General features: G+C 38.3%; 5 protein-coding genes and 1 long non-coding RNA gene across 24 annotated transcripts; 1 reads left to right on the plus strand and 5 right to left on the minus strand.

Moving 5' to 3' along the window:
- Window positions 1–31,202: 31,202 nt before the first annotated feature.
- Window positions 31,203–37,829, minus strand: LOC138926900 (uncharacterized). Its single transcript, XM_070282507.1, has 10 exons — window positions 37,526–37,829; window positions 36,821–37,428; window positions 34,907–35,096; window positions 34,364–34,525; window positions 33,736–33,910; window positions 33,089–33,697; window positions 32,813–32,998; window positions 32,428–32,748; window positions 31,421–32,066; window positions 31,203–31,337 (listed from the first exon to the last, which is right to left on the minus strand). The coding sequence occupies exons 1-10, from the start codon at window positions 37,827–37,829 to the stop codon at window positions 31,203–31,205; spliced, it is 3,336 nt and encodes a 1,111-aa protein (XP_070138608.1).
- Window positions 37,830–38,585: 756 nt separating this feature from the next.
- LOC138926901 (uncharacterized) lies at window positions 38,586–58,053 on the minus strand. The gene is made up of 9 exons (XM_070282508.1): window positions 57,838–58,053; window positions 57,465–57,605; window positions 56,361–56,457; window positions 41,118–41,292; window positions 40,471–41,079; window positions 40,195–40,380; window positions 39,810–40,130; window positions 38,803–39,448; window positions 38,586–38,720 (listed from the first exon to the last, which is right to left on the minus strand). Exons 1-9 carry the CDS (start codon window positions 58,051–58,053, stop codon window positions 38,586–38,588), a joined length of 2,526 nt encoding a protein of 841 aa, XP_070138609.1.
- Window positions 58,054–115,518: 57,465 nt separating this feature from the next.
- bt (projectin protein bent) lies at window positions 115,519–217,343 on the minus strand. Of its 16 annotated transcripts, none has more exons than XM_043213349.2 (46): window positions 217,235–217,342; window positions 209,526–209,889; window positions 208,252–208,273; window positions 204,607–204,769; window positions 204,174–204,315; window positions 200,328–200,469; window positions 199,948–200,148; window positions 199,578–199,879; window positions 195,866–196,089; window positions 195,066–195,468; window positions 194,318–194,985; window positions 192,776–193,216; window positions 192,498–192,542; window positions 184,855–184,977; window positions 184,728–184,787; window positions 184,480–184,578; window positions 182,162–182,476; window positions 180,117–180,242; window positions 178,476–178,511; window positions 178,138–178,314; window positions 177,616–177,843; window positions 173,329–173,502; window positions 172,578–172,613; window positions 171,741–171,773; window positions 161,981–162,128; window positions 161,469–161,842; window positions 158,729–158,854; window positions 157,946–158,645; window positions 157,498–157,851; window positions 155,200–156,912; window positions 153,312–154,211; window positions 150,780–151,543; window positions 150,569–150,704; window positions 149,503–150,393; window positions 146,772–149,444; window positions 145,203–145,484; window positions 144,844–145,143; window positions 135,312–144,779; window positions 134,269–135,247; window positions 133,871–134,212; window positions 132,713–133,755; window positions 129,176–129,232; window positions 128,735–128,835; window positions 128,544–128,658; window positions 128,182–128,484; window positions 115,519–116,643 (listed from the first exon to the last, which is right to left on the minus strand). In XM_043213349.2, exons 2-46 carry the CDS (start codon window positions 209,836–209,838, stop codon window positions 116,009–116,011), a joined length of 26,877 nt encoding a protein of 8,958 aa, XP_043069284.1. In that variant the 5' UTR covers window positions 209,839–209,889; window positions 217,235–217,342; the 3' UTR covers window positions 115,519–116,008. The 16 variants fall into 16 exon arrangements, with proteins under 16 accessions (XP_043069284.1, XP_043069283.1, XP_043069282.1 ...); XM_043213348.2 differs by having other exon boundaries at window positions 184,480–184,575; window positions 200,328–200,487; XM_043213347.2 differs by having other exon boundaries at window positions 200,328–200,487.
- Window positions 190,541–225,835, plus strand: LOC122322063 (uncharacterized). Of its 4 annotated transcripts, none has more exons than XR_011443529.1 (6): window positions 190,541–190,690; window positions 208,347–208,410; window positions 214,965–215,457; window positions 215,967–216,309; window positions 225,401–225,589; window positions 225,650–225,832. It is a non-coding gene; the product is annotated as an uncharacterized lncRNA (long non-coding RNA). The 4 variants fall into 4 exon arrangements; XR_011443528.1 differs by having other exon boundaries at window positions 190,541–190,661; XR_006246415.2 differs by lacking the exon at window positions 214,965–215,457 and having other exon boundaries at window positions 190,541–190,661; window positions 225,650–225,828.
- A 34,355-nt stretch (window positions 225,836–260,190) lies between these two features.
- Window positions 260,191–261,454, minus strand: LOC122322072 (golgin subfamily A member 6-like protein 2). The gene is made up of 2 exons (XM_043213427.2): window positions 260,698–261,454; window positions 260,191–260,216 (listed from the first exon to the last, which is right to left on the minus strand). The coding sequence occupies exons 1-2, from the start codon at window positions 261,452–261,454 to the stop codon at window positions 260,191–260,193; spliced, it is 783 nt and encodes a 260-aa protein (XP_043069362.2).
- Window positions 261,455–264,232: 2,778 nt separating this feature from the next.
- Window positions 264,233–266,245, minus strand: LOC138926902 (uncharacterized). The gene is made up of 2 exons (XM_070282509.1): window positions 265,303–266,245; window positions 264,233–265,122 (listed from the first exon to the last, which is right to left on the minus strand). The coding sequence occupies exons 1-2, from the start codon at window positions 266,243–266,245 to the stop codon at window positions 264,233–264,235; spliced, it is 1,833 nt and encodes a 610-aa protein (XP_070138610.1).
- Between the last annotated feature and the right edge of the window lie 22,113 nt (window positions 266,246–288,358).

Raw genomic sequence — 288,358 nt, forward strand, 5'->3', positions numbered from 1 at the left:
ATCTGATGAACTCGTATAGAACCATGAATTTGTTAGACTTCGGTGAGTGCCTTTAATCGATCCTCCAATTCTTTAAGCTGCCAGAAATGGTCCATCCTTGTTTTGGAATATTTCACTCCCTTTTAGGATAATGGGTAATCGAATACTATCTGGTAGAGGTATTTGCCAGGCTGCTGCATCATTTGAATGATTGCTTTTGGATGGCACTGAGCGAGCGTGTGCGAAAAAATGTTTCGAATTCAGCGAAACTTTTTTGATTTTTTGTGTTTCATGATCGCACATGATTTTTAGCATTGCGAATGATACGTTAACAACATTTTTTTTCAATTTTTCAATTAATTGGGGGCCCCTTGCGGGGCCCCCTTGATCGCGGGGCCCGCGATTAGAATGAACTGCAGCACCATGAATATAATTTTTGTAAATAAGCATTTTATTTTTTGTTCATCAATTTTATTTATTTTTTCACGATCCTGAATCCTATTTATTTTTTCACGATCCTGAATCTTAGACAGGTATCTTAAGTGGGCAGTTGAATTTGTAGGGAATTAGGCAAACGGCGTATAAGCGGCAGAAAAATTTTAGTAGTATGTAATTAGGCACGAAGGACGAATTACTTTGGACCTATTACTTTTGGATTTATTTTTATCAAGGTTTAGTTCAAATTTATTCGAAATTAAATGAAAAACAATATTTGAAATTTAAAAGAAAGTTTTGAAGTGAATATTTTTTTGAATATTTTGTTCGTGTTAAGTTAATTATTTCCATTAATATCGTTGGATGATCCATTAAGAAATGGTTGTATAATTCACTTCGGAGCCAGTACGTTTTCACTTCAGAACAGAAGTAGCAATTATAGTATGAGGATCGTGCTTTTGTTTTGCTGAAGTTGTGGTTTTTTGGAATATGACGTTTTAATCCATACCGATATTTAAAGGAAGGACTTTCTATACAGAGTTCACAAACGAAATTTTTCGTTTCATAGAACTTCTTTTATATATTTTTAAGAGTGAATCTATGCCCCCCCCTTCCCTAATCATAAGATTCATTTAAGTCCCACGTTATGATAAACTGAAGCGTTTCCTTTGTCGTCCATGAACTGGCTGCTTCGATCGTTGTATTTGTTGCTCGAATGTGTCTCCGCAATCTTTTCACTTCTTGAGAAATTTCTTCTTCGTCGAAATCATGATACACTTGATTCAGTTCTCGTACAGCAGATGAAATATCCGTCTCCGACGCATTCATGAGAAAATTAGACTGGACGACTTGAAATGTATCGGAAATTTTCCTCATTGCGCTTGACCTCTCTTGAAGTTCCTGAATGAAACGATCCAAACACTCGTACATTGATCTTCGATTTTCCTCTGGGACAGTGACATTGGATTCTGTGTCTAGCTCACCTGGTAAAAGTTTCCTCTTTCTTCGCCTTTGTCGATTTTCAATCTCAATGTCAAGTTCTTGACTCTTTTTAGTGCCAAAGGTGATAGCTTTACTGACAATGTCACTTCTTTCTTCAACCAAAAAAAGCAGTAAAGCTTCCATTTTCTTCAGAGTCATGTCAAGTGTTATTCCTTTTTTTTGTAAATATATCTGAGCAGAATCAACTTCAGTTAGAATAATGAACCAAAATTCCAAAAAACACAAAAATGTGAAGTTGCACATTGGAGGCAGTAACGTGCCTGCAGCAGATTTACTATTCAAGTTTTCATCAGAAGAATCACGAATTGTTTCTATCGTTTCAATCAAATTGACGATGTTGTTTCTTGCTGCTTTTACGCTTTGATAATGTGCGCTCCAGCGAGTATCAGTTAATCTTTTCAAGGTCGTGTCTATGTTTTTCAGAAGAATTTCCCATCTATGAGTGGAAGCAGCGAAGAAAGCGTATATCTTCTCAAGTGTGCCGAAGAATGTCACGCTGGAGGTCACACAACCGAACCAATGAATTCCACAGAGATTTAAAGAATGATTAGAGCATGGGTTGAAGATAGCCTTGGGATTTAGATCTCGAATCCTCGTTTGCACTCCTTTATGTCGACCAGACATTGTAAAAGCGTTGTCGTAACCTTGAGATGTGCACAGTTGAATGTCCAGTTTGTCTTTCTCCAATTCATTCAGAATATCTTCAGTTATGTCAGCTGCTGTTTTTCCATTCATTTCAAAAAACCCCAAAAACGATTCTCGCACTTCAACAACTTTTTCTTCAATGTGGACGTACCTTAAAATTTTACACATTTGATCTATGTGACTGTTGTCTGGTGTGCTATCAAGTAGCAGGCCATAATACTTCGCTTTTTTGACATCTGATACGATATTTTCCAAAACGTGGTCCCCCAAAATGCAAATGAACTCATTTTGAATCCCCTTTGATAAATACGAAGGCAGCCTTTCTGATCCACCAGAACATTTTTCTAATTTTGCCCAATGTTCTCTCAAGACAGGATCATATCCAGCCATCAATTTGATCAGCTCCAAAAAGTTGCCCCGATTTTCTGATTCAAAATCTTCTCTGTGGCCGCGGAATGCAAGGTTTTGTTTGGCCAAAAAAAAGAGTCGCTTGTAATAGCCTGTGTAAAATATCTCGCCATTTCTTCGTTTCAACATTAATGGCTCTTTGGGTGACGTGGTCTATGGTGTTTTCGCTTTTGAGCCTGACTGTCAGCGTTTTCCATTTTTCAAAATTCGACAAGTGTTCATTAGATGAATTGCATGTTGTGCAATTTTAGGATTCAATTTTCACCATTGATCAAAACCGGAAACGAATGTTTTCTGAAGGTCGTTAGTGGTAGCGAAGATTCGACAGCAAAAACAGTATAACTTGTTGGTGGATGTTGAGTAAATCATCCACTTTCTCAGAACGTTGGTTCCATCTGATGAACTCGTATAGAACCATGAATTTGTTAGACTTCGGTGAGTGCCTTTAATCGATCCTCCAATTCTTTCAGCTGCCAGAAATGGTCCATCCTTGTTTTGGAATATTTCACTCCCTTTTAGGATAATGGGTAATCGAATACTATCTGGTAGAGGTATTTGCCAGGCTGCTGCATCATTTGAATGATTGCTTTTGGATGGCACTGAGCGAGCGTGTGCGAAAAAATGTTTCGAATTCAGCGAAACTTTTTTGATTTTTTATGTTTCATGATCGCACATGATTTTTAGCATTGCGAATGATACGTTAACAACATTTTTTTTCAATTTTTCAATTAATTGGGGGACCCTTGCGGGGCCCCCTTGATCGCGGGGCCCGGGGCGGACCGCCCCCCCGCGGGGCGGTCCTGTTATGATCAAAAGCCTGTTATTGGCTACACAAAGACTGAAGACTGAAGACTGAAGTATTAATTTCGAATACAAGATCATTGGTTGTAAGATAAAGAAAACCACATATGGGACGAAAATAGCCCTTTATTTGACTGACAAGGACGACAAACCACTCTGGATATTTTTACCAAAGAGTTATGTAAATAAATTTTCAACTAAAACACCATTTAAGAAATTGAAGGAAAATGGAATAACACATCTTGTATATAAAGAAAAAGAGATGACTAGTTATAGCTCAGCTTGTTTACAATTTATCTCAAAGGAATAAAAGTATAAAAGAGTTGGATCCTTAAAATGGATCATCAGTTTCACATTTTCCATTAAGTCAGATACAATTCAGCTAACCTCACAATGTACGCGCATCAAAAAAAATTATTTTTACTTCAATTTGAAGACATGATTTTCGAGGAACATTTTAAAAAACTTGAATATTTAAAAACAACGCTAGAGGATTTAGAAGAAAGGGAAATGCTGTACTCCAAATATGGATTCCACTACAAAATATGTCCTTGGAGTGATGATGAAGCAACTAAAGGACCAGACACTTGTAAGTGCAACAAACTTCCTCTATATATAAAGGAAGCTACGGATATTATGATAAGATACTATAAAATAACTAAAAGAATGTATGTATCCAAATCCATGAAAAAAAAAAGTTTTTTTTATAGATATAATAAATAATATTGTTTATTTTTCATATTGGGTTAAAAAGAAAAACTGAAACTCTTTAAAGTTTTTCGATTGCTTTTGTAAAGACCAAAAAGCAAGCAGTAATGTCCACAGGTATTTGAAAAGTATCCTTGCAATTGTTGCTTGTTATAAGTATATTTTGATGCATTTCTTTTTAAAAATGCAATACATTTTTTTTCTATTGTCCATAAGAATCGAATAATTCTGCTGACTTTTTGTTATAGAAGTAAAATGCAACCCAATGCATTCCTGGTTGGTATGAATAATCAGTGTTAGCTACAATCAATGCTGGATATTCACGAATTTCTTTTGGTAGTTTATCGGCCGAAAAAACCCCTTTAAATATTTTTTTAGTTTGAGGATCGTGGAGAGCAAGTCCATGATTTGTATTGTATTCATTTTTACAAAAGTACTCGAATATTTCGATGCTTATCAATATCAATCATAGAATCGTATTCACAATAAACAATGCAAGTAACAGCCTCAGCCAGAGGCTCAGAGAATCTTCCTTCTATTCTGATCGTTCCTTGAGAAATCAGGTTAGCGCAAACACTAGAATTGGAGTGATCAGCAGTTAAATCAAACGCTAATATAAAATTATTTTTGTCAAACATATCCTTGGAAATTTGGAGACCATGATCATAATGCTTAATTCCACAAGCTTTAAATAGTAAATTATATGCTCTTGAACTTTGGGTATTGGTAGGATTTGAGAAATCAAATTCAAGTGCCTGAGAAGGTACCTGTACTCCATTAACTAGCAGATTGAATCGTTGTATTTTAAAGTTTTCAAAATTAAAAGGATCTAATCCTCGATTTCCTGAGTATGCTCTGTTTTTTACCATACAAAAGGCCAAAAAATTTGGAATTTGACCAATAACTGCGTTATCGATGGATAATGTATTATTTCCTGGGTATATTGTGAATGATTTTACTTCAACTTTATTGTATGGGTATATTGCATTTTTTGATTGTAAAACGTGATGATGAGCTAATAAAATGCTGGGGTTGACTACTACATGATTCATGAACAGCTGGGCTTCCAAGATCTTTAGATTCGATTCAGTTTCGGTTTCCAATAAATAAAATGCTGTTTTTTCAATATTAAAAGTAATGCGCAAATCAACATTATTTACAAGCAGTTTTGGTTGGTTGAAAATATCTCCATGCACTTTTCCAAATAATTCTACTTTATTACTATTTTGAAACATGTTTTTAAGAATTTGACTGCCATCACTTTTAAATGGTGTTTGGGTACCATAATTTGGGAAATATCCTTGTGTTGCTAAATGACTTTCACTTGCATCACAACCATAGTTTAAAATTGTTTGCAAATATGATCTATAATGATAATTATTGTCGCTTTGGGAAACCAAAGTATTATTTAAATATACAGATGAGCTTCTAAATATAGAATGCAATATATTATTTGCTACACCAACAGCATTTCCTTCAATACTACTATTATCAATTTTTTTAAGTTGAACCACAAGTTTTAAGTAAACACTTGAAAGATCTCTATAGGTTTCTCCATTCCCTAAACAAACGAATTCAATTGATGAAGCACTATCCAAAGAAGCAATAGGGTTGTATGAAACTTCTTCGGTTTTCAAAACACAGCTTTGCGTTGGATGAGGCTCAAAAAGATCCAATTCGCTTTTCATGCATTCAATGTGATTACTCATTTTGATTTGGAAAATATGTCACTAATTTTAAATTTCATTCAAGATATTTTATATCCACTTGAATCAGTAATTAATATTGAAATTTCGTTTGGTGAAAAATTTTCAATAGGATAAAATTCAACATTTCTAAACTGCATAAATTTCCATTTGTAAATAAAACTCTTAAGCAACCTGGTCTTTTGCTTCCTACACAGGATTTAGGATTTTTTCGAAAAGAATTGTTTAAATATATGTCAGTTATACCGACTTCCCATTCCTCAGACATTGTGTTAAGGAAGGTTTACAATATTTGTAAAAGCGCATTTTACATTATCAGGAAACACATTTAACGAGTCATTGCTGAGCAATGTAATATAAAACTCGTTTTGAAAAAACATTTTAAGCTCTGCAGTTAAAAATATGAGATCCAATTTAATTTATTTTTACCAATTTGGATACTGTTTTCTTTGCGGTTTGCCCTTTGCAATTTTTCTAAATCACTTATATACTTAAGATTTCTAAGTGGATAGGGGGAATCTCTTTTCTTTTTAACCTTATTTCTCAGTTTCAGTTTCTTTTCAGTAGAATTTCCTTTTATAATTCTTTTTTTCTCAACTAATGATTTTTTTAAAATCTTATCATCAGTGAAAGAAGTATCTGCGAGTGATCGTTTATTATTAATTGGAATTGAAACAGATTTCTCAGATGATTGTTCTTCTTCATCGCTGGGTAAAAGGGGTAAATCCGGTAAATCCTCTCTTTTAAATGATGACTCGTTCTTGTATTCTTTAGAAGTACTGGCAATAGAATCTTTCGAATCATCTATATATGTTTGGGTTTCTACATTTTGATTTAATGAAAACGGGGATTTCGATACCGATTGATGCAAAACAGCTTTGTTTCTCTTTTTATTTTGGTATGCACATAATTCTTGTTGAATTTTAATCCATTTATCATAATCACTAATTTTTTTATTGTTTAAAATTGGTAAAAATTTTAAATTTATAAGATCATTTCCTCGATCATTTACTAAAAGTTTATGGTATGCATTTGGATGCATTAAGATTACTTTGTTTAGCTGATGCTTACTTTTAATCATGATTCAAAATTTTTCCAAAAATTCCAGAAAGCAATGAACTTATTAAAATTGGTAAAAATCCTCATTTTTGAATAAGATCTCTTCTCTTAGAATTTAAAGATTGTTTTGAGCTGGAAATATGTCGTAATACATTTTTATACTTTTTTAATTCAAGACATTTTTTGATATTTTATGGTTTCCATTTAAAGTATTTATCACTATCTCCCACAATGTTTTTACTAACTCGCTATCACTATTGCAAATAATCGCTTTTCGAAGTTTATTATTTGCTTTTTTGAGCACATACAATAAATGTTTGTTCGCTTTCAATCGCCTTATGCTCTTTTTGCAAACCATTTTCATCTGAATAGCAAATTGAATATAATGGATTAAAAATCTCTGTTCTAAATCTTAAAAGATCATTTATTCCTTGCGTAAGATCAATAAGTAAATAACCATGAGGTTCATTCGTGACTTCTTTATATATTCTAAAAAGTTCTTTGGGGTTTTCATGATATATCTGTCTAGTTAAACATTGAAATTGTAATTTATCTCTAAGATTTTTAAATGCCACAATGTATTTTGTATTTAGTGATATGTCTCGGGTGTGAGTAGATTTATGAAATATATTTTGTGTTACAACAATTACAGATAAATTTCGATGATTAGATCCTTTGGTAAAAAGTTCACATACATTTTTATTAAATGCTCCCATCATCAAATCATCTAATACCAAAAGTAAAGGTTCATTATTTTCATTTTCAATGGAGTCAGGTACCCCATGGTAATATTCAATATTGGTAAAATTTGGTTTCGCTTGCTCTTCACCGTAACACCATATTATTCTATCTATTGAAGTACTTATTAAGTCCTTCCTTCCATTTATAAAATTTTCCAAAAATGTTGTTTTACCCGTTCCTGAGGGGCCACAAATACTCATCGTAAAAGGATGAACAAATTGTGTAAACATTTTGACAAAAGTTTTTTTGTTTATTCAATGCTAATTATCAAAAATAAATTTTTCTATTGATTTTTTTCCTGGTCCCGTTTTTTAGCGCAGTCCTTTTCAAAATGAGTATCAGAACCACAATAGTTGCAGTATATAAGTTGACTGTATCCTTTTTTACGAGGATCTTTTCCAAAGATGCGATCCATTTTGCTAAAAAAAACTTCTCAATTAAAGTACTAAAATCATACTGTTTATTAAAGTAATTTATACATATGATTCTCCGTTATAGTATATATCGTAATTACAGTTTTTTAAAATTACAAAAAGCTTAAATAAATTATTTAGAGCACATCTAAGCTTAAGTTTTTTGTGAATTTTACAGTTGGTAAAAAAAATTAGGATAACATGTCAGGCTCTTTCCTACATCTATATCGAAAATATTATTCGATAGAAACTTGGATAAAAATTCCTTTTTTACTTCGCCACGTACAATTATATTGGAAAACTTGTTTAGTGGAGAAACTACATCGCTTAAGCAGTTATAGGGTATTTCTCCTTCCATCCAGTCCAATCCGTTAATGTTTTTTCGATGAATATTATGTTGTTGTAATGTATCATAATTTAACTTCTTAATGTTGTATGGAGGTTTGAAGTGAAACAAGTTTGGTGTTACAGTTCCTCCAGGCATGAAGGCCAATTCCTTAACAAAAATTTGAATGTTTATTTCCAACAACATATTGAAAATCTACTATAACGGAATTTGATCTATCAAATTTAGTCATTTTAGAATGAGTTTTAAATGTAAACTGACTTTGGTGTCTACATTTTAGGTCTTTATATACCATTCATTTTATTATATAATACATGCATTATGTAATATACAGTATTAAAGTTGCCCTCACATCTTAGGAGTTTGTATATATGGATATATATTTCATTTCATTATGTAGTACATAATGTATAATATATATATATATGTATATACGGCATACTAAGCCCTTTATAAACCACACATTTTAGTAACTAATTTCAGTTTGTTAATAACATTCAGATTCAATGGATACACTTCAAGCTAAAAGAGATAGAGCCATAAGAAAACAAGAAAGGAAAGCTAACTTCGGGCGGAAGTTTATATACCCTTGCAGTTAAAACCGGATATATATCGCAAACATCGGATATAGTTGGCCGATCCTTATGATTACATCATAATAAAACTAATTACCTAAAATAAAAAATCTAAAAAATAGTCCCAAACTTCTATCTTCAAAAATACGAAAGTTGATATTTCTACCAAATACCATTTCCGATCAACCGATCGTTATGAAATTTGGTAGATCGGATTAACTGACCAAAAATAGAATGTGTACCAAGTGCCAGCTTTCTATCATCAAAAACACGAAAGTTGGGTCATTTCCGATCGTTCAGTTATATGGCAGCTATAGGATATAGTCGGCCGATCCTTATGAAATTTGGCATGTCGTATTATTTTGCCAAAAGTAGCTTTCATGTCAAATTTGAACTCTCTAACTCTAAAAACACCAAAGTTATACCATTTCCGATCAATCAGTTATATGGCAGCTATAGGATATAGTCGGCCGATCCCGGCCGTTCCGACTTATATACTGCGTGCAAAGGAAAGAAGGGTGTGTGCAAAGTTGCAAGTCGATAGCCTTAATACTGAGAGACTAGTTTGCGTAGAAACAGACAGACGGACATGCTCATATCAACTCAGGAGGTGATCCTGATCAAGAATATATATACTTTATACTATATATAAAATACAAGAAAGGAAAGCTAACTTCGGGCGGAGCCGAAGTTTATATACCCTTGCAGTTAAAACCGGATATATGTATATCGCAAACATCGGATATAGTTGGCCGATCCTTATGAAAATATGATAATATAACCCAATTTAATATAATACAAAAACCAAACCTAAAAATATCCCAAACTTCTATCTTCAAAAACACAAAAGTTTGGTAATTTCCGATCGTTCAGTTATATGGCAGCTATAGGATATGGTGGGCCGATCCTTATGCAATTTAGTAGGTTGGATCAACTGACCAAAAATAGAATCTGTACTAAATTCCACCATTCTATCTTCAAAAACGCGAAAGTTGGGTCATTTCCGATCGTTCAGTTATATGGTAGCTATAGGATATAGTCGGCCGATCCTTATGATATTTGGCATGTTGTAATGTTTTGCCAAAAATAGCTCTCATGTGAAATTTAAACTCTCTAACACTAAAAACACCAAAGTTATACCATTTCCGATCAATCAGTTATATGGCAGCTATAGGATATAGTCGGCCGATCCGTTCCGACTTATATACTGCGTGCAAAGGAAAGAAGGGTGTGTGCAAAGTTTCAAGACGATAGCTTTAAAACTGAGAGACTAGTTCGCGTAGAAACAGACAGACAGACGGACAGACAGACGGACAGACGGACAGACGGACATGCTCATATCAACTCAGGAGGTGATCCTGATCAAGAATATATATACTTTATAGGGTCGGAGATGTCTCCTTCACTGCGTTGCAAACTTTTGACCAAAATTATAATACCCTCTGCAAGGGTATAAAAATGTGGATTTTCGACATCTAGAAAATTTACTCCAATGATTTGGATGCAGCAGCACAAAAACAATTATATTGGATTTGATAAAGAAGAATGGATGCAACTGCTTACATACAAGGAATTTATACAATTAAAGATTGATCAGTATGACTTCCTAATGTCTGATACAATTTTGGATCACCCTATTTAACAACTAATAAATGTAATTTTGGATTTAGAAAATCAGATAAACTATATGTTCTGATACTAAATCAATTCGGTAATAAAATTTAAATAGATAGTGACACTTGGAGATCATTAATTCAACTAGCTATATTTTTAACTACATTTTCATGTTGGAACACTATATTAAAACAGCAAATATCCTATCTGTACTATAATCATATCATTCCGAAGTGTCTCTCTTTACAAAAATTCGATATTCAATTATCCGATTTAGATGGTAACTATGATAATAATGTTCAAATAGATTTAACACGTTTATGTTTCGAAATATCTAAAAACAAACATGACAAAAGAAATAAAAGAAGATGTAATTCATTATAAGAAATCATTAATCTCTAAGACCTCAGACATTAACAATAAAAAATAAGTTTTTTTTTAAAATAAAAATGAGTAAGCAACAAGTTGTTGATGAAATACATAAAACTTGTAGAAAAAATTTTTACGTCGAAAGTTTGTTCAAAAAGGGTTGCATGATACTTGGCAAATTGATTTGGTTGAAATGATCCCATATTCCAATCAGAATAATGGATATAAATATTTACTAACGGTTATTGATACATTTTCAAAATATGCTTTTGCTAAGCCTGTAAAATCAAAATCGGCAATGGATGTTGCAACTGAAATGAAATCTATATTGAAAGATTCCAAATACAAGCCAAAAAATATACAATCCGGAAAAGGATCCGGAAAAAGATCAAGGAAAAGAATTTTTTAATCAACTCTTTAAAGAACTTATGAAGAAAAATAATATAAATCATTATCATACATTTACACACCTTAAGGCTTCGATTTGTGAACGATTTAACAGAACTTTAAAAAATAGGATGTGGAAAATGTTTAGTTTTAATGGAAATTATCGATGGATTACCCATTTGAATTCGCTTGTAGAAGACTACAACCATTCTTACCACAGAACTATAAAAATGAGTCCAATCGATGTTTGTAAACAGAATGAAGAGTTTATTTTGAAAACATGTTATAACATTGTTAAGGTATTTCCAAGGCATAAATATGTAGTAGGAGACCATGTTAGAATAAGCAAATACAAGGGTGTATTTGTTAAAGGATATGAACCTAACTGGACAACTGAAATATTAACAATTTCAAAAATTAAGACTACATTCCCAGTTACTTACGAGCTCATTGATTATAAGGGTGACCCTATAAAAGGTACATTTTATGAAGCTGAAATTCAAAAAGTTAAATACAAAAGTGCATTCCTAGTTGAAAAACTAATAAAAAGAAAAGAAGACCCAAGTTTTGTAAAATGGTTAGGTTTTGATGAAACACATAACTCATGGATAAATAAAACAGATTTATTAAAATAACATTTTTTTTTAGTTTTTTTTATTGTTTTTTTTTGTGTCTTATTTAATATTTTTAAAAATACGTACAAGGTTATTGACTTGTCCCAGTTGTATTTAATATTGATCTTAATAAATAATGCCTATATGCTAAAGTATTAATATTATCAACTAACACATATCTTTTATCATCTCTAGGGCTAAGACTTACTTTATTAACTACTTCAGTATATAACTGATGTCCCCTACTTCTTATACATCTTTGTTCTCCATAGTACGTTTTCTAATATCTAATACATTCACTATAATCTAAATGACACAGTTTTTTGATTACTGATTGCTTAACACCCTTAACTTTCTTTGTATCTATATATTCGTCATTGTCTTCTACCAAAAATGAATATGCTTTAGCTTTTAGACCCGCGAAAGAGGTCATAATTTTTCCAGCATTTTCATCTTTGAATAAGCCTAATTCTTTGTTGTTTGCTTGAATTATGTTGAAGCGGTTTCCTGACTCATAATTTGCTGTGTCAAAACGGCTAGAATTTTTTGTTATCATTTTGTATATATCCTCTTTACAGGAAACTATAAAAGAATCTGTATCCAAATATATTATTTTGGCTGTGGGACATTCTACTAGTAAAAAGTTATAATAGTAATCATACATTAGCCATTTTGACAAATCAAGAACTGTAAAACCAATATAAATAGGCTTATCGTACATAATTGAAGTCTTTGTAGTTTCAATTGCTACTAAATTTTCTCCAAAAATTTCTACACTATGAAAATTATTTCTTGCAACAAGTTGTCTAAACCCTGGAGAGTTTTGCGTAGATTCATACCGAGTTTCTAGCGTTATTTCTCGACGCTTTTCTACGTTTTCCTTGGTTTTTCCGTATACTGCATTGTTTATCAATTTATAAAAATTTTTTTCAAATTCATTTTTTGCTGTTTTTCTATGTTTTGTATTTAAATCTATATAAATCCATACTAACCAGTATGATTGACTAAAAGATATGATTCTGTGAATTTTATTTAATTTTAATCCATGTGTTAGACATAGTTGAAGCTGTTTTAAATGAATAATATAAAACTCCTTCGAATTTAAATCTGCAATTAATTTGGACTCTTTTCCTCCTGGTGGAACTTTATTTTCGGGACAAAATGGTAAACTATTATGTTTGTCATGAATTTCGTCAGGATATTCTAAATCTACTTCCAAAATATACCCTGTGTCTCCTGAGGAATCAGTATTTTGTACATCAAATGAATTAGATTCATTTTCGTTAAAAAATTTAAAATTTGAAATTGGGAGTTTTTGGCTCATAGCCCAACCATATAAATTTTTTGCGTGAATATACGACAAATAATTTGTTGGTTTCGTTTTATCATAATTTCTCATGTACTCATTATTTCCCTTTGAAATTCTTTGAGTACATTGAGTCAGTCCTCCACGTACACCTCCTTTTACAAAATTGTACATGTTAGGATCACTTATCAATTCTAGTTCTACTTTTGTATACTTCAGCATAGCATCCCATGAAATAGATGGGGCTGAAACATAATTAACCGGGTCTAATTTATATATTCTTGTACATATATTGCGGAAGTTTTCAAAAACATCTGATAAAATTAAAACGTCACTCTCCAAATACAGTTTCGTGTAGTCTTTTAAAGTTCTACACTGAAAAGAACTCCAAATTTCTTTAGCGAAACTGTATTCGCTAACACTACACTCTTCGTCCTTCAACGAATTATAAAAATATTCCCTAGGAGGAACTTCGGTTTCATTAAATTTTTCCAAACTATCTAAATAATCATAGGGAAATACTCCCTTTCTTCTCATTTGCCTAAACTTCTCTCCACTAAATTTTGATTTTAATATTTTAAAATCTTTATCTTCCATGTTGGAAGCTAATTTTTCTAAACTTGAATTTAAAAACCTATTGGAATCTATGTACTTTATAGTATAATTAGTCTTTCCCTTTTCAAAAATAGTTTGATTTAGTGCAATATATAACTCTTTAGTGGAGGGTATTGGTTTCAATTTACCCCCTAGGGCATTAATAAATAGGTGGATATCATATCTAGATAAATTATGAAAAACTACAGGGAAATAAGCTCTTAACTTAAAACTATCTTTACAACTTTTATGGATAGGTCCTTGGTATTTACCCGTGAACTGGTTAAAATATTGTATGCGTTCATCCGTACTCATGGCCTCTTCACACGCATAACAGTTCCCATGCTCCTGGTAGTCCTCGTCGCAGATGTCGAAGTTGTATATAGGTTTTTTTTTACCCTTCCAGTATTTATTATATAAAACCATTGTCTCCTCTACCAAAGTTTTTACAAACACCTTCATACAAACATGCCCTGTAATTTATAAAAAGGAATAAAAATAATATTATTATTTATTTTAAAACTTATAATTTTATGATTTGAATTTATTTACCTTCATAGGACCATAATTTATTTAGATGCGGATTGTATTTATGAGCCACATAAAACGAAACAGCACATGCTGTATGTTTCTGTACAGGCTTGGTGTAAGAGGCGTTTGGATTATTAGAGGCTGTGTGGTAATTTTCCAAAACAGCCTCAATATCCGCATAAATTACCACTGGTGGTGACAGTTTTTTAGAAAAATTCTCAAATTTGGTTTTTGTGTTCGGTTGGGGGTATAGTGCAGCCACTTGACCGCACTCCTTAATATTTTGGGTCTTGTTTGTGGTGCAATAAAATTGTAGGCAATTTCTACAAAAGTATCGTTCCGAATTTGAGTGATTTACTTGTGATTTACACAATGTTTTTATGCTTGTTATGTATGCATAATGCAAACAATTTTCTTTAGGATTTTCTATACCCAATATATCAATATGGTTGCCTTTAACTTTCTTAGTCCTAATTGTAGGACCTTCTATGCGACCGTTATAAATTTCATATACATTTATGCTGTAATTTGAGTTATTTTTCTCGAACAGCTTTATTCCATCCTTTGTAATGGGAAACTCTATTCCCGAAAAGTTTAATCTTTTTTGATCATATTTTATAATGGGTTGGCTAATATCCAAAATTCCATCAAATGAAGTTCTGGGCAGTTTTTCGCGAGCTGATTTTTTTGCGCTGATGTATCAAAATTGATTTGTATGGGTTTCATATATGCTATGTGAGCCAAAATGCACCACTTAAAACAATAAATGTCATTATTTTTAACATTTATGAGAGCATTTCGTTTTCTTATGCTCTTAGGTGCTTCAACATATCCTGACCCAGGAAGGTGCTCTAGCTTTAATATTTGTATTTCATAAAATGTAAAATGCTTAATAGCCCATCCAGAATCCCTCTCCTGGAATTCATCGGCTTTTGCAATTACCATTTCGTTATCGTCATTTAAAATGTATTCGATGTCGTTATATGAGCTGACGTAAATTGCTTTATAGTTTGTTGAGAAATGTTTTGTTTCTTCTTGCATCTTATCAGCTTCTTCAGTTGGTTTTACATATTTTCCATTAACTGATAGACGCACTTTTCTAGTTGAATATACTTGTTTGCAGTAGTTCCTTGGATCCTGATTCCTTGGATTTTTGGTTGTTGATTTTCATCCTGTTTTTTGGACACCGTTGTTCGCGAACGATAAAAACTTTCGCCAAACTGTTGGCCTGAGATTTCTTGTTCATCTCCGAGAAGGCATTTCGCGGTCCTTCACATCGCTCATAATGAGTTATAAACTCATTCACACTAATAACTTTAGAGCACAAGTCACATGCAACTTTCGACTCCATTTTTATGTTTTTAGGTTTTTGTTTTTTATTTTTTGTAAAAAAGAAAAAGCGTTAAAATTGCATTAACCGGCAAGGCAAGATTTATACTAAAAATTTGATTCTTAGCATAAACCTCAATACCTATTGATCCTCGAAAACGGAAAACAGGTACTTGTGTTTGAATGTATTGGTATCATCAATGCATGTACATGAGTTAACGCATGAAAACCACCTCAATTTTCCACACATTTTTCCGGTTAATGAATCGGGAAAACCCAGCAGAAGAATGGAAAGAAAAGATAACGCTTAGAGCCTAGAGCATACAGTAGGGAGTAAATAGGCAATCGGCTGATTTCTTGCGTCATATCCGTGTATGCATGTATATGTTGATGGGAACGTATGTAAATCCACAATCCAATATACACTCACATATATATATAATCCTAAATAAAAAATACATATTGACCTTTCATCCGACCCTGACATAAATATGTCTCCTGCAAGAAAGTGATAAAAAGAGATCGCAGCAGGTCAATTGGTTCATTTTTTTTCTTTTCCGTTCAGGGTGGATTTTCACAATTACATACTACTAAAATTTTTCTGCCGCTTATACGCTGTTTGCCTAATTCCCTACAAATTCAACTGCCCACTTAAGCTACCTGTCTAAGATTCAGGATCGTGAAAAAATAAATAGGATTCAGGATCGTGAAAAAATAAATAAAATTGATGAACAAAAAATAAAATGCTTATTTACAAAAATTATATTCATGGTGCTGCAGTTTATTTAAAAGTGTATTTTACTATAATTCTTTTGTAATTAATTTAAAATTAATGATGAAGAACAAATAATTATTTAAAAAAAAATATCCAAAATTTTATTATGGTGTTGCATATCATTTAGAAGGATTTTTTACTCCAATTCTTTTTTAATTAATTTTAAATTAACTCGGACTTATATAAAGAAATTTAATTTTATAATATAAAATATAATACAGAATTTTACAAGGAGTAAGTATATCACAAGAAAACCTTTTCGTAGAAAAGTGAAAATCCACCCGGAAGGGTCAAGAAAAAAAAGGAACCAATTGACCTGCTGCGATCCCTTTTTATCACTTTCTTGCAGGAGACATATTTATGTCAGGGTCGGATGAAAGGTCAATATGTATTTTTTATTTAGGATTATATATATATGTGAGTGTATATTGGATTGTGGATTTACGTTCCCACCAACATATACATGCAAATTAATATTTCGCTTAGTAATTTTAATAAAAAATTATTTTTTAACTTTTATCTTTATTTATTAAAATACTAGTTTACACTTTTTGTAACTGTGATATAACTTAACTTGCACTGCTCGCGTTCTACTTTAAAAATGACTGCACTATTTGGGATCCAAAACGGACTGCCTCACTTTTGTTCAATGATTAATAATCAAACCTCGGCTTAAGAGATTTATCTCAAAAATCTGATTAAGAGAATCATCCAAGAGAGTCCGAAAATAGGATGATGAAATTTGTCAATTGAATTTGAAATTGATATTTTGCAGAATTGAAATTCTGCCGGAAATCGATGTTTACATTAGCGGACTTGGGGCTCCCTTTTGGGGCTCTGGTGTTTACAATATCGACTTGGATGTTTATAGAATCCGTTTGAAGCGGAGAGTGTGAAACTGATCTGGGTGGGAATCGATTGGAAGCTTTGTTTACAGAAATAGCTGACCACGGGTTAATCTCGGAGTCAGTCAGAGTTAATTGGAAAAGAGCTCTTGGCTCAAAGTTGTTAATAAATTGGGCAAGGGCCCCTAAGTAATGTGTCAAATAACTCCCCCCATTCTAAATTGAATCGTCCCGATTCATTGGAACTGATGGGTATAAGGAGTGTAATTGATTAGTCAACTCGACAATGATATTTTCTTCTACGGTATTTTCATTGTCGGGGATATTCGTTTCAGGTTGTATTTCAATATTAATTTGCCGTAGTTTGAATATTAAGAATTTTCTGTATTTAATTAAAAGCATGGTAATTAAATATATAAATGCCACTATGATCAATATTAAAGTAATTGGTATTTGAGTTTGTTAAATTTGAATAAAAGGATTTAATACGTTAATATTATCGAATGAGAGTTCCGAATCATTTGATATAATATATTCGGATATTAAGAAGTCAGTATATTTTCGTGCAGTGATGTATTCCAATATCTTATTGTCTACATTAGTGAAGTATTTATTATTAATTTTAGTGGTGCCATTAAACGTTATTAAATATGACCCATCTAAATGAGTGTCATTAACTGTATTATCTCCGTTTACAAAAATGGCTCCTTCTTGGATTACATCTATATTTTTAATTTTTTCTCTTATTTTATTACATAAGGATTTTTCTCCGTTGAGTAATCTGGTAAAACATGAACCTTCTGGGTTTAATAGTTGTTCAATAGTGCAATAGTTGTTAAATATTTCCGTCTTAAAATTAGACATTACATAAAACTTATTTTTACATTTTGCGACATGATTATTTATTAACAATTTTCCATCACTGTGTGAAATGGATCTTGAGTTATAAACTTCACAACGATCGATAATTATGGGATACTTAATATATATAATAATAAGATTTTGGTGCAAAGCGATTTTAAATTCCGATATATCTAATAGATCAGTAATAATTACAGGTTTTTGCTCATGTTTATAGATTTCCTGTATGTCATCATTGTTTAAAATTTTAGTGTTAAATACATCAATTTTAGCAAGTGTAATTGTATCTATTAAGTTCATAAGATAGTAAGTAAGCAAGCGGAGGCGGTATTTTCTCAGTGAAATTTCTTGATCTTTAAAAGCGGTTTTAAAATTGTCAGATAAAGTTTTAATTTCTTTAAATATTCTAGAGTTAATAACGAATTGGTCATTATTGTTTTTTATCAAAGCATCAATTTTATTTTGAACTGTTATGAAATCATCATGATCTGGTGTTCCTGCTATCCATTTCCAAATTGTGCCTAATTCATTAATACCTCTTTTTGATCTAGTGGGTATTATTTGAGAAATAAGTATTTTAATAATTTTTAAATCGTGTGATATTTCCCAATGTAAATTCTGCTGGTTATGACTGTTTAAAAATTCAGTTTCAAGATTAATTCTATCTTTATAAAAACTTAAATTAGTTATATGAAATAAATCTGCGTATGATTCATAAATGAGGACATCTTTGGTATACTCGTAAAGAAAAAAATCATGGTTTGTGTAATCCATGATTTCGGATTTGGTTGTAGCTACCAGCAATAATAAGTACATTATTGAATTCATTAACTGGAATTTAAGATAAATCAATTTGTTTAGAATTTAATATTATCTTTATGAATCGTACGGTTTCTGTTATTAATAATAACTTTATTAGGATGATTTTCCTTAACTACCTGTTTTTTATATCTAGAGTTAAGCTTATTTCTTTCCCCGTGTTTCTTTTCGTAAATTACTTCTCCTACATGATAGTCCTTTTCTTTTCTGTCTCTGTTATGTCCCTCTAACATTTTCTGTTGTGTAGTTTTCAACAGTACTGGAATAGTATCGTGCTCGATTTTGTTATAAAGTATGTCAAAGGGTTTTTAATTGGTTGTTGAATGAATGGATTATATTCTTGCGCGGCTCGTATTACGATTTCGGTATAGTCGGTTAAATTAAATTGTTCTTTGATGCAGCGGGCTAATTCTGTTAAAGTCGAATGTGCCCTTTCAACTTGACCGTTTGAGGTACTGTGCCTCGGGTCTGCGTAATGTAAAGTAAAACCACTTCTTTGTGCAAAAGATTTAAATTGAGCAGAAGTAAAGCTCGGTTCGGTCATTATTATTTTGGCTTGAGGAAATTGTTGCAGTAGTTCCATTACTTTATTTTCAATATTTAATTTATTTTGGATTTCTTTAACTACTAGAAATTTGGAATAGGCGTCAATACAAGTTATAAAAATGAGTCCTTGCGCATAATATATATCAATATGTAAATTTTCGCCTTCTTTAGATGGAATTGGGGCTTCACCAATCGGAATTTTAATTGGGTGTCTGTTATATTTGTTTTCATTGCAAATTTTACAGTCTCTAATATATTCTTTTAATTTTAAAAATAACTTGGGCCAGTAATACAATCTACAGATTTGTTTATAGTTTTCTTCTAGTCCCCGGTGAGCTCTCTTCTTGTGTTTCTTCTATTATGATAGCTTGGTCTTCATTGTTTTCTACATCTTGAAGGAATGTCTTTGTGTAAGGAATTTATTAACGAAGTTTTCTTTTAGAGGTTTTTGAATTATATAAAAATCTTCAAGTGTACAATGAATTCCAATTGCTATACTAGGTGGAATGTATTCCCTTAAGATATTTACTAAATTTTCCGGATTATCATACTCTATTATATGTCTAGTATTTCCGAATACATTAATTGACTCATGTATTGTATACCTCCCCGTTGCTATTAGCAATTGTTGCTTAAACTGGTTTAAGGGTTTTCGGGTTTCTTGTATTACATTCTCAAAACTACTCTCTGCTGAATGCTGAGTGTTTTGATCTGAGACTTTCTGTTAAGTTATTAATTTGTATCCTAGATAATGCATCTGCAACAACATTTGTTGCTCCTGGCTTATAAATAATTTTTGGAGAATAACTCTCAATGAAAGAATACCATCTTTTCATTTCGATATTTGGATTCTTTTGAGAAATTGAAAAAGAAAGAGGTTGATGATCTGTGTAGATCTCAATGTTATTAACACCATAAAAAATAGTTTCTTAAATTTTTGAAAGCCCATACTATAGCTAAAAGTTCCTTCTTATTTGTATAATTGTTCAGTTTTTGATAGGGTTTTAGAAATAAAAGTAATAGGTTTTCCTTCCTGAGAAAGAACAGCGCCAATAGCTAAATCTGAAGCATCGGTAGTTAAAGTAAATTTTTTATTATAATCGGGTTGAACTAACTCTATTTGTGCAATTAAATTATTTTTGAGCTCGTTGAAAGCTCTTACAGCTGATTCATCCAACTGTATGAAAGTTTTACGGGATGCCTTTTTTGAGACTTTGCCATTATGGCCTTCTAAATATTTTGTTAAAGGTTTTGCAATCTTACCGTAATTTTGTACAAATTTTCTGTAATATCCTGTAAGGCCTAGGAAGCTTCTAAGCTCCCGGATATTTTTAGGGATTGGATATTTTAAAATTGTAGAAATTTTTTCGGGATCGGTTTTGATCACATTGTGAGAAACAACGTAACCGAGAAAGTTAGTTTCCAATTTGAAGAACTTGGATTTTTCAATCGAAATTTTCATGTTTGCGTTCAGCAAAATTTTAATTATAACAATTAAATCCTTGTAATGTTGTTCAATTGTTTTTGAAAAAATAATTATGTCATCCATATAGACATGACACGTTTTTCCAACTTGTTCTCTCAAAATATCATCCATCGCTCTTTGGAATATTCTAGGGGCGTTTGTTAACCCAAATGGCATTCTCAGGAATTCGTATTTTCCATTGTTTATTGAGAACGAGGTTTTTTGAATGTCTGTTTCATTCATGAGAATTTGGTGGAATCCTGATTCCAAATCAATTGTAGAAAAGTATTTAGCCTTTCCAAGGTTTGAAAAAATTACCGAAGTGTCCTGCATTGGATATCTATCTGGTATGGTGTTATCGTTAAGTTTCTTATAATCTATTACTAGTCTAAGTTTCGAAATTCCATCATCGTTGAAACCCTTTTTTGGTACAACTAAAACCGGTGAATTATAAGGACTTCTGCTTGGCCTTATAATTTCTTCTTTTAGCATTCTACTAATTTCAGAGTTTACGAAATCTGAAGCTGATAGAGCATAGGGGTATTGTTTACTATTGTTGAAAATATTTGTATATGCACCACTGTACATCTTATTCCTCTTATGTTATACACTAAAGTAACGAGTAACGAATTATCATTCTCTCTTTAAGTTCTGGTTCTGCCTGCGTGCAGCATTTTTTAGTCTCTAATAAATCGTCGAATCGAATAGGTTATGGGCCCAGGCCAGCAAGAAAACTTCTGCGTAATAGTCGAAAAGATTATAAAATAATTAGAGATTCGGTCGTGTTTAATGAACAAGATAAACAAGATGAGTGCGCAATACTCAATAGAAAAACTTGATAGTGACAATTATAGTTCGTGGGCAGTGCAAATGAAAAGTCTGCTGGTACACTCAGAACTTTGATCAATTGTGTGTGGTGGTGAAATTAAAAACGAAAGTGGAACGGTTGCAGAGCAGGCAAATTTTGATAACAAGGATGAAAAAGCCCTCGCGAGTATTTTGTTGTGTATAAAGCCGTCCCAGATTAACTATGTTAAACACTGCAAATCATCGATGGAAGCTTGGAAAAAGCTGGCTAGTGTTCACATGCCTAGTGGACCAGCGCGTAAAATACAGTTGTTTAAACAGTTGCTGTATATGAAGATGTCAGAGTCAGACAGTGTCACAGTGCATTTGAGTAATTTCAATGACGTCATCGAGAAATTACAAGAGATCGATCAACCAGTACCAGAAGAAATGCTTGTAATAATTTTTTTGTCCAGCCTATCGGATTCGAACGAAAATTTCGTTATTGCTATGGAGACGCGTGATTCTTTGCCTTCCTTAATTTCTCTAAAAATTAAGTTGCTGGAAGAGGGAGAACGACGAAAAGTGGGAGACAAAATGGACAATAAAGCGGAACAGAAAATCTACTCGTCGCGTGCCGAAAAGGAAAAGCCCAAGTATAAGAAAGACATGAAACATGTGGAATGTTGGAACTGCGGTCGTTACGGACATGTTTCGGCAAAGTGCTACTCAAAACAGAAAAACGCAAGATCAGAAAAGGATAACAATAGTGTGAGCAAACGCGAGGAGAACAAAAAGTCGTTCTCGGTTTTCGCTGCCGCAGCGAGCCAAAGTGGACTAACGAGTAATATTTGGTGCATTGACAGTGGGGCAACAGCCCATTTATGTGCAAACAAATCGTTATTTGTTTCAATTCGTGAGCATAAGGAAAAAATAATGCTGGTTGGAGAAAATTACATTGAGGCTGAAGGCATTGGAACAGTAAAACTGTTTTGGCAAGAAAACATTATTGAATTGGTTGATGTATTGTTCGTACAAAACCTTCAGTGTAATTTTATTTCGGTGTCGAGAGCAACTAATAATGGGTTCGAAATAAGTTTTTCGAAAAATAGTGCTAGTGTCAATAATAAGAACGGCGAAACGGTATTAAAAGCAAACAAACAGAATGACTTGTTTATTTTCGAAAATAAAAAAAAAAACGGCTTTTGCTGCAAAAGGAAAAACAAATCAAGTAATAACGTGGCACAATAGATTCCGACATTTAAATTTCGAAAGTTTAAAATCCATGATTCGAAAAGAACTAGTGTATGGTCTACGCGGAGTAACCGGTAGCACGAATGACTTTGTTTGCGAGACTTGTGCGAAAAGCAAGATATGCGTGAAACAATTTCCAAAAGTGGCGGAAAATCGTTCAAACAAAGTGTTGGGGCTGATCCATACGGACGTGTGCGGTCCTATGAGTACAGTTTCCAAAGGTGGAGCGCGTTATTTTGCTACATTCATAGACGACAAGACGCGTTATATATCGGTGTATATGCTTAAAACAAAAGACCAAGTGTTTGAGAAGTTCAAAGAATTTATGTTGTTGGCTGAGAAGCAAACTGGGCAGCAGATTAAAGCTATACGGAGCGATAATGGTAGAGAGTACATAAATGGAGCATTCGAAAACTTCCTGGTAAGCAATGGGATTAAGAGGCAGCTCACCGTTCCCCATACACCACAGCAAAACGGCGTGGCTGAGCGTGCCAATCGGACGCTAGTGGAAATGGCAAGGAGCATGATGGTTCACGCTAATGCGAACGAGTACCTGTGGGGGGAAGCGATAATGACTGCGATGTATTTGAGGAACCGATCAGAAACGTCTACATTGCCAGACATGACTCCATACGAAGCATGGTTTGGGAAAAAGCCCAGCGTATCCCATCTTAAGGTGTTTGGTACAAAGGCAATTGTGCTAGACAAGACAATGAAAAGAAAATTTTCTCAGAAAGGAATAGAGCATATCCTGGTTGGGTATTCAGAAACTGCCAAAGCGTATAGACTCTTCAATCCTGATACGCAAACTATCAAGGAAGCCAGGGATGTGGTGTTCCTTGAGCACGATATAACAAAAACCGAGGATATATCGACAGTAGAATTGGTAGAAAAAGGAAGCGTTTTTGGTGAGGAGATAAATGGGGGTCACGATGAAAATGACGGAGATCATGCAAGGGACGGACAGTCGGGAGCCGAAGATGGTGAAGACGAGTTGGTTGATAGCGTCGAACGAGTTCAGCGAGGCCCAGGTAGGCCTAAGATAATTCGTACTGGAAGGCCAGGACGACCACGTAAGGAGTACAATATGCTTAACGCTATTGGAGTTGCCGACGTCCAAGTACCGAGTGGAGTCAAGGAGGCTTTGAGCTCGATACAGGCTGAAGAATGGAAGGTTGCGATGCAGAAGGAGTATTCTCAACTACAGTCCACCAATACATGGAGTCTTGTAAATCTTCCTCCTGGCGAGAGAACTATGGGTGTTTGCGGTTAAAGGAGACCAGTACGGCAACGTGGAACGGTTCGAGGCTCGCTTAGTTGCAAAAGGTTGTGGACAGGAGTACGGCATAAACTACAAAGAAACATTTTCCCCAGTGGCTCGGTATTCTTCTATTCGATTGGTGATCGCACTGGCTGTCGAGAACAAAATGTTTATGCATCAAATGGACGTCTCAGCTGCGTATCTAAATAGCGACCTACAAGATGTAGTCTACATGCGGCAACCGGAAGGGTTCGTGGACACAGCGTATCCAAAAAGGGTGTTGAAGTTACACAAGTCTTTATACGGTCTGAAGCAGAGTGGGCGTGAATGGAACCAGAAATTGGACAGTACTCTTCAGCGTATTGGTTTTGTACAATGTCCCAGTGAGCCATGCATTTACACCAAGAACAGCGGCGAAAAATTTAACATAATTGTTGTATATGTCGATGATCCATTATTGCCTGTTCCATAAAAGAAGACCTTGTCGACATAAAACTTCAAATCGCACGGGAATTCGAAGTAGTAGATGGCGGAGAGCTGAAACATTTTTTAGGCATGGAGATCGAGCGGGATGGAGAGACGGGCAGAGTGGCAATTGGCCACAAGCAGTATATCGACGGGCTGTTACGAGATTATGGCATGGAAGACTGTAAGCCGAATGCAACGCCTTTGGAGGTTGGTTATCAGAACCTATGTGTTTTGGAAGACTGTCCACGAGCCAACCAGAAGCAGTATCAATCACTTATTGGATCACTGCTGTACCTAGCAATGACTACGAGGCCGGACATTGTTCATTGTGTGGCAAAGTTGGCTCAGAAGTGCAGTGACCCCCATAAGGAACATGAGGTGGCCGCTAAACGCGTCCTTCGTTACCTAAGAGGAACTTCAAGCTTGAAGCTGCACTTTGATCGAACTGGTGTGCCTGTTCACTGCTTTGTGGATGCAGACTGGGCAGGTGACTGTTCTGACCGCAAATCGTTCAGTGGTTGGGCGTTCTTTTTGGCTGGAGCAGCTTTTTCGTGGGAGTCGAAGAAGCAGAGCATCATAGCACTCAGTAGCACGGAGGCTGAGTATGTGGCGCTTTCAACAGCAGCTAAGGAGGCAGCTTACGTGCTGAAGCTGATATCTGAGATGGGTTTCGAGACGGCGCCAACATTGATGATCTACAGTGACAACCAGAGCGCCCAATGTTTAGCGAAGAATGCGAGTTTTCATGCTAGAAGTAAACATATAGATATCAAGTATCATTTCATAAGAGATTTATATAAGAAGAAAGTTATTGATATTGAATATGTTCCAACCGAAAATATGATTTCAGATGTTCTAACTAAAGCTCTATGTAAAGTTAAGCACACAAAATGTATTACTTCACTAGGGTTAAACTAAAAAAGAATCTTTTGAATTAGATATACCGCGGTGAGAAGGAGTGTTGAAAATATTTGTATATGCACCACTGTATATCTTAATCCTCTTATGTTATACACTAAAGTAACGAGTAACGAATTATCATTCTCTCTTTAAGTTCTGGTTCTGCCTGCGTGCAGCATTTTTTAGTCTCTAATAAATCGTCAAATCGAATAACTATAAATAGCCCTATCGTTTTCGGTGTTTATTTCACCGCGTATGTCAGTCCTAAACGGAATCTGCATATTTATTTTTGAGTGTTCATTTTGAATAATATTCAATATTTTGTCCTCCAAATCTTTTCTTTGATTTGAGGATGAATTTTGTATATTGTTAATTTTTTGGTTGTCGGATACTTCTACGACGGCGTGTTCAGGATTTTTATTTCCCAAACTTTTACTTTTGTCGGATATTTCGACGACGGCGTGTTCAGGATTTTTATTTCCCAAACTTTTACTTTTGTCGGATATTTCGACGACGGCGTGTTCAGGATTTTTATATCCCAAACTAAATTCACTTTGATTTCCTTCTTCAGATTCGGATCTGATTTGAGGCTTCTGATCAAAGTACTTATTTATTATGAATTTTTTTAACGGAAGAATGGTGTTTTTTTCTGTCAAAGAGAGTTGGTTTAAAATATTACAGTTATCGTAATTTAATTTTTCCTCCTTTCCATTATACTTAATTATCCCCTTTGCTGTATCAATTACAGCTCCTATTTTTTTCAATAAATTGTAGCCGACCAGTAAATCTGAGTCTAGCCCATCTATTTCATAAAAAGTATATCGCGTATCGAAGATAGTTATCATATGATAAAACTTAATTATTGAATATCCATTGACTGTGAATACTCTCTTATATATAGGTAGTTCATTTTTATTTTCATAAATTCCTGTTTTAATATAACAAGAAGTTGCCCCGGTATCAATTAATATTTTTAACTTTTTATTTATTTTGTTATCATATCTAATCAAGTAGGGTAAGCCTACTCCGGATTCTCTCCTAAAAAATGGTCCTCTTTGATATTATTTAAACGCATTGTTTTGTTAACTGGTTGGTTAACTGTCCCTGTTGATTGTCTTTTATTCTGTGGTTGGTCTTGCTGAGTTGTGTGTGCCTCAGACTTTTTATACTGATTCCATTTATTTTGGTTTTGATTATTGTTGCTATAATTTGTATAGCCCTGATTATTGTTATATATTGGCCTATTCTGAAATTGAATGGATTCGTCAACATCCATCGGTTCAGGTTTATTCTGATGAGGTTTATGGGAATTCCATTGATTTTGAATATTATATTGGGGATTATACTGTCTGCCCTGATTCCAATTTTTATTCTGATTATGATTATATTTATTCTGATTATCGGGTTGATTAAACCTTAAATTGTTTGTATTCCTATATATACTGTTATAGTTATTATAAGTATTTTGCCTGGGTTTATTATTTGAGTTCTGTTGCCCATATAAGTTTGACTCATTAGTCTTGCGTTGTGATGATATAAAATTATTCGCGAACTGGGCCCTCAAATTGTTGCTCTCAAGTTCTTGTACTATCACCATTGCATTCGGTAAATCTGGTGGATTCATTGAAAATATTACATCTGAAATATGGCCGTTGAGGCCAGTTATGAACACTCGTAGTGCTGTCTTTCTATGTTTTTCGTTAAGCTCAGATGTAATTAGCTTATTCCTCCCATGTGTCATAATGGTTTTGTTAATTAAGAGAGTTAATTTTTTATTTATCAAATTATAAAATTCCATAATTGATAATTTCCCCTGACTTATTACGCTTAAGTCCTGCTCTAAAATATGTATTGGTCGCTTATCACTAAAAACAAAATCTAGTCTTGCCATTATGGCATCAAAATTCAGTACGGTTCCATTATGAGTTAAAGCATCATTGGCAATGCCTGTAATTTTATTTCGAAGAATAGATAGGGCCGAGAAGTATTTCTCACTTCCCCTTTTGTATTGCCCCATTGCTATTTCTGCCGATTCTCTCCAACTAACATAACTATCTTCATCGCCTTTATATTCTCGGACCGACTTAATGATTTCATAAGAAGTTTCGCATCTTACGTTTGGATCAATTTTTTCCACTTTGAATTCCTCAACCTTCTTTATATTGTGATTTAATTGAGTTTTTAAACTAGAGATTTCATTCCTCAATGGATTCAATTCATTAGCAACTATTTGTGCTATTAAATCGCTTACATTAACATTATGGCTGCTAGAAGCCACTTCGGGTAAGGGTGGAGTCATGGTTAGAATTTTTTCAAAATCGTTGATTAATTCTTCCACCTTGTTTTTATTTTTATATACAATTTTTTGGAATAAATTTTCTTAAAATTCAAAACTATAATTAAGCAGCTCACTAATTTTCTCCTTAGTTTTTTGCTTGATGATCCAGTTTGGGGTCTTCGTATAGGGAGGGATGGCCCTCAGCTCTTCCTTCAATTTATTTTCTTTGTAGCGAGGGATGGCCCTCAGCTCTTCCTTCAATTTATTTTCTTTGTAGCGAGGGATGGCCCTCAACTCTTCCTTCAATTTATTTCTCGGCTTTTTGTTGAATTTGTATTTTGTTTTTTGTGTTTTTGTTATTATTCGTTGGAGATTTTTTTTAAATTGTTTTGTTGTTTTTGAGAGTAAAGTTTTATTTATTCAGTTTTTATTCATCCGTTTCGTTTTTAAAATTTTTTGTTTCACATTTGTTTATAAGAGTTATGTATTTTTTTCTTCCTTTTTTGAGCAGTGTGTTTTTGTCACAATCACTAATTAACGGTTGTTGTAAACAAAGGGGGATTATTGCATTTATTAATTTCCTCCTTTAGCTTTTTTTCACGATGCGAACACTTTTTATTATGCCATCGGTTTGGTTTTTGAGCGGCGCGAATTCCTTTTTTGTTTTGGAAAACTGTTATGTTTTAAAACTTTTTTTTTCGGGAATTTTTTAAACAGCACCGCCCCACGTTGGGCGCCAATTAATATTTCGCTTAGTAATTTTAATAAAAAATTATTTTTTAACTTTTATCTTTATTTATTAAAATACTAGTTTACACTTTTTGTAACTGTGATATAACTTAACTTGCACTGCTCGCGTTCTACTTTAAAAATGACTGCACTATTCGGGATCCAAAACGGACTGCCTCACTTTTGTTCAATGATTAATAATCAAACCTCGGCTTAAGAGATTTATCTCAAAAATCTGATTAAGAGAATCATCCAAGAGAGTCCGAAAATAGGATGATGAAATTTGTCAATTGAATTTGAAATTGATATTTTGCAGAATTGAAATTCTGCCGGAAATCGATGTTTACATTAGCGGACTTGGGGCTCCCTTTTGGGGCTCTGGTGTTTACAATATCGACTTGGATGTTTATAGAATCCGTTTGAAGCGGAGAGTGTGAAACTGATCTGGGTGGGAATCGATTTGAAGCTTTGTTTACAGAAATAGCTGACCACGGGTTAATCTCGGAGTCAGTCAGAGTTAATTGGAAAAGAGCTCTTGGCTCAAAGTTGTTTATAAATTGGGCAAGGGCCCCTAAGTAATGTGTCACATAACTTGCATACGCGGATATGACGCAAGAAATCAGACGATTGCCTATTTACTCCCTACTTATGTGCTTTTAGATTAACATATTATTTAACATAATCAATCTTATATTTTAACAGATTACACAGTGCGACAGTGATTTGGAACTTTTGAAGAGACCTAGTAGGAATTGTTCATTAGGTCGAGTATAGTATAAAACCGTGTTTGAAATTTTTCTAACACCCTCAAAATATTGATATATTTAGAAAAAACGGTTTTTCGGGACATTTTTGCTCCTAAAAATTCCTAAGCGCGAAATTTTAAACCGATTTTAAAATTTTAGACGTTTTTAATAGTTACATGTTGTAGCTTTCGAAAAAAAATTGATATGATATTTTCATAATTTCCTAATGAAATTGGTCTCGTTTTATTCAGAATTAACGAGACAATATTGATATGTGTCAAGAATGATTGTACCGAAAAACTGGCGTCAAAGTCTGAAAAACACGACAAAAATTCAAAACTATCAGTTTTTTGCGTAAAAATTGTATCCTTTTTGTTGAAATAAATTAATAAATTAAATTTTTTTTCAAAAGCTACAACATTTAACTATGAAAAAACTTCTAAAATTTTAAAATCGGTTTAAAATTACGCGCTTAGGAATAGGAATTTTGCTTAGGAGCAAAAAAGTCCCGAAAAACCGTTTATTCTAAATAAATCAAGATTTTGAGGGTGTTAGAAAATTTCAAAAAGGGTTTTATACTATACTCGACCTAAAGAACAATTCCTACTACGTCTCTTTAAAAGTTCCTTCAATTTTTCTTTTTATGTCGCACTGTGTTATTTATGTATATGTGTATTTTTGTTTTGTGTTAAGTTTATATTTCATTTCTTCAGTATTAAAACTATTATAATTATATTTGTTGTGGACTTGTAGTGGAAATATATTTGTAGTAGTATATATGAGTATTTTTGATTTGCAATTTTGCAAATATTTTAAAATTGTTTATGTTTTAATTTCATATTCAACCTAATGTTTGAACATCCTGCAAGGGGCCACAAAAGTGCTTTTGTTATATTTTAGTGTGAAATATTATTGTTTTCTTCAATTTTTTAGTGCACTGTAATTTTACATTCATTTTAATTTTTGTGATCACCTTTTAAAAAAGGCTACAGAAATTAGTTTCTTGTTTTATACAACTTTTATGTACTTGTTTCCCATTTTTTGTATAGTTTAAATAATTTTTCTTTTTATGCTTAAAGACATGTTTTTTTTTTTTAATTCGACATTGGGGATGGTAATTCTATACCAAACAATTTTCTGATTGACTTTAGTTTTCTTAAATAGGATATGTATAATCAATACAGTAATGATTATTATTATAAAAGTAAGGAGCTATGACCTGACACATGATAAAAATCTACATTTTTTAACTCAAAATTTTGTGCTTATATATCTATTGCGGGAATTCAAAGTTTTTTAGCGCCGCCCGAGTAAAGACTCCCGTGTAGATGCTGATAATTGTTTATTGTTTTCTTCATTTATAACAGGGCAGCAAGGGCTAACAGTGGTGCAGTAACCACTCTTTTACTCCAAGCAGTGATAGCAGCACTTTAAATTCCTAGTAAATTAATAGTGGTACAATTCATAATCAAATCTTAAATCTTAATATGTTCTCACTTTTCGTCCGCTTCCCTCGAGTGTCAAATGGAAAGAAAGCTTAGGCACATGGTTACCGGCTGAGTTAACAGAGATTCAACACCCGCTTAAACTATCGGTTCTGCATTTTCGGCGTTGCGGGATGCCACGGGAGCAGTTTTGCTATCTATCGTAACACTCCCCACTTGTATATTCCGCCAGGGATCTACCAAACTACTCTCGATAGATAGAACTGCCAGCTTCGTCGCGGGTCTTGTATAAACGCCAGGTGAGGACCCAACACTGCGGCGCTCCTCACTTGACCGTACGAGCTAAGGTTCACCTTCAGGATTCTTCCTTTCGGCCACTGGCTACGCGGCTATCCGGGATCGCACACATACACGATATCCCCTTCTACAAGAGGCTTAGCCTTTTCGCACCACTTGGTCCGCCTAGTGATCACTGGGAGGTATTTTTGAAGCCATCGCCTCCAGAACGAGTCCGCCAGTTGTTGTGATTCCATCCAGCTCTTCTTGAGCTGCACTCCTTCGGGTAGGGGTTCCATCGTCGGTCCTCTTCCAGTTGAGCTTCCAAGCAGGAAATAATTCGGTGCCAGTGATTCTTCGTTCTCATCTTCCAATGGGATGTATGTTAGGGGTCACGAGTTGACGATCGCCACCGCCTCCATTAGAGCGGCTCTCAGCAACTCATCCGATGGTCGTTTGTCAAGGAGGATTGATTCCAACGCCGTCTTCACGGAACGCACCAAGCGCTCCCATGCCCCACCCATATGGGGAGATGCGGGTGGAATGAAGTTCCATGTCATCTGGGGTCCAGTGAACTCGCGAGAGAGTAGTTCCTTGTCCACATCTTCGAACGCCCTACGCAACTCCGTGCAGGCTCCTTGAAAATTGGTGCTGTTGTCGCTCCAGAGTTCCACTGAGCACCCTCGTCGGGCCATAAAACTGCGCACCGCTAGAATACAAGAGTCAGTTGTTAATGAATACGCTACCTCTAGATGTATTGCCCTTGTAGAGAGGCAGGTGAAGAGCACGCCGTATCGTTTCTCTGAACTGCGTCTGACCCGCACCATCAGAGGCCCAAAGTAGTCCACACCCGTGTAGCTGAAAGCTCTATGAAAGACTGCAACTCTTGGATATGGAAGTTCCGCCATGCGCGGCGGTTTGGGGGCCGCCTGTCGGTTCTTGCATTGTTGGCAGGAACGTCGTATCCGAGCAAGGGTGGATCTCAGCTTTGGTATCCAAAATCTTTGTCGTAGTTCGTTGACCACCGTCTCGTGGTTAGCGTGCAGAAATCTTCGGTTATATTCCTTTATGATAAGCTGCGTAATGTGGCTGCCGCAGGGGAGTACGACGTGGTCGCTTTCCTTGCCTCTCTTGCCAAAGAAATCTCGGCCCGTTCAACCAACGACTTTCTCGGTTGAAATCAGGTCCTTTGTTCCACTTTGTGGCGTCGTCCGCCACGTTCCCGGAGGTAGGTACCCAGCGCCAGTCCTTGACGCTAGTACCGTCTAGAATCTAGATCACACGGAATGCTACAAATTGTTTGTACTTCCTCTGGTCCGATCGCAGCCAACTCAACACGGTCCTCGAGTCGGTCCAGAAAGTCCGTGTGCTCAGCTTCGCGCCAAGTGAAAGCTCCAGAGTTTGAGCTAACCTCGCTCCAAGCACTGCTCCCATGAGTTCAATCCTTGGTATGGATGTCGGTCTTAGAGGGGCTACCTTGGTTTTGCTGCCCAGTAGACTGCAGTGGATACCTGCCTCATTTTGAAATCGTATATAACTCACGGCGGCAAATCCATTCTCGCTTGTGTCCACGAAGGTGTGCATCTCCACTTCTGAATCCATCAGCGACTCCTTCATGTGGCATCTTGGGATGGTCATTTTCTCACCGTCCGTACCAAAGCCATCGCTTCCATTTAATCCATTCTGCCTCAGGTATGGGGTCATCCCAGGTACATCCACTTTGCCATATTTCCTGAAATATTATTTTTGCATACATCACGAAGAAGGATATGAGCCCTAAAGGATCATATATAGACATCAACACACTGAGAAACTCTCGTTTGGTGGGTCGTTGCCTTCCTTGGAGAAGTTCTCTATGGCGATATCGTGGGGATACACGGTAGCGGATGAGATCTTCTTTCGTGTCCCACCACATTCCCAGCACCTTCTCGGTCTGTCCATCCGTAGTTTCGTCTAGTCTCACTAGTGCGCTTAATACTTCTCTGGAATTCGATACCCAGTTTCGAATGAAGAATCCGCCCTGAAGATGAATGTAGTGGACCTGACGCGCGAGGCTTATAGCTTCTTCCTACGTGTCGACGTTGTCCAGCATGTCGTCTACATAGTGATTCTCCAGTATGCACTTAACAGCGCGTGGGTATTCCTTCTTGAAAGACTCTGCATTTATCTTCTTCACGTACTGCGCACAGCTGGGGGAGCAACTAGCCCCAAACGTCATTACCTGTATGGCGTAGTTCTCTCTCCGTTGTGTGGATGGGTCTATAAATACAAAGCAGTGGTATCTCTGATCTTCTGTGTTTATCCTGACCTGATTAAACATCTCGGCGATATCGCCGCCGATAGCAATTCGTTTCTCTCTAAACCTGTGAAGTATTGGTACCAACTGCGCTAGTTGGTCAGGTCCCTTCAGCAACATTGTGTTCAGCGAAATCCCTTCCGTCTTCGCAGCCGCATCCCAAACTATGCGAAGCTTTCCTGGCTTGTTCACGTTTAGCACGGGAAATATAGGTAGATACCAATATGGCTTTTCCCCAGCTTCTTCCGACGTAATGGGCCGTGCATATCCTTTCTTCACGTACTCATCTAGCTGTCGGCGAATTTCCTTCGCAAGCTTCCTTCGCAAGCTTCCTTCGCAAGCTCCGGAATCAATTTCTGGTATAGGCATCGTGCCCGCTTTAGGGCTGTCGGTAAACTATCCGGCAAATTTTCATCTTTATACCTCCAAAGCAGACCTGTTTCAAATCGGCCATTTATACGCCTCGTGTTCTTCTCCAGCTGCTGTATAGCCAACTGGTCATCATTGGATACGCTCTTGCTATTCATCTCCGGTCTAGGGCCACCGTCCGACCACATGCACTGCTCAAGCAGGCGCAAGATCTCCTTGTTCTCGTCAGCTTCACATGCACATATGTGAAACACGTGGTAGTTTGGGGTTATGTCATCACCCACACTGTTTGAGCTTCTTTCTTTAATCGTCCACCCCAGGCGGGTCTTCTCAGCGATCGGTTCTTCTGTTGTGCCTTCCTTGGTGTGAAGCACGCGCCCTAGTTTGCACTGCCACTCTATGTAAGAGGCTGCGGTTGTCCCTTTACTCCAAGGTCTTCTAGCAATGGGGCGTCGATCAAGGTTAGAGATGACCCGTCGTCGATGAAGGCATACGTGTTGACTTGCCTACCATTTCCATACAAAGTCACTGGCAATACCCTGAATAGCATTTCCACACCTTCTTGTCGGTGTGCATGGCACCTGGCTTGGACGGGAGCCGTGCTGCCGCGATGCAACAGGGGATGATGGCGTTCTAGGCATCCATCTATTCCGCAAGGATTGGGGACGCCGCATCTTTCCACCTTGTGGCTCTGGAAACATCTCCAGCACAAGCCACACCGTCGAGTAGCATCCCAGCGATGGCGTGTCGTCATTTCCAGGAATGCTGGATACTCCTGCAGGGTTCTGCAATTGCGGGTGCACATCCGACAGCTGCAAGGATCCAAGGAGCACTCTCAAGGATGCTGCCAAACGTGGGAGGCCCAATGGAAGGCAGGAGACGTCTTTTAGCCAGTGTCGTCACGTCGGTCTTGCTTTACGCAGCGCCGATATGGGCTGCGTCAGTCAGAACACAACAGGGGCTTAAGAAAAAGCTAGGGGCATCGTACCGATTAGCGGCCCTACGCGTCATATCCGGCTTTAGAACCATATCCGAGGAAGCCGCCCTCGTTCTAGCCGGAATGATCCCAATTGATATACTGGCAAATGAAGCGGAGGAAATATACGCATCCAATCGGACGCACAGGCTAATCCCAAACATCCAGGAGTGGATCGGAAGAACCAACGGTCAGGTTAGTTACCAACTTACCCAGTTTCTTACAGGTCACGGGGGGTACAGAAAATACCTCCATAGATTCGGACACGACGAAAGTCCAGTGTGCCCCAACTGCCCAGGAGCAGAAGAGGACCCAGAGCACACTTTGTACGATTGTAGGAGATATCGTGCCGTCGTCTGATCGCTACCAGACCCGGAGCAGCTAGTGGAATACATGTGTAGCTCACAGGAGCAATGGGACTGGGTAAGCCAGTTGATAGCTTTTACCAAAGATTATAAAGTACATAGATGGGACATCAGGGCCCAAAACGGTCAACTTTTTGCGTCGAGCTTGTTGGTGAGGGGGGAAACGCACATGCATACTATTCTATTTTTAGAACTCTTTACATGTATCCGTCAACAAAAATGTGAAGCTATGTGTGTATGTGTGACTGCTCGCACGACGGAGTAAAAATGTTTTGGCTTCCAAATTTCAATTTAAATTTCTCGTTTCTGTTTTCGATGCGCCGATGTGGTAGTCGGTAGAACAAATAGTATTTTAAATCGCCGCAGATTGAGACAAGATGGTAGCGTAATGCATAGAGTAGTTACTCTATGTGTAATTTTTCTGTGTTCAAATCCTCGTAAGGACTTTGAACTTTTTCGTTCTTTTATAATTATTTTTTTTTTATTTTTCCTTAATTTTAATATTTTTCTTTAATTTTACAATTGTAAAATTCAAGGGAGTCCTTCCGGTATTTTGTCATCCGACACGTCCGTCACTTATTTTTACAACAATTGTAATAAAATGCAATTAAAAAAACAATAATAAAAAAATAAAAGTAAATATAAAAAGAATCAAGAACTAAAACTTTATCAAATCGAAACAACCGCCCGCTAATGAAGTCGAACCCAGGACCCCATGAATAAGGACCACGCACTATCCATCTAGGCTACCCTCAAAGTTGACTTTATAATACTTAAAATTGGTCTTAGAGGAGGCGCTAGAATCCATACCAAAAACAGAGCTGACGAGTAAGGATAGTAAAAGATATTTCTGATCTCTTTACTCTTACATTGGTTCGGTTAAAACGTTTCAAACTTTCATCGTTCCAAAGATGTTACGATCTAAAAATAGAATTATCTCTCTACCTATCTCATCTGCCAGCCGTTTGTCGTGGAACCCGCTCTCAAATGTTTTCATTTTTTCCGTCGTGGAACCCGCTGTAATAATTTTTTCGGTCGTGGAACCCGCTGTAATAATGAAAACATTTGAGAGCGGATTCCACGACGCGGCCTGCCAAAATGCCGTAGAACCCGCACTTATAGACATTTTTACAGCGGGTTCCACTACGAACTGAGACGATGTTAAGGTGATTTTACAATTTTGTATTTTTTTTATTGGATTATAAATTTAGGAAAAAACATTAAAAGAATAAAAATATAATATAAATAGATTTAAAATTAAAAATAAATGGATGTCCCGAGCCTGGTTTGAACTCATTTCACTTTGCACACCAGCCAAGCACTCTACCACTCGGCTATTCCGCATTCGTTGTCTCGCGTAAAATTTCTCAAACTTAACTTGTCGCGCAATGGAACCCGCTCGTTCCATCGGGTTCCACTGCTGGAACCCGCCATAGAACATTTTTCTTTGTATGAGATGTCCCATCTATGTACTGTATAATCTTTGCTTATACACAGGACGACTTAAGAAGACTTGAAAATGAACGTCGCTTAAGGGAGAATGCCTAGATTATGCAACCCTTCCCCGCGAAGTAATACTTAGCAGTGGTACCGCGTGGTCTGTGGTGTGTGCGGGGGTGTCTTTAGTACGTAGGCGCCGGCTAGACATGCCGGTCTATAGCCGACAGCCTTGGCGCACAGTGTGTGTATGTACCGTACCCCTTCTCTCCGTTCTTAACGACGAGCTTGGGACTATCACATGGCTCGCTCCTTCTACCATCTGCGATTGCCACGTACTAAGCTCTGCCAACGTACACACTGTTAGAGAGGCTTTGTGCATTCCCCAAAACGTCTGCACCATCGATGGCAACTTGCTCACTAGCTCCTGCGTGAGCGCTGGGTTGTTTAAGTACTGGTCCAACTTGGAGGCTTTTATCGTAGCACAAACATTTTGCACCTCCACCGAGAAGTCAACCAGAATTTCAAGCTTATTCTCCCTCACTTGAGGAAATTGTTTAATCCTTGTCACTAACAAGTCAATGATAATTTGGGGTCGCCCAAATCGCATTCTTAGCGTGGCGATTATCTGCGAAACACAGTCCGCATGCAGCATTAGACGTTTTACTGCGTTCTTGGCTGGTCCTTCCAACGCATGCCGAAGTCGCATTAGGTTCTCGGCATCCGTGAATCCGCATAGCTCCTTCGTCTGTTCATACGTTGCGATGAATAAAGGCCAGTCCTCCGGCCTTCCGGAAAACTTCACCAAATTAGCCACGCTAGTCTTCCTCGCTGTCAATTGTTCGTAAGATGGTCTGCCCACAGGTTTAGTGACCCTAGCAGCTGAGTTGTCCTCCACACTGGTAGAAAAGAGCCATGGGGGCCCAGCGTGGGATCTCTGCGTACTGCTGTTTTCTTCCACAACGGCAACTTCACCAATCGTACCAGCATTCTGGTACCGTGTACTAGATACTCCAGGCATTTTCTGCGTGGCCAGTCTCCGATAGCCTCTCCCTTTGGAGCTTACCCATGAGCGCCTTTCGCCAGTGTAGAAGTTGTTGTCGCCACTGCAGCAACTGATCTTCTTCCTCCAACAACCTTAGCTCCGACTGCAGGTCCTGCGCTTCGTTCGAGGCCTCGTTGACGTCATTAGTTCCGATCCTCATCTGGTCGCCACCTGAGTAACTCTGGTAGTTGTCCCCAGCCGTCAGGCTGGTCAGCTTCTCCGTCCTGATCAACGTCGAGTTCTGTGCATGGACGTCTACGTCACACTCTGCACAGATCCATCCTACGCCGCCATCCTCTAGAGCAGCACACTTAGGATGGCACATGCTCACGCAGCCGGCGCCGATGCATCCAACTGTCACGTGCTCGTCCTCCACTTCACAGAGGAAGCATGTCGCTATTAATCTTGCCTCTCCACCGGAAATACACCAGAAAAGAATTTAAAGAAATGTTGTGGGAATTCGAAGTTTTTTAGCGCCGCCCGAGTAAAGACGCCCGTGTAGATGCTGATAATTGTTTATTGTTTTCTTCATTTATAACAGGGCAGCAATGGCTAACAGTGGTGCAGTAACCACTCTTTTACTCCAAGCAGTGATAGCAGCACTTTAAATTCCTAGTAAATTAATAGTGGTACAATTCATAATCAAATCTTAAATCTTAATATGTTCTCACTTTTCGTCCGCTTCCCTCGAGTGTCAAATGGAAAGAAAGCTTAGGCACATGGTTACCGGCTGAGTTAACAGAGATTCAACACCCGCTTAAACTATCGGTTCTGCAACTTCGGCGTTGCCGGATGCCACGGGAGCAGTTTTGCTATCTATCGTAACACTCCCCACTTTTATATTCCGCCAGGGATCTACCAAACTACTCTCGATAGATAGAACTGCCAGCTTCGTCGCGGGTCTTGTATAAACGCCAGGTGAGGACCCAACACTGCGGCGCTCCTCACTTGACCGTACGAGCTAAGGTTCACCTTCAGGATTCTTCCTTTCGGCCACTGGCTACGCGGCTATCCGGGATCGCACACATACACGATATCCCCTTCTACAAGAGGCTTAGCCTTTTCGGACCACTTGGTCCGCCTAGTGATCACTGGCAGGTATTTTTGAAGCCATCGCCTCCAGAACGAGTCCGCCAGTTGTTGTGATTCCATCCAGCTCTTCTTGAGCTGCACTCCTTCGGGTAGGGGTTCCATCGTCGGTCCTCTTCCAGTTGAGCTTCCAAGCAGGAAATAATTCGGTGCCAGTGATTCTTCGTTCTCATCTTCCAATGGGATGTATGTTAGGGTCACGAGTTGACGATCGCCACCGCCTCCATTAGAGCGGCTCTCAGCAACTCATCCGATGGTCGTTTGTCAAGGAGGATTGATTCCAACGCCGTCTTCACGGAACGCACCAAGCGCTCCCATGCCCCACCCATATGGGGAGATGCGGGTGGAATGAAGTTCCATGTCATCTGGGGTCCAGTGAACTCGCGAGAGAGTAGTTCCTTGTCCACATCTTCGAACGCCCTACGCAACTCCGTGCAGGCTCCTTGAAAATTGGTGCTGTTGTCGCTCCAGAGTTCCACTGAGCACCCTCGTCGGGCCATAAAACTGCGCACCGCTAGAATACAAGAGTCAGTTGTTAATGAATACGCTACCTCTAGATGTATTGCCCTTGTAGAGAGGCAGGTGAAGAGCACGCCGTATCGTTTCTCTGAACTGCGTCTGACCCGCACCATCAGAGGCCCAAAGTAGTCCACACCCGTGTAGCTGAAAGCTCTATGAAAGACTGCAACTCTTGGATATGGAAGTTCCGCCATGCGCGGCGGTTTGGGGGCCGCCTGTCGGTTCTTGCATTGTTGGCAGGAACGTCGTATCCGAGCAAGGGTGGATCTCAGCTTTGGTATCCAAAATCTTTGTCGTAGTTCGTTGACCACCGTCTCGTGGTTAGCGTGCAGAAATCTTCGGTTATATTCCTTTATGATAAGCTGCGTAATGTGGCTGCCGCAGGGGAGTACGACGTGGTCGCTTTCCTTGCCTCTCTTGCCAAAGAAATCTCGGCCCGTTCAACCAACGACTTTCTCGGTTGAAATCAGGTCCTTTGTTCCACTTTGTGGCGTCGTCCGCCACGTTCCCGGAGGTAGGTACCCAGCGCCAGTCCTTGACGCTAGTACCGTCTAGAATCTAGATCACACGGAATGCTACAAATTGTTTGTACTTCCTCTGGTCCGATCGCAGCCAACTCAACACGGTCCTCGAGTCGGTCCAGAAAGTCCGTGTGCTCAGCTTCGCGCCAAGTGAAAGCTCCAGAGTTTGAGCTAACCTCGCTCCAAGCACTGCTCCCATGAGTTCAATCCTTGGTATGGATGTCGGTCTTAGAGGGGCTACCTTGGTTTTGCTGCCCAGTAGACTGCAGTGGATACCTGCCTCATTTTGAAATCGTATATAACTCACGGCGGCAAATCCATTCTCGCATGCGTCCACGAAGGTGTGCATCTCCACTTCTGAATCCATCAGCGACTCCTTCATGTGGCATCTTGGGATGGTCATTTTCTCACCGTCCGTACCAAAGCCATCGCTTCCATTTAATCCATTCTGCCTCAGGTATGGGGTCATCCCAGGTACATCCACTTTGCCATATTTCCTGAAATATTATTTTTGCATACATCACGAAGAAGGATATGAGCCCTAAAGGATCATATATAGACATCAACACACTGAGAAACTCTCGTTTGGTGGGTCGTTGCCTTCCTTGGAGAAGTTCTCTATGGCGATATCGTGGGGATACACGGTAGCGGATGAGATCTTCTTTCGTGTCCCACCACATTCCCAGCACCTTCTCGGTCTGTCCATCCGTAGTTTCGTCTAGTCTCACTAGTGCGCTTAATACTTCTCTGGAATTCGATACCCAGTTTCGAATGAAGAATCCGCCCTGAAGATGAATGTAGTGGACCTGACGCGCGAGGCTTATAGCTTCTTCCTACGTGTCGACGTTGTCCAGCATGTCGTCTACATAGTGATTCTCCAGTATGCACTTAACAGCGCGTGGGTATTCCTTCTTGAAAGACTCTGCATTTATCTTCTTCACGTACTGCGCACAGCTGGGGGAGCAACTAGCCCCAAACGTCATTACCTGTATGGCGTAGTTCTCTCTCCGTTGTGTGGATGGGTCTATAAATACAAAGCAGTGGTATCTCTGATCTTCTGTGTTTATCCTGACCTGATTAAACATCTCGGCGATATCGCCGCCGATAGCAATTCGTTTCTCTCTAAAACTGTGAAGTATTGGTACCAACTGCGCTAGTTGGTCAGGTCCCTTCAGCAACATTGTGTTCAGCGAAATCCCTTCCGTCTTCGCAGCCGCATCCCAAACTATGCGAAGCTTTCCTGGCTTGTTCACGTTTAGCACGGGAAAGATAGGTAGATACCAATATGGCTTTCCCCCAGCTTCTTCCGACGTAATGGGCCGTGCATATCCTTTCTTCACGTACTCATCTAGCTGTCGGCGAATTTCCTTCGCAAGCTTCCTTCGCAAGCTTCCTTCGCAAGCTCCGGAATCAATTTCTGGTATAGGCATCGTGCCCGCTTTAGGGCTGTCGGTAAACTATCCGGCAGATTTTCATCTTTATACCTCCAAAGCAGACCTGTTTCAAATCGGCCATTTATACGCCTCGTGTTCTTCTCCAGCTGCTGTATAGCCAACTGGTCATCATTGGATACGCTCTTGCTATTCATCTCCGGTCTAGGGCCACCGTCCGACCACATGCACTGCTCAAGCAGGAGCAAGATCTCCTTGTTCTCGTCAGCTTCACATGCACATATGTGAAACACGTGGTAGTTTGGGGTTATGTCATCACCCACACTGTTTGAGCTTCTTTCTTTAATCGTCCACCCCAGGCGGGTCTTCTCAGCGATCGGTTCTTCTGTTGTGCCTTCCTTGGTGTGAAGCACGCGCCCTAGTTTGCACTGCCACTCTATGTAAGAGGCTGCGGTTGTCCCTTTACTCCAAGGTCTTCTAGCAATGGGGCGTCGATCAAGGTTAGAGATGACCCGTCGTCGATGAAGGCATACGTGTTGACTTGCCTACCATTTCCATACAAAGTCACTGGCAATACCCTGAATAGCATTTCCACACCTTCTTGTCGGTGTGCATGGCACCTGGCTTGGACGGGAGCCGTGCTGCCGCGATGCAACAGGGGATGATGGCGTTCTAGGCATCCATCTATTCCGCAAGGATTGGGGACGCCGCATCTTTCCACCTTGTGGCTTTGGAAACATCTCCAGCACAAGCCACACCGTCGAGTAGCATTCCAGCGATGGCGTGTCGTCATGAAATGACAGATTTTGTATTTTTGTCTTGAAAGTTCTCTTTCTCTTTCTATATTTTTCTCTTTCTTTTCTCCAATCTAGGATTGTGTTTACCAAGGCTGTAGAAATAATTGATTTTTTAATGGTATTGGATCTTGTGCGACCTGACACGATCCATCCGAAAATCGTCTTTTGTCCGAGAAGTAAACCTTTTTTTACTATCTTCGGCATAATAATTTGTGGATATAAATCTGCACCAATTATTAGATCAATTCGACCAGGTTTATCGAAATTGGGATCGGCTAAATAATAGCCTTTCCAATCAAATTTATTTACATTTAAATTGTTTGTGGGAAAAGTTTGCTTTATTGTTGGTATAATAATTGCGTTTGTGCTAAATTCTTTTGATTATTTACTGTTATTCTTGAGTGTCAATTTTAATTTGTGATTTGAAACACAGGAACCTGTTGGTTCCTGTGATACTCCACTTATTTGTGTGGGAGATTTTATTAGAGGCAATTTTAATTTTTTAACCTGCCTTTTTAGCAATTAAAGTACTTTGTGACCCATTGTCAACCAAAGCTCTGAATATTCTTAAATTCACCATCTTGACCTTTCATTTGAACATCAGCGGTGTCCAACAACACTTGTTCAGAGGTCATGCATGTAATCCAACTCATAAATTGCCTCACCAAATAGGCAATGTAAACATTATTTGCAAAACGCAGTAGCCCCTGCTGAATGAGTCATGCCATTTCTTATCTTGTCTCCTAATTTCCCCTCACTCGTTTCTGAGGATCCCCAAAAGATTATCTAGACTAAACATCAAGTTCTTTTTGTAAACATTCCCATAAATTTTCCATGGCCCAAACCAGGCATAAACATTAGAGCCGCCTCGCCGTCACCAGTCCGAATTTGATCGATCTTCCGATCTTATCACTCTTCAATGACCTTATCACCAATGACTCAACTTTTGCATCAGCAAATTTTCCCTTTCTCTCAGAACCTCTTAGGTCGATTGTTTGTTCTCTCCAAGTACCTCCTTGGGTTATTTCTCTTAAGCCGAGGTTGGTTAGTTATCTGGTAATCAAAAATTGGCAGTCTTATTCCGGGTGCAAGCCATTCACCTACAATCGTTCTAGCCGTAAGCGATTAAACGAAGTTTGTGAACCAAACAAGAAATAATAATAAAGTTTTTTTAAATAAAAATTAAAAAAAAAAAAATTTAATTTTTTAAAAAGTGAACTTCGGATTAATCTAATTGGCGCTCAACGTGGGGCCATGCAAATAAAGGTGATTCTAAAAAATTTATTAAGTTAAAACTAAAATAAAAATAAATTAATTAGAAGGAAAGAACCAGCGTGGCTCAAAAACTCATAAAAATCCTATTTAATCGCGTTGAACAGGCAAGCCGAAGACTAGTGATTGGCAAAGACTCCAATAAAAAAATAAACAAAATATATACAAATCATTAAAAAACCATTAAAATAAAAAACTCAGTGTTCAAAAAATTAAAAACCGTGTATACTGAAAAACAAAGCAAAAAATTCTATTAAATACAAAAACTGATCCAACGGAAGAAGGAAGGAAGTAACCCAACAGGATACAGATAGCAGGAAGGAAGAAACCCAACAGGATATCTAACTAAGGAAGACAGGATACAACATCACCGTGAGAAATTAAAGAAAAGCTTATCCTTAGTTACACATTAAATTTACTTTACATTTAAAAACAAAATACTAACAAAAATTTTTTTTATTAAATTAAGTCAAATCTCTTGAAAAATTAAGGAAAAAACGGTAGAAGATTATAAAATTCAGACAATTGATCCAAATATAAGTTGTGATACAACATTAGAAGTGATTAAAGCTCTGCCAAAATTTAATGGAGAGCAAACTCAGTATGTAGACTGGAGGGAGGCTGCAGAGACAGCAATGAGTTTATATAAAATAAACAGTGAGCAATATTTTATAGCGTTAACCATACTTCGTAACAAAATCATGGGAGCGGCACATGATGCCCTGACCAATCATGGAACAGTCCTTAATTTCAATGCAATTTTGTCTAGATTGGATTTTATCTATAATGATAGAAGACCAATCCACGTTCTAGAAGCTGAACTAAGTATTCTTAGACAAGGTAAATTGTCTACTACGGAGTTCTATAATGAGGTAAATAAAAAGATGACCCTACTGATCAATAAGACCATAATGACATACGGTAAAGAAAGCGAAATTACAAAAGAAACTAATAAAGTAATTAGGAACAATGCTCTAAGAATCTTTATTTCTGGTCTAAACGGATCAATATCAGAGACACTTTTCTCGCTAAATCCACGCGACCTTCCAAACGCCTTAGCAAAATTGCAAGAACTAGAATCAAATAATTTTAGAGCCCAATTCGCCAATAGATATTATGGCTTTCAAAATGAAAACCGAAGGCAAAATAATTACCTAAGGTTTAACTCGGTCCAACCAAAACAAAATTTTTAAAAACCAAAATGGGGAAACAGCCAAAACCAAAGTTGGCCCCAACAGACTTATTTCGACCAGAACAACGTTCAGGGACAACAAACCTCAGAACCAATGGAAGTCGATCCTTCCATACAGTTCGTAAGCCGACCAAAAGGGCAATCTAATAATTATCGTCAGGGATATACCCAAAATGTTGGCACAAACCAAAATCAAGATCGTCCGTATTCAGGTCGACCACACTATTATCAACATAATATAGCCGTCCTTCTATTAATAATCCACAAAACTTTGCAAATTAAGCAGCTGGCCCAAGTCATTTTCCAGTAAAGCGAAAGCTTGAGAGTACAGTAAATCAACCACAAAATAAAACCATGAAAATTAATAATATTCAGGAGGACCATTTTTTAGGGGAAGGGCAAGAGTAAGATTACCTTACTTAATACGATTTGACAGAAAAGAAAATAAAAATTTTAAAGTACTAATTGATACAGGCGCAACCGCTTGGTACATTAAATATATATATTTATACCGAATATATTTAAATAAAAATGAACTCCCTATTTATAAAAAGCTTTCAACCGTAAACGGATATTCGATAATAAAATATTATCACATGATAACAATTTTCAATATTAAACATATCTTTTATGAAATCGAAGGTTTAGAAACCGACTTGTTAGTCGGTTATAATCTACTTAAAAAAATTGGGGCTATATTCGACACAAAAAAGGGTGTTATACAATAGCATGGGAAAGAGGTAAAATTACTTTTTCACAATAAAGTGTGTAAAGAAAATCTATGCCACACCTAGGAAAAATGTAGTCACCCTCTGAACGAATTCTTAATAAACAAATATTTTAACCAGTTAAAACAAGTTAAATCGAATTTAGTCTGCGTCGAAACAAGCAACTATGACCACAGATCCGAATCAGAGCCTTCAAAGGATTTTAGTTCAATAAAATCCTTCCAATTCAAAAATGAGAGTCTAAGGTCAATAACCTCACAATCTACTTCAGGCAACAAAAAAAAATAAAAATCATTGCCTGAACAATTCAAATCAGAAAGGGATATGGAAGAATTAAGATATATAATAATAAACCATATCAAAGATGAGCACTCTAAAATAAATATGAAAATTCTTTTCCGCACTGATATTAGAGGGGAAATAAACTTAGTACATGATAAACCCATATATGGTAAACAATACCCATATGCCCAATCCGTAGCAGAATTTCTTAATAAAGAAATAAAAAGAATGTTGTCCGAAAAAATTGTACAACCTAGCAGGAGTACGTATAATTCTCCAGTTCTTGTAGTTCCGAAAAAAGCTGATGGCAGTCCGAATGATGATGGCAGTCCAAAACTAAGACTTGTCATTTTTAAAAAATTAAATAAAAACCCAATTCCCGATAGATACCCTATGCAGGATCCATCTGTTATATTAGCTAATCTGGGAAAAGCAACATTTTTTCCCACAATTAACCTGGAATTAGGTTTTCATCAAATATTAATGAGAGAATCTGACATTCAAAAAACGTCTTTTTCTATAAATAACGGGAAATACGAATTTTTAAGAAGGCCTTTGGCTTAACTAACGCTCCAAGAATCTTTCAACATGCAATGGAAGACATTTTAAAAGATCACGTTGTAAAAACTTGCCACGCCTATATGGACGATATAACAATTTTCTCAAATTCACTAGAGGAACATTTTAATGATTTAGATAGAATAATAAATATCTTTTTAGAAGCAAATATGAAAATATCTTTAGAAAAATTCAAATTGTTTCGGCAGAAACCAATTTTCTTGGGACGAAGTCTTTTATAATGCAATCAAAACAACCCCAGTTAAAATCGCAACAATACAAAATTACCCAATTCCAAAAAATATCAGAGAGCTTAGAAGCTTTCTTGGCCTAACACGTTATTATAGAAAGTTTGCCAGTAATTATGCTTACACAATAAAACCACTCACCTCATATTTAGGAGGCCATAATGGTAAAATATCTAAAAATATGCCGAAAAAAATGTCGGTACAGTTGGACGAACCAGCTGTAAAAGCATTCAATGAACTTAAGCAAAATCTTACTAATTAACTTGAATTAGTACAACCAGATTATAGTAAAAAATTAATTCTTACAACAGACGCTTCAAACAAAGCATTAAAAGCGGTTTTGTCACAAGAGGGTAAGCATATATCCTTTATATCAAAAACCCTCAATAAAACAGAACAAGCATACGCCACAAACAAAAAAGAATTATTAGCAATTATGTGGGCATTAAAAAACCTAAGAAACTACTTGTATGGCGTGGTAGAAAAGGAAATTCACACCGACCACCAGCCATTAGCGTATTCAACATCTGACAAAAACCCAAATATTGGCATGAAAAGTTGGTATTCATTCATACAAAGATTTACACCAAAACTTCAATACAAACCAGGTACAACTTATGTATAATAATATGATGATACTCCAGAGAATTTAGTAACGTTACTAAAAGAATATATTTCACTAAATATAACCACAGGCCTGCACTGTACCCTCCTGCAAGAAGTCTTACTTATTGCAAAGTCCTGCAAGAACTTTACTTATTGCAAAAACCACTAAAAGAAAATTTCGGAAACAAATTCCTATTTACAAGAATTTTTGTACAAGACGTAGAAAATGAGGAAGATAAGGCAATTATTATTGAAGAGACTCATTGTCGCGCCCATAGAGGATTAGACGAAAATTACAAACAAATATCTAGACTTTATTATTTGCCAAAATTATTTATAAAATTAAAAGAATATATAAAAAATTGCGTTATTTGTAACCTAAATAAATATTGCAGACATCCAGTAGAAATTCCGATAGGTGAAGCACCAATTCCAACTAGTTCAGGTGAAAATCTTTATATTGACATATTTTACGCCGATAAAAAAATTTTTTTTTTATGTCGCTTATTCTTAACAATTAAAGAAATAGAAAATAAGTTAAATATTGAAAAAAAAGTACTAGAAATTTTACAACATTTTCCATTAGCAAAAACAGTTATGACAGACAACGAACCAAGTTTCAGATCTGCGCATTTTCGTTCATTTATAAGTAAAAGTGGACTCACAATACACTTTGCAGATCCAAGACATAGCACTTCCAATGGTCGAATTGAAAGGGCACATTCCCTGAAATAATCATAAGAGCAGCTTAAACATATAATCAGAGCATTCACTCAGTTACCAATGAAAAGCCATTGGACATACTATACAACAAAATAAACCATAAGAAAACACCAAACATTCTCCAACAAGCTCAAACAGTTATGCTAGCAACACATAACAAAGACAAAAAACAAAAAACTATAATGTAGGAGAAGCAATTTATGAAAAAAAAAATATGGGGAAAGAAACAAATTAAAACCAAGATATAAAAAACAGGTAGTTAAGGAAAACCAGGGTAATAAAGTAATAATAAACAATAGGAATAGAATAGTTATAATAGTAATAATAGATATTATTAAGTCTTAAATTTTTTTTCTCTAACTTACAGATAACGATGCATTCCGCAATACTGCTATTTCTGATCGTAGTTATAACAACATCTGAAATAATTAATTTTTCGAATCATGATTTCCTTCTTTATAAAGACAAAAAGGACGTTCTGACCTATGACTCATATGCTGAGCTATTTCATGTTACCTACATTAGTTTCTATAAAGAAATTATGAACCCAGACCTTAACTATATAAAGAATACTAATAATGATAAATTTAACTGGGAAATATCATATAATTTAAGAACTCTAGATTTAGTTCTATCACAATTATTGCCAACAAGATCTAAGAGAGGTACTAATGAATTAGGAACGGTTTTAAAATGGTTAGAATTATTTGATAACAACAACAAGCAACAAATAAAAAATTCCAAATTGTTTGATGAAATAACAAGAAAGGAAAGCTAACTTCGGGCGGAGCCGAAGTTTATTACCCTTGCAGTTAAAACCGGATATATATCGCAAACATCGGATATAGTTGACCGATCCTTATGAATACATCATAATAAAACCAATTAACTAAAATGAAAAATCCAAAAAAGGTCCCAAACTCCTATCTTCAAAAATAAGAAAGTTGATGTTTCTACCAAGTACCATTTCCGATCGTTCAGTTATATGGCAGCTATAGGATATAATCGGCCGATCCTAATGAAATTTGGTAGGTTGGATCAACTGGCCAGAAATATAATCTGTATTAAGTTCCAGCTTTCTATCTTCAAAAACACGAAAGTTGGGTCATTTCCGATCGTTCAGTTATATGGCAGCTATAGGATATAGTCGGCCGATCCTTATTAAATTTGGCATGTCGTATTATTTTGAAAAACTCTCATGTCAATTTGAACTCTCTATCTCTAAACTCTCTCAATTTGAACTCTCTATCTCTAAAAACACCAAAGTTATACCATTTCTGATCAATCAGTTATATGGCAGCTATAGGATATAGTTGGCCGATCCCGGCCGTTCCGACTTATATACTGCGTGCAAAGGAAAGAAGGGTGTGTGCAAAGTTTCAAGACGATAGCTTTAAAACTGAGAGACTAGTTCGCGTAGAAACGGACAGACAGACAGACAGACAGACGGACAGACGGACCGACGGACCGACGGACAGACGGACATGCTCATATCAACTCAGGAGGTGATCCTAATCAAGAAAATATATACTTTATAGGGTCGGAGATGTCTCCTTCACTGCGTTGCACACTTTTGGACAAAATTATAATACCCTCTGCAAGGGTATAAAAATACTGTCCACATATTTAAAATCGGTTTTTACAAGCCAAGAGGTACCTCTAAGAAAACATCGTTTACATTTAATAACTTATGATCTACAAAATTTAATTGATAAAAAATAGATGCGATACGTATTACGCAAGAGGTATTTCTTGTAATGATGGAAAATTACTGTTAAGCAATCAGGTAGCAAAATGCGACAAGACTTATTACGAAATAAGTAATTTCAAAAAAGAACTACTTAACAATTATTGTGTTGTAAGCAAAGAAAAATCATCTTTCACTCGCTTATTGAACGGTGAAAAATCAATATGTAATAAAATAAGAGAAAAAAAACAAGAAAGGAAAGCTAACTTCGGGCGGAGCCGAAGTTTATATACCCTTGCAGTTAAAACCGGATATATATCGCAAACATCGGATATAGTTGACCGATCCTTATGAATCATAAACAAACCAATTAAACCAATGAAACATCATAATAAAACCAATTAACTAAAATGAAAAATCCAAAAAAGGTCCCAAACTTCTATCTTCAAAAATAAGAAAGTTGATGTTTCTACCAAGTACCATTTCCGATCGTTCAGTTATATGGCAGCTATAGGATATAATCGGCCGATCCTAATGAAATTTGGTAGGTTGGATCAACTGGCCAGAAATATAATCTGTATTAAGTTCCAGCTTTCTATCTTCAAAAACACGAAAGTTGGGTCATTTCCGATCGTTCAGTTATATGGCAGCTATAGGATATAGTCGGCCGATCCTTATGAAATTTGGCATGTCGTATTATTTTGAAAAACTCTCATGTCAATTTGAACTCTCTATCTCTAAACTCTCTCAATTTGAACTCTCTATCTCTAAAAACACCAAAGTTATACCATTTCCGATCAATCAGTTATATGGCAGCTATAGGATATAGTCGGCCGATCCCGGCCGTTCCGACTTATATACTGCGTGCAAAGGAAAGAAGGGTGTGTGCAAAGTTTCAAGACGATAGCTTTAAAACTGAGAGACTAGTTCGCGTAGAAACGGACAGACAGACGGACAGACAGACGGACAGACGGACCGACGGACAGACGGACATGCTCATATCAACTCAGGAGGTGATCCTAATCAAGAAAATATATACTTTATAGGGTCGGAGATGTCTCCTTCACTGCGTTGCACACTTTTGGACAAAATTATAATACCCTCTGCAAGGGTATAATAAACAAATAGATATAATTCAGGAAGGTGCTATTTTAGTAAATGGAAATAATATTGTAAATGACTCTTGCCTAATAGAGTCTTATTTAATAACATTCAATGGCACCACAATAATTAATAATATATCATATTCAAACGTAGATATTAAAATATTAAAATACATTACAGCCCACAATTATAATAATTTTGAAATATCCGAATATATAATATCCAACAATTCGGAACTATCATTTGATAACATAAATACCCTATACCCTTATATTTAAAACCAGAATACCACTAACATTAATTGTAATCACATTATATTCAACATATATAATTTGGTTATTAATTTATAAATTAAGAAAATATTGTAAAACCATTAAACCACGGCTTAGTAATATTTTAAAAACAAATAATTTGTCCGATCAAGAAACATAGCGGAATTAACTGCTCAATTAAACTCCATGACTTCACCATCATTTGAATCGGGACGCTTCAATTTAGAAGGGGGAGTGTTATCCAACTCATAATTGCCTCACCAAATAGGCAATGTTAACATTATTTGCAAAACGCAGTAGCCCCTGCTGCGTCATGCCATTTCTTATCTTGTCTCCTAATTTCCCCTCACTCGTTTCTGATGATCCCCAAAAGATTATCTAGACTAAACATCAAGCTCTACTTGTAAACATTCCCTTAAATTTTCATTGGCCCAAAACAGGCATAAACATTAGAGCCGACTCGCCGTCACCAGTCCGAATTTGATCGATCTTCCGATCTTATCACTCTTCACCAATGACTCAACTTTTGCATCAGCAAATTGTCCCTTTCTCTCAGAACCTCAGGTTGATTGTTTCTTCTCTCCAAGTACCTCCTTGGGTTATTTCTCGTAAGCCGAGGTTTGTTGAATATCTGGCAATTAAAAATTGGCAGTCTTATTCCGGGAGCAAACCTTTCACCTACAATCGTTCTAGCCTTAAACGTTTAAACAAAGTTTGTGAAACAAATAAGAAATAATAAGAAAAATTTTTAAAATAAACATTAAAAAATAAAAAATTATTTTTTTAAAAAGTGAACTTCGGGATTAATTTAATTTGCAAGTATTCACTATTGCCTTCTTTATGTGAAACATGCCATGGTGATTATTTTGAACTGTGCTTTAAACATAAGTGGCACCAGTTCCATTTTTCAACAACGTCCATTCTTTCCTGTGGACTTAATGCTTTAAATTTGTAGCAATAAACTAATTGATGCCCGGGAATTTGGCACATCGGGCATGTTTGGTCATTTGTATAATTTTTTATAATTTTCTTTGTGGGTAACTCATTTCTCACTGATGTCAACGAACTAAGCTGTTGATCTAAAAACTCTGTGACATCCTCTAAATTTTGAATCTCACTTGATTTTTTAACTTGGCCTTCATACTGTTGTAGAGCCTCAATATTTAATTTTTTTATATAATATGCAATTTAATTCTTCGGTCAGATTTGCTTTTAGGCGCATCATATAAATCGATTCATTGATTGAATCAATTGTATTTTTAAGATGCCTATATGGGTCCAAATTTATTTTTGGAAGCTCAATGAGGTGATTAAGCTGATCTGGGAATATTTTTCTATTATTCTCATATCGCTTAATGAGTAATTCTCAGGCTGCATCGTAATTATTGCCTGAGCCCAGCAATAAATGAGAAACCACATTTCGTGCTTCCCCCTTTTAGAACACTTTTAAGGTAGCTTAGTTTAAGGATGGACTTAAATCCGTTTTTGAATGAACCAGCTCCTTAAATAATTCCTAAAAATGGTCCCAATCTTTCCTCAATTTTTGGTAGGCTAGGTAGTTCGTCCATTCTAAGGCTACTACCTTCTACCTTGTCAACTGTTTTTTCTTGGATTTTATTATCTATTAGCTCGATGTGTATTTCAACATCATCTTTGAGCTCTATAATTTTGTTCATATATTTATTATTGAGCCCTTAAATATTTATTAAATCGGACACTGTTTCGATTTTACTAAGAAACATTTTTAGTTTTTTAATTCTTATAGAAAAGGTTTCATTTTCCCCTTCCTGAATCTCCCTATAAGTTTTCTAGAGGTAATTCTCGAGGTTCTTTATAGCCCCCTCAAGCCTCAAAAAAAGCTCATCCTGGCCAATATATTTTTTAATTTTGTCGTTGTTGGACATAAATTTCGATAGCATGCTTTCGAAATGATTTTTCAAGAAATAGTCATGCTCTACAGGACCGAGTTGAACCAAATAATTATGGTTCGTAAAGGCTTTTTTCACCAAATTTTTGAATGCCTCCCTATCTTCTTCTGAATATGAATTTTTTGCGAGAAGCGCATCTATTTGCCGGATGAGGCGCTCCTGGTCTTCAATAGTTGGAATTTTATCCTTAGTCGCTCTTTTTTACCCAGATCGCAGATCTTAGGTTTTAGATCATGCTGCTTGGCTCGTATTTAATGGGTCCGATCCCTTGAAACTCTATCTTTGGAATTTATATCTACAATTGTGTTCAATGCTTGAACACACATTAACATATATTACGCGCAAGGTCTTACTTTCATAACTTGTATTGGACGCTTACTCACAATTTTTAGTAGTAAAAGAAATCCAAAAAAAATTAAATATCGAAAGCAAAGTAATGGAACTTCTACAACATTTTCCATAAGCCAAAGTAATAATGACCGATAAGGAACCGAGCTTTACCTCGGCTCAATTTAAATCTTTTGCACAAAGATTTAATTTAACTTTACATTACGCAGACCCGAGGCACAGCACCTCAAACAGACAAGTTTACACAGACATTCTACATTAACAGAATTAGCTCGATGCATTAAAGAAGAATTTAATTAAACTGACTTTTCCGAAATAGTAATAAAGCCGGTCAAGAATATCATCGGAGCATTCGTTCTACAACGAACCAAAAAGCTTTTGACGTACTATACAATAAAATAGAGCACGATAACATTCCTCAAATTTAGAAATATACTCAAGAGAAAATGTTGGAAACACATAACGAAAACAGGAGAGAATATCATGTAGAACAGGTAGTCTATGAAATGAAACACGGCGAAAGAAACTTAAAACTAGATATAAAAAACAAATAGTTAAAGAAAATTTACCCAAAAAAATAGTTATCAACAATAGAAATAGAATTATTAACAAAGATAATATAAAACTGTAAATGTTTATATAATATCCTTTTTTTCTTTCCTTCTCCAGAAAATATTTTATGTGGTTCTCATATTACACCTTATTTTATTAACAAAATCAGAAATAATTGACTATACAAATATACTATACTAATATACTATAAAAACGTATTGACGTACGATTCATACGCAGAGTTTTTCCACGTAACTAACTTAAGCATTTATAAAGAAATAACAGATTTGGAATCAGATAATATTAAAAGGGATTCTAATAAAAGGTCACAATGGGAGATTAAATATGTCATAGAAGTAATAGAACTAATTTTATAACAATAAATATCAATTAGATCAAAAAGGGAGATAAATGAGTGAAATGGTTATAAATGACCTTGTGGAAATGGTTAGCTGGAACTCCGGACAATGATGATTTTATTACAGTTCTGAATAAAATTAATGAATTAATTGAAAACAATAAAAAGCAGTCTATTATCATTTTCCGATTAATCAAAGAAATAGAGTCTCTTTCCCATGATTTTAAAAATGTATTTATTGATCAAGATCTACCACTTCGAAAACATCGCTTACGATTATTAACATTTTATCTGCAATATTTAATTGACATAATCACTCTAGCAAAAATGGACGTATTTAATACCAAAACTTTAAACAATGATAACATCTTGGAAATATTAAAACAGGAACAAAAACCAGTAATTATAGCTGATTTAATTGACATCTCTGTTTTTAAAATCGCATTGCATAAAGAACTTTTAATAATTTATATAAAATACCCAATAATAAAAAACAGGTGTGAAATATATTACGCTAGAGCGATTTCCCAAATCGATGGAAAACTAGTATTAAGCAATCAAGTCGCAAAATGCGAAAATATGTTTTATGAAATGTCTAATTTTAAGAACGAACTTTTTAATATTTATTGCACTTTAAGTAACAAAAAAATTATTTTACCAAATTATTAAATGGTAAGAAATCAACTTGTAAAAAAACAAGAGAAAAAAATAAAAAAAATTGACATCATACAAGATGGTTAACAACTCCGATTTAAACGGTTCGTTTTTAATAACATTTAATGGTACAACTAAAATTAAAATTATCTCATATACCAATTTGGAAAATAAAATTCTTGATCTTTCTTTAGATAACATAAACATTTTAAACCCTTACGTTAATATTAAGAATACTAAAATATCACTTACCTTTATATTATTAATTTTAATCATTATATATTCGATTTTTTCACTTGTTATAAAATACAAAAATGCTATATTATTTGTAACCAAAAAACTTCGGCCTGAACCAGAAAAATCTATTAACCAAGAAAATTTTTTAACGGAATTAAGAGATCATTTAAACGAATTTCATATTGAATCGGGACAATCCATTTTAGAAGGGGGAGAGTTATCCAACCCGTAAATACAGGCGACTTATGGCTTTTATAAACAATATTTTTAATCTCTGCATTTGCCTTTGGCTTTGTCTTTGGCTCAATTATCCAACCCATGGCCAGTTATGGCTTTCCACTTATTGATTTTATAAACAGTATATTCAAACTCTGCATTTGCCTTCGGCTTTTTCTTTGGCTCTAAGGTTCGATCTCAATCAATTGCGCCTTTTGCGTTTCAAGTACCCACCAATTTGCATCGATCAGCGTAATCTAATTTCACAATGAAATGCGACAGTTTCATCTTAAGCCTTTAATCTAAACACAACTCATGGCCGAGGTTCTTTGGATAAGATTTAGAATTAAGAAGGCAGTCCTATTTTGACCGAGACCGCGAACGGTTGACGGAAAATATTCAAGAAAATCTAAAGTGTCTTGTAATAATTCAGTTTAATAAATAAAGGTTTAATACCAAATTGTAGAATTTAAAATAAAAATTATATATTTTTACTTCACCATCTAACAAAAAATTCAACTTATGTATGTCCTGGCAGCACTCGACAAAATTTTTTATAAATAATCGTAACAAATAATTAATTTCCTGATAGTTATCTTTAGATAACATAAACATTTTAAACCCTTACGTTAAAATTAAGAATACTAAAATATCACTTACCTTTATATTATATTGTATTATATTATATTATATTATATTATATTATATTATATTATATTACATTATATTATATTATATTATATTATATTATATTATATTATATTATATTATATTATATTATATTATATTATATTATATTATATTATATTATATTATATTATATAAATTCAACTTATGTATGTCCTGGCAGCACTCGAAAAAATTTTTTATAAATAATCGTAACAAATAATTAATTTCCTGATAGTTATCTTTAGATAACATAAACATTTTAAACCTTTACGTTAAAATTAAGAATACTAAAATATCACTTACCTTTATATTATTATATATAAATAGGTTATGAAATTATGGTGTCCTTTTGTAGATATTTCCCGTTAATGGCATACAGGCCTCATTCGGGGCGCAAATAGGACATTCTAATTGATTTGATTAGGCCCCTCATCGAATGTCTCAGACAATGTGCATTTGATGGGGCGCCGTGAAAACTTTATCGTGTTATATGGATAGTCGAGAAAAGTGATGAAAACTGGAGTGACTATTTACATTCCGTTGATTAAGCACTTACAATTGGAGAACATTTTTGTATGTCCTTTGTGAGCAGAGTAGAGCACACACACACATCAACTCGAGTGCAAACATATAATACATGTTTGAGTTTTGTCTTTGCTCACTTGCATTTGGAAACATTTACAATGCGAGGGCGCAGGATGGTACCAGGGTAGCGTCAAGGTAATTACCTGCCAAGGTAATTAACCTGGTAATTACGCGTGATCGAAAGAGACATACAAGCGAATGATAGCATCGCTTGGAGGGATCTACCCCGGGGCAAAGCTGGTGGCGGTTGACTGGGCGGAAATACAAGTTAACATAGGGCGCGAGTATGGCTCACAGATAAGCCGACCGTAAAGCCATACTAGCGATGTTGAGGATGTGCAGTCCGACGCTTCCGGCGGACTGGAGAGTCGCCAAGGTGAGGAGGCAGTAGGACTGCAGAGGCAGGTCGTCCTCACTCTTGCGAGGAGACCGTGAAGATCCTTAAAATATCAGAGCACTGGATCAAATACGGATTCAAGCCAAGGACAAGGGACGTTAACAGCAGGGAAAACCTGGATGCCATGGGGGACACGCTAAAGGCGGCATGCGCCTGGGCATTCAATAAAGTTTGCCCCAAAAGCAGATCGGGGAGTAGCAAGTCAAAGAAACCACCATGGTGGTCGCAAACACTTGCCAAATATTTAAGACCAAGGCCCGTAAAGCCTTTAATTTCGCTAGTAAGGCAAACCCAGAGGACAAAGCGGACCTCAAGTATTTAAACAAAGATCTGCGTAAGGCAAAGAGGAATGCCTGGACTAAGTTCTGCACGAATATTCAACAGACATCAACAGCAACAATAAACCAGCCATCAGAGAATGTATTGCTCAAATTGATCCCAACAGATTAACATTATAGTGACCCCGACCAGATTCTGTCAGCTCCTATGGTATACTAAAAACTCCAATCAAACAGAGAAAAGGAGGACATACAATCGTGGACATAAGTATTTTGACATAAATAAAAATATTTACACAATAAATATTAATGAAATTTATATATATCAATAGTGTAATAATAGGTTAGGTTAGGTTGTGGCGGCGATGCGGGGCCAGTGACTGACACCCCCATCCACTTGAGCCGCTGGGGCTCCTTGTGATACCGCACAGGCAGAGGTCCTACAAGGGAACCTCTCCCCCCCTATCTACTAATCTAATAATGTCTATTTACTATCCTTCCTGCGGCGGCTCGCAGGCCTTGTCTGCCAGACTACAGTCCTGCCTATTTAGGGCGATAAGTATCATTGATCTCTTGATGCGTGAATTCCTGCAGTTTTGGAGATTTCTCCATTTTCTCAGTGATGCGCGGTCAAATGCGATCCCTGCATTTTAGCCTACACGTATCTAAGGGGATGCCTACTGTTTCCTTCTCCGGGAGGAGAGGATTGGTAGTACCTGCTCTTGCTAGTTCGTCGGAGGCGCAATTACCCTCGTGGTCCCTATGTCCGGGCACTCATATGAGGTGGATGTCATACTGCTCTTCCATCTTGTTAAGAGATCTGCGACAGTCATGTACTGTCCTGGAGTTGGATGAGAATCCGTCAAGGGCTTTGAGTGCCGCTTGACTGTCTGAGAAGATAAGGATTGTTTCTTGATTGCTAGTAAGTGCTGGGGATCTAAGATCTAAGAACTCATTTAGACACAGCCGTTCGCAATGGAAACCGCCTCCCACCTGGCCATTCAATTTTGAACCGTCTGTGTAAATATGGAGGAAACCGGCTGGTCCCGGGATTTTTGTGGCCCATTCCTCCCTTGTTGGAATGAAAACCTTATATTTTAAGGTGGGATGATCAACAGGTACGCAGTAGTCTGTAGCCCCCATTGGCGTGCAGTGGTGTAGGTCCAACTTGGTATGTCCATAGTCGGTCATTTTCCATATGCCCGTCTCGCGTAGCCTTATTGCCGATAGCGTGGCTATCTTGGCCCCCATTATCTCTACAGGTAATAGGTCGAGTATGAAGTCTACGGCATCAGTCGGTGTGGTACGTAGGCTGCCTGTAATACAGACCTCCGCCATCCTTTGCGTTTTCCTAAGTTTCTCTCTACATGTGGAGTTTGTGAGAGCAGACCACCAGACCACCACCCCGTAGAAAAGGATGGATCTTATGACCGCTGTGTATCTTACTATTTTTGGGGACATTCCCCATTAAAGGCCGATAGCTTTTCGGCATTTATAGAGCGCGATTGTTGCCTTGTTGGGTCTATCCATAGGGTTTGACTTCCAGTCCAGTTGTTTAAATCCGTACTTCAGCCGGTGCTCCGACCTTTCCAGGGCTTTTACGGTCTCCTCGTTTAGCTCCGGGTAGACCTCTCCAAGCGATGCTACCATACGCTTGTAGGTCTCTACCGATCGCGCGTCTTGGCAGGCAATTACCTTAACGCTACTCTGGTACCATCCTGCGTCTTCGCATTCTGGTGGGGGTCCTCCGCCTCGCAGCATCTCCTCCACGAAGCGCCCATGCAACTCGTTTACCACTCATCGTCAAAGGTCCTTGGAGATTAGCCCATCCTTGGATCCCTTGTTTAAGTCCAATTAGGGTTCTTCCCTTCGTCACTTCGGCGAACGAGCGGTTGGACGGCTGCGAGTGGGCCTTCCTCTTCTTAGCCTGGGGGGCTTCTCCCTCCGTGGACCTCTGCCTTTTCACGCTTTGCGCGATCTCCTTGGCAGGATCTGACCCAGCACGTTTTTTTAGCCCCGCTTTGGAAGAAGAAGCCTTGGCAACCTCCTCCGCACCGGCGCTTTTCGCCTCCAGATGTTGCCCCTCTGTGGGGGGCTTCTCCATCTCAGCAACTCCTTGGCTTTTGAGAGCCTTGGAGTTTGACGGGTCACTGACGCCATTTCCGGACTTTTTTAAGGAGTTCCGTTCTCCACTTAGGTTTTTGTAAGGTAAGTTATTCATGTTTTGGTCCCACGAGTAGGCGGGAAGGGGTTCGTCCATCATGACATAGCCCGCTTGTCACGAGAAGCCTGGTTAAAACTGGGAGGTTGGCCGGTCCCCCAGAGTTCTCATATTACCGTCCGAGCCCCCCTCGGACACGCATTCCTCGGCATGAGCTGTTCCACCTTGGATTGAGGTGATTTAAGGAAGGGAGTGTTCTTCTCCCCGCCCGACTACCAAAAGCCAGCATCCTCGGCAGAGACATGACCTTACCGGGACCTGTTACCAGCCGCCCTCACATGAAGAGTATAGTCGCACTACCAGCGGTGTAAACAGTTACGGCACCCAATTGCTTGCGTGTAAGTTAAATTGTTTGTAGTTCGGTGAATTAAAAAAATGTAATTTTTATTTTTTAATTACACAACTTGGTGTTAAACCTTTATTTATTAAACGTAACAATTACAAGACACTTTTGATTTCTCTTAAATATTTATGTCAACCGTTCGCGGTCTCGGTCAAAATAGGACTGACTTCTTAATTCTAAATCTGATCCAAAGAACCTCGGCCATCAGTTGTGTTTAGATTAGAGGCTTAAGATGAAACTGTCACATCTTATTGTGAAATTCGATTACGCTGATCGATGCAATTTGGTGGGTACTTGAGACGCAAAAGGCGTAATTGATTGGGCTTCGGAGGGAAGCTGATGTTTACTTTTGATCTTGATTTGTTTATGGGCAACCGAGATCGGACCTCAGAGCCAAAGACAAAGCCGAAGGCAAATGCAGAGTTTGAAAATATTGTTTATAAAATTCATAAGTGGAAAGCCATAAGTGGCCTGGATTTATGGGTTGGATAATTGAGCCAAAGATCAAGCCAAAGGCAAATGCAGAGATTGAAAATATGGTTTATAAAAGCCATAAGTGGCCTGTATTTAGGGGTTGGATAACTCTCCCCCTTCTAAAATGGATCGTCCCGATTCAATATGAAATTCGTTTAAATGATCTCTTAACTATGTTAAAAAAATTTCTTGGTTAATAGATTTTTCTGGTTCAGGCCGATGTTTTTTGGTTACAAATAATATAGCATTTTTGTATTTTATAATAAGTGAAAGAATAAAATATATAATGATTAAAATTAATAATATAAAGGTAAGTGATATTTTAGTATTCTTAATTTTAACGAATGGGTTTAAAATGTTTATATTATCTAAAGAAAGATCAGAGTTATTTGATAATATGTAATCGGATATTTCATAATTTTTAAAGTGGTTCGTAGTTTCGTATTCAAGAATTTTATTTTCCAATTTGGTATATGTGATATTATTAATTTTAGTTGTACCATTAAATGTTATTAAAAACGAACCGTTTAAATGGGAGCTGTTAACAATATTGTTCCCATTTATAAGAATGGCACCATTTTGTATGATGTCTATTTTTTTATTTTTTTCTCTTATTTTTTTACAGGTTGATTTCTCACCATTTGATAATCGGGTAAAACAAGTTTTTTTGTCACTTAGAGTGCAATAATTATTAAAAAGTTCGTTCTTAAAATTAGACATTTCGTAAAAAATATTTTCGCATTTTGCGACTTGATTGCTTAATACTAGTTTTCCATCGATTTGGGAAATCGCTCTAGCGTTTTATATTTTACATCTGTTTTTTTATATAGGGTATTTTATATAAATTATTAAAAGTTCTTTATGCAAAGCGATTTTAAAAGAAGAGATGTCCATTAAATCAGCTATAATTACTGGTTTTTGTTCTTGTTTTAATATTTCCAAGATGTCATCATTGTTTAAAATTTTGGAATTAAAAACGCCTTTTTTTGCTAGAGTGATTGTGTCAATTAAATTTTGCAGATCAAATGTTAATAATCGCAAGCGATGTTTTCGAAGTGGTAATCCTTGATCAATAAATACTTTTTTAAAATCGTCGGAAAGAGATTCTATTTCTTTGAATAATCGGGAATTGATAATAGACTGCTTATTATTGTTGTCAATTAATTCATTAATTTTATTCTGAACTGTAATAAAATCATCATGGTCCGGAGTTCTAGCTAACCATTTCCACACGGTGCCTAACTCATTTATCCCTCTTTTTGATCTAGTTGATATTAATTGCGATAAAATTAGTTCGATTACTTTTATGTCATATTTAATTTCCCATTGTGACCTTTTATTAGTATCCCTTTTAATATTATCTGATTCCAAATTTATTATTTCTTTATAAAAGCTTAAGTTAGTTACATGGAATAAATCTGCGTATGAATCTTATGTCAATACGTCTTTAATGACCTTAAATAGAAGATATTCGTGACTTGTATAGTCAATTATTTCTGATTTTGTTAATAAAATAAGGTGTAGTATGAGCACCTGATAAAACATTTTCTGGAAAAGGAAAGAAAAAAAGGATAATATATAAATACTTACAATTTTATATTATCTTTGTGAATAATTCTATTTCTATTGTTGATTATTATTTTGTTGGGTAAATTTTCCTTAACTATTTGTTTTTTATATCTGGTTTTAAGTTTATTTCTTTCCCCGTGTTTCTTTTCATAGACTACCTGTCCTACATGATATTCTTTTTCTTTTCTGTTTTCATTATGTGTTTCCAACATTTTCTCTTGAGTATTTGTCAAAAGTTCAGGAATGTTATCGTGCTCTATTTTATTATATAATACGTCAAAAGGTTTTTGGTTCGTTGTAGAATGAATGCTCTGATTATATTCTTGAGCGGCTCTTATTATTATTTCGGAAGAGTCAGTTAAATTAAATTCTTCATTAATGCATCGAGCTAATTCTGTTAATGTAGAACGTGCCTTCATTATCGGTTATTATTACTTTTGCTTGTGGAAAATGCTGAAGAAGTTCCATTACTTTATTTTCGATATTAAATTTATTTTGAATTTCTTTTACTACTAGAAATTTTGAGTAAGCGTCTATACAAGTTATGAAAGTAAGACCTTGCGCGTAATATATATCAATGTGTAAATTTTCTCCTTCTTTACTTGGAATTACCCAATTGGAATTTTTGGTTGGGTGCCTGTTATATTTATTTTCGTTACAAATCACGCAATTTTTAATATATTCTTTTAATTTTTTAAAACAGTTTGGCCAATAATATAATTTACTGATCTGTTTATAATACTCTTCTAGCCCCCTATGAGCACGGCTGTGCGTTTCTTCTATTATTATAGCTTTATCTTCCTCGTTTTCCACGTCTTGTAGAAAGATTCTTGTAAAAAGGAATGTGTTTGTGAAATTATTTTTTAAAGGTAATTGAATTTGAAATAAGTCCTCTAAGGTACAATGAATTCCTACCGTAATGTTAGGTGGAAGATACTCTCTTAATATAGTTATTAAATTTTCTGGTGTGTCATATTCAATTAAATGTCGTGTCCTGTCAAAAATGTCCAGTGACTCATGTATTGTATACCTCCCCGTTGTTAATAACAGTTGTTGTTTAAATTGATTTAACGGTTTACGGGTCTCTTGTATTACATTTTCAAAACTACTTTCAGCTGAATGCTGTGTGTTCTGATCTGAGTCTGACTGGTCTGTTTGTTCTATATCGCTGGCAGTAATATTATTTATCTGAATTCGAGATAATGCGTCTGCAACTACGTTTGTTGTACCGGGCTTAAATGTTATTTTCGGTGTAAAACTTTGTATGAAAGAATACCATCCTTTCATATCTACGTTGGGATTTTTATCCTATATTGTGTAAGATAAAGTTTGATGGTCGGTTTGAATTTCAATTCCAATTACTCCGTATAAGTAATTTCTTAGATTTTTAAGAGCCCATACTATCGCTAAGAGTTCCTTCTTATTAGTCGCATAAGCTTGTTCTGTTTTAGACAAGGTTTTTGAAATAAAAGTAATTGGTTTTCCTTCTTGAGATAAAACTGCACCAATTGCGACGTCTGAAGCGTCGGTGGTCAAGGTAAATTTTTTATTATAGTCCGGTTGAATTAGTTCTACTTGAGCAATGAGATTTTCTTTCAGCTCGTTAAAAGCTTTAATTGCTGGTTCATCCAGCTGAATCAATATTTTTGTTGACATTCTTTTTGAGATTTTGCCATTATGACCTCCAAGATATTTTGTTAGAGGTTTGGCTATGTAGGCGTAGTTTGAAACAAATTTTCTATAATAGCCCGTAAAACCTAGGAAACTTCTTAGTTCCCGAATATTTTCTGGAAGTGGATATTTTCTAATGGTTTCAATTTTCTCTGGGTCTGTCTTGATGACGTTATAGGATACCATGTATCCTAGAAAACGGGTTTCGCGTTTGAAAAACTTAGATTTTTCTAAAGAGATTTTCATGTTTGCTCTCAATAATATATTTATAATTTTGTTTAGATGTGTATAGTGTTGTTCAATTGAGTTTGAGAATATTATTACGTCGTCCATATAGACATGACACGTTTTCCCAATTTGTTCTCTTAGAATATCGTCCATTGCTCTCTGAAAGATTCTTGGTGCATTTGTTAATCCGAATGGCATTCTTAAAAATTCGTATTTTCCATTATTTATTGAAAAGTTTTTTCGACATCAGATTCTTTCATTAGTATCTGATGAAATCCTGACTCAAAATCTATTGTTGAAAAATATCTTGCTTTTCCCAAATTTGATAGAATTACTGATGGGTCTTGCATTGGGTACCTGTCAGGTATAGTACTTTCATTTAATTTTTTATAATCAATGACGAGTCTTAATTTACGGCTTCCGTCTTGATTCTCTCCCTTCTTTGGGACTACCAGAAGTGGTGAATTGTAAGGGCTTCTGCTAGGCCTTATTATTTTTTCTGATAACATTCTTTTTATTTCGCTATTCACGAAGTCGTTGACAGACAGAGCATACGGATACTGCTTCCCGTATATAAGATTTCCCGTGGATAAGATTTATTTCCCCCTTTATGTCCTTATGTCTAAAAGGAATTTGCATATTTATCTTTGAATGCTCCTTTTCAATATAGTGAACTATCTTTTCCCTCAATCCGCCTAATTGGTCAGTACCTATATTATTTATTTGATTTTTGACGGTATTTACTTCGTCGGCACTCTCAGGATTTTTAATTCCCAAGATTTTTTTATTTTTTATTTTTATTTTTATTGACGGATATTTCTACGTCGGCGTTCTCAGGATTTTTAATTCCCAAGATATTTTTATTTTTATTGACGGTTTTATTGACAAGATATTTGTATTTTTGTTGACGCATATTTCTACGTCGGCGTTCTCGGGATTTTTAACTCCCAAGCTTTTCTCACTATTTTCAACAAATAATGAATCTGTCTTTTCGCTACCATTATCATCAAAATACTTTTTTATAATAAATTCTTTTAACGGAAGAATATTATTTTCTTCAATTAAACGTATTTCGTTTTTCTCCTCATTATCATAATATTTTAACTTCTCCTGTTTCCCATTATATTCCAAGATTCCCTTTTCTATATTTATTATAGCTCCAATTTTTCTTAATAAATTGAATCCAATTAGAATATCAGATTCTAAACCTTCGATTTCATAAAATAATTGTTTTGTTTAAAATATAGTTATAATATGGTAATACCTAATAATTGAGTAGCCATGAACTGTTTTTACCTTTTTGTATATTGGTAGCTCGTTTTTATTTTCAAAAATTCCCCTTTTTATGTAACAAGCAGTGGCTCCTGTATCTATTAAAACTTTTAGCTGCTTCTTGGTTTTTCGATCTATCCTATTTAAATAAGGCATTCCTCTGTAGGGGTCTGGTCTAAAAAATGGTCTTCATTAATATTATTTAATCTGGTTACTTTATTAGCTGGCTGGCTTTCTGTTCCATCTGATTCCCTTTTTTGAGCTTGAGTTTGCTCTCTATTTTGATTTGTGTTATAAAAATTTGAACGATTTTTATTTTGATGATAATTATTATTATATCTACCTTGATTATCGTTTGCCTGCCAATTATTATATCTTCCCTGGTTACTATTTGACTGCCAATTTTGGCTCGGCTACCGATTGTTATTAGATTTATTCTGGAGTTGAATCGGTGGATCAACATCAACAACATCAACATTGGCTCGATAGCTTGTTGTTTATGATTATTATTTTGATTATTATTTTGCCAAAAATTTCCCTTTTGTGGCCAATTGTAATTTTGGTTATGATTAAAATTATTTCCTATTTTAGTGGTATTATTATTTTGCCGTATTTGATCAAATCGTAAGTTGTTTCACCGATATCTACTTTCATTTTTAAATCCATTAAACCTATTTGCGAATTGAGCACGGAAGTTGTTTGATTCTAATTCTTGGACCTTTGCCAAAGCATTGGGCAAGTCTGGTGGATTTAATGAGAAAAGAGTTTCTGAAATAGATCCATTAAGTCCGGATATAAATACTCGTAGAGCATTTCTCCTTATTGAATTGTTTGTTTCTTTGGTAATTACACTGTCCTTTCCGTATGTCATTATGGTTTTGTTTATTAGTAAGGTCATTTTTTTATTGACTTCGTTATAGTAGTCAGTAATTGTCATTCGTCCTTGCCTGAGGATACTTAGTTCTGACTCGAGAACATGTATTGGTCGTTTGTCACTATATATAAAGTCCAATCGGGATAAGATTGCTTTAAAGTTTAAAACTGTGCCATGATTGGTAAGAGCATCATGGGCAGCTCCCATAATTTTATTTCGTAAAATTGTTAGGGCGATAAAATATTGTTCACTTTCAATTTTATAGAGACTCATTGCAGTTTCTGCAGCTTCCCTCCAACCTACATATTGTGTTGTTTCCCCTGTGAAATTTGGTAAGGATTTTACCACTTCAAGTGTTGTATCGCATTTTATAGCTGGGTCAATTGTTTGTACTTTATAATCTTCCACAGTGTTTGCATCTGTGGCTAGCCTTCCTTCTAAATATTCTACTTTCCTGCTAACTTCATTCAATTGAGCGTTTATTAACCTGTTTATCAATTCTACTGTTAAACTGCCGGCTGTGGCTACACTGCCTGCAGAAAAATTTGGTGCTGAACCTCCGGTTGCCATTGTTAGATTTGGTTCACAAAAGCTATTTATCAAATCTTCCAGAATTATTCTTTATATTTTTTGTTAAATCGCGAATCTTACTTTTTGCAATATATAAATCTTATATTATTTTTCTCAAATTTACAGATCTTAAATTATAGTCTTTAATTTTTTTATTATTTTAAATTAGTTCCTCAGGATATTGTCCCGTTGGGGTCTTCCTTCTGTGTGGTTGGTGGTTGATAGTTGATAAATGGATAGAGAATGTCCTGTCTTCCTTCCTTGGTTTTTTTGTTGGAGCGAGTTGTCGTTTTTATTTGAGAATGTCCTGCCTTCCTTCCCTGGTTTTTCTTGTTGGAGTTGTCGTTTTATTTGTTTTTGTTGTTCTTGTTTGTTTTTTTTGTGCGTTGATTTTTTTTAGTTTTTGTGTTCTTGTAATTGTTTGGTTTAAAATTTCGGTCCACCTTTGTTTTAATTCACTCTTTATGGATTATTTCATTAATTAATTTCCATTTACTTTATTGTTAACGATCACTGTCACTTGGTAGTGTCGTTTGGTGGATGTTTTAATTTTTCCACTAAAAATGTTGAGTTGTTGACCGCGCGAGTTCCGTTTCTGTTTAACATATTTTTCATTAAACTATTTTTTGGAGCTTTATGTGACGCGGCCCCACGTTGGGCGCCAGTTAAATTGTTTGTAGTTCGGTGAATTAAAAAAATTTAATTTTATTTTTTAGTTACACAACTTGGTGTTAAACCTTTATTTATTAAACGTAACAATTACAAGACACTTTTGATTTCTCTTAAATATTTTTGTCAACCGTTCGCGGTCTCGGTCTGATCCAAAGAACCTCGGCCATCAGTTGTGTTTAGATTAGAGGCTTAAGATGAAACTGTCACATCTTATTGTGAAATTCGATTACTGATGTTTGGAGGATGGAGGGAAGCTGATGTTTACTTTTGATTTTGATTTGTTTATGGGGAACCGAGATCGGACCTCAGAGCCAAAGACAAAGCCGAAGGCAAATGCAGAGTTTGAAAATATTGTTTATAAAATTCATAAGTGGAAAGCCATAAGTGGCCTGGATTTATGGGTTGGATAATTGAGCCAAAGATCAAGCCAAAGGCAAATGCAGAGATTGAAAATATTGTTTATAAAAGCCATCAGTGGCCTGTATTTAGGGGTTGGATAACTTGTAGGTCCTCCTGTTGTACCCGTTGGCTGACGGACCATTATTATTATTATTTTAATAATACAATAAAAAACAACAAAAATATTACATTTCATATTATATCTTATAAACTAGAAATACAAATTCATTAAAGTGGAAGGCCAAATGCCAAAAATGAATTGCCAAAAATGTTAATAATGAAATATAAATTAATAAAAAAAAAAACCCTCCCTTGGCATCTATTACCTTTTGTAATCGTGCAGGAACAGATTTTACTAAATTTTTAAGTGTTTAAAGAGAAATTAACAAAAATATTGAGGCTTGTTAACATTTTTTTTAGGTGAAATGAAAGGTATGGGACGGGCCACATAAGTAGCAAAGTTCGCCTCTTTAAATCTTCTTTTAACTGTTTTTCTACTAATTGAAATATTATAGTCTAGTCCAGGGGTGCCAGGGGTGACCAGTGCAAAAAATCACCAATACATTTACACCATTTTTTTCATTTCGATGCACTGAAAAATAAAATTATAGTAACATTCACAAGGAGTTTCAAACAAATATCATTATAATAAAAAATACATTTTATTATAGCAATTATAAATAGGTCCTATATTTTTCACAACAGTTTATTATTATACTATGCCAATAAATGCCTAACTTTTTACTTTAAAAATGTTCTGCAAAAAAGAAATTCATCGCTTCAAGTCGACCATATTGGCTGAAAGAAAAGGAAGAATGAATTTCTTGCAGTGATAAGTTTTCGGCAATCCAACAACAAAATGCGTTCGGATTAACACCATTGAGGAGAATAGGGAAAACACGAAAAATTGTTTTTGTATTTGGGCTTTGCCTATGCTGGGAGGAACCCACGTATATGAAATGTCGTTTCCCATATGAAAGAGCAATTCCAACAACAAAGGAGCACCGAGAGCAATGAGACTGGGCACCCCTGGTCTAGTCTATCATTGTCATATCATTTAACTTTCATTGAAGCAAGGATAAGACGATCTTGTCTAGGCGTAGTTTTGCGTGGTCGTCCTTTTCTGACTGAATTATCAGTTTATGTTTGGTAATTTGATAGTAAATGGTTTGTCGGGGTACTTTATAAAATATACTCAGGCTCTGGACCAAAATACCTGTGTGGTACTTAATTACTATTTCGTTTCGCTGGATTTGGCTTAGCTTCGGTACAGAAATTAGGAAAATTGACAAAAAAAATGTATTAAAGCTGCTAACAGGTTAATAAGCTGGAGTTACAAATAACAATAAACTGTCTTTAACGCGCCCTAAACAAATGAAAACTGATTGAATGCAATGTCAAAACATTTTTGTCCACCCAAAAATGCATAATCTCTCACGTCACGTGTCATAGCAAAGAAATTAATTTACATACCAGTGCCATCTTTTGCACTCTTCAAGCTATAAATAGAATCTCTTACTGGAAAGTAAAATGGATCCCGTAACTTTTACGCGTACAGAGTGACACGCGATGGAATAAAGCTATACGTTGTATCAAAATAATTATGTCAACGATTGAAGTAATGGTTTCTACCGTTGCAATAAATTGCAATACAAGATCAAAGACTTCCACCATATTTTTAACATATGAGTTTGTACGTAAGCAGCAAAAAACAATAAGAGCAGAGAATTCGCTAAGCGAAAACCAATTAATGCGCTATGGCAACATTTTCGATTCCATGCGCGAGTGAAATGGAAAAAAAGAATTTGATACCAATTGATACTTCAATATTATCTAATCGACTACATTTTCTAGCGTGGCCTCTTCTATCGCTCTTATACAATTTATTTCGGGACTCTGATGCATGTTCTCCAAGGCATCCTACAGGAACTAAACAAGTGTCTATTATTTGGTACCCATGTTCTAAGACTGTGAACAGTGGGTGACATCGGACACCAAGGATATTTTTTCTGATATGCCACAAAAACTTTAGCACAGAAGTCAAACTTTTCCGAGTTTATTTCGCACTCGCAGTTGATTGTTATTTAAATTGTACGATAACTTTGTAAAATATCATAATCAAGACCACGAATTGATGACTGTCGGGTCAAGCAGCAAGCAACTAATTTAAACACAACAATTACTGATGTAACTGATGTTTGGCTGGTCGCAAGCCGACTCTCTTTCGGCCGCTCGGCTTTGCTGCTTCGGCGTTTATAGTTAGCGAGCATCCGCTCAGCCTATTCTGCAAGGTTGGCGCCACTCTCGTTCATCTCCTTACTGCGCTCGCATCCTAAATTGGATTTCCCATATTTTCTATAAATCCTCATAAATCCTAATTTCATATGCGGCCTGAATAAAGTTATAACGTTGAACCTAATTAAATTCTGATTTTTTATTTACGGCATTGAAAACTCTTAATGACCAAACATTGGTGAACCCCGACGTGATCGTTAATAAATTTATATACACATAAACAAATTACTAAAACAAAAACAAAACAATTTTGTAAACAGTGTTATGTGAAATTATCATTATCAAATTATCATACGTGGCTAATAAGTTTATTTACAATAATAAACAAATTATAATATATTATTGTATTATACATACATACAGGCATAAACATAAACGTTAGTTCACAAGCACACATACATATTTACGATCCACAACGCAAGTGCATTCGCCCGCGCATAGACTTCATACAAACATACGATCCACAACGCAAGTGCATTCGCCCGCGCATAGACTTCATACAAACATACGATCAACAACGCAAGTGCATTCGCTCGCACATAGCTTCATATATATATACATTCCACAATTCCGCTACGGTTCTGAGCGCACAGTGGGACAGATCGTGTTCGCCGCGAGCAAATAAAACTTATTTCGGGTTGTTCGGAACTCAATATAATAAATCATGAACTCCAGCGGCGCCGTCACAGGAGCACCCACTCCAACCCGGAGTGCTATTTTAAAGTGCAAGGCCCTGGGTATTCTCCAGGACTTACAGAGGATCCAAGGAGCTCTACAGCCTATTTCCAAGGTGGATGATGCCATGCTACACGTGCGACATGGTCAGATAGCCACCATGTTCAGCGACTTCAAGGCCATCCACGGGGAGCTTGAGGATTTGGACATTTTGCAGATCAGCAGTGACCTTCGATGGACTGTTTCGGAGCTCGTAGCGACGATGCAGGTGGAAATTGAGCACGAGACGACCCTTCGCTCATCTCGAATTGCTGCCCACTCCACCCTTGCCAACAGAATGTCCACCATGCAGGCTGACCCAGGGTTAGGCCAAGGTTTTCAAGTGCTGCCTCCTTTGCCGCTCCCTACGTTCAGCGGTGGATACTCGGAATGGGCTGAATTTTACTCGATCTTCTCTACCATCATCGGCAGCAATCCTCGTATTAGTAAGGTGGTAAAGCTGCAAAGGTTGCGATCTTGCCTTCGGGAGTCCGCTTTCGAAGCAGTTCGTTCCTTGGAAGTCTCCGACGAGAGCTATGATGTTGCGCTGAATTTATTGGAGAAACGATTTAATAACCGTCGCTTAATATTTCAGGCACACGTGAACGAGATTCTGGCCCTCAGTCTGTTGGAAAGTGGCTCAATAGCAGCTCTTCGAGGTCTTTCGGACAAATTCAATGCCCATATGCGAGCCTTACAGAATTTGGGTACTTCAGTTCAGATCGCCAGCTGCATCATCGTCCAAGTTCTGCTTCAAAGGTTGGACCCAGCTACCCAGGCCAAGTGGGAGGAGAGTCAAAACTCCTCAGGTTCAGACGCCATCCCTACTTGGGAGTCGATGGCCGAATTTTTTGGAGCAGCGGTGCAGGACGCTGGAGGCTATGGACGTGGCCATGGCTGCATACGCCCCGGGCGCTCATGTGGGAAGGCGTCGAGGTGCAAATAATGGTAGATCATCCTTTATTGTCACTAATTCGCTTCCCTCTACCTGTGCTTTATGCGGTGGATGGTCCCATATAATGTCTGCATGCCCCCGATTTCTATTAATGCCCCCTGAGATTCGCCTTGGTGAGGCCAGGCGACTCGGTCTTTGTCGGAAGTGTCTGCAAACGGGCCATCACATGCGTGAGTGCCTCGCTGCTAGTTGTCGCAGTTGTGGAAGGAGGCATCACAGCCTGCTGCATTTCCTGGAGCCGCCGGCATCTAGCGGCCAGCCTTTGGTTGGTCCTCCCACGTCAGCCACAGCCGAGGTCGCCGAGCCTGCAGCCTCTTCGCCGTCCACTGCTAATGCACTAGTTGCTCAAGGTCACAGCGGCGATATATCGTTGCTTGCTACAGCGAACATTTTTGTTCGTAGTCGCGCTGGATCCCTTGTTCCATGCCGAGCTCTGTTGGATTCTGGATCTCAGGTGCACGTGATCACTTCCCGGCTGGCAAGTCAGCTGCAGCTCCGGAGGTACAAATCATTCATGGCGGTGTCTGGTATTGGAGATACCGGCTTTGCGACAGATGGATTCTCTGTTGATGTTCTCCTACGTTCCCACTGTTCCGAGTACTCGGCCCTGGTTAACGCCGTCATCGCCGCCAATATCACGGACCTGCAGCCTAGCTTCAGTTTGGATGTCTCCAGTTGGAATATTCCTGGCAATCTTTCTCTGGCTGATCCTGAATTTTTCCGCCCACAGCGCATTGACCTTCTTATCGGAGCCAGTCTGTTTTATGAGCTTTTGTGTGTTGGGCAAATTAAGCTCTCAGCCGGCCTGCCATTGCTGCAGAAAACTCGACTTGGATGGGTCGTGTGTGGAGGCGGTTCACATGTCCAGAGAATATCACTCGTTTCTACTGCCCACAAGGATGTTCCGGAGAGCGCAACAATGCTGCATGATCAGCTGGATTCTTTGCTCCACCGATTTTGGGAAATCGAAGACTGCTCCGAGCCTATTGTGAAGCGGACGAAGGAAGAGCTAGATTGCGATGCGCATTTCGTGCAACATGTTGCTCGGCTGGATTCCGGCGCTTACGCTGTGAGGCTTCCGTTAAAATGCGGTTCTAAGTTGCTGGGAGAGTCTTACCCCCAAGCTGTTCGACGATTTCTTTCCCTCGAAAGGAAGCTCTGTCGCCGTCCTCAATTGAAGGAGCAATATGCTGCCTTCATAAAGGAGTATTTGGACTTGGGTCACATGTCTCCAGTCCCTGCTGATGCGAGGTTCACTGGTCAATAATTTCCACACCATTTCCACACCATTGTGTTTTAAAGGAGGACAGTTCAACAACCAAGCTCAGGGTTGTCTTTGATGGATCTGCTGTCACATTGTCCGGATATTCATTGAATAACGTGTTGATGGCTGGCCCAGTTATTCAGCCAAAGTTACTGCATATTCTGTTAAGGTTCCGATGCCATCGGGTGGCCATTACTGGAGATATTTGTAAAATGTATCGTTGCGTCAGGGTTTTTCCTGAGGACAGCTATCTTCAGTGTATTCTTTGGCGGGATTCCACCCAGGATGAGTAACAGGTGTTTAAGCTGGAAACAGTCACCTATGGAACAAAGCCTGCCTCATTTTTAGCAGTTCGGACAATGCATCAGTTGGCAGATGATGAGTAAATAATGTTTCCAAAGGGGGCCGAAATTCTGCGTCGCGACTTTTATGTGGATGATCTGCTTTCTGGAGGCGACTCTATAGATGAAGCTATTAGTATAATGCAGCAAACTTCCGCGATCCTTGCCAAAGGCCATTTTCGGTTAAGGAAATGGTGCTCCAATGTTGCTGATAAGGTGCCTGAAGAAGACCGGGAGTCTTTCCTAGAGTTTGATGATGGTAGCAACTTCACAAAGACACTGGGTCTTGCTTGGGATCCTGCAACTGACCGCTTGCTATTTTCTTTTGAAGAGATTCAGTCAATCTCAAAGCCCACTAGGCGCCTTGTGCTTTCTTCAGTCGCTCGGCTTTATGACCCCTTAGGCCTTGTTGGTCCTGTAATTTCAAAGGCAAAGATCTTTCTCCAGAAACTGTGCCGTGAGAAGTTGTCCTGGGATGAAAGTCTTCCTCAAGCTCTTCACTGCGACTGGAATATGATTTGAAGCAGCTTTGGTAGTACGCAGCGCGCCGAATTCCCTAGATGGGTGCTAACATCGAAATCCGAGGTGGAGGTCCATGGATTCTGTGATGCCAGCATTGAGGCGTATGGGGCATGCGTTTATGTCGTGTCCAAGGGCGCAGGATCTGCAAGCTATTTACTCTGTTCGAAGTCCCGAGTTGCGCCGTTAAAGACTGTTACGGTGCCTAAGCTGGAGTTATCGGGAGCCGAGTTGTTGGCTCGACTTATGTCGGAAGTAGAGCAGTTGAAGGTCTACGTTGGAAAGTATTTTTGCTGGTGCGATTCTGCTGTGGCTCTGTCTTGGATTCGAGAAGAACCCTCTCGGTTTAATGTTTTCGTCGCCAATCGAGTTTCGACCATTCAGAAGCTAACTAGAGAAATGGAGTGGCGGTATGTTCCCACTTCTTTGAACCCAGCAGATATCCTGTCGCGTGGTGCTCTTCCCAATGAATTGGTTGAGAATAAGCTGTGGTCTCATGGTCCTCCGTTTCTCGTTGGATCCCAAGAGACGTGGCCAACCGCGGTCCCATCTGAGAGGTCAACCCTGGAGTTACGTGCAAGGGTCCTGCTCATTCAGTCTCCGTACGTGGATATAACAGCGGTTTCTAAGTACGCTAATTCGTTTCCAGCACTACAGAGGGTATTCGCTTACGTATACAAGTTTTCTCAACGAATTCACCACAACGGTGTTACGGCTAGCGATATAAAATCTGGAACACAGCTGTTATTGCGGCTAGTGCAACGTGTGCATTTTTGGGAGGAAATAAAGGCTCTTCAAAATGGAAAGGACATAGCGGTATCCAGTGCCCTTGCCTCAGCCTCTCCCTTCTTGGACAAATTTGGACTGTTGCGCGTAGACGGTCGGCTAAAAAATTCGTCGTTGGATTTTGATAGTCAGCATCCAATTATACTTCCAAGAAGCCATCCAGTTACGCAGGCTATAATTGTTGACTTCCATGAGCGAAATTTACATACGGGACCTCGCGCACTGTTGGCAATTATTCGGTCCCAATATTGGCCAATTGAGGGGAGAAAAACCGTGACGAAGGCATTACACAAATGCATCCGATGCTTCCGGACTAAGCCTCGGCTGTTGCAGCACATTATGGCTGATCTCCCGGAGGAAAGAGTTAGCGGCTCCCAGGTCTTCGGAGTCACTGGTGTGGATTTTTGTGGACCGTTCTATTATAAGCCGGAAGTGCGTAATAAGGCTCCAGTAAAATGTTACATTAGCATTTTCATTTGTTTTGCTACCAAAGCCGTCCACCTGGAGCTTGTAAGGGATCTGTCCACAATGTCTTTTTTGCAGGCTTTGAAGCGTTTTATATGCACCCGCCGAAGGCCTCAACATATTTGGTCTGACAACGCAACCAACTTTGTTGGAGCCAAGAACGAGCTAAAGGAGCTGCGCCGATTATTTCTAAGCGAAGAGCATCAACGGGCACTGCTGGAGTTTTGCTCTATGGACTCCCATCGAATGGCTGTTAAAACCGCCAAGCACCATTTTTACCGAGCTGTCGGATCTGCAGTTCTGGGATTCGAGGAGCTGCGAACGCTGCTGTGCCATATTGGGGCTGTTATAAATTCACGACCCTTATTGTCTCTTTCAGAAAATCCTGCCGACCTTGATGTTCTGACCCCGGCTCATTTTTTGCTTCATTTGCTCATTTGCTTCGTCGTTTATTGTTAGCGAGCATCCGCTCAGCCTATTCTGCAAGGTTGGCGCCACTCTCGTTCATCTCCTTACTGCGCTCGCATCCTAAATTGGATTTCCCATATTTTCTATAAATCCTCATAAATCCTAATTTCATATGCGGCCTGAATAAAGTTATAACGTTGAACCTAATTAAATTCTGATTTTTTATTTACCGCATTGAAAACTCTCAATGACCAAACAATGACAGTAAAGCTGCATTGGAAAATGGTCTTCTTGCCGTAATTGGAGTTTCCACTGCCATTTGAAAGAGGTTTGTCCATATTTAGGCCCATTTCTTTCATAATTATACCCTTGCAGAGGGTATTATAATTTTGTCCAAAAGTGTGCAACGCCGTGAAGGAGACATCTCCGACCCTATAAAGTATATATATTCTTGATCAGGATCACCTCCTGAGTTGATATGAGCATGTCCGTCTGTCCGTCTGTCTGTCCGTTTGTCTGTCTGTCCGTTTCTACGCAAACTAGTCTCTCAGTTTTGAAGCTATCGTCTTAAAACTTTGCACACACCCTTCTTTCCTTTGCACGCAGTATATAAGTCGGAACGGCCGGGATCGGCCGACTATATCCTATAGCTGCCATATAACTGATTGATCGGAAATGGTATAACTTTGGTGTTTTTAGAGTTAGAGACTTCAAATTTGACATGAGAGCTATTTTTGGCAACAAATTACGACATGACAAATTTCATTAGGATCGGCCGACTATATCCTATAGCTGCCATATATCTGAACGATCGGAAATGGTACTTGGTAGAAATGTCAACTTTCGTATTTTTGAAGATAGAAGCTTGGGACTTTTTTTTAGATTTTTTATTGTAATTAATTGGTTTTATTATGATGTAATCATATGGATCGGCCAACTATATCCGATGTTTGCGATATATATCCGGTTTTAGCTGCAAGGGTATATCAACTTCGGCTCCGCCCGAAGTTAGCTTTGCTTTCTTGTTTTAGATTTTTTATTGTAAATAATTGGTTTTATTATGATGTAATCATAAGGATCGGCCAACTATATCCGATGTTTGCGATATATATCCGGTTTTAACTGCAAGGGTATATAAACTTCGGCTCCGCCCGAAGTTAGCTTTCCTTTCTTGTTTTTCTTGTTTTTAGATTCTTTATTTTAATAAATTGGGTTATATTATCATATTCTTATAAGGATCGGCTAACTATATCAGATGCAAGGGTAAACTTCGGCTACGCTCGAAGTTAGCTTTCTTTTCTTGTTTATATATTTTATTGTAATTAATTGGTTTTATTATGATATTCTCATAGGGATCGGCCAACTATATCCGATGTTTGCGATACATATCCGGTTTTAACTAGAAGGGTATATCAACTTCGGCTTGGCCCGAAGTTAACTTTCTTTTCTTGTTCTTAATTTGAAAGTTGAGAAAAGACGAATTAAATTTACGTCTTGTGCTGGAATATTGCACCCTCCTTTCAATTCTTGGCGCTTACGTACTTGAAATTAGTAGAGCTAACAATTTGAATAGTTTAGTTAAAATAATTATCAAACTGCCTGTGGCTAAAATTGATAAACAACATAAATACATATCCACATTACGGTCACCCCCCTTTACCCCTCGTTCGTTTTTCGCCAAACAAAATAGTTAAATTTATGATATTGCAGCCAAACATTTATTTATATAATTTTATATATAATAATAATAATATTATTATTATTATTAATATTATTTAATATTAATTTATAATAATAATTTAGCGTACACACAAATATATGCAGCGGTAAAATTTTCGGTTTCGATCCAACCGTTGTCCGCTGCTATATATGTATATGCATTAGTTTGACGCATTTTATTTTAACGGAACGCCAAAAGACGCGCTACCCTACAATTGGTTTGGTATACACCTTTTTCGGTGTCATTGGCAAACTACTACTTTTTTTGATACTCAGCGCCTACTCAGCGACTATCAACATTATTCGACTATTACTTAATTAATTAATTATTTCATTTTTTTCGCCATATGTATTGTTTGGTCATTGAGCGTTTTCAATGACGTAAATAAAAAATCGAATTTAATTAATTTCAACGTTATAAACTTTATTCAGGCCGCATATGAAATTAGGATTTATGCTCAATATTTGAAATCCAATTTAGGATGCGAGCGCAGTAAGAAGACGAACGAGAGTGCCGCCAACCTTCCAGAATAGGCTGAGCGGATGCTCGCTAACTTTAAACGCCGAAGTAGCAAAGCCGAGCGGTTGGAAAAGAATCGGCTTGCGACCAACAAAACATCAGTTACTAATTAATTATTATGCTTAAATTAGTTGCTTGCTGCTTGACCCGACATTCTCCCCCCAGTTGGGGCTTCTACTCCAACTTCATCCTTAAAGGGCAAAAGGCACAGCTTAGTCACTGCTCGCTTGGTAATTCCAGATGAGGTTTTTATCACCGCCACTCGAAAGATACCATCTCGACCAGGGATTAACTCCACTATTCTCGCAAGCGGCCATTTCATCGGAGGTAGATTCTCGTCCTTTACTAGCACCACATCGTTCGGGGCCAAGGCAGGACCGGAGGCGCGCCATTTGGAGCGCTGCTGGAGAAGGCTTAGGTACTCCTCCTTCCATGGGAACCAGAAAGACTGCTGCAGGAAAGACACGCGCTGCCAGCTGTCCAACCGGTTGAAGTTCAGCTTTGTGACATCAGGCTCGATAAAGCTGACTGACGGACCACCAGTTAAAAAATGAGCCGGGGTCAGAACATCAAGGTCGGCAGGATTTTCTGAAAGAGACAATAAGGGTCGTGAATTTATAACAGCCCCAATATGGCACAGCAGCGTTCGCAGCTCCTCGAATCCCAGAACTGCAGATCCGACAGCTCGGTAAAAATGGTGCTTGGCGGTTTTAACAGCCGCTTCCCACAGACCACCGAAATGCGGAGATCGAGGAGGAATAAAATGCCATTCGATGGACTCCATAGAGCAAAACTCCAGCAGTGCCCGTTGATGCTCTTCGCTTAGAAATAATCGGCGCAGCTCCTTTAGCTCGTTCTTGGCTCCAACAAAGTTGGTTGCGTTGTCAGACCAAATATGTTGAGGCCTTCGGCGGGTGCATATAAAACGCTTCAAAGCCTGCAAAAAAGACATTGTGGACAGATCCCTTACAAGCTCCAGGTGGACGGCTTTGGTAGCAAAACAAATGAAAATGCTAATGTAACATTTTACTGGAGCCTTATTACGCACTTCCGGCTTATAATAGAACGGTCCACAAAAATCCACACCAGTGACTCCGAAGACCTGGGAGCCGCTAACTCTTTCCTCCGGGAGATCAGCCATAATGTGCTGCAACAGCCGAGGCTTAGTCCGGAAGCATCGGATGCATTTGTGTAATGCCTTCGTCACGGTTTTTCTCCCCTCAATTGGCCAATATTGGGACCGAATAATTGCCAACAGTGCGCGAGGTCCCGTATGTAAATTTCGCTCATGGAAGTCAACAATTATAGCCTGCGTAACTGGATGGCTTCTTGGAAGTATAATTGGATGCTGACTATCAAAATCCAACGACGAATTTTTTAGCCGACCGTCTACGCGCAACAGTCCAAATTTGTCCAAGAAGGGAGAGGCTGAGGCAAGGGCACTGGATACCGCTATGTCCTTTCCATTTTGAAGAGCCTTTATTTCCTCCCAAAAATGCACACGTTGCACTAGCCGCAATAACAGCTGTGTTCCAGATTTTATATCGCTAGCCGTAACACCGTTGTGGTGAATTCGTTGAGAAAACTTGTATACGTAAGCGAATACCCTCTGTAGTGCTGGAAACGAATTAGCGTACTTAGAAACCGCTGTTATATCCACGTACGGAGACTGAATGAGCAGGACCCTTGCACGTAACTCCAGGGTTGACCTCTCAGATGGGACCGCGGTTGGCCACGTCTCTTGGGATCCAACGAGAAACGGAGGACCATGAGACCACAGCTTATTCTCAACCAATTCATTGGGAAGAGCACCACGCGACAGGATATCTGCTGGGTTCAAAGAAGTGGGAACATACCGCCACTCCATTTCTCTAGTTAGCTTCTGAATGGTCGAAACTCGATTGGCGACGAAAACATTAAACCGAGAGGGTTCTTCTCGAATCCAAGACAGAGCCACAGCAGAATCGCACCAGCAAAAATACTTTCCAACGTAGACCTTCAACTGCTCTACTTCCGACATAAGTCGAGCCAACAACTCGGCTCCCGATAACTCCAGCTTAGGCACCGTAACAGTCTTTAACGGCGCAACTCGGGACTTCGAACAGAGTAAATAGCTTGCAGATCCTGCGCCCTTGGACACGACATACACGCATGCCCCATACGCCTCAATGCTGGCATCACAGAATCCATGGACCTCCACCTCGGATTTCGATGTTAGCACCCATCTAGGGAATTCGGCGCGCTGCGTACTACCAAAGCTGCTTCAAATCATATTCCAGTCGCAGTGAAGAGCTTGAGGAAGACTTTCATCCCAGGACAACTTCTCACGGCACAGTTTCTGGAGAAAGATCTTTGCCTTTGAAATTACAGGACCAACAAGGCCTAAGGGGTCATAAAGCCGAGCGACTGAAGAAAGCACAAGGCGCCTAGTGGGCTTTGAGATTGACTGAATCTCTTCAAAAGAAAATAGCAAGCGGTCAGTTGCAGGATCCCAAGCAAGACCCAGTGTCTTTGTGAAGTTGCTACCATCATCAAACTCTAGGAAAGACTCCCGGTCTTCTTCAGGCACCTTATCAGCAACATTGGAGCACCATTTCCTTAACCGAAAATGGCCTTTGGCAAGGATCGCGGAAGTTTGCTGCATTATACTAATAGCTTCATCTATAGAGTCGCCTCCAGAAAGCAGATCATCCACATAAAAGTCGCGACGCAGAATTTCGGCCCCCTTTGGAAACATTATTTGCTCATCATCTGCCAACTGATGCATTGTCCGAACTGCTAAAAATGAGGCAGACTTTGTTCCATAAGTGACTGTTTCCAGCTTAAACACCTGTTACTCATCCTGGGTGGAATCCCGCCAAAGAATACACTGAAGATAGCTGTCCTCAGGAAAAACCCTGACGCAACGATACATTTTACAAATATCTCCAGTAATGGCCACCCGATGGCATCGGAACCTTAACAGAATATGCAGTAACTTTGGCTGAATAACTGGGCCAGCCATCAACACGTTATTCAATGAATATCCGGACAATGTGACAGCAGATCCATCAAAGACAACCCTGAGCTTGGTTGTTGAACTGTCCTCCTTTAAAACACAATGGTGTGGAAATGGTGTGGAAAGTATTGACCAGTGAACCTCGCATCAGCAGGGACTGGAGACATGTGACCCAAGTCCAAATACTCCTTTATGAAGGCAGCATATTGCTCCTTCAATTGAGGACGGCGACAGAGCTTCCTTTCGAGGGAAAGAAATCGTCGAACAGCTTGGGGGTAAGACTCTCCCAGCAACTTAGAACCGCATTTTAACGGAAGCCTCACAGCGTAAGCGCCGGAATCCATCCGAGCAACATGTTGCACGAAATGCGCATCGCAATCTAGCTCTTCCTTCGTCCGCTTCACAATAGGCTCGGAGCAGTCTTCGATTTTCCAAAACCGGCGGAGCAGAGAATCCAGCTGATCATCCAGCATTGTTGCGCTCTCCGGAACATCCTTGTGGGCAGTAGAAACGAGTGATATTCTCTGGACATGTGAACCGCCTCCACACACGACCCATCCAAGTCGAGTTTTCTGCAGCAATGGCAGGCCGGCTGAGAGCTTAATTTGCCCAACACACAAAAGCTCATAAAACAGACTGGCTCCGATAAGAAGGTCAATGCGCTGCGGGATTCAGGATCAGCCAAAGAAATATTGCCAGGAATATTCCAACTGGAGACTGAAGCTAGGCTGCAGGTCCGTGATATTGGCGGCGATGACAGCGTTAACCAGGGCAGAGTATTCGGAACAGTGGGAACGTAGAAGAACATCGACAGCGAATCCATCTGTCGCAAAGCCGGTATCTCCAATACCAGACACCGCCATGAATGATTTGTACCTCCGGAGCTGCAGCTGACTTGCCAGCCGGAAAGTGATTACGTGCACCTGAGATCCAGAATCCAACAGAGCTCGGCATGGAACAAGGGATCCAGCGCGACTACGAACAAAAATGTTCGCTGTAGCAAGCAACGATATATCGCCGCTGCGACTTGAGCAACTAGTGCATTAGCAGTGGACGGCGAAAAGGCTACAGGCTCGGCGACCTCGGCTATGGCTAACGTGGGAGGACCAACCAAAGGCTGGCCGCTAGATGCCTGCGGCTCCAGGAAATGCAGCAGGCTGTGATGCCTCCTTCCACAACTGCGACAATTAGCAGCGAGGCACTCACGCATGTGATGGCCCGTTTGCAGACACTTCCGACAAAGACCGAGTCGCCTGGCCTCACCAAGGCGAATCTCAGGGGGCATTGATAGAAATCGGGGGCATGCAGACATTATATGGGACCATCCCCCGCATAGCGCACAGGTAGAAGGAAGCGAATTAGTGACAATAAAGGATGATCTACCATTATTTGCACCTCGACGCCTTCCCACATGAGCGCCCGGGGCGTATGCAGCCATGGCCACGTCCATAGCCTCCAGCGTCCTACACCGCTGCTCCAAAAATTCGGCCATCGACTCCCAAGTAGGAATGGCGTCTGAACCTGAGGAGTTTTGACTCTCCTCCCACTTGGCCTGGGTAGCTGGGTCCAACCTTTGAAGCAGAACTTGGACGATGATGCAGCTGGCGATCTCAACTGATGTACCCAAATTCTGTAAGGCTCGCATATGGGCATTGAATTGGTCCGAAAGACCTCGAAGAGCTGCTATTGAGCCACTTTCCAACAGACTGAGGCCCAGAATCTCGTTCACGTGTGCCTGAAATATTAAGCGACGGTTATTAAATCGTTTCTCCAATAAATTCAGCGCAACATCATAGCTCTCGTCGGAGACTTCCAAGGAACGAACTGCTTCGAAAGCGGACTCCCGAAGGCAAGATCGCAACCTTTGCAACTTTTCCACCTTACTAATACGAGGATTGCTGCCGACGATTGTAGAGAAGATCGAGTAAAATTCCGCCCATTCCGAGTATCCACCGCTGAACGTAGGGAGCGGCAAAGGAGGCAGCACATGAAAACCTTGACCTAACCCTGGGTCAGCCTGCATGGTGGACATTCTGTTGGCAAGGGTGGAGTGGGCAGCAATTCGAGATGAGCGAAGGGTCGTCTCGTGCTCAATTTCCGCCTGCATCGTCGCTACGAGCTCCGAAACAGTCCAGCGAAGGTCACTGCTGATCTGCAAAATGTCCAAATCCTCAAGCTCCCCGTGGATGGCCTTGAAGTCGCTGAACATGGTGGCTATCTGACCATGTCGCACGTGTAGCATGGCATCATCCACCTTGGAAATAGGCTGAAGAGCTCCTTGGATCCTCTGTAAGTCCTGGAGAATACCCAGGGCCTTGCACTTTAAAATAGCACTCCAAAATAGCAGGGTGCTCCTGTGACGGGGCCGCTGGAGTTCATGATTTATTATATTGAGTTCCGAAGAACCCGAAATAAATTTTATTTGCTCGCGGCGAACACGATCTGTTCCACTGTGCGCTCAGAAACGTAGCGGAATTGTGGAATGTATATATATATGAAGCTATGTGCGAGCGAATGCACTTGCGTTGTGGATCGTATGTTTGTATGAAGTCTATGCGCGGGCGAATGCACTTGCGTTGTGGATCGTAAATATGTATGTGTGCTTGTTAACTAACGTTTATGTTTATGCTTGTATGTATGTATAATATAATAATATATTATAATTTGTTTATTATTGTAAACAAACTTATTATCCACGTATGATATTTTTCCACATAACACTGTTTACAAAATTGTTTTGTTTTTGTTTTAGTAATTTGTTTATGTGTATATAAATTTATTAACGATCACGTCGGGGTTCACCAATGTTTGGTCATTGAGCGTTTTCAATGCCGTAAATAAAAAATCAGAATTTAATTAATTTCAACGTTATAAACTTTATTCAGGCCGCATATGAAATTAGGATTTATGCACAATATTTGAAATCCAATTTAGGATGCGAGCGCAGTAAGAAGACGAACGAGAGTGGCGCCAACCTTCCAGAATAGGCTGAGCGGATGCTCGCTAACTTTAAACGCCGAAGTAGCAAAGCCGAGCGGCCGGAAAAGAATCGGCTTGCGACCAACAAAACATCAGTTACTAATTAATTATAATGCTTAAATTAGTTGCTTGCTGCTTGACCCGACATGTAAATTAATAAATTATTTTTTCGTTTTTCTCCAGATGTTAAATTAAATGTCTTTTTTTTTCGTTTGTTTACGCTTTTGTTATTTAATTAAATTAATTAAATTATTTTAAAAAAATGTTGATATTATTAAAAATTTTTATTTTTTTTACTAATTAATTATAATAAAATAAAAAACTTTTTGATTTAAAAATAAAAACAATAAATTTTTAAATTTTACCGTTTTTGTTGTTTATTAAAAAATAAATAAAATCAGAAAGTGGATAATAATAAACAGAAATTAAGGTTCACGACTCTTGATGACTTAAGAAGAAGATTAAATGTCAGAGTAAAAAGCATTCCCCGGTTAGAGGAACTTTTGGAAGCTGGGTCAGTTCCTTTAGTAAAGACCGAGCTAGACTGCAGGCTTCAGGTTTTAAATAAGACAATTTTTAAGGCAAATGAGTTGCAAGACCAGATTGAGCAATAATATGAGGAAGGTGAATTTGGAGCCGAGTTAGAAGAATTAGAGATAACAACTAAGGCAAGGGTGATGTCATTATTAAATGCCTTCACGTTAGCTGAAGAGTCCCCACCAGCTACTGCAATTTCTGCAACCCAAACTCGAGCTCGACTTCCCAGTTTGGCATTGCCAAAATTCAGTGGATACTATTCGGAGTTTAAAAATTTTATGAGTCTCTTTGAGACATTAGACAAGTATGTGAACATTCCTTTTATAAAGAAATTTAACCATTTAATTTCTCGCCTCTCTGGTGAAGCCTTAGGAACTATCAAGGCATTCCAAGTCACCCAGAGTAATTATGACAAAGCTATTGCTAGTCTTATAAGAGTTTACGATAACGAATGTCTCATCTTTGCGAACCAAATAAGCAAATTATTTCGATTTCCGTTTTCGAAAAAATATTAAATCGTACGTACCAGCACCAGTCCGCTGAAGAGACTGGCAAGCCAAAACAGGAGAAAAATGGGTTCGGGAAGGAGTTTCGTTGGAGGAGTTCGTTGGCTTGCTCCGCTTCCAACAAACAAGCTTGCAGTTATTGCAACGCACAAGACCATAGTCTTGCCCAGTGTAGTCCGTTCGCTCGCCTTGCTGTAATGCAACGGTTTGAGTTTGTCAAGTCAGCCTCATTATGTTTAAATTGTCTGCGAAAAGGTCACACGGTTGCGAAGTGTAAATCGACAACGTGTCAAATTTGTGCAAGATCGCACCAGAAACTTCTGCACCGATTTATTGTTACCTAAAATAACTTGGCGTTTCTACCACCAAATGAACATCCTCCTCCACACTATATCTTGATGGTGTAGTATGCACATATATTGAATACCCACTGTACCAAGAGTACTTAACGGGTACACACTGTAACACTTTGTTGCAGTGTTTATATAACTCAAGGTCTCGGTCATAAACCTCAAGTGGACGAAATATAAACTGCCCACTTATACATTGGCCATAAATTATACATGAATGCAACACGAGCGGACCACATGTATGTATGTGCATATACCTCCGCGCTCAGCCTAAGCGAGCATAGCTATGTATCTAAGAATATATAAACTTCTCTCCGCTGCCGCTGTTGGCAGGTTGCTCCGGCTTAAAACTGGAACTCAAATTGAATTAAATAAAGAATACAAAAACACAAAGAAACATACAACGTCTCTTCGATTTAATAATGGAGTTTGCGGGCAATTACGTTTATCACATGGCGACCGTGACTATAAATGGACCTCACATTCGGAAGGATTAAAAACAACAACCTGTATCGGCTGGGAATTATTATGATCGAAAAAATTGGATTGAACTGAAAATTTAACAAAACGGAAGAAAAACGGAAAATGCCAAAAACGCAGTAAGTAGAGTGTGATGTGCGGAAAAAAAAGTGAAGTGATGAAAAAACTAAAGACTAGAAAGGCTGAACTACTAAAGCTATTGAATAGCGGAAGTAGCTTAGAGTGGACCCACTCGGTCAAATTGCATGCCGAGGTGGAGTGCATTAAAAAAGTACTAAACGACCGAACAAAAAACCCACAAGAAACCACAAAAAAACCCACATCCACCTACGCTGCTATCAGAATCATTGCAAAAATTTACGAAAAATTACCCCCTCCAGAAAGAGCAGAAATTCCGAGATTTAAACAGGAGTGCCGCAAGGATTGCCCGGGACTGCTGGAGTGCCCGTTTTGCAAAGCGACCTGCTGTAAGCCTGTGCGATGACCGGCACCGCCACCGCCTGAGCCCATAGGCCCAGGACAACAGCAGCAGACGCATCAAGCGTGAGGGGCAGGCCACCCTTTACGCCAAAGAAGGAGCGTCAGCGAAGCCAAGACCGGCGACGACCAGCTGACGCGGAAAATAGCGGCAAGCAGAATTAATGGTAATATCTAACCCTGCGTAGCAAAATTTTTGTACATTGGACTTTGATGCATATTTTTCTTACTAATATATAAAAATCTAATGTAAAATTGTGCGACATTAAAGTTGTTCAATTAGGCCTAAAAACCATACAAAAATTAGGTAGGTTAGAATGTATTAATTAATATGTAAAAAATATATATATATATTTAATACACTTATAGGCCACTAGGGCAAATGAACTAATATATGAGCCAAACCGAATGGCAAATTAATAACAATTTAAAAATCAAAGTTAATATACTAGAGTACGAAAAAACACCGAAAATGGGTTTAGTGGACTTAAAAAATGTAGATTCCAGTGCAAATGTAATTAATAACGTTGAGACACAAAATATTGATTCCAATTTAACAAACATTTTATTATCAATTATTGTTTTCATAATGAGTGCTTACATTTTTTACAAAGCCTACATTTTCCATAATAAATGTATTGCAAAAAAAGGCATAAACAAAAGCCAGGCTAATGACCTGGACAAGATATAATCAGCGCTGACCATGATTGAAAATAAAATGTTTTGAAATAATATCTTAGAAAAAAAAAACATATATGTATAGCCTTTAAAAATACATTAAAAAAAATATATTTACTTATTTTCACACCTATCCTTGAAAACGAAATAAAATAAACCAAAAACACAATTAATATGAATACTAATGAGTGTATAAGACTCACAATTTCTAAGGACCCAAATTTCGAGAATAGGGTGTTAGAGATAATTAGAAATGCAGCAGAGCCCCTACTAATTGCAGACTTTGAAGACTACTATTACTATAGACTACTAATTGCAGACTTTGCAGTTTCGTACGGTAGACAATACAATCGGAAATAGACATACATCCAATAATAGGGCAAATAAACGTGCTAAAAATCTGGCACATCTAATAGAAAACAAGCAGCAAAATGTCTAGCGGCAAGGCCGATATTCAGAGTACTGACATGAGTCAGGAAATGCAAAAAAGTGACATTGATTGCGCAAGACAAGCTATTGAAAAAAAAACCACATTGAATCAGACATTGCCAAATACATTAAGAATGATTTTGACACAAAGTTCAAACCAAAATGGCATTGTATTGTTGGCCGTAACTTCGGATCGCATACGTATCGCATGAGCCGAATCATTTTATATATTTCCATTTGAATAACTTGGCAATTTTATTGTTTAAGAGACGTACATAAGTTTATATGTATATACAAAAATAACAAAAAATAAAATATAAAACCAACTATTTCACTTGCAATTCTAGCAATGTTCTCAATAAAATTCCATTAAATAATGGAATCGGATAAGCTTTATAAAGAATTAAATAACATAAAAACTGATTTTGACAAATCATATAAGTCAAGGACACGGCTAGCACAGCAAAATACTGTGAATAAACATGCCGAAATATTAGTAGACCGCAGCTTCTAGCTTCAACGCAGCGCGTATATTAATACACGACCAAAGAGACCGGCAAAGACAAAGCCCACTGGTCTCGAGTATCTAAGTTCTTACTAAGATTGAGAGAGAACTTAATATACATAAAACAAAGATACAATTTGGCCATTTCAGTGCCCACTATATTAAACACAGTATTGACAGTAGAAACTGGAGACGACTCAGAATCATCAGATTCGCCAGCCCTTGAGCCGGCTGAGATAGATAACCCCGTCTCTACAGATCCCGAAATAGAGGAAAAAGATATTCCTGCAGTCCTCATTCAATCTGAATCATCAGATCAGGACCTCACAGACACTGATAATAACGACAGCATTGTAGAAGTAAAACCGACCACAATGGCTGATGAAACTATTGCCCAAAGGGCATACATAAAGGAAATTTCAAGTGCCATTCCGGAGTTTAACGGACAAAAGCTTCACCTACAAAGGTTCACAACAGCTTTGAGGTTAGTAAACCTAACAAAAGGAACATATGAAAACCTAGCTGTAGAAGTGATTAAATCCAAAATTGTAGGATCAACGCTATACAGAGTACAGATTGAGACAACCATAGAGGCAATAATAAAGAAACTGCAAGACACTATAGTCGGCGAAAAATCCGACGTGGTGAAAGCAAAAATGGCAAAAACAGTCCAGAAAGGCAAAACAGCCGAAAAATTTACAACAGAAATAGACAACCTACGAAAGCTCCTCGAAGCTTCATATATTGACGAAGGCCTTTCGCCCGAACACGCAGACAAATTCAGCACAATGGTTAAAAATTGTGAGCATGGCAGACTCAAAACAATATTAGAAGCAGGAAATTTCACAAACATGAATTGTCACTAAGTACATACAATGTAGTACTGAAATGACAGGTAATGCCAATTCAATATTGTACGCCCACCGAGGAAACAATTATCGCGGCAACAATTATAGATACAATTATCGCGGTAGGGGTAATAGCCGAGGTAGCTACCGAAACAATGGCTGTAACCAAAATAACGGTTACAACCGGAATTATAATAATCAAAACAATAATTATTATAGAGGTAATAACGGTGGTGGAAATAACCGCGGCGGAAACAAGCAATATCCGCGGGGCAAGCAATAATCAGAATAATGTCCGAGTAACCCAAGGTAACTTGGGAAACCAGCAGAACCCATCAGCTATTTAGAGTCAAAATGGCTCAGTAAAAACCATCAACCTTAACCTCAGCATCTTTGTAAAAATTAACAATGAAAGAACAGGTAAACCTTATACACTGTTGCTTGACACTGGTGCAGATATATCTATATTAAAAGAAAATGTAGATATATTTGAAAATGTAAATGATAAAATTCATACCCAAATATCGGGAATTGGCGAAGGCACAATCTCTTCAAAAGGCATAGCCTGTATAGAATTCACTACAGGTAAATATATAATTCCACACGACTTCTATTTAGTCGAGCAAAACTTCGCAATACCTAGTGATGGTGATAGATATCATATAATTGTCAATTTGATTTCACGCAGAGTGGCGGACTCACTAATTCCTCACTTCGCCCAAACAACTTAAATTATCCAATTAAATTACAAATACATCATACTTGTGAAAATAATGCCACAGTACTCCCAGCTCGTTCCGAAGTTGTCCGTGAAATACAAATTCCCTCAATAAAAAATCAAATTCTGATATTAAATTAAGAAATTGATGAAGGAATTTATATCGCAAATACGATATCCAATCACAAAAATACTTATGTCCGTATTATAAATACAACAAATTCCAATAAGATTGTAAATTTAAACAAAATTAAATATGAAACTCTAAATAATTATGATATAACAAAAGAAACTAACGAAGGAAGAGATGATTTCGTTATGAAAAAGTTAATTCAAAACTTTCCGCCCGTGTTCAAAAATGAATTAAGAGATTTATGCACCAGATATACAGACATATTCGGACTGGAAACCGAATCGATAACAACAAATAATTTTTACAAACAAAAGATTAGAGTGAAGGATGATGAGCCCGTATACATTAAGAACTATAGAATCCTCACAGCCAAGTACAGGAAATTCAATCCCAAGTGCAAAAATTGATAGATGATAAAATAGTCGAACCATCAGCCTCAGCTTATAATAGCCCCCTTTTATTATTTCCGAAGAAGTCCCTCCCGGACTCTGACAAGAAAAAATGGCGATTAGTAACCAACTATTTCACTTGCAAATTAACAAAAAAAACTATTGTCCGATAAATTCCCACTACCTAGAATTGATGATATTCTAGATCAACCAGGTAGAGCAAAATATTTTTCATGCCTAGACTTAATATCTGGTTTTCACCAAATTGAACTTGAAAAAAGTTCCAGGGATATAACGTCATTTTCAACGAGCAATGGCTCGTATCGCTTTACGCGATTACCATTTGGCTTGAAAATAGCCCCAAATTCATTCCAGAGAATGATGACTATCGCTTTCTCTGGATTAGAACCTTCGCAAGCATTTCTTTATATGGATGACTTTTATATGACTCTTTATATGGCTCTTTATATGGAGCCGTAGGATGTTCCGAAAAACATATGCTCAAGAACTTAACTGATGTCTTCGAGATATGTAGGCAACATAACCTAAAGTTACATCCTGAAAAATGTTAATTTTTAATACACAGATAAAGGAATCTTGCCAGACGATAAAAAATACGACGTTATAAAGAACTACCCAGTCCCACATGATGCGGACAGCGCTAGACGATTCGTTGCTTTTTTCAATTAATATAGGCGCTTTATAAAAAATTTTGCCGACTATTCTCGTCACATAACCAGGTTATGTAAAAAAAATGTAAAAATCGAATGGACATCTCAATGACAGAATGCCTTCGATCATTTTAAAACGGCACTTATAAATCCAACCCTGTTACAATATCCAGATTTTTCTAAAGAATTTTGCAAAATAACCGATGCAAGTAAGCAAGCGTGTGGAGCGGTTTTAGCTCAAAACCATAATGGTCTCCAACTTCCAATTGCATATGCATCACGATCCTTTACTAAAGGAGAAAGTAACAAGAACACTACCAAAGATTATACAGTACATAGATGGGACATCTCATACAAAAAAAATGTTCTATGGCGGGTTCCAGCAGTGGAACCCGATGAAACGAGCGGGTTCCATTGCGCGACAAGTTAAGTTTGAGAAATTTTTCGCGCGACAAAGAATGAGGAATAGCCGAGTGGTAGAGTGCTTGGCTGGTGTGCAAAGTAAAGCGAGTTCAAACCAGGCTCGGGAAGTCCATTTTTTTTAATTTTAAATCTATTTATATTATTTTTTTATTATTTTAATTTGTTTTCCTAAATTTATAATCCAATAAAAAAAATACAAAATTGTAAAATAACCTTAACATTGTCTCAGTTCGTAGTGGAACCAGCTCGAAAGCTACAGGGTAACAGAGTCGAGCGTGGGCTATTCCAAGTCAAAGCAGGTAGCCTTGCAAGGAAGTGAGGAAAGAACAAGTCTGGCGTACGCCACGCGGGTTCTTGACTCGAAACCAACAGGCGTGGTCATGCAGGACGCGGATAAGCCAACTCGGGAACTCACGCCCGCTTTGGAACGCGATCGGGGAGGCCCCGATCACCCACCAAGCAGCTCTTGACCCGGGCCCATTGGCGCGTACGCGCGGTGGTCACCCGGCCGAAAGAGTGACGGACGGTCCTGGACAGGCGACTTCCGACCCTGTCGGAGACTGACAAGACTTCGGCAACTCCCAATCCAGGCCCGCCGGTGCGAAAAGGCACGGCGTCTCCTGGCGTAGCGGAGCCGGCTGTAGACAGCAAACTCTGAACCAGGGCCGCTGGTGCGCATGCACAGCGGGTTGCGGGGACGACCACCAGTAGCCATCTCCCAAACCAGACTCGCCGGTGCGAAAAGCACGGCGTGCTCCTGGCGTAGCGGAGCCTACAGGCCGCACACCCCGAACCAGGTCCGCCGGTGCGCATGCACGGCGCATCTCCCTGGTGGTGCAGAGGCGACAGTCAGTAGCTATTTCCCGAACCAGTGTCGCCGGTGCGCAGAGCACGGCGTTCATCCTGGTGTAGCGGAGGCTACAGCCCGCCAACTCCCGAGCCCCGGCGGTACGGCGCGTATGCGCGTATCCCCGACGGCGTAGTGGAGGCTTTTCAGTACATAGCCGAAGGCCAGACCGAACCGAAGAGGTGGAAGGTGACGACGGATCAACGAGGAGGAAACACCAGCAACGGAGGAGATATCCAGGACGGACACACCAAGGGTCACCAAGGACGCACCAAGGGTCATTCCCGGGAGCCCGCATGAATCACAGTTGTAAACAGAGAGAGCAGAAAATAAAGAGACTACGCAACGGAAAGCTACTTGTATTATTTTCTGGGCTTGGGCAATCACGTCGAATCTATAAATTCGGTGGAACGGATCCGCGAAACTCTGTGAGCTAGCCGCGGCAAATTGTGGCGAGCGGAAGCAGAAAAAACAGTTCGTTACAGTAGGTTCACAATTTTGTTGACGGGTACATGTAAAAAGTTCTAAAAATAGAATAGTATGCATGTGCGTTTCCCCCCTCACCAACAAGCTCGATGCAAAAAGTTGACCGTTTTGGGCCCTGATGTCCCATCTATGTACTTTATAATCTTTGGTACTACTGAGCAAGAATAAGCTGCTATTCATTGGGCTATAACACATTTATTATATTTATGGTAACCATTTTACGATTAAAACAGACCATAGACCACTAACATATTTGTTTTCAATGGTAAATCCTAGCTAGAAATTAACACGTATGAGGCTTGAAGGAATTCGATTTTACGGTAGAATACCTGAAGAGCAAAGATAACTTCGTAGCTGATGCGTTATCAAGCATAACCACCAAGGAGTTAAAAAACATTACTGGAAGTGAAAAAAAAGGTCACTACAAGAAATCAAAGTATACAGAAATCCTGCGCAGGAGACAAACAAACAGAATTGCCTAGACAATCTGAAGAAAAAGCTTCAAAGCCCAACGTATATGAAGTCATTAATAATTATGAAATACGTAAAGTAGTGACCTTGCATGTAAATACTAAAATGTGTTTATTCAAACACGGAAAGAAAATTACAGCAAGTTATGATGTTAGCGATTTGTATACTAATGGAACCTTTGACTTAGGTCAATTCTTCCAAAGGCTTGAAAAGCAGGCCGGTATTAACTAAATCAACCAACTCAAAGTGGCACCGTGGGAAAATATCTTTGAACTAGTTTTAATTGATAATTTTAAAATAAGGGGCAATAAAATATTGAAATTATTAAGAGTAGCGCTACTCAACCCGGTGACCGTAATAAATAATAAAAAAGAAAAAGAAGCAATACTGTCTACATTACATGATGATCCGATACAAGGTGTGACCTCCAGGCAGTACAAAAACCTTGGCCAAGACATAAAAGAGAACATATGAAAATGTCCAAAATGCCAAAAGTCCAAAACGACTAAACACACAAAGGCCCCACTAACTATAACAGAAACTTCACAAAGAGCTTTCGACAGGGTAATTGTGGATACAATTGGTCCACTACCTAAATCTGACAATGGAAACGAATCCGCAGCAACATTAATCTCAGTTGACAAAACAGATTGGGATGTATGGCTTCAATACTTCGTTTAATGTTTTAATACGACCCCATCTATGGCACATGTCTATTGCCCATATGAGCTAGTTTTTGGAAAAACATCAAATTTACCAAAACATTTTAATAGTATAGATAACATAAAACCCCTTTTTAGTATAGAAGACTATGCTAAGGAATCAAAATTTAGATTAGAACAGCCATATAAGAGAGCTAGAATAATGCTAGAGGTTAATACACAAAAACAAAAAGATAGATACGATAAAAATAGCTTATACTTTGAATTGAAAATAGGCGACCAGGTTTTATTAAAAAATGAAACTGGCCATAAGCTAGACTTTAAATATACAGGTCCTTATAAGGTAGAACAAATAGGAGATAGAGGTAACATAACTATAACAAACATTAAAAATAAAAAACAAGTAGTACACAAGGATAGATTAAAACCTTTTATTTCATAATTAATTTAGTTCTTTCTATATCTCACGTATGGTAATACCAGTAGCGGACTAAGGGGGGGCGGGGGGGGGCGGTCCGCCCCGGGCCCCGCGATCAATTAATTGAAAAATTGAAAAAAAATGTTGTTAACGTATCATTCGCAATGCTAAAAATCATGTGCGATCATGATCATAAAAAATCAAAAAAGTTTCGCTGAATTCGAAACATTTTTTCGCACACGCTCGCTCAGTGCCATCCAAAAGCAATCATTCAAATGATGCAGCAGCCTGGCAAATACCTCTACCAGATAGTATTCGATTACCCATTATCCTAAAAGGGAGTGAAATATTCCAAAACAAGGATGGACCATTTCTGGCAGCTGAAAGAATTGGAGGATCGATTAAAGGCACTCACCGAAGTCTAACAAATTCATGGTTCTATACGAGTTCATCAGATGAAACCAACGTTCTGAGAAAGTGGATGATTTACTCAACATCCACCAACAAGTTATACTGTTTTTGCTGTCGAATCTTCGCTACCACTAACGACCTTCAGAAAACATTCGTTTCCGGTTTTGATCAATGGTGAAAATTGAATCCTAAAATTGCACAACATGCAATTCATCTAATGAACACTTGTCGAATTTTGAAAAATGGAAAACGCTGACAGTCAGGCTCAAAAGCGAAAACACCATAGACCACGTCACCCAAAGAGCCATTAATGTTGAAACGAAGAAATGGCGAGATATTTTACACAGGCTATTACAAGCGACTCTTTTTTTTGGCCAAACAAAACCTTGCATTCCGCGGCCACAGAGAAGATTTTGAATCAGAAAATCGGGGCAACTTTTTGGAGCTGATCAAATTGATGGCTGCATATGATCCTGTCTTGAGAGAACATTGGGCAAAATTAGAAAAATGTTCTGGTGGATCAGAAAGGCTGCCTTCGTATTTATCAAAGGGGATTCAAAATGAGTTCATTTGCATTTTGGGGGACCACGTTTTGGAAAATATCGTATCAGATGTCAAAAAAGCGAAGTATTATGGCCTGCTACTTGATAGTACACCAGACAACAGTCACATAGATCAAATGTGTAAAATTGTAAGGTACGTCCACATTGAAGAAAAAGTTGTTAAATGCCTTCACGTTAGCTGAAGAGTCCCCACCAGCTACTGCAATTTCTGCAGCCCCAACTCGAGCTCGACTTCCCAGTTTGGCATTGCCAAAATTCAGTGGATACTATTCGGAGTTTAAAAATTTTATGAGTCTCTTTGAGACATTAGACAAGTATGTGAACATTCCTTTTATAAAGAAATTTAACCATTTAATTTCTCGCCTCTCTGGTGAAGCCTTAGGAACTATCAAGGCATTCCAAGTCACCCAGAGTAATTATGACAAAGCTATTGCTAGTCTAAAAAGAGTTTACGATAACGAATGTCTCATCTTTGCGAACCAAATAAGCAAATTATTCAGCCTTCCGAAAGTTTTCCAGCCGTCTGCGTCGTCGTTGAGAGGTCTCATCGACACAGTGTCATCGATCTGTGGGTCACTATTATTCATAGGAGATGACACTAAAATTGCAAACTCAATGATCATTCACTTAGTTTTGAGTAGAGATCCAGTGACCAGAGAAAAATGGGATGAGTCACTGGATTATGAGGAATTGCCGCTGTGGTCCGATTTCGAAAAAATATTAAACCGTAGGTACCAGCACCTGTCCGCTGAAGAGACTGGCAAGCCAAAACAGGAGAAAATTGGGTTCGGGAAGCAGCACAATAGGAGTTCGTTGGCTTGCTTCGCTTCCAATAAACAAGCTTGCAGTTATTGCAACGCACAAGACCATAGTCTTGCCCAGTGTAGTCCGTTCGCTTGCCTTGCTGTAATGCTGTTTTGAGTTTGTCAAGTCAGCCTCATTATGTTTAAATTTTCTGCGAAAAGGTCACACGGTTGCGAAGTTTAAATCGACTAGGTGCCAAATTTGTGCAAGATCGCACCACAAACTTCTGCACCGATTTACTGTGACCGAAAATAACTTGGCGTTACCACCACCAAATGAACATCCTCCTCCAGCTCTACATCTTGATGGCCCTTCTACGTCACATGCTTTGCATGCGTCATCTCTAGAAAGGGTTTTGTTAGCGACGTCGATCGCAAGCGTTAGAACTAAAAATGGCGAGCATATATTGGCCCGAGCACTACTTGACTCTGGGTCACAAATGAACTTTATTACTGAGGAACTTGCTCAACGCTTACAGATCCGTAGGGAGGAATCGTGTATCAACTTGCTTGGAATTGGTCAAGCTAATTCCCAGGTTAAGAAAAAGATACACACTGTGGTGAAGTCAACGATTAATGGTAGTGAGTTTCCGTTCGACTTTTGGATTTTGAGAACTATCTCGGGTTATCACCCTGACCAGTCAGTGAACGTGAAAGATTGGAACCTACCAAAGAACTTGCCGCTAGCAGACCCATATTTCTACAAACCTCAGCGGATAGATATGTTAATTGGAGCTGAGTCATTTTTCGAATTGTTGTCCGTTGGCAAAATAAAACAAGGGCCAAACCATCCCATCCTCCAAAAAACTCTCCTTGGATGGATAGTATCGGAAAAATATAAGGCAAATACCTCAACTCCTCAACAGCCTGTCTCTAGCCTGAATTGCCAAAAAGAATTATCGAAAAAATAGTCGATAGATGGCAATTTGAAAAAATTCTGGTCGTTGGAAGAAGTACCAACTTCCAAAAAGCTTTTGTCACCTGAACAAGTTATGTGAGGAACATTATCAGAAAAATACAGTTGTACTGCCTTCAGGTCGATTTGAAGTCACGCTTCCATTTAAATCGGATCCAAGCGTTTTGGGAAACTCGTTCGAGGTAGCCAAACGCCGTTTTTTGTCGCTCGAGCTAAAATTATCTCGAGATCCGAATTTAAAGAAAATGTATGTGGAATTTATGGAAGAATACGAATCCTTAGGTCATATGTCCCCTACAAGCAATGATGTTCTTGCTACTCCACACTACGTCATACCCCATCAGTGTGTCTTACGGCCTCAAAGCACATCGACCAAATTACGAGTCGTGTTTGATGCGTCTTGTAAGACCTCAAAACATAAGTGTCTTAACGATCTGTTGATGGTTGGTCCTACCATCCAGGAAGAGTTGTATTCAATTCTTCTTAGGTTCCGGCTGAACAGATTCGCTCTGATAGCCGACATAAAAAAGATGTATCGCCAAGTAATGGTAAATGAAGCCGATAGGCGATACCAGTTGATAGTGTGGAGGAAAGACCCATCAGAGTCCTTGAAACTGTGCAAGCTCAACACCGTTACATATGGCACTGCGCCAGCCCCATTCCTGGCCATAAGGTGTTTGAAGAGGTTGAGTGAATCTGGGAAAAAAACATTCCCTCGAGCTGCCGAAGTTATTGGGTCCGACTTTTACGTTGACGACATGTTAACGGGTGCTGGTTGCATTGAGGAGCTAAAGACAATTAAGTCTGAAGTAACTCAGGTTCTTCAAAACGCTGGGTTTGAATTGAGCAAGTGGTTTTCAAACTCGCCTGAAGTTACTGCATCCGAGAGCACGGTTAAGCCAATAACACTTTCGGACTCAGAACTGACTAAAGCATTAGGAATCGCTTGGGTTCCTAAAGAAGATGTATTTAAATTTGAAATTGATGCTTCAGTCATGGGTCAAGGGGCGACCAAGCGGAACATCCTTTCGGTGACATCGAAGTTGTTTGACCCCCGTGGCCTATTAAGCCCGATACTTATAAAAGGAAAGATCCTATTGCAGGAACTTTGCCTAAATAAGCTAGATTGGGATGAGTCAATTCCACTGCACTTAGAAACAGCGTGGAACAAAACACAATTTGCCTTGTCGCAATTAGAGGACATCTCAATTCCGAGATTCGTGTTTACCGAGCCGATGTCACCGATTCAAATGCATGCCTTTTCTGACGCATCGATGAGAGCCTATGGAGCCTGCGTCTACATTCGTTGCGAATCTTCTGAAGATATTAAAGTTTCGTTATTGACTGCAAAGTCTAAAGTAGCGCCGCTCAAGAAAAAGACGCTCCCCCGTTTTGATTTATGTGCCGCTCACCTTCTCGCAGATCTCTGCCGCAAGATAAAGCCTCTAATAAAAGTTCCGATCGATCGAACTATATTTTAGTCGGATTCAGAAGTACCTCTTCACTGGATTCGTTCCATCCATCGTCGTTGACAACGTTTGTATTAGATAGAGTTGCTGAAATTCAATAGTGGTCAGATGATAGCAAGTGGCGGCATGTACCAAGGGTGGAGAGGTAAAGGAGACTGAAGAATCGAGCCCCCGGCTTGATCTGTCACGAAACGAAAAAGAATGCGGTCGGATAAACCACAATTGTATCTACCTCACATTTATTGGAAGTCGTAGAAGGATATTCCTCTCACCTAAAACTGCTGCGAGAGTTCGTTTATATGTTCCGCTTTATAAGGAAATCGAAGAAATTAGTAGTGAATTCTGATATTGTTCCCTCACCTGTCAAATATGATGAAGCCTTTTTAGAAAATAGTCGAAATAGTCCAAGGGCACGAGTATCAAGATGAAATAGAAAAGATCCGGAATAATTTAATTGCTAGCCCTAGTCTACAAAAGCTAAACCCCTTTCTAAACGAATCATCAGAAGCTGGGCTTACCTTTTCGTTGTTGCGGGTTGTGGGGCGACTAGCTAATGCTCCTATATCGTACGATGCCAAGTTTCCAGTATTGTTGACAGCACGCTCTCAATTTGTTCAGAGCTACGGCCGATACTTGCACGAGTCGAATTTTCATGCGACAGCGTATATGGATCGTAAATGCGCAGGTAGTCTGCAGTCAGACAGTACGGTCATGCATACGCTGCTTTAAATGCAAGCCTCGTCTGATGACTCAAATCATGGGTGATTTACCCTTAGACAGAATTCGTGCTCTCCGCTCATTCTCCATATGTGGTGTTGATTTTTGTGGCCCTATTGATACGACATTGAAAATTCGTGGCAGGCCACCCTATATGTCCTACATTGCCTTATTTTTTTGTTTTGCGTCCAAGGCAGTTCCTTTAGAAGTAGTTTCCGACCTTTCAACTGATTCCTTTTTGTTGGCTTTTCATTGGTTCGTTGGCGCCAAGGATGTCCGCAGATCGTGCACTGCGACAACGCGACGAACTTTGTCGGAGCGAGTCGCCACTTTGCAGAGCTTTGTCGGAGAATCGAGGTCGAAGTCGACGCGGTCATACCGCCGCGGGCTCCGCACATGGGCGGACTATGGAAGGCAGGTGTAAAGTCTGCAAAACACCTACTCCTACGAGTGGTAGGAAACGCCAGGCTGACCGCGAAGGAGCTGCAGGCCGTCCTCGTTGGATTCGATGCCGTCCTGAACTCACGACCCCTGGGGGCTCGGAGTCAGGACCCAAGCGACCGCGAGGGCACCTGTTCACAGGCGGGCCCCACCAGCACCGTCAATCAAGCAAACGTTGTGGCAGCGATGGTCCCTGGAGTACGTCTTGGGCCTACAGGCGCGGTCGAAGTGGCAGATGCACTTTGCCATGCAAAGTTACTGATCCACGACACACAACTACACTTGCTTAGCTCGTTCTAAAATTACACATAAACAAAACACGGTACAGTTGAACAAAAACACATAACAACGACACAAACATTAGTAAACTTTAGTATAAATTAAATTAAAAATAAAAAAAAATTGTAAGATAAAAAACAAACAAAAAATTTACTTTATGCCAAAAAAAAACGCGAAAAAAAACATTTTCCAATTAACAGTTTGACTTTAAAGTTATATTTATTTGTGTGAATATATGTAACATAGAGAAGGCATCATTTCCGACCACATAAAGTACACACGAGTCGGCATAGTAATGCAAAAGTAATGCATTTTTAGTGTTATCTTTTAAATGTAATCAAGTTGTTTTCTTTTATTTTATCAATAAGGCTAATTACCACTTAAAGAACGCAATAAAATATTTTTTTAAAGAATCTTAAGAATATAATAATTAATTTGTAATTTCATATTTTTGATATATTTTTGGAACAAGAATTTTGACAAGTGTATAATAGTATAAAAAAGAAGAAGAAAGAAGAAGTTGAAAGAAATTTAGAATTATTTAATAGAATTTGTGCCCTCCTTTAGCTTCAATAACTTCTTGAAGGCGCCTGAGTACTGAATGAACCAAAATTTGGAGAATCTCTGGAGGTATCTCTGTCCAAAGGGAAGTGATCTCAGAAATGGTATCCTCCCTGGTTTTTTTTTAACGAAACTGTTTTCTTTCGTTTTACAAGAGACCAGCCGATTTTAATTTTGTTGAGGTCTGGGCTTTGCGGTGGCCACTCCAAAGTAGGACAACCAACATAATTAAAGACCATACGCACTTTGTGGCACTGAGCATTATACTGTTGCAGAATACACTTTTCTCCGGTTTGTCTATTTGCGAAAAGAAAGGCATTATCATTAAGAACTGTCAAATGCTTACCAAGTTACCCAGACCATTATATGCCTCACATCCCCAGAACATCACTGTACCTTCACCATGGCTCACTTTTTGGCTAACAGGGCGCTTCACGGCCGTCGAACAGTGCGATCACTTATCGAATTCTTGGCAGTCGAATTCCGTTGAGTTCAATGCATTAACTGTCAAGAGTATGGACACACAAGGTCTTACTGCACACTTCGGGCTGTCTGTGTAGTCTGCGGGGAGGCCCACAAGTCCGCTTGCTGCACTACAAACAAGGACAGAACCGTGAAGAAATGTGGAAACTGCGGAGGCAGCCATACAGCAAACTATAGAGGATGTATGGTGTATAAGGAGTTAAAGAGTCGCATGCGTCAAGCGACCGCAACGCGCAACCAAAATCCACAGAATGCGTACATTGCGTCAAAAACTACGCCAGACGTCTTCTTCGCCAAAGCTGCGAGATCCTCATTCGGTCCACTAAACATCACCAACGGCTTCTTCTATGCCGATGCTCTACGATCTGGAAGGGAAATTCCAATTCAGCCTAACTCTCAAAGCGCTCAACAGGCCCCAGAATAGCCACACAGCAAAACAGAAACTATGATGCTTACCCTCCAACAAAGTATGATCATTCATGAAAACGACCATGCAAACGCTTGTTCAAAACCAGAACATGGTGATACAGCTGCTCGTAGCACAACAGTCTAAATAATCTATGCAGGCGCTACGAATATCAATGTGGAACGCCAATGGTGTCTCACGGCATAAACTAGAATTATCACAATTCTTAACCGAAAACCATATTGACGTTATGCTACTGGTGGAAACGCATCTTACAAGCAAATACAACTTTCATATAAGAGGCTACACAATCTACCGCACAGATCATCCAGATGGGAAAGCCCACGGCGGAACTGGAGTTCTAATCAGAGAACGCATTAAACACCATTTTCACAAAAGGTTTGCAACAAACTTCTTGCAGGCCACATCTATACAAATTCAGTCAAGCAACGGAATCCTTTCAATCGCTGCCGTTTACTGCCCTCCTCGTTTCGCAATCTCGGAAGGACAATTTATGGACTTCTACAATTCACTTGGGGATCGATTTATAGCCGCAGGAGACTACAACGCCAAACATACGCACTGGGGATCACGTCTAGTGACTCCCAATGGAAGACAATTGTACAATGCAATTAAAAATGTGAAAAATAAACTGGACTACGTTTCCCCTGGAAGTCCCACATACTGGCCAACAGACTCACGAAAGCTCCCAGACCTTATTGATTTTGCAGAGACAAAAAACATACCTCGCAATCTAATAAGTGCCAAAGCAGTCTCGGACTTATCATCAGACCACTCGCCTTTGCTTCTAACGCTTCCTCAAAGCCCAGAAATAACCGAACACCCCTTCAGCCTGACGTCGCCAAAAACGAACTGGCTAAAATACAAAAAGTACGTGAGTGCCCACATAGAACTCGCCCCGGAATTTAACATGGAATCGGACATCGACTACACTACGAGCGCCCTGGAAGAAGTACTCGTTGCGGCAGCTAAAATCTCTACTCCTCATAGGAAAGATGTATACCGAAACAAACACTTCAAATCTAATCAGCAAATCGAACAACTCGTGCGAGAAAAGAAGCGCACGCGTCGTGATTGGCAAAACAGCAGATCACCAGCTTCAAAACAACGCCTTAAGGATGCAACCCGATCACTCGACCAGGCTCTTCACCAACAGGAAGAAAATGCACAGCTGAGGTACATCCAGAATCTCTAGCCAACAAGCACAAAGTACCCCCTGTGGAGGGCCCACCCAAATCTTAGCGCCCCAATTGAAACGACCACCCCGATAAAAAACTCTTCGGGATGCTGCGCTCGCAGCGACGAAGACCGAGCTGAAACATTCGCCACACATCTCCAAAGTGTCTTCCAGCCAAACCCAGCCTCAAATTTATTCCTCCTGCCAGAAATTCAGCCAGAGTCCTCCCCTCAGCCAGCCGCACCTTCATTCCGGCCGAACGAAATCGAAAAAGTCATAAGAGGGCTAAAACCAAAAAAGGCTCCCGGTGGTGACTATTGACCCCAAAGATGCTGATCGAACTTCCAAAATGCGCTATAGAGGTCGTCTGCAAACTATTTGATGGAATCATTAATCTTGGCTATTTCCCAAAAAAGTGGAAGAAATCCATCATTATAATGATACCGAAGCCTGGAAAAGACCATACAATTCCGTCATCATACAGACCAATAAGCCTTCTATCTTGTTTGTCTAAATTGTTTGAAAAATGCTTGTTAACTCGGATAATACCACATCTGGAAGCTTGCAATATTATCCCGGCACACCAATTTGGCTTTCGAAGAAACCATGGAACCATCGAAGAGCACGGTTAAGCCAATAATACTTTCGGACTCAGAACTGACTCAAGCATTAGCACTGAATCGCTTGGGTTCCTAACGAAGATATATTTAAATTTGAAATTGATCCTTCAGTCATGGGTCAAAGGGCGACCAAACGGAACATTCTTTCGGTGACATCGAAGCTGTTTGACCCTCTTGGCTTATTACGCCCTATACTTATAAAAGGAATGATCCTATTGCAGGAACTTTGGCTAAATAAGCTAGGTTGGGATGAGTCAATTCCACTGCACTTAGAAACAGCGTGGAACAAAATACGATTTGCCTTGTTGCAATTAGAGGACAGCTTAATTCCGAGATTCGTGTTTACCGAGCCGATGTCACCGATTCAAATGCATGCCTTTTCTGACGCATCGATGAGAGCCTATGGAGCCTGCGTCTACATTCGTTGCGAATCTTCTGAAGATATTAAAGTTTCGTTATTGACTGCAAAGTCTAAAGTAGCGCCGCTCAAGAAAAAGACGCTCCCCCGTTTTGATTTATGTGCCGCTCACCTTCTCGCAGATCTCTGCCGCAAGATAAAGCCTCTAATAAAAGTTCCGATCGATCGAACTATATTTTAGTCGGATTCAGAAGTACCTCTTCACTGGATTCGTTCCATCCATCGTCGTTGACAACGTTTGTATTAGATAGAGTTGCTGAAATTCAATAGTGGTCAGATGATAGCAAGTGGCGGCATGTACCAAGGGTGGAGAGGTAAAGGAGACTGAAGAATCGAGCCCCCGGCTTGATCTGTCACGAAACGAAAAAGAATGCGGTCGGATAAACCACAATTGTATCTACCTCACATTTATTGGAAGTCGTAGAAGGATATTCCTCTCACCTAAAACTGCTGCGAGAGTTCGTTTATATGTTCCGCTTTATAAGGAAATCGAAGAAATTAGTAGTGAATTCTGATATTGTTCCCTCACCTGTCAAATATGATGAAGCCTTTTTAGAAAATAGTCGAAATAGTCCAAGGGCACGAGTATCAAGATGAAATAGAAAAGATCCGGAATAATTTAATTGCTAGCCCTAGTCTACAAAAGCTAAACCCCTTTCTAAACGAATCATCAGAAGCTGGGCTTACCTTTTCGTTGTTGCGGGTTGTGGGGCGACTAGCTAATGCTCCTATATCGTACGATGCCAAGTTTCCAGTATTGTTGACAGCACGCTCTCAATTTGTTCAGAGCTACGGCCGATACTTGCACGAGTCGAATTTTCATGCGACAGCGTATATGGATCGTAAATGCGCAGGTAGTCTGCAGTCAGACAGTACGGTCATGCATACGCTGCTTTAAATGCAAGCCTCGTCTGATGACTCAAATCATGGGTGATTTACCCTTAGACAGAATTCGTGCTCTCCGCTCATTCTCCATATGTGGTGTTGATTTTTGTGGCCCTATTGATACGACATTGAAAATTCGTGGCAGGCCACCCTATATGTCCTACATTGCCTTATTTTTTTGTTTTGTGTCCAAGGCAGTTCCTTTAGAAGTAGTTTCCGACCTTTCAACTGATTCCTTTTTGTTGGCTTTTCATTGGTTCGTTGGGCGCCAAGGATGTCCGCAGATCGTGCACTGCGACAACGCGACGAACTTTTTCGGAGCGAGTCGCCACTTTGCAGAGCTTTGTCGGAGAATCGAGGTCGAAGTCGACGCGGTCATACCGCCGCGGGCTCCGCACATGGGCGGACTATGGAAGGCAGGTGTGAAGTCTGCAAAACACCTACTCCTACGAGTGGTAGGAAACGCCAGGCTGACCGCGAAGGAGCTGCAGGCCGTCCTCGTTGGATTCGATGCCGTCCTGAACTCACGACCCCTGGGGGCTCGGAGTCAGGACCCAAGCGACCGCGAGGGCACCTGTTGACAGGCGGGCCCCACCAGCACCGTCAATCAAGCAAACGTTGTGGCAGCGATGGTCCCTGGAGTACGTCTTGGGCCTACAGGCGCGGTCGAAGTGGCAGATGCACTTTGCCATGCAAAGTTACTGATCCACGACACACAACTACACTTGCTTAGCTCGTTCTAAAATTACACATAAACAAAACACGGTACAGTTGAACAAAAACACATAACAACGACACAAACATTAGTAAACTTTAGTATAAATTAAATTAAAAATACAAAAAAATTGTAAGATAAAAAACAAACAAAAAATTTACTTTATGCCAAAAAAAAACGCGAAAAAAAACATTTTCCAATTAACAGTTTGACTTTAAAGTTATATTTATTTGTGTGAATATATGTAACATAGAGAAGGCATCATTTCCGACCACATAAAGTACACACGAGTCGGCATATTAATGCAAAAGTAATGCATTTTTAGTGTTATCTTTTAAATGTAATCAAGTTGTTTTCTTTTATTTTATCAATAAGGCTAATTACCACTTAAAGAACGCAATAAAATATTTTTTTAAAGAATCTTAAGAATATAATAATTAATTTGTAATTTGATATTTTTGACATATTTTTGGCACAAGAATTTTGACAAGTGTATAATAGTATAAAAAAGAAGAAGAAAGAAGAAGTTGAAAGAAATTTAGAATTATTTAATAGAATTTGTGCCCTCCTTTAGCTTCAATAACTTCTTGAAGGCGCCTGAGTACTGAATGAACCAAAATTTGGAGAATCTCTGGAGGTATCTCTGTCCAAAGGGAAGTGATCTCAGAAATGGTATCCTCCCTGGTTTTTTTTTAACGAAACTGTTTTCTTTCGTTTTACAAGAGACCAGCCGATTTCAATTTTGTTGAGGTCTGGGCTTTGCGGTGGCCACTCCAAAGTAGGGCAACCAACATAATTAAAGACCATACGCACTTTGTGGCACTGAGCATTATACTGTTGCAGAATACACTTTTCTCCGGTTTGTCTATTTGCGAAAAGAAAGGCATTATCATTAAGAACTGTCAAATGCTTACCAAGTTACCCAGACCATTATATGCCTCACATCCCCAGAACATCACTGTACCTTCACCATGGCTCACTTTTTGGCTAACAGGGCGCTTCACGGCCGTCGAACAGTGCGATCACTTATCGAATTCTTGGCAGTCGAATTCCGTTGAGTTCAATGCATTAACTGTCAAGAGTATGGACACACAAGGTCTTACTGCACACTTCGGGCTGTCTGTGTAGTCTGCGGGGAGGCCCACAAGTCCGCTTGCTGCACTACAAACAAGGACAGAACCGTGAAGAAATGTGGAAACTGCGGAGGCAGCCATACAGCAAACTATAGAGGATGTATGGTGTATAAGGAGTTAAAGAGTCGCATGCGTCAAGCGACCGCAACGCGCAACCAAAATCCACAGAATGCGTACATTGCGTCAAAAACTACGCCAGACGTCTTCTTCGCCAAAGCTGCGAGATCCTCATTCGGTCCACTAAACACCACCAACGGCTTCTTCTATGCCGATGCTCTACGATCTGGAAGGGAAATTCCAATTCAGCCTAACTCTCAAAGCGCTCAACAGGCCCCAGAATAGCCACACAGCAAAACAGAAACTATGATGCTTACCCTCCAACAAAGTATGATCATTCATGAAAACGACCATGCAAACGCTTGTTCAAAACCAGAACATGGTGATACAGCTGCTCGTAGCACAACAGTCTAAATAATCTATGCAGGCGCTACGAATATCAATGTGGAACGCCAATGGTGTCTCACGGCATAAACTAGAATTATCACAATTCTTAACCGAAAACCATATTGACGTTATGCTACTGGTGGAAACGCATCTTACAAGCAAATACAACTTTCATATAAGAGGCTACACAATCTACCGCACAGATCATCCAGATGGGAAAGCCCACGGCGGAACTGGAGTTCTAATCAGAGAACGCATTAAACACCATTTTCACAAAAGGTTTGCAACAAACTTCTTGCAGGCCACATCTATACAAATTCAGTCAAGCAACGGAATCCTTTCAATCGCTGCCGTTTACTGCCCTCCTCGTTTCGCAATCTCGGAAGGACAATTTATGGACTTCTACAATTCACTTGGGGATCGATTTATAGCCGCAGGAGACTACAACGCAAAACATACGCACTGGGGATCACGTCTAGTGACTCCCAATGGAAGACAATTGTACAATGCAATTAAAAATGTGAAAAATAAACTGGACTACGTTTCCCCTGGAAGTCCCACATACTGGCCAACAGACTCACGAAAGCTCCCAGACCTTATTGATTTTGCAGAGACAAAAAACATACCTCGCAATCTAATAAGTGCCAAAGCAGTCTCGGACTTATCATCAGACCACTCGCCTTTGCTTCTAACGCTTCCTCAAAGCCCAGAAATAACCGAACACCCCTTCAGCCTGTCGTCGCCAAAAACGAACTGGCTAAAATACAAAAAGTACGTGAGTGCCCACATAGAACTCGCCCCGGAATTTAACATGGAATCGGACATCGACTACACTACGAGCGCCCTGGAAGAAGTACTCGTTGCGGCAGCTAAAATCTCTACTCCTCATAGGAAAGATGTATACCGAAACAAACACTTCAAATCTAATCAGCAAATCGAACAGCTCGTGCGAGAAAAGAAGCGCACGCGTCGCGATTGGCAAAACAGCAGATCACCAGCTTCAAAACAACGCCTTAAGGATGCAACCCGATCACTCGACCAGGCTCTTCACCAACAGGAAGAAAATGCACAGCTGAGGTATATCCAGAATCTCTCGCCAACAAGCACAAAGTACCCCCTGTGGAGGGCCCACCCAAATCTTAGCGCCCCAATTGAAACGACCACCCCGATAAAAAAACTCTTCGGGATGCTGCGCTCGCAGCGACGAAGACCGAGCTGAAACATTCGCCACACATCTCCAAAGTGTCTTCCAGCCAAACCCAGCCTCAAATTTATTCCTCCTGCCAGAAATTCAGCCAGAGTCCTCCCCTCAGCCAGCCGCACCTTCATTCCGGCCGAACGAAATCGAAAAAGTCATAAGAGGGCTATAACCAAAAAAGGCTCCCGGTGGTGACTATTGACCCCAAAGATGCTGATCGAACTTCCAAAATGCGCTATAGAGGTCGTCTGCAAACTATTTGATGGAATCATTAATCTTGGCTATTTCCCAAAAAAGTGGAAGAAATCCATCATTATAATGATACCGAAGCCTGGAAAAGACCACACAATTCCGTCATCATACAGACCAATAAGCCTTCTATCTTGTTTGTCTAAATTGTTTGAAAAATGCTTGTTAACTCGGATAATACCACATCTGGAAGCTTGCAATATTATCCCGGCACACCAATTTGGCTTTCGAAGAAACCATGGAACCATCGAACAGGTGAACAGATTAACATCCGAAATACGCTCAGCCTTCGAACAGCGAGAATACTGCAGCGCTATTTATCTCAAGCGACGTATCTCAAGCTTTCGACCGAGTTTGGCTCATCGGACTCATGCACAAAATTAAAACGTATTTGCCAACATACACCCACAAGCTACTGGAATCATACCTCTACAATAGGGTATTCTCAGTGAGATGCAACGCAGCTACTTCGGGCGACTACACCATCGAAGCTGGAGTTCCACAAGGAAGCGCACTCGGCCCGTGTCTATATGTTTTGTATACTGCGGATATTCCTACGAGCGCACAACTAACAACCTCAACGTTCGCCGACGATACCGCTATCCTTAGTCGCTCCAGATGCCCAACGCAGGCAACACCCCAACTGGCTAATAATCTCACAATAGTGGAAAGGTGGCTGTCCGACTGGCGCATTAAAATAAACGAACAAAAGTGTAAACACTCCGCTTTTACTAAACGGTATGCAGATCCCTCAAGCTAACGACGTAACGTACCTTGGCGTTCACCTTGATAGACGACTTACCTGGCGCAAGCACATCGAATGCAAAAAGATGCACCTAAAACTGAAAGCCAGCAGGCTCCACTGGATCATAAACTCACGATCGCCACTGTGCCTGGACTACAAGTTACTACTGTACAATTCAGTCCTAAAGCCAATCTGGACGTATGGCTCCCAGCTGTGGGGGAACGCGAGCAGCAGCAACATAGACATCATACAGCGTGCACAATCAAAAATCTTGAGAACTATCACAGGGGCACCTTGGTATGTTCGCAACGAAAACATCCACCGGGATCTGGGCATTATCGCAGTGAAAGACGAAATCCAGAAGCAAAAAGAGTCATACAAAGAAAAACTGTCTGCGCACCCAAATTTTCTCGCTCGGGGATTGACTCGGGTTTCTAGCGTATCCCGCCTTAGACGCAACGACCTCCCAACCCAGCAATCGATTTTTAGGGCCGTCTAACTCCGTATCAGTCAATATGACTGTTAGTTAAGTTCAAAATATAAGATTTGATACGCCTCTTGTTAGTCTCGCAAAGAGAAGATTCAAGAAATAAAAGCAACGTAAAAACGTAAATCCTTTTTTGTAATTCCCTGAAAAGGACTCGATCTTCAGTGTGAGTAGTTTTGCGCTTACCTCCTAACATTGGAAAGTTTCTCAGGTCATTATGTGTTTTGATCGTATTAATTTGATAATGCATAGTTTGACACGAGACCTTGATCTCCGTTACAATATCTTTAACTGCTATACCAGCATTGAGCTTGGCTACCATTGTCGATCTGGCTACCAAACTTAACTCAGCAGTTGTACGCTTGGTTTTAAATTAATTTAATCAATTTTAGTTTTTTATTAACGTTGATTTTCGTACACTAGATTAAAATACACGGAGAATACACTTGCGCTCAAAAATGAAAGACATCCACCCAAAACTACCGTCAAAGTACTTTTGCCGCTCTTATCGCTCTTATGCACTCTTGTATTTTTATTATTGGCTCCCATGTATATCCGAGCAAGTTCCTGCAGCTTGTCTCCGATTTTGGGCATGTTGAGATCTCGTTCGATGTCTCAGGTTCGAATAAACCACGGAGCTTCAAAGATCCATCTTTTTCCCAAAGAAGATTTTTCGCTTGCAAAACCCGGATTTTGTTCAGGTTGGTTTTTGCAGCGATACCATAAACCTAAAGTCTTGGAGACTTGTTGCTAATATGGACTTGTATGTATATATGTTCGCCGATTTCTTAACTTTTGGAAAGTATCCAACAGTTAGTACGCTGTTAAACGCAACGACGTACGCAACGTCACCAGGAATTGCAAGGCTGAATCCGGTGAAAGTCAGTTCGTCCTGTTGTCCAAAAGGTCTGCACCGGGAGTTTTCTTTGGCGAAAGTTCAGAAGGTTCCTGGATTTGTATATTAACCTCGATAAGCTGTTGTAGGTGGACTGTGAAAGTGTTTAAATTAGCACCTCTGGCAGGGAGTCGCGAACGCTGTGGTTTTCTCTCTGGTGTTGTGTCAGGAGAGTGTAAGTGTGAGTGTTCTTGGAGTGTGATCCGAGGAGAGTTTGTCGAGTGTTCTTACTTGTAGCCTGTCTATAGCGCATTGATAATGAAAAAATTCATCACTGTCGGTGTTAGCAGGGGGTTATATGTGCAAAAAGTGGGTTTACCCGTGGCAAGTACTTGATAATGCCCATTTGCAGTGACTTGTTGGAACAGCTTACCCCTTCTACAGGCTCACGAGTTTCCCCACCATGCATGTTTGACGTTATAATCATCGCCAGGAATGAACTTACTTCCAAAACCGGCCGACAAAGATTTAAATTCTGATTGAACCCATGTTTCTGCTGAAGGTAAATATACCGCCACTAATGTGACATTCCCTTCCGAAGTCTGTAATTAGACGCTTGCTATCTGTCTGTCGTTGCTAATGGCGGAGGGCAGGGGAATGTGACTTAGGGAATCCTTTATAATAACTGCAGAGCCACCTCTGCTGTTGCCACTGGGGTGATAACCATGGTATATGAGATATCCTGGCAAAAGATTGTTTCTGCGACAAGCATTATGTCTATGTTATGAGCGCTGAGGAATAATAGAAGCTCTTCAGAACCTCTAACTAGTCCACGAGCGTTCCACAATCCGATATTTAGTGATAAATCATTTCGGCAATCGCGCAATTAGAGCCTGGACCAGCTCCCTGGACCAACAAAGCCTTGTTGGACTCTGCATTTTCCTGCATCAGCTTCAATAGATTGTCCAGTTTGGTATTGATGCTGCAGGTTGATCAATCTACAGGGTTGAGCCAGTCCTTGCTTGCATATCTTTGGATCGAGGTATATCAGCATACGATATATTCGTTCTTAAGTCTTCAGCTGGTATGAATCTACGCGAAGCGCGCCGTGGATGATTGGTTGTCGGGAGTCTAGGCCTCGGCTTTTGTTTTTTATTTTTTTCTGTTCTGACTGGGCAGCTTTTATCTGTCGAGGCGTGGTTACCGCTACAGTGTACGCACAAGCATGTATCACTGACACAGAGTGAGAAACGAGTAGCGTGAGGCCCACATTTACCACAAGCCGGGTCCAGGACACAGTAGTTTTTCGAGTGCCCAAAAATTTTACAAAATTTTACAAAATTTTACATTGAAGCAATTCTTTTCTACCGGAAGCACTCTCGACAGTGACTCTATATCTCCCAAGATTTATTATTTTTAGGGAATCTGCTACGTTTGCACCCTGCTTTAGATTGACATAAAACAAGTTTTGCCTAATTTTAAAATTTATTGTGGCTTCATTATCATCTTCGTTAACCTGTATGTTCTTCCAATCTGTTTTTTTAGGGCACTATATGTCAGTAAATCCGTGTTCAATCTGTGATTTCGGTACATTTGATTGGATTCCTTTGAGAACTTCTCTGAAGGCCTTATCTTCTTTCAGCTGATGGTGCTAAAATTGTCAGTTAAGCGATGTCAGTGTTTTTACAGCTACCCGAAAAGCGTCAAAGTTGGCTGCATATTTATATTCTGGAAAAACCAAATTTGGAAGTGCAAATGTTGTAGTTTGAGGAGCCAATGCTATGAATAAGAGATTCTTCTAATAAGACCGGACCGCTTAAGTTCGGTATGCAAATAACAGGTATCTTGTTGGATTTTGCGGATTGATCATCTCCACCAAATGGAATTGTATCCCAGGTCATGTTCCATTTGTTCTGCTTCAGCAGCCAGAATCCAGAACTACCCAATGCGTTTGCAGAGGAACAATCGGCCGGCTTGTTGAGAGCAGGTAAAGAGGAGTGAGCCACATCTTTTCGTTTTCGGTTGACTTTCCGCCCTGGAGCTTGTTAACAGAGTTGATACATTTGTCAGCGGAGACATAGTTGGGCATATGCTGCTGGTCGCAGTTGCAGTCACGGTGTAAGTAGAGGTATTGCCCAAGCTTGTTTTGGCGTTTGTAATGGTGCAGAAAACACTAGAAGTAGAGTTACTGCTAAGTGGAGCTGGTGATCGCTGTTTGATCAGGCATACCTGCAAGGTAGGCAGATTGATCTGAATGCCGGGCGCGGTTTTGGGATGTAATATCTGCAGGGTCTGCAGCAGCTATTTGTCTCATCTTCTCAAATTTATTGCTTCTATTGCTAGGCTGTGAGCGAGCAGATGACCCTTCCATTATATCATGATATTCACAGTGCAAAATCAATAGTCTGCGAAATAAGTTGTAGACAACCTCCCGTTTACGCAACGCTCAGAGCGAGTGGTATAACAACAACCTTTTAAGTCTCTCTTATTTGTGTTGGATTTCTTGACAATAGCAGCCACCGCTTTGCAGTGGCGAAAAATAGACTTCGTGTGCAAAGTGTTCACAAGAGCGGTAACGGATTTTTTGAGGTAATTATCGAACACACGTCTTTACTCTACGAGGCTGGACGGGAACTCCGCAGTCTTATCAGCAGAAGAATAACGCAAAAGGTAAATGACTCAAAATTTGAAATATTTAAATGATTTTTTCCCCGAAGACAAAGGTAAGCAAAAACATTTTTTTTTTCGGGATTCCATACTTTTAAACTTTAGTTAAAGTGTAAGTGAAACACATGTATACCGGATATAATATAGTCTGGAATAATTCCTAGTAATTGCCAAACTTAAACAGTTACTTTTTATACCCTTGCAGAGGGTATTATAATTTTGTCCAAAAGTGTGCAACGCAGTGAAGGAGACATCTCCGACCCTATAAAGTATATATATTCTTGATCAGGATCACCTCCTGAGTTGATATGAGCATGTCCGTCTGTCCGTCTGTCCGTCTGTCTGTCTGTCCGTCTGTCTGTTTCTACGCAAACTAGTCTCTCAGTTTTAAAGCTATCGACTTGAAACTTTGCACACACCCTTCTTTCCTTTGCACGCAGTATATAAGTCGAAACGGCCCGGATCGGCCGACTAAATCCTATAGCTGCCATATAACTGATTGATCGGAAATGGTATAACTTTGGTGTTTTTAGAGTTAGAGAATTTAGCATGAGCGCTATTTTTGGCAAAATATTACGACATGCCAAATTTCTTAAGGATCGCCCGACTATATCCTATAGCTGCCATATAACTGATGACCCAACTTTCGTGTTTTTGAAGATAAAAAGCTGGAACTTGGTACAGATATCCTGGCAAAAGATTGTTTCTGCGACAAGCATTATGTCTATGTTATGAGCGCTGAGGAATAATAGAAGCTCTTCAGAACCTCTAACTAGTCCACGAGCGTTCCACAATCCGATATTTAGTGATAAATCATTTCGGCAATCGCGCAATTAGAGCCTGGACCAGCTCCCTGGACCAACAAAGCCTTGTTGGACTCTGCATTTTCCTGCATCAGCTTCAATAGATTGTCCAGTTTGGTATTGATGCTGCAGGTTGATCAATCTGCAGGGTTGAGCCAGTCCTTGCTTGCATATCTTTGGATCGAGGTATATCAGCATACGATATATTCGTTCTTAAGTCTTCAGCTGGTATGAATCTACGCGAAGCGCGCCGTGGATGATTGGTTGTCGGGAGTCTAGGCCTCGGCTTTTGTTTTTTATTTTTTTCTGTTCTGACTGGGCAGCTTTTATCTGTCGAGGCGTGGTTACCGCTACAGTGTATGCACAAGCATGTATCACTGACACAGAGTGAGAAACGAGTAGCGTGAGGCCCACTGCATTTACCACAAGCCGGGTCCAGGACACAGTAGTTTTTCGAGTGCCCAAAAATTTTACAAAATTTTACAAAATTTTACATTGAAGCAATTCCTTTCTACCGGAAGCACTCTCGACAGTGACTCTATATCTCCCAAGATTTATTATCTTTAGGGAATCTGCTACGTTTGCACCCTGCTTTAGATTGACATAAAACAAGTTTTGCCTAATTTTAAAATTTATTGTGGCTTCATTATCATCTTCGTTAACCTGTATGTTCTTCCAATCTGTTTTTTTAGGGCACTATATGTCAGTAAATCCGTGTTCAATCTGTGATTTCGGTACATTTGATTGGATTCCTTTGAGAACTTCTCTGAAGGCCTTATCTTCTTTCAGCTGATGGTGCTAAAATTGTCAGTTAAGCGATGTCAGTGTTTTTACAGCTACCCGAAAAGCGTCAAAGTTGGCTGCATATTTATATTCTGGAAAAACCAAATTTGGAAGTGCAAATGTTGTAGTTTGAGGAGCCAATGCTATGAATAAGAGATTCTTCTAATAAGACCGGACCGCTTAAGTTCGGTATGCAAATAGCAGGTATCTTGTTGGATTTTGCGGATTGATCATCTCCACCAAATGGAATTGTATCCCAGGTCATGTTCCATTTGTTCTGCTTCAGCAGCCAGAATCCAGAACTACCCAATGCGTTAGCAGAGGAACAATCGGCCGGCTTGTTGAGAGCAGGTAAAGAGGAGTAAGCCACGTCTTTTCGTTTTCGGTTGACTTTTCGCCCTGGAGCTTGTTAACAGAGTTGATACATTTGTCAGCGGAGACATAGTTGGGCATATGCTGCTGGTCGCAGTTGCAGTCACGGTGTAAGTAGAGGTATTGCCCAAGCTTGTTTTTGCGTTTGTAATGGTGCAGAAAACACTAGAAGTAGAGTTACTGCTAAGTGGAGCTGGTGATCGCTGTTTGATCAGGCATACCTGCAAGGTAGGCAGATTGATCTGAATGCCGGGCGCGGTTTTGGGATGTAATATCTGCAGGGTCTGCACCAGCTATTTGTCTCATCTTCTCAAATTTATTGCTTCTATTGCTAGGCTGTGAGCGAGCAGATGACCCTTCCATAATATCATGATATTCACAGTGCAAAATCAATAGTCTGCAAAATAAGTTGTAGACAACCTCCCGTTTACGCAACGCTCAGAGCGAGTGGTATAACAACAACCTTTTAAGTCTCTCTTATTGGTGTTGGATTTCTTGACAATAGCAGCCACCGCTTTGCAGTGGCGAAAAATAGACTTCGTGTGCAAAGTGTTCACAAGAGCGGTAACGGATTTTTTGAGGTAATTATCGAACACACGTCTTTACTCTACGAGGCTGGACGGGAACTCCGCAGTCTTATCAGCAGAAGAATAACGCAAAAGGTAAATGACTCAAAATTTGAAATATTTAAATGATTTTTTCCCCGAAGACAAAGGTAAGCAAAAACATTTTTTTTTTCGGGATTCCATACTTTTAAACTTTAGTTAAAGTGTAAGTGAAACACATGTATACCGGATATAATATAGTCTGGAATAATTCCTAGTAATTGCCAAACTTAAACAGTTACTTTTTATACCCTTGCAGAGGGTATTATAATTTTGTCCAAAAGTGTGCAACGCAGTGAAGGAGACATCTCCGACCCTATAAAGTATATATATTCTTGATCAGGATCACCTCCTGAGTTGATATGAGCATGTCCGTCTGTCCGTCTGTCTGTCTGTCCGTCTGTCTGTTTCTACGCAAACTAGTCTCTCAGTTTTAAAGCTATCGACTTGAAACTTTGCACACACCCTTCTTTCCTTTGCACGCAGTATATAAGTCGGAACGGCCCGGATCGGCCGACTAAATCCTATAGCTGCCATATAACTGATTGATCGGAAATGGTATAACTTTGGTGTTTTTAGAGTTAGAGAATTTAGCATGAGCGCTATTTTTGGCAAAATATTACGACATGCCAAATTTCTTAAGGATTGCCCGACTATATCCTATAGCTGCCATATAACTGATGACCCAACTTTCGTGTTTTTGAAGATAAAAAGCTGGAACTTGGTACAGATTTTATTTTTGGTCAGTTAATCCGACCTACCAAATTTCATAACGATCGACCGACTATATCTTATAGCTGCCATATAACTGAACAATCGGAAATGGTTTTTGGTAGAAATAGCAACTTTGGTATGTTTGAAGATAGAAGTTTGGGACCTTTTTTAGATTTTGTATTGTAATAAATTGGATTATATATTCATATTCCTATAAGGATCGGCCAACTATATCCGATGTTTGCGATACATATCCGGTTTTAACTGCAAGGGTATATAAATAGGTATATAAACTTCGGCTCCGCCCGAAGTTAGCTTTCCTTTCTTGTTTTCACTCTAATTTTAAATATGTGTGCGTTTTGCCACCCCCCCCCCCTAGTATAAACGTATGAAACGTCACGCTGTCAGCCTACTTTCTGCTATTCATTACTAATACTTATGCATTAAAACCATACAAATCTATTGAGTGCCGACCACTGATTTAAACGGACAATTTTATAGTTGTCCGAACTGAAAATGTGTTAAACTTGATCTGGCAGCAAGCAATTCAGGGCTCCGTGAATGTTTACCATCGACCCATGCCAAAAAAAAGAAGAGAATTTTTGAAATATTTCTTTATTGATTTTTTTTGTCAATTACTTTTTAAATACTTTAAGCTCTTACATAGGTGACGTAGATAAAATAATGATTGGGTATAGAAGTCTCGAATTATTGAATGCCAAATGAGTTGTTGTTTATTTGAGGATGCCATAAGTCATTCAAGTATCGAGCCTTCTAAGACCTTACATAGTATCTGTAATAAATTTGGCATACAATTTTTAAAAATTGTAATAGCTTAAATTTCTAAATATGCTTGGTTCGCTTAATAATATTACTATATGTATATTTGGTACCGGGGATAATGAAGAGTGGAAATGCATAAACAAATTATATACAACTATTAATATACAAAATGTTTATGTGTATATGAATATGGTTGAGTGATAAAACCGACAAATAATGAGCAGTCTAATTTTGGTATAATCTTATTAAATAAAAAATAAATAAATATATTTATGTTTTCTGGAGTTTTTCAAACAAATAATTTTTTCAAGGCTCAGAGTTGTATATGTTTACCGAAAACGCGCATATACTTTCACCACTTCTTGCAATAGCCTTGGCCTGGTATTGACCAACATCGTCCATATTGCATTTGGAGACCGAGAAACTATATTGATTATGTTCCTTAGTAAAGGAGTATCGCGAAAGGGTTTCATCGATGGGTTTACCATCCTTCACCCAAGTCAAATTAAGAAGTTCTGAGTCTAATTCGCAGTTGAATTTTACACTTTCCCCCTCTTGAATTGAAACTGAAATCGGGAACCTTACAAACGCGGGAAGTTTTGGCTCATCCCCAGGGACCTCGACATTAATGGTACAAGAACTAAACGATTCCCCTATATCATTAAAAGCTTCGCACGTATAAGTACCTCCATCTTCTGGAAAAATTTCTGCTATTTGCAAACGGTATATATTAGCTTCGTTAGAATATTGGAAATCCTTGCTTGGTTTTATCTCTTTGTTGTTATGCAACCACACGACATCAAACTGTTCGGCTCCAATAATTCGACATGCCAATGTAACTGCATCTCCATCTTTTACATATCGAGATTCCAGGTGACTAACTACTTTAGGTGCTTTATCGTTGGGGGCAACGCGAAGATTGGAAACATTTTTTCCCAGTGCTATAATACGAAAAAAAATAAAATGTTTTTTATTAAATGTATGTATTATATATTATCAACTACTATAAAAAAACATAACAAAAACTAAAATATATCTTATACATTTTATAGTAAAAATGTTTAAATATAAATAATACAAAAAATGTTTCATCAATAAAAAAGTGTGTTTAACCATTAAATATTCAATATATGGAAAAACAGGTAAATACATTTTGATCTTTTGCAGTAACCAAGGTAACGAACCGCAAGCCTCAGTGTGCACGAGAAAACTCTTTATAAAGCCGCAGAATTAAAAAGTTTCTGTGTGCCGCTGAATTCTATACCAATGAAAAATTATTCCATATAATTTATGCCAAAACTTTTGCCAAAAGTTATTTTTGTAGAAATTTGCGTAAATGTGAAACGATTTTGACTCAATAAATTCAATAAAAATGCTAATAGGGATATTGGAGTTTTCAGACAAAATATTTTTTCTCCAATAACATTATTATTTTGAATACGAGTCGATTGACACCTAAATCACCTCAATCTGATTTTTGTTTGATTTTTATTTTTCTACCAAAATGAAACTTACTTTAGCCTCACTGGCGAGACAAACTTTTACCTCACTCGATCTCGTGCTGCTGAACGAGGGAAACCAGCACACTTTCAGCACTGCTGACGCAGGACCAATCAACCTCACATTCGCAAGTTACCCGTTAGCGGCTGACGCTAACTGGCTCATAAGCAGCAGTGTTACGGCGAGCAACCATGAGGCGATATTGTGTTCAATCGGGAGCCAGAAGGAGCGTCTGAGGGGACCGAGCCCACGAGGCTACAGAGTCAATATGCTCCAGATGAGGAGCTTCACCGAGACAGCGCGCGACATTGGCGACGTCCCAACATGACGAGCCAACGAAATGGCTGACACCTTTACAGCTAAGCTCGAGGGGGCGTGCATAGCGAGCATGCATTAGCATGTACCACGCCCCCGTGTACCGGTGGAGTGACAAGATTGACTCCATCTGCGTGAGGTCAAGGAGCCTGATGCAGCGAGCGAAAGACAGCAACAGCTTAGAGGAGCGGTACATAGAAGAAAGGTTGAGTCGTTGTATAGGCCAATCTGCAAGGTCTTCGACAGGCTGAAGATGATTCTCGCCGCCTCAGGCGATCTCCAAGAAGTACGGGTTCCGATGGGAAGGTCGACGGTGGACGCCATAGAGGCGGTGGTTATCATTGATATATATTCCCGCAATAGCGGGAGTTTTAGAGATTTTTAGGCATATTGGCAGGCATATTATTCTTTAGCTCAGTTTTTGTCATTGATTCTCGCTTCTGCTTTAACACTAACTTTAAGTGTCATTAGATTAACTTGAAAGGTAGCCTAGATGGAAAGCGCATGCTCCGTATTCGACCCGAGGGTTCTATTTTATGAGTGAGGTTGATTCAATTTTTCAAAAGTGAATTTTAGTTAAATGATTATTTTTATAATATTAACTTTAATTATTATTTTAAATTGCATTCTTGTAATACAATTGTTGTAAAAATAATAATGTTTTTAATAATTTTATTATGAGAGGTATGGGGAAAATAGTGACTGACGTGTCGGATGACAAAATAACGGACGGACTCCCTTGGAATTTTATTTACCGGTCATAATTTTTTTTCAATAATACTACATTTAAAGATAGAGCTTAAAGATAATTAAACAAAAATGAAAAACATTAAAGTCCTAAGAAGGATTCAAACCTAAAAAAATTTTACAGAGAGCTACTACTTTACGCATTAAGCTACTACCCTGACTCGATCGGCGCCGGCGGGACAATTAGAAAAAACATTTCGCAAAAAATTGCAAGCGGCGAGTACAGGGTTGAACAGAAGAAAAGCACATGGAATATTTTAAGTGACACATGTGATTTAAGTGATTCATGTGGATTTGCGAATATTTTGTAGCACATACAAAAAAGTCCTTAAATTCACGCAAAGGCAAACACCAAATCTGCCGAGGCACAAGTACTGCATAATATTAAAGAATCCACAGGAGGAGAAAAATGCGAGCAGCGCAGCTACGAGACTTAGCCTTACTTAGACTTAAAAAATATTGTAAAAGAACAGAGACATTTTGATCGTTGGAGCGGCACCTCAGCTGCTCCTTCTAAATAAAAACCCGAAAAATAATCAAACCACGGAACAACTGAGTTATCCTATGACATAACAATATCCCAATAAAGTTAACACCATCATCTGTTTCAAATGTTTCTTTTTTTTTAAACTTAGTCCAATCAAAATGTTACACTGCGCGATCGCCATTAGAAGAATTAGAAAGGTACATATTAGCTTTTTAGAAAGAGGGATTTTTAATAACGGCTTTGAACCAATTGATAGGTAGCATCAGAAAAAAAATTCTTACCCCGGTTCTAGTCTTACTGGAAGTTCTTGCTATATCTGCCACACTACTGGTCAGTCGAAGAAAGGGTTTTTTTCATGTTAGGTATTGTTATTACCGAAAAGCGAAATAGGCTTACTCCAAAGTCTGTGGACGATATAATATTTCACCACTATTTACATTCGAGCAGAACAGAGTAAATTCTGATTTTTGTACTTTTTTTTTTATTATATCCTTGTAGAGGGTATCCTATAGATGCCATACAACTGATTGATCGGAAATGCCATACCTTTGATGCTTTTAGACTTAGAGAGTTGGGACTTACAATTAAAAGCAGAAAGTAGGCTGAAAGCATGACGATTCATACGTTTATAATATGTGTGGGCGGCAGAGCTTGGGCAGAGAAATTTCTCATGCACCTGGAATATTGGCCTGCCGACCACTGCTCTAAAGTTAAAAGGCATGAACAAAAAAAGGTTTTTTTTTTGTATATTTTTGTGCTTGGGAAAAAAACAACCGAAACAATTCAATAGTGAAATATAATAAAAAAATTCTAAAGCTCCTAAAAAATTCATAGTCTATAATTTGTAGCTGTAGATTAGCCATTGAAATAGTTTGGCCATAGACTAGCCATCAAAATAATCAAAATATGTTCTTTAGACATAAACAAAGAGATTTACTTTTTGGTGGCGGAAGTCAGCGAAGCAAAATTTTGACACAAACTTGATCTGCGCGGATACTATACGAGTTCAAGATCCAAATCGGATAGTTCTAACTCTTACAGTCTTTGATCTCCACGAAGTCAAAACTGTAACACTCTTGTATGGAAAATGGTATATATAGGGGTATATCTTCTCTGAAAATCGGCAAATGAGGCAGATTTTAAATTAACTATAGAAATAGTTTGGCATTTTTCAAAAAAACTTCCTGCACAGGTGCTATAGAAATTTGCAATTTGTGGAAGCGAATGAGCTGCATGGGTATTATAGTAGTCTCCATACCAAATCCTATGGCTCAATCTTTTATAGTCCCTGAGATCCACTCGTTCATACCGACAGACCGACATGGCAGTATCGACTCTGCTGTTCCAGAATATATACATATATGTCGGCGAATGTATGTGTGTGTTTGTGCGAATACACATTTTCGGGTATTTCACCAGAGTCCTCTTGTGAGTGTGTGGTTGCCAGGCAACCGTTGGCAGGCGACGTTTTTAGGATGTTGTCGCTTTAAAAAAGTATCGTTGAGCCGAGGCGTCAGCGTTGTGTCGCTGTCGCCGATCGAGGTTCGGTAGTATGCACAGGAGGAAGAGAATTAGACGCAGGCAGTTGCGTACCAGAACTTGAAGTGTGTACAAGGCTGAAACTCGTTGCGCCGCAATGGAAGACAACAACAACAACAAAAACGATCATGATTCGACATCAGAAGTGGGATCTGGCCACCAGCCTTCAACACTAGATGGACCATGGCGTACCCTGATGGAATTGCAAAATAAAAATTTAATTGAACTAGTGAGAGCCATAAAAACAACTTTACCTGATGCAGGGCAGAACAAAACTGTGCAACTACCCAAATTTAACCCAGACAAACCAGGTGCCAACGCATCATCGTGGTGCACAACGGTGGAAATAATTTTACAAGAAAACACATTGAGAAGCAGTGCGTTGGTTATGGCTTTGAGTTCGGCTTTAGAAGGAAGTGCTTCGCAATGGCTTTCGCAAGTGTGCTATGATGAAATTTCTTGGCCTGAGTTTAAAGAATAGTTTATATGTTTTGTAATATGCCATCAAATCGACCGACTGATGGCGAGAGTCTGGCTGTTCATGCAAGTCGCATGCTTACCGAACTAACGACGAAATGGCGTCAAATGGGTCACATATCCACCCAATGTACAAAGAAGGAAGCTGACAGGAACAAGGCATTCAATCGGGAGAAGCGAGTGGAACAGTGCAGCGTTGCAGTACCAAAGGGATGCCTGAACCATAGAGGCCAAATTTTCGAAATCACCTTCGATTCGGGATCGGAATGCTCGTTGATAAAAGAAAAGCTAAGTACCAAATTTTCTGGTAAAAGATTTAATAATATTGTTATGTTAAGAGGTATCGGCAGCAATGGAATATGTAGTACTTTACAAATATTAAGCAATGTAAAAATTGATGATTATTGTATCGAAATTTTGTTTCATATAATAGGCGATGATGATGTGCAAAACGACATTGTAATTGGTCGTGAGATATTAAATCAGGGTCTTGATATTGTCATTTCATCAAACCAATTAAGGATCTCAAAGACCAAAGTAGTTAATTTGTGTACCGGCAATGAGCCAGCCGATAATGATACTGAGCTTGAGGGACAAGATAAAATAAAACTACATTCACTGTTGGCAAAGTACTCAAATTCATTCATAACTGGGATCCCAAGTACTAAAGTCAGAATTGGCGAAATGAAAATTAGGTTGATTGATCCAACAAAAACCGTACAGAGAAGGCCATATCGTTTAAGTCCATGCGAGCGAGATTTGGTTAGGGACAAAGTTAATGAACTGTTAAAATGCAATATAATTAGGCCAAGCTGCTCACCTTATGCAAGCCCTATATTATTGGTGAAGAAAAAAAATGGTACGGACAGACTTTGTGTTGACTTTAGAGAGCTGAATTCAAATACGGTCGCTGATAAATACCCTTTACCACTTATACAAGATCAAATCAATAGGCTTGGGGGAGTTAATTATATTACATGTCTAGACATGGCCAGCGGATATTACCAAATTCCTTTACATTCAGTATGATATCATGATAGCCGCCTCAACAAAATGCGAGGCGCTAGAAGGATTACAGATCGTTCTGGATGTTTTGACAAAGGCTGGGTTTTCATTCAATCTTACAAAGTGCTCATTCATGAAAACATCGGTTCAATATTTGGGTTACAATATAAGTGCGGGTGAGATTTGTCCAAACCCACAGAAAGTTGTAGCGTTGACTGCTCTTCCGCCTCCACAGTCAGTCACTTCACTTAGACAATTCATTGGGCTAGCATCCTATTTCCTATTTATAACTGCAGATAAAAACAAATTTATTTGGAAAACAGAGCATGAACAGATACGGAAAAAGGTTATTGCCACTCTTACCGACAAACCAGTCCTTGTTATTTTTGACCCTTATTATCCAATCGAATTACACACAGACGCCAGTTGCAGTGGCTACGGTGCAATTTTATTACACAAAGTTAATAACAAACCCCAGGTAATAGAATACTATAGCAAAACTACTTCACCGGCAGAATCAAGATACCACTCGTACGAGTTGGAAACCTTAGCTGTCGTGAACGCCATTAAGCATTTTCGACATTATTTGCTGGGCAGGAACTTTGTAGTTTATACTGACTGCAACTCGCTTAAGGCGTCGAGAAATAAACGAGATTTAACCCCCAGAGTACAGCGTTGGTGGGGTTATTTGCAGGCATTCACATTCGATATTCAGTATAGAGAAGGGAAAAGGATGGCACACGTTGACTTTTTATCGAGAAATCCCCTTTCAAAAAAGTCTACTGCAACCGCAAAAATAGTCGAAGAGAAAAGAGTAAATTTAGCTGAAATTTTAAGCAACTGGCTTATTGCTGAACAACGTCGAGATTTGGACATAATCGAAATTGTTAAACATTTTAAAAACTTTTCTCTGCCTGAAGATATTGCGAAAACCTATGAATTAAGGGCAGAAGTTCTTCATCGAAAGGTACAAAGAAATGGGAGAACACGTTGCTTACCAGTGGTACGACGAGCTTTCAGATGGTCTGTCATAAATCAAGTGCATGAGTCCATAATGCATTTAGGTTTCGAAAAGACATTAGATAAAACTTACGATTTCTACTTGTTTGACAATATGTCAAAATACGTAAAAAAATTTGTCGACAACTGCATCACTTGTAAAATGTCAAAATCCACTTCAGGAAAAATACAGGCGGAATTACATCCAATACCAAAAGTCACTATTCCTTGGCACACTATCCACATCGATATCACAGGAAAATTAAGTGGCAAGAGTGATCAGAAGGAGTATGTTATTGTTCAGATAGACGCGTTTACCAAATATGTCTATCTTAGTCATAGTCTTAAATTGGATAGTGAGAGTTGTATAAGGGCCGTTCAATCTGCCGTTTCATTGTTTGGAGTACCAAACCGAATAATAGCTGACCAGGGGAGGTGTTTTACAGGCGCAAAGTTCAGTCAATTTTGTTCAGATCAAAAAATAAACTTGCATTTGATAGCCACTGGTGCAAGTCGAGCTAATGGTTAAGTGGAGCGAACTATGAGCACGTTGAAGAATATGTTAACGGCGGTTGAAACGAGAACACAGTCTTGGCAGGATGTGTTGGGAGAGGTGCAGTTGGCAATCAATTGTACAACCAATCGCACTACGAAAGCAAGTCCTTTAGAAATGTTATTGGGAAAGGTAGCACGCCCATTGGGATTACTTCCACCTAGTCATATGGAAAATGTTGTTGATTTGACAAACGTAAGAGCGCAAGCTGCAAAGAATGTATTAGCCAGTGCAGCTTATGATAAAGAACAATTTGATAGAAATTAGGCAAAAGTAAAAAGGCACAAAATTGGAGATTTCGTATTACTTAAGAGCGAAGAAAGACACCAGACCAAGCTAAGTCCAAAATTTAGGGGGCCTTTGGAAATAGTAAAAGTTCTAGAAGGTGACAGGTACATTTTAAAGTCTTTAACTAATAAAAGAAATTATAAATATGCACATGAGGATTTAAGAAAATTACCAGAGGTGCAAGTGGCCGAAGAGCTAAATGTGTCCGATGATTATAATAATTTAGATGTAAGAAACGTAACCGCTACAGAAGAGAGTGAAAATGAAAATATTGAGAATATTGAAGAAAAGAGTGAAAATGAAAATACTGAGAGTATTGAAGAAGAAAATGAAGTACAAGGGTGACAAAGTTGTACTGCTGGCCAATGAAAATGGCAGAGTACTGAGTCCATAAAATATAATGCAAGCATAAGTGCAATACATATTGTTTGTTTTGATCATGGCGTGTGGGGTATTTAATTATGCGACTACATATTAGAGTGAATAATGAATAAGAATGAATTATATAAAAGAAGAAGAAAAACAAAGAAATGAAAAGAAAGAAAGAAAAATTGAATTGAATTGATGAAAAAAAATTATAGTTATGGAACTGAATACTGTTTTGTGAAACTGTCAATATGATAATTTGTTATGAATTAAGATAAGAAAATTGGATTTTGTTATGAAACTATTTAATGTTCAGTCTAATAATTAAAAGAAAGAAAGAAAATTCGAATGCTGCTATTTTCTACACGAGGTCGTGTTAGGGTCAGGATGGCCGTGTCGGCGAATGTATGTGTGTGTGTGCGAATACACATTTTCGGGTATTTCACCAGAGTCCTCTTGCGCTGTGAGTGTGTGGTTGCCAGGCAACCGTTGGCAGGCGACGTTTCTAGGATGTTGTCGCTTTAAAAAAGTATCGTTGAGCCGAGGCGACAGCGTTGTGTCGCTGTCGCCGATCGAGGTTCGGTAGTATGCACAGGAGGTAGAGAATTAGACGCAGGCAGTTGCGTACCAGAACTTGAAGTGTGTACAAGGCTGAAACTCGTTGCGCCGCAATGGAAGACAACAACAACAACAACGATCATGATTCGACATATACTTTATGGGCTCGCAGTTGATTCCTTCTCAATATAACATACTTTCACACGAATACAACACACTCTTGTACTCTAGAAGTACCGGATGTAAAAATAAAACCATGAAGGACAGGATTCTCGACTTTATTATACCCGGAATTTATCTCTTCCACCCACACTTTGATTATCCTTTATAATATGGACTCTCAGCCAAAAAAAAACTTGCATACTCTTGTGCTTGGGGAATAAAAACTGAAGGTTACAGAAGATAATTTTTTTTCTTTTTTTTTATTTGTGGTCCTTTTTTAAAAGTTGCTTTTATGTAATTTGGATCTTATGGTAAAAAATATAAGGAGATACTATCTAAAGCAAAGTTGGTAACTTTACCAAATACCATTTCCGATCGTTTAAAAAATGAGAGACTAGAAAAAGACAGACGGGTTGACGGTCATGCTTATTTCAACTCATTTGATCCTGATCAAGAATATACTGTGTTTGGATAGTTTAATTGCCGTGGAGGCAAACTCCAATTTTCCATATCATGGATGCATTGGGTCGAAAATTCTGCAGCAGCGAACTCTTTCATTTACCCTCATTTGACTTCTCTTGACCGTCCAAACTGAGAACAATTTTCTCTAAAATTTGGTTGAAACATGTTTTCTCCATAGAAATATAGATAGGGAAGCGTAGTTTTCTTTAAAATAAAATACACTATTTTAGTACCCATTCAAACTTTTGAATTTACGAAAAATGAAATATCAAGAAAGGAAAGCTAATTTCGGGCGGAGCCGAAGTTTATATACCCTTGCAGTTAAAACCGGATATATATCGCAAACATCGGATATAGTTGGCCGATCCTTATAGCAATAGGAATATATAATCCAATTTTTTACAATACAAAATCTAAAAAAAATCCCAAACTTCTATCTTCAAAAATACGAAAGTTGATATTTCTACCAAGTACCATTTCCGATCGTTCAGTTATATGGCAGCTATGGGATATAGTCGGCCGATCCTAATGAAATTTGGTAGGTTGGATCAACTGACCAAAAATAGAATCTGTATTAAATTCCAGCTTTCTATCTTCAAAAACACAAAAGTTGGGTCATTTCCGATCGTTCAGTTATATGGCAGCTATGGGATATAGTCGGCCGATCCTAATGAAATTTGGTAGGTCGGATCAACTGACCAAATATATAATCTGTACCAAGTTCCAGCTTTCTTTCTTCAAAAACACGAGTTGGGTCAAAGTTGGGTCATTTCCGATCGTTCAGTTATATGGCAGCTATAGGATATAGTCGGCCGATCCTTACGAAATTTGGCATGTCGTATTATTTTGCCAAAAATAGATCTCATGTCAAATTTGAACTCTCTAACTTTAAAAACACCAAAGTTATACCATTTCCGATCAATCAGTTATATGGCAGCTATAGGATATAGTCGGCCGATCCGGGCCGTTCCGACTTATATACTGCGTGCAAAGGAAAGAAGGGTGTGTGCAAAGTTTCAAGACGATAGCTTTAAAACTGAGAGACTAGTTTGCGTAGAAACAGACAGTAGGACAGACAGACGGACAGACGGACATGCTCATATCAACTCAGGAGGTGATCCTGATCAAGAATATATATACTTTATAGGGTCGGAGATGTCTCCTTCACTGCGTTGCACACTTTTGACCAAAATTAAAATACCCTCTGCAAGGGTAAAAAATCAGTGGGTGTCTAGGGACACGCGTGAGGAATGAAGTTCCTTTGGTATCTTTGGCAATGAGGGAGAGACAGGAGTGAATGAAGGCGAAAAATGATTTACAACAACCATTTACAACTTTATACAAAAATGATTTTTATCTATTACCTATTTTTTCTAGGTATATACATCTAATCAGTTCATTCAAATATAGTGATAATTGGCTTATGATAACTAAAGTAAGATAAAAACATTTGAGATACATCTTTGTCCAAGTATCTCAAAAAAACTGCCTCAATTGTTGGGTCGTTATTAATTTTTAAATCAAATTCTTCAAGGAGAAAATGTGCCAGTGGCTCTGATTTTTTATCGGAGAAGTGTATGTTAATATCACCGGCCAACATTAGGGGAATTTTGGAATTAAAGGATAAGATTTTAATTTCATTGCGGCGACGCGACAGCCGACACATGTACGAAAATTTCACTAATTTAGCTATAAGCATACTCGTGAATCTCGCGTAGAGGGGAGCATAAGCAGTGGAGAAACGCTCAACTGTGGAAAGCGAGAGAGTGGAAAAATGGATATATTCTCTCACTCTACGAAGAAGAAGCAAACAGATAGCCGTTTAACGTTACGTTACGGTTTTTCTCGGCTAGCCCTCCTCCGCCAAACTCGTACAGCGCCATAAGAAACTTCGTTCCAAAAACTACGTATTTTTCGCTTAGTAATTGCTCTGGTCTCATTGTTTTTTCCTGCTACTCATACACTCAAATTTTAAAAATGTGGGCGTTTTGCCAACCACTGCTTTATTGGTTGGCCACGGCAAACATAACCTTGCATACGCGATTATTCAATAAATGGGATAAACTTTTTTCTTAGGTGTAACTTAAAAGCTCGGAGTGATGTCACCTATGCATGTTTGTTTTAGAGTGTGGTTCAGGGGAACCTAAAGGTTATGAATAAAGTGAAATTATGAGTAGAATAAAACATTAGATTTTGTCTGCCAGTGTTATCAACGCTGTCAGTGTTACGCTTGTTCTTCTTGTTGATTCATAAAAGGGCATGGTTTGACTTAATTTATGTTTTATAAGTAGCTTTCAACGGCTTAAATGGATCGACAAGGAGTTGATAAGGTGATAAGGTAAGGAATAGAAAATTTCTCTCCCTGATCTCTGCCGTACACAAACAGTATAAAGCGTCATGATCTCAGCTTTCTTTCTGCTGTTCGTTTCCAATTCTAATAATCATAATCAATAATCTAATAATCAAAAAAAAAATTTCAATGTAGACGGTGTCGCCCACTGATATGAAGTTATATGAGCCACGCCACTATAAGAAAACATAAAACATCACGAATTGTTTGAGTGATTAACTGCATAGAATCAAAACAACGATATACCCAGTAATTAAAAAAAAATGTATCATAATTTAGATTGATTAGAGCGGAATTGAGAAGAAATTTAAATACATAAAAGTTCAAATTATTATACAAATTTTTTTCTGAGTAAAAATTATTAACACAAAATAATGTTACCATTAACTTGTCTATTTTTTGTTGAATATATGCAAAGACTGCCTTAGGTATTTATTTGATATCTCTTTTGGACTTTTATTCCGCTCAGAAACAACCGATAGATTTTTCATTTGGCTCCCCTAGCAAAGAGTTCCGCATTCTTATACTTCGAACACGTCAAGCGGAATCATAACGGAAGCCAATTAATATGCGTATCTGCGAGGGAGACGCTGTTATGTTTCTTCACACTCTCTCTCCGAGAAAAGCCAAATGGTATACCAGAATGTAAAAAACTGAAAAGAAATACTCACGTTTTACAGTTAACTTGCATTTGGTTTCTACCGCGCTTATAGAATTTGTGGCTGTACACGTGAAAATACCCTCATCTTCAGGAAAAACTTCGTTAATGGTTAATGTTGCAAATCCATTTCTGTACTTTAAGTCCATTATATCGGAAGATGAGAGACACTTTCCGTTTTTAGACCAAGTGATCTGTGGCTCTGGGTCTCCTTTCACTTGACAGCTAAGTATCAACTGCTCTCCATCGTGAATATTTAAATCATGCAGAGGAACTATAAACTCCGGTTTGAACATTAGTGAGTCGTCGGGAGGTACTAAACATAAAAATGGGTTATATATGTCATCAAAATACTTCTTAAAAAAAAATACTAACGTATAAGCTCCTTAGTTGCACTTCGTGATCTTGACGGGCTACCAGGCGCTTTTAAGTTGCTCGCCGCATATTTTTTCTTATTTGTAAGGTTACTGTGATTGCTATTTTTGTCAGCCTTTATTTTAATAGTAACAAAAAAAGTTTTTATTTAATAAATATTAATATATACGTTAAGGAAAAAAAACACTTACTTTAGTTTCAGAAGTTCCTAGCATTGATGTTGATGGGAGCTGCCGGGATGTTACAATTGGAGGTGGCGCTGGTTTAAGTGGCTGCTCTATGTATTTGCGATCTGATATTGGAAATGGTTTATTACTTAAAATATTTGAAAAGGACAGGTAGCGTTAGTTTTTATTTTGATAAAAAAGATTTCTGTTTAATAGGGAGAGTGGGATTTACATTCTTTTTACGGTGTATGAACCTTATTTAACTTAAAGAAATTAAAATTCTCAAATACGACAGGTAAAAAATTATTATTTGTTAAATAAATGGTTCTGATTCATTCAACCTATACATATATTTTCTAAGTTAAGACTTGTAAATTATGTCAACGATTTTATACAAATATATAAGTAGTGGGTGCATGCTATTGGTGAATAAACATATATTTTTAAATTTGTTGTTTTCTTTACCTCCTGAATAAAGAAAATTGTGAGCAAGCTCTGCCTGTTCAGGTGTAACCCATTCTCCTGGGAAGTATTGTAATAGAGTAAAAGAAATCAAATCATATAAAGAGAAAAAACATTCATAAAATATAAGAAATATTTTTTAAATCATATAATCTAGCTTGTTGATCCTAAATTGTAGATTTATATAAACGCAGAAATCATTCGCGATTTCATATCAATATATGGAACTGTGGTTTATTTTCTACCGATGTATGTATGTTTTATATATAAAAAGATGAGCTTTTTTAGCGTGAGCAATCATGAATATTAAGCCCAAATCAAGGTATAAAACATTAGTTAAATATTGTTTTTTAACATCATAAACTAATGTTTTAGAGAGCTGCAACAATCACAATTTCTTCAATCATTGACTCTGATTTTCAAAAGTCTAAAACTTATGTTTATTTTATTGCTATAAACATTAATGCTGACTTTCATTTAAAATTTTACTTCTGATTGAAAAAAATATCAAAATCAGAAAACTGTCGAGCACATAAATTTAACACACGACTCTTTTGTTCCAGTTAAACAATGGTAATTAATATCAAATAAAAAACCTATAGACGAGGGAAAACAACGCGGTATGCCTAATATATTTGATTTGAAAAAAAAAAAGGAAAGCTAACTTGGGCTGAAGCCCGAACATCGAATATTGTTAACCGATCCTTGAGAAAAAAGCTGACCAAAGCTGGTATTTTTACCAAATACCACTTCCGATCACTCAAAATATAGAAATTCGATCCTAATGAAATTTGGTACGTTATTTTATTTTTCATTTCCGATCAATCAGTTATATGAGGCTATAAGATATAGTTGGCCGATCCCGTTTCGACTTATTTACTGCGTGCAAAAGAAAGGAGGGTGTGTGAAAACTTTCAAGTCGATAGCTTTTTAAACTGAGATACTAATTTGCGTAGAAACAGAGGGACATACTCATATCAACTCAGGAGAAGATACTGAGGTCGGAGCTATCTCTTTTGCTGCGTTGCACACTTTTGTACAAAATTAATTCTCGTCTGGGGCTCTAAGGTTTATGATGAATACAGGAATGATAGCTGATGCTCTAATTGATGGACACGTTAATTCCAACATTCTAAAAAGGCCGCAAAAACAAAAAAAATTCCCATAAAAATTGTAATGCCCTCTGCAAGAGTATAACAACCTACAAGAATATTTGTATCATCCTTACTTTTTAAAGCTTTTTCTCATTCAAAGAGCACTTTTACTTATTTGTACACATATAACACATAACCCCATATGTGTTACACATAACCCCATACGCACTTCAAAATTTCAAATAGTCCTCCCAACCTAATCACTCCGCGACTCATCCAAATAACACACCTTGAAAAAAGCTATTCCACGTACTTTTTAAACAGGGTATAAAAAGTTCAAAGCTTATTTCTATAAAATCATTCCCAATCCCATTAAGCAAACATAAAATTGAGTCCGTGGTACTTCTTGGATTTACGCTGTTACGCAGCAGCACCAATTCTAAAAGTTAAAGGAAACCTGCAGCAAATTCTACCGAATTTCAAAAGTCGACTTATGTTGCAGCAGAAGCAAAGTTAATTACTTTTTAGTCTGTTTTCCTACTAAATCGGTATGCAACTGCAGTATGCAACTAAAATTTATTTATTGTTTATTTTGCTTTTTTATTTTTGCGCTCTTTCACAATGCTCAATGCAGTTGTGTCAGCGGTTAAATTTTTTGGAGGGTTGCAGTTGAGAGGAACAGAGATAAAACAACTTATCGTAAAAATGTGAGTGAACTAAATTTATTAAACACAAAAAAAAAATTATACAACTAATATTCTTTATATATTTACATAATTTTTTTCACAGCCGGATATTATAAAAACTTAAACTTAACCGGTGCCACAATGTTAAAAAACTTATTTCGGCGATTCCACGTTTTTGACCTATAATATGGACGGGGTTAAAAAAAACGGCCTTCAAGAACATGAAAAACATCGTTGGTGCTATGATTTATTTAAAATTGAACTTCAAAATATTATTATTAGAATCAATTCATAAATTCATTACAAACTGATAATAATAAATGAAATTAACTTCAAAATAAACAATTTTTTTCTCAAAAAACGTGAAGCTCTAACTTTTCTTAACTTTTTTTCCAGATACAATAAATGTTATCGATGGAACTTGACATGCTGTGGACCAATTAGGGAAAGTGTTTCAGTGAAAAAAGCTTCATTTAAAAAACCCCAGTTGCAGAAAAATAGAATAGAGTAAAAAAAAAGAAAGGAAAGCTAACTTCGGGCGGAGCCGAAGTTGATATACCCTTGCAGTTAAATCCGGAAACATATCGCAAACATCGGATTTAGTTGGCCGATCCTTATGAGAATATGATAATATAACCCAATTTATAATAATATATAATCTAAACCAGAAAGGAAAGCTAACTTCGGGCGGAGCCGAAGGTGATATACCCTTCCAGTTAAAATCGGATATATTTCGAAAACATCGGATATAGTTGCCCGATCCTTATGAGAATATCATAATATAACCAATTTATAAAAAATAAAGCTCATACAAAGTATCAAGCTTCTATCTTCAAAAATACAAAAGTTGGTATTTTACCAAAAATTATTTCCGATCGTTTAGTTATATGACAGCTATAGGTTATAGTCGGCCGATCCTTACGAAATTTAGCGTGTCGTTTTATTTTGCCAAAAATAGCTCTCATTGCCAAAAATAGCAATCAGTTATATGGCAGCTATAGGATGTAGTCGGCCGATCCCGGTCGTTCCGACTTATATACTGCGTGAAAAGAAAAGAAGGGTGTGTGCAAAGTTTCAAGTCGATAGCTTTAAAACTGAGAGACTAGTTCACGTAGAAATAGACAGACAGACAGACGGACATGTTCATATCAACTCAGGAGGTGACCTGAACAAGAATATATATACTTTATAGGGTCGGAGATGTCTCCTTCACTGCGTTGCACACTTTTGGACAAAATTATAATACCATCTGCAAGGGTATAAACATAAAACATAATAGAAAATATAATAATCAAATAAATAAATGAAGTGAATATTGAACTAAACCGTGGTAGTTCCGACATTTTAATAACTATGGGGTCTAAGGTAAGTAATTCTTTTACTGACCCAGGGGTCTATTTACAATGGGTCTATTCGCGGACATTTCATTAACAATTGGAAATGAGAAAATCTATTGCGTAGGGTGAGTAAAGTAAATATGTAGGTGTGGTCTGGTGGTAACCACGTATTTCAAAGTTTTTTTTTCACAACTTCTAAAAATATTGTCGGATTAGAATGATTGAAGTGTCAATCGACGCAAGAGTAGAATGTTAATAAAAAAAATATGTATTCGAACACTAAGGCAAGTCTAACTTAGAGCTTCACTACTTTAATAAAATTTTGACAAAATTATCACAGCATTATGTATTTGAAATGATGGCACAATATATATTTTAAGTTTTATATTGTCAAAAAGACGCGACTTGTTTAGTTTAATTTACCTTCTACAATTACGACGCACTCGGTTTCGTCAGTTCCATGACAGTTTGTTGCCTTGCAGATATATTTTCCCGAATCGGATGGTTTGCAGTCAATTATTTCCATAGTCACAACTCCATCGGAGTGGGTCATTGCATATTCATATTTGCCAAGTTCTCGACCATCCTTATACCATTTGACTGATGGAACTGGCTTGCCACTTAAACAGCAAAGTAGTTTGCATGTGTCACGGGCCTGCATTACACGTGGCCGCAAAAGGAATGTAAAACTAGGAGCCGATTCTGACTCCTCCTGCCAAAAGGTGTATGGCAATGGATCACGTCGGCGAACCGGTGTTGATTCCGTTTGATACCTCGGTTGTTCTTTTGGCAAAGGCTGGACGTTCAGAAAAACGACCTCTTCTCTGGAGCCATAGTGGTTTTCGGCTCGGATAATATATTCACCGCGATCATCTAACTTTACACGGTTAATTATAAAATAGTAATCATCTCCTGAATAACGTTTCATGAACTTTACGCTTTGTCGCAGCTCTATGTTACTGTGTGACCACGTAAGCGTCGGTGTGGCAATAGCTATACACCGGCAATAAAACTTAACACTTTGTCCTTCATAACAGAATTGGGACGATGGTCGAATAACAAAACGTGGCGAAGCTTGGCGCCGATCAAAAACTGTATCGTGAATTCTATATTTTTCCATTAATAATTTCCTTAAGGAAGAATATTCCGAAAGTCGCCCAATAGGCAATACATATTTTTCAAAGTCTTCGAATTTTCTTCTTATCTTTTCGCGATAAGCTAGATAACGGTCACGAGTTATTGCTTGAGTCATTCTACTGTTATCACCAGTTAACCACGGATGTAAAAGACATTCGTGCGCAGTCATTCGTTTTTCTTTATTTGCCACCAAGAGTTTTCGTATAAAATCTTTTCCATCATCCGAAATGTTCTTAAATGATATCTCATCGAAATCCCATTCACAAGCTTTAACATTTTTTAGAGTTTGAACATCATTGTCACCGGCAAATGGTGATAATCCACTCAACCTAGAATAATAATATATTAAAAAATGTTATATTATTTAAATTTTTTGAATAACTATAACTTAATTATTGGCCAATTTATCGGTTTATTTCATGAAACCGTTATGGTCAAACTTACAAAACATATGCTAAGACTCCTGTGGCCCACATATCAGTATAGAATCCAACTGGTTCTCTGTTAACAATTTCAGGAGCGGCAAATTCAGCTGTTCCCGTAGTGATTTTAACTACTTCATTTGGATCTAATCGCGTTGCCAAGCCGAAATCAATAAGTTTTACATTTGTGCTTGATCTTGTCTGGCACATAATATTTTCAGGCTTTATGTCCAAATGAATAATGTTCCTTTCGTGCATATGTCTAAGACCTTCGCAAATCTGTCTCATATAGTTGATAGCTTCGGCTTCGGTCATAACGTAGCCCTCAACTGTAATACGTTCGAAAAGCTCTCCACCAGATAAGCTACAAAAATATATGATTAAACTCTCAAAGAAGCAAAAATTAAATAAGTTACTTACAATTCCAGAATTAGAACCATTTCCTCGTCATCATCAAATGCATCGTGCAAGTTAATAAGCTTCTGATGGTGAAGCTGATTCATAACATCTACTTCACGACGAATCAAATCCTTTTCAATTAAATGAGACACTGGAATAAATTTAGCAGCAAATATATTTCCTGTACTTCGTTCACGGCATCGATGTACCACTCCAAAAGCCCCAGTCCCTATTTCCTCTAGTATATCATATTTGTCATAAACACTTTGCTGAGATATTTCAACGGGCTGAGGAACAAACTTGGAATAAATATCAAAAACATATGAGTCATAATCTTTAATTGGACCGTCTGGTTTCCCGCGCACTTTTTTGCCATTTGCGTCTAGTTCCCATTTTCGCTCAGTTATTTTCTTTTTATGAGCTTCCTTTGTCTTTATTAGTGTACTGGTGTTAGATGGGTCAGAACGTCCATAAACATTGTCAGCAAAAATGCGGAAATCATACTCCTTTCCAGAATTTAGGCCACCAACGGCCATTAAAGTAAAGCGTGTATTTCCGACTCGTATCCAAGATGCGAGAGGATGCTCACGGCGCTCAACATAGTAATTGGTTATATCACTGCCACCATCCCAAACAGGTGCCTTCCAGCTAAGAGATAAGGAATCTGTGCCAATGTTTTCGATTAAGGGGAATCGTGGAGGATCTGGACGATCGCTTATTTGCACTTGTACAATAGCCGTATCTGAACCTAGTTCATTTTCAGCTGTAATTCTGTATGGTCCAGAGTCAAGGCGCGAACCATCTCGGATTATAAGTACGGCGTGTCTTTCTTTGACTTCCACTGCATAATGACCACCAGACTCAATATTTTCGCCTTCTTTTACCCAGCTTATACGAGGTTTCGGGAAGCCAGTGAAGGGTATTTTAATAACTACGTTTTCTCCTTTATCAAAGTATGCAGTATCTCTAAATCGAGGTGGAACGTTTAGTTTTGGAGCCGCTATACATTTAAATGCAAAAAAAATTTAAAGAAAAGTGTAAGGTATTTAGTAATATATACTTACTCATTATTACCAAAGTAGCGCGTGTTGATTTAGCTCCTGCTTTATTGACAGCACGGCAAACATATTCATCAGCATCTTCACCAAATACGTCTTTTATACTGAGGAAGTGAGTGTCGCCTTCTGAGTAAATATGATATCTCGCACCATTAGTAATTTCCCGGGCTCCCTTATACCAGGTTATAGTTGGCTTGGGTATGCCACTTACAGTGCAGGAGAACTGCGCATTATGATTTTGAATACAGTTTGCATCACGCAAAGGTTTCACAACTAATGGAGGCGAAGCTGCCTTTGGATCGACTATTTTGACTGCTTGTGAAGCAGAGGATGCTTTTGACATACCCGCAGCATTCTGAGCAAACACTCGAAACTCATACTGCCGGGTTTCGATTAAATGCGGGCAGTTTATTTGAGTTGCTGAGCAAATGGTAACGTTCACACGCTGCCATGTATCACTACCAGCTTCGCGTTTATCAATCCAATAGCCTTGAACGTGAGAGCCGCCATCAAATTCCGGTTTATTCCACTCCAAATGCACAAAATCGCCTCCAATTTCTAAAATTTGAGGCAGGCCTGGAGGTGAAGGCGGATCAATAGGGGCCTTCGCGCGAATGGGATTTAATCCTTCCAATGGCGGACCCATTCCATTTTCGTTAACAGCCATTACTCTAAAAATATATTCTTGATTTTCTATCAGGCCTTGAACGTTGAATGAAGTATCTTTGCAGAAACTGGATACCGTTATCCAATGTGGTGATACAACATCTTTTCGTTCTACAATATAGTGAGTCACTTTAAGGCCACCATCATAAGCAGGTTGACGCCAAGTCAATATACATGAGTGTTTATTTATATGAGAAACACCCAACGGTCCTGTAGGCGCAGATGGTATACCTGTGACTCGGACATCAAATTGTCCAATGGCACTGCCAGAATCGTTCGTAAACTCAATTTGATAAAGGCCAGCATCATTCTTTACAATATCTCGAATAAATAAAGCTACATATTCGTCGAACATGGTAAACTTAAAATGTGTTTCATCGTTATTATCGGATATAATTTCGTTATTTTTCGTTATTTTTACAGATAGGGGCTGATCGCCGGAATAGTAAATTTTAATCTTTGTATTATCGCCTTCGGGTAAGAAGAGTTCTCTGGGGCATTTGTTGATGATTGGTGGAGATCCAATTTTTAAGAAACCTGTTGTATGAACAAATCCAAGAGAGTTGGTTGCCTCACAAGTATAGTTGCCTTCGTCTCCAGCTTGCACATTAGTTAAATGAAGTCGGAAAACTCCATTAACACTATCGCAAGTGAATCGACCGACACCCATTTGAATTTCCTTTCCATTACGAAGCCATCTTGATATTGGACTAGGCTTACCATTGGCGACGCATTTCAATGTGCAGTCCTTGCCATGGGGCACTACTCTATCTTGCAACCGAGTAATCCATTCAGGTTTTTCGCCCCCAATAACTTCACAAACCTTTACGGGCATTGTACATAGGCTTGGATCCGAACGACCTGCAGAATTCACTGCGAAAATTCGGAACTCGTAATCACCCATTTCAATTAAGCTTGTAACCGTATATGCAGTGTCTAAAACGTTAAAATCGTTACATTTCACCCATAAAGCCCCACCCACATCACGTCTTTCAATAACGTAATTAGTAATACGGGAACCTCCATCTCTCAGTGGCTTTTCCCATTTTAAGTCTACATAATTTTTACCGACTTTAGTGACTTGAGGTGTTTCAGGTGGGGATGGTACCGAAACTTTTCCTTTTAGTTTAAATCTTAATGATGGAGGGGATGGTTTGCTCAGCCCAGCAGCATTTTTAGCTCTAATACGAAACTCGTATTCAGTACCATTAGACAAATTGTATAGCTGATATTTTGTATCCTTTATTAAATAGTCATATGTATTCCACGACGAGTCATTAACCATGTCGCGATATTCTATTTGATAGCCTTGAATGCGAGAACCACCATCACTTGTTGGTCGTGTCCAAATCAATGTTACATTTCCAGAGTCCCAGTCAATAACCCTGGGTTGACCTGGTTCATCTGGCACTGTGAATTGGTGCTTGGCTACAATGGGATCGGAGAGTACAAGAGGATCTGACAACCCATACTGATTTTCGGCCTTTACGCGAAAATGATACTTGTGTTGTGGTTCCAATCCCATTACATCATAGTGCGTATTACGAACAAAACTACTAACTTTGACCCAAGTTCCACTGGAATCTAGTTTTTCAACAACGTAATTGGTAATTGGAGACCCGCCATCATCTAATGGCGTCTTCCAAGCCAGTGTGCAACTATCTGGTGTTATATCGTAGGCATTCAGTGGGCCTTGAGGTGGCTCGGGCCTGTCAACGACTGTTATGTGACAAGACGCAGTATCTGCTCCCTTTTTATTTGTAAGTGTGATTGTGTAAGCGCCTGTCTCACACCGTTTAGCACATTTATTATAATAAACTGAAATATAATCATCAGTATCAAAGTAAATTCGCTCATTTTGAGTTATATCAATGCCATTTAGAGCCCATGACGGTGTGGGACGAGGATATGCATTATATGGTACAGTAATATGAAATTCCTCACCCGCAATAACAGTCATATCACGAATTGATAAATCTGATGTTATCTTGGGTGCATTTGGCGGTCGTCTGCAGAATATTAAATCACTAGATGCACTGTAGGCTGATTGGCCTGCTGTATTAACAGCAGCCACTCTGAATTCATATTCAGCGTTTTCAATAAGGTTCGGTATCTTACAGGTGAGGTCGGGGCAAATAGCGTGCACAGCCTTGGTCCACTTATCATCGCCCAAGAGACGCTTTTCAATAATATATCCGGATATTGGAGAGCCTCCATCATGTTTTGGTTTCGACCATGCTATCGTAATGCTGTCTTCAGATGAATCAATGCCACGAGGTATACCCGGAGTATTTGGCACATCGAACGGATGTCTTGCTTTTATAGGCTCTGAGGTATAAGCTGGATCAGATTGACCATATTTATTCTCAGCAATTACGCGGAAATCATATTCCTTGTTAATCGTGAGGTTTCGGACGCGTACAAATGGAACTGTACAATAACTACTTACTTTGTTCCAGGTAGAAGAGCGAGCTTCTTTCTTTTCGATTATGTAATTTTGAATAGGAGAACCCCCATCATCTTTTGGTGGACTCCAATACAAAGTTAACGAGTCTCCAGAAAATTCATCTGCATGGAGATTATTTGGCGGACCTGGTCTGTCTAAAACCTTAACATTAATTGTAGCAGTATCAAAACCTGACGGATTCTTTAATTGAAGTCTATATTGTCCAGAGTCGTATCGCTTAGAGTTTTTCACTACGATAGATGCAGCATCATCTGTCAAGTGCTGATGTACACGATTATCATCATCCAAGATGCTGTCATTAGAGTACCATGATGCGTGAGGTTTGGGGAATGCCATGTACGGTACATGGATGCTGAAATCATCACCGGCTCTGCAAACTATGTCCCGTACACTTCCCAAATCCATACTAGGCCTATTAGGTTGCTCCTCAATGATAATTGGTTGTGAGGGTTTCGATGGAATTGAACGACCGACGTCGTTTTCCGCGATGACTCGGAAGAAATATTCTTCCCCTTCTTTTAGGTGAGGCACTTCATAGACGGTGGAGGTAATGGGTAATTCATTAACAGGTTTCCAATCTTTTTCATTTTTAGGCCGCACTTCAATGTAATAGCCTTTGATTTTTGATTTTCCATCATTGCGAGGCGGCCTCCAAGACAATGTTACACTTTCTTTGGAAATCCGATCAGGTTTTGGTGGCTCTGGCGGATCTGGGCAATAGCATTGCAGCTTAGCTGTGATTGAATCAGAGGGCTTTGACGGTTGGCCTGGTCCAGCCTCATTGACAGCCGTTATACGAAACTCGTAACGAGCACCATCACGCAAATCTGGCACTGTATAGCTTGCGTTCGGTGTAGGATAATTATTGCACTTTATCCATTCGCCACCACGTTCACGTCTCTCAACAATGTACCCTGAGATTGGCTTGCCACCACAGTAGTCTGGTGGATGCCACTCCAAGCTAGCCGAATTTGGAGAATATGCAGTAATCTTCGGCTGGGATGGAGGACCTGGAGGATCGAATGGAGATTTTGATATTACGGGATTGCCTTCTAAAGCTTCTGATGATCCATAAATATTTTCTGCTTTTACACGGAAAATGTATTTCTTTCCTTCTAATAGTCCTTTCATAGTATAATTAGTTTTTGTACAGTATCCTGGTACAGGCTTCCAGTCATCTGTACCAAACTCTGAAATCTCAATGACGTATCCAGTTATTTCGCTGCCACCATTGTCTTCGGGGGGATTCCACTGGAGAGAAATGTGATCGGGAGCAATTTTTGTATAACGAAGAGGGCCTTCAGGTGGTGTTGGCTTATCAACAACAATTATATCAATGTCAGCTTTATCTTTTCCAAAATCATTGCTAGCAATTATAGTGTACTTTCCTGAGTCTTGTCGTCTTGAATCATCAATACGGAAAACGCTGCGTTCTGAGTTTGTATCGAAAGAAACGCGTTTTTCTTCTGTCAAAGTTTGGGTCTCCCTTTTCCATTCAATTGTAGGCGTTGGAGCTCCGGATAAAGGTATTGTTATGTTAACAGGCTCCCCTGCACGTACTTTGATACGTTTCCCAACTAAGCCATCAAGATAAAGTTTTGGCTTTTCCCTCAATGGCCGAGCACCAAATATAGACGATGGTTCTGAAGGCTTGCTGTTGCCAGCAGCATTAACAGCCGATACTCTATATTGATATTGATGGTTCGGTGAGACTCTTTCGTCTTGGTACTCTGTGGTAGGTACTGGCTGTCCATTTATTTTGATCCATCGCCCTGTATTTACGTCCCTGCGCTCAATATCGTATCCAATTATAGAATTTCCCCCGTTGCTAATTGGCTGTTTCCATTTAATAGAAATATGGTCCTTGTCACTATCAACTATTTCTGGCTTTCCAGGTACCCCAGGAGCAGTAAATTGGTTTTTAGCTATAACTGGGTGGTCTGAATTTAGTGGATCAGACCGACCTTGCAAATTTTCCGCCATTACTCTGAACTCGTACTTGGTTCCTTCTAAAAGTCGGGGAACAACGGAGTGATTATATTTTGCGTTAATGTAGTTTACTGCTGGAACCCATCCACCCCCATGTGTTAAATCTCGCTTTTCAATAACGTATGAAGATATTTCAGAACCTCCATTATCTTTTGGAGGTTTCCAGGACACGGTGACAGAATTTGCTGTTATTTCTTCATACTGCATTGGGCCATCTGGCGGTCCAGGACGATCCAGGACTATGAGCTCAAAACTTCCTTCATCAATTCCAGAATCGTTACGTAATAACAAATGATATGTTCCAGAATTATTACGTTGGCAATTAACCGTATGAACAACGGTGTGGTGACCAATAGACGTAATTGTTGACTTATCGTTAGATTTCAATGGACTATTATTATGCGTCCAAATCGCTTCTGGAGCTGGCTCTCCAATAAAATCTATATCTACGTGGAAAATAAGCCCAGCTTTAATTCGGATCTCATGAAGTGGTGATAATATTTTTGGAGCCAAATAACGAGCCTTTGCCTTTATTAGATCCGAAGGGTCTGAAGGTTCGGACTGACCCGCCTGATTAACTGCAATTACTCTAAATTCATACTCTTGTCCTTCAGTTAGTTCACATACTCTTGCATTATTTTTATTTGGAGGTACATGCAAAACATTAGTCCAGTATGGGTAACCCTTTTCCTTTTTCTGTACAATGTATTCTGTCAAGGGTGCTCCGCCATCATTATTTGGCTCAGCCCATTGTAAATCAACATGGTCACGATCCCAATCTGTAATATTTGGCTTTCCTGGTGCATCTGGTTCATCAAACTCATTTTTGGCAATTATAGGTTTAGAAACCTCTAATGGATCTGATTCACCTACTGCATTAACGGCTTTTACTCGAAACAGATATTCCTTTCGGTGAACCAGTCGAGTTACATCATGTACAGGATGTGTGCTCATTCCAGCATCCGACCAAGTTCCCCTTGACAAGTCCATTTTTTCAACAACATAATGTAAAATGGGGGATCCGCCGTCATCTTCTGGAACATTCCAAGCGAGATGACATCCATCTCTTGTTATTTTTGTTATATCTAGAGGACCTTTGGGTGGTGAGGGCCGATCTAAGACAGTGACATGTGCCGATGCATCAAAGCAACCATGCTCATTCTTGAGAATGAGTGTATACCTTCCCTCATCACTTCGTATTGCCGTGGATATCTCAAAAGTTAGTTCATTTTGGAATAAACTACTCTCACAGCGTGTACTTGTAGTTTCTTTTCCATTATGTAGCCACCTTACTGTTGGCTTGGGCGATGCTTCAATTGGCAAAGTCCAACCTAAACGCTTGCCAGCATGGACTGTAATATCGCTCAAATTATTTTTATCAAAATATGGAGCTAAGAAGCGAGGCTTACAAATGATAGGGGTTGATGGATCGGATGGATCGCTTGGACCGGCACGGTTAACGGCAATAATACGGAACTCATATTCTCCACCATTTGTCAATTCTGGTATGTAAGCTGTTAGTTCGTTGCTGGGAACAACTAAAGCTCTTTCCCATTGTCCAAACTTGGGTCTCTTTTCAATAATAAATGAAGAAATGGGTGCCCCACCGTCCTTCTTGGGGGCTGTCCATTCCAATTGTACAAAATCTTTACCCCAATCAACCGCCAGCGGCTGGCCAGGTTTGTCAGGGTGAGAATATGGATCTTTAGCTGTTATCGACTGTGAAGTAACTAAAGGTTGCGATTGTCCTTGCTTGTTAACGGCACGAACTCTAAAGTTATAGTCATGGTTTTCAATAAGATTATCAGCTCTAATATCTGTTCCAGAACATTCGCCAACAGGGATCCATCGCATGGATTCATTGTCCATTTTTTCCACAATATAGTGTGTAATTTCTGAGCCTCCGTCATCCCTAGGTGGTCGCCAACTTAGGATAGCAGAGTTTTTGGTAACATCATTATGACGTAATGGGCCCTCCGGTGAAGTTGGTATATCTAGGACAGTAATCTTAACAGTGTGCTTATCAACTCCGTTTATGTTACGAGCAACCAAAGTGTAAGACCCAGTGTCACATCGTTTGGCATCTATTGTTCTTAACTTCGTACAATCATTATAATTTGTAATTTTTACACGATCTGTATTAATTAACATACTGTCGTCATGTGTCCATTCTTTACTAGCTATTGGCTCTCCAGAAACTGGTACATTGAATTCGAAAACATTTCCAGCTTTAATCTTTATGTCGGACATGAAATTTCTATCTATTTTAGGAGGTAAATTCTTTGACCGTGCTAGATGTGGTTCAGTTGAATCACTTGGAGTGCCCAAGCCAGCCTTATTCACTGCTCTGACTCGGAACTCGTATTTAACACCTTCGATTAGATCAGGAACATGGCCATTTGTAGAGTCGCCATTTATTTCAGCACACTTTTCAAAATTTGGTGAGTACTTGTCACGTTTCTCAATTATATATCCAGTTATAGGAGAGCCACCATCGCTTTCCGGCCTAGTCCATTCCAAATCTACAAAATCTTTATCAAAGTCTGTTATAGATGGGATACCAGGCTTTGTGGGCTCGTCATAAGGATTTTTGGCTTCAATTACATGAGGTGTTGTAAGAGGATCTGAAACTCCTTGACGATTTTTAGCACGAACTCGGAATTTGTATTTATGACCCGGAGTGAGACCTTTTATTCTGATATTAGTGATTGGACTATCGGTTTCACCCGCTGGTACCCAACGACCTGTCACCTCATCTAACTTTTCTAAAGAATAACTGTCTATCGGTTGACCTCCATCATCATCTGGAGGGTTCCAATAAAGAGTGCAGCCATCGGCAGTAACATCATTTACCTTAAAAGGCCCGTTTGGCGGAGAAGGTTTGTCAATTACTGTTACTTTGACATCAGCACTATCCTTTCCGTTTTCATTTTCTGCCTGTACGGTGTACAGACCTGAATCTGATCGAGTAGCACCAATAACTCTTAATTTGGTATTGTAGTCAATATGAGTAATTTTTAGATTTTCCTTGCTATAAATTTCTTTGTTTTTAAGCAACCACTTAGTTTTTGGTGCTGGTTCCCCATATATCTTACAGTCGAATACAAACCCTTGTCCTGCCTTTATTCGTACCTCTATAAGATTAGATCGATCAATAATGGGTGGTTTGTTGCGTGATTTTGCCGTTAATGGATGAGTAGCATCAGAAGGCTCTCCAGGTCCAGCGGCATTGACCGCGCTGACTCTAAATTCATAAGATTGGCCTTCATTTAGGTCTGGCACTTTTGCTTCATACTGATTAGCTGCAACTTCAAGGGCCTTCTCCCACTTTCCATATTTATCTTTTTTTTCAACTATGTAGCCAATAATTGGAGAGCCGCCATCTTCTAAGGGCGGAGTCCATGCTAAGTTTATATAGTCCTTATCCCAATCAGTAGCTCGAAGATTTTCAGGTTTTCCAGGTTCGTCAAATGGATTTTTAGCAACAACTGCATCTTCTCCAAGCAAAGGCAATGACTCTCCTTCAGAGTTTACAGCTGATACTCTAAATTTGTATTCATTGCCAGGCGTAAGGCCAGACACATCCACTTGAGGTTCAGTTGAACGGGAGCAAGGAACCCAGCAACCAGTATCGGAATCTAGCTTGTCGACTTGGAAATACTCAATTGGAGTACCTCCATCGTCAATGGGTCGCTTCCATTTAAGATGACATCCTTCCTTGTGTACATCAGAAATTTGAAGTGGCCCTTTAGGAGGGGTGGGCTTGTCTGTCACTACTACATTAATAAGCACAGAATCTTTTCCCGAACTGTTCGTAGCTGTAACTAAGTAATCTCCAGAGTCACTTCGTTGAGTTGGCCGAATGACCAATTTCGTGTAGTAGTCAGGTGTTTCTATCGTGACATTCTTTGATGACTGCAGGGGATAATTAGATAATTTCCATTCAACTTTAGGAACAGGCTCGCCAATTATGTTTGCGTCTAATTTAAGAGTGGTTCCTGATGAAATGGTTACATCGCGCAAATTTCTACGATCAATCTTCGGAGCAACATAACGAGGTTTAGCTATAAATGTTTTGCTTGGATCCGAAGGTTCTGACTGACCACCCTTATTTAAAGCAACTACTCGGAACTGGTATTCGTTTCCTTCAATTAGGCCTGGAATAGTAGCAATCGGAGTTGGCGAGCTTGTTTCCAAAGTCTTTTCCCAAAGTGGACTATACTTGTCTTTCACTTCAATTAGATAGCCGATAATTGGCGATCCTCCATCATTGGCTGATTCTGTCCAAGTTAGTTCTACTCTATTTGCAGTCCAATCTGTGGGTTCAGGAGCTCCTGGTTTTGATGGAACAGCTAAAAAATAGTAAAAAAAAAATGTTTGGGTTAAAAAACTTTTATATTTAATATTGTAACTTACTAAATGGATCCTTAGCAATTATTGATCCAAAAGTTTCAAGAGGTTCGGATTCACCCTCCTTGTTAATAGCTTTGACTCGGAACTTATACTCGTTTCCTGGAACAAGACCGTCGACGTTATATTCAGGAACTTCAGTTTTTCCAACAGATAACCAAATTCCCGTATCTGGGTCAAACTTTTCAATAACGTAGCTATCTATCGGCTCCCCGCCGTCGTCTTTTGGTTTTTTCCATTTAAGCTTGCACCCATCCTTATGAACCTCTGATACTTCCAAAGGACCTTCAGGCATTCCAGGCTTACCTAAAAATCAAAAAAGGAATAATAAATTCCTAAATTGAAATTTTTTAACCAAATCTTACAGATAACATTAATCTGGAACTCCACTTGATCCTGGCCAAAGAGATTTTGGGCAATAATTTTGTAAAGTCCTGTATCTTTTCTATTCGGATTTTTATTAATATATTTTGTATTATATGGGATATTTTCGATGTGATATACTGAGGAGGACTGAACCGACTTGTTGTTTTGATTCCATGTGACCTCTGGCGCTGGTTCACCACTAACATTGATGTCCAAGAATATAGGTTCTCCAGATTTAAAGTTGTAGGTTCGAATGTTCCTTCTGTCAATTTTTGGGCCCACTGCATAAATTATATAATTTTATTTACTTAATTTTTTTGTTAACATTTAGATTTGTAAATAGAGTTTTAAAATAAGTTTCTTTGCTTTTTATTCAAAGTAAGGATTGTGAACTGCCAATACATAACATGGCTTTCTTTAAACATATTTTGATGACTTACGTACCTCTCAATTTAAGCAGGGAAAGCGACAAACAATTATTTAAAACAGTGGGGCCCATACAAACCCATTCACATTTTAGACTTTCCTTTGTGTTCAAATACGTTGATACAAACATTTACAGTCGTTTTGCAGTGTTAGCTGTGTTGGTGTGCAGACAGAGGCCAGGCAGAGAAATTACCCACCTCGTTGGATAGGGGTTTGGGCACCACTGCTTTAAAAACTATGAATGGGAATTTTTACTATACAAATATCCTAAGCTTTTCCATTTCCGAATTTTATACTTGGTACTGATGGAGTAAAAAAGTATACTTTATGATTGCAAGCGTATGTTAAAGAAAAAATAATATTTTATCTACCGAATATTTTCTGCCATTTTTCAGGCTAAAGTTTTTGTTGAATAGTATTTGGTAATTAGAATTTATGTTTTTATTTAAAAAAAAAATACTAAGTATTAACGTGTAAGGGAGTAATAAGTTGTATTTTCGAACGCTCATTTCTCTCTCACATCAGACGTTTGGGAATGTTCGGATGAAAAAAAGCCAAAGTGTGCTTAGCTCCGTTTACGTTTATGCAGCCCTACAATGTTGTATATACTACAAAAAATTACAAAAAAAAAGTATGAATAAACGGACGTATAAGCTTATAACATACATTGCGTATAAACATACAGACGGACTGACACGCTTTTATCGACATACTTATACTACACTCTTATCGGTAAAATAAAAAAAAAACAATATATGAATAATTTATAGGGCCGTAGATATTTCCTTTACTGCGTGTCACACTTTTGACAGGAACTTTAACTATAAAAACCCCCTAATTTCTAAAATTCGTATTCGGCATGTGCAAGAAAAAACTAAAAAGGAAACCTAACTTATGGCCCAACCCAACTACGCTTTCTTTTACATATAAAAAAATTGTTTCTTTTCAGCAATTTAAGAGATCGCCTGCACTTTGCATGTGTCAACTGCGATGCAGCAGAGTTTCGGAACCTATGCACGCATGCTATTAAAGTCAAAGCTTACTTAAATTATTGATATTATTGTTAAAAACTATAATACCCCTTTCCAAGGGTATAAGAATCTTAAACAGTTTAACAAAATAACAAGATACTTCGGACTCACATTTTCGAGGCTTAGTAAGAACAGATTTGCTCGCATCAGACGGTTCTCCTGGACCAGCTGCATTTGCTGCTTTAACTCTAAATTCATATTCGCAGTTTTCATTAAGATTTGGAACAATCGCCTTGCACTCTTCTCCTAATTCTGGAGCGGTAATTTCAGTTCCCTTAATCCATTTATCAGTACCTTTTTCACGTTTTTCAACAATATAAGATAATATAGGTGAGCCACCATCATTAATCGGTGGGCGCCATACGAGTTCAACATGATCTTTATCCCAATCTGATGCATCAGGTATTCCTGGTTTTCCAGGTTCATCGAATGGATTTTTAGCAATAATAGGCTGCTCGCCAGTCAATGGAGTTGATTCGCCTTCAGTATTGACAGCTAAGACTCTAAACTTATATTCATGTCCAGGCTCTAAGTTACAAACCTCCGCTGAAGGGTCCTTGAAACGTCCAGATGACAACCAACGGCCAGTCTCAGTATCCATTTTTTCAACGATGTAGTAATCTATCGGTAATCCTCCATCGTCTAATGGAGGATTCCATTTCAACTTACATCCCTCTTTATGTACATCCGAAACTCGAAGAGGTCCCTCTGGTGTACCTGGTTTGTCTAGTACAATAACTTCAAACGAGGCTTCATCGTGCCCTGACTCGTTTTCGGCTTTCAAAGTATATTTACCAGAATGAAATCGTTTTGCAAATGGTACAGCTAATTTGGTTCGATATGACTCAATGTCAATATTGTAATCAGAGTCGTCCGTACTTAGTCGAGCCTTATTGTGAAGCCAAGCTTTGGTTGCCGGAGGTTCTCCAGATACCTTAATGTCATACCGAATAGGCTGGCCTGCTTTAATGGTAATATCTTTAATGTGTGTTCTGTCTATTTTGGGAGGTGCAAATCGGTCTTTAGCAGTCATCTGGTCAGTCGGTTCAGAAGGCTTACTTTGACCTGCTATGTTAACAGCTTTGACTCTGAACTGATATTTCTTTCCCTCTATAAGGTCATTAACTCGAGCCTTGCAGTCAGATGAATTAGATTCTAAGGCTTTTTGCCACTTTCCTGTGCTTGGATCTTTTTTTTCTATTATGTAGGATGTAATAGGAGCTCCCCCGTCGTCTTCAGGCGCCCTCCATTTAAGATCGCAGAAATTAGCAGACCAATCAGTTATTTGAGGTTTGCCAGGAGTATCTGCAGCATTAAATGGATTTTTGGCTTTGGTGGGAATGTCTGAAACTAACGGATCCGATTCGCCTTCAGAATTAACAGCTTTTACTCGGAACATATATTCTTTTCCTTCAGTTAGTCCCGAAACATCTGCCTCTAGTGTCTTTGTGTTTAGAACAGGTACCCACCGCCCCGTTTCTGTATCCATGCGTTCGACCGTATAATGTTCGATGGGTTCGCCGCCATCATCTTCCGGTTTATCCCATTTTAGATGAACACTTTCGGCAAATACAGCAGAGACGGCTAACGGACCTTTAGGTTTGCTCGGCTTGCATAGAACTTGGAGTTCGACTTCGACAGTATCCGAACCTGAGTCATTTGTAGCTGTGACGATATATATTCCGCAATCAGTTCGCTTAACCTTTGGAATAACAAATGTGGTTTTGTAATCTTCGTTGTCAATTTTTATTTTGTCCGAGTTTTTAATTTCAGTACCATTGAATACCCACAGGATTTTAGCTGGAGGTTCCGCTTTAACAGTAGCATCCATATGAAGCAATTGGCCATTGCGCATTATTTTTTTTTGCAGATTTTTTCGATCAATATGTGGCTTAAGATATCGAGGCTTGGCTACTACAGATTTGGAAACGTCACTGGGATCACTAGGACCAGCCTTGTTGACAGCAACTACTCGGAATTCGTACTCATGGCCTTCTTGTATACCGGTAACGGTACCCTTAACCTTATCGCCGGCAATAGTAGCTGCATCTACCCAGGAACGTCCAGATTTATCACGCATTTGGATAATATATTTTTGTATAGGTGCTCCGCCATCATTTTTAGGCGGGTCCCAAGCTAGGTCAACAAAATCTTTGTCCCAATTGGTTGGTTCTGGTCTGCCAGGCTTATCTGGTTCGTCAAATGGATTTTTCGCAGTAATTGGTTTTTCGGTTTCTAGGTCCTCTGACTCTCCTTCTTTATTTACAGCTCTTACCCTGAACTTATATTGTTTTCCTTCTTGAAGACCAATAACTTTAACCTCTGGTTCAGCACTTTTACCGCAAGGTAGCCATTGACCAGTATGCGGATCAAGTTTTTCTATTTCGTAGTAGTCGATTGGTGCTCCACCGTCATCTTTTGGTTTGTTCCATTTTAGCTTACAACTGTGTTTCGTTATATCGTTAACTTGAAGGGGACCCTCAGGTATTGCGGGTTTACCCAAAACTGAAACCTCCAATTCGGCCTCATCTTCGCCAACTTCATTACTAGCTTTTATAGTGTATTTCCCACTTTGTGAGCGTTCTGCTCGCATAACAAAGAACTTTGTATTATAATCAATATTATCAATTTGAATTCCTTCTTTTTGATTTATGAGAGGAATTCCATTAAAAAGCCACTCTACTTTTGGAGCCGGCTCACCCTTTATATTAATATCCAAACTAATCGATAAGCCAGTTTTTACTATGACAGGCTTAAGATGGGTTCGGTCAATATGAGGTTTTACTGTGTAAGAAACAAATAGGAATAAAAAAAATGTACAAAGTTAATGGAAAGAACTTACAGAATCTTGGTTTGGCAGTGTGCCAATTTGTTTGCTCCGATGGATCCGAGGGACCTGCCTGGTTAACTGCTCTAACTCGGAACTTGTATTGTTGTCCTTCTTGAAGTTTTTTTACAATTCCTTTGCAAATTGGACTATCTGTTTCTAGGGCTTTAACAAACTCGCCTTTGTCTTTGTCCATAACCTCTACTATATAACTGCTTATTGGAGAACCACCATCGCGGATTGGTGGCTCCCATTTTAGCTTTACATGATTTTCATCCCAGTCTTCAAGCTCTGGTAGACCAGGTGGAGCGGGCACATCAAAAGGATTCTTGGCAGTAATAGATGAATCTGTTTCAAGAGATTCCGATTCACCTTCCTCGTTGATTGCTTTCACCCGGAATTGGTAGCGATGATTAGGATCCAGACCCTTTATTTCTATATCTGTCTTTTCAGAATCAACTGTTCCTGCTGGTACCCATTTGCCAGTCGCCGTATCCATTTTTTCTATAACATAACCTGTTAAAGGTACACCACCATCGTCTTTTGGCTTTTTCCATTTGAGCTTGCAACCTTCTTTGTGCACAGCTGAGACTTCCAATGGTCCTTCAGGCTTTGAAGGTTTATCCAAAATAATCACGTCCACATAAGCTTCGTCAACCCCATTTATATTTTCCGCTCGTAGCTTATACCGGCCACTTTCTTTACGCGATGTATCTAACAGAGTAAGTTTTGTATTATAGTCTTCATTCTCCAACCGTACTTGTCCTGAATGCAACAGTTCTTTTTCCTTGAAGATCCATATAAGAGAAGGCGCAGGCTCTCCTTTTACGTCTACATCAAACTTAACAGTTTGGCCGGCACGAACTTTAATAGAGTTCATTTTTTCGCGGTTTATAGATGGCTTAACTAAAATAAAAATTTATTAGCATAAATATTTAAAATTTTTACAAAAAATAAAAAGACTTCTTTTAAAACTTAATACCATACAAATGAAGTGCTTTCGGCTTAACATTTTTCATTTTTAAAATTATACTTTTTGTCTAATAAAAATATGAAATTAATAGTTTTTTATAGTTCTTACGATTTTTTGGCTTAGCCAAATGAAGGCCAGTTGCATCGCTGGGCTCACTGGAGCCCGCCTTATTAACAGCGCGAACTCGAAACTGATACACATTTCCTTCCGTTAGTTCTTTAACGACTGCTTCAGGGGTACAACTCTTAAAATGTAAAATTTTATTTAAAATCCAGAAATACATTGAGTATTTTTAAACATATAGACTTTGTATACTTACGTTTGTGGTGAGAACTTCATCCCAAATGGGTGAAAACTTATCTTTCTTTTCAATAATGTAACCGATAACAGGCACCCCTCCGTCGCTTTTTGGAGGCTCCCACTTAAGTTTGACCATATGCTCATCGTAATCATCGATTATTGGTGTACCTGGTTTGCTGGCAACATCATATGGATTTTTAGCTATAATGCTACCATCCGTTTCCAGCGGTTCAGATTCACCCTCTTCATTAATAGCTCTGACTCGAAACTGATACTCATGGCCTTCTTGAAGACCCTTAACATCAAATTCGGTATCATTGCCAGAAGATCGACCAATAGGTACCCATCGTCCTTGTTTTTTATCAAACTTTTCCACCTGATAGGCTGTTATAGGAATTCCACCATCATCATTCGGTTTTTTCCATTTTAGTTTACAACTATCTTTTGTAATATCTGTGACAGCTAAGGGTCCCTTTGGTTTTGAAGGAGGACCTAAAATGTTAACCTCGACAGTCGCTTCGTCCTCTCCATGTTCATTAATTGCTTTTACTTTATAAGTGCCAGTATTTTTTCTCACTGCTCCAAGTATTGATATTTTTGTATTATATGGTATATTTTTTATCTCAAAATTATTAGGTAATTCATTTGGCTTGAGCTCTAAATCATTTTGGTACCATGTTATTGAAGGAGCAGGTTCACCACGAACATTTATATCGTACTTAACAGGCTTTCCAGCGCGAATTAACAATGGTTTCAAGTTGGTACGATCGATGCGTGGCTTCACTGAAAATTAGAATATAAATAACTTAATATCGTACGCAAAACACACTACTTTCCCTTTTGTTCAGTGCTAATTCAGTACATTATAAAATTTGTTAAATTTCTTTTGCTTGTTTTTTCTATGTGATCGAGACGCGAAAACTGAGAGTGAGGATCTTATTTAAGTTCTGGAATTTATTTAATGGGAGTCTAAAGGCTGTAGAACAGGTAAAATATGGCGTAACAAGTTTAAGCTTTTGGCCTGTGTATTCAGAATTTAATATTTCAACATTTCTATAAAATTTTAATTCTGGAAACAAGTTCTAAGCAGGGACCGTATATAATGATTATTTTTATGATTATACCCTTGCAGAGAGTATTATAATTTTGTCCAGGATTACCTCTTGAGTTGATATGAGCATGTCCGTCTGTCTGTTTCGACGCAAACTAGTCTCTCAGTTTTAAAGGTATCGTCTTGAAACTTTGCACCCACCCTTTTTTCTTTTGCATGCAGTATATAAGTCGGAACGACCGGGTTCGTCCGACCATATCTTATAGCTGCCATATAACTGATTGATCGGAAATTGTATAATTTTGGTATTTTTAGAGTTATATTTTACACGAAAGCTATTTTTTTTAAAATAATACGACATGCCAAATTTTATAAGGATCGGCCGACTATATCCTATAGCTGCCATATAACTGAACGATCAGAAATGACCCAACTTTCGTGTTTTTGAAGATAGAAAGCTGGAACTTAGTACAGATTTTTGGTTAAATGATCCAATGTACCAAATTTCATAAGGCCGACTAAGTCGGGGTAAGGGTTATCAACAGCTTTAGCTTTCCTTTCTTGTTTTTATTTTAAAAATCAAAAAATAATGATAAAAAAAAAATTTCAAAGATCCGCCATTTTGTTAATTTTTTTGCGAAATTAATAATCTTAGTTCATACCAGAGCCAAACATGTACTCTTTCTAATCCCGTTGGAATTTTTGTTTTTAAATGTTCCAGTAAGCGGAAATCAAATGCTCCGCCGAAAAGAAGGGCTTTTGTTTGATCACAAAAAACAACAACAAAACAAAAAAATTATTATTTTTTTTTTTTTGTAATAGCAGGGTAATGTAAAAATAAAAAAATTATGTAACATATATATATATATATTTTTTGGTTAAATTCTTTTTTTCTTTCTTTTTATGTCTTTAAATAAATAAATGCAAAGTTACAGCCCTAAAAAAAAATGTATGTTCATTTGCCTGCCCATTGAAAATCGTCAAAATTTGAAATCGAGAAATGGGGGGTCCCCTTAAGTTACAGTAATTTTCTTTTGTTGAATAAATATTTATCTTATTCTTATACAATCTTCATATAATATTTTTATGGTGTTATTTCATTATGAAATAAGTATTTAACTAAATGTTCCTTATTTTTACTTTAGTTACTTTATGTGTCTGTTCGGTCATTTTTTTCCGTTTTGTTTGTGTTTAGTGAAAAAAGATAATTCAGAGACACAGGTAATAGGGGCCTGTTTTTATTATAAAGACAGTACAGTAATTTTACAGTAATTTTCTTTTGTTGAATAAATATTTATCTTATTCTTATACAATCTTCATATAATATTTTTATGGTGTTATTTCATTATGAAATAAGTATTTAACTAAATGTTCCTTATTTTTATTTTAGTTACTTTATGTGTCTGTTCGGTCATTTTTGTCCGTTTTGTTTGTGTTTAGTGAAAAAAGATAATTCAGAGACACAGGTAATAGGGGCCTGTTTTTATTATAAAGACTTACATTTTTTATACTTTACAATCTGTGGCGCACTTGCATCTGAAGGAGGTGACAAACCGGCCTTATTGACGGCTACAACACGGAATTGATATTCTTCATATTCTTTTAGACCACCAACTATCGCTTCCAATTTATCTCCTGGTATTTCAATGGCTTTTTCCCATTCTGTTTTATTTCTATCTTTCTTTTCAATAATGTATTTTTGTATGGGGGCGCCACCATCATTATTAGGTGGCGTCCACTTTAAACTCACACTTTCATTATCATGGTCTATAACTTCAGGAGTTCCTGGCTTATTTGGCTCATCGAAGGGATCCTTTGCCACAACGCCCACCAAAGTAGTCAGTGGTTCGGATTCCCCTTCATCGTTAACAGCAGAAACACGAAACATGTATTCTGATCCAGGGCTTAGGCCTGTAACATTAAAACTTGGTGGTTCTTTCTCACCGGGTGACCTACCCACACGAATCCATTTTCCTGTTGCCGTATCCATTTTCTCAACTACATACTCTTTTATTGGAACTCCACCATCATCATCCGGTTTTTTCCACTGTAATTTACATCCTGTTGCAGTTACATCTCCAACGGTCAAAGGACCTTTCGGCGAACTTGGCTTTCCAAGAACTATTAGCTCCACGGTCTCGCGGTCAATACCATTACAATTTTCTGCTTTTAAAGTGTAAAATCCACTGTCCTTACGCAATGCATTTGTAATGACGAAATCAGTGTGATAGTCAACGTTTTCAATTCTAATTCGGTCTCCGTTAGTTAAAGGAATATCGTCCCTCCAACTCCAAAAGAGTGTAGGTACTGGCTCTCCGATAACATCTACAGACCATTTATGAGTTCGGCCACTTTTTATAGTCACGCGCTTAAACGTAGACCGGTCAATTTGAGGCTTCACTATAAATTTATTTAAAAAATATGTGATTACTGAACTATTTTTTTTTTGTTATTTTAGATTGGTAAATTTTTATACGTACATTAATAAAGCGTTGGCAATAAAGCTGGTGTATTGTCCTGTGAAATTGTATTAGGTAACATGCATGCATAAGCATATATTTTGAAGCAACAAAAAAATCTAACTTCGGGAGGAGCCGAAGTCGATTTATCTTACAGTTAAAATGGGATATATATATATGGGACAAACACTGGGGCAAATATATATGGGCAAAAAAAAAAATTGTTTGATCTTTTCCAAATGTACGGTAAAATGGATCAGGTCGGAAGACTTTGAGATTCGGGTCTGAACAAAACACTCCAAAAATGTTCTTCTCAGAGGACAACGCTTTAATTTTTTACGCATATACGCTTTATAGGTACCAAATGGTAATTTTCCGTTAAATCAAAATATTCAGAATATTGAATAACCCGTCTTGAGGCATATTTAAGCTTTTTTACAAAAGTCATATTTTATTACAAAATAACCTTAAGCGTATAAGAACGCTTTTTTCGAACACCTATACGTGTTGTGGTTGTAAATATCCAGTTTTGTAAGGAGAATGACAAAAGAGACCAAAATTTCTGTTCTGTTAACAAAATCGATCAAAAGAAAACATTAAAAAAAAATATAAGTCAACAGTAATTTGCAAGTTTTGATTTAAGGTAAAGTTGAGTTTTCAATCTTAAGACTCTAAGTAATGTACCGAAGTTACCATAAAATTGGTAATTGTCTAACTAAAATAACTTACTGTAAAGCTAACTTCAATTTCAAATTCGTATATATAATTTAATGTATTGGTTTAATTTTATACGGCCTACAAATATTAAGCATATTGTTACATATCTGAAACAAAATTAATATATGTTTGGTTTATAAAAATGTAAATGTTAAGCCAAAGCAGCACTAAAAATGTTAGAAGCTAATTAAATTTACGACTGAAAGACTTACGATTTTTATGCTTGCAAAGGTGGTTGTCTGATGGCTGTGAAGGCTCAGAAGCACCTGCTTTATTTACCGCACGTACTCTAAATTGATAAATCATTTTTTCTTTTAGGCCTTCAACAGTGCATTTAGGGGTTGGATCTTCTGTGGTTGCTACCTCGCTCCAAGATGGAGAAAATTTATCTTTTATTTCCACTACATAGTGAGTAATGGGACGTCCTCCATCTGATGGAGGCCGATTCCATTTGAGCAATGCACTTTTATTATCATAATCATCAATAATTGGTTGACTTGGAGGACTAGGTGGATCGTAAGGATTTTTAGCTAAAATAGCGTCGCTTGTCTCAAGTGGTTCAGATTCGCCTTCTTTGTTGATAGCCTTGACGCGGAATTTGTATTTTTTGTTTGGCGTTAATCCTTTAAAGTCAAATGAATTTTCATTTGGACCTACTTCGCCTGCAGGTATCCATCGCCCAGTTTCTTCATCCATTCGCTCCAAAGCGTATCCTGTAATTTCGCAACCTCCGTCATCATCGGGGTGCTTCCACTTCATTTTTATATGATTTGCCCTGATTTCTTCTGGTTCGAGCGGGCCCCCGGGAGGTAAAGGTCTGTCGAGAACCACCACTTGAGCTTCGGACTCAATTGTACCCGAGCTATTTGAAAGTACTAATATGTATTTACCAGTGTCTTGGCGCACAGCTTTTTTAATAGTTATTGACGAATTTCTTTCCAATTGCTCCAAGCATATGCGCTGGCTGTCAAACTTGATATTATCAGGTCCTTTTAACCATGTAGCTGTCGGTTCTGGTTCGCCATCATACTTTATGTCATATCGTATGGTTTGACCCTTTTTAACGGTAATATTTTTTAGAGCATCGCCAACAATGAAAGGTTTGACAAAGCGACATTTAGCAATAATTGATTTTGTCTTATCGCTGGGTTCACCCGGTCCAGCTCTGTTAACAGCACGAACACGGAATTCATACTGCTGTCCTTCTTTAAGGCCGTCTACAGTACCAACTCTAGTACCCCCATCTACTTCTTTGCTAGTAACCCAATCGTTTGAAAACTTTTCCTTGTATTCCAAAATGTAAGAAGTTATAGGATCGCCTCCATCATTTTCAGGTGCTTCCCACTTGAGATCCGCGTGATCTTTGTCCCAGTCAGTAAGATCAACCGATTGGGGCTTTCCGGGCTCATCCCAAGGATCTTTTGCAAGAATTGAGCTTTTGAAAGTAGCCGGATCAGAAGGGCCTATCTTATTTACAGCACGAAGACGGAATCTATATTGTTTTTTTGGAACCAAATCATCTATTTTCTTAACTAAAGGTTCACTAGATAAAACCTCCGCAACGGGCTCCCAGCCTTGCTTTTTGCTTATATCTTGCCGTTCAATTATATATTTAATTATGGGAGTTCCACCATCATCAGTGGGCGGCTTAAAGTTTACTACACACGATGTCTGATATACATCCGTAATATCAACATCTTGCGGTGGCTGTGGAACATCTTGGCAAATAATATTTACATCTTTTGAATCTTCGCCTTGACCATTAGAAAGTTTTATTTGGTATGGCCCAGATAAATCCCTTGATGGTTTTTTTATTTTAAATGTTACTTTATCATCTGTAACACATACCTCCACGTCCTTAACTGGTAAAGGCTTGCCATCTTTGACCAATTTTGCCTCAACGGGGGATTGCTTGGTACCGGAAACTACATTTAAAATAAAATAATTTATTAACGGTTAAATAATAGAACAGTATAAAACAATAATTTAAAGGTTTTGATTTTGTCTCTCCCAATAAGCATCTGTCATAATTATTAACCATATGGTAAAATATGTGTTGAATTAATTATTGAATTGTAGCTTTATACATTTTGACTTCGTACTTGAAGCATTATTATTTGCATTTCATCAACTGCAAAATAAAAAAGATATCAACGCTCAAGAAAAAAAACTTATGAAAGCTAAGGGCGGAACCGAAATTGATGAACCCTCGCAGTCAGGATCGGATATATATCGCAAATATCGGATACCGATTTGTCCGATTTTTATGAGAATTACTTTTTAAACCTAATACATAAGAAAACAAAACTCATTGCTTTTATCTTGGCCTTAATCCTTATATGTAAATTTCTGAAAAATAATGTCACTGAGTTTCGTATGTACATTAATTATATTTTCTGCTTTGTGCAAAGCAAATACTTCTTGGCTTTCAGATGCATTTAAAAAATTGGGTTTATTCATTGGCATTCAAATGCCATTACCATTTAACTTTAATAAAACAATAGTATTACCTTTAAATGGTACTTCTACAACTACAGGAGCAGAAATAGGCCCAGTAAATTCATCACGGCAATCAATGTTTGGCCGGCTTTCTCCCTTACGGACGGACAGATGGCATTTTGATGTTATCTGACCGGATTCGCACTCAATTTCACCCTCATCTGATGTTTCAAGGTTATTAAAAATTAGTTGATGCTTTCCGCCACCGAGGTTTTTTATCTCTATTCGTTCATTTGGCACTATGGGCTCCCCATTGAATTTCCAGTCGCAAGGTGCTGTCTGATCCTGTAGCTCAATGTCCAGAACAAGTTTCTCCCTTTCAACTGCATCTGTGTCTTTTAACTTCTTGTTAAAACGGTTTTGATCTGAAAGTAATTTTTCATTTTTAAAAAAAAATAATTTCAAGTTATTTTATTTTGTTTTAAACTATTTGTCATAAAAAAAGAGGGAGAAACTTACAGTTAATAATTATTTCGGCCTCGGTTTTATCCGCATTTGTTGTGCATTTAAAGTGGCCAGCATCAGTTACCTTGCAGTCTTTAATTACTAACTTGCGCTTTCGTCCGTCTTTTATAATTTGTGTGCGTTTATCAGCTTTAATTTCTTCATCATTTCGGTACCATTGAACTTCGCCACGAGCATCATCAATTTCGCAGGCAAGCGTAACTGTATCCTTTTCCACGCACTGTTGAGACTTCAAAACTTTTACAAACTTATACGGGTACTCCACAACCCTTAAATTACATTCAGTCTTATCTGGTTGCTTATCTAACTGACATCTATATAGGCCGGAATCCTCTATTAAAGACTCTTTTATAATAAGTTTAAGATTTCCATTAATGTCCTTGGATATTAGATAGCGCGGATCGTCAGACTCAATTTTTGTATTATCTTTAAACCAGTGAACATTAGCCATGCTACTACTGACGGTGCACTCTAAAGTAGTTTCATGTTCTGTGAATCCTTCCAGTTTTTTTTTCAACGGTTTAGTAAATGTGTATGTCGGATCGGCTTCTTCCACATTCAAAAATGCTGTACTTGAAACCCCACCGATTTCAATGGTATATTTTCCAGTGTCTTCTACTTTCGGTGTCATAATTATCAGTTGGTACGTGTCATTTTCCTGTTTGAACTTAAACTTGCTGCCAGTAAACACTTCCTATAATTTTTGAATTAATGGATTCATTTAATTATTGATGTCAAAAATGTAATTTTGGTTCAAAAAAATATAAATTTACTCACATCCTTTCGAAATAGCCATTTGGGTTTACAGTTCGGTTTGCTGAATCTGGCTTCAAAAACAACTTTTTTATCCTTTCCTTCTTTTGCAAACTGATCGATGAGTGGGCTAAGGAATGACTCAACCTTCTGTGCTCAGAGGTTGAATGGTTGTTGCGTTGTCAAAAATGGGTAAAGTAATATAAATTTGATATACGATTGCTACGTAAATTATACTCAAATACATTTTCTGTATGCTTGCAATATTCAAAATAATTTTCAAACTTTTTTTTTAATGCCAAGCCATATTTGCTAAATAAAAAATATATTTCTTTCTAAAAAGATTGTACAAAAATCAAAAAAAAAAAAGGACTCAGTACTCAAAGTAACTTTGTTACTCAATTTGAATTTTTAATAAATACTCTTCAATTATTTTATTTTTTTTCCATAAGAAAATCAAGTTTTTTTCGTTCTTAGGAAATAAAAAAAAATAAAAAATAAAAAAATGTACATACGGTATATATAATCATCAGACATATGCTTCCGACAAAAAAATGAACGTACAGATTAACAAAGAGTTCAAAAGAAATTGTTAAGTATCCTCAAAGCAACAGATCTAAGGCTGTCATTTTTACAAGATCTCAAAAAAAGGAATGCCAAATTTATGAACTATATATGTATGTATGTATGTATATGCCTTAAATGGTAATACCCCAAATTTTCAAATATTCTAGTATTTCTAGAATGTACCAAAAAATTTAAAAACATATCGTATATCGAATTTTAAGAATAGAGCTGGTTGCTTAGTAGTGTGCAATATATAAATATTTTGTCTTAAATAGCTTTACACGAACCAATAAACTTATATTAAAAATAAGAAAGGTAAGGTACCTTCTAGCCGAGCCGAAATTAATATACCCTTACAGTTAAGATCGGACATACATATATCCTAAATATTAGATCCTTATGGCCAATCCAATAACGTCAATTCTTATTAGAATTTAAGCACAAACCCCATTTTTTATATGAAACAATTTAAAAAACATCCCAAATTTTATCTTCAAAAACACAAAATTTTTGGCATTTCCGATCAATTAGTCGGCAGCTATAGGATCCCGGCCGTTCCGACATATATATTGCATACAGGACGGTCGAGAAGGAATTTCGGACCGGGGGGTACAACTCACGGGCCCCCATAAACCAAAAAGTATTTTTGTTGCAAACTTTTGCGCTTGGGCTAAACAACAACAAAAACCGTACGGCCATACTACCGATTCAGTAGGAAAGCAGACCAAAATGTCTATTACTCCTCTAAAAATTATCCGATTTGTCTGTTTTTTCATGTGAAGTTGTGTAGATTAGCCATTGAAACAGTTTGGCATCAAACATCCAAAATCACTAAAGAACTGTAGCTACAACAAATTTCGTTTTGGATGCGGGAGTGAGCGTAGAAAAATTTTACCAAAATTTAGAGATCCACGCGTTTTAAATTGTTGTCTGTCTGTTTATTTGGACATATCTCCTCTAAAAATCGGCCGATTTGGATGACATTTTCTCAGAAACATATGAACTATAGAAATAGTTGAAAAAAAAGTAGTCAAAAAACCCTCGAGTACTTTCGGTACAAAATTTCAGGAAGGGAGGGGGCGTGTCGAAATTTTGAAATAAACTTGAACTGCGTAGGAGTCTCCATGCTTAATCCTATCGCTCTATCTCTTTTTGTCTCTGAGATCCACCCATTCATACAGACAGACGGACATGACTATATCGACTCGGCTGTTGATGCTGATTAAAAATATTTATACTCTATAGGGTTGGAGAAGATTCCATCTCTATGTTACATACATTCACACGCCTACAATATACCCTTATACTCTATGAGTACCGGGAATAAAAAGTATGTGTGCAAAGCTTAAAGTCAATAGCTGTAAAATTGAAAGACTATCTCGCGTAGACATAGACAGACGAATATGGTTATATCAACTCAGGAGGTGATCAAAAATATATATATATATATATATATACTTTGGTATATACATCTCCATACTTTGGAGATGTCACCTTCACTGCGTTCCAAACTTATGACCAAAATAATAATTCCCTCAGCAATTTATATAATATTGATTCGGGTAAGACTATCCAAATATATATATGCACAATAAATGGTTAAAGCTCAGAAAATAAACACTACAGATGCAAAGTATTAAAAAGAATGTTGTGGAATAACACATTGTTTAAGAAACAAATAATAAAACTATGGTCAACAAATGTCCAAAATCCATTGGGTGAATAAAAAATTCTTCAAAAAACAATAACATCTATTTGCACTGAAAAATTTTAAAGATAAGGAGATCAGAAAATTCTTCAAAAGAATTGGCTTTTTGTAATATGAGAGAAGAGCGCACCTCGTCACGCCGAAACGGATGCAGCGTCGGCCAGTCTGGTATCAACTCGGCTAATGATGGTCTACGTGATCCCGGTCCCTACATTTCAGTGGTAATTATATTATTTGCTTCATTCGAATATATCGGAAACTAAAAGATTCTATATAAGAAACTATATTATTTGGATAATTAGACAGAAATACTTCTAACCCAAGAATAGGTAGAAATGAAATTTAAGCTCATTAAACAATTTCGCTGCATTGATTTAGTTTAATATGGTAGAATACAACAAAGACGTTATATTAATAAGAAGATTTCAACATGGCATTCCACATCTAAAGTTTTTAACATCTGCTCAAATTTTATTATCAGATTCTTACCCTTTCAACTTTTTTAAGGGCCGGTAAAGGTTTTTCAGTTTCTTTAAGATCCCCCCAATTAGGGTCCTGCTCATCTTTGTCCCATTTTTGATAACGACGTTTTTTGAGCATGGCTCGGAAATCCATGCCACTTGAATCCGATACATATAATTGCATTTCCGCTGAATCTTCGCCATGGATGTTTGACACAACAATCTTGTACTTTCCCTCGTCATTGGGCTTGCACTTACGCATACACAATGTAATTGTGTTTGTTTGTCCATCTGTGAGGAACTTATATCGACCACCCTCGAGAATTTCACTAACTCCTTTGTAGAACTTGAATGTGGGTGCTGGACTGCCTTCAACACCAACCGTCAGATAAGCGGTCGAGTCTAGAAAACAATCACAAGCATGCAGGTGTTATCAAAGACACTTTTGTTAGTCAAATGCTTCAAATTTGTAAATGTTTGTAAGTTTATGAAAAAATGCTTACGAATACAACAAAATTTGTTTTGGACACAAGTACATACCTTCTACAACAGAGTACGACTCTTGAACATCGACAATTGAGGGAGGTCCACCATCACCGACATCGCGTAATGGTGTAGATGGTTTATTTATTAGATCTTCCAAGTCTTGCACGCTAGGACGGCGCACATCGATTGAGGGTCGTCTCCGCTATTGACCAGACACATAATAAACAAGGGATGATAGGGACGAAAAAGCATAAATAAAATACAAATGGGAGGTTAATAAAATACAGATTAAAAGTTCATATTTTTTTTCAGTCAGAATGCAATCAAAGTCTGTAAAAACTTTCATTTTCCTTTTTTAAAAATGGAGCATTCTTCCTTCTGATCAAAATTACAAATGTTTAGTATTTACAAAACTTAAACAGTTGCTTTGTTTCTACAAAACCGAGTAACATTTTTTTATTGTTAATGAGTACCTTTATATAAAATTCATACAAGGAAAATTCAAAATGCATTTGCTCCATTACAATGTAACATAAGGTAGACACATAATTAACATTTTCAAAGGATCATTAGTAACTGCAAACATAATCTACATTGGAAAATTATATGTTAAATTATTGTGTACTACAAAAAATGAAAATACCAATTTAAAAATACATGAAATCTACTTAAGCAAGAAAAGATGGCTATAGTCGAGTTTTCCGACTACATATATAATAAAAAACGTTCTTTCTTACGCTAAAAACTTTCTTTCTACAAAGGTTATTTAACAAACCTTTGCACAGTGCAGTGGTCTATTGAGCTATTCATTCGAAAATCAGCAGTATCGATCAGCAGATTGTCAAAATTTTATGATGTAATTTTTTTTTTTTTTTTTTTTATTTATAAAAATATGCTATATTTCAAAACTTGAACCAAAGATTAAACAGTACATCTGTTCATACATACATAGATGGGACATATGTATCATATTATAAAAAGTGTTCCTCGGGTTCCAGCGACCATAGTGCTGCAATAGTGAGCCATAGTCAGCTGCAAAAATCCTCATCAGACGTAATTTGGATGAATTCCATGCCGATGTCAGAGTTAATGAGCGAAGTATTTGATTCAGTTTTGGAACGTAACATATTTGGAACTACCTTCAACCAAAGTCTCACTGCCTTAGTGCAAAAAGATTAGCAATATAATCACGTATCTTTACTTCTTAAATAGTTAAAAAATAACATTTGGCTATGACTGGCCTATTTTTAACGAGCGTACGATTTTTAAATCGCCGACATTGATTTATACAAATTTATTGTGTATTTATGTAGCTTTAAATCAGGCTAACTTCAAGCTAACTTCGGATGCAGCACAAAAACCCATATTTTTAACTGTAGAAACACCAACGTTATGGCATTTCCGATCAATCAGTTATATTTCAGCTATAGGATATAGTCAGCCGATCGTTGTCGTTCCATAGAGACGACTTATATAGACTAGCTCGCGTTAAAACACGTGTACATACAGTTGCGGTTAAAATAACAGTAGTGCTGGTCGCGAAAAAAGTTTTTCGACTATAATTTCTATATGCTTTAGAAAATTGAATTATTTTTCATATTATTAACTATTAATACCTGTACTACTAGAGTATGGAGTTGCATCGTTCTATTCCATGCCTTTCTATTGTTTGCCACTATGTGCTATGAAGCACCTGGTCGATGCTGTCAAAATAATAGTAGTGCCAAAAAAAAGTTTGAAATAAATTAAATTAATTCTTACTTTCGTTATTTTTTTTTAAATTTTAATAATATAGTACGACCTGGCAATATAGTAGGTGCCAAACACAGTCCTGCTGAGAGGCGAAATGTGATTTAAATGTCAATACAAAAAGGGAAAGCGTAAGCGATATAGTTGGTCTATCGTTATGTGAATATCATAATAAAACCAATTTATTACAATAAAAAATATAAAAAAAATTCCTAAGCTTTCAAAATCAAAAAACCAATTTACTATTTTACTGGTATTATTTTGGTATTTTACTAAATACCATTTCCGATCGTTCAGTTATATGACAGCTATAAGATATAGTCGGCCGATACGATATAGTTCGGCAGCTATGGGATATAGTTAGCCGATACTTATGAAATTTGAAAGGTCGGATCAACTGACTAAAAATAGAATATTTACGAAGCTCCAATTTTCTATCTTCAAAAAAACGAATGTGGGGTCATTTCCGATTGTTCAGTTCTATAAAAGCTATAAATATAGTTGGACGATCCTCATGAAATTTTTCTGAAAATTTTCTTTTTCACGCTAGCAAGATTGCACTGACTTGTTTTGGGAAAAGCTTGTTTTGTGTTATAACTTCAACAGTTTTCATAATTTTGTAATGAAATTGGTCTCGTTTTATTCACAATTAATGAGACAATATTGATATGTGTTTTTTCTACAACATTTAACTATTATAAAACGTCGGAAATTTTAAAATCGGTTATAAATTTCGCGTTTAGGAATTTTTAAGAGCAAAAAAGTCACGAGAAGTGTTTTTTTCTAAATAAATCAAGATTTTGATGGTGTTACAAATATTTTAAACACGGTGCTATGCTATATTCGACCTAATAAACAATTCCTACTCTCTAAAAGTTCCTCTTTAAACTGTCGCACTGTATTTTTAGTTATGTTTCAAAGAACATTTAAACCATTTTCCTAAGTCTTTTACGAGGCTATATTTCTTGTGTTTTTCGATAGCCCAAATGGAACTACAATTATTTTGACCGCAGCTGTATGTATAAATGCAAACCATTGCTTTTGTTCCTTTGTTTTTGAATTTTATGTAAAAAATGCTATAAATATCAGAATCTTTCAAGTTTCTTATAGTAAGCGGGTATTAAAAAAAATTGTATGCAAACAATTTTTCGCTTTAAAAAATATTTTTTTCTCTGTGTCATCTTTTTATTGTTTTGTCTGGCTTTCAACTAAAAAAGTAACGATCTTGATTTTTCGTTGGAAAGTATTTTTTTATCAGTTGCTTAAGGGGTTTAGGGATTTTAAAAAAAATGGCGACGTTTTTAACAAAAAATGTACTTTTTCAACGTATAAGATTTTCGTTTTTTGTGCTTTAAAAAAGGAGTTTTCAAAAAAATTGAAAATCCCTCGTTCACGGACTAGCTAATATCATAATAAATAAGTGGTCAAAATTTGGTGTTGATCGGATTAGTAGTTTTTTAGTAATCGTGTCCACCGCAAAGGTAATTTCCCAAAAAAAAGATTCCCAAAAATCGCGTTTAAAGTTTAAAGTTTTTTCAAGTTTTATATGCAGATAGTGCTCTAGAAATAGCTACAGCTTCGGTTCTAATGCTCCGATCGTTATGAATTTTAGTGAGAGTTTTCCCAATAGAATATACTTAAAGAATATGCAATAAAAAAAAAAATAGATTTTTTCATATATCACAACTGTATATAACCCCTTAAGTCTTCCATATTGAACCTACGTAGTTTACCTATTTTTTCTGTGTCATCTTATTATTGTTTTGTCTGGCTTTCAACTGCAAAAGTAACTAGCTCTAGATTTTTTTTGCTAGAAAGTATTTTTTTAACAGTTGCTTAAATCTTCCATATTCAAGCTACCAAAGTGAACCTTTTTTTTTTATCCAAATTTTAACAAAATTTAATTTTAAGAATGTGTTTAAAAATGTGTTTTCAAAAATGTTTAGAAAAACTTTTACCTAACAATTAATTAATTTTTTTAAATGTTGCTTCTATTTTTTCTTTTATGACGAAAATAACTTTACAGTTGTGTTGTAGTAAAATAGAGATCACTTAGTTTTTAAAATAGAAAGCAGGATGCCCGAATACCAAATTTTTTAACATGTCATTTAAACTCGGAAATATTTTAATATTTAGTATGTTTATATCACAACATGAGTTGGTGTATTAACACACAATTAAATGATCTTTATTTTACGTATTTCTAAATTAAAAAAAGAAATGGCGGCTGTTAGTCGAGTTTCCCGACTATATTAAACACGGTACTCATCTCTTTCACCCATAACTTAACTCATTAGTTTGACATCGAAACTTTTTCCAAAAAACATTAGCGTACTGGCACTAGTATAACCAGAATTCTGTTACACAAACTTGATCTACGTTGTTTCTTTGTGAAATGAAATTGTGTTTCAAATATATATGAACTATAGAAATAGTTTGGCATCAAAAGTTTTTCAAAAAACCTTTCCTTTACTGGCGCTACAGAAATTCGCGATTTGCGGGGGCGCGAGGGGGCGTGGCAAAATGAAACAAACTGAAACTGCATGAGCATTGTAACATTGTAGCTCCATGCCAAAACCTATAGCTCTGACTCTTATAGTCTCTGAGATCCACTCATTCAAACGGACAGACGGACATGGCTATATCGAGTCGGCTGTTGAATCTGATCAAGAATATTTATACTTTATGGGGTCGGAGATGATTCCTCCTCTATGTTACATATATTCACACGACTACAATATATCCGTATATCCGTACCGGGTTTAAAAATAATTGTAGATAGAAGTATTTACAAAGTTTAAACAACAGTAAGATAAGTTGCCATAAGTTTTTATGACACTTGAGAACTTCTTTTAATATAATACATAATATTATATAACTTCCATTCATACTGATAACTAAAAAAGTGCAAGCGAAAACCAACTTTGAGATTAATGTATCTATAAACTCGAAATTTTCGAGACCTGTTTGTTGTCCCCCATTTCGCCTGGACGGTGTAGATTTGGCTAATATAATAAGGAAAAATAAAAAGTTAGGAATAATATCATATTAATTGAAAATTGTGACAATACTTAGTTTATTTTTGATCTTATAATTGTAATCAAAATTTACGAAAGTGTGCAACTTTAAAGATTGTTCTCTTAAAGATTGTTACAATTTTTTAATGAAGTAATTTTGTTGCTACCATTGTGCATTAAAAGTTAAAACTAAAGAAATCCAGTAGCAAGTCAGAATAAAAAGTCTATACCCCCCTAAAATTAGCCCGATGTGGCTTAATTTTGTTTTTGTTTGTCTAAATATAAACAAGAAAGCACGGCTTTAGTCGACTTGTTCGGCTATGTTATACCCGGTACTCATCTCTTTCACCCACAATTTAACTAACCTTTAAAGTTTTAACTTTAACGGTATGGATTCTCAGCAACAAATTTTTGTTGCTTACCTTTGCGCAGTGCCAAAACATCAACAACAAACCTACAGCCATACTTACTACCGATGCAGTAGGGAAGCAGACAAAAGTCTATAACTCTAAGATTAGCCTATAAAAGACTATATAAAAGTCTAAGATTAGCCATAAGAACAGTTTGATATCGAAACATTTTCCAAAATTTCCAAAAATTAACTGGCGTTAACACCACATTTCTGTTTTGAGGGCGGGAGTAGGCTTGGCCAAATTGTGACACTACCTTTATCAGCACGGATACCATACGAGTCCAAGTTCCAAATCGGATAGTAATCGGATATCTTTTATAGTCGTAGATATCCATGCGTTCAAAATTTTAGCCCTTTAGTATGGGAAATTATATATGTATATGTATATGGTTATATTTCCTCTAAACATCGGCCGATTTGAATGACGTTTTTTTTCAGATATATGTATAGTTAAGTTAACTTATTAACTATAGAAATAGTTTGGCATTATTTGTCGAAAAACCTTTTTGTACTGACGCGACAAAAATTCGCAATTTGTTGGCGGGAGGGGGCTTGGGAAGAGTTCGAAACAAACTTGAACAGCATGGGTATTTTAGGAGACTCCAAGTCTTCGCAAGAATAAAATATACCCCTGTAGTCTAAGAGTACCGGGTATAAAACCGTTCTTGTCTGTTTTAAGACTCAATTTAAGTCTCTTCTTTTGGTTAGTTTTTATATTTATAAGGCAAAGAAAAAAGCAGTGTCAAATTACACAGTGCGACAGTGATTTGGAACTTTGGAAGAGACATAATTTTTTATTAGGTCAAATATAGTACAAAAGCGTGTTTGAAATATTTCTAACACCCTCAAATAACCAAAAAAAACGGTTTTTCGGGGGGCGTAGAAACGGGGTTTAATATAATAATAAGTAAATTTAAAACAAATTTTAAACAATTTAAATAAAATTTAATTTTAAATAAAAAAAAAATTAAAAACAATGTCTTACAGAAAAGACTTGGAAAAAAATTGTTTTGAAATAATTTGTAAAAAAAATGCATCGCTGACTGTACACAAGAACTTTGTTTGACTTTAACGAAATTCTAAAAATTGTGGCGAGAAATTTAAAGGAAAAAAAATCTTAGGGCACAATAAAAAACTGTAATTTTCTGCGAACGGAATAAGATTTTTTGGGAAAGTGTATGTTAATTAAATGTAAACTAAACAATTTGTCGCATATTTTAAAATTTGTTCCTTTTAAAAAATTTGCAAAACAAAAGAATTTAAATTTTAAAAATTAAAAATATAAAGGGGTGATAAAGGGAACGCATAGATTGAAAACGATTCGATTTACTGGCCAGAATCTGCCAGATATGCGCACACGCCCCATGGCCGCTTTGCTTCCCATGACGTTAACATTTCTTTCGGGGTCTTTAACTCTAAGATAGGTCTGGAAAGAATCTTTGGTGCGACCTCCTCAAGAAATGGACAGAGAATGCCCACGAAGTTGGTGGCACGTAGTACTGGATTTCGACAAGGCTGGATGTCGGTAAGCTGCTAACAACTAAAGTATGCGCCAACTAATCAACAAGATAAAGGCTCACGGAGAACATACCCAAAGGTTGAAACTGCACCATGATTTCTCAAAGAAAACGAGTTGCAAACAAGGTCCTAACGAGCGTATTGTGTGAAAAACTGAAACCCCTGATTGGGCCTTATCAGTGCAGGCTCAAATCCTCGATCAAATCAAATCAGGTTGACACATATCCTTTCGTCGACTACACACTTGCGACACATGCGAAATCGCCTATATGCCGCCATGTTTGAGAAACCTTTATTACCAAGTGTTGTCTCAGACAAGGACTCGCTACCTTAAATGCTCTTTAATATTCTTATGAAAGTTAAAAAAAAAATAATGCGGTAATAAAACCGCAAAAAAATTACACAGTGCGACAAAAAAAATTTGAGTAACTTTTAAAGTTGTTTATTATACCCTTGCAGAGGGTATTATAATTTTGTCCAAAAGTGTGCAACGCAGTGAAGGAGACATCTCCGACCCTATAAAGTATATATATTCTTGATCAGGATCACCTCCTGAGTTGATATGAGCATGTCCGTCTGTCCGTCTGTCTGTCTGTCTGTTTCTACGCGAACTAGTCTCTCAGTTTTAAAGCTATGGTCTTGAAACTTTGCACACACCCTTCTTTCCTTTGCACGCAGTATATAAGTCGGAACGACCGGGATCGGACGACTATATCCTATAGCTGCCATATAACTGATTGATCGGAAATGGTATAACTTTGGTGTTTTTAGAGTTAGAGAGTTCAAATTTGACATGAGTGCTATTTTTGGCAAAACATTACGACATGCCAAATTTCATAAGGATCGGCCGACTATATCTTATAGCTGCCATATAACTGAACGATCGGAAATGACCCAACTTTCGTTTTTTTGAAGATAGAAAGCTGAAATTTAATACAGATTCTATTTTTGGTCAGTTGATCCAACGTACCAAATTTCATAAGGATCGGCCGACTATATCTTATAGCTGCCATATAACTGAACGATCGGAAATGACCCAACTTTCGTGTTTTTGAAGATAGAAAGCTGGAACTTGGTACAGATTAAATTTTGATCCATCCTACCAAATTTCATAAGGATCGGCCAACTATATCCGATGTTTGCGATATATATCCGGTTTTAGCTGCAAGGGTATATAAACTTCGGCTCCGCCCGAAGTTAGCTTTCCTTTCTTGTTATTGTTTATTATTGTTATTATTATTGTTTAGTCCCGAAAAACGGTTTTTTGTAAATAAATCAAGGTTTTGAGGGTGTTACAAATTTTTCAAACACGGTTTTGTGTTATATTCGATCTTATAAACAATTCCTACTATGGCTCTTTTAAAGTTCCAAATCACAGTGTTATTATTCTCCGAGCGAAAAAATAAAAATCATAAATAATCATTATTATACCCTTGCAGAGGGTATTATAATTTTGTCCAAAAGTGTGCAACGCAGTGAAGGAGACATCTCCGACCCTATAAAGTATATATATTCTTGATCAGGATCATCGATCGTTCGACGATCGTTCCGATCGTTCAGTTATACCATATGGCAGCTATAGGATATAGTTGGCCGATCCTTATGAAATTGAGTAGGTCGGATTATCTGACCAAAAATATAATAAGTACTAAGTTCCAGCTTTCTATCTTCAAAAACACGAAAGTTGGGTCATTTCTGATCAATCAGTTATATGGCAGCTATAAAATATAGTCGGCCGATCCCGGCCGTTCCGACTTACATATATACTGCGTGCAAAGGAAAGAAGGGTGTGTGCAAAGTTTCAAGACGATAGCTTTAAAACTGAGAGACTAGTTTGCGTAGAAACAGACAGACAGACGGACAGACGGACAGACGGACATGCTCATATAAACTCAGGAGATGATCCTGATCAAGAATATATATACTTTATAGGGTCGGAGATGTCTCCTTCACTGCGTTGCACACTTTTGACCAAAATTATAATACCCTCTGCAAGGGTATAAAAATATTACTATTATTATTGCGGAATATTTGTTAAATTTTATGGGCATTTGACTGAATATCTACTTAGACCACATACATATACAGTTTTTATATATATACATATAAAATTATATACAGCTTTTTCCAATTCTTAATGGTACGGACTGCTGTTATTAAACAAATCATGGTACTAAATGGACCCGTACATGTGGTTTAAGGAGCGAATGAGCGAACTCTAATCCAGTCAAATATCAAGAAAATCTAATACACAGTGCAAAATCATAAATTAAAAAAAAAAAAATAAAAATCAAAAATAATGATTATTCATGATTTTTATTTTTTTTTGGTCAGAGAATAATGACCATTTTGTGATTTTTTTTTCGATTAGGAAATAATGATCAATTCTGATATTTAATTTTTAGCTTAGCAAATAATGGTTATTATGTGACTTTTTAAATAAAACTCATAAGGATTATGGTCCCTGTTAATGAAAAAATGGTATATATGAATAAAATACAATACGAAAAAACTGGTATAGGTTATGAAACTATTGTAGAATGCCAGTTTGGAAATTCCTCTATAAGAATATACAGACAAATTCGACGATATATGTTTAATTTTTCGATGCTGGTTGACCATTCTTATACACACATACTTATGAGTATAAAATATAGTATGTAGAAAAATATATATGTATATCTAAAAATTGTTTGACAAAGCAGTGTTTTGGAAAAATTTGGTTAAAAATTGGTTATATGTATTTGGTTATATTCTTATTGAAATAAGCGGTTTCATCAATAACTATTTGATTTTCTGAACTCACATAACTTTCATATTTTTTATACGGTAAGTTGCTTCGAATATACTTAAAACTTCAAATAAAATTAAATCATTAGACTAATCCATGGAAAATTAAATGGAACAAATTCATGCAGGATTCCAATATGTAATTTAATAAATTATCATCAATTTCAGTTTTTTGAGTATGTACTGATTTATAAATAAAATGGGGAAATCAGTTTCCGTTATAATAAATATTGTATGTTATTCTGTCTATTAATCAATAAGATTTAAGTTTTTTTAAATTAAAAAGGAAACTACAAAATCATTTTTGAAACAAAGGGTCATTTCTCACCTGTCCTTCACCGACCTCTCCTGGCCTCAATAACTGTAATATTATTATTGCATTCAGAACACTTGTAATTATTTTCCAATTTAAATAATAATTAAAAGTTTAATATATATAAATATTTATATTTATATACCACAATTTTTAATAAAAATGAATTTTTTACTTTATAAATATTATTTACTACTGTAATTTGTTTCAATTTTTTACCTATTATAATAATTTTAAACAAATTAAACAGATGTTGAACTTATTTCTGGCAAAATATGAAAGCTGTGTTGCCGCCGCGCTGGCAATTATGAATCTGAGCAAAGATCCCTAGAGTAAAAATAATTTGTGTATAAATATAAAAAACTACAAACATATCGTATACACATTTTGAATTCTAAACATGTGTGGGTCCATATGAAGTGCACAGTGGGTCATCGAAAAATAAACGATTATTATCTCTCCCATACGATCACTATTTCTAATTTTAAGTTTACTGTACTCTATAAATAATAATATTAATTCTGATAATGGCATATCTTATATATTATTGAACCTTGATTTTTATTTTTTAGGGTTTTTATGAGGGTTCTTATTAATAGCAATAGCAATATTAAAATTTCAAAAATAGACTTTTAGTCCATTAAATTTTGGTACAAGGCCAGGAACTTAACAATGATCAGGTTTAAAATGGCTTATTATTATAATATATGTTCATGTGATTATGCTTCTCATTTATTTATTTTGCTTCTTTTTTTAATTTAATAGTATTAGAAAATAAAAGTGTAAATCTTTAAGATACGTTATCTTAGTGCAGACTAGTAATGAGTATAAGATAATAACTAGGTGTCTTACCCGTGTGTCCATTACTTCGCCCGGACGGAGTTTCTTCTATTTTTGTTGTTGATTGATGGGGATTTTCAATGTGGATGTATAGTGTTGTTGTTGAATGCAAAGGTTATGCGTTGGATTTTTTTTTCGTTTTATAAAAATAGTTTTTTTTTGTGATTATATGGATTTGTTTCGATTATTTGACGGGTGTATTGTTGTTTAGTTCATGGGAAATATTTCATATATAGAAGGTACATAAAAGGGGCATAGGAAATACACATATAAATTAGCGACATTCAAGTAATTTCAATACGTTTTAGATAATTGGAAACTCGAACAGTTAAACAATAAATCAGTATTTTTATTACACATATGAATATAATTAACACTACATAACTCTATCCTTAAACAGAAACTAATGACACAAAAAATAAAAACATGAATTTAATTATTTAAGAATTAACCATTTTTAGCAAATTTAAAAATATATATATGTATTGTTGTTTTATTCTATTTGTTTAAAAGCGTATTAAGGTACAAAATAAACATGTAAAGTGTACTATTTAAGTTACGTAAGCATCAAATAAAAGCTGTTATTTACGGCTTAGAAAAATAAAAATTTATTTATGTGTAAGCTTGTTCAAATTTACTAATAAAATATAATAGGTTTTTGGTAAGAAATATGATACCATACTTTTATACTATAATTCTTTTCAAAGATACCCCACTTATATATGTATATACATTTCATGGAAATTAAATGTTTAAAGTTTACCTCGTCATTGATTATTAGAGAGGGTCGACGACCCATATCGGCTGGAGGTATCAACGATCCTCGTCGACTCGGAGGTTCTGGTGCCAATGATGGTCGTTTCTCCCGAATTACTTCAATCTTCGGAGGATCTCCTGCTGCAGGTGGCTGCATTTTAGCCATTTTCGTTTTCTCCTCCTATTAATAATAAAAAATGTGAATAAAAGTAGTTAAAAAAATCGCTGAAATCAACTTAAAAATGTATTTTAGTTCAATTTAAATTCTAAGCTAACTAATATTTATACCCTTGCAGAGGGTATTATAATTTTGTCCAAAAGTGTGCAACGCAGTGAAGGAGACATCTCCGACCCTATAAAGTATATATATTCTTGATCAGGATCACCTCCTGAGTTGATATGAGCATGTCCGTCTGTCCGTCTGTCTGTCCGTTTCTACGCGAACTAGTCTCTCAGTTTTGAAGCTATCGTCTTGAAACTTTGCACACACTCTTCTTTCCTTTGAATGTCGGAACGGCCCGGATTGGCCGACTATATCCTATAGCTACCATATAACTTATTGATCGGAAATGGTATAACTTTGGTGTTTTTAAAGTTAGAGAGTTTAAATTTTACACGAAAGCTATTTTTGGCAAAACATTAGGACATGCCAAATTTCATAAGGATCGGCCGACTATATCTTATAGCTGCCATATAACTGAACGATCGAAAATGACCCTTTCGTATTTTTAAAGATAGAAGTTTGGGACTTTTTTTAGATTTTTTATTTTAGTTAATTGTTTTTATTATGATGTAATCATAAGGATCGGCCAACTATATCCGATGTTTGCGATATATATCCGGTTTTAACTGCAAGGGTGTATCAACTTCGGCTCCGCCCGAAGTTAGCTTTTCTTTCTTGTTTTTAATAGTTTTTATTGCTACTATAAAACTCAATTTCTAGTTACTCCAAAACATAATAATGGAAAAGGAAGTAACTTATTTATAACCCCTTTGTAACTATTTTAAAATATTTCTGACCACAATTTTAAAATTCTAAATTTATTCTAAATTCTAAATTTAAATATTGTAAATTTTAATAATAATATTACAAACTGCTATTTACAAAAAAAATGTTTCAAAAACCTATGATAAAATTGAATTGCAGTACCTACCGAAATTTTATTTGTGACATTTAAAAAAAGATAAAAAAAAATGTTACCTACCAACTATTCAAAAAACAAGAAATCAAAAATTGCCAAGCATGATATATTTTCATAACGAAAAGCGTCCGAACTGCACAAATATAAGCAAACCGTTTATCTAGAGCGACAAAGCAGACATAATATAAATATAAATTTGGTAAAAATATTTAAATTGATCTTACGTATATATATCTGTATATATACATATATTGTTATAATAATATAATTTTTAATATACGCAAACGATTTCGCATCGCCAAAATATTTGAATGCCATTGCGAATATAATAGTTTATCACTGTGCACGGTAGTAGTGTTCCCGGTCATTGATGGTTAAATAAAACCAAAGGTATGGTTTTTTTTATACCTTGCATCTTCAAGGGTCATATTTTATTATTGTTAAAGTTTTAAGTTTAAATTTATCGGATATAATTGGCCGATCCTTATGAGAATTATCAAAAGGTTCTTATAATAATTTTGATACAAGAAAGGACGGCTATTGTCGAGTTTTCCGTCTACATTATAGCGGGTACTCATCTCTTCCACCCACATTTTAACAAAGCTTTCAATTTTAAAAGAGTTGAAAAGTATAGATTCTTAAAAACAAAATTTTTGTTGCATCCTTTGGACTTAGGAAATAACAACTAAAGAAATCCAGTAGGAAAGCATAAAAAAAAGTTCATAGCTCATCTAAAAATTGTCTGATTTGTCTGAATTTGTATTTGTATGTATAGATTAACCACCGCACTACGGTCCCACTAACCTCTTTTTTTTTACAAAAATGAAAAAACGAGGTGATCTTATTGCATTGAATTGGGAAAAGTCTAACCTTCAAATTAAATAGCACATCAAAAATTAAAATTAAATAGTCATTTTCAATACCATATAACTGGAAAAAACAATAATCTAATCAATCGTTTGGCAAGAAAAGTAATCAAATTGTACAAGTTGTTATTATTGTTATGAAATAAAGTTAAAAAAAAAAAAAAATAGAAAAGAAATTTAATTTTTAAAAGTCCCACGTTCCACTATTTTTTTTTAAATAGTTGTATATTGCTTTCAACAACTCAAAATTGTTTGCAATATGAAAGTCAGTGAAGATTCAAGTCAATTAACTACACTTATTCACATATTTACTAAAAGATCATTTTTTTTGTTTATTATCTGGGGAACCCAAGAAGATTGTGTACAAATTTTAGACCGATTAGCTTATCTATTTTCGAGATCAGTAACGACTCTAGAAACGCTTTTTTGAGAAAAACACGTTCAAACCATAGCTTGCTATTAACTGTTAACCTTTTTATACCCTTGCAGAGGGTATTATAATTTTGGTCAAAAGTGTGCAACGCAGTGAAGGAGACATCTCCGACCCTATAAAGTATATATATTCTTGATCAGAATCACCTCCTGAGTTGATATGAGCATGTCCGTCTGTCCGTCTGTCTGTCTGTTTCTACGCGAACTAGTCTCTCAGTTTTAAAGCTATCGACTTGAAACTTTGCACACACCCTTCTTTCCTTTGCACGCAGTATATAAGTCGGAACGGCCCGGATCGGACGACTATATCCTATAGCTGCCATATAACTGATTGATCGGAAATGGTATAACTTTGGTGTTTTTAGAGTTAGAGAGTTCAAATTTTACACGAGCGCTATTTTTGGCAAAATGGTACGACATGCCAAATTTTGTAAGGATCGGCCGACTATATCCTATAGCTGTCATATAACTGAACGGTCGGAAATGACCCAACTTTCGTGTTTTTTAAGATAGAAAGCTGGAACTTGGTACAGATTATATTCTTGGTCAGTTAATCCGACCTACTAAATTTCATAACGATCGGCCGACTATATCTTATAGCTGCCATATAACTGAACGATCGGAAATGGTTTTTGGTAGAAATACCAACTTTGATATTTTTGAAGATAGAAGCTTGAGACATTTTTTAGATTTTGTATTGTAATAAATTGGATTATATATTCATATTCCCATAAGGATCGGCCAACTATATCCGATGTTTGCGATATATATCCGGTTTAAACTGCAAGGGTATATAAACTTCGGCTCCGCCCGAAGTTAGCTTTCCTTTCTTGTTTTCCCTTATGTTCAGTTAATGAGAACAACCGAAAAAAGTTTTTACAATCACTCTCACACTCACATTTTCATGTGAAATGACATTTCACACATTTATACTGTGTGTGTGTGTCAGAGCTCGGGCAGAGAAATTTCCTATGCCCGCGGGATAGGGCCGTGCCGACCACTGCACTAGACTCACTAACTGACACATACACACATACATGCAAAAAAAACTTTTTAAATCGTCTCGCAAAGTCAAACGGTCCTGGAAAGAACAGAGCAATTGGGAACAGAAAATACTGCTCGTCATTTGAGCGAGAACAAAATTTGTATACGAACAAAGAAAACGGTTGCTCTCAGACTTTTTGCTCAAAGACTCAACAAAACTTATTTTGAGACCCCAGCAATCGGTTAACAGTTATTTGCGAGCTATGTGTGGTTCAAAGTTATACGGCTTCCTTTGAGCCATTCTGACTTGAGCATACAAATTAATGTGTACCTCCGAAAATATTTATCGGATTGAGTTAAAATTTTGAAACGACACTACTTATATCGGATATATATGTACATTTTCTTTATCAAGAATATTCATCTATACTAGTGGGAGGCAAACTCTCAATTTCCATAGCACGCGAGCTTAGGGTAGGAAATTCTGCCGCAGCTCTGTCGGACCACTGTAAGCACTCTCAAATTTTTTTTAAAAGCTCTCTCATTTGCTCTCATTTGACAGCCCAAACTTAAAAATCAAAATGTTCCCACTGAGAAAAAAAAATTTGAAAGGGATCACACTGTCAGTGTGAAAAAACCCTCTGCAAACGTATAACAATGTTGTGGCATTTCCGATGTCAGTTCTATGAAAAATGATGGATAAGGTCTTCCGATCTCGAAATAGGAGGTTTTACTAATACAGTAGCTTAAAATATGCACTTATAGTATAATATAAACTTGCTTGTAATATAAACATGTTTATTGCAGAAATAGCCTATTTTGGCCAATTCAAAAACTGAACTTGGACCTCAGACTACTTCTTATGCTTACCTTGGGAAGCTCTACAGGTATTTTTACTATAGGAGACTCTTTTTCCGGTGTTTTAATGGCTGGCGTAGGTTCTCTTGATTTGGGATTATCTAATTTAACTGGTTCATATTTTTCTAGAACAGGGACCTCATAATCGTCGACTAGGGTTGCTAGGGCTTCGGGTTTTTTTAGATCTGATACATGTGCCTTTATTGCCTTTGTTGGAGAAAATTTCTCCAATATGTTTGCCTTTGGTTATACAGATTAGGTAAGTTATTAGGAATTTGTTTATCTATTTAAAAAGTTTAATGATTAAAAAGATATCAATAGAGAGCGAGGGAAACAGATAGAAAGAAAGATACAGAGATAGGGAAAAAGATCCGAAGAGAGAGCTAGAAAGAGACGCTAAAGCGTGAACATGAAACAAAAGAATACTGAGTTGGTAATAGATGTACCTTTATTTTCATTTTATTTAATTCGGAAAGACCCGTGATAAAAATGAAAGTTACAAAGTTTTGCTCTTTAAAATCACAAATCGTTTACCTTCGTTAGCTGTTTAGCTTGCTGGGGCAACGTTTGCTCTTTAGCATCCTTTATCACAGGTTTTAAAACAACCCCAAGGAATGATTCGTTTTGAATTGGTTCCTTAGTCATCAAATTTCTTATAGAAGATCGTCGCCGCTGCTTTACAGTATCTAACACAGATGATTTTTCAGCTTGCTAGGTGCATTTACACGAACAAGTTTATTAAAAATTTAATAATTTTTTAAGTAAATTATTGTCATTTACCAGTAAAACTTTTAGATAGAAGTAAAAAGGTAAGCTACTGGCCTAATGGTAATTTACATTTTAAAAGTTTGGAAAAATTCTGGTTAACTTACCTTAAGTTGTTGGGCATTTCCATCCTTAGAGTCATTCTAGAAAGTGTCAGAGTAAAAGATTTATTAAAAATGAATATCTGTTATTTTAGATTGGTTTTAAGAATAATTATTGTTAAGCAATAACTTTAATATGTATAATCTAAAATCATTGATATTGCAATGGTTACTTGGATATATTGGGGTGCTGATTTAAATGCGCCGGTAATAACCGGTTCGAAAATTTTGTCACCTGTGAGAAAAATTTGAAAAGTGATGCAGCAATGAAATTTGAAATCCAAATTGAAATGAATTAAATCGCAGCCAACTTCACGTTTGGAATGAGGCAAAACATGAAGCACAGAAGACCCGCATTGACCCACGTCTATAACTCCTGTTAGTGTACAGGAGTATCTGTAAGTCGTGGTTAGTTTTTCAAAGTAAAGAAACCCCAATACAGTTATAGATACATGCAAAGATACCGTGGTTCCTCGTTCCATACTTTGATTAACTCTCCGGCCACGGAGCTAAGGCGGAATATAAGACGCGATTTGGCTAATCATACAAATTTCTAACGGTGACAGATGTCGGGACGTGACGAATAGATAATTTTGGAGATCGGTCGACTCGTTCAAAAGCCAAGACGACAGGACAAATGGGAGTGGTGAAGTAGATTTACACTTTTTCTTAAGTAGTGAATACTTCAGAAAAATTAATATTGATGGATTCAATGGCGTTGCAATATATGTGTTGTTGAAGCATAATTTAATAATCTAATGTTCCAGCATGAAGCCGAAAGGAATCAAAGACCTCTCCTTTGGCCTTAAAGTGGGCCATGACTATAACTGCTAGATCTTTAAACATCTTTGAAATGAAAAATTTGTTGCATTTCACCTCCTCCACTTGCTACACAATCGCTGTTTATGTACCATGCACAAAAATTAAGCTTGTGTAAATACTTTTTGTATTGGTTTGTTCATATATAGTATGTATGCTGTTTTTATCTATCCTTTAAATTCTATAAAACTGTTGTTTACATTGACATTACATTACATTAGATTTTTTATCACTATTCGATTTGTTGAACTGGAAATTTGAACTGGAGGCATTATAGGAGTCTCTATGCTCTATAGGAATCTGTAGCTCTATCTCTTATAGTTTCTGAGATCCACGTGTTCATACAGACAGACGGAGGGATGGACGAACGGAAATGGCTATGGTCACACGACGACAATATACCCTTGTACTCTACGCGTACCGGGTATTATTACATATTAAAAAAAAAATAATCCTCATTAAGACTACTCGTTAAGACTGAATATACTCGTTAAAGACTACCTCACGTTTTCCGATGTAAATAGAATAGTCACTAGCTGCATATAGTTGAAAGAGAACTAAAGCCCACCTAGTTTGCTATTCGCGTAACACATCAACTTATTTATTTTGTAATTATTCCCTACCCAGGATATTAAATATACATGACTATCAACAATAAAAAAAAACCAGAAGTTTAAAAATATTTTGATTGTTTGATTGGTGTTGCTCTTTCATAAAGTTTCATTAAAAAAGATTAAATATAATGTAAATTAAAAAAAAAAAATTAAATTAAAATGAACGGTTTGTAACATAAAGAAAATATTAACAGAAGAAATATAAAAAAGTTACCTTTGGTTCAATAATGACCGGTTTAAGGCTAACTCCATCCTGAGTGTCATCTTCATTTGTAAGTTTACCTTTTCCGATTTTCAGCGCCTTTTGTTCTTCAGGAGTTTTTTCAATAACTGCAGCGTTCTATACACATAAACAAAGATTTAAGGGAACACATAATAAGAAGGGAAAGCTAACTCCTTAACAACTGGATTCGATCAGAATTTCCATTCCTTACAACGGGATTTCAGAGAAGACGAGGATAAAAAATTAAGGAAAGCTAACTTTGGGCCGATGTTGATATACCCTTGCTGTTAAGATCGGTAAAATATCGCATGTTTCGGATATAGTTTGCCGATCCTTATGATGATGAAACCAAATAAGGTATAAAATTTACTGAAATTCCCAAGCTTCTATCTTAAAAAATAACAAAGTACTGATCGTTCTGTCGATTCTTAAGAAATTTCGGATTGATTAACCAAAAATAGAATTCATAGAAAATCCTAACTAACTCTACTCTAATCGAATCCTAGAAAACCTCCCTAACTCTAAAAACAACACAGTTATGGGTACCAATCAGTTATATGGAAGCTATAGGATATATTCCCGACTGATTGAAAAGGAAAGAACGGATAGACAGAAAGAAGTACTATATACTTTATAGGGTCGGAGATGCCTCTTTCAGTGCATTGCACACATTGCAAGTTCCATATAATAAAGGGAATCAAAAGCTACTTCTTTGGAAACAAATTAATGTTATTCCAATTTAGTTCGTTCAATAAACAAAGATAAGTTATTTCTGAAGCGAATTTTCGTGCAAGGGTATAAAAACAATATGTTTTCGAGATTCTTAACTTTACGTTTATCCGGTGCTCAACACTTACTGGTTAGTAAAACCAGTTTCGAGTATCAAGAATCATGATTCAATAACTATTACTCAGTCTCATCGTTGAAATTTTGGTTAGATTTTTTGTCCGTTAAAATCTAGTTTTGCGCAAGTCAGTATACAAACTGCGTGGCGGGGTAAACTTTTGACACAAACTTCATCTGCGTGGTTACCATAGAAGTCAAAGTTCCAAATTGCATAGTCCTATCTCGAATAGTACCCGAGATCCGCGCTTTCAAAATTCAACAGGACAGAATGGGAATCGAAATATAAATGTCTACAACTCCACTAAATATCCACCAATTTCGCAACATTTTGGTTTTCTTTTACAAATTAAGAAGCTATTTTAATAGTATTACATAAAAACTTTTTCAAATTTTGTTCTAGTAGAGGAGGAATAGGTTTCACTCCGTTTTCATCAAAGGAGTCTTCATGCAAATCGTATATCTCTAACTCTTATAATGTCTGAGATCCACGCACTCATATATAAATAATGCATGAAAAGGAAAGAAGGGACAGACAGAAAGAAGTACTTTATACTTTATAGGGTCGGGGATGCCTCTTTCACTGCATTGCACACATTGCAAGTTCCATATAATAAAGGGTATAATCAAAAGCTACTTTTTTGGAAACAAGTTAATGTTATTTAAATTTAGTTCATTCAATAAACAAAGATAAGTTATAAAAACGTTAGAATATAATTTTTTTATATTCAACAATTTCTGTAAAACAGTGGTCGGCACGGCCCTATCCCGAGGGCATAGGAAATTTCCTTGCCCGAGCTCTGCCACACACACAGTATAAATGTGTGAAACGTCATGCTCACAGCCTACTTTCTGCTTTTCGTTACTAATACTAATGCGTTTAAATCATATCAATTTATTGGGGTGCCGACCACTGCTGTAAAACAACAAAAATAGCGAATAATTTCGAGTTCAAAATAACTAAAATTACATTAAAAAAGCATATGGGGAACAAATGTAGAGAAAAAAAAACGCTTTCATTACAGTAGTTCAAATTAATCCCTAGTCACCGTTTATGGATTAACAACATACTTATGTGAAAACGGTTTCACTCACAATCTTTAATTTTTTTAAGAAACTAAATTCATCGACGAAACTTCATAATTGTTATTGTATCATGTTGAGATTAACACAAAAGTTTATCTCTAACATACTTTGAAAATGACATTCTTCAGAGCTTCTTGTTGAGGTTCCTTCTTGTTACTATCTAAAATGGGTTTTTCCATCTTGCTTGGAATCTCCGAATCACGACCAAAATCTGATGGCTTAAATTCAGATTTTTCATATGTTTCAAGCACTGGACGTTCATAATCAGGAATCTCAGGGAGCTCTTCATATTTAGGTTTGGTCTTAGCCTTAGGTTTGTTCCTTGTTTTTAACGCTTCTGGCTTTGGTTCCTCTTTCAGTTGAGCGGTTGATGCTTTACGAAGCTGCGGCAGATCCTCTAAAGGTTTTGGTTCTTCAGTGGGCTAATGGGCATCAGTATGGCATTCGTATTAAAGAAAATAGAAAAAATATAATGAACATATAATCCCTCAATATAATACTAATTGTAGATTAAGGTCGTATGATGAAAAAATAAGTATCTGGAAATTGTCTACGGATTTGGATTTTTAGAAGTAACATATGTAGTTATTTATTTTGGCATAATTAATAACATTTACCTATGTTTGTTATTTTATAAATAACACAGACCGAAAAAAATCAAAATCAAACGCTTTATTACTCAATTTGGAGTAACTTAAATATTTACAAAATTTTATAATTTTATAAATTGTATAACTTTTTAAATTTATATGTACCAAATAAAATTAAAGAATGGCATCTATCAGTTACCATATAAATTCAAAAATTAAAAAAAAAAAAGGATGGTTAGTTAAATAAAAAAAAGGTTACAACAGAAATATTTCTTGGACTAAAACGTATTATTTTATTTAATTATTCAATAAATCAATGATGTAAATAATTAATTTTTAAAGTTAATGAATTCTAAATGAGAATTTCAAAGTTATGTTCAATTATGCCTAGCGATTTTTTTTGTCGGCCTGTTTAATTTGCTCCATAACCTTTGGGCTCCACTGAACAAAAGTTAGAAGAAACATAATTTTATCACCCACATCCGTTTCCGTGGTTCAGCTATGTATATATGAGAATAAATTGATAAAATACTAACATACATATATTGAATTACAAAGTACGTGTAATTTCGTTCACTAGCCATTTTTTGGGTCCATTTAATTTTTTTAATGATATGCTCCAAGTAAAATTATTAAATGACGTCTAGGAGGTACCATTTATAGGGAAAACTATATTTTTATTTTTTTTTTTTAATGTTTGTCAATCTAAACTGTTTTTTTGTTTGAAACACTTCCTTTTGAAAGCTTGGTTAAATAAAGCTTGGCAGGTTTTTCAGATTTAAAAATTTAAAAGAGATTAAAAATTACCATTGAATTCAAGAATCTTAATATAAAAAAAACAATAAAATTTTCCCCAGCCTTAACTTAAATCTAAAATTCATGCACGGTATTATCACTAACCATACAACACATATGTTGTACGGTTAGTGGTATAACTGATTTCAATAAGAAACAAAAAATCTTCCATACAAAAGTTGCGGGTATAATTCATAGAAGCACAAAAATAAATTCATATGTTTGGAACTTATGTTTGTTCTGGATTTTGGTTGATCACGGCACAAAGGACATGGAGAAGGGAAATTAAACATGGGCAATTTGGCTGTCGGCCTTTATGATTTAGCATTTATGATTATTATTGAACTAAAAAATGTTGATATGAAACGTGACTTGTAGATTACCGTTCACAGCCGCTAGCTACGACCTTCACTTCAGTACCGTATATGTATGTAAATACACGTAAAGAAGCCTCCTCAAACAAAAAGCAGTTTGGCTATATGGCCAATGCGATAAACAAAATATTTTTTATAAGCCCAATAAACAACATGAAACGAAGTCAATATTTAGAAAGAGCCGAACCTTATTGCCAATGCCATTTATTCGTTAATTTTTTTAGACAACGTTTAGTTGAACATTTTTATTTTTGTAAGTTTTTCCAGAAAGGACTAAATATTATATCTATCAGGCGTTCTAACTTTTTATTTTGAAATATCTGTATTTACAAGAAACGACCGGCGTACACGTTTACAAGTAAATTACTTATTTTGACAAATTTTGACGTTTAACGTTAAAGTAACGTGCCGTTCTCACATTCATAATTCCTCTTAATATTATTTAAGTCGATGACCACGTTCTACTTATTTGATTCGGTCAGGGCTATAAATGACACAGCTCTTATAGGAGAGTCAAAAAAAAAGTTGTAAAACTCGATTAAGTTATCGGTAAATTGGTGTTGACAAAACTCGTATCAAAAAAACTATAGCCTGCCTGTATGAGAGCCACTTAAACAAAAGGATTTGACTTTTTTTAACTAACTATATTACCTTACAATTGCTTACCTTTGATTTTCTTCGTGTTGCTGAAGTCTTTAACTTGGGTATCTCTTCCTTTAATTCTTGGGGATTTTTGTTAGCATCAAGTTTTTTAGTATCAACCTGCTACAGTGGAAATATTTAACTTAAAGGGGTATGCTCGAGGGTATAATATGTTAGGGATTAAGAATATTATCTAGCACTTTACCTAATTATTTACCATATAATTTACATATGACATATAAATATATCATATTAAAATTCTACACACTCACCTCCGAATTATGTGTTTCAATAATAGATGATCTGGGGGACCCTGTTTTAGATTCCTGAACCTTACGGTTGCACACAAACACATATGATAATTCCAAAACAATGTTTAAAATATTAAAAAGAACTTACCCCTAATGATGATCTTCTTAGTTCTACCTTTAAGTCTTCAACTGAGGTTTCTTCATTACAATTAATTATTGATTGACGACGGACTTCCAAAGAATTGTCTTCCTTAACGGATATGATACTTGCCTGAACCAGCATAATAAATATAGACATTTAATTAAACTGCGTTTTACTATAACAAGTATCTGTGTTATTTTGTTTTAAACTACATGACCATATTGTTTATGCGTGAACCGAAAACACCAAATAGATTTTAGAATCGCTCTTGAAAACTGTGTACAAAATAATCAGTTTCATAGCATAGCAGTTTTACAAACATGATAGAATAACTAAAAGGTAGACTGGTCGCGTAAATTTCGTTCGATTTCTATCCGTTAACGTTCAGTATTGCATAGCGTTAAGTTATTTGACATAAACATTTTTAAGTATATATTTTTTAATACTGTGTGTAAAATCTGAAATTATTAAATATAAAATTTCTGTTGCTACAATAATATCGACTTTTGATTTAGTTATAGAAACATATATATAATAAATATATATAAGTATTTGTTGTAGGAGGCAAAATAAAACCTAAGTCACCGTTACAGGGTTAACAGCACATTTGTTAGTCTGACACAATCTGTCATTTTGTTAACGGACTATATTTGTCGACGAGACTACCTTATACTTATTGTATTATGATTACGGTATAATCATTGATGACAAACATTATTCATTAAAAACTTTCAATTAGAAGACATTCATTTCAAGAACCGTTTCAAATCGTTTTGGTCAAAAGTGTGTAACGCAAGGAGACATCTTCAGCGTTATAAAGTATATATATTCTTGATCAGGATCACCCCTGGAGTTTATATTAGCATATCCGTCGTTCTGTTTCTACATATCGATCGATTTATAATATAACTCTGTATATAACACAGAGCGACAAAAAAAAGTAGGAGGAATTTTTGAAGAGACCTAGTAGACCTATTGTTTATTAGGTCGAATATAGCACAAAACCGTGTTTAAAATATTTCCAACACCCTCAAAATCTTGATTTCGGACTTTGAGGCCATTTTTTCGGTACAACTTAAAAAAAAATGGTATCATTTTTGAGACATATCAATATGGTCTCATTAATCCTGAATAAAACGAGACCAATTTTATTACAAAATTATGAAAATTGTTGAAGTTATAACGCTTTTTCCCAAACAAGTCAGTGCAAACCTGCTGGCGTCAAATGGCTTTTACAAATAACACCCCAATACTATTGTTTGTTTAGACAAAACCACGAAATTTTGTGTCGTTAAAAATGTGTCAGTAATTTAGAGTTTCCTCTTATTTAACTTTGCAAATGACCGTTTTTATTGACCGTAGTAGTATAAAAACTGAAAATAAAAATTGAATGCGAATAACTTCTGAACCGAGTGGACTATTAAACAAGAAAGGAAAGCTAACTTCGGGCGGAGCCGAAGTTTATATACCCTTGCAGCTAAAACCGGATATATATCGCAAACATCGGATATAGTTAGCCGATCCTTATGAAATTTGGTAGGTTGGATCAACTGACCAAAAATAGAATCTGTACTAAATTCCAGCTTTCTATCTTCAAAAACACGAAAGTTGGGTCATTTTCGATCGTTCAGTTATATAGCAGCTATAGGATATAGTCGACCGATCCTTATAAAATTTGTCATGTCGTATTATTTTGCCATGTCAAATTTGAACTCTCGTACTTTAAAAACACTAAAGTTATACCATTTCCGATCAATCAGTTATATGGCAGCTATAGGATATACTCGGCCGATCCCGTTCCGACTTATATATTGCGTGCAAAGGAAAGAAGGGTGTGTGCAAAGTTTCAAGACGATAGCTTTAAAACTGAGAGACTAGTTTCCGTAGAAACAGACAGACGGACATGCTCATATCAACTCAGGAGGTGATTCTGATCAAGAATATATATACTTTATAGAGTCGGAGATGTCTCCTTCACTGCGTTGCACACTTTTGGACAAAATTATAATACCCTCTGCAAGGGTATAAATATGAGAGTGGACGATTACGATGCTTGCGACATAATTAACAGTGAATTAATTGTTAACCTGCGGTATGCTATTGCGAACAACGCTGAAACTGCTGAAAGTGGTTGGTTATCTTAGCAACATCGTACATTGTCTACTGGTCAATTACTGTTTGATATTGTTACTACAAACATGATTTATAGTCCGTGCAGAAATCTCAATTTTCCATCGGCTTCCATGGTAGACGGAAAATGTGCAAAACGTTTTTCACCAATACAATATTTATTACCCAAATAAAGTATACATAATTTATTTTCACCGCCTTTGTTTATAAGTACTTCCCAGCACATTTATAGTAAACTAGCAGTACCCTGCCACGTTTCGCTGTGGCATATTGTTGTTGCACGCATAAAAAATAAGTCAAACAAAAAAGAATAATTTTCAAATTAATTAAATTCTGTAATACTTGTGGGTATACAATATTCTTTGTTTCTCCTCCTTAATCATTCATTATTATTTCTGTATTTTAGTATATAGGTTGCTCTTCACTCAAGCACCTTGTGATACACGACATTTTTTTTTTTATTATCAGGCGCAAAAACAAACAACGCAGATGGTCTTCCGACCCGTGAACATGCCACGTATAATTGACCATGGGAAAAACATGAATGTTCTAGATTTAAACCACAAACTTTTAAGGATTGGGCTTGTGATTTGTTGATTGTCATGGCAAATGCAAGACGTATCGGAAATTGAAGTCTTTTAAATTCAAACGGCATATCGGTTGGGATCATCGGGATCCTCGGAATTAGAACTTCCTCACCTTTGAATTTTCCTATCATTATCGTAGCGTAAATTACATTGTTCATCAATTTACTAACCACCAAACGCGTACCGTTGCACAGTTTTGGTTGGTTTATGTTTCGAAGCATGATTACTACGGAGCCAACCTTTAGGCGTAAATTGTGCGGTGGTAAGCCAGGCACGTCCAAAGAGTTTAAAAATTCAATTGGATAGTTGGTGGCTTCATCTTCATTTGTGACGCAGTCAATAGATTTGAATGAATGCATTGTTCCAATGATCTTATTTTGAATTATGTAGTTCAGGTCATCTACATCTTTATTCTTAGCCGCTAAAATTGCTCGCTCACTCAACCATTCATTATTTTTGTAGTTAGAAATAATATTTGGAAATACATTGTTGATAAGTTCGTCTTTTGATGAGACAAAATTACAAAAATTATTTGGAAATGATATTAATCCGCTCGATTCATCGACAGGTACTTGACCATTACCGATAGTCAGCAATTGCTCCGAGAAATCTTCAGCAGATGTATCATTAAGCAATGTAACTCTCATGTTTGTTATCAGCTGCAGTTTCTTCACATAGCGCCATAGATTTGACGATTTGAGGCAAGCGTTTATTTCGTCGGCAGCCGCAGATCTTGGAATTACTGGCAACTTCACTTTATCATTAACGCAGCATAATCCAGGCGTTTCTCCGGAAAACTTTAATGCACCACAATACTCGCAAACAACGTCCATTTGCCCAATGCAAACGCTAGGATGCAAGCTGTAATCATTGCTGCAATCATATCGAAACGCAGCTCGATTCAAATCAGCTAAAATTTTTCGTCGCAAATTAAAATCTATTTGAGAAGCACGAAGTCGAGCCTTACTATTGCGGCTCTGTTCACGTGCAATTTCTCGTTCTTCTTCAGTCCTTTCATATGCAGTATTTTGTATTCTTCTTGCATTACGGCTTTGTCGGGAAAGATTCGATCGTCTTGGTCGCGGCATTATTAATTAAACTTCACTTCACTTCAATCCACTTGTTTATTATTTATTTAATAGAAATAGTTTTAATATTGATTTCTTACAAATATCAATAGAGAGTGCAGAGGCTCTAGTGGTGCTTCAAGTTGAGGCAATTTCACTTTCCCGGAAGCGCAACACAATCTTTTTGGTTCGTTGTTAAATTTGAGAGCCTGACTATGAATTTGACTTCGTTTGTAACTGACATTTTGACATTTGACATTTTCTTCTTAGCTGTCTGCCTAAATAAAAAAGTATGGGCCAGGGAGGAACGCTGTCGAACGGGACAAAAAGTATCCTATGTCCTTCTCCTGGCTCTAAGCTACCTCCCTACCAATTTTCACTCAAATCGGTTCTTCCGTTCTTGATTTATAAGTGTTGTAACATAAAACACGTTGTTCTTTTATATATATAGATAGATTTGCAACGCCTTCGATTACAAGTAGTTAGGAATAAGAACTTATTTTGAATCTAAACAGTCAATTAGAAAAGCGTTACTTATCTGATCCAAACGGTTATCAAACGGGCTCATTTAGTGTTGAAAGCTTTCGTAATGTGTATGAATAATTTTTGTCAGATATACCATATGTATACTCATTTTTAGTCTTAAGCTTAGTATTCTGACGACGAAAATCCGCTGTCACACGTGTGCTATCGAAATCGCTCTTTATTACCGAGCTAGTGTGACCAACAAAATGTAGGAAAAACCTAAAACGGAATGAAAAGGGTAATACTGAACAGCAGGGTAATGTAAACAAAAAACAAATAAGCATAAATAAATTCAAACCGATTGGATTTTGGTGTTTTCTTTATGTATTTCGCCGCTATGGAGCTGATTAAGAAAAAGAAAAATGGGTCAAAATCAATCACAAATCATTTCTATGCCATTTAAAATGCCCCATGTGGGTCAAATCCCATATTATGGGCTTCGCCCTGACCGCATTAATTAACTTCACTTTATCCTCGCGTGCCAAAAATTTTTCGGTCCGACAATTTTTTCTCTCAATTTTCGCTCCATGTTTTGGCTATCAAAAGAAATCAAATGAATTCTTTTTACACCCCAAAATCAGCTGTTTATTTTTTTTATCCGGCAACGCCGTTCAATTCGATAGCCTTAATTTTCGTCGTCAGAGTACCGGAAAAATCTAGGAGGCAGAAATTTCTTCTTCTTCCTTTTTTCACACCGTTTGTTTATATGGAGTTTGACAGCTGTCACGCGTGTGACAGCGGATTTTCGTCGTCAGAGTACTAGGCTTTAGTGCCAAATGTAATATGAGCAGAAAACAATTAAGTAAACAAACACCACACATACACATTAACCACAAAAAAAGTAAGTCAAAGACTAATTAGTGGGGCCCCGGCTTCCATGGACTTTTGAGTGTTCTATAAAAGTATTCTTAAACTTTCATAAAATGCCGCCAGCCAATACAAGTATTTCCCCGCACATTAATAGTAAATAAGTATTTTTATTGAACTAAAAAAAAAGTTTTCCAGAAAAAAAAGTGGAAAAATAACGAATTCTCGTCATTTTAGATTTGTGGGACAAACAATAATTTAATGCTAACTTCATGGAAGAATAGTCCAACAATTTGAATAGAAATCATTTTTCAATAATTTTTTTTGACCCAAATATTATAGATTTAGAAAAAAAAATTCTTTTTGTCGCGACTGGTTACCAGTGTAACCAATGTATTATTGAATTATTAAATTCATAAATTGATATAAATATGTATATATATATATATTGTAGACAGTTCCAATTTGATTCCGATTTTTGCATGCCTGCAGTGCAGTAGTCGGCAGTCAATTCATTGATGTAATAATATTATAATAATATTAGTATTAATATAATATTAGTAATAATAATATTAGTAATAATAACGAATAGCAGAAAGTAAGTTGTGAACATGTCGCACTATAGAGGACTCTGAATGAAGTTAGCCTTCTCAATGCATATTTTGGATAAAGTCTCATGTTCCATAAAGGATTTAAAGTGAGTGCAGAAGAGTCCGTCCACGAAAGGTATTGTATGTTGTAGAGTATTAAATTCTTGTTCGAATGAATGTTATTTAAAATACCACTTTTTCCGATTTTGCTAGAATTTTTCATTTTTAAGACATAACCTTAATTTTGCAAACACAGATTTGCGAAGTGGTTCGAAGCAAAGGGAAAAGTGCAAAGAAGAAGAGGTGCTCTTCTATCTTAAGTCAGTAACGCCGGAATCACGCAGTTTGGCTGAATTCAAAAACTGTTATAAATTTTCCGAAAACCAAGAAGCCAGTAGGTCGGCCAATACTGCCTTTTCACATCTCGCAAAAAAGCAAAAATACAGTGCCGATGCAGTATTTCTGCGAGCTACAAATACTTCATTTCGCCAGTGAATTTAGATAAAAGAATACAGCGACAGAAAAAAAATGTGTCTTCTATTAGAGGTTTTGGACCTTTTAGAGGGCTTATCAAATCCCGATGACACCACGGCGGGTAAGGATGAAAGCTCGTTTGATATTGTGCATTTTGAACATCAATATAATATAGAGTTTGAGAACGAAGAGCTTGACTTTTTCTAATTTTTCTATTTTTATACCCTTGCAGAGGGTATTATAATTTTGTCCAAAAGTGTGCAACGCAGTGAAGGAGACATCTCCGACCCTATAAAGTATATATATTCTTGATCAGGATCACCTCCTGAGTTGATATGAGCATGTCCGTCTGTCCGTCTGTCCGTCTGTCCGTCTGTCTGTCTGTCTGTCTGTCCGTTTCTACGCGAACTAGTCTCTCAGTTTTGAAGCTATCGTCTTGAAACTTTGCACACACCCTTCTTTCTTTTGCACGCAGTATATAAGTCGGAACGGCCCGGATCAGCCGACTATATCCTATAGCTGCCATACAACTGATTGATCGGAAATGGTATAACTTTGACGTTTTTAGAGTTAGAGAGTTCAAATTTGACATGAGAGCATTTTTTGGCAAAACATTACGACATGCCAAATTTCATAAGGATCGGCCGACTATATCCTATAGCTGCCATATAACTGAACGATCGGAAATGACCCAACTTTTGTTTTTTTGAAGATAGAAAGAAGGAATTTAGTACAGATTCTATTTTTGGTCAGTTGATCCAACCTACTAAATTTCATAAGGATCGGCCGACTATATCCTATAGCTGCCATATAACTGAACGATCGGAAATTACCCAACTTTTGTGTTTTTGAAAATAGAAGTTTGGGATATTTTTAGTTTTGGTTTTTGTATTATATTAAATTGGGTTATATTATCATATTTTCATAAGGATCGGCCAACTATATCCGATGTTTGCGATATATATCCGGTTTTAACTGCAAGGGTATATAAACTTCGGCTCCGCCCGAAGTTAGCTTTCCTTTCTTGTTTATTAGAAAAATTATATTTATTAGAATATTATTATAGTCAAATATGTAGAAGTAAAAGTCAAATATGTTGCTCCGATATTGAGTTATTAATTTACGTCACAAAAACTGGTCAAATTCCCCAAAGTGTGACCATTTATACTGTGCGTGTGGCGGATCTCGGGCAGAGAAAATTTATATTCCCCTGGAATAGGGCCCTGCGACCACTGCTGTAGTGCCAGTTCAAAACTCATTTTTTTTTAAATTTTGGACCCCGAACCAAAAGTTGTGATCGATGCCAAGCCAAATCGATCGATAGTTGCTGATCATGAATATAATATATCTTATATATTTACATACTATGTTATATGCCTAAAATTCTCTCTTTCACACTTTTGACCCAAAATAAATTAATAAACATTAATTAATATACCTAATAATTACATTTGAATCTTTTTTCTTACCTTTCGTTCTGTCTTTTTCAACCTTTTTTGTTCTTCAGCTTGGGGCTGTGAAAAGAAAATTTACCAACTTTTTAAACTAAGTACATTTAAAAAGTGATCTATATTAAAATTCTCTTTTTTATTAAAATTAAAAAATATATACATGAGGTAAATTATTTAGCTTTAATAAACGAACACGTTAAAAGAAATTAAAATTGTATGTTTTAGTTTGTGTTTAAGATAAGATGCAAAAACACAAAATTTTTGTAAGCTGATTTATGTTTTTTTAACTATATTACCTTATTTTCTGTGTCAGTATTAGAATATGATTCTGGAATATTTTTTTGGTTTTTCGTTGAGTCTGCCTGTTTCATAATAGCTTCAGGGATTCTTTTTTTCGGCTCTTCAGATATAGATTGGGTTGTAATATCCGAGGATAATACTTCGTTAATTTTCTTTCCTTCATCAGTTTTATTTTTAGAGAGCTCATGCTTCACATTCTGTAATACCTTTTCAGTGTTTCTTGTCATATTATTTTGTTGAACGGATTTAGTCACAGGCTTATCTGCTGTGGTTGGGGATTCAAGAGTATCTATTTTATCTTCCTCTTCTTTATAAAGTTTAATTTGTTCTTTACTTTTTCGATTAATACTCTCTTTTATTTCTTCGTCATTACTGATTAGTTTCATGTTGGCCGCATCATTATTCTCAGTTAGTTCAGTATTTTTATTTTCTTCTTCCTGTTCCATTTTTAGTTGCGGGTATTTATAAAAGTGTAATTTGTTATTTACGAAAACATGTCCAAGATAATTAAAGTATTAATAAAAAGGTACCAACATGTTTGAAATTAAAAAATGTTACCATAAAATTAAACATAAAAAACACATAATACCCTCTCCAAATTTTTTTGTCTGGTTCTAGCTGATACATTCTGCTCTATAGTACGCCCAGAATCTTCTTTAAATAGCCAAAGAGCTACAAATGAATGCGGCAAAATAAATTACACACTTATTAAAAGATATTCTGTAAATTTGTCAGACGACATCAAATTTTATTTTATTTTAAAAATCACAAAAAAATGATTATTCTCTGAGGGAAAAAAATAAAAATCAGAAAATAATTATTATTCTAAGATCGAAAAATAAAAATCAGAAAATAATCATTATTCTATGATCAAAAGAAGAAATCACAAAATAGTAATTATTCTTGCTAGAATTAGATTTTACTTTTAATCATACTTCAGAATGATATTCGGTAATTTATGGTTAATCTAGTTAAATAAAATTAAAAAAAACTTTTCCGAAAAAAAAATATCAAATATTAAAAAAAAAAATTTCCTCTGATTGAAATAGATATTATTATCTTTTATTTTTAAGCGTGGCATGCGGGTTCTTCACAGTCATTTTACCTAAGAAGTATTGTTATTTGATACCTAGGGTTGGAGATGTCTCCTTTACTGTCCGCTTTTGACCCGCTTTATAATACCCTCTGCAAAGTTATAAAAACAGTATAAAAGTAAATATAAAAAAATTTACAAATTTTTTTTCAAACGCTTAAAGTTTTCTTGAAAGTCTACACAAATGTTCATATTTTTTAGAGCTTATACAAGTACTTAAATTTTGGCGCCAAACTTTTCACACTTGCACATTGTACATTATGGTATATTAAACAAACTTATGTGCTAGAGCCAGATAAAAAAAGTTGAAATCAAAACGGTTTACATTTTTCTAACTTAAAGGGTTCTCTAGGGTTAGGGTTAATCAATTCTTTTTAATGGGTAACTCTAGGGTTAATTAATTATTTTTTTTAAATTTAAAGTTGTGTTCATTGTTTTAAGTTACCTCTTGGTCCTTTTTGGGATCGGATGCATCTATTTCTATGGTCTTCTCATCTTTTTTCTTATCCTTTTTCTCAACTGTTACTTTACAACTGGATTCATCTTTGCCGACTTCGTTGGTGACAATCACTTTGTAATTGGATGTGTGTTCCGACTTTGCACTGCTAAATGTTAGGCGCGCAATATTTCCATCAAAAGTTGTGGTTATATCCTTAGTGTCCCGTAAAAGTGTGTTTCCTTTATACCATTCTACTTTACATTTACGATTCGACTGTGTAAGGCTAATCAAAAGCTCAAAAGTTTTCGATTCCGTCACTTTCTGGTCAATTAACTTTTTCGATATTTCTGGCTTGGAAGGTTTACGATCTTCCTCTGGGATGTCAATAAGATGTACGACTTGGGATACAGCCTCCCCCTTTTCATTACTGGCCACCACTTTGTATGCGCCTTTATCATTTTCCTCTACGTCGTGAATTTCAAGCTTGACAGCAAACTCACCGTCCTTGGTTTTCTCCACAAGATAAACGTGTCGTTTGTTTTCTTCAACAACATTCGCTTCTTTGAACCAGGTGCACTTTGGCTGAAACTTTGATGCAACAGTGCACTCAATAACAACTGATCGTTTTTTTATGATTTTAATAATTTTCGGCTTTTCCTTTATAACAGGAACAACTATTAAATAAATAAGATAGAAAAAAATTTAATACAAATTATAAAGATATAATATTTCAGTTCTTTTTACGATAACTTACTTTCGATATTCAAGGTGAGGTTCGCATTTAATTCGCCCAAGGAATTCTTGATGTTGCATTTGTAAATACCAGAGTCATCTAATTGCGGATCTAAGAGTTCCAGTTTAATGTAATACTGATCACCTCTTTGTTCCATTGACATTTTTATCTTATTAATTTCTTGGATTGCTATACCGTTGCGGAACCAAATAATATCTGGTTTTGGATCTGCCTTGACCTTACATTCCATTATTACCAATTTTCCATTATTTTCCGACACAATACGGGGCTTTTCTATAAAGGTAGGACCTTCGCCTTCCAACTCAGGCTCAGCTTCTATATTAAGGTTTAAATTTGCGTTTGATTCGCCGAATTCATTTTTTACGTTACATCTGTAAGTCCCGCCATCTGACGCACCAGGATCCTGATTAGTTGAAAATAATTATTATGTATTTTTTTAATACCAATATTAATAACATAATGAAGCAAAAACAAGAATAAAAGTTAACTTCGGGGGGAGCCGATGATGATATACCCTTGCATAATAAACCCTGTTTTAGGTTATTGGAACACACCGACAATCTTGCTAGTGTTTTGCCTGAAGCCAGTAATAAAATATTACTTTTATGAGAAAAGTTCGATCCACAAGAGTGTTTAATTTTCTGTTAATACCCCAATTTGTTTTTTCTAGGCTAAACTCTCGGAACTATGTGAAAGAGCGAGAATTTTTTAGTGGTTGGTAGCTACATTTGCCACCAAATAACTAATTTTTTCTGACACATACATACATAATAATATTAAGTTCAAGATTTATTTGTTACCTTAATTTCCAGGGTTATTTCGTACGTATCTTCCGCAACAACGGCTATGTTTATTTTAATCTTCTGGTTTTTTTCAACAACATCTTGACCCCTATACCAGGTAACTGTAGGCTCCGGTTTCGCTTTGCATTTGCATTTCATAGTGATCAGTGTACCAGACTCATTCGGGATAATTCGTGGTTTTTCTATGAAAGATGGTGCAAACCCGTTTGCATCGCTCGCACCTAAGAATAATATTATTTATATTAACATTAAATTCAATTTTTATTTCTACATAAATTAAAAAAACACTGGTATATTTTATTTTTAGAAGAAATAAGAAAGCAATCCCACAACGATAAGATATGATGATCTCTTTACAATAATATAGAGAATATTGAATAGACGCGTTTTACTTTGATACTCTTAATGAAATACGAATGACCGTTTCGTCCAATGTAAACCTTTTAACGTTTTAAAAAGTCACTTGACGAGGTAAATTACCGGCAAATTATAAAATTGTTGACTGCGCAGCCACAGGTTTTGCATGGTGAAAAACCATTGAAGCAATTCAGATGGACAATAAAATACAAATTCTATAACTCCTCTAAAAATTGGTGAGAATTAGGTGAGAATTAGACGTTGGAATAGTTTGGCATTAAAAATTTTTGCAAAAACTTGCTTGATGGCGCTACAACGAGATTTCCGTTTCTGAGCTGGATTAGATATGAATAAATTTTGACACAAAAAAGTTCCAAATCAGATAATTGTATCTTTTATAGTATTTTATCTTTTATACCTTTACGCGTAAATTACTTTTGACTTTAACACGAGTAAATGGATTATTTCAGATATAAGCGATAAATAAAGCTCTTTGTTTTTTGCTGCTTACGCAAACACCTACATGTTATTATAGGTAATTTGAAAAAAAATTTACACCATTTAAATATTTGGTCCTAAGGAAAGTGTTATAGATATTAAAAACCCCTTTCTAACGAAATATGCCATGTTTAAATAGCTTCATTGATTTTAAAGCTATTGGTTTTTGTATTTTGAAAGTTTTTTCTTATTTTTTAACTAAAGCTTAAAGAATTCTAAAATAATTTTAAAAATCGAATTTCTTGATTAACTTTTTATCGTCAAAAGTAGTGTGGGAATGTTTGTGATGTAAATAAACAATTTTATCAGGGAGCCCTAATGTTCCCACTAGCCATAATTAAGTGAATCAAAACTTTTTCCCCCTTACCATAATTTTTCTTAAATCCCACTGATAGACTTTTGGCACATGATTTGGTAAAAAAAAACAACTAATTAAAGCAATACCCTTCGATTGATATAATTCATTTAGAAAGAGGCACATATAAAATTTTAAATTCTTCGGCTATAAGGCATACGGTTCGCCACTCCATTAAGAATCACTGATGTTTTCATAAAAATGTACGCTCGGTTCCCGTTTCCCACCTCCAGCTCATTCGACCGAGAGATGCCGCGTAACGGAATAGATTTGAGATAGTTAATCGGCTAAAATAAAAATGACTTACATATGTGTCACTTAGCACTAGCATAATTTTAAAACGAAACAGGAAATCATGAGAGAAAAGCCGACTTCGGGTCGCAGTTGATATACCCTTGCAGTTAAGAAAATCGCGATTATCGTATACAATTGGCTGATCCTTATATGAATTTCCAGAATCCAGTGCAGGAGACATCTCTGATCCTATAAAGTATATATATTCTTGATCACCTCCTGAGTTGATATGAGCATGTCCGTCTGTCTGTCTGGCAGTCGGTCTGTCGGTTTCTACGAAAACTTGTCTCTCAGTTTTAAAGCTATCGATTTGAAACTGCTCACACCTTTCTTTTCGGGATGGAAACGACTATATCTTATAGTTAGGATATAGTCAGGATCAAGCAGCCATATAACTGATTGATCGAAAATTCCATTACTTTGGTGTTTTAGAGTTAGAGAGTTTTCCTATGGATTCTATTTTGATTACAAAATACAATATGTCATAGGATCGGCCGATTATATCCTATAGCTGTCATATAAATGATCCATCGCAAAAGAGCTAACTCTCGTGGAGGTTGGTAATTTGTACAGATTTTATTTTATTTTGTTATTGGTCCGACTTATCAAACAAAAGCTTGGGACTTTTTTTAATGTGAAATTCTACAAATTCGGTTTTACAATAAAATTCTCATAAGGATCGGGCAAGTATATCGGATATTTGCGGTACATATCCGGTTTTTCGAGTAAGGCTATATCAACTCCCAATTCAAATTTTTTATTCAAGTTTTACAAAGAAATGTGTTTTTCAGATCTTATTCCAGTCGTAAAATTACAAAAATCTTCCTCTTTGGAGTAAAAAAAAAATTGTCATATTGTTTTATAATGAGTTGTTTATGCGAGCGTGACTTGTCGATGGAAATTATGCCTTCTATAAAGCTGTACGAAAAAATATAGCATGTAAAATGATCTCATTGTATGTGTTTTCGATTTGTTTATTTTAAATTGGTTAGAACTGAAAAAAATGTTTGTGTCTTATTTAATTATAAGTTCCAATACCAAATTTAACTAATTTTAGCATTTTATATTTGCATTCTTATACCCAACATCGACGATACATCGATAAAACATATGTAAAACATTGATAGATTTTGAAAAAAATCAAAAAACATGTTGGCATACATCGATTAAGCAATATTGAGCACCTCTGCTCTAAACTTTCCGCGGTCATATTTACATACAGAAAGGCGGACACGGCTTTGTTGTGGAAATCATTATTATAACGTTCCTGTTTATTATTATTATTCGACAATAAATCGAAGAAACATCTGTAAAACATCAAACATTTCCCTAAAAAAAGTGGAGTTTAAACGTTAAACTTTAAAGGTCTATAGCTCCTCTAGTGGAGTGGTTGTGGAAAAAATTTAACAAAAACTTTATCTGCGCGGACGAGTCCAGACTCCAAATCGGATAATTCTTTCTTTTATTTAAGATCAACGCGTTCGAAAATTTAATAAATTTAGGAATCGGCATATAAATGTGTATATCTTCTATGAAATCTTTTCTTTCTCTTCGTCCAATTGAGCTAAAATTTGTTTTTTAACTGTAAAAATAGGTTGGCATCAACATTTTTTTTTTTAAATTTTCCTGTACTGCAGAAGTTTGCGATTTGTGAAGGCGAAATGGGCTTACTCTCTTTGAGTCTCTGAAATCGACGCGTTCATACAGACAAAAGGACTTGGCTTTATTGACTCGGTTGTTGATGCTGATCAAGAATATAATATATTTTATGTTGTCGGAGATTGTACATCTCTATGTTACATGCATTCACCCGAATATAATATACCTTTGTACCCTACGAAAACCGGGTATAAAACTTAGTAATAGCTATGTAAATTTGACTTGGTCATTTCGATGAACAAGAAATGACCTAGTAGAAATGTTATTTTATATATTTAAATTAATAAATTAGTTAGTTTTTAAATTAGTTTAAATTTTTCTAGAATTTGTCTAGAAAAAGAATTCTATAATTCTATTCCTAATCAGTATCACCCCTGAGTCTATAAAAGCATGTCTGTCTTTCCGTCAGTCTGTCTAAAAATGAACTAGTCTCTCAGTTTTAAACTGCCTCTCTTCTTTTCTTTGCATTAAATATATATGTAAGTAAAAAAATATATAAAATATTTAAAATGCTTCACAAAATATAAAATAATAGAAAAAGAGTACCTTGAAAATTAAGCGCAATGTTTGCATTACTCTCTCCATACCCATTAATTGCGTTACAACGGTAGTTACCGCCATCATCCTTTGTGGGATTTTTTATTTCCAATGTAAGAATGTAACTATCTTTGTTTATCGCCTTGCGGGTCATTTTAGTTCTTTGGTTATTTATAATTTCCGTATCTGAACAATACCAAGCAATGTCTGGTATTGGGTGTGCCTCCAATATGCATTCCATGATCAGTATGTCTTCTTCTTGACGGATCGTTGGTTTTTTGGGAAATCGTGGCGATTTGCCATCAGGAATTCTGTATTAAGTTAGGGGTATAACTTTCGATATGTTTAAAAATCTTTATTTTCGTGTAATTGATCTTACTTTTTCGATCCGCTTTCGAAATTTAGATTTATTGTTGCGACTCCAGTGCCATGCCTATTTTTCGCTAGCGCGCGATATTCACCCTGGTCGGCAGAAACTACACTACTAATCTCTAAACATGCCATGTAATAGAGTTTCTGATCCATGGTCAATGACATTTTGTAGCGTTTTCCTTCGCTTAGAATAGTCTCGCCATGGGACCTTTATGCATATTAAGAAAAAAATTGTATATAAATATTTACAGTAAGCTTTTCAAAGATGTGTTCCGCCTATAGCGGCTATCATGCTTCGTATTCAACTGTTTTTTCTACGTTTATTAATTTCATACATATATACATATTATGTATGGGTTTAATTATTTTTTTAGATTATTTTCGTACCATGTGATTGTCGGCATGGGATCTCCGACGCATCTGCATTCAAACGTTACATTGCCACCATCTTCGCTTTGTCTAATTACAGGACGTTCAGTAAAAGTTGGTTTAATACCATCAGCACTTTCTGGTATTGGAGCCTCGTCGCCTACGAAGTTCAAGTATCCTTGTTACATAATATACATACATATGTCCAGACAATTACTTAGGTTTAATATTCAACAAAAATAGCAATAAAATATATTTTTATATGAATAAAATATACAAACAAATGTATATAAGGGCGGGTCAATAATCTTGCAGAGTGTATTATAATTTTGGTCAAAAGTGTGCCACGCAGTGAGGGAAGCATCTCAGACCCTATAAAGTATTCATGATCAGGATCACCTCCTGAGTTGATATAAGCATGTCTCTCTGCCTGTTTCTACGAAAACTAGTCTGAGTTTCAAAGCTATTGACTTGAAACTTTGCTCACACTCTTTTTTTTATTGCATGAAGTATATATGTAAGTCAGAACTATACTACTATATTATATATATTCGACTATATATACTAAAGCTGTCGTATAACTGATTGTTGTATAACTTTGTTGTTTTTATGCCCGGTACTCGTAGAGTACAAGGGTATATTGTAGTCGTGTGAACGTAACAAAGAGAAGGAATCATCTCCGACCCAATAAAGTATATATGTTTATTCCTAATAAAAATCAGCAGCCGAGTCTATGTAGCAATGTCCGTCTATCTGTCAGTCCGTATGAACGGGTGGATCTCAAAGACTATAAGAGATAGAGTTATAGGATTTGACATGTAGACTTCTATAATACCCACGCAGTTCAAGTTTGTTATAAAATTTTGGCACGCAACTTTGACAAACTTTTGATGCCAAACCATTTCTATAATATATATTGGTACTACATGTGGAATGGCATAAATGAGAAGAACGGATAGAAAGGATAGATAGGATATAGATAGGATAGGAGATAGAAAGGATAGATACTGACGAACGATGATCGTAAGATCAACGAACGATGAGCGGAAGAAATTTTAGCGTACATATTTGTTTTATGAAAAGGGTTGTCTATATGCTGTATAGTTAGTACATTTACTAACATGTTTTCATCATCTGTACATCTCTTTACAAGATAACCATCGCTATTATATTTATATTGATACATATATGTACATAGTTAAAGATACAAAAAGAGTCCCAGTCTAATCTAATTACATATGTAGCTCTTAGTTCTAACGTTTTACTTATAGTTTGATTTAGTCAATGTGAAAATAAAAATTCTGAATTCATTAGAATTAAAATGAATTCAAAATATTAATAAAATAAAAAACAATAATTTTACTGTTGGAATGTAAAGTGCAATAAATTAACATCAAATTTTAAAAATGTGAGATGCAACATAATTTTTTTGTTTTCTGATTAAACTTTTGATGATGTGTTCGAATGATATTGTGATCAAATACAAACCATTTTTTTATAAAACCAAAACTTAAAAGTAAAATATTGCTCTTTATTAAAATTACTTTTCGTTTAAGGGAACCCCTCCCTATTCTCGGTTTCAAAAAATCGACTTTTTTTAATTTAATTTGAACTTATAACTATTCAAGAATTTTTCTTTAAAATTTCAAGTGTAAATTTCAAAAACTCTTGAAGATGTAGCCGATTTATGGTGGAAGCGTCAGGCGACGGCGAGAGCCGTCTCAACACTTTAAGCTCGTTTTTCTCAAAACAGTGTTTTTTCAACTGGCGCATGAGGTTACTCAAAACCTATTAATCCAATCCGTTCCAAATTTAAATACATTATTCTATACATATATAGTTCTTGTATGAACTAGGATAAATCAAATCGGTGAAGATCTTCCTTACTTTTCAACTTGATTTGTGGCTGAAAAAAAAACAATTCAAAAAAAAAAATTTAAAGTGTCCGCCATTTTGTTAATTTGTGTGCGAAATTAATAATCCTAGTTCATACCAGAGTCAAACATGTACTCTTTCTAATCCCGTTGGAATTTTTGGTTTCGGATGTTCCAGTGAGCGGATCACATGCGCCGTCGAAAAAAAAGGACTTTTGTTTGATCACAAAAAACAAAAAAAAAAACAAAAAAAAAAACAAAAAACCAAAAATTTAAATTTTTTTTTTTTTTTCTATACAAATATTTATTGCCATCAGTAAAATTACAGAGCCGCTGTCGTTGTCCGTTGACATGTTGATTGCTTGAAAGTTTATCGAAAAAAAATCTCGCGCATGTTGGCTCAGGTGAGTTTTTTTTTATAGGGTCTGTCAAAAATAACTCATTCAAAAGGCAACAAATTTTGTCCTAAACTTGGGGATAGCCGAGAGGTATTGTTTTCTCCTGGGAAATAAAAATTATTCGATATTTATATGACATCATTGATGATGAAATACTATAAGAGAAATTTATTTATATTGATAACTTTTATGATGTACTCCCTAAAATTCCCTTTTTATGAAAAAGAAAAAAATTTTATAAAAATTTTATCATAAATTGGATTCCTTTTTTTATCCAATTTATGAAAAAAAAACAAGAAACTTTTGACTATTGACTTCATAGGGAATTTAATGTTTCGGGCCCTTATAAACTTCGTCTTTCAGTAAGAATAAAATTAAGTCCCAAAAATGATTATACTATTCTTTAAACTAAATTTTAAGTACTGACGCAATTTGTTATTCAGTTTCCGATACATTCTAAACAGTAGCAGAAACAATTTAAACTTTAAATTTTTAGGACTTAACTATAAGTTTTAAAGCGAAAAAAAAAACACAAAAGGAAAGACGAACACGACTAATTAAAGTAAAAAATGAAATTGACATATATCCAAAAGACTTTTATTTTTTAAACGGTCAATAAAAAATCTGATAAAATAAAAAAAAAAATAAAAAAAAAAAATGGAAAGCTAGCTTCGGGCGGAGCCGAAGTTATCAACTTGCAGTTAGGGTATTTTAGGATCGCAAACATCGGATATAGTTGCCCGATGCTTATGAGAATATCATAAAAAAACCAATTAATTACAATACAATTAAAACAAAGTCCCAAACTTCTATCTTCAAAAATACCAAAGTTGGTATATCTACCAAATACCAATTCCGATCGTTCAGTTATATGGCAGCTATAAAATAACGGCCGACCGTTATGAAATTTGGTTGGTCGGATTTAATGACCAAAAATATAATCTGTACTAAGTTCCAGCTATCTATCTTCAAAAACACGAAAGTTGGGTCATTTCCGGGCGATCCCGGCTGTTCCGACTTATATACATACATACTGCGTGCGAAGGAAAGAAGGAAGTGTGCAAAGTTTCAAGTCGATACCTTTAAAACTGAGAGACTAGTTTAATTCGAAACAGACAGACGGACATGCTCATATCAACTTAGGAGGTGATCCTGATATAGAATCAGAATATACTTTATAGGGTCGGAGATGTCTCCTTCACTGCGTTCGGACAAAATTTTACTACCCTCTGCAAGGGTATAGTATTGGTTTTTTTCTGAGGGAGCAAGACTTTTTTTTAACAAGTAGAAACGGTTAAAAGTTGGTACGGTGCGACATTTTCGATATGCTTTTCTATAAATAGGAGGCTATTTTTTTTTTAAAGCCATGTTCACTTTGGAACGAACCTTGTATAAGATACTTATCGGATAGAAGATGTTTCGCAAATATCGGGCATAGTTGGCCCATCCTTATGAGACAAACAGAAAGTCAGAGAGAATCCGAATAAAAACGGTAAACTCTTATTTGCATGCTATGCTTACGTTGCTTTCATCACATTAAATATAAAGTTATTTAAGTAATATATTCAACAAATAACTTCAGAAGAACTTACTGTCAAAATTAAGACTTATAGTTGCATTACTTTCGCCCAATTCGTTTTTTGCATTCACTTTGTATTTGCCAGCATCCTCAACTGTGACATTCAGTATCTCAAGTGTTGCAAAGTAGGAATGACCGTCTTTATTAGTAGTTAGCTGAAAAAGTTTTAAAAATAAATTTTAAAACGTATGATTTCACGACACAGACCGATAGCAAATAATCTCCGCGCATATTTTCACCCTGAAGGGTTATGGATCAGTTGATGGGTGGAGAAAAAAAAATTCTAAATTATCGGCCTGTGTAAATTATAGGTTTTATCAAACTTATAATAAAAAAAAAAAATTAATTAAAAAAAATATTTAATGAATTTCGTTTAATTCTTCTGTATTATATGTAACATAATTGTTAAACTTTATGGCATATATAATACTTTTAGCCTCTCTCACTTTGTGTCGTGATGATTCCTTTACATCTGTGCCGTTGTGAAACCACTTTATGCTTGGAATAGGATCAGCGTTTACCCTGCACTCAAATAGCAGTCGCTTTCCATCTTCTTCCTGTCGTATGGCTGGTTTTTTCGCGAATGTCGGCGCGAAGCCGTCGATTTGTCTGCAACGGAAATGAGATTTCAATCAATATTTAAAATGCTTTATAATGCACTTTTAAATCAGCTTTTAAATTGCATGGCCACAAAAATTATATATTTCAAAGATACGAAAATATTTTACTTCGGTTATAATAATATTTAGTTTTTAAAGTGCTTTAGTTATTTTGTGTTATACTAAGTATTAAGTCGAATTTAGTAACAGTTTTTTTAAAAAAAATATAACATTAATATGCCTAGGATCTAAAACTTACCCTTCGTTTTCATGAAGTGAAAACATACCCTCTTACCCGTACGTAAATAGTTTTATAGAAATGAAAGTAAATAAAAAGCAATGCAAAGCCGTTACCATATAGTTAATGCTTATTTGAGCTGCGATTTAAAATACACATTATTTAATAGTTATAAGTTGTTTTTTATAAAAATGATTCAATAAAATAAAATACTAAAGGAAAATTAACATCGGATGAAGCCGAAGTAATAACGTAACAAACGTATAACATTGAACTTTGTTCGCCAAAATCTCCCAAATTTCCAAAATTTATGTACTAACAAGAAAGGAAAGCTAACTTCGGGCGGAGCCGAAGTTTATATACCCTTGCAGTTAAAACCGGATATATATCGCAAACATCGGATATAGTTGGCCGATCCTTATGGAAATGGGAAAATATAATCCAATTTATTACAATACAAAATCTAAAAAAAGTCCCAAACTTCTATCTTCAAAAATACGAAAGTTGATATTTCTACCAAATACCATTTCCGATCGTTCAGTTATATGGCAGCTATGGGATATAGTCGGCCGATCCTAATGAAATTTGGTAGGTTGGGTCAACTGACCAAAAATAGAATCTGTATTAAATTTCAGCTTTCTATCTTCAAAAACACGAAAGTTGGGTCATTTCCGATCGTTCAGTTATATGGCAGCTATAGGATATAGTCGGCCGATCCTTATGAAATTTGGCATGTCGTAATTTTTTGCCAAAAATAGCTCTTGTGTCAAATTTGAACTCTTTTACTCTAAAAACACCAAAGTTATACCATTTCCGATCAATCAGTTATATGACAGCTATAGGATATAGTCGGCCGATCCCGGTCGTTCCGACTTATATACTGCGTGCAAAAGAAAGAAGGGTGTGTGCAAAGTTTCAAGTCGATAGCTTTAAAACTGAGAGACTAGTTCGCGTAGAAACAGACAGACAGACAGACGGACAGACGGACAGACGGACAGACGGACATGCTCATATCAACTCAGGAGGTGATCCTGATCAAGAATATATATACTTTATAGGGTCGGAGATGTCTCCTTCACTGCGTTGCACACTTTTGGACAAAATTATAATACCCTCTGCAAGGGTATAACAAGAAGGGAAAGCTATCTTCGGGAGGAGCGGAAGTTAATATACTCTTGCAGCTAAAACAGGATATATATCGCAAACATCGGATATAGTTGGCCGAGAATATCATAATATAACCAGTTAATTACAATACAAAATCTAAAATAAATCGTCCCAAGCTTCTATCTTCAAAAATACGGAAAATGGTATTTTTACCAAATACCATTTCCGATCCTTATGTTGTATGTCACATTATTTTGCCAAAAACAGCATTCGTACGAAATCTGAACTCCAACTCTAAAAAAAACAAAGTAATAGGATTTACGATCAATCAGTTAAATGGCATCTAAAGGATATAGTAGCCCGATCCCAGCCGATCTGACGTATATACTACGTACAAAGGAAAGAAGGGTGTGGTGAGCGTTTTTCTCTGACCAGAGCTGAAGTAGAGCTATAGAAGTTCGCTAAAAAATGATGCGAACTGCTCCGTGTTTTCTTGGAGCATATAGCAAAGGATGGTGCTCCCCGTAGCCGTACAAGTAGTAAAAGTTTGGCAGCAACTTTTGGTTAATCGGCCTAATTAAAATAAAAAATAACCAGTTAAAGTTTATTTAATCACCGAATTCCAATTAAAACAAAAAAGGACCGCTATAGTCGAGTTTCCCGACTACATTATACCCGGTACTCAACACTTCCACTAACTAACCTTTAAAATTTAAACTTTAACGGAATGGATTTTAAGCAAGAAAATGTTGTTGCATAATTTTGCGCTTGGGCAAATAAAACAACAGCAGCCCTACTACTACAACCTACCGCCATACCACCGATTTAGTAGTGAAGAAGACTAAAAAGTCAATAACAAATCTTGAAATTATCCGATTTTTCTGATTTTTGATTTGTAGGTGTAGTTTAGCCATTTTGGCATCAAAACATTTTCCTAAAACATAAATGAACTGGCACTACAACCAGATTTCTGTTTTTTTTTGGGAGACTGGGCGTGGAAAAATGTTGACACCAACTTCATCTGCGCTGATCCCAAGTTCCAAATCTGATAGTTCTATCTCTTATAGTCTTCGAGATGATTTTCTCTCTATGTTACATACATTTACACCACTACACAAATCTACAAGTGCCGGGTATGAAAATAAACTGAAAGAAATTTTTTTCTTGACAAAATTGATTTTTTGAATTTGACTCTTACAATTTAATTTATTTTACGTTTGGAGATAGCTTTTGAGATGATTTTGATATATCGCTTATTTCTGGAAAAATCCGCTAACACATGATTTAGTCATATAAGTGGATCATGATTTAGTCAGCTGTGAAGCTTGGCGTGTGCAAAAACTCCAAATTTTGCTTATATATCAAGTTTTCTTGCTGAGTGACTGTGTCAAGGCTGTCAAGGGGAGGCAAATTTTAATCTCCCACATATACATATACGTCCGACTATACCCTTTAGCTGCCATATAACTAAGAGATCGAAATTGTCTGTTTTTAAGAATAGAAGCTTGAAACTTTACTTAAATTTTTTTTATAAGAAATAAATTTTATAAGTTATTAAATTATAAAAAAAAAAAGTTGTAAAATAAAATTTCCATAGGAACATAACTACAAAAGTATATAACTTTCTTGTTTAAAATATAATTACTAAATCAATTCAAAAATACATTTATAAGCCTTGCCTTGAAAGCCTGCTATAATTTATTTTGTCGGCTCTGATTTTGAATAAGGTTTTCTCAGACAACGCCATGGATTTATATTTCTACGCATTAATATAAAAATTATAAATTATGATGAATTCGCAGCTCCTTGACGCTTCACAACCATAGGTTTAAGAATAAGGACTAAATTACTTTTTATTTCACCTTAATTAAATCACAAAGTTAGCTTTTTTTTATGGGGCGGCAACTGTGCTAGCTTGGAAACAATGAAAATGAAAAAGACAGTGCTTATTCATATTTTTATATTAGCTAAAAGATTTTTGTACTTTGTATTATTGTTATTGAAAATGTTGAAAGTATCGTTATTGTATTATTCTTGTAAAAGAACATGCCAAAGCTAAACCGTAAGCAAATTTGTAGGTAAATGGCGAAATTTAGTTGAAAGCAGCGAATCATAAAAATAAACCATTTATTGCATTGAATGCTTACTTTTCTTTAGGTTCGTCAGCAGCTAATAAACATATTCAGGAAAATTATATCAAATTATTAAAATATCAATTATTTATAACTTTTCTTTATCAAAGATTATCCAATACATACATGGATGATACATGGATGACTTGCGGTTTCCACTGAGCACAAAATAAGGTAATGAACATTTTTGTATTTTTTGTATGATATTTAGTTATGTCAAAATTATATATTCCCATAAAGTCGAAAATCCAAAAATTGTGACGACAGTTCATATTGGAACAATTAAAATTATAATTTATTGTCTTTTTTGTTTAACTACTGAATCAATCGAACATAATCTTTTTTAAGACGTATGCACTTGGACCACCGATCCTCTAGTTTCCCAATACCTTCCATAAAATAAGATTTGTCCAGGTCCTCAAAATAGGCGTTTGTTTCACAGATTACCTGATAATTTGACTGAAATTTCTTACCCCCAAGACATTTTTTTAAATTTGGAAATAAATAATAGTCATAGGGTGCTAAATCTGGAAAATAGGGTGGATGGGGTAGAATTTCGTAGTGCAACGCTCTTTTGAGCGGGAGCATTGTCCTAGTGAAAAAAAAGGCTTAAAAGGAGAAAATCGCGTTCAAAGTTATCCAGATTCCTTTCAGGCACTCTGTCTTGAACATACAAATTAATGTATAGCTCCAAAAGTATAAATACGTATATATACAAAATTTGAATATTTTGAATATGTGTATACATTAAACTCCCAAAAGAAAATGTTGAAAGTTTTTTCAAAACAAAAAGTGACAGTCATTCCCAAAAATTTTACACTAAAAAAAAAATACTCATAAAAAATTATAATTTTAAATAATGATTATAATAATTATTTTTAGGATAAAAACGGTTTAACAACTTTCAAGACCTTTTTTTTCGGCACCCATGTTGTCATTCTGTGACCCCTCTTTAGATGCTTTAGATGGTCGCAGATGTTTAAATACTGTTTTAAATACATTTCTGACAAATTTTAACACCCTCTGCGAGGTTATTAATATTTTCGCTATCCATGAAAATTGTTCAGGGATACGGTTCAAACCTCCGACAATGTGTTGTAAACTTGGGCAACACATAAGAAACATTGTACTTTACAAACACAAATACATAACTCTACAAATAGAATCATATGCGCAAGTCTTCGTGCCTCAGAAGCAAAGCAACCCGTTTTTAATGTATGTATTGTTTAATCTTTGGTAAAATATATTAAACTTTTATTATAAAAATCAAAAATTAACAGCCAACTTACGCGTAAAATTTAAATTTATTGATGCAGAAACTTCGCCCGATTTATTCTTGGCCTTTACTTTATAAAGTCCCGCATCGGTTTCAATTACATCGTCCAGTTCTAATACTACCATGTAGTTATTGTTTCCAACAGGTAGAATTTTAAACTTGGTTCGCTCATCTTCAGTAAGCTTATTATCACTCCGGAACCATTCAATATCTGGCTTCGGAGATGATAGTATCTGACACTCAAATATCAACCGATTTCCATCATCCTCTTGATGTAGTTGTGGCTTTTTGATAAAGCTGGGAGCAAAATCTTCAGCCACCCCCATGCTGAGGGCGTTCGTTTAAGCTTCGTATTACTCTGGTATGGCTCAAAAACACTAAAATAAAAACACAAATAAAATTAATACCAAAAAGAAAAGCTAACTTCGAACGAAGCCGAAATTGTTTTGCACTTTCAGTTTAGTGGTGGGTTACATATTATATATAAGGAAAACTAAATGCAGAGACGAAAATAAATGAATGAGTAAGTGTGGCGGTAACATGAGTGTGTTTCTCACTAGCTTAACATTCTAGTGGGAGAATAAAAATATAATAATGAGGGAAAGGAAAAATAAACGTCTATATGTTTATAAATACAATAAATGAATTTCTGAATGAGTTCAATTATTTGCATTTATTTAAAAAACGTTGAAAAAAAAAATTAAAACCTTTTTTTGTTGTTTAAATTTATGAAAATTATGAAAAAGTGTTAAACAAAATTTTTTATTGATGAAATTCCCTAAATAACTTATATTTTAAGTTATTTTAAGTTTTATACGCATATAAATATTTTTTCCTTTGAAGGTACCGTTCAAGTCAAGGCGAAATAACTTTATTTGCTTCTACCTCAAAATCCTCACGTTAAAACCCTCCAAATTAATGATACATCTTGGTCAGCTCTACTATTGGATCTGTGGTCGGTAGGGCCCTATTTTTGGGACATACACTGTCCGACAGCCGATTGGCTAAAAAAATTGTAGTTTCTACGGAAACAGAGATACATATACCCTAGAGCTGCCATACAACATATCATATTGATTGCAAATGCTTTAGCTTTGGGGTTTTAAGAGTTAGAAAGTTGAGATTTTCTACATACATATTCTATTTTGACCAAATGATCCGATCTACCCATCATAAGGAACGGCCGACAATATCCTATAGGTGGCATATAACTGAACGATCGGAAATGGTTTTTGGTAGAAATACCAACTTTGGTATTTTTGAAGATAGAAGCTTGAGACTTTTTTTAGATTTTGTATTGTAATAAATTGGATTATATATTCATATTCTCATAAGGATCGGCCTACTATATCCGATGTTTGCGATATATATCCGGTTTTAGCTGCAAGGGGATATCAACTTCGGCTCCGCCCGAAGTTAGCTTTGCTTTCTTGTTATCATATTATTCTTGTCAACTCTCTAACTCTAAAAACACCAAAGTTATACCATTTCCGATCAATCAGTTATATGGCAGCTATAGGATATAGTCGGCCGATCCCGGCCGTTCCGACTTATATACTGCGTGCAAAGGAAAGAAGGGTGTGTGCAAAGTTTCAAGTCGATAGCTTTAAAACTGAGAGACTAGTTTGCGTAGAAACAGACAGACGGACAGACGGACAGACGGACATGCTCATATCAACTCAGGAGGTGATCCTGATCAAGAATATATATACTTTATAGGGTCGGAGATGTCTCGTTCACTGCGTTGCACACTTTTGGACAAAATTATAATACCCTCTGCAAGGGTATAAAAATAAAAATGTAAAAGTGTTATGTATTATTTATTTGATTTCAAATATTTTTCTCATTTTGCATTAAAGTCCAGGTTTTAATAAAAATAAAATTTAAACAAGAAAGGAAAGCTAACTTCGGGCGGAGCCGAAGTTGATATACCCTTGCAGTTAAAACCGGAATATAGAATAGAATCTGTACCAAAATCCAGCTTTCTATCTTCAAAAACACGAAAGTTGGGTCATTTCCGATCGTTCAGTTATATGGCAGCTATAAGATATAGTCGGCCGATCCTTATGAAATTTGGCATGTCGTAATGTTTTGCCAAAAATAGCACTCATGTCAAATTTGAACTCTCTAACTCTAAAAACACCAAAGTTATACCATTTCCGATCAATCAGTTATATGGCAGCTATAGGATATAGTCGGCCGATCCCGGTCGTTCCGACTTATATACTGCGTGCAAAGGAAAGAAGGGTGTGTGCAAAGTTTCAAGACGATAGCTTTAAAACTGAGAGACTAGTTCACGTAGAAACAGACAGACAGACAGACGGACATGCTCATATCAACTCAGGAGGTGATCCTGATCAAGAATATATATACTTTATAGGGTCGGAGATGTGTCCTTCACTGCGTTGCACACTTTTGGACAAAATTATAATACCCTCTGCAAGGGTATAAAAACAAAAATAGAAAAAAAACAAGAAAGGAAAGCTAACTTCGGGCGGAGCCGAAGTTTATATACCCTTGCAGTTAAAACCGGATATATATCGCAAACATCGGATATAGTTGACCGATCCTTATGAATACATCATAATAAAACCAATTAACTAAAATGAAAAATCCAAAAAAGGTCCCAAACTCCTATCTTCAAAAATAAGAAAGTTGATGTTTCTACCAAGTACCATTTCCGATCGTTCAGTTATATGGCAGCTATAGGATATAATCGGCCGATCCTAATGAAATTTGGTAGGTTGGATCAACTGGCCAGAAATATAATCTGTATTAAGTTCCAGCTTTCTATCTTCAAAAACACGAAAGTTGGGTCATTTCCGATCGTTCAGTTATATGGCAGCTATAGGATATAGTCGGCCGATCCTTATGAAATTTGGCATGTCGTATTATTTTGAAAAACTCTCATGTCAATTTGAACTCTCTATCTCTAAACTCTCTCAATTTGAACTCTCTATCTCTAAAAACACCAAAGTTATACCATTTCCGATCAATCAGTTATATGGCAGCTATAGGATATAGTCGGCCGATCCCGGCCGTTCCGACTTATATACTGCGTGCAAAGGAAAGAAGGGTGTGTGCAAAGTTTCAAGACGATAGCTTTAAAACTGAGAGACTAGTTCGCGTAGAAACGGACAGACAGACGGACAGACGGACCGACGGACCGACGGACAGACGGACATGCTCATATCAACTCAGGAGGTGATCCTAATCAAGAAAATATATACTTTATAGGGTCGGAGATGTCTCCTTCACTGCGTTGCACACTTTTGGACAAAATTATAATACCCTCTGCAAGGGTATAACAAGAAAGAAAAGCTAACTTCGGGCGGAGCCGAAGTTGATATACCCTTGCAGTTAAAACCGGATATATATCGCAAACATCGGATATAGTTGGCCGATCCTTATGATTACATCATAATAAAACCAATTTATTACAATAAAAAATCTAAAAAAAAGTTCCAAGCTTCTATCTTCAAAAATACGAAAGTTGATATTTCTACCAAGAACCATTTACGATCGTTCAGTTATATGGCAGCTATAGGATATAGTCGGCCGATCCTAATGAAATTTGGTAGGTTGGATCAACCAAAAATAGAATCTGTATTAAGTTTCAGCTTTCTATCTTCAAAAACACGAAAGTTGGGTCATTTCCGATCGTTCAGTTATATGGCAGCTATAAGATGATGTCGTAATGGTTTGCCAAAAATAGCTCTCGTGTCAAATTTAAACTCTCTTACTCTAAAAACACCAAAGTTATACCTTTTCCGATCAATCAGTTATATGGCAGCTATAGGATATAGTCGGCCGATCGTAACGAAAGATGGTAGGTCGGATTAACTGACCAGATATATAATCTGAACTAAGTTCCAGCTTTCTATCTTTAAAAACACGAATGTTGGGTCATTTCCGATCGTTCAGTTATATGGCAGCTTTAAAATATAGTCGACCAATCGAGTCCGTCTCGGGTGTGTGCAAAGTTTGAAGTCATTAGCTTAAAAAAGAATAGTATGCTTAGAAACGAACATACAGAGGGATAGTCGGACATGCATTGTATGCGATTTTTAGTTCCTTTTTTTCTTGGAAGCACGTGTTGGCGACGGAAGTGTTTGTACTCTATGCTACATATGTACACGCTATAGTCGGACATGCATTGTATGCGATTTTTAGTTCCTTTTTTTCTTGGAAGCACGTGTTGGCGACGGAAGTGTTTGTACTCTATGCTACATACATATGTACACGCTATGTGTACATAGTTCATACATATATATATTTATTATGAAATACATACATACATATGTATGTGCATATCTTTAATTCGCTATAAGCATATGTATGTTGGTTTGTACATATTGTGTTATAATGAAATCGACCAACACCAACACATATAAGCTTAAAAATATATATTTTTCACATTAATAACATTCATTATTAATATAATTTCTTTCAACCAATTTCTGGCATAGGAAAGTATTATATTTTTCTGTTCTGTTTGGTCTGTTTCATCACACAGTGCTCCAGTGTTGCCATTTTAGCTATTTGCTAGATCTAGCTATTTTAAAACTGCTATAAGATTTTGTGGAATGCTATTAGCTAGAAATCTGGCATTTTTTTAATGATTTGGCTAGATATACATAGGTAAATAGGTAGCGATACCGGAGCAGTCAATACATTCGCACCGTTAGCACACTTAGCACTCAAAATTATGAGATTTCCTTGGTCGAACGCAGTGGTAGAACGCGTATTTAGCCAAGTGCAGATGGTCCAAAAAAGTAAAATGAGAAATAGAATACATTTGAAAACTTTAAATCAGGGGTGCTCAAATTCGTCTTATGGCAGTGCGTTTACTAACACAGACACAAGAAAACGTGTACATATGTAGCGGCGCTTTAGTGTTGGGGCGCAACTGTGCACTGAGAGAAAAAAAAACAGTTTTGAATATTTATTTATTTTTTTTTTTTTTTATATTTGGCTTAAAAAAGATTCAATATTTATATTAATTTTAGTGGTTGATAATTTTAATTGAGCTTCCAGATTATTATTATTTAGTCCCACGAAATAAATCAAAAGCCAAAGCAGACAGAAGAATAAGTTCCAGTGCATGTGCTCGAGGAAAAAACAAAAACAAAATACACTGCGTTCAGCCACTAACCATACAGCATATGTATGTATGCTGTATGGTTAGTGGTTCAGCGAAGCGTGACGACGGATAGAGATGTAATGAAGAAACAAGCAAAATTGTTTTTGTTTCGCATGGTAATCGAAGCCCATATGCACGGTGCTTATGGGCGCACTAGACATAAGCACAGAGCATCTACAAAAACAAAAGTGCACTCAGTGTATAGGCGTTGAGCACCCCTGCTTTAAATGCTATTTTAGCCATAAGGTATGCTACATTAATAACTAAAATTCTAAAATTTATACTAATAAAATGAATGTTTATTTACAGATATTGATTCAAAAGAAGTGGGATGTGTTGCTTCAACTTCACATTACCAACAAAATATTTAAAAATGGTATCAGAATCTAATAAATATAAAGATTCGATCGAGGACGCCATTGACATTGACAAAAATTCTGCATTATTTAAATAAAAACAATTTAAAAATAACTCACAAATAGCAATTTTTTAGCACTTCTATATTTTTTTTTAGCTATTTCTAGCATATTTTTTTAATCAATTTATCTATTTGAGCCCATGAAATTCTGGCAACACTCAAAAGAAGTTAACGAACTTCTGTAGTTACATAGTAGTTGGTCGAGTTAACCACAAAACCGCGTTTGAAATATTTGTAACACCCTAAAAATCTTGATTATTGTTAAAAAAAAAACATTTTTTTAAACTTTTTTGCGCTCTAACTTTTTGCCTAAACCCGTCGTTTTAACCCGATTTTAAAATTTCCCATTTGTTTTACTAGTTTTGGGTTAAACCCATAGTTTTGGTGAGTACCTGATATAAAAATCAATTTGATTATTCTACAACTCAAATTACATAAAAAATGTGTGTAATGCGCTTTCAAATTCCTTAATAATTGCCCAAATAAAATTATCGAGCATGTTTTTTTTTAATATAATAGCTGACTTTAAAAAATTGGACTAACTGTGAGCTGATAGTTAATATTACTAGTACTCGTTAGGTGGAGCCATATGTTTTTAAGATGTTTACATAAAAAAAACAAATATTTACAGTTGTGTAGAATGACTTAATACCATGAAAATGGCCAATATTTCCCTTAGAGGACTGTTCTAAAATACATGAAAAGTTTTTTAGTTTTAAAGCATTTGTAATATAAATTCTAAAAAATTTCGTATAAAGACTCTACAATTTTGGGAAAAAACAAATATTTTGTCAAACGACATGTCGGAATAGAAAATAATTTGTGCAAACACGTGAATGATGGCTAATAATGGAAATAATACCATGATAAATCATCTTTTATATGTTTTTCAGATCAACGAGTTAATATGTACATGGAGCGAACTGATATAAATATATAGCTCGCATATAAATATACAGTTTCTTACGAAACATGTTATATGAGCTTAAGAATTCAATGTTCAAATGGTCCAGTTTCGAAAAAGTTTTTTAAATTTGATATTTAATAATATTGGGATGGTATAACAAAAAATAACAAGTTTCCAAATTAATGAAAAGTTTGCAAGTCTGGATGACAAAAAATAAATTTCAGGAAAATAAGTAAACCTTACGGACTACAATACTACATTGCCAACTTGTGAAGTATACCTGCTGTGTGTGGTAGAAAAATAAACTTGCTGTTTGGGTATGAATATCTGTAGGTATGTATGTATACAACCGATGTAGTAGCACCCTATAATCAAAACAAATGCATTTATGTATGTACATATGTACATATATCGCCACATTTTTTTTTTGCACACGACCCATGGAAATGGAAATTTGATCTCTTCAGCATAAATTCTCTTAATGGAAAAAAATTTACTGTACAAACGAAAATTCATGTATTGCATGTTTATTTTTAGTCGTTCATAGTCACCGGCTAAGAATTGAACTTTTACATATGTATGTACATTCAAGAACAAAAATGTCTCACATTTATTTTTCTTTCTTCTTTTTTTAAACATATGTATACGCATACATACATTCTATATATAAATATCCGTACAAATGTAGTTCAAAATAAAAAATATGCACCAAGAAAACGTATTAGCAAAGTAGGCTCTAATAATTTTTTACATCAAGAAATAACATCAAAAATAAATATATTTTTTAAATCGGTCACGTTTAAATCAAACTCAAAAACGTGAAAAATTACAAACTTATGTACAGGTTATTCAAAAATAAAAATAAAAAAATACATTGTAATATTTAAAAAAAAATGTTTTTTATAATTTTTTTTTATTATATTTATATATAAATGTAACTTTTTATGGAAAAAAAAAACAATCTATACGTTATATTAAGAATTCCGTATATTGAACAAATCATAAGTTTCATTACATACACATAATTGATAAACTTTTTCTTAAAATAGCTGAAATTTTTTTCCGATCAGGTATCTAAAGAAAGACAACTTATGGCAGTAATTTTTTTGTTCAATATGGACCTAATTTCATAAAGTTGTGATAGAATCAATGTATACTATATACTAAGCTCTTTTACATAATTATTTTAGCTGTAATAAAAATCACTTATATTCTTAAGTATTTATGGAGGTCTGCTGGGAATATTGTACATACAACTACTCCACAGGTAACACTTCGAGCGCAGCACGAAATTAAATTTCTACGAAAACCAAGCGAACTCGACGAGCTTTTATCTATTACTGGCTCATCGGAACATTTTTACTCTTGATCGAGAAAATTTGTGGCAACTAGTCGGTGTTTTCAAATGGGCATGCGCAATTGCCTTTGACAACACAAAAAAATATATTTTTGAGGTTGTAGAGGTGCTCTGTGTTTCCATTATTTTTTTTATATTTATATACATATACTAATTTTAAAAGTGTAACAAACTGTTTTTGTACCTTTGTAGGGTTTGTTAAATTTGTCCGGATGATTTCTATATTCATAATCAGGACGACGAGGAAAATATACTTAAAGCGACTTTCTGTTTCTTTTGTTTTATTTTCAAAAGTTGTGATATTGAAAAGAGACATGAATAACTTTGAATCAGATAATTTTTAAAATGTTCAGCAATGATAATTATCACTGTGGACAAAAGTTCACAAGGTGACAAACCGAATTTTCGTTTTTACATTTTTTTTTTTTTAAATACTACTGATAAGCCTAGTCAATTTTATTCGATATATGCGTTATGTATGCATGTACATCCCATCCGATATATGTCTGAATATACAATTTCATTTAACTGAAGGATTATATCCGACGTTGGCTCCGTCGGAAGTTAGGTTTCCTTTCTTGTTATACCCTTGCAGAGGGTATTATAATTTTGTCCAAAAGTGTGCAACGCAGTGAAGGAGACATCTTCGACCCTATAAAGTATATATATTCTTGATCAGGATCACCTCCTGAGTTGATATGAGCATGTCCGTCTGTCCGTCTGTCCGTCTGTCTGTCTGTTTCTACGCGAACTAGTCTCTCAGTTTTAAAGCTATCGTCTTGAAACTTTGCACACACTCTTCTTTCCTTTGCACGCAGTATATAAGTCGGAACGGCCGGGATCGGCCGACTATATCCTATAGCTGCCATATAACTGATTGATCGGAAATGATATAACTTTGGTGTTTTTAGAGTTAGAGAGTTCAAATTTGACATGAGTGCTATTTTTGGCAAAACATTACGACATGCCAAATTTCATAAGGATCGGCCGACTATATCTTATAGCTGCCATATAACTGAACGATCGGAAATGACCCAACTTTCGTGTTTTTGAAGATAGCTGCAAAGCTGGAACTTGGTACACATTCTATTTTTGGTCAGTTAATCCGATCTACCAAATTTCATAAAGATCGGTTGACTATATCTAATAGCTGACATATAACTGTACGATCGGAAATGGTTTTTGGTAGAAATATCAACTTTCGTATTTTTGAAGATAGAAGCTTGGGACTTTTTTTTAGATTTTTTATTGTAATTAATTGGTTTTATTATGATGTAATCATAAGGATCGGCCAACTATATCCGATGTTTGCGATATATATCCGGTTTTAACTGCAAGGGTATATCAACTTCGGCTCCGCCCGAAGTTAGCTTTGCTTTCTTGTTTTTTTTTATATTCTTGTTTTAAATAAATTTGCTTAACCAAATTACATTTCAAGATTAACCATCTATGTATGTATATAGAAAAGAAGATGCAATCATATAAAAAATCTCATGACGAGGTAACATACCGATGATTGGATGATTGTACAAAACTACCAATTTTAAAAATATTCTTAATAAGGCCACATGTCGAGCAAGAATATTTTTTAAAGTGTAAATTTGTATACCTCTTAATAATTTGTTCGTCACCTAAATTAAACTCAGATATTTTTGGCGAGCCATGTTGGTTTGTCACCGGTATTTTACCTCAAAATAATTATTTTAATTTTTTTTTTTTATAAAAATTTTTTTTATTTAATTTTGTCCAAAAGTGTGCAACGCAGTGAAGGAGACATCTCCGACCCTATAAAGTATATATATTCTTGATCAGGATCACCTCCTGAGTTGATATGAGCATGTCCGTCTGTCCGTCGGTCCGTCTGTCCGTCTGTCTGTCTGTTTCTACGCGAACTAGTCTCCCAGTTTTAAAGCTATCGTCTTGAAACTTTGCACACACCCTTCTTTCCTTTGCACGCAGTATATAAGTCGGAACGGCCGGGATCGGCCGACTATATCCTATAGCTGCCATATAACTGATTGATCGGAAATGGTATAACTTTGGTGTTTTTAGAGTTAGAGAGTTCAAATTTGACATGAGAGTTACTTTTGGCAAAATAATACGACATGCCAAATTTCATAAGGATCGGCCGACTATATCCCATAGCTGCCATATAACTGAACGATCGGAAATAACCCAACTTTCGTGTTTTTGAAGATAGAAATCTTAAACTTCGTACAAATACTACTTTTGGTCAGATAATCAGACCTACCAAATTTCATAAGGATCGGCCGACTATATCCTATAGCTGCCATACAACTGACCGATCGGAATTGACCCAACTTTTGTGTTTTTGAATATAGAAAGCTGGAACTTGGTACAGATTATATTTTTGGTCAGTTAATCCGACCTACCAAATTTTATAACGACCGGCTTATCTTATAGCTGCCATATAATTGAACGATCGGAAATGGTTTTTGGTAGAAATACCAACTCTGGTATTTTGGAAATAGAAATTTGGGGTTTTTTTTAGATTCTATATAATAATAACTTGAGTTATATTATCATATTCTCATAAGGATCGGCCAACTATATACGATGTTTGCGATATATATCCGGTTTTACCTGCAAGGGTATATTAACTTCGGCTCCGCCCGAAGTTAGCTTTCCTTTCTTGTTTATATGATAAAATATACAAATGTAGCTGCTATAGAAAATATTGAGAAAATGTGTTATTTTTTGAGATAATGGCACGAGATATAAAAAAATATTTTTGCGTGGTGTGTTTTAAGATAAATTTTGGCCTGCTCAACAAACCACGAAGAAATTCGAAAGAAAACCTGAATTCGGGCGGAACCGTTGTAGATGTAAATTGCAGTTAAATGGCCATAAATAGTGTATGATATAAACGGTTTATGTATCCAGTCACAAATATCATATAAAGTAACAGACATGTGGGAGTCAGGAAAATTATTATGTTTGATAAAACAAGAAAAAAAATTGCCAAAAATAGATCTCGATAGCTTTAAAACTGAGACCCTAGTTTGCGTAGAAACAGACAGGAGGTGATCCTGATCAAGAATATATATACTTTATAGCAGTGGTCGGCACGGCCCTATCCCGAGGGCATGGTAAATTTCTCTGCCCGAGCTCTGCCACACACACACAGTATAAATGTGTGAAACGTCATGCTAACAGACTATAAAAATCTATACCTCCTGTAAAAATTGTCCGATTGAGCTGAATTTTAATTTGAGGGTAGGGATAGGCATTGGAATAGTTTGGCATCAAAACGTGTTCACAAAAACTTTTGTGGAATTGCTCTAAATCGGACCAATCCTATAGCTTTATCTCTTATAGTCTGTGGATCTATGCGTAAATAGTGCTAGGGCTGTTAGTGCTGATCAAAAATGTAAATACTTTATGGGGTCAGATGAGACTTTCTATATGTTAAAACACATTTACAATATACCGCTGTAAAGTGTACACTGTAAAGTGTAAAGTGTAAAGTGTAAGTAGCACTATTATGTTGATAACCTTTGCTCTTCGATTATCACTCCTTGTCAGCATGGCTTTATTAAGCGTCGCTCCACCACCACAAACTTATTGGAGTTGACATCCTTTGTCATAGATGGCTTTTGTAAGGGATATCAAACCGATGTAATTTACACAGACTTCAGCAAAGCATTTGATTCAGTTAATCACTCACTCTTGTTGAGTAAACTGAATATGCTGGGTTTTCCTAAAGACCTCTTAACGTGGATCTCCAGCTACCTAGATGGAAGGACACAAAGAGTTTTATATAAAAATATTCAGTCCCGTCTGGTCCGTGCTACATCCGGCGTCCCTCAAGGATGACGTCCCTCAAGGCCAAGATGACTGGCCCGTTATTATTTACGCTTTTTATAAACGACTTGCCCCCTGCTTTAACGAACTCTTTAGTTCTTGCAGATGATGTAAAGGCAAAACATTACGACATGCCAAATTTCATAAGGATCGGCCGACTATATCTTATAGCTGCCATATAACTGAACGATCGGAAATGACCCAACTTTCGTGTTTTTGAAGATAGCTGCAAAGCTGGAACTTGGTACACATTCTATTTTTGGTCAGTTAATCCGATCTACCAAATTTCATAAAGATCGGTTGACTATATCTAATAGCTGACATATAACTGTACGATCGGAAATGGTTTTTGGTAGAAATATCAACTTTCGTATTTTTGAAGATAGAAGCTTGGGACTTTTTTTTAGATTTTTTATTGTAATTAATTGGTTTTATTATGATGTAATCATAAGGATCGGCCAACTATATCCGATGTTTGCGATATATATCCGGTTTTAACTGCAAGGGTATATCAACTTCGGCTCCGCCCGAAGTTAGCTTTGCTTTCTTGTTTTTTTTTATATTCTTGTTTTAAATAAATTTGCTTAACCAAATTACATTTCAAGATTAACCATCTATGTATGTATATAGAAAAGAAGATGCAATCATATAAAAAATCTCATGACGAGGTAACATACCGATGATTGGATGATTGTACAAAACTACCAATTTTAAAAATATTCTTAATAAGGCCACATGTCGAGCAAGAATATTTTTTAAAGTGTAAATTTGTATACCTCTTAATAATTTGTTCGTCACCTAAATTAAACTCAGATATTTTTGGCGAGCCATGTTGGTTTGTCACCGGTATTTTACCTCAAAATAATTATTTTAATTTTTTTTTTTTATAAAAATTTTTTTTATTTAATTTTGTCCAAAAGTGTGCAACGCAGTGAAGGAGACATCTCCGACCCTATAAAGTATATATATTCTTGATCAGGATCACCTCCTGAGTTGATATGAGCATGTCCGTCTGTCCGTCGGTCCGTCTGTCCGTCTGTCTGTCTGTTTCTACGCGAACTAGTCTCCCAGTTTTAAAGCTATCGTCTTGAAACTTTGCACACACCCTTCTTTCCTTTGCACGCAGTATATAAGTCGGAACGGCCGGGATCGGCCGACTATATCCTATAGCTGCCATATAACTGATTGATCGGAAATGGTATAACTTTGGTGTTTTTAGAGTTAGAGAGTTCAAATTTGACATGAGAGTTACTTTTGGCAAAATAATACGACATGCCAAATTTCATAAGGATCGGCCGACTATATCCCATAGCTGCCATATAACTGAACGATCGGAAATAACCCAACTTTCGTGTTTTTGAAGATAGAAATCTTAAACTTCGTACAAATACTACTTTTGGTCAGATAATCAGACCTACCAAATTTCATAAGGATCGGCCGACTATATCCTATAGCTGCCATACAACTGACCGATCGGAATTGACCCAACTTTTGTGTTTTTGAATATAGAAAGCTGGAACTTGGTACAGATTATATTTTTGGTCAGTTAATCCGACCTACCAAATTTTATAACGACCGGCTTATCTTATAGCTGCCATATAATTGAACGATCGGAAATGGTTTTTGGTAGAAATACCAACTCTGGTATTTTGGAAATAGAAATTTGGGGTTTTTTTTAGATTCTATATAATAATAACTTGAGTTATATTATCATATTCTCATAAGGATCGGCCAACTATATACGATGTTTGCGATATATATCCGGTTTTACCTGCAAGGGTATATTAACTTCGGCTCCGCCCGAAGTTAGCTTTCCTTTCTTGTTTATATGATAAAATATACAAATGTAGCTGCTATAGAAAATATTGAGAAAATGTGTTATTTTTTGAGATAATGGCACGAGATATAAAAAAATATTTTTGCGTGGTGTGTTTTAAGATAAATTTTGGCCTGCTCAACAAACCACGAAGAAATTCGAAAGAAAACCTGAATTCGGGCGGAACCGTTGTAGATGTAAATTGCAGTTAAATGGCCATAAATAGTGTATGATATAAACGGTTTATGTATCCAGTCACAAATATCATATAAAGTAACAGACATGTGGGAGTCAGGAAAATTATTATGTTTGATAAAACAAGAAAAAAAATTGCCAAAAATAGATCTCGATAGCTTTAAAACTGAGACCCTAGTTTGCGTAGAAACAGACAGGAGGTGATCCTGATCAAGAATATATATACTTTATAGCAGTGGTCGGCACGGCCCTATCCCGAGGGCATGGTAAATTTCTCTGCCCGAGCTCTGCCACACACACACAGTATAAATGTGTGAAACGTCATGCTAACAGACTATAAAAATCTATACCTCCTGTAAAAATTGTCCGATTGAGCTGAATTTTAATTTGAGGGTAGGGATAGGCATTGGAATAGTTTGGCATCAAAACGTGTTCACAAAAACTTTTGTGGAATTGCTCTAAATCGGACCAATCCTATAGCTTTATCTCTTATAGTCTGTGGATCTATGCGTAAATAGTGCTAGGGCTGTTAGTGCTGATCAAAAATGTAAATACTTTATGGGGTCAGATGAGACTTTCTATATGTTAAAACACATTTACAATATACCGCTGTAAAGTGTACACTGTAAAGTGTAAAGTGTAAAGTGTAAGTAGCACTATTATGTTGATAACCTTTGCTCTTCGATTATCACTCCTTGTCAGCATGGCTTTATTAAGCGTCGCTCCACCACCACAAACTTATTGGAGTTGACATCCTTTGTCATAGATGGCTTTTGTAAGGGATATCAAACCGATGTAATTTACACAGACTTCAGCAAAGCATTTGATTCAGTTAATCACTCACTCTTGTTGAGTAAACTGAATATGCTGGGTTTTCCTAAAGACCTCTTAACGTGGATCTCCAGCTACCTAGATGGAAGGACACAAAGAGTTTTATATAAAAATATTCAGTCCCGTCTGGTCCGTGCTACATCCGGCGTCCCTCAAGGATGACGTCCCTCAAGGCCAAGATGACTGGCCCGTTATTATTTACGCTTTTTATAAACGACTTGCCCCCTGCTTTAACGAACTCTTTAGTTCTTGCAGATGATGTAAAGCTTTGTCTTCAGTACAAGTCCATCTCTGCCCAATGCAGTCTTCAGTCTGACCTTGATAACTTTCAAAAATGGTGTTTAGCTAATGATCTAATACTTAATGGATCTAAATGCAAACATATGTCTTTTTATCGTTCTTGCCCTCTGCAAGCTGCCTATTCTATTAATGGGATTGCCTTAGAAAAATTAACCCAGGTTAATGATCTCGGCATCCTATTAGACATCAAACTTAAATTTGCCGACCATATTTCCTTAATAGTTAATAAGGCTAAAGGAGTCCTTGGTTTTATCAAAATGTGGTCAAAAGAATTTAATGACCCCTATATAACCAAAACACTATTCATTTCTTTGGTTCGTCCTATACTGGAGTACGGTTCATGTGTCTGGAGTCCCCAATATGGAGTACATCAGGACCGCATAGAATCCGTACAAAATAATTTCCTAACTTTTTCACTTAGAGGTCTAAACTGGGATGCAAATCTTTTTATTTTAGGGTATTATGTTCGAACTACAATGGTCTCTACTCTATTACATCTCTTTCCTGTACCTCTAACTTAAAATATAGAATTTTAAATTTCCTTACTAACTCCTCTTAGCTTAATAATTAACAAATAACTTAATATATTCTAACAAATCGTTTCTTGAGCGCCCCTCGGTCGTCTGGGCCTCTAAGCTTTATGATGAATACAGGAATGCTAGCTGATGCTCTTATTGATGCACAAGCCATTTCCAAATTCTGAAAGACCGGTAAAAAATAAAAAATATTGACCAGGAGAGCTTTGATTTTGCGAGCGAAATAAGTAAGTGAAGTAAAGCTCATTACATCGAATTCAATTATTTTAATTGCAGTAATTGCTAACAATTAGAAGCTACCAAATTAAGTGAGTTTCGTCAAATAAGTCTTTTTTTAGTTTTAATTAATATTTTTTGTTCAGATATGTCAACTTTTGCATATTTGAGCGATGTGGAGCGGGCGTATTGGGACACTTCATTTTTTTAAATAAAATTGTAAATGATTTTTATTTTTTTTTGTTTTTATTTTATTTGTAAATATAGAGAAGAAATGCATTGAAAACAGATAAAACTTTTTTATTTTCTGATCCTTTCCACGAAAATTGATATTGTTATGTTAGCTATGGATGGACGAGCAATGGACGACAATGGAGCAATGGACGACAGTTTGAAAATTTGGCGCAGCTCAAGAAGGATTTGGTTGAAGAATAGGCCAAAATCGAAGAAAAACATTGCAGGATTTGGCTAATTTAATGTCTAAACGCTTGGCTGAAGTAATTTCAAAGCACGGAGGCAATACCCACTGTTAGGTAAGAAAATAAATTTTTTTTCTACAATTATAAATTTTTTAAAAATTATTTTCTTTACAGTGTCCCAATAATTATTTCTAAGGGAGCTAACGTAACAATATCAATTTATCGTGGAAAGGATCAGTAAAATAAAAAAGTTTTATCTGTTTTCAATGCATTTCTTCTCTATATTTACAAATAAAATAAAAACAAAAAAAATTAAAAATCATTTACAATTTTATTTTAAAAAAATAAAGTGTCCCAATATTTATTTCGACCAGGTATTTTTGCCGTTTGATTTTAACTTATTTAATTGAGATCATAAAGGAAGCTGTTTTTGTTCATAAATAACAACATATTAACTATATTTGGTTTGAGAGAACTCCTGCGCTCACTAATGACTTGGTCAGCTTGCTGAAGATCCTCTCGGACGCCGTGGAAGATGCTGGAACGCAAAAGTGTTGTTTTGCAATGCTTTTAAAAGCTTCCATGAAATATGGGCACATATATAAAAAATATCCATTAGATTTAAAAGGATATATTGTACAATTTCAAACCTTGTAGAACTCTAGGGGCATGACTTTCTCCGTGGAATTTGGAGCCTCAAAATATTGCCTTAGAGCTATAATAGCGTCTGTCCTGGCTGACTTAGATTCAACTGCGACTTTTTGCTGTAGGAACGTAAATTTCTTCTTTTCCGGTTCTGGATTTGGTGGTGTTGGCGGATTGTGCTGTGTTTTGGACAATGTGTTGTACAATTCATTCTCTAAAGCGTTAGCAACTTAGTCTGCATTTGACTGAGAGAGAAAACCATCTTTTTTTACCTTGAACCCAGAATAGTTGCCACTCTTGGTACTGTTTTAACTTCATAATGGGCGAAACGCTCTGGCATACGAGCCGTTAGATAATCGAAAATTGATTTTCCCTCTGTAGTCTTAATTTTTGGCTTGATATTAACCATCTTTTTGTTTAATTCACATATGAAAGGAATTAATATCGATATTGAACCCTTAATTTCTTGTGAAATAGACCGAGTAGCGTGCTCAAAAGGCTCCAAGATGTTAGCAAAGTCTTCCAAAAAATACAAAATAAAGCTGAGAACGGCTTTGGGGCTTTTGGTGCGATCAGAAGCAATGTTGAAATATGCTCGTTTGTGGCTAATATGCGCTGCACAATGTAGAGAGTAGGGTGACCATATAGCTGAAGTGGAAAATACGGGCACCACCGTTTTCTCGTTTCTCCCAGCAGTGTTCTTTTTCAAATATGTATGAAACTGTTGACAGGAATATTTTGAAATTGAATTGAACCAAGATTATACTTTTCAAGTTTTCGAAAACAAAATTGTTCCGTTCGTCGCTCCATTGAATATTAACAAGTGAAAAAACGCAATCGCAATTTGCGTTGTGACAGGGAATCGCAAAGAAATATTGAGCAATTTTGAGTATTTCAGAACATGATTCAAGACAACTGTTAGCAGAAAGAAAATCACAGACTTTTTCATTGCTACTTTTTTTGAAAAAATCATCTCTTGCTTCTTTTTCTTGCTTTTCTTTTTCATTCAAAAATTTTTTTAAATTTACAAACTGGTCGAAAAATTTTGAATCATCAATTTGAATATTTTTGGATGCGAGAAATGCAACAGATTCATACCTCAAATCTTTTCCTGGCTTGAAATTTAACCACTAGAAATCTTCCAAATGACTCAATGACTGGCTCCATTTCAGCAAATAATCACAAGATCTTTCATACACTACAAGCATGGATTCTGTAAAGTTTTGACACTCAGTTTCTTTACCTTCATTTGTTAGCTTTTGCATTTTCTGCTTGACTGCGAATGGTATAAATTTCGAATTGAGTCTTTCAGTCAAAGTCTTCGATACTTCGTCAATGATTTGCAAAACTTCTAGAACAGAATTGTCTTCGCGTTCGATGCTTTTGATTCTATTGTGAAAGACATTCATAAGTGAACTTATAAACAGCAATTGCAATTCCGCAAAATCATCTTTGAAAAAACTCTCTAAAATAATTGGCGGATGGTCAGTGGATAAAAAAAATGATTTCAGAGCTGGAAAAATTTGTAAAATTCGATCAACGCTTGGCTTGAGGGTTAGCCATCGTGTTTTGCTGTGAGATAGCACTTTCCTGTACTCCACATCAACGAAATCGCAAAAATCCTTCAATTGATTTGTCCGAACAGTGTAAATCGAGAAGTGATTGAAAATTTTCATTACAATACATTCAATGTTGAAAGAACCGAACCGATCTATACCATGGTGAGCTGAATTGTTCATGACATGGCCTGAACACCCTATGCCAATGATATTTTGGTTTCACGCCTTAAATATGTCAATACGTTTTCTCCTTCTTTGCCATTCAGCCCACCAATGTTTGTATTGATATTATCGCCTCCGTATGCGACCAGTTTCTCAATAAAAATATGTTTATCCAAATCACATTTTATCATGTTAGCAATAGTTTGAGCTTTTTCATCAAACTTTTCTTTGACATTTAACAATTTGACAACTATCCCTCCTTCAGCAGGATCAAAATATTGGACTATCAATGGGAACATTTTCATATTACCATGATTACTCGAATCAGTGCCTATACTAAAGAAAGGTGTCTTTTTCAAATCTTGCACTACCATTTCATTAGAATGAACAGATAGAACCTGATTTACAATAGCTTCGGTTTTTGTACGTCCGCAAGAAACATTTTTTCCTGCATGAGAATCGCCAAAGAGTGAGCGAATTAGTTGACTTGCAGTTGATGAGTTGATCTGTAGCTTTGATGATATTTTATGGTGTGGAATGCCAAAGTTCCTTCAGCCGCCCAAACTGCATGTGATAAGTGAAGTCCAAAATGGAACGCGAAGTAGATGCATCTTGCACTTTTTTTGAATGTTTTGGTGTAGCGAGGTGCTTTTCCAGATCACGTGTTCCTACAATTTCACAAGAGCAATCAGGCGATATTTCATGATTTAATTTTACAAGGATGAATAGCATAAGGTAACCTAGGTAGCACTTTTCTTGTTAGTTCTGAGCAATTAAATGGGAATTTTTGGCTTGCAATCTTCGCACTTTGTTACAAACTTTTTTTTACATAGAAAATATTTTGAAAAATTAAAAAAAAATCATTTTTGTTGTCAGTGACAATACATGTTATTTTTTGAATTTTATAAGAAATTAGTAATTTATGCATACATATATATTCCATTTTATAGGTTCATTAAAAATATTCTGATTGTATAAGTGCAACGCAATCTTTATTTTGAAAAAATTTTATAATTTCTGCCAAATTTTCAATGCAAACAATTTGCAGGAATGTGTGCTACCAGGCTCAGGGAATGTAAAACTTCGACAGCCAAAAAGCAAAAAAAAAACAAAAAAAAACATTATGCCGTTTTAATTGTCACAAGCTTGTTGGCTCTCTCGGGTGTCAGGTTAGATTTTGCTTTACCGAATTTCGCGTTGAAAACATTCACACCATTCGATTACTTGAAACCTGATCTTCCAGGATCTGCAACAACAAAGAGAGCTTTACAATAAAGCTCTCAACTAATCTAATCGTAATTAGCGTTTATAAAACATTCAGAATACTTACGAGTTGGTTGTTTTGTTACAGATTGACTGATTGAGAATAAAAAAGTCAGCTGTTACAGAAATACAAAAAACAACGCTATAAGCAATGTATGTACGCGACAGTATGCATACATAGCCAACCGAATAACCAGACGCAATCGTCCCATATTTCTAGGGAATTTTACCGTATAACGCGTGCTAAACTGATTGCGCGTCCTCTACGTCAACTGCGAGCGCGGGCGCTTTCGAATGTTTAAGTCTAGAAACTCATTTCGGAAAAATTGCAGGTGCAATCTGTTTTTTCGTCAAAAACGCGAAAAATACGGACATTTTACAAAAAAATACGGACTAACGGACACAGAGCTGAATATACGCACATGTCCGTATTAATACGGACGCCTGGTCACCCTAGTAGAGAGCAGAGTTCCAGCGGGTGGGAACCTCTTAGATCAAGCTATATGATTTTTTAGAAAAACCTTGGGTCTGCTTTAGAGTTGTTGGTTTTTGAAAAAATATCGTATTGATGATATTTGCTGTGAAAAAAATATCAATCGATAATATTCAGAAATATCACAAAAAAAAATCGATATATCGAGTATTTTCGATATTTTTTATAGTCAGCTAAATTTGAAAAAAGGTTATTTTTAAATTTAAAAAAAGGTTTTAATATGTGTTTTCATCCGCCATGAACTGCAAATAAGACATATTTTTTTATTTAAAAAGTGAATTGAAAAAACAACAAATATTTATACCCACTCTCAAGCAACTTTTATTTAAGTTCTTTGAAATAAAAAATAACAAAATTATTAAGGACATTGTATTCAAATTTTTTTATAAAAAAAACTTAATACAAAAAAAAAAGTTTCATGGAATTCATGGAATATGTACTTAATAATGCTAATTACTTAATTCTCTTATTTAATGCTCTTAATTACTCTTAATTACAAAATAAATCTTTCTTCAATGATTTAAAAAAAACTCTTTCGGTTATATGCTGGTCTGTCATTCGACTACGGGAGTCACAGACAATACATTTAATGGCAGAAGCCAACCGTTCAGATGGAACCGAACTTCCAGGCGTGATAAGAAAACTTAAAGCAACCTTCGCTAGCATCGGCATCGTTGAAATTTGTGAGTTCCAGAATTCCAACGGATTTGTCTCCCAACTACAAAATGGCATACTCAAGTAAACCTGCACTTCCTTTCTTTCGCAACTAATATCGGAGAACACCAACTCAAAAATATTATTATCGACTATTTTTGTCCAAAAAATATCACGATAATAATATTTTTTTAAGAGAAAATATATCGATATATCGATATTTTGATATATTTCCGACATCCCTAGTCTGCTTAAACTTCTCATAAGCAATCGTGCTGCTTTTAAGGGGGGACATCTGAGTAGAGTTTTGAAAAAATCGAAAATTTTTTTTTTCGCTTAAAAAATTTTTTTGGGTCTTAAAAATAACATATCAAAAGATAGAGTCCGGCCGAAGTGTCTAAGTGTCGAAATTTTCCATTCTGCGGCGATGCCTCACAGGTATATCCCACAGTACTTAAAACTTTAAACGCGTTTTTCTCGAAACCACTTTTTTTTAATTGGGCGAACACCTAACTCGAATAACTCTCAACCTATCGATCTAAAATTTTGACAGTATACTCAGAATACCTATGTCTATCGACACACGTAGGATTTTTTTTTTATTTTGCTTACTTTTTTTTTTATCAACAATTTTGTGACGTTTTTTGTTAGTGAAAATTGAAAATTTTGTTCAATCACTTGCCATTTTGGAAAAAATCAATATATCGAAAAAATCCTACGTGTGTCGATAGCCGTTGAGATAAAGAAACTAACCAAACTTGATTTTTTGTTCTAGATCAAAAATTAAGGGCGTTAGGTGTTCGGCCATGGACCCCCTTTAAAAAAATAGGGCCTACGAATAAGGGTTGCAGGGCCGCCATTTTGTTTTCGATTTATTAAAAAAAAATTTTGTTGTGTAGTTTAAATATAATATCATAAAACTCCATTTACAAATTTTCGATTAGCTGTTTTGATTTGGCCAAAAAAAATTCGAGAAAAACCGTTTTTTTTTGGCCTGTTACTCAGATGTCCCCCCTTAAATAAAGCCACTGTACGCTTACATTTTGTTATGGAAGGAGACACCATAGGGTGCTTCAGCACTTCCTGGACCAGCAGGTTAATAGTATGTGCGAAGCATGGCAAGTGCTTTAACTCTGAATTTCGACAAGCATTTACCATGCTCGCGTCATTATCAGTGACAGTAGTTGTCACTTTGCTATATAAACCCCAATCTGTTTATACTATTTTTAAGGAAGCCGCTATTGTATCGGCTGAATGGCTTGTTGGAGTTATCAACTTATCCGTTAACTTAAACGGCCGATTGTAGATCAAATGTTGGTGAAATGAAGTGAACAGTCACTGTTATATACCTGGACTGTTATACCTGTTACCTGTTATATGACTTGGAGTTTTACCCTTAAGGCCTCGTACTCGCTTTTAAGGGTAACGTTACACATACATATGTGTTTTGCTTGGCAGATGTTTCCAGAAAACAATCGTATTAAAAATATTTTTGGCAACATCGGTAACATCCATGCTACATCGATGTTTTTTCCACCTCTATTAAAAGGGGCAAAGCTCTGGAAAGATTGGTACCATCCGGATCACATACAAAATAAGTAGAAGTATACACAAGTATATACAAGTCAAATAGCCGACTTAACGAACTGCTAACAGGGTTAATTTTACCTAGGGACATGTCAAACATGCCCACGGCGAAGTTTTGGTGCGCGATAAGTAATAAAGATGGTGAGTTATCCACATTATACCACTTGAATTCTGGGATATTAAAGTCACCCAGAGCTACAATCTGGTCACGATCGGTCATAAGATTAAAACGGATTGAATAGCGGACAAATGATGCCAGTAAGTGGGCGGTTCAAACAAAGGCGGAATATATAAGCAGATAATATATAAGGATTTATCGGAAAAAATGATTCTAAGTCACCAAACTCTTGTAATTTTACCTCTTCAAAAGCAAGAAGCAAGGGAGTCTACCGAAATGAAGATTCCACCCCCCCTTCGCCGAGGTCGATCACGTCTAAAAGTGGGGTACTTACTTGGGGTACAAACTTCGGAGCTAAAGATCTCCGGCTTTAACCAAGTTTCTGTAAAGGCTATAATAGGTAAATGTTAGTGACAATATTTATTTTTTGAATTAGTTCGAATTGAATAAGATGAGATGGAAAATTTTACCCGCCGATTTGATTCATATATGCGTGCAAGGGAAAGAAGGATGGATGCAAAGCTTGAAGTAGATAGCTTCAAAGCGGAGAAGACAGACAGCTTAACTACAACAGGTTTAGGATTTTGTTCCTAACCATAATATATTATATACTAAGAATCGGCCCATTCACACGTATCTTTAAATATGACAAACATGTTCTTTTAGGAGGAATGGCATAAAAAACACTTAAAATATCTCCACCTTCCTACGGATACGCCAAACAACCCACCCGATGCGGATTTTGTGTTAATTAACCAACTTGTAACATACAAACTAACTTGTATGTTAATTAACTAGCTGCGGCAAGCGCAGCGTAACGTTCTGGGTTCGCCCAGTTGCGGAGCATAGGAATCTTCATTCGAAGTGAATAGCTTGAAGTGAATGGATAACTATACGAACTACCGAACGGAGCGGACGTGCTTTGTCCGAGGTCCGGGAAAACTGCACCATAATACAGCTAATCAAAAAAATGGGGTAACCCTGTATAAGCGAAAAGACGCTGAACTACAATTTACTAAAAGCGACAAGCTTTTTATAACAGTTGTGATGTGCTAAACCATAACTAGTGCATTGTTCAAAAGAAAAAGTAAGAGCCACGCAATGAACTCATTGAGCAACGATCAAAAGAATGAGCGTAGAAGTTCAGTGAACCAAAGAAACGGCTTCTACTCTTACTTTTCAACCCGCGATACCGAAGTGGAAAAATCGGCGATTATAAGCAACCCGGCTTTACTGACCGCTGAAACCCAAAGGGCACGGTCTTGCTCACCCACTCTGCTCACTCCGACTCCCGCGTCATGGAAAACCTCTGCAACTCAAAGTACCGCGACGTCAACGACAACAGCGAGTACAAAAACAACAACCTCGGAAAGTGCCAAAGCGGCAACGGCCACATAGACTGGAATGGATCGCTACATCCAAATTAAGCGCAAGCTTAGCCCGCAGAGTAATCCGGCAGGCAATAAAACAAAAATTAACCGTGTCCTGAATATCGATAAAGAACCAGACAGATCCACTACTAACAGATTTGCCCTACTGGCGGAGGTTGAGGAAAACCAACCAGCCCAAGACACCGCAAAAAAACCCCAACCCCCTTCAATCTATATTAGGGAAAAAAGCTCGAGTGCCCTGGTCAACAAAATTGCGTCGTTGATCGGGAACGGTGACAACTTTCATGTTGTTCCGCTTATCAAAGGGAACATCCGTGAAACAAAGGTGCAAACCAAGACTGAAGAGCACTTCCGAATCGTGTCCAAATATCTGGACACTGTACAGAAAAACTATTACACGTACCAGCTGAAAATCAGTAAAGGCCTACAAGTGGTAGTAAAGGGAATAGAACCTGATGTTACCGCCGAGGAAATAAAAACCGCTCTTAAAGAAAAGGGCTTCGCCGCCTAGAATGTTATTAACATTAAAATAAAGATAAACAGCCACAACCCCTCTTCAAGGTCGAGCTCGAGCCAGAAAGCAGGTCGCTGAAGAAGAACGAAGTCCACCCAATCTACAACCTGCAATATCTTTTGCATCGGAAAATCACTGTTGAAGAGCCACATAAACGCAACGGTCCAGTGCAATGCACTAACTGTCAAGAGTATGGACACACAAGGTCTTACTGCACACTTCGGGCTGTCTGTGTAGTCTGCGGGGACGCCCACAAGTCCGCTTGCTGCACTACAAACAAGGACAGTACCGTGAAGAAATGTGGAAATTGCGGAGGCAGCCATACAGCAAACTATAGAGGATGTATGGTGTATAAGGAGTTAAAGAGTCGCATGCGTCAAGCGACCGCAACGCGCAACCAAAACCCACAGAATGCGTACATTGCGTCAAAAATTACGCCAGACGTCTTCTTCGCCAAAGCTGCGAGATCCTCATTCGGTCCACTAAACACCACCAACGGATTCTCCTACGCCGATGCTCTACGATCTGGAAGGGAAATTCCAACTAAACCTAACTCTTAAAGCGCTCAACAGGCCCCAGAACAGCCAGACAGCAAAACGGAAACTATGATGCTTACCCTCCAACAAAGTATGATGGAGCTTATGTCATTCATGAAAACGACCATGCAAACGCTTGTTCAAAACCAGAACACGGTAATACAGCTGCTCGTAGCACAACAGTCTAAATAATCTATGCAGGCGCTACGAATATCAATGGTATCAAACGCCAATGGTGTCTCACGGCATAAACTAGAATTGTCACAATTCTTGACCGAAAACCATATTGACGTTATGCTACTGGTGGAAACGCATCTTACAAGCAAATACAACTTTCATATAAGAGGCTACACAATCTACCGCACAGATCATCCAAATGGGAAAGCCCACGGCGGAACTGGAGTTCTAATCAGAGAACGCATTCAACACCACTTTCACAAAAGGTTTGTGTTAATTGATTTGTTATTTATTGAAGTTGGCGAAAATTTGAAATTGTAGTTTATATAGTGTAGAATTGTATTTGTAGTTGTTAGTCTCTAAATTTACTCTAAGATAGCTTAGGGCGGAGCGGGAGCGAAAGCTCATATTCGCTCTGGTGCAAATTCGCCCCGCTTCGCCGCAATAGATAAGTTAGGCTTAAGATTAGAGAAAAAAAATAATCGAATTTATAAGGTTGAAGAGGCAAGACCATTTATTTTGTTTTCGTTTTCGCCCATTTTTTTAAATATTAAGCAGCCACCTTTTTTTTTGTTATTTGAAGTGTGGGATAAACTAATCTCGTTATACATTTTGGCGCCCCCGGGTGGACAATAGTGCAAAATATTTAATAAATAAACAAACATAAACAAAGTGACAGTGACACGGTGTTATTACACACAAAAAAGAACCAATTTAAAGAGCTGCTCGCGACGCGTCCGGGAAGTGCAAAATAAAAAACGAAATTCACCGCGTCGTGAAACCGCCTCAAGCCTCCAGGATCATCACCGCAGGATCATCGCCACTCATCGAAGACCATCTTTTTCCATGCCGTGCACCTGAATCGACTGCAACAGGAAAGTGGCAGCGGGATTAAAGGATCCCAAGGCAAAACCCCAGGTATTTGTGCAAAAAATTGAAAGTTGAGAAAAGACGAATTAAATCTTCGTCTTGTGCTGGAATATTGCACCCTCCTTTCAATTCTTGGCGCATACGTACTTGAAATTAGTAGAGCTTAAAAATTTGAATAGTTTAGTTAAAATTATTAACAAACTGCCTGGCTATAATTGACAAAAAACATAAATACATATCCACATCACTGTTGCCCCCCCCTTTACCCCTCGTTCGTTTTCGCCAAACAAAATGTATGTATGTATATGCATTAGTTTGGCGCATTTTATTTTACCGGAACGCCAAGTGACGCGCTACCCTATGATTGTGGGGTATACACCTTTTTCGGTGTCATTGGCAACCTAATATTTTTTTGGATACTCAGTGCCTCGACTATCAACATTATTCGACTATCAATTAATTATTTCATCTTTTTCGCCATATTAATTAATTATTTTTCGTTTTCGCTAGATATTAAATTAAATATCGTTTTTCGTTCGTTTTCGTTTTTTGAATTTAATTTATTAATTAAATAATTAAAATAAAAAATTTTTTATATTAGTCAAAAATTTTTATTTTTACAAATTAACAAATAAATTAAAAAAATTTTATTTTAAAATAAAAAACACATAATTTTAAATTTTTTATCGTTGTCTGTTTATTAAAAAATAAAGTTATTTAAAATTGGAAAGTAATAAACAGAAACTAAAATCCACGACTCTTGATGAATTAAGAACAAGATTAAATGTCAGGGTAAAAAGCATTCGCCGGTTAGAGGAACGTTTGGAAGCTGGGTCAGTTCCTTTAGTGAAGACCGAGCTAGAGTGCAGGCTTCAGGTTTTAAATGAGACAATAGTTAAGGCAAACGAGTTGCAAGACCAGATCGAGCAATTAGATGAGGAAGATGAATTTGGAGCCGAGTTGGAAGAATTAGAGATAACAACTAAGGCAAGGGGCAAGGGATGTCATTATTAAATGCCTTCACGTTAGCTGAAGAGTCCCCACCAGCTACTGCAATTTCTGCAGCCCCAACTCGAGCTCGACTTCCCAGTTTGGCATTGCCAAAATTCAGTGGAAACTATTCGGAGTTTAAAAATTTCATGAGTCTCTTTGAGACATTAGTAGACAAGGATGTGGACCGAGTCACCGAGAGTAATTATGACAAAGCTATTGCTAGTCTAAAAAGAGTTTACGATAACGAATGTCTCATCTTTGCGAACCAAATAAGCAAATTATTCAGCCTTCCGAAAGTTTTCCAGCCGTCTGCGTCGTCGTTGAGAGGTCTCATCGACACAGTGTCATCGATCTGTGGGTCACTATTATTCATAGGAGATGACACTAAAATTGCAAACTCAATGATCATTCACTTAGTTTTGAGTAGAGATCCAGTGACCAGAGAAAAATGGGATGAGTCACTGGATTATGAGGAATTGCCGCTGTGGTCCGATTTCGAAAAAATATTAAACCGTAGGTACCAGCACCTGTCCGCTGAAGAGACTGGCAAGCCAAAACAGGAGAAAATTGGGTTCGGGAAGCAGCACAATAGGAGTTCGTTGGCTTGCTTCGCTTCCAATAAACAAGCTTGCAGTTATTGCAACGCACAAGACCATAGTCTTGCCCAGTGTAGTCCGTTCGCTTGCCTTGCTGTAATGCTGTTTGAGTTTGTCAAGTCAGCCTCATTATGTTTAAATTTTCTGCAAAAAGGTCACACGGTTGCGAAGTTTAAATCGACTAGGTGCCAAATTTGTGCAAGATCGCACCACAAACTTCTGCACCGATTTACTGTGACCGAAAATAACTTGGCGTTACCACCACCAAATGAACATCCTCCTCCAGCTCTACATCTTGATGGCCCTTCTACGTCACATGCTTTGCATGCGTCATCTCTAGAAAGGGTTTTGTTAGCGACGTCGATCGCAAGCGTTAGAACTAAAAATGGCGAGCATATATTGGCCCGAGCACTACTTGACTCTGGGTCACAAATGAACTTTATTACTGAGGAACTTGCTCAACGCTTACAGATCCGTAGGGAGGAATCGTGTATCAACTTGCTTGGAATTGGTCAAGCTAATTCCCAGGTTAAGAAAAAGATACACACTGTGGTGAAGTCAACGATTAATGGTAGTGAGTTTCCGTTCGACTTTTGGATTTTGAGAACTATCTCGGGTTATCACCCTGACCAGTCAGTGAACGTGAAAGATTGGAACCTACCAAAGAACTTGCCGCTAGCAGACCCATATTTCTACAAACCTCAGCGGATAGATATGTTAATTGGAGCTGAGTCATTTTTCGAATTGTTGTCCGTTGGCAAAATAAAACAAGGGCCAAACCATCCCATCCTCCAAAAAACTCTCCTTGGATGGATAGTATCGGAAAAATATAAGGCAAATACCTCAACTCCTCAACAGCCTGTCTCTAGCCTGAATTGCCAAAAAGAATTACTCGAGTCGATAGATGGCAATTTGAAAAAATTCTGGTCGTTGGAAGAAGTACCAACTTCCAAAAAGCTTTTGTCACCTGAACAAGTTATGTGAGGAACATTATCAGAAAAATACAGTTGTACTGCCTTCAGGTCGATTTGAAGTCACGCTTCCATTTAAATCGGATCCAAGCGTTTTGGGAAACTCGTTCGAGGTAGCCAAACGCCGTTTTTTGTCGCTCGAGCGAAAATTATCTCGAGATCCGAATTTAAAGAAAATGTATGTGGAATTTATGGAAGAATACGAATCCTTAGGTCATATGTCCCCTACAAGCAATGATGTTCTTGCTACTCCACACTACTTCATACCCCATCAGTGTGTCTTACGGCCTCAAAGCACATCGACCAAATTACGAGTCGTGTTTGATGCGTCTTGTAAGACCTCAAAACATAAGTGTCTTAACGATCTGTTGATGGTTGGTCCTACCATCCAGGAAGAGTTGTATTCAATTCTTCTTAGGTTCCGGCTGAACAGATTCGCTCTGATAGCCGACATAAAAAAGATGTATCGCCAAGTAATGGTAAATGAAGCCGATAGGCGATACCAGTTGATAGTGTGGAGGAAAGACCCTGCGCCAGCCCCATTCCTGGCCATAAGGTGTTTGAAGAGGTTGAGTGAATCTGGGAAAAAAACATTCCCTCGAGCTGCCGAAGTTTTTGGGTCCGACTTTTACGTTGACGACATGTTAACGGGTGCTGGTTGCATTGAGGAGCTAAAGACAATTAAGTCTGAAGTAACTCAGGTTCTTCAAAACGCTGGGTTTGAATTGAGCAAGTGGTTTTCAAACTCGCCTGAAGTTACTGCATCCGAGAGCACGGTTAAGCCAATAACACTTTCGGACTCAGAACTGACTAAAGCATTAGGAATCGCTTGGGTTCCTAAAGAAGATGTATTTAAATTTGAAATTGATGCTTCAGTCATGGGTCAAGGGGCGACCAAGCGGAACATCCTTTCGGTGACATCGAAGTTGTTTGACCCCCGTGGCCTATTAAGCCCGATACTTATAAAAGGAAAGATCCTATTGCAGGAACTTTGCCTAAATAAGCTAGATTGGGATGAGTCAATTCCACTGCACTTAGAAACAGCGTGGAACAAAACACAATTTGCCTTGTCGCAATTAGAGGACATCTCAATTCCGAGATTCGTGTTTACCGAGCCGATGTCACCGATTCAAATTCATGCCTTTTCTGTCGCAACGATGAGAGCCTATGGAGCCTGCGTCTATATTCGTTGCAAATCTGCAGAAGGTATTAAAGTTTCATTGTTGACGGCAAAGTTCAAAGTAGCGCCGCTCAAGACAAAGACGTTCCCCCGTCTTGAGTTATGTGCCGCTCACCTTCTCGCAGATCTCTGCCGCAAGATAAAGCCTCTAATAAAAGTTCCGATCGAACGAAATGTATTTTGGTCGGATTCAGAAGTAACTCTTCATTGTATTTGTTCCCATCCATCGTCGTTTTCAACGTTCGTATCGAATAGAGTAGCTGAAATTCAAGAGTGGTCAGATGATAGCACGTGGTGGCATGTACCAACTAAACAGAACCCGGCTGATATAGTGTCCAGAGGTGGAGACGTGAAATAGACTGTAGAATCGATCTGGTTTACAGGTCCATCGTTTTTAAAGCAACTGGAAGATAAGTGGCCGACGAACCCCCGGTTTGTTCTGTCACCAGAACATCTGCAGATGGAAGCGAAAAAGAATCCGGTCGGATTAACCGCAATCGTATCTACCTCAGATTTATTGGAAGTGATAGAAGGTTATTCCTCTCACCTAAAACTGCTGCGAGTGTTCGTTTATATGTTCCGCTTTATAAAGAAATCGAAGAAATTAGTAGTGAATTCTGATAGTGAATTGTTCCCTCACCTGTCGAAATAATGAAGCCTTTAAGAAAATAGTCGAAATAGTCCAAGGGAACGAGTATCAAGATGAAATAGAAAAGATCCGGAATAATTTAATTGCTAGCCCTAGTCTACAAAAGGTAAACTCCTTTCTAAACGAATCATCAGAAGCTGGGCTTACCTTTTCGTTGTTGCGGGTTGTGGGGCGACTAGCTAATGCTCCTATATCGTACGATGCCAAGTTTCCAGTATTGTTGACAGCACGCTCTCAATTTGTTCAGAGCTACGGCCGATACTTGCACGAGTCGAATTTTCATGTGGGTCCACGAGCACTTGTGAGTCTTTTGCGACAGCACATATGGATCGTAAATGCGCAGGAAGTCTGCAGTCAGACAGTACGGTCATGCATACGCTGCTTTAAATGCAAGCCTCGTCTGATGACTCAAATCATGGGTGATTTACCCTTAGATAGAATTCGTGCTCTCCGCCCATTCTCCATATGTGGTGTTGATTTTTGTGGCCCTATTGATACGACATTGAAAATTCGTGGTAGGCCACCCTATAAGTCCTACATTGCCTTATTTGTTTGTTTTGCGTTCAAGGCAGTTCATTTAGAAGTAGTATCCGACCTTTCAACTGATTCCTTTTTATTGGCTTTTCAAAGGTTCGTTGGGCGCGGAGGATGTCCGCAGATTGTTCATTGCGACAACGCGACGAACTTCGTCTGAGCGAGTCGCCACTTCGCAGACCTTCGTCGGAGAATCGAGGACGAGGTCGACGCGGTCACGCAATACGCATCAAAAAACGGATGCGTATTTGCGTTCATACCGCCGCAGGGAGGCAGGTGTGAAGTCTGCAAAACACCTACTCCTACGAGCGGTAGGGAACGCCAGACTGACTGCGGAAGAGCTGCAGACCGTCCTCGTTGGAGTCGAGGCCGTCTTGAACTCACGACCCCTGGGGGCTCTGAGTCAGGACCCAAGCGACGGCGAGGCGCTTACTCCCGGGCACCTGTTTACAGGCGGGCCGCTCATCGCCCCACCAGCACCGAGGACCCCGGACCAGCAGGGTCTAACGTGCTTGCGGCGATGGCGGCTTGTCTCGTCAATCAAGTAAATGTTTTGGCAGCGATGGTCCCGGGAGTACGTCTTGGGCCTACAGGCGCGGTCGAAGTGGCAGCACCAGGAGGACGACATCCGGACGGGCGAGCTGGTCCTGATCGCAGAGGATCACCAGCCGCCACAACAGTGGCTCACGGGACGAGTAGGAGCAACACACGCCGGCGCGGACGGAAGGGTCAGGGACGCCGTCGTCCGAACTAGCTCTGGAGCGGAATACAGGAGAGCGGTCCACAAGCTGGCGCGGCTGCCAGTTGGTTGAATTGATTTGTTATTTATTGAAGTTGGCGAAAATTTGGAATTGTAGTTTATAGTTGAATTGTATTTGTAGTTGTTAGTCTCTAAATTTACTCTAAGATAGCGGAGCTGGAGCGAAAGCTCATATTCGCTCTGGTGCAAATTCGCTCCGCTTCGCCGCAATAGATAAGTTAGGCTTAAGATTAGAGAAAAAAAATAATCGAATTTATAACGTTGAAGAGGCAAGACCATTTCTTTCGTTTTCGTTTTCGCCCAATTTTTTTATATATTAAACAGCCACCTTTGTTTTTGTTATTTGAAGTGTGAGATAAACTAATCTCGTTATACAGTTTGCAACAAACTTCTTGCAGGCCACATCGATACAAATTCAGTCAAGCAACGGAATCCTTTCAATCGCTGCCGTTTACTGCCCTTCTCGTTTCTCAATCTCGGAAGGACAATTTATGGACTTCTACAATTCACTTGGGGATCGATTTATAGCCGCAGGAGACTACAACGCCAAACATACGCATTGGGGATCACGTCTAGTGACTCCCAAAGGAAGACAATTGTACAATGCAATTATAAATGTGAAAAATAAACTGGACTACGTTTCCCCTGGAAGTCCCACATACTGGCCAACAGACTCACGAAAGCTCCCAGACCTTATTGATTTTGCAGTGACAAAAAACATACCTCGCAATCTAATAAGTGCCAAAGCAGTCTCGGACTTATCATCAGACCACTCGCCTGTGCTTCTAACGCTTCTTTAAAGCCCAGAAATAATCGAACACCCCTTCAGCCCGACGACGCCAAAAACGAACTGGCTAAAATACAAAAAGTACGTGAGTAGCCACATAGAACTCGCCCCGGAATTTAACATGGAATCGGACATCGACTACACTACGAGCGCCCAGGAAGAAGTACTCGTTGCGGCAGCTAAAATCTCTACTCCTCACAGGAAAGAAGTAGACCGAAACAAACACTTCAAATCTAATTAGCAAATCGAACAGCTCGTGCGAGAAAAGAGGCGAACGCGTCGTGATTGGCAAAACAGCAGATCACCAGCTTCAAAACAACGCCTTAAGGAAGCGAGTGATCGGGTACTCGACCAGGCTCTTCACCAACAGGAAGAAAATGCACAGCTGAGGTACATCCAGAATCTCTCGCCAACAAGCACAAAGTACCCCCTGTGGAGGGCCCACCCAAATCTTAGCGCCCCAATTGAAACGACCACCCCGACAAGAAACTCTTCGGGTGCTGGGCTCGCAGCGACGAAGACCGAGCTGAAACATTCGCCACACATCTCCAAAGTGTCTTCCAGCCAAACCCAGCCTCAAATTTATTCCTCCTGCCAGAAATTCAGCCAGAGTCCTCCCCTCAGCCAGCCGCACCTTCATTCCGGCCGAACGAAATCGAAAAAGTCATAAGAGGGCTAAAACCAAAAAAGGCTCCCGGTGGTGACCTATTGACCCCAAAGATGCTGATCGAACTTCCAAAATGCGCTATAGAGGTCGTCTGCAAACTATTTAATGGAATCATTAATTTTGGCTATTTCCCAAAAAAGTGGAAGAAATCCATCATTATAATGATACCGAAGCCTGGAAAAGACCACACAATTCCGTCATCATACAGACCAATAAGCCTTCTATCTTGTTTGTCCAAATTGTTTGAAAAATGCTTGTTAACTTGCATAATACCACATCTGGAAGCTTGCAATATTATCCCGGCACACCAATTTGGCTTTCGAAGAAACCATGGAACCATCGAACAAGTGAACAGATTAACATCCGAAATACGCTCAGCCTTCGAACAGCAAGAATACTGCAGCGCTATTTTCCTCGACGTATCTCAAGCTTTCGACCGAGTTTGGCTCATCGGACTCATGCACAAAATTAAAACTTATTTGCCAACATACACCCACAAGCTACTGGAATCATACCTCTTCAATAGGGTATTCTCAGTGAGATGCAAGGCAGCTACTTCGGGCGACTACACCATCAAGCTGGAGTTCCACAAGGAAGCGCACTCGGCCCGTGTCTATATGTTTTGTATACTTCGGATATTCCTACGAGCGCACAACTAACAACGTCAACGTTCGCCGACGATACCGCTATCCTTAGTCGCTCCAGATGCCCAACGCAGGCAACAACCCAACTGGCTAATCATCTTAAAATAGTGGAAAGGTGGCTGTCCGACTGGCGCATTAAAATAAATGAACAAAAGTGTAAACATATAATGTTCTCTCTTAATAGACAAACATGCCCTCCGCTTTTACTAAACGGTATGCAGATCCCTCAAGCTAACGACGTAACGTACCTTGGCGTTCACCTTGATAGACGACTTACCTGGCGTAAGCACATCGAATGAAAAAAGATGCACCTAAAACTGAAAGCCAGCAGCCTCCACTGGATCATAAATTCACAATCGCCACTGTGCCTGGACTACAAGTTACTACTGTACAATTCAGTCCTAAAGCCAATCTGGACATATGGCTCCCAGCTGTGGGGGAACGCGAGCAGCAGCAACATAGACATCATACAGCGCGCACAATCAAAAATCTTGAGAACTATCACAGGGGCACCTTGGTATGTTCGCAACGAAAACATCCACCGGGATCTGGGCATCCTCGCAGTGAAAGACGAAATACAGATGCAAAAAGAGTCATACAAAGAAAAACTGTCTGCGCACCCAAATTTTCTCGCTCGGGGATTGACTCGGGTTTCTAGCGTATCCCGACTTAGACGCAACGACCTGCCAACCCTGCAATCGATTTTTAGGGCCGTCTAACTCCGTATCAGTCAATATGACTGTTAGTTAAGTTAAAAATATAAGATTTGATACACCTCTTGTTAGTCTCGCAAAGAGAAGATTCAAGAAATAAAAGCAATGTTAAAACAAAAAAAAAAAAAAGTGAATAGCTTGAGGAAGACTTTCATCCCAGTACAACTCCTCACGGCATAGCTTCTGGAGAAAGAAATTTTCCTTTGTAATAACAGGGCCGACAAGGCCCATTCTAAAACAGAACGATGCGCCTAGTGGGCTTTTAGGTTGACTCAGTTGCAGGGAAATTGCTTTGTGAAATTGCTGCCATCATTGAACCTTAAGAAAGACCCCCGATCTTCCTCAGCCACCTTATCCAGCACGTCAGCAAAGTTTGAGCCCCACTTGCTTAACTTCCACTTTCATCACTTCGTTAACTTAACAATTTGCTAATAGAGTCCCCTCCGGAAAGTAGATCATCCACATAAAAGTCGCGACGCAGAAATTTGGCCCCTTTCGAAAACATTAATTGCTCATCCTCTGCCAACTGATGCATGGCCCGAAGTGATAAAAATGAGGCAGGCTTCGTTCCATAGCTGACAGTATCCAGCTTAAAAACCTGCAACTCTTCCTGGGTGGAATCCTGCCAAAGAATGCACTACAGATAGCTTTCCTCAGGAAAAACCCTGAAGCAACGATATATTTTGCAAATATCTCCAGTAATGGCCACCCGATGGCATTGGAACCTAACAGAATATGAAGCAATTTTGGCTGAATAACTGGGACATCCACACGTCATTCAATGAATATTAAGAAGTGGTGACAGCAAATCCATTAAAAACATCCCTGAGCTTGGTTGTGGAACGGTCCGTCTTCAAGACAGAATGGTGGGGCAGGACGTACTGGCTAGTGATGCTCGCATCGTTAGGGACTGGAGACATATGACTCAACTCCAAATACTCCTCTATGAAGGTTGCATACTGCAATTGAGGACGGCGGCGGAGCTTCCTTTCAAGAGAGAAAAATCAGCGAATGGCTTGGGAGTAAGATTCTCTCACGACCTTAAAATTGCATTTTAACGGAAGCAAGCGGCGGAGTCCAGCTGAGCCACATGTTGCACGAAATGCGCACCGCAATCTAACTCCTCCTTCGTCCGCTTTACAATAAGCTCGCAGAAGACTTAGATTACCAAAAACGACGGAGCAGACAATCTTACCGATCATCCAGCATGGTTGTGCTCCTTGGACATCCTTGTGGGCAGTGGAAAAGAGGGACATTCTCTGGATATGTTAACCGCCCCCATACACGACCCATCCAAGTTGTGTTTTCTCCACATCCAGCAGGCCAGCTCATAGCAGAATTTTCCCAACACACTCTGCAGTTCATAAAAAAGGCTGGCTCCGAAAAGAAGATCAAAATGCTGGGGACGGAAAAACTCTGGATTATCCAAAGAAAGATTGCCCGGAATTCCAACTAGAGACATCCAAACTGAAACTAGACTGGAGGTCCATGATATTGGCAGCGATGGCAGCGTTAACCATGGTAGATTATTCAGGCAAAGCTATATCACCGATCTGGACGACCGACGACCTTGAGCAACTAGTGCATTGGCAGTGGACAGCGAAGAGGCTATAGGCGGGACGCACTCGGTTATGGCTGATTTGGGAGGATCAACCAAGGGCTGGCCGCTAGATGACTGCGATTCCAGAAAATGCACGTAATGTTCCGTTTCCGCACCAAGGCGGATCTCAGGGGGCATTGACAGAAATCGGGGGCACGCAGATAATTCATGGGACCGCATAAAGTACAGGAAAAGGGAGGCGAATTAGTAACAATAAAAGATTATCTACTGTTATTTGAGCGCCCGGGGGCGTATGCGGCCATGGCCACGTCCGTAGCCTCCAGAACATGAACATAACAGACTCGTTTACATGAGCCTGAAATATTAAGCAACGGTTATTCAACTGTTTTTCCAACAAATACAACGCGCCATCATAATTCTTTTCGGAAACTTCCAAGAAACGTACTGCATCGAAAGCGGACTCCCGAAGGAAAGATCGCCATTTTTGCAGCTTTTGCACATTACTTATACGACGATTGCCGTCGGCGGTTGTAGAGAAAATCGAGTAGAACTCAGACCTGAAGGTAGGAAGAGGCTTGCCTGCTCTCTTTCCAGTTTAAGTTTTTGTAATTTTTTTTTTGTGTTTGTCCATTTTTTTTTCTATCCTCTTGGGTATATCCTTCTTGGTGTATCCTTCTAATCCTTCGATGTCCTTCGATGTCCTTCCATCGCTGTCACGGTCGCCATGTCATATAATTATTCAGTTGTTCCGTGTATTGATTATATTTCGTGTTTTTATTTAGATGGATCAGCAAAGGTGCCGCTCCAACATTTAGATGGAGCAGCAAATGTGCCGCTCCAACGATCGAAATGTCTCTGTTCTTTTACAATATTTTTTAAGTCTAAGTAAGGCTGAGTCTCGTAGCTGCGCTGCTCGCACGCGGCGGTAGAGAGACGGCTATGTACTTATGTATAAAGGAATATACTAATATACGTTGTTATGCACTCTCAAGTGTAGGCGCGAGGGGTATGCATATGCTGACCGTTTTTTACAATTATGCCGACACTAGCACTTTCTGTGTGCGGGCTAAGCCATAACGATCGGTTCATATTTCGGCCACTTAGGGTTTATGACCGTGACTTGGAAATATGTAAGCACTGCAACAAAGTGTTACAGTGCGCACCCTTTAAGTACTTTCGGCACAGTGGGTATTCAATATATGTGCATACTACAGATAATTATTATAATTATTATTGTAAATATTTTTTTTTTTAAATTTTACCATACCATGCAGTTTTTAAATCTAAATAAATAAAAATAAATTTAATTTAAAGTTTTTAAATAATTTTTCTTTATGGATGCGTGTTCCTCCTGCAGATGATGTAAAATGATCCGCCCTTGATGCTACTGATGGTGTAGCTGGTAGTTTTTTCTGCCGCTGATGTTGTTCTTCTAGCCACTGGTCCTGCCACAGACGTTGGTCCCGCCGTATAAAATGACAAAGACTTTGGCTGTCGTTGTTCCCAGGAATCCGACTTTTTATTTTTGCTCGATATTTGGCTTCGAAATCGTCGTATATTATTTTAATATTTATGTATTTCCGGTGTTGTTCCGGAAAAATATATTTTTTTAATTGAAGTCTTATTTTTGATTTCCCACAACTGTGATCAGGATCTTTCCATACACAAGTTGTGTTTTTAACTCCTTGCGCCGTATCACATTGGAGATCCGATGGCTGAATTCCTCGGGCCTCGGACAGTCCTGCGCAAAACAAAAACCGCACTTATTGCTCGATGGCAATTCTCAATCTCTGTGTCCCTTACCACTTGGGGGGAAACAATAGAGGACTACGATTTTAAACTGAGCTCTTTTACGCCCAGTTGGCAGCCATCTTAGCTACCTTGGACCGAGTGTGTCAATGCCCATCTAGCCACAAATTAGGTGCCAATTTTAATAGTAATTTAATTAATAGAATTAATAGAACCTCAAAATACGGTCAAAGTCTTGCGCAAAACAAAAACCGCACTTATTGCTCGATGGCAATTCTCAATCTCTGTGTCCCTTACCACTTGGGGGGAAACAATAGAGGACTACGATTTTAAACTGAGCTCTTTTACGCCCAGTTGGCAGCCATCTTAGCTACCTTGGACCGAGTGTGTCAATGCCCATCTAGCCACTAATTAGGTGCCAATTTTAATAGGAGCCTCAAAATACGGTCAAAATCTAAATCCATGAGCCTTTTTTTGACTCACTTTTATTATTGTTTTTATTTAATTTTTTTTTTATTTGAATGCTCAATGGCATTTATATTATTTTATTCTCTGTGTCCCTTACCTCTTAGGGAACACAACAGAGGACTACGATTTTTAAACTGGGCTCTTTTTTACTCAGATCGCAGCCTTATTTTTTTAGGTACCCTGGGCTGAGAATTTTTATTTTTCTACAGACACTTATAGGTGCCAGTTTAAAACCTGAGTCTCTTACCACAGGGGGGAAAACGTCAGGGTGCCCCGAAGGACCAAATGTTATGAGAAGCCCCAAATAATAGGTCTTACTCCAATGAGTCCTATTGGAAACTAATTTTATATTGTAAAATTCTCTTAAAAGAAATCTTAAATCTATTTAAAACTACTGATCAACGCATTGCACGCGGACCTGCTATGCCACCCTTTCTCAAGTGCGATAAACACACCACTTATGTACATATTTGTGTAAGCTGCAGGGGATCGATTTTAGACCATGCTGTTTGTCTTGTATTTCATGGGTCCGATCCCTTGAAACTCTATCTTTAGAATTTATATCTAACAAGAAAGGAAAGCTAACTTCGGGCGGAGCCGAAGTTTATATACCCTTGCAGTTTAAACCGGATATATATCGCAAACATCGGATATAGTTGGCCGATCCTTATGGGAATATGAATATATAATCCAATTTATTACAATACAAAATCTAAAAAAAGTCTCAAGCTTCTATCTTTAAAAATACCAAAGTTGGTATTTCTACCAAAAACCATTTCCGATCGTTCAGTTATATGGCAGCTATAAGATATAGTCGGTCGATCGTTATGAAATTTGGTAGATCGGATTAACTGACCAAGAATATAATCTGTACCAAGTTCCAGCTTTCTATCTTTAAAACACCGAAGTTATACCATTTCCGATCAATCAGTTATATGGCAGCTATAAGATATAGTCGGCCGATCCGGGCCGTTCCGACTTATATACCGCGTGCAAAGGAAAGAAGGGTGTGTGCAAAGATTCAAGTCGATAGCTTTAAAACTGAGAGACTAGTTCGCGTAGAAACAGACAGACAGACAGACGGACAGACGGACATGCTCATATCAACTCAGGAGGTGATCCTGATCAAGAATATATATACTTTATAGGGTCGGAGATGTCTCCTTCACTGCGTTGCACACTTTTGACCAAAATTATAATACCCTCTGCAAGGGTATAAAAACGTGTTCAATGCTTGAAAAGTGTCGGTATGAAGGAGGATTAGCAAGGCCAATACGGCAGCTTCCCTTCTACTCTATCTCCTTGAGAGTGGAGCTGATGTAGCCTTCATCCAGAAACCCTGAATCCAAGGTAAAAGGACTCTTGACAGGTATGGTAAAAACCAAGCCTGCCTTCTCGCAAAAAGTACCTTAACCTCTTTTTTCTACCTAATTTCAGTATAGAAGACTATGTTATCGCAGCAATATAAAGCGCAAGGGGGCCTCTGCGGATATTTTCGGCGTATTTTGGCCATTATCAGGATGCCCAGAACGTAGGGCCAGAGTTGTATGAATAATAAAAGATTCCTTCCACTTGGGGAGAAAAGTGGTTGGGGAGCCTGAAGAACTCATTTAGACAAATACGCTCGCAGTGAATTTGCCGAAACTTCGAGCCATCCATGTATATATAAAGTGAACACAGTGCAGTCCATTTATCTCTAAGGAGTTTGTCAGGGGAGGCCACCAGACTACTACCACGTAAAACAGGAAAGGTCTAATAACCGCCGCGGCGCGCCGTATAAAGCCATCTTGCTACTTTCGTAGACATACCCTATTTAAGCCCTATTTTTGCTTGCTCTATCCGTAGTATTTAGCATCCACTCCAGATTCCTGTTAAGCTTTGTTCTAGGGACTTGTCGTTACCACTAAGGTAAGAGTTTCCCCTGATAGCTGTGGAAACCTTCAAACTTGTTAGTTTTTACTTTCCAGTAAAAAGGACAAATTTGGTCTTGATTGAATTTACTCCTAGCACGTTCTTATCTGCCCATGTTGCGAATATTCTTTGTCACTAAGTGCGTTTTTGTCGAATGTAGTGATCTCGTGGAGAGCCGTCTCCGTGGATCGGCCCTTCCTATACGCATACTGTAATCCCAAAATGTCATTTGGGTTGATGGAAAGATAAATTCGGAGGCTAATGAGTCTTTCCATTGTCTTGAGGAGAAAGGACCACAGACTTATTGGTCTAAAGTTTTTAGGGGAGCAGTGCTATGGTTTTCCCGCTTTGGGTATGAAAACCACCTTCGTTCGCACAATGTCTTTGGCACGATACCAGTTCTGAAGATTACTGCGACGATTTTCCTGATCCTTACCCTAAGATCAGTCCCGGCTTTGGTTAATTGTGCCGGGAAAATACCATCAGGACCAGGAGATTTAAAGGGTTTGAAACAGTTTATCGCCCAACTGAGATTCCAATTTCTATTAGTCTCTTAGTCTGAGATATTCGAGCTGACTCGGGAAGGGGGAGCTGACCCTGGCTCCGCGTTTCCTGGATTGCTTTCTCTCGAGAGCACCCTGGGTTATGTGCGTTTATGAGAGCCTCAAGCGTTTTCTTGCTGAACGTGGTTCAACTACCATCCGAGGTTTTAATGTACCCTACATTAGGTGCAGTGCGAAAACCTTCCTAAGGCGGGAGGCCTCCGAGGTTCCTTGATTTTTTGTGCAGAACCTGGAAAAGGCATTTCTTTTCGCCCTACGCAGTTCCGTGTATTGCTGCTTGAGGTCCACTTTATATTATTCTATGCTACTTCTTTTTTTGCTTTACTAGCCTTTGTTTTAAAGGGTGCAAGCGACCAACAATTTGTTTTGTTCCACTTGCTACTGCCCGATCTGCTTTTGGGACAAACCCTATTGAATGCCGATACGGCTTAAGATAAAATCGAGTATTGACTCACCCCTTTCCTTAGGGTCAGTGCTTTCTCACTGATGATGATGGGCTATAATCAGATCGATCAGATCTCGCTGTCTTCTACCAGTTGTTTGAGAAGCGGGTGCGGGGGAAGGGCATCATAGTCGTGGGCCATGTACGCCGCGCATACCCTTAAAGGCCCCTTTGGACTCTCTATTGGTGCGGCTACATTAACTTTATCGCTCAAATTTGGTAGCAAGTGCTGCTTTAACCAAGTTTCTGTGAAACCTATAATGTGAGACGCAAAAAAAAAAAGAACTAACAGAATATAGTTTAGGGCAAGGGTGCCCAAACTCAGCATAGGACAGAGCAAACTCCGATACCTAAGCAAATTATTTTTGCAAGTTAAATACCATTTTCAATGGAAAACAATTTTATTTTGTTTACGGCCTTTCAGAATTTAGGAAATGGCTTGCGCATCAATAAGAGCATCAGCTAGCATTGCTGTATTCATCATAAAGCTTAGAGGCCCAGACGACCGAGGGGCGCTCGAGAAACGATTAATTAGTATATATTAAGCTATTTGTAATTTATTAAGCTAGGAGGAGTTAGTAAGGAAATTTAAAAATTGTAAACTTTAAACTTGAAAATTTAAGCGTGTTAATAAATGCTGGCTATGTACATTCCCATTAATAAGGTTATGCAGAAAATTTACACCGAGCATTGTCCTACGATTTGTTAAGCTAGGTTAGTTTATAAGTTAGAGTCTACTCTTACAAGATTAACGGTGAAGATTTGCATCCCAGTTTAGACCTCTATGTGAAAAAGTTAAGAAATTCTTTTGTACGGATTCTAAGCGGTCCTTATGTACTCCATATTGGAGACTCCAGACATATGAACCGTACTCTAACCGGACGGATAAAAGAAATAAATAATGTTTTGTTATGTTCGGGTCATTAAATTCTTTTGACCACCTTTTAATTAAACCAGACTCATTTAGCCTTATTAACCATTAAGGAAATATGGTCGGCAAATTTAAGTTTAATGTTTAATAGGACAACGAGATCATTAACCTACGGTAATTTTTCTAAAGCAATCCCATAGAGAGAATACGTAGCCTGCAGAGAGCAAGAACGATAAAAAGAAATAAGCTTGCATTTTGATCCATTAAGTATTAAATCGTTTGGGGAGAATGGGGGAAAGCATACAAGTCAAAGTGTCTGATTGCATTCAACTTGGTGAATGCCAGCATGATTCCTGTCACTGCTTTCTTCAAGCCGACACACTACCTCCACGTGGTTCTCCCTGGATTGTCGCTCGACAGCCGTTGAGTGGCAAACTAAAGCGCGCGACGAGAGTCCTAACTCTACAAGCTAGGTTTTGGCGTAGGACTTGAAATCCACCCATGTAAAACACAATTTCAGTGAAGGAAGCAAGAGAAGCCTCGGAAAGGAACCGATCTAACGTTGACGACCATAGCAAGCGTAAAAAGGACAATGATTTGAGAGTATGCACGAACGTGCGAACATTGTACAGACCTGGTGGTGCTCAACAACTAGCAGATATCCTCAACATATGTAGGGCTGACATCACTGCTATCCAGGAAATGCGATGGATAGGACAAGGCTGCATAAGGAAGAAGAACTGTGACATTTACTACAGCTGTCATCCAGAACGGCATGAATTTGGTTGTGGTTTCGTTGTAGGTGCCAGGATGCGGCGCCGAGTCTCTCACTTTCGGCCAACAAACGAGAGAATTCCAACGATCCGAATTACTGCCAAATTCTTTAACCTCAGCCTGATATGCGCACATGCCCCAACGGAGGAAAAGGATGATGCCACAAAGGACGCTTTCTATGCGGAGCTCGACCGAGCTTATGGCCGCTGCCCTTCCCATGACGTTAAAATTCTCCTCGGAGATTGTAATGCCAAGGTAGGGCGAGAAGCCATCTTTGGTGCCACCGTCGGGCGATTTAGTCTACATGAGACCACCTCGAGCAATGGTCTCAGATTAATAGGCTTTGCAGCTGCGCATAATATGGTGGTTCATAGCACTGGATTCCGTCATTTGGACATACATAAAGCATCTTGGCTCTCTCCCGATCGACTGACCAGAAATCAGATCGATCATGTTGTGATCGATGCAAGGCACGCATCGACGTGCGATCCTGTCGGGGTCCCAAGATCGACTCCGACCATTATCTTGTTGCAGCTAAGATTCGCACACGCCTATGTGTGGCGAAGATTGCACGTCGAAGTGCGTTAAGAAGACTGGACATCGGAAAGCTGCAATCACAAAAGGCAAAGAATGCATTCTCCACTCACGTCTCGGGGCTATTAAGCCGAGCACCTTCAATACCTGAAGACATAAGCGATATGTGGGCGCTCATATCTCACTCCCTGCGAGCTTCGGCAGAAGAAGTGCTTGAATTACAGCGTCCTCTAACAAGGAATCCATGGTACGATCAGCAGTGTCATGACGCAACAGCTGCAAAGGACGCCACCTACAGAAGAACACTGCAGGCTGGGGCGACACGAGCTATTGTTGATGTATACAGGTCGAGAAGAAGAGACGAAAAACGCCTTTTCAGACGCAAGAAGAAAAAGCAGGAAAGGCGAGAGTGTGAGAACACAGAGAGCAGCAGACGCAGAAATGAAGCACGTAACTTCTACCAGAGGGTCAAGCGTGTGACCCAAGGATTGAAGACTGGTGCAGTGGCGTGCAGGGACGATGATGGAAATCTTGTCACAGAAGCTGAGGTCGTGCTGAGGTTATGGAGGGATCACTTCTCGACTCTGTTATTTGGCTGAAGCACAGCCAATTTATGGCACTGATATTGAAGTGACAATCCCAAGTCATATCGAAGTCAAGGATGCAATCCAACGGCTTAAAAACCACAAGTCTGCAGATGCTGACGGTGCAGAATTGTTTAAGGCAGCTGGTGATATGTTGGTATGGAGCATGCACCAACTAATCAGTAAGATATGGCTCACCGAGAGCATGCCCGAAGATTGGAACCTCAGCATGAGCTGTCCCATCCTGAAGAAGGGTGATGCCACGGTGCGCACCAACTACCGCGGAATTAGTCTTCTTCCAGTTGCATACAAGGTCCTAACGAGCGTATTTTGTGAAAGACTGAAACCCCATGCTGAAGCATTGATTGGACCTTATCAGTGCGGGTTCAGGCCTGGCAAGTCCACTGTTGACCAGATTTTCACCTTGCGCCAAATCCTGGAGAAGTCCTACGAAAATAGGACCGTTTATATATTGCAAACATCGGAGTTGGCCGATTCTTATGAGAATATTATAATAAAACTAATTAATTACAATTAAAAATCTAAAAAAAAGTCTCAAGCTTGTCAAGAGACTAGTTTGCGTAGAAACAGACAGACACACAGACGGACATGCCCATATCAACTAAGGAAATGATCCTGATCAAGAATATATATATACTTTATAGGGTCGGAGATGTCTGCTTCTCTGCGTAGCACACGTTTGAACAACAATTACAATACCGTCTGCAAGGGTATAACAACGGGCCAAGATGACTTCCTTGGGGATGGAATATGGACGCCAGATATAGGATGGACCAGACGGCAATATATGTTTTTAAATAATACTTTTTGTGTCCTTCCATCTAAGTAGCTAGAGATCCACGTTAAGAGGTCTGTAGAAAATCCCAGCATATTCAGTTTACTCAACAAGAGTAAATGATTGACTGAAACATATACTTTGCGAAAGTCCTTGTAAATTGCATTGGTTTGATATCCCTTACGAAAGCCATCTATGACAAAGGATGTCAACTCAAATAAGTTCGTGGTGGTGGAGCAACGCCTAATAAAGCCATGCTGACAAGAAGAGATGATCGAAGAGCAAAAGTGTTGCAATTTTTTTTTTATGTTTTTTTTTTTTTTGTTTTAATCGTTGCTTTTATTTCTTGAATCTTCTCTTTGCGAGACTAACAAGAGGTGTATCAAATCTTATATTTTTAACTTAACTGACAGTCATATTAACTGATACAGAGTTAGACGGCCGTAAAAATCGATTGCAGGGTTGGGAGGTCGTTGCGTCGCAGACGAGATACGCTAGAAACCCGAGTCAATCTCCGCGCGAGAAAATTTGGGTCCGAAACCCCCACGCTGGGAGATTGGCCATACGTCCAGATTGTCTTTAGGACTAAATGGTAGAGTAGTAACTTGTAGTCCAGGCACAGTTGCAATCGTAAGCTTATGATCCAGTGGAGGCTGCTGGCTTTCAGTTTTAGGTGCATCTTATTGCATTCGATGTGCTTACGCCAGGTAAGTTTTTTATCAAGGTGGACGCCAAGGTACGTTTCTTCGTTAGCTTGAGGGATCTGCATACCGTTTAGTGAAAGTGGAGGGCATGATTGGCTATTAAGAGTAAACATTATATGCTTACACTTTTGTTCGTTTATTTTAATACGCCAGTCGGACAGCCACCTTTCCACTATTATAAGATGATTACCCAGTTGGGTTGTTACCTGCGTTGGGCATCTGGAGCGACTAAGGATAGCGGTATCGTCGGCGAACGTTGACGTTGTTAGTTGTGCGCTCGTAGGAATATCCGCAGTATACTATCACTTCCCTCTCTTTCTTTCAAGCGAACGGTCGTGTTTTTTTTTTGTGGGCACTGCGTTTATGACAAATATTGGTAAACCGGTGTTTACATACTTTGTGAATTATATCTTGTGAATCTTAACAATCTTAAAGCCTAAACCGAATCGCTTCGCGAGTGCTGTGGTATATTTGGAGTCGAATTAATATTTGTCTAAATTCTATTCCAAGCATAGCTCAGCTCTGTTTCTTCCGCGGCGTATCTCTATTTCTGCATTTCTCTTTTGCACTATTTCAAAGCTCCCGCTTCGGCTTCTTGTTTGGCACAGTGGTTTGAGGTATTGTGTTTTTTTAACTTTTTGAATATTAATTTTTGTCCTATTAAATAAAAAAAAAAAAAATAAATAAATAAAATGGAATTTAAACTTGTCTGTGCCATTAAGTCTTGTAACAAGACAATTTCCTCATCCCAGCCTGCCATCCATTGCTGGCTATGTGAGAACGTCGTACATGCCAAGTGTGCCGGTTTCACTGCATCAGTTTCGGATGCCATTTCCCGTAGGTCTGGGATACATTATTGTTGTGAAAATTGTCGTGCTGTGCAAGGCGAAATGAGGTCGTTCATGAGACAGACCAAAAATGGATTTAAAGAGCTGATCACTGGTTTTCGTAAAATCAATGACCAGCTCTGTGCACTTGACACTCAATTTAGTGGCCTTCAGCTGCTAAATGAGTCCCCTAAGCGTAAGAAATCCGCTGTTTCTGATCCGCCTCAGCCTGCTCAGCCGACATTAATGCAGCCGGTTATATCTCTGGCCAATTTACAGAAACTTGGTTAAATCCGGAGATCTTTAGCTCCGAAGTTTTTCCAAGTAAGTACACCACTTTTAGACGGGATCGATCTCAGCGAAGAGGAGGTGGAGTCCTCATTTCGGTAGACTCTACTCTTGCTTCTGAAGAGGTGAAATCCCAAGAGTTTGGTGACATAGAATTTATTTGTGTTAAAATCATTATGTCCGTGAAAGCTTTATACATCACATGTTCATATATACCTCCTATGTCTGAACCGCCCACATATTGGCAGCATGTGTCTGCTATTCGATACGTCTCTAATTTTATGACGGATCGTGACCAACTCGTAGCGGTGGGTGACTTTAATATCCCAGAATTAAAGTGGTCCAACGTCGATAACTTACCATCTTTGTCACTTATAACTTACCATGACTTCACCGCGGGCATGTTTGACATGTCTCTAGGTCAGATCAATCATGTTAGAAATTCGCTAGGTCGGCTCTTAGACTTATGTTTCGTATCTTTCAACCCCAGAGGATCCATATCACCCCACGCTGGAGGTCTCAATCGAAACCACTCCTGGTATCGATCAGATGTCTTCGAGCGTGGTAAATAAGATTCGCTGTTTCCGTAAAGCTGATTTTCAGAAATTTAATAGCCTTATACATTTGACTGGTCTGATATTCTGGCGTGCACTGATCTTAATGTCACTTTAGAAAAATTTTATTTTACTTTAAATACATTTTTTGACTCATGTGTGCCTTGGAAATATCCGTCCGCTTCAACAAATCCTCCTTGGTTTACAAGGTGCCTCACTAACATAAAAAATAAAAAAAATAAGCTTTTACTTAAATATAAAAAAAACCTGCAGTAGTGTTGTTTTCTCAAGATACCTACTAGCTCGGTCGAATTTTACCGTGCATAACGCTGAATGTTATAGGAATTATATTGACCGCTGCCGGATTCAATTTACTCAGGATCCAAAGCAGATTTATAATTTTGTAAACACTAAGCGTAAACACGTATCTTTTTCACCCCTGCTTACGTTTGAAAATTCCTCTGCGACTTCGGATCAGGCCATTGCCTATCCATTCGCAGAATTTTTTCAAACAATTTATTCTCCTCCTAAATTGACTGATCAGCCTTACGCATATAACATTCAAGCAGCAAATCTTGTTTTCTGTCCGTTTTTTTCTGAGAACAACTTATTATCTGGTCTTTTAAGGGGCAAACCCATTTATTCGCCGGGCCCCGATGGAGTACCAGGCTGTGTGCTAAAATACTGTGCCAGGGCTCTGTGCAAACCTCTTCTTAGACTTTTCAACTTATCTTTGGATACCTCGATTTTTCCCCTTAAGTGGAAGGAATCATTTATAATTCCCCTACATAAAAAAGGGAAAAAGTTCGATGCTGCCAACTACAGAGGCATCTCTAAGTTGTCGGCAATTCCAAAGTTATTTGAAAAATTAATTTCCTCTCATTTGCAACACCTTTGCTCTTCGATTATCACTCCCCTTTCAGCACGGCTTTATTAAGCGTCGCTCCAACACAAACTTACTGGAGTTTACATCCTTTGTCATAGATTGCGTTTGTAAGGAATATCAAACCGATGTAATTTACACAGACTTCAGCAAAGCATTTGATTCAGTTAATCACTCACTCTTGTTGAGTAAACTGGATATGCTTGGTTTTCCTAAAGACCTCTTAACGTGGATCTCCAGCTAGATGGAAGGACAAAAAGAGTTTTATTTAAAAACATACAGTCCCGTCTGGTCCGTGCTACATCCGGCGTCCCTCAAGGAAGTCATCTTGGCCCGTTATTATTTACGCTTTTTATAAACGACTTGCCCCCTGCTTTAACGAACTCTCTAGTTCTTATGTATGCAGATGATGTAAAGCTTTGTCTTCAGTACAAATCCATCTCTGCCCAATGCAGTCTTCAGTCTGACCTTAATAACTTTCAAAAATGGTGTTTAGCTAATGATCTAATACTTAATGGATCAAAATGCTAACATATGTCTTTTTATCGTTCTTGCCCTCTGCAAGCTACCTATTCTATTAATGGGATTGCCTTAGAAAAATTAACCCAGGTTAATGATCTGTAACGAACTGTCTTTTCTGCTTCCGCTCGCCACAATTTGCCGCGGCTAGCTCACAGAGTTTCGCGGATCCGTTCCACCGAATTTATAGATTCGACGTGATTGCCCAAGCCCAGAAAGTATTACAAATAGCTTGAAGTTTCCACACTCTTTATTTTGAGACCTCTTTATACTACAAAGGCTTTCTTTCTCTTTTACTCGTTGCTCCTTCCGTTCCTGTTGGCGCCGTCGTCGGCGTTCTATGCGGATTGTCCGGGATACGCCGCCGCTGCTCCGTCACCGCCGTTACTCCGTCGCCGATGGTACTCCTGTCGACGCGCTGCCAGCGATTCCGCTACCCTCTGCCCTTTGGCCTTGAGAAATCACCCCCTTGGGTCGACTACGACTGATCTGACTGTTGGCTGCGGTCGGTCGCCTCCGCTACACCGGGACACCGTGCATACGCTCCGGTGCCAGGTTTGGGAGTTTGTTTGCTGACTGCCGCCTTCGCTACACCGGGACACCGTGCATACGCTCCGGCGCCAGGTTTGGAAGTTGCCGTGTGACGTCTCCGCTACACCGGGACACCGTGCATACGCTCTGGTGCCAGGTTTGGAAGCCGCCGTGTGCCTGATCGTATTGTCGCGCTCCCGCTACACCGGGACACCGTGCATACGCGCCGGCGGACCCGAGTTTGTAGTGGCGGGGCTGGTGACCAGGGTGTTCTCACTTGGTCTGTGACTTGGACGCGAGTTCTTGAGTCGGCCGATCCGTGTTTCGCAGGACCACGCCTGTTGGTTGCGATTCCAGGAGTCGGTAAGGCGTACGCCAGACTTATCCTTTCTTCACTTCCTTGCAAGGCTACCTGCCGTGTTCGGGAATGGCTCAACTCGACTCTGACGCCTCGGGCTTGTAGCAACGGATCCTTGTCTCCCTAGTTCTGTACGTCTCGTGGTTACCGGCGTGTGATCCCAAGTAGGCCTCCTTGTTTCGCAGGACCACGCCTGTTGGTTATGATTTCAGGAGTCGGTAAGGCATACGCCAGACTTATCCATTCCTCACTTCCTTGCAAGGCTACCTGCTGTGTTCGGGAGTGGCTCAACTCGGTCTCCCCACCCTGGTTCTGTCTTGTGTCTCGTCCTTTACGTCTCGTGTACACCGGGCGTGCGATCTCGAGTCGGTCTATCCTTGTCTCGCAGGACCACGCCTGTTGGTTATGATTTCAGGAGTCGGTAAGGCATACGCCAGACTTATCCTTTCCTCACTTCCTTGCAAGGCTACCTGCCGTGTTCGGGAATGAACCAACTCGACTACACGACCCTGGGTTTCCAGAGGAAGGTCCAGCAATGGATCCTTTCCTTATTTGCTTATTCGCTCTCCTTGCGCTTGGCTGTCGGACTCTCCAAAGGCGGTCCTTCAACTCAAACAAAACCCGAATCCTTTTTAGAAACGCTCTAACACTTGAATGCCGGACTCTCCACAGGCGGTCCTCCAACTCAACGCTACAAGCTTCCTAAAAAGACTCGTCCCGAGCCGCTCCAATGGGCCTCCTTTTATACTGACTGGAGCGCCCGTTAATCCTCCTGGATTCTGCTGCTGCCGTTAATCCTGCTTCCAGAATCACGCCACTTTCCCGTTGGCGGGTCGCTGTCCGTGGCCCCTCGTCTCCCCCGGCCACGGATCTCTGCTGCTGGTGCGTGGTGCACCGGTGGGCTTCCAGGGCCCGTTGCACTCTTCGTCGAAACCCCCCCCCCCTTCTAAGGCACGCCTGCGCATCGTGCTGATTCCCCCACTGGACTACTTTCCCAACGTTGCCCCGGGACCCGTTACGTTCCACCTCGATTCCTTCTTCCCCCGGGTGGCGCCGTTTACTCTTTCACCTACCACTGTTACGTTCCACGTAGATTCCGTCCTCCCACGGGTAGCCCTTCGCCGGAACCCATGGTAACTGGCTTTCACCTTTCCCCCCAACCCCCCGTACTGATCCTGGCGACGTTCCCTTGGGCTGCCCGGGTTGATGACCGGTGGTTGACCCCCTTTTTCCGTCTCCTCGGCCCCCCCTTTGGCCCCGGCTATCTGTCTTAGCGTGTGGGGAGACTAAATCTCCTCACACTTCCCCCCTTCTTCAGGGAAACGAAAGAGCCGTTTAGACATCGGTGTTGATGTACTGTGCTGAACATGGGCCCAAAAAAAAATGACATTCTCGGTTACCCTATTTTGGTGTGGATACCCATCCACTTCCCCCCTCCTTCGGAAAACGACTGTCCGCTCCCCTGGGACCCTTTTAGAGCACCTAGCCTATGTACCCCATTCCATGTTTTTTTTTTTTTTTTTTTAAATTATTTAATTTTTTTAATATTAATTTTTTTTTTTTTTTTTGATATTCTTTTTCGTTAATAATCTTTCATTTTTAATTTTTTTGTTTATTTTTTGTTTTGTTTTTTTTTTCTTTCCTTATAATTATTTTTTTTTTCCCCCTTTAATAATCTTCCTTTTTTTTTTTATTTTTTTATCTTTATATATATATTTTTTTTTGTGTACATTTATGTATCTATCTTTACTTGTATCTATCTTTGACTTATACTTTTTAAGTTTTCCTCAGTACCTTTACGCCGTTGGCTCCTCCGCGCACTCGGAAGCATATGGCTCCAACTTGCGCCATGACACACCACCTTCCGGTGCGTCCGCGCCTCCTCTCCACCTCCGCCGCCACCCTCACACAGAGCTCCGGCGGCCAGTCTGCTTCTGGGACCTCCTTGTCGCCTCCATCCGACGCTGACCTCATCAGCACCGGCCTCGTTGGCCGCTGCTCCGGGCACGAGTGCTGCCGGCCCAGCGCCGGCTTCCGTGGTGTTGGCCACACCCACGGCCCCTTCGTCCACGGCTCCTCCTCCTTGTCCTCCTTCCTTGGGCGTGGCGTAGGTGGTGCCGCAGGCCACGTTGACTCCTGCTGCCTCCTTCTGGCGGCCGTTGCCACCTCCCTTTCCTCCGGTCGTTCCGCTCGAGGGCGTGGTGTTGGTGGCACCGCGGGCCACCGCGTTGCTGGCCGGGTCCTCTTCGTGGCTTCCCTCCTTTTCGCGGCCTCCACCAGCCGCCTCGCCCGTCGCAGCCGCATCCTCCTTGACATCGCCCTCCTCATTGCTCTCTCCCGTCCATCCCTCCTGACGTCTCTCCACTCCCTGTCGATCTCCTCGCACATCTCCTGGGCTCTTTGGGCCCTCTTCCTCGCCATCTCCGAGATGGTGACTATCGCCTCCTTTCGCTGGCGGCACCTCTCCGATCTCCTTCTGTGCTCCAGCGCCTCGCTCCGGCGCCGCTCCTCCACAGTGGCGCGACCGACCGGTATGTGCCTCCGTCCTCCTGCTGCCCGTTGGATCGCCCACTCCGTCCTCATCCTTCTTCCGTTCCATGTGGGATCGCCGACTATTTCCAGATCGCTCTCGTCAGACGAGACGATCATCGTTGCTTCTGACTTGTTGCTCATGTTGCTCCGTTGATTAGAATTTTTTGAATAGACCGTGCTCCTCCCAGCCGCCGCCTTTTATAGCACATCCAACTCCCGCTACTGGATATGCCCCGTTACTGTTCCGTGACTGGACCTGTTCCGTGACTGGACCCCTCTGCCTGGGGGTTGATCTTTGTCCAAACCTTTCCTCTAGGCCGTGCGTTAACGCCAGTACCTCCTCTTCCTTGGATTCGTCGACCCACCTCGCCACTGAGGATCTCATCGCTTCCACAGTCCCGTCTGCTGGTAGACCGAGCTCTCTACACACTTCGCTCAGCTCCTCCTTTCTCAATGTGTAGATCCAATTTTTTTTTCCCATCTTTCTGCTATGTTATTTTCTAGGCTAAATGCAATCACGAAGTTTTGGGCGCCAGGTGTAACGAACTGTCTTTTCTGCTTCCGCTCGCCACAATTTGCCGCGGCTAGCTCACAGAGTTTCGCGGATTTTTTTTTTTTTTTTTTTTTTTAAATCGTTTATTAACAAGGAAAGACTTAAAACTAAGCTCTAACAAAAAGAAAAAGTGAAAAAGAGTCTACTAGGTCCCTGTCCCCTGCGGTAATGCCGCTAGGCTTTGCTTCGCAGGGCCAGGAAATTGGCGTGCTTATGCGCCCCACTGCAGTTGGCCTAGGCTAGCCTAGCCTCCGCTCGGAGTCGCTCTAGCCTTCTCAGCTCCTTCATCATGTAGGCGGCGAAGCTGCTCAAGTCTGCCCAGAACTGGACGTCCTCCAGCAACCTCCTTCCGATGACGTCCGCCGTCGCTACTTCCCCTAGGAGTCTCCGCCTGGGGATCGAAAAACGTGGGCAGTCCAGGACCACATGCTCCGCCGTCTCGTCAACCCCGCAATCAGGGCACCTTGGGTCATCATCGTGTCCGAATTTGAACAGGTAACTCCTAAAGCATCCGTGGCCGCTGAGAACCTGCGTGAGCCAGAAGTTCACTTCTCCGTGACTTCTCTGTAGCCAATTCTTGAGGTCGGGGACTAGTTGGTGGGTCCACCGTCCCTTGGTCGACTCGTCCCACCTTTGTTGCCACTTCTGTATACTCGAAGCTCTCGAGATCTCTTTAACCCGACGGCGTGTCGCTGCCGGAGTTTGCCCGTTCAGAGCTACTAGAGCCTGATATAGCTCTTTGCGCTCCGCCGCGAGCAGGTCGAATGGCACCATGCCTGCTATGACGTGAGCTGCGTCGTCGGAGATCGAGTGGTAGCCCGAGCACACCCTTAAGGCGCACAGTCTATATGTGCTGGTCAGACCTTTGGTATACGACCTTGTTTTGGCTGCATCAGCCCACACGGGGGCTGCGTAAAGCATCGTTGCGCTGCAGACGGTCTGGAGAAGTAAACGACGTCGTTGCTTCGGGCCCCTACAGTTGAGCATGATCCTCCCTAATGCTCTGGCGAAATTCGCCGCCTTACGATTTGCTACTGCGAAGTGCTCCCTGAAGCTAAGCCTCGTGTCCAGCGTTACTCCAAGGTACCTGATGGCCCTGGTTGATTTGACCACATGTCCTCCCACGCTGATTGAAGCCGTCTCCACTCGCTTCCTGCTCGAAATCAGGACAGCCTCCGTCTTGTGGTGGGCTAGGCTTAGCCCTACCTGTTCCAGCCAACTGATGGCGTTTGCAATTGCAGCGTTGCAGTGCTCCTTTGCTTCCTGAATCGTCTTGGCCACGGCGACTACCGCGATGTCGTCCGCGAATCCAACTAGATGTGTACGTTCCGGGAGGTCGAGTCTGAGGACCCCGTCGTACATAAGATTCCAAAGGGCTGGGCCTAAAACTGAGCCTTGAGGGACACCACAGGAGGCCGCATGCTCTCGGATGCCTGAGGTCGTCTCGTACCTAATAGTGCGATCACTGAGGTACGACCTTATGATCTCCACGATGCTAGTCGGCACTCGGAGATTTCGCAGCGCCTCCACTATAACATCCCACCTGGCTGAATTGAAGGCATTTTTAATGTCCAGCGTGGCGATCAGGCAGTACTCCTTGCTTCCGCCCGCCCATCTGGTCCCCTCGATTGCCTTGGCTGCAATCCTCCTGACCAAGGAAATTGCGTCGACCGTGGAACGGTGGTCCCTGAACCCGAATTGTAATGGGGAGAGATCTCCCGCGCTGATTACGGCCTCCTGGAGCCTCCGGCATATGCAGCGCTCTAGGGCTTTGCCGGCATGGTAAATGAGGCAGATCGGCCTTAAGGATGACGGATCCTCCGGCGGCTTGCCTGGCTTTGGGAGGAGGACCAGGCTTTGTGCTTTCCATCTTCTAGGGAAAACGCCTTCCCGTAGGCATGCGTTGAAGACCCTGGCGAACCGGTCCGGGAACGCAGTCATCGCCAGTTTGATTGCGATGTCTGGGATCCCATCTGGACCAGGAGCTTTTCCGACCTGGATAGCCTTAGCGACTTCTACGATTTCTAGGGCGCCTATTTCCTGATCCGGCGTAGAGCCGGTAGGTTCTCTTGCTCCACTTGGCCCAGGAGACTCCACTCCACTCGGCTGCTTCGGGAAGAGGTGCTCCACGATGGCTCTCATTGTTTCGGCATCTTTTGGAGCGATTGGCTTTGCCTGCTTTGCTTTCTTGACCACTGTCTGGTAGGCCGATCCCCACGGATCTTGCTCTGCAGCGTCGCACATCTCGAGAAAGCACTTAGTCTTTGCCTCCCTTATCAGCTTCTTCAGAATCTACCTCTTTGCCGCGAAGTCCTCTCTTTTTTGTTCGAAGTCCGGCCTTCCTCTGGCTCTTTGGTGCAACCTTCTGGTTCGGAGGCACTCTCTGCGCGCATGGGCTATCTCCGGGGGCCACCAGGGCACCGGTTCATGGTGCCTCGAATGCCCACGGCTACTCCTCATGCTGGCTCGGCAGGCCTGTAGAACCGCAGCCATGGTGTTGTGAACATCGCATTCGACGTCGCCTGAAGGATCTGGAATCCTTAGTTCCTGTGCGAATTTTAGCGGTTGTAATGTAGCCGGGTTGAATCTTGGAGGCTTCGCTGCTGTGGAAGCTTGCTCTCTATCCTCTATGTCGCAGACTATGTATTTGTGGTCGCTCGCAGTGTAGTCATCCCTGAGGGACCACGTAGTCCTCCGAAACAAACCACTGCTGCAGAAGGTAAGGTCCACGATTGAACCATACCCCGCCTTGCTGAACGTGTTTTGGGAGCCGGTGTTCAGCAGGGCTACGTCAAGAGTCGCAAAGGTCTCTTGGAGGGTTCGACCCCTAGCGTTGGTGCGCGATGAGCCCCAGTCCTCCACCCAGGCGTTGAAATCGCCAGCGATCACCACCTGGGATCTGTGCCTTGCGTCCTGGGCGATCTCGTCTATTGTGTGGGTGAACTGCTGCAGTGTTAGGCGCGGGGGGAGGTAGCAGCTATAAAGCCAGAACGCGCCTACTTTGGCCCGGACGAAACCTACTCGTGGTTGTATACTTTCGGGTTGTCTGCCTGGCGCCCAAATAGCCGCTGTCTTGGAGGAGTCCAGGATGTAGCTTTGCGTCTCGACTTTTTTGTACGGCTCACTTATTAGGGCTATATCTGCCCGCTTCTCTCTTAAAACCTGCTCGAGTAGGCTATGGGCTACTTCGCAGTGGTTTAGGTTGATCTATATGATCCTCATACTCTGCTTTGTGTCGCTGCATCAAGTTTGCCGAGAGGGCATCTCTTGCTGCCAGCTACGTGGGTACGCTCTGCGTTGTTTGCAGCTGCACAGAGGAAGCACTCAGCCGCGTTTGTGCAGGAGGCTACCTTGTGGCTTACCGCATCTAAGGCACCAGTTGCTTCTGTCGGTCCGCTCTTTGCAATAAGCGGCGATGTGCCCGAAACTGAGGCATCTGAAGCAGCGACGCTGGGCCGAGCGCTCCCTGACCCTGCACATGGTCCATCCTATCCTAATCCTGCCTTCGGACAGGATCTTCGATGCCAGGCTCGGCTCCACTCCCAAAAAGGCTACCTGTGTTCCAGAGAAGCCAGGGCGAAGGGACTTCACCCTGATTGCCTCCTCCTGTCCGCTCGTTCGAGCTTTAATAGCTGCCACTATTTCGTCCTTCGTGGTAAGGTCGTCCAGGTCGCGGATCTCGATGGTGGTCTCGCCTGAGACCGCACGAACGCTCGCTGCCTCGCCCAGCACCTGGGAAAGGGTCTGTCGCATCTTGAGAGCGTTTGCATCCTTCGCTGCCAGTTCTAGCAGGAGATCTCCTTTTGCCGTGCGCCTAATCTTTTTAACGTTTTGGCTGACATCATTGAGTTTGCCATCTTGCCGTCGGGTAACCAGTTTGAGGACATCGCTGTATGAGGATCCTGCGTTCCCCGTTATTATAAGCACGTCGGGGCGGCTCTTCTTGGGCTGGCTTATCTTGGGGTCCTTTTTGCCATTTTGGTTTGCCCTATTAGGTGGAGGCAGCTCTCGTGGGCGTTTCGTCCTAGCAACTTGGCTGAAAGACGCTCGCTCCGGTGAGGTCTGAGTAGCTTCCTCGACTCGAGTACTGCTGCAGCCCGGTGCTTCCCCGCTGCAGCCGCACCTGGCCCTTCCTTCCTGGCTCGGGAGAGAGAAGTTCTGGTCCCTCAGCAGCTCCTGCAATTCCTTCAGTCTCGCGAAGGAGTTTTTCATGACCTGGTTAATGCTTCGTACCTTTTGGTCGTTCACCTTAGCCAAAAGGTCCTCCAGGATCGCGCCCATCTCGTCTATGGGGGTTAGCGGCATTTTGGATTTTTTCCCCGGTTGGGAATTTCCTGGCGGTGACTGCTCGTCCCGATGCCTCTTTGGGGTGTGATCGCTCCCTGTCTGCTTGGGGGGGGGGGGGGGGGGTCTCTTTATTTTATTTCCACGCCCGAAAGCCTGGAGCTCCTCTAGGGTCTCACTTGTAGCTGGTTCTGCGTCGCCGGCCAAGTGCGCCGCCGGTGGAGCAGTTTTTTTTAGAATGTAAGGTAGGGCCTCCAGAATCCTTGCCCTAACCGCGGGGGTTCTCGCGGGTGGATTTCCACTATTGTGGGTGCCACCTGGAGTAATTTTGTTGTGGTCTTCCATTCCGTTTTGTTCAAGTCGCATTTTATACCTGCTTCCAGGTTTTTTGCAGTTTATACCTCCTGCCAGGTGAGATAGCTGCCGGCCAATGTGGCGCAGACGCAGACCACGCCGCCGCCCATTGTGGGTCAGACGCAGCGTGGGTTTATCTGGATGGGGGAGAGGGACGAAGGAGAAGGAGGGACATCCATCGAAGCTACGATGGGAGTTATACCGCCCCTACTCGGTCGCCAGTGCCCCATTTCACGTTTGTACCGCCGAGGCGGTGGGGTTGGCATTTAGTCTGCTCCGCGACCTTTAACACCGTTTGTCACCACCCTCGCCTTCCGTCGTGCGCTGATGGAGCGGTGATGGAGCGTACGCCGCGCCTTGGTGTATGCTCTATTTCGCTCGAGGGGGGAACTAAGAGCTGCTACAGGCGCCCTCTGCCGGCGTCGGCATACGCTAACTGGCGCCCTCTACCGGAGGGGGGGTCAGTGGGGGACAGTCGTTTCCCAGCACTGTAGATCAGCTGTTTATAGGGAGCCGCGACCTCTACCAGCGCCAAGTGTTTGCCGCGGATTTTCCCGCGGAACAGTGGCAGAGGAAACCACGGGAAGAGAGTAGCGGAGAACAAGCAAGAGAGGCCCTGCTTACCCCTTTCGCTCCTGACCTAGGAGTCGGGATCGGCGCAGATGCCACCAGCGTTCTAGGAACTCCCCTCCTGAGACAGGTGAGCATAGCTTGCGCCTCGCAATGGTCACCTGACGTCTTGTTTTCACTTTCCGATTGCAGCACGACCGGGAAAAACAACGTTTACTCGGAGCGCGCCCGCGGTGCGTCCGCACTGTGCAACCGTCAACTTCGGTGGTGAGTTGGAGGAGTCCGGTGCCAGGTTTGGAAGCCGCCGTGTGCCTGATCGTATTGTCGCGCTCCCGCTACACCGGGACACCGTGCATACGCGCCGGCGGACCCGAGTTTGTAGTGGCGGGGCTGGTGACCAGGGTGTTCTCACTTGGTCTGTGAGAACTTCCTTGCAAGGCTACCTGCCGTGTTCGGGAATGGCTCAACTCGACTCTGACGCCTCGGGCTTGTAGAGAAAACCGTCCAGCAATGGATCCTTGTCTCCCTAGTTCTGTACGTCTCGTGGTTACCGGCGTGTGATCCCAAGTAGGCCTCCTTGTTTCGCAGGACCACGCCTGTTGGTTATGATTTCAGGAGTCGGTAAGGCATACGCCAGACTTATCCTTTCCTCACTTCCTTGCAAGGCTACCTGCCGTGTTCGGGAATGAACCAACTCGACTACACGACCCTGGGTTTCCAGAGGAAGGTCCAGCAATGGATCCTTTCCTTATTTTCTTATTCGCTCTCCTTGCGCTTGGCTGTCGGACTCTCCAAAGGCGGTCCTTCAACTCAAACAAAACCCGAATCCTTTTTAGAAACGCTCTAACACTTGAATGCCGGACTCTCCACAGGCGGTCCTCCAACTCAACGCTACAAGCTTCCTAAAAAGACTCGTCCCGAGCCGCTCCAATGGGCCTCCTTTTATACTGAATGGAGCGCCCGTTAATCCTCCTGGATTCTGCTCCTGCCGTTAATCCTGCTTCCAGAATCACGCCACTTTCCCGTTGGCGGGTCGCTGTCCGTGGCCCCTCGTCTCCCCCGGCCACGGATCTCTGCTGCTGGTGCGTGGTGCACCGGTGGGCTTCCAGGGCCCGTTGCACTCTTCGTCGAAACCCCCCCCCCTTCTAAGGCACGCCTGCGCATCGTGCTGATTCCCCCACTGGACTACTTTCCCAACGTTGCCCCGGGACCCGTTACGTTCCACCTCGATTCCTTCTTCCCCCGGGTGGCGCCGTTTACTCTTTCACCTACCACTGTTACGTTCCACGTAGATTCCGTCCTCCCACGGGTAGCCCTTCGCCGGAACCCATGGTAACTGGCTTTCACCTTTCCCCCCAACCCCCCGTACTGATCCTGGCGACGTTCCCTTGGGCTGCCCGGGTTGATGACCGGTGGTTGACCCCCTTTTTCCGTCTCCTCGGCCCCCCCTTTGCCCCCGGCTATCTGTCTTAGCGTGTGGGGAGACTAAATCTCCTCACAGATCTCGGCATCCTATTAGACATCAAACTTAAATTTGCCGACCATATTTCCTTAATGGTTAATAAGGCTAAAGGAGTCCTTGGTTTTATCAAAAGGTGGTCAAAAGAATTTAATGACCCCTATATAAGCAAAACATTATTTATTTCCTTGGTCCGTCCTATACTAGAGTACGGCTCATGTGTCTGGAGTCCCCAATATGGAGTACATAAGGACCGCATAGAATCCGTACAAAAGAACTTTTTAATATTTGCACTTAGAGGTCTATACTGGGATGCAAATCTTCAGCTTCCATCCTACAGTAGCAGACTTTTACTTATAAACTTACCTAGCTTAACAAATCGTAGGACAATGCTCGGTGTAGTTTTTCTGCATAACCTTATTAACGGGGATGTAGATAGCCAGCATTTACTAACACGCTTTAACATTCCTAATAGAAGGACTTGAAACTTTAGTCCTCTGTTCCTTAGCCGTTGTAGTTCGACATATGCACTGCATGACCCTTTTAGGGTATTATGTTCGAACTACAATGGTCTCTACTCTATTACATCTCTTTCCTGTCCCTCTAATTTAAAATATAGAATTTTTAATTTCCTTACTAACTTCTCTTAGCTTAACAAATTTCAAATAGCTTAATATGTTCGTTAAATAGCTAACAAATCTCGAGCGCCCCTCGGTCGTCTGGGCCTGTAAGCTTTATGATGAATACAGGAATCCTAGCTGATGCTCTTATTGATGCACAAAAAAAAAAAAAAAAAAAAAACAAAAACATATAGACACGTGCCGAGTGCGCTTCCTTGTGGAACTCCAGCTTTGATGATGTAGTCGCCCGAAGTAGCTACCATCTCACTGAGAACACTGAGAATTGTGGGTGTATGTTGGCAAATACGTTTTAATTTTGTGCGTGAGTCCAATGAGCCAAACTCGGTCGAAAGCTTTAGATACGTTGGGGAAAATAGCGCTGCAGTATTCTCGCTGTTCGAAAGCTGAGCATATTTCGGATGTTAATCTGTTCACTTGCTCGTTGACCAGGGCAATTGAGCTTGTTTTTATTATCAGATTTGTTTCCGATATTGGAGGGTGGCTTTACACTGCGAACTTCATATCGCGGGAGTTGGAGTGGGCAGAGCGGGTGAGCAAGACCATTCCCCTTTGGGTTTCAGCGGTCAGGATAGCCGGGTTGCTCTTAATCGCCGATTATTTCACTTCGGTATCGCGCTCATTGCGTGGCACTTATTTATTGAAAAACAACGCACTAGTTATTGTTGAGCACATCGCAACTGTTATAAAAAGCTTGTCTATTGCTTTTATTGGCTTACTTTGTTGGTTTTTTTTTGTGATTGGCTGTTTTATGTTGCAGTTTTCCCGGAGTCCGGGCAAAGCACGTCCGCTCAGTTTGGAGGTTCGATGGTATTTTGATGGTGTTGCAAATGAGAAGTAATTAATTTTTCAAATAACTTTGGAATAGCCGACAAGTTCAAGATACCTCTGTAATTGCCAGCATCGGAATTTTTCCCTTTTTTATGTAAAGGAATTATGAATGATTCCTTCCTCTCAAGGGGAAAATCGAGGTTTCCAAATATAAGTTGAAAAGTCTTAGGAGAGGTTTGCACAGAGTCCTGGCACAGTATTTTAGCAAACAGTCTGGTACTCCATCAGGACCTGGCGAATGGGTTCGACCCTTGGACGATCAGATAATAAACTATTCTAGGGGAAAAACGAACAGAAAATAAGATTGGCTGATTGAATGTTGTATGCGTAAGGCTGATCTGTCGATTTGTCTATACTGATCTGTACTATACTACGGCAAGTTTTTTTTAATCTGTCTATACTACGGTAAGTTTTTTTTACATTTAAGTAAGAGCCTATTTTTAGTATTTTTTAGGTTAGTGAGGCACCTTGTGAACCAAGGAGGACTTGTTGAAGCAGACGAATAATAGTATAGTATGGTAAAATTTTTCTAAAGCAGTGGGGGGCAAAACGCACACATGTTTAAAATTTCAGTGTATGCGTAGCAGAGAAAAACAATGAGAGCAGAGCATTCACTGAGCGAAAAAAACGCTTTTATTTCATTTTCAGCTTTACGGAAACAGCGAATCTTATTTGCCACGTAGGAAAACTTTTGATCGATACCAGAAATCGTTGTGATTGAAACCTCAACATGGGGTGATATGGATCCTTTGGGGTTGAACGGGGAAAAGCTCTGGAAAGATTGGTAACATCAGGATCATATACAAAACATAAGTCAAATAGCCGACTTAACGAATTTCTGATAAGTGATAAGTGATAGAGATGGTGAGTTATCGACATACGACCAATTCAGTTCTGGGATATGAAAGTCACGCAGAGCTATAAGCTGGTCACGATCGGTCATAAGATTAAAAACGGATTGATTAGCGGACAAATAATGACAGTATGTGGGGGGTTCAGACAAAGAGGTATATATGAACATGGAATGTACAATAATTTACCGAGAGACTATCCCGTTAAGGGGCCCATCCACAGGCGAGCATGTTCGGCGAACATGTTGTGCTCGACGAAATTTTTCCTGTGGATGGTAGTGTTCGTTGTCAAATTTTGTGTTTGTCAAAATGTTCGAATGGAATTGAAATCGTTCTATTTTGACAACGTTTGCAAAAACATACTCGCCAATGGATGGCAATGTTGGCACGAACATCAGTTTGAAAAACGTTTTGGTAGAGAAAAATGAATAAAAAGTTCCTGCTAGATTTTATTTATCGCCTAAAAAATGAGCCTGCATTATGGCACGCCAAAAGCGATAAATATAAAAACAAGCATTTGTGTATTAATGCATAAGAAGTTCAACTCAAAAATATTTTTCTTTTTTTCTAAGCAAATACTTATTGCCATAAATGCAATTACAGTGCCGCTTGTGGAACTTGTGGAACTCCAGCTTTGATGATGTAGTCGCCCGAAGTAGCTACCATCTCACTGAGAACACTGAGAATTGTGGGTGTATGTTGGCAAATACGTTTTAATTTTGTGCGTGAGTCCAATGAGCCAAACTCGGTCGAAAGCTTTAGATACGTTGGGGAAAATAGCGCTGCAGTATTCTCGCTGTTCGAAAGCTGAGCATATTTCGGATGTTAATCTGTTCACTTGCTCGTTGACCAGGGCAATTGAGCTTGTTTTTATTATCAGATTTGTTTCCGATATTGGAGGGTGGCTTTACACTGCGAACTTCATATCGCGGGAGTTGGAGTGGGCAGAGCGGGTGAGCAAGACCATTCCCCTTTGGGTTTCAGCGGTCAGGATAGCCGGGTTGCTCTTAATCGCCGATTATTTCACTTCGGTATCGCGCTCATTGCGTGGCACTTATTTATTGAAAAACAACGCACTAGTTATTGTTGAGCACATCGCAACTGTTATAAAAAGCTTGTCTATTGCTTTTATTGGCTTACTTTGTTGGTTTTTTTTTGTGATTGGCTGTTTTATGTTGCAGTTTTCCCGGAGTCCGGGCAAAGCACGTCCGCTCAGTTTGGAGGTTCGATGGTATTTTGATGGTGTTGCAAATGAGAAGTAATTAATTTTTCAAATAACTTTGGAATAGCCGACAAGTTCAAGATACCTCTGTAATTGCCAGCATCGGAATTTTTCCCTTTTTTATGTAAAGGAATTATGAATGATTCCTTCCTCTCAAGGGGAAAATCGAGGTTTCCAAATATAAGTTGAAAAGTCTTAGGAGAGGTTTGCACAGAGTCCTGGCGCAGTATTTTAGCAAACAGTCTGGTACTCCATCAGGACCTGGCGAATGGGTTCGACCCTTGGACGATCAGATAATAAACTATTCTAGGGGATGCTAGTGTTCGTTGTCAAATTTTGTGTTTGTCAAAATGTTCCAATGGAATTGAAATCGTTCTATTTTGACAACGTCGTTGTCCGTTGAAATGTTGATAGTTTGAAAATTTATCGAAAAATGATGTTCGCACGAATGTTGGTTCTAGTTAGTGGGGAAAATAAAATTCAAGGAGGCGAGCAGGTTGACGAACATGCTCGCCTGTGGATGGGCCCCTTAAGTATTCTGATAGGTAAGTGTTAGTGACGATATAAGTTTTTTGGGTTATTTTTGGGTCTAAATCAGTGGGGGGCAAAACTAACACATTTTTAAAATTTTAGTGTATGCGTAGCAGAGAAAAACAATGAGAGCAGAGAATTCACTGAGCGAAAAAACGTATTTTTTTATTTCATTTTTCGTTAATTCAAAAGTTGGAATGGGCACTAAAATTGAGTATTTTATTTTAAAAAAAGCTTTGCTAGCAACATTTCTTAAAAAAATAAAAAACTACGCTGCCCTATCTATATTCTCCATGAAGGAAAGTTTTTCCAATCCAATTTCTGAGAAAATTTTGGAAATTTTCTCAGTGGAAAAATTTTTATTTTTTAGTTTGGGCTGTCAAATGAATCAAAATGAGAGCAAATGAGAGAGCTTCTAAAAAAAATTTGAGAGTGCTCACACTGTCAGTGTGCCGGCAGCGCTGCGGCAGAATTTCCTACCCTATACTCGCGTGCTATGTAAAATGAGAGTTTGCCCACCACTGGTCTAAATATACCGCAGCACACGCAAATTATAAAAGAAAATAATAATAAAATAAAAATTTTAATTGGAAAAAAATAATAGAAAAAACATGTGAAAAAGTAATATTTTTGCAGTGAACAAAATGCAAAAAACGAATTGCAGTACAACAAGAAAGGAAAGCTAACTTCGGGCGGAGCCGAAGTTGATATTGTGATAAAGGATATCTCCAAGGGTTAAGTTTGGTTGGTTTTTATTTGGAAGGAGCAGCTGAGGTGCCGCTCCAATGATCAAAATGTTTCTGTTCTTTTACAATATTTCTTAAGTCTAAGTAAGGCTAAGTCTCGTAGCAGCGCTGCTCGCAGGCGGCGGCAAAGAGACGGCTATGTACTTATGTATAAAGGAATATAACAATATACGTTGTTATGCACTCTCAAGTGGAGGCGCGAGGGGTATGCATATGCTGACCGTTTGTTACGATTATGCTGACACTAGCACTTTCTGTGTGGCCACTTAGGGTTTATGACCGGGACTTTGGATTATGTAAACATTGCCACAAAGTGTTACAGTGCGCACCGTTTAAGTACTCTCGGTACTTAAGTAATCTCCCTCCTTTTGAAAAATAACGTAATATAATGAAGTTATTTTTATAATAAAAATTTCTAACGAATACATCTTTTTTTTTTTATTTATTTTTTTGTTTTATGTTGTTAGAATCATAGAAAATGAAATTATTAAAAGAATATGATATTTATTTATCTATGTATGTGTGTCTTTGTATGGCCATACTAAGTGCAATTTATGAAATAAAGATTTTTAATCTATCCTTATGAACTCTTTGTTATATAGTGCTTCTACACTATCTATGCTATTAAAATGTTTTGGCAAATTACTTGTTTTACCGAATACTAGCTCATATGGACAATATGTATGTGCCATAGAGGGGGTCGTGTTGAAACAGAAGACAAAATATTGAAGCCATACGTCCCAAACAGTTTTATCAACCGATATGTAAGATCGTATGTATTCATTGAAAGTTCTATGACTTCTTTCTATTGTTCCAACTGTCTGGTGGTGGTGTGCTGTGGATGTAATATTTGCAGTATTTAAATATTTGCACAAATCGTCTATAATTGAATTTTTATATTCTGTTCGCATGTTCAGCATATACCGGCTTGCATTTCAAGCCTTTGGAAAAATTGATCTAAATCAATAATTCCATTAGTATATAAATCGCTAACATCATATCTTGCAGTAATTAATACTGCCTTGTTAAAATAAACATAACATATTTTTTATCGGCAAGGTCACTACTTTACGTACTTCATCATTGTTTATGACGTCGTATACGTTGGGCTTAGAAGCTTTATTTAAGGATTGCATTGGCAATTCTTGTTCTTGATTTTCCGCGCGGAATTTTTGTCTACTTTGATACCTAGCAGTGACTTTAAATATATTTCTAGTTATATTTTGTAGATCTTTGATCCTTGATAACGCATCAGCTACATGATTCTCTTTTCCCTAAAAAATATTCGACTGTAAAGTCGACTGCCCAGTTGCTTCAGTGCAACTATTGACAAATTTGGAAACGGCTTCGTTCAGAGTACTAAATGTGCCAGCTTGCATGATAAGTTTTACCTCGATTGTGCAATTTCTAGTCATTGCCTTGACTGCATGCTGCATGGAATAACTCCTGTCTAGCTCTAAAGGTAAACCATCTGATATATATGCACCTTCTTAAGCTTTCGTCATCTGCTCAATTTCTTGTGTGTATTGGTTAGCAGTTTTATTGCGCTGCTGTAGATTCAACAGCTTCGCTTATAATACTTCAACAGTTTCGTATTTGACGTTGCTTCTTGGTCTGGCAATCACCCCAGTAATTGTTGTTTCATTACCGATTAGATTCCTGGCGACCACTTTTGGCTTTGTTTTAATAATGGAAACAGCTAAATCTTCGTGCTCGCCTTTTATTGATTGTATTGTTTGTAAAGCATCAATGAAACTTGTTAAATTTTCAGCCTTACCATCAAAAACTGGTATAAGCTTAGATGCTGTATTAATAAAATCAATATTTGATTGTGCCATTGTGATGGATTTACCTATTTTCTTTTCTATTACACTCGAAGTATCTGAATCTGTAAAATTATCCAGATCAGTGTATACCGCCGGAATAGTAAGATTATTCAAATCTTCATCTTCTATTTTGGGGTTTACTTTGGGAAGCTCTTCTGACTCAGACTCGTTTGTTTCTGTTGATTCTGAGTCAGGTGCAGTGTCAACTGCTATTGGAGTGTTTAGAACGGTTGGTAATGATATTTCTTAACTGAACTTTTGTTTAATAAATATTAAATTAGATCGTAGTCGTATCAAAAGTTTCGATACCTGTGACCAATGATCTTGATTTAATCTTTCCCTATGATCATGTATTATTAATTTAAGATAAATTTTGTAAATTAAAAAAAATTTTTTTTTTTTGTTTGTTCGCCATTTTGTTGTTTATTGATGAAAATATTTCATTCTAGTACGGGACAGAGCCATAAGCTTATAAAACAATAATCTATTCAAATTTTTTGTTTCGGATGACTCTAGCAGGGACCTACCTTTTTTTTTATAGGCATACTTTGGCATGCTATAAAGTGTATTAAACTACACAAGAATAAATTAAACAAAATATTTTCAAATAGTTTATGATGCCTGTAAAAACATATGTGAAAATTGAAACGATCGCATTATTTTTTATTACAAAAAAATTTTTTTGAAATAACCTCTAAAAAGTAGGCCGGAACATGAGACTACATCCTTAAAGCACTCTACTAATATTTCAACGTGTTATCAAAAAAATTATTTTTAATTATTGATAACTCCTCGTACAATTTGTTCCAATTCATGTCTTTAGTTTAGACATACTTTTGTAAAGAGAATTACGTAATATATTTTAATATTTATTTTCTATTATTTCATTTTCTTAGATTTTAGGTGTTTACATTTGTGTATAATAATTTTTGTTTTTTTTTTCTGGGTTTTTTTTAGATTTTGTCCAGGTCATTTTCTTGACTCTGGAATTTTTTCTTTAAACATTTGTTGTGTAATTTATATAATTTTAGCAATACGCTTGCTAACATTATAATAACGATTATCATTAACAATATTGTAATTGTTTGAAGATCGATTTTTTCGGATTCAATTTTATTAACGACATTTGCCGTGGAATCTACAACTTTTGTGTCTACCAAACCCATTTAGATATTGCATATATTTTTATTTTTTCAATTTCTATTTTATTTTTCTCTGAGTCATATTTTGTAATGTTACTTAATTTTTCTGGGAAGTAATAGTCAGAATCATTTATTTGATCTGTTTTACTTATGCTATTACTTCTCATTAGAAAGGTATTAAAATTTTACATAAATATTAGAAACTTCCTTTATATTCAAAATTTTTTTTTTTTTTTAAACTGAGTTTTTCTTTAACATCTTTTTCCTACCTAGTATTTGTACAGCTATACGGGCCATACTTTCAAATTGGGCAAAAGAAATTCCGCTCAATTTTTCAAAAATATTATATTAAAAAAATATTATATATATAAAAAAAATATACATCGCAGTGCAATCAAAAAAATTATGCAACGCAGTCAGCTCGGTTGGTTTGATTTTTTTTTTCTCCACGTCAGCTGGTCGTCGCCGGTTTGACTACGCTGACGTTCCCTCGGTGGTGCAGGAGGTGGCGTATTCCCGCGCTCTATTTGCTGCTGCTGCTGTCCGGGGCCTTTTGGACTCAGGCGTTACCGTTGCCGGTCCTCGCACAGGTGTGGTTGCAGTGGGGGCTGTCCAGTGGTCCAGGGCAATCCTTCGGGCACGTCTTTTTAAGTTTCGGTAATGGCTTGGGTGATGGAGGTTTTGTTTTTATTATTTTTTCATTAATTTTCCTTATCGGTACTGAGTGAGTGGCGGCAATTTTTGGGCATTTATTTTTGTTGCTTAGCCCACGCGGGAGGTAGAGTGTTTACGTAGAGTAGCCACTTAGGGTTTATGACCGGGACTTTAGAACAAAGTGTTACAGTTCGCACCCTTTAAGTACTCTCTGTACAGTGGGTATTCAATATATGTGCATACTACAATATACCATTGTAGTTAAAACCGGATATATATCGCAAATATCGGATATAGTTGACCGAGAGAGCTGTGAGAGCCTCTAGGGTTTCTCTGCTGGACGATGTCCAGTTACCTTCTGAGGTTTTAATGTATCCTACATTTCGTGCAGTTGTTGCGAGGACCTTCCTGAGTCGGGAGGCCTCTGATGTTTGCTGATCTTGGCCCAGGCATTCCTTTTTGCCTTGCGAAGTTCTTTGTTATATCGCCTAAGGTCCGCTTTATACGACTCCCAGGCTGTCTCCGAGTTTGTTTTGCTGGCAAAATTAAAGGCCTTGCGGGCCTTGGTTTTAAAGGGTGCAAGTGTTTGTGACCACCATGGTGGTTTCTTTGACTTGCTATTGCCCGATCTGCTTTTGGGACAAGCTTCATTGAATGCCCTGGCGCACGCTGCCGTGAGCGTGTTCACCATGGCATCCAGGGCTTCCCTACTGTCAACGTACCATGTTGGAGGTTTCCCCAAGGAACTTTCTAGTTTTTTCTTGTATAACTCCCAGTTCGCTTTCCTCGGGTTGCGTACCGTTAGTCAATTAAAGTTCTCAAAGTTGACCACTAATTCTATGTATCGGTGGTCCGAGAAAGAATGTTTCTCTAGGACTCCCCATCTAACAATCCTGTCTGCTAGTGATTCAGAGTAAAGAGTGACGTCAAGTACTTCTCTTCTGTTCTTGACTATGAAGGTGGGTTCTGTACCCCTGTTACCCACCAAAAGATTGGAGCCTAGGATAAAATCGAAAATTGACTCACCCCTCTCGTTTGTGTCAGTGCTGCCCCACTGATGATGATGGGCGTTAGCAACCTATGATCAGGTCGATCTTGTGCTTCCTGCTGTCTTCCACCAGCTGTTTGATTAGCGGGTGCGGGGGAAGGGCCTCCTGGTCGTGGCCCATATACGCCGAACATATCCTTAGAGGGCCATTTGGGCTCACTACGGCTGCGGCTACGTGGTCTTCATTGCTGAAATTGGGTAGCAAAAAGAGGTTAAGGTTCTTTTTTTCGAGGATGCAAGCTCGCCTTTTACCTGTAGTATCGGCTTTGCAGAGCCTGAACTCCGACGCCCCCAACCCAAGAATCCTGTCTCCTAGGATCCAGGGTTCCTGGATGAGGGCCACATCAGCTCCACTCTCGGCGAGGTGGAGTAGGAGGGCAGCTGACGCCGCTTTACTATGATGGAGGTTTATTTGCAAGATCGTCAGGGACATCCTTACAAATCTCCACCACAGTAATTTCTGCCTCCGTCTCGGAGCTCAGCAGAGAGTCCTCCTCCATTCCGACTCCACTAAGTGCCCTTGCCAAGTCGCTTTCCTCCGAGGTGTACCCTTCAAGGATGACCACCTCCTCATCCGACATTCCTTCCGGGTGCCCCTCTTCGGTCGGCTCCTCCAAGTCTGGCTTTTGCGTGTTTGCCTCCAGCCCGATACCTCCTGGCTTGGCCTTCGCATCGGATTTGTAGATACGGACCGAAACGTGTTTGAATCCGTACTTCAGCCGGTGCTCCGTCCTCTCCAGGGCTTTAACGATCTCCTCGTTGAGTGTGAGGACAACCTGCCTCCGCAGTCCCACAGCCTCCTCGACCTTGGCGACTCTCCAGTCCGCCATGGGAAGCGTCGGGTTGCACATCCTAAGCATCGTTAGAATGGATTTAGGGTCGGTTAGCTTTTCAGTGAGCCACACTCGCGCCCTCGGTTTGCTTGGGATCTCCTCCCAGTCAACCGCCACCAGCTTAGCTCCAGGGTAGACCTCTCCAAGCGATGCAACCATCCGCTTGTAGGTCTCCACCGATCGCGCGTCTTGGCAAGCAATCACCTTGACGCTACCCTAATACCATCCTGCGTCTTCGCATTCTTCGCACGAAGCGCCCATGCAACTCGTTTACCACTCGTCGCCAAAGGTCCTTGGGGATGAGCCCATCCTTGGAGCCCTTGTCCAGGACTCCAATTAAGGTTCTTCCCTTCGTTACCTCGGCGAACGAGCGGTTGGACGGCTGCGGCTGGGCCTTCCTCTTCTTGGCATGCGGGGCTTCTCCCTCTGTGGACCTCTGCCTTTTCGCGCTTTGCGCGGTCTCCTTGGCAGGGTCTGACCCAGTACGTCTATTCGGATCCAGCCTCACTCCCGCCTTTTCCGGATTAAAGGGAGATCCTCCCTTGCCCACTTAATGATCTCGGCCTGGTCCGGGTTGGCTTCGGCCGATGGGTCCGCCCTCATCAAAATTAAGGCTGCTCTTCTCCTGTCCTTGTAAGAGCCTTTACGCTGCGCCGAGTGAGACGCTCCCGGGCCAGGGTTAGCATTAGGGGCCCCGCCGGTTGGTTTAGAAGTTGACGCTGGGGTCTTCCTCTCCACGCCGTTCGGTGGTCCCATAGCTAGCCCCGCTTTGGAAGAAGAAGTCTTGGCAACCTCCTCCGCACCGGCGCGTCCCGCCTCCTGATGTTGCCCCACAGTGGGGGGCTTCTCCATCTCAGCAACTCCTTGGCTTTTGAGGGCCTTGGAGTTTGACGGGTCATTGACCCCATTTCCGGACTTTTTTAGGGAGTCCCGTTCTCCACTTTGGTTTTTGGTTTTATTTGTAGAATTCATATTTCGTCCAACGAGTAGGCGGGAAGGGGTTCGTCCATCATGACATAGCCCGCATGTCACAATAAGTCTGGTTAAAACTGGGAGGTAGGCTGGTCCCCCAGAGTTTGCATATTAGCGTCCGAGCCCCCCCTCGGACACGCATCCTTCGGCATATGCTGTTCCACCTTGGATTGGGGTGATTTAAGGAAGGGAGTGTTTTTCTCCCCGCCCGACTACCATTAGCCAGCATCCTCGGCAGAGACATGACCTTACCGGGACCTGTTACCAGCCGCCCTCACGTGGGGAGTATAGTCGCACTACCAGCGGTGTACACAGTTACGGCACGCAATTGCTTGCTCGTAGGTCCCCCTGTTGTACCCGTTGGCTGACGGCCGAGCCTTGATAAACATTTGACCGAAATATTTTTTCACAAATAATGTCATGAAATATGCTTTTAAATAAATGTTTGATCATTAAAATTTATCAAGCCGTTCTTTTTTTATAGCTATTTTAAATTCGAAATTTTTTGTGTTACACCCTGTATATGATTTTGTATTTCAGTCTGGTGTGTAAGCTCCAACTGTATGCATGTACGATCGTACGATGACAATTTTTTCTTTTTTGCACATTAGTCTAAACCGAACCATCATAAAGAGATCGATAAGAGAAGCCGGCGCTGCTATGTCGCCGCGACCGAAGAAAAAAATTGCAAGTAGCTAAGTCTGGGCAACTTCCCAACAAGAGCAACTATTACTCGCCGTTTCAAACTATTAAAGATAAAGATGATGATAACGAAGACCATGGTACAGAACACATTGTTGAAAAATCAAATAATTATGTACCTCCAATAACGGTGCTTAAATGCTCCATAGAGCAAATTCAAATCATTTGCAAAACCTTATATATAGAAGACTACTCAATCAAAAAAATTTCACTTGGAGCCAAACTTCACTGTGAAGCGATGAGTGACTACATAAAAGCCTGCAATTTTATGAAAGGCAAATATGAATTTTTTCCCTAAGCAATTAAAAATGAAAAGCCGTATAAAGCTATTCTTATGGGTCTTGATACTGACCAACCAGAATACGTCAAACAGAAACTAGTTAGCATGGGTCTCCAATGCACAGATGTCAAGTTTGTTCGTAGGATACGGCCAAACGATACCACCTTTACCTTCTTCGTAGTTTATTTCGTCAACAAGTTCATAACTCCGAGTTGATGAAAACTCATTCCGTCATCGACTATGTTCGCGTCAAGTGGGATTACCAAAGGCGTAGGAGCAACAAGATAACCCATCGCTACAACTGCCAAATGCTCGGGCATGGATCAAATCAATGTGCTGTTAAGGCGTACTGTGTTGTCTGCGCAGGAAATCTGCTAAAACTGCTGACTGCAACGAAAACTCATGCGTTAAGTGTGCCAACTGTCATGGAAATCACAAATTGTCCTCGCTCGGTTGTCCTTCTCGAGAGAATTACATCCAGCTAAGCGAAGGGCTATCCTAGGCTACCTAGAAGTAACCCAGTTAAATCTCCTTCTATGCATCTCCTTCTTCTACTCCTCCCCCAGAAAATCCGTGCTGGCCTAATAGCCAACACCGACAGAGCGATGAGCTACTTTCTTTAGAAGAAATAAAAAATCTCACCTTTGAATTAATTATGCAGCTTAGAAACTGTAAATCTAGAACCGATCAACTAGAGGTAATTACTTCTCTAGCATTCAAATTCATGTCTTAATGTTAGTGGATCTATCAATCGTAGCGTGGAATGCTAGGGGCATTCGAAATAAACTAAATGAGTTGGGTCACTTTTTAAATAAAGAAAATATTGACATTTGTCTAGTGTCTGAAACATGTTTAACCAGGAATGTGCCCAGTAAATTACGAAATTACATATGCTATCGACATGATCGAGCCGATATTAGAGGTGGAGGGGTAGCAATCTTTGTTTAGAATAATGTACGCCACACCCTGCTACCTCTACCCAATACATCAGTACTAGAAACCATAGGCATAAAAATAATCAATTCTCAAGGTACTGAGGTTAAAGTGTACTCGTGCTACTTTCCTGGAGGTAGCTCCAACCCTACTGCTAGAAGACTCTTCCAGTCGGACATTCACAATTTAACTAGTTTAAACGGTCACTACATGCGTGGGGCTGCTACAGGGCTAACTCATGGGGGAATTTATTGAAGCGGAAACTAGACTCACAGAACTTCTATATAATCCACCCGGCGGACCACACCTACATCCCAGCAAGTGCTCAAGGTCTCTCTTCAACATTAGATCTATTCATCACAAATTGCCCGCAACGCTTTTCACATGCGCGAGCAATAAACGATCTGGGATCTGATCACCTACCAGCCCAAATTACGTTACTTAATTTCCCGGCAATAGTTGAGTCATATTACTTCGATACTAAAAACGCAAATTGGGTAGAATATATGCGCCTTATCAACTCTCTCAAACCAAGACTGAAGAGCACTTCCGAATAGTGTCAAAATATCTGGACACTGTACAGAAAAACTATTACACGTACCAGCTGAAAAGCAGTAAGGGCCTACAAGTGGTAGTAAAGGGAATAGAACCTGATGTTACCGCCGCGGAAATAAAAACCGCCCTTAAAGAAAAAGGCTTCGCCGCCAAGAATGTTATTAACATTCTAAATAAAGATAAACAGCCACAACCCCTCTTCAAGGTCGAGCTCGAGCCAGAAAGCAGGTCGCTGAAGAAGAACGAAGTCCACCCAATCTACAACCTGCAATATCTTTTGCATCGGAAAATCACTGTTGAAGAGCCACATAAACGTAACGGTCCAGTGCAATGCACAAATTGTCAAGAGTATGGACACACAAGGTCTTACTGCACACTTCGGGCTGTCTGTGTAGTCTGCGGGGACGCCCACAAGTCCGCTTGCTGCACTACAAACAAGGACAGTACCGTGAAGAAATGTGGAAACTGCGGAGGCAGCCATACGGCAAACTATAGAGGATGTATTGTGTATAAGGAGTTAAAGAGTCGCATGCGTCAAGCGACCGCAACGCGCAACCAAAATCCACAGAATGCGTACATTGCGTCAAAAATTACGCCAGACGTCTTCTTCGCCAAAGCTGCGAGATCCTCATTCGGTCCACTAAACACCACCAACGGCTTCTCCTATGCCGATGCTCTACGATCTGGAAGGGAAATTCCAATTCAGCCTAACTCTCAAAGCGCTCAACAGGCCCCAGAATAGCCAGACAGCAAAACGGAAACTATGATGCTTACCCTCCAACAAAGTATGATGGAGCTTATGTCATTCATGAAAACGACCATGCAAACGCTTGTTCAAAACCAGAAAATGGTGATACAGCTGCTCGTAGCACAACAGTCCAAATAATCTATGCAGGCGCTACGAACATCAATGTGGAACGCCAATGGTGTCTCACGGCATAAACTAGAATTGTCACAATTCTTGACCGAAAACCATATTGACGTTATGCTACTGGTGGAAACGCATCTTACAAGCAAATACAACTTTCATATAAGAGGCTACACAATCTACCGCACAGATCATCCAGATGGGAAAGCCCACGGCGGAACTGGAGTTCTAATCAGAGAACGAATTAAACACCATTTTCACAAAAGGTTTGCAACAAACTTCTTGCAGGCCACATCGATACAAATTCAGTCAAGCAACGGAATCCTTTCAATCGCTGCCGTTTACTGCCCTTCTCGTTTCTCAATCTCGGAAGGACAATTTATGGACTTCTACAATTCACTTGGGGATCGATTTATAGCCGCAGGAGACTACAACGGCAAACATACGCACTGAGGATCACGTCTAGTGACTCCCAAAGGAAGACAATTGTATAATGCAATTATAAATGTGAAAAATAAACTGGACTACGTTTCCCCTGGAAGTCCCACATACTGGCCAACAGACTCACGAAAGCTCCCAGACCTTATTGATTTTGCAGTGACAAAAAACATACCTCGCAATCTAATAAGTGCCAAAGCAGTCTCGGACTTATCATCAGACCACTCGCCTGTGCTTCTAACGCTTCTTCAAAGCCCAGAAATAACCGAACACCCCTTCAGTCTGACGACGACAAAAACAAACTGGCTAAAATACAAAAAGTACGTGAGTGCCCACATAGAACTCGCCCCGGAATTTAACATGGAATCGGACATCGACTACACTACGAGCGCCCAGGAAGAAGTACTCGTTGCGGCAGCTAAAATCTCTACTCCTCACAGGAAAGAAGTAGACCGAAACAAACACTTCAAATCTAATTAGCAAATCGAACAGCTCGTGCGAGAAAAGAGGCGAACGCGTCGTGATTGGCAAAACAGCAGATCACCAGCTTCAAAACAACGCCTTAAGGAAGCGAGTGATCGGGTACTCGACCAGGCTCTTCACCAACAGGAAGAAAATGCACAGCTGAGGTACATCCAGAATCTCTCGCCAACAAGCACAAAGTACCCCCTGTGGAGGGCCCACCCAAATCTTAGTGCCCCAATTGAAACGACCACCCCGATAAGAAACTCTTCGGGTGCTGGGCTCGCAGCGACGAAGACCGAGCTGAAACATTTGCCACACATCTCCAAAGTGTCTTCCAGCCAAACCCAGCCTCAAATTCATTCCTCCTGCCAGAAATTCAGCCAGAGTCCTCCCCTCAGCCAGCCGCACCTTCATTCCGGCCGAACGAAATCGAAAAAGTCATAAGAGGGCTAAAACCAAAAAAGGCTCCCGGTGGTGACCTATTGACCCCAAAGATGCTGATCGAACTTCCAAAATGCGCTATAGAGGTCGTCTGCAAACTATTTGATGGAATCATTAATTTTGGCTATTTCCCAAAAAAGTGGAAGAAATCCATCATTATAATGATACCGAAGCCTTCTATCTTGTTTGTCTAAACTGTTTGAAAAATGCTTGTTAACTCGCATAATACCACATCTGGAAGCTTGCAATATCATCCCGGCACACCAATTTGTCTTTCGAAGAAACCATGGAACCATCGAACAAGTGAACAGATTAACATCCGAAATACGCTCAGCCTTCGAACAACGAGAATACTGCAGCGCTATTTTCCTCGACGTATCTCAAGCTTTCGACCGAGTTTGGCTCATCGGACTCATGCACAAAATTAAAACGTATTTGCCAACATACACCCACAAGCTACTGGAATCATACCTCTTCAATAGGGTATTCTCAGTGAGATGCAAGGCAGCTACTTCGGGCGACTACACCATCGAAGCTGGAGTTCCACAGGGAAGCGCACTCGGGCCGTGTCTATATGTTTTGTATACTGCGGATATTCCTACGAGCGCACAACTAACAACGTCAACGTTCGCCGATGATACCGCTATTCTTAGTCGCTCCAGATGCCCAACGCAGGCAACAACCCAACTGGCTAATCATCTCACAATAGTGGAAAGGTGGCTGTCCGACTGGCGCATTAAAATAAACGAACAAAAGTGTAAACATATAACGTTTACTCTTAATAGACAAACATGCCCTCCGCTTTTACTAAACGGTATGCAGATCCTTCAAGCTAACGACGTAACGTACCTTGGCGTTCACCTTGATAGACGACTTACCTGGCGTAAGCACATCGAATGCAAAAAGATGCATCTAAAACTGAAAGCCAGCAGCCTCCACTGGATCATAAACTCACGATCGCCACTGTGCCTGGACTACAAGTTACTACTGTACAATTCAGTCCTAAAGCCAATCTGGACATATGGCTCCCAGCTGTGGGGGAACGCGAGCAGCAGCAACATAGACATCATACAGCGCACACAATGAAAAATCTTGAGAACTATCACAGGGGCACCTTGGTATGTTCGCAACGAAAACATCCGGGATCTGGGCATCCTCGCAGTGAAAGACGAAATCCAGAAGCAAAAAGAGTCATACAAAGAAAAACTGTCTTCGCACCCAAATTTTCTCGCTCGGGGATTGACTCGGGTTTCTAGCGTATCCCGCCTTAGACGCAACGACCTCCCAACCCAGCAATCGATTTTTAGGGCCGTCTAACTCCGTATCAGTCAATATGACTGTTAGTTAAGTTAAAAATATAAGATTTGATACACCTCTTGTTAGTCTCGCAAAGAGAAGATTCAAGAAATAAAAGCAACGTTAAAAAAAAAAAAAAAAAAAAAAATCAACTCTCAGCTTCCAACAATAAACCCCAGCTCAATCTGTCTTCCCCAAGACATTGACGAACAAATCAACATCTTTAATAACACAATATCTGGAGCTAAAATTGTCAGCATACCCCAAAAAAGAATTCGCTATTCACCCAAGCCGCTTCCTAGAGATGTTACCAACTTGATAAGGAATCGGAATCATTACAGACGGAACTGGCAAAGGTTTAGACATCATATCGACCTAGAATTGTTTAAGTTACATAACTTTTTGATCACAGAAGCGTTGTTCAACCTTAGAAATAAGGCTTGGAACACAACACTATCATCCTTAGACAAGGGCTCTTCTCCCTTTTGGAAACTAACAAAAGTCATTAAGAAGAAAGGCATAGTAATGCCCACCCTTCTGGAAAATTCTACTCAATATAACACTCCGGAGGAAAAAGCAGAAGTATTGGCCCAGTTGTTCTATCGCAACCACTCTTTGTCCGCTGATCTATGTGACCCTTCAACCACTTCCACTGCGAATCCGCCTATAAATCGTACAAACATTCCACCACTAACGAGAGACCAAGTAAGAGGTGTCTTAAAATCCCTAAAAATTAAAAAAGCGCCTGGCGTCGATGGAATAGACAACCTATGTCTTAGGCATCTACCTCGCAAGGGTATAAGCTTTCTTACATTACTGTTTAACAAAGGTCTTCAACTCTGGTACTTTCCAAATGCATGGAAGAAGTCGAAGGTGATCCCCATTGCCAAACAAAACAAACCGATAGATTTACCTTCTTTGTATACGCCAATAAGTCTCCTTTTCTCAGTAGGCAAAATATTTGAGAAAATAATTAAGGAGAGGCTTATCCAGTTCCTCGAGGACAATGCCTGCCTACCTTCTTTTTAATTTGGCTTCCGGCGTGAGCACAATACAGTCCAACCTCTTGTAAGAATCAATAAAATCGTAAATAGAAGTTTTTCAGCATCCCAATCCACCGGAATGGTACTGCTAGATATTCGAGCTGCTTTTGATTCCGTTTGGCACGATGGGCTGATACATAAAATGCGCATTCTAAACTTCCCCCCAGAAATCATTAAGATAGTGAAGAGCTTTCATTCCAATAGGTCGTTCTCGGTACACATAGAAAGTGCAACGTCCACTATAAAATACATCCCAGCAGGCTGCCCGCTGTGGGGTCCCAAGGAAAACCGTTTAGTTTTAGTCGCAACGGCAGTCGGAAATGCTTTAACCCCAAAGGTAGAGTGCCTTTTTTTTTTTTTTTTTGCTTAAAACAAGTTAAATTTTATTTTAGTCGCCGGACTCGTTCAAAACCATTTGAACATAACCGGGCGCTTAGAAGGTAGGGTGAATATGGTACATATATGATATGCGCCTAGACTTTATACAATAATTTACAGTTATTTACATTAGTTTACAATATTATAGAACAACACGGGAAGACAGATCGCTGGGGTGAAATCTCTTTAAGCGCCTAAGAGTTTGCGGCTCGGCCAGCCTGCTAGCCAGTGAATTTGGGTGACTCGTTAGCCTGTCCGAGTACCGTCGGCTGTGTTGGTTTAGGAGGTCGCCCACCGGGACAAGGCGTAGGTCGTTTTGGATGGCCTGGTTTGTCACATACCAGGGAAGTCCGGATGCCCGTCGAGCAGCACGTGCCTGCACTACCCTCAGCCTGTTTAGCTGGTGTTTGGATGCGGTGCCCCATACCTCGATCGCATACGTCCAGGTTGGCGTGAGGATTGCTTTGAGCAGCAAAACTTTCGTCGAAAGCTGGAGGCTTTTGGATCCCAGGAGCCAGTCGAGCTTTTGTAGTTTGCGAACACATTTGGCTTTGATCGCCGTGATGTGGGTGTTCCATATGAGTCTGGGATCTAGGTGTACACCTAAGTAGCAGTGAGAGGTCACCATTGAACGTATGTACGATGTCGATCACGAGTCTTAGGGAAAAAGTGACGCAAGCCGACTTGCTGCAATTTATGGCAATGTTCCATTGCCTGGTCCAGCGCTCCATTGCATTCAGCCAGTCCTGAACAGCAGCCGAGGCTGACAGCTGAGACGTGTGGGATGCAAGCAGGGCCGTGTCGTCGGCGTAAGTAGCCAGAAGCATACGGGCGTCTGTGGTGGGCGACGGAACTGGCATATCACTCGTGTACATGGTGTATAGGAACGGACCAAGTACACTTCCTTGGGGCACTCCTGCGTGAATGTGTGCCAAGCTGGATCGTGAGTCCCTTACTGCTACAACGAAGGTTCGGTCGGCAATGAAGGACCTCAGGATGGCGAAATAGGGCGTAAGGAGAAGTTCCTTGATTTTGTAAAGAAGGCCCTCGTGCCACAC

Source organism: Drosophila bipectinata, chromosome 4, assembly GCF_030179905.1.
Source record: "Drosophila bipectinata strain 14024-0381.07 chromosome 4, DbipHiC1v2, whole genome shotgun sequence".
NCBI lineage: Eukaryota > Metazoa > Arthropoda > Insecta > Diptera > Drosophilidae > Drosophila > Drosophila bipectinata.

Excerpts from the sequence above, each read along its gene's own strand:
- LOC138926900 (XM_070282507.1), bottom strand. The coding sequence starts at position 37,829 with ATGTGCCATCCTAAGTGTGCTGCTCTAGAGGATGGCGGCGTAGGATGG. Across the intron at positions 34,526-34,906 it reads TCGTGTCCGAATCTATGGAG|CATCCTTGAGAGTGCTCCTT; the intron begins GTATTTTCTGTA and ends CACGTTTGGCAG. Across the intron at positions 32,067-32,427 it reads GGAGCAGTGCTTGGAGCGAG|ATTTCTGCACGCTAACCACG; the intron begins GTTAGCTCAAAC and ends ATATAACCGAAG.
- LOC138926902 (XM_070282509.1), bottom strand. The coding sequence starts at position 266,245 with ATGCCGCTAACCCCCATAGACGAGATGGGCGCGATCCTGGAGGACCTT. Across the intron at positions 265,123-265,302 it reads CAACTGGTGCCTTAGATGCG|CCCATAGCCTACTCGAGCAG; the intron begins GTAAGCCACAAG and ends ACTGCGAAGTAG.
- LOC138926901 (XM_070282508.1), bottom strand. The coding sequence starts at position 58,053 with ATGGCGGAGGTCTGTATTACAGGCAGCCTACGTACCACACCGACTGAT. Across the intron at positions 41,293-56,360 it reads GCACATCCTCAACATCGCTA|CTGACGAGAACAAGGAGATC; the intron begins GTATGGCTTTAC and ends GTGCATGTGAAG. Across the intron at positions 41,080-41,117 it reads GAAACAGGTCTGCTTTGGAG|CCCTAAAGCGGGCACGATGC; the intron begins GTATAAAGATGA and ends GTTTACCGACAG.
- LOC122322072 (XM_043213427.2), bottom strand. The coding sequence starts at position 261,454 with ATGGAACGGAAGAAGGATGAGGACGGAGTGGGCGATCCAACGGGCAGC. Across the intron at positions 260,217-260,697 it reads GGTGGTGTGTCATGGCGCAA|CACAGTACATCAACACCGAT; the intron begins GTTGGAGCCATA and ends GCCCATGTTCAG.
- bt (XM_043213347.2), bottom strand. The coding sequence starts at position 209,838 with ATGGGGGTGGCTGAAGATTTTGCTCCCAGCTTTATCAAAAAGCCACAA. Across the intron at positions 195,469-195,865 it reads AAATAACCCTGGAAATTAAG|GATCCTGGTGCGTCAGATGG; the intron begins GTAACAAATAAA and ends TCAACTAATCAG. Across the intron at positions 193,217-194,317 it reads ATCCCAAAAAGGACCAAGAG|GAAGAAGAAAATAAAAATAC; the intron begins GTAACTTAAAAC and ends AAAATGGAACAG.